The 213196-nt window shown below is 44.5% G+C and overlaps 1 protein-coding gene across 1 annotated transcript; it reads right to left on the bottom strand.

Moving 5' to 3' along the window:
- Positions 1 to 28167: 28167 nt before the first annotated feature.
- ahctf1 (AT hook containing transcription factor 1) lies at positions 28168 to 155833 on the bottom strand. Its single transcript, XM_056278844.1, has 40 exons — positions 155650 to 155833; positions 150577 to 150703; positions 150235 to 150385; positions 142248 to 142350; positions 133202 to 133382; positions 132754 to 132961; positions 127392 to 127508; positions 125421 to 125505; positions 124963 to 125113; positions 124466 to 124598; positions 123357 to 123538; positions 120612 to 120673; positions 120235 to 120363; positions 102162 to 102252; positions 101731 to 101820; positions 98266 to 98406; positions 95105 to 95209; positions 94470 to 94566; positions 93976 to 94099; positions 93616 to 93672; positions 90006 to 90152; positions 89392 to 89582; positions 87966 to 88110; positions 77167 to 77298; positions 76493 to 76640; positions 76038 to 76188; positions 75734 to 75841; positions 75308 to 75452; positions 74895 to 75113; positions 72345 to 72978; positions 53407 to 53601; positions 52153 to 52252; positions 41693 to 41814; positions 41212 to 41525; positions 38824 to 40761; positions 36007 to 36283; positions 33343 to 33516; positions 33168 to 33265; positions 32989 to 33077; positions 28168 to 29314 (listed from the first exon to the last, which is right to left on the bottom strand). Exons 2-40 carry the CDS (start codon positions 150695 to 150697, stop codon positions 29116 to 29118), a joined length of 7854 nt encoding a protein of 2617 aa, XP_056134819.1. The 5' UTR covers positions 150698 to 150703; positions 155650 to 155833; the 3' UTR covers positions 28168 to 29115.
- Between the last annotated feature and the right edge of the window lie 57363 nt (positions 155834 to 213196).

Here is a 213196-nt window from a genome sequence, read left to right as displayed (position 1 = left end):
GGTGCTGAAGTCGCATGTCTTATGACATTCTTATTAAGTAAGGACTGAAAATCCTGCCCTGTGAACTCTGTGCCATTATCTGACCTTATACGCTTGATCTTCCCATAGGGGGCAGTGTCGGCTATGAACGCTTCAATAGCTTTGGCAGTATCACTTTTTGTTTTCAGGAAACACACATAGACTACTCCTGAGTAATCATCAGTAAATGCCAGAATATATCTGAACCCATCTTTTGCCTCTTGCTCTATGGGGCCGCATAAATCAGTGTGAACTAAATCAAGTGCTGCTTTTGCCCTGACGTCTGGTTCTCTGTTTCTACTCCGAGCAAATGTCCCTTGTGTGCACACTTCACAGTTTAGTTTAGACTTATCACATTTTCCCTTAATTTTCATTCCCTCCACTACATTTTCCAACTTTGACACATCCTCATGGTTACAGTGACCTAGTATTTCGTGCCAGGTTTGTATATCATAGCATCCATGACACCCAGTCACCTTGTTCATCATCAACAGTGTTCAGATAGTAAAGTCTATTGTACACTTTGATGTCAAACCTGGTGCCATCCTTGTGGATGAGGTGGTTGTGTCCTTCCCGAAAGTTGACCGCAGCTCCGTTGCCCGTCGCTGCTTTAACAGAGAAAATGTCTTGTGGATATGATGGAATATACAGCGCCTTCTCCAGCGTTGTCTTCACCCGGCGACCCTCACTGTCCAGCAGGCAGACCTCCGCTTCCCCTCTCTTCAGCGCGACACCGCTTGTTTTCGTCCCGTCAGCCAACTCCATAACGTGTGTCTCTGGCTGGAAGCTGTCATCAAACCTCCTAAACTTTCCGATGTCGGTGATCATGTGTGACGTTGCGCCCGTATCCACCATCAGACCTCTCTGTTTTACTCCACTGACCTGACAGTCATCAATTTTGAAAGCGGAAGTGTGATCCTGTGCATCCACTGCTTGTTTCACGTTGTCTCGTCTTTTCCGTCTGCACGTGGCGTCTCTGTGAGTGGAGCTCTGGCAAACACTGCACCACCGTCTCTGTGCTGGACGCTCGCCTCCAGTAACGCTGCATGTCCGGGCTTTGTGTCCCTTTTGGCCGCAGTTGTAGCAGGTTATCTCCGGGCTCTTTTCTTTCTCTCTCTCCCTCACTCTCATTGTTGAGCTGCTTGTCTTCATCACGTCGTCACCATTCGAGTTGCCATTAAACTTCTCCGTCGTCTCATAACTTCTAAGCTTGGTTGTGAACTGCGCAAAAGTTATCCTCTTATCACCCTGCGTTATGTGGGTGGAAAACGGCTTAAATGATTCGGGCAAGCCTTTCAGAATCATAGCAATTAACAGTCCGTCGCTAAGAACCTCGTCTGCATTTCGCAGCGCTATTATAGCCGTTTCTGCACGAGTGATGTATTCTGTGACGGTCTCATTTGCCGCTTTCTGGAGAGATGTTAGCTCTGTGCAGAGGCTCATCACACGTGGCTTCCCTTTGCCAGCGTAGCGGTCCCCCAGTATCTCCAACGCTCTTCTTCCATCGTCGGCGGCTTCTCTCATAATCAGGGAGAGACTTTTGTCGTCCAAAAATTGTATCAATTCAGCATATGCATCTTCATTTTTCTTTGCATCTTCGGCGACCACGTCCTCATTTTCGTCATCATCTGGCTCTTGTAATATAGTCTCTTTAAGACCGAGCAAACGCAGATGGCCTAAAAACTTGGTTCCCCATACCTCGTAATTTTTCTCATCTCCATCGAAGCATAGTCTGTACCATCAGCTTCCACCTTCCCTTCTGGGCCCATAACCTGTTGACGTTGTCATCTCTGAGGGCAGGAATACCGGCTCAACTAGACTCATTTCACGGAGAAAAATCACGCGCGCACTTCGTCGGTGTTGCTGTAACCGGATTGGTTTCTGTATTTTGCGCATGCTCTTTTATAGACCACATGTGGGGTACTTGGGATTTAGTAGCCCCCCCATCTATTTTTTATTTTATATACTTACCTTCATTGACCACTCACTAATAGTAAAGAGGAGAATTGTCTGCTGTGTTGTTGTGATAGCCGGTTCTCGCCACAGGAGGGCACTGCAGGTTAATTGCTTCTAGCCTGTGTGACGTAGTGCTGGCTCTCGCCGTGCACTCTGGGACATAGAGTCGTCAGATGAGTGTGGCCGTTCGTATAGTGAGCCATGCTCTGAAAACGTGTCCTCTGTAATGTCTATTTGACAGGTAAGCAGACTAGTTAGACATATGGAATTAGGATGGTGATTAAATATGATGTGTAGGTGGGATATGGATGCCTATTAGAAATACCCACGAAGGGACTTTCATATTTATTTTGATAACGTCATATCACTGGCTAACGTTAGCTAGATTGCTAGCGAGTTGCTAACGTTAGCATAGCCATAGCTCCCGCGGTCTGAACCCATTGTTCTGTAGCTTGGCTTTGACATTGTCTGTAGGTGTGATTAGTCTGTCCCTTTACTATGTTTAGTGTCTCCACACTGTGTAAATATGAAGGTAGGCCTATGTGTGTTGCTATTTTGATCCCCCCATGTTCCGTAACGTTATATACTGTTTAGCTTTGCTCGCGGTAGGCTAGACTAATGTGAATTTATGGAAGAATATATTTGGTGCTCTTATTGTGTATAAATTGGAGATGAGTGTGGCCGTTCGTATAGTGAGCCATGCTCTGAAAACGTGTCCTCTGTAATGTCTATTTGACAGATGGAGTAAAACAACAAAAACACCAGCCCTTGTAAGTGTCATTCTTATCAAGTGTGCTACAAATATTGGTGCCGAAACCCGGGATCAGCGCCATTGCCACCATTGTCAGGAGAAGAAGTGGGGAGCGGAGTGAGAACACGTGACCAACAATGGAACTGGAGCTTGAGCAACTGCAAGACAGGCTGAGTGAGACCCTCCTGCAGTTAGGGCTGGACCAGTTAAAAGAGGTGTGTGTTATTGCTAAAGTCCCCACTGAAAACCAGACAAAGAGGCATGCGCTGATCAGACTTATTAGTGAAACTGTGGATGAAGCAATTGAGAAGGAGGATGAAGAGGTAGCACGTCAGTTTCTGTCCAGACTAGTGGACCTCTCTAGTGAAATGATGCAGAGAGGGGCGGAGTCACATACTGGTGCAGGTGCAGACAGTACTAACAAGGATGCTGCTGAATTGGCAAGCTTACATGAACAATATCAGGCCTTACAGTCCAGCTTTACTGCATCCACAAAAGCGCTTGAGGAAGAGATATCACGCCTCAGTGAGAAACTAAGTCTTAAAGAACCCAGTAGACCTAGTCAACCTTCAAACCCAATCCCGTCAGTAATCCAACCCCCTGAAGTGACCATACGCAGAGACTTTAAGATAAATGGCCAAATAGGAGAACGGGGGCAGATAGACAAGTTGTCTTATATAAATCTTACGCATCAGATTGATATGGGGGTGAGAAAAGGCCACAGCGAGTTGGAGATAATAGAGGCTGTAATCCGAGCCATCAGCCCTGGGCTGACTCTCCGTGACTTGTTAGAGATCAAAACCGAACTCACCCTCCCTCAGCTGAGGACCATTCTGAACGGCCATTTCAAAGAGGATAGCTCTGTGGACCTATATCACCGACTAATCAACATCACACAGGACAGTCAGGAGTCACCACAGAACTTCCTGTTCCGAGCCATAGCATGTAAAGAGAGACTCTTAGCAGCAGCGAGAGAGCCTGGCTCTGATGAACAATACAGCCCTGAACTGATACAGAAGAAGTTCCTAAGAGCTGTGGGAACTGGGCTAGTGAGTGACCAGGTAAAATATCAGCTCAAGAGCTATCTCGATGATCAAGCAACTACTGATGATGTTCTCATTGTTAAGATGATAGAGGCCGCAAGTTTCGAGTCAGAGAGACAGCGGAAATTCAAGAAGAGCTCCCACAGTAAGGAAACCAGAGTGCGGGAAGTGCGAGCTGAGGCACATCAGTATCGAGGAGCGGAAGCTGCAGTGGTCGGGGGTCAGGAGTCGTCGCCATCAACATCCGCGAGTGTGAATGCCCTTAAGACACAGGCAGGGAACCAAAAGGAGTCTGCGTTCTACGAGATAATCCAACAGCTGAAAGGAGAAATGGAACAGATGAGAAAAGCCATGAACCACTCCTCTGGCCAAAGACCTTCTCGTCAGCAGCAGCCTGTGAGGAAGCGCGGATGCAAAGCCTGTCAAGACAGTGAAAGGGGCGACCAGTGCAACCACTGTTTCAAATGCGGACAGAGTGGCCATCTTTCAAGAGGGTGTAGAGCTCAGAGGCCTGAAAAATCGGAGCAGGTAGACACGTCTAGCTGTACTGTCACCAGCAAGCTCATCGACGACAGTATTCAGCTACTAGAAGCCAGAGTGTCTGCCCGACAGCGAGACGAGGCAGGGCGGGAACAGCAAGCACCCACAGTGAGTCATATCTCCTCAAAACGCCAGTCACAGCTGCTGAACCTAATTGGAAAGAAATACATGATAAACTGTTACATTGATGGTGTAGCCACACAGGCATTGTGGGATACCGGGTCGCAGGTCTGCCTAATCAGTGAAGAATGGAGGAGAAAACATCTCCCACACACCAAGGTGAGAAGCACAGAAGAGATCCTTGGCCCTGGCACCCTGACTGGTAAAGCAGCAAACCAGACAACCATTCCTTTCTCTGGATGGGTGGAAGTGACTGTCCAGTTAGCACCGAATAGCACCACTCAGACTCCACCAATGGAACTCACTGTGCCAATACTAGTAACCACACACCAGGGCACCGCAGAAGAACCGATCATCGGTTACAATGTAATTGAACACCTGTTAGAGTCCGGAGCTGGACAGCCATCAAGTGTAATCACAAAGGCACTAAGCATTGCGTTCACGGTTGACTACAAGAAGGCTGAAGTCCTCGTGAAGCTGATAAACAGCCAAGATGATATGGAAGGTGAGGGAATGGTTAAAGTGGGCCGAGAAAGCATGACTATTCCGGCGGGCCAGACAAAGATTGTTAAGTGTGGTGTTAGAGCAGGGCCCCTCCAAGCAGACCAGAACGTCCTCTTTGAGCCTAATGTGAACCCAAAGTGGCCAGAGGGCCTGAAGGTGGATGAAAACATTGTATGTTTACAGAAGGGAACCTGGTCACGCATCGCTGTCCCAGTGACTAACGTCACAGCTCATGACATCACACTGCCGCCACGGACTCCCCTGGGGCAGACCCAAAGAACTAGAGCCATCTACCCTGCCGCCGTGAAGCCGTTGGATGTGGATGGGACTAGTACAGTGAACCCAGTCATCCCAGGGACCTCCACAACAGGTACAGAACGAAGACCTGTGATTAGAGACACAACAAAGCTGAAAGGGCCAGGTGATGTCAAGACGGAACACCAGGAGGAAGATCTATGGGACCCGCCTGTCCCTCTGAACCACCTGACACCTGAACAACAACTGCAGGTGAGAGAGCTACTGCGGGAGGAGAGTAGTGTGTTCGCACGCGATGACCATGATGTGGGGACTATTCCATCACTCCAGCTCAAGATCCGCCTGAGTGACACCACACCGGTGAAGCGGACATACACATCAGTCCCAAAGCCTCTTCATAAAGAAGTGAAGGAATACCTCGAGGATTTACTGAACAGAGGCTGGATAACTAAGTCAAAATCACCCTACTCAAGCCCAATCGTGTGTGTGCGGAAAAAGGATGGGAGCCTCCGCCTCTGCTGTGACTACCGTGAGTTGAACAAGAGGTCCATCCCAGACCGCCATCCAATACCACGCATCCAGGATATGCTCGACAGCCTGAAGGGGAGTGCCTGGTTTTCTGTCTTGGATCAGGGGAAGGCATATCACCAGGGGTTTCTTGAGGAGTCCAGCCGTCCACTGACTGCATTCATCACCCCGTGGGGATTATATGAATGGGTGAGAATTCCCTTCGGACTGTCCTCAGCACCAGCAGAGTTCCAGAGGTCCATGGAGGAATGTTTGATTGGGCTGAGGGACAACATTTGTCAGCCGTATTTAGATGACAACCTGGTCCACTCAACCACATTCGACGAACACCTCCAGCACCTGAGAAGAGTACTGCACCGCTACAGAAGCCATGGAATCAAGCTGACGGCAAGAAAATGTGAACTCTTCAAAAACCAAGTAAGGTTCCTGGGAAGGCTTGTGACCAAGGATGGATACACAATGGACCCCGCTGATGTGGCCCCGGTCCAGGCACTGAAGGAGAGAGAACCTACGACCATCGGAGAGCTCAGGAAGATGCTGGGATTCATCTCGTATTACCGGCCCTACATACCTAACTTCTCCCGAATCGCAAGGCCTCTCTATGACCTCCTCACCCCAGAGAAGACAGCAGCGGGGAAGCTCAAACAAAAGAGAAAGGACAAGGGGAGGAAGGGCTCCCGAGACCATCTGCCCTCCTCTCACCCAGTTAAGTGGACAGCTGAACACCAACAGGTCCTCTGTCAGTTGATTGAATTCCTCATCCAGCCACCAGTGTTGGGCTACCCAGACTTTGAACAGCCCTTTATCCTTCACTGCGACGCGTCACGAGAGGGCCTCGGGGCAGTATTGTATCAAAGACAGTCACAGGGTGGGCTGGCAGTCATCGCGTATGGGTCTAGGACACTGACAACTCCTGAGAAGAACTACCATCTCCACTCAGGGAAGTTGGAGTTCCTCGCGATGAAATGGGCCATATGTGAGAGATTTAGAGATTACCTCTACCACGCTCCATCATTCACTGTCTACACAGACAATAATCCCCTCACCTATGTGCTCACGACAGCCAAACTGAATGCGACCACCCACAGATGGGTAGCAGAGTTAGCCGATTTCCAGTTCTCTATCAAGTACCGGCCTGGACGAGCCAATGGGGACGCAGATGGCCTCTCACGCATGCCGATGGAGCAGTACATGCAGACCTGTTCACAAGAAGTACACCCCGAGGTCATGAACAGTGTGACCCAGGCGCTGTCAGTACAGCTGGAGAGAGCTGAGCCTTGGATGTGTCCGGTAACCATAGCCACAGCACTAGCCGAGTTTGAGAAGGAACATACATCACCTGTGGCAGAGATACCCAGTCAGACGGTGAGAGACGCCCAGAGGGAGGATGCTGTCATTGGAGAGGTGCTGAAGTACATAACCTCCAATCAGTGGCCTCGGGGAAAAACACAGTGTGCGAGCAGGGGTGTTGCGACACTCATGAGAGAGAAGCATCGGCTGTGCCTTGATGATGATGGCATCCTGCGCCGGAAAACAGCTACCCGAACTCAGCTAGTCCTGCCGAAAAAGTTCCATGAGCTGGTATATAAAGAACTGCACAGAGACCTGGGCCATCTAGGCGTGGAGAGGGTGTTGCACCTGTTGAGGGACCGTTTCTATTGGCCTCACATGCAGAAAGATGTGGAACATTACATCACACAGGTGTGTAGCTGCCTGAAGACCAAGCGCCCCAACAAACCAACCAGAGCCCCTCTCACCAACATCGTGACCACACACCCATTTGAGATGGTCTCCATTGACTTCTTACACTTAGAGAAGTGTAAGGGAGGGTACGAGTATATACTGGTGGTTATGGACCACTTTACCCGTTTTGTTCAAGCCTATGCATGCAGAAACAAAGCTGCCAAGACCGCCGCAGAGAAGGTATTCGGGGACTTTGTGCTGAGATTTGGTTTCCCGGCGACGCTGCACCATGACCAAGGGAAGGAGTTTGACAATAAGCTCTTCGCCAAGCTGCAGGAGTACAGTGGAGTCAGGGGTTCTCACACAACACCGTATCACCCGCAAGGAAATGGTCAGGTCGAGCGTTTCAACAGAACGGTTCTGGCGATGCTGAGAAACCTGCCAGCGGTTGCGAAAACGGATTGGAAAGCGTCACTCCCAAAGGTGATACATGCATACAACTGCACCCGAAATGAAGCGACCGGATTTGCACCTTACTATCTGTTGTTCGGCAGAAATCCAAGACTTCCCATTGACCTGATGTTTGGCCTTAGAGCAAAGGACCAGGCACTATCCCCTCAAGAATATGCAGAGAAGTGGAAGGCCCGCATGAATGACGCCTATCGCCTAGCATCAGAGACAGCACGGAAGGAGGGGGCCAGAAACAAAACACTATACGACAAAAAGGCCCACGGGACAGAGCTGTATGCCGGATGCAGAGTTCTCATCCGCAACCTGAACGAGAAAGGAGGACCGGGGAAATTAAGACCATTCTGGGAGGACCAGGTGCATGTAGTAACACAGAGGAAGCACGCCGACAGCCCTGTGTATGAGCTGAAGCCGGAGAATGGAAAAGGACGAACCAGAATCATGCATAGGAACCTTCTTCTGCCATGCGACTTCCTGCCGGTGGAACCAAGAGAAGAGGACTTACCTGTGAAACCTAGACGGGAGAGAAAGAAGACAGACAGACAAATGCAGTGGAACCAGGAACAGGACAGTGACTCAGATGATGAGGATAACTGGAGATGCATCGTGGGACGACCAACAGTCAGAGCCAGTGAGCGGATCCAGAGTCAGCTGAGCCCAGATGCCTTGGAGTTCTATCCGGAGGAAAGAGACGGTCAAGATGAAGAGGATTTTGCGGAGCAGCCTGCAACAATAGAGGACAATGGGACAGTGTCAGAGAATGGCGAGACATCTGGAGCTGAAGAAGAGGATGAGCCCGATGACGACAAGAGCCTGGAAGATGCCTTGCAGCCTCCACCAGAAGATGCCTTGCAGCCTCCTCCAGGGGAAGCTGTGCAGCCTGCCAGAGAAAAAGCATATCCTTTGAGAAATAGAAAACCTACACCAGTGTTTACTTATCACAGACTAGGGCAGCCTAGTGTGTCTGGTAGATAAGCAAATCAGACAACTCAGTATAAATAAATAAATGAAAAAAAAAACAAAAAAAAAAAAAAAAAAACTTTTGACATGTTACAATTGTTATAGCTATGTGATTTTAGTTGTCCTGTGATCACCAGACACAGAGTTACTGTAGCATTGGGGTTTTAGAACACACCTGTTACCACCAGGGATATTACTATTACAAAGTTATTTGCTTTTAGTCAGATACTATAGCTCCCCGGCCTCAAGACGGACGAAGCAGTGGATTCAAGTGCACATTATTTACTGCAAACATATACCATTAATAGGAGATGTGTGTTATATGTTATGACTGATTACAGTACAGTATCCAGATTGACTCCTGCTTAGTAATAACCTATCTTTTCAATGAAAAGTTATGCAATGTGGACTGGTAGATTTGTTATGTCGGGACGCCATTATCTTTTTGAGGGGAGAGTGTGGGGTACTTGGGATTTAGTAGCCCCCCCATCTATTTTTTATTTTATATACTTACCTTCATTGACCACTCACTAATAGTAAAGAGGAGAATTGTCTGCTGTGTTGTTGTGATAGCCGGTTCTCGCCACAGGAGGGCACTGCAGGTTAATTGCTTCTAGCCTGTGTGACGTAGTGCTGGCTCTCGCCGTGCACTCTGGGACATAGAGTCGTCAGATGAGTGTGGCCGTTCGTATAGTGAGCCATGCTCTGAAAACGTGTCCTCTGTAATGTCTATTTGACAGGTAAGCAGACTAGTTAGACATATGGAATTAGGATGGTGATTAAATATGATGTGTAGGTGGGATATGGATGCCTATTAGAAATACCCACGAAGGGACTTTCATATTTATTTTGATAACGTCATATCACTGGCTAACGTTAGCTAGATTGCTAGCGAGTTGCTAACGTTAGCATAGCCATAGCTCCCGCGGTCTGAACCCATTGTTCTGTAGCTTGGCTTTGACATTGTCTGTAGGTGTGATTAGTCTGTCCCTTTACTATGTTTAGTGTCTCCACACTGTGTAAATATGAAGGTAGGCCTATGTGTGTTGCTATTTTGATCCCCCCATGTTCCGTAACGTTATATACTGTTTAGCTTTGCTCGCGGTAGGCTAGACTAATGTGAATTTATGGAAGAATATATTTGGTGCTCTTATTGTGTATAAATTGGAGATGAGTGTGGCCGTTCGTATAGTGAGCCATGCTCTGAAAACGTGTCCTCTGTAATGTCTATTTGACAGATGGAGTAAAACAACAAAAACACCAGCCCTTGTAAGTGTCATTCTTATCAAGTGTGCTACACACATATCAACACAAAAGCGCCCTCTAGTGGTGACATAACTTTAAGAGCACATACACATAACCTTGGCTTAGCCAATATTGTAACACTGGTCAAATTCCCAAGCCCCCCTCAGCACTTCCGCAAGGGTAAAGAGTCGGTCCGTTGTTCCACGGCCAGGACAGAATCTGCATTGTTCCTCCTGGATCCGAGGTTTGACGACCAGTCAGAGCCCCATCTCAAGCACCCTAGAGTAGACTTTATCAGGGAGGCTGACCAATGTGATGCCCCGATAATTGGAGCACACCCTCCAGTCCCCCCTTTTAAATGTGGGAACCACCACCCCACTCTGCCACTCCACAGGTACTGTCCCCAACCTCCACACGACACTGAAGAGGCGTGTCAACCAAGACAGTCCAACAATGTCCAGAGCCTTCAGCATCTCAGGGCGAATCTCATGCACACCCGGCGCTTTATCACCGAGGAGCTTTTTAACTACATCAGAGACCTCTGCCAGGGATATGGGTGGGGCTTCCCCTGAGTCTTCAGACTCCACCTCTTCCACTGAGGACGTGTTAGTCAGGTTCAGGAGCTCCTCAAAGTGTTCTTTCCACTGCTCGACAACATCCCCAGTCGGGGTCAACAGTTCCCATCCCCGGCTGAACACAGCCTGAGTCAAGCCCTGCTTCCCCTTCCTGAGTCGCCGGATGGTTTGCCAGAACTTTCTTGAGGCCAACCGAAAGTCCTCCTCCATAGCCTCGCCGAACTGCTCCCACACCCGAGCTTTTGCTTCCGCGACCGCCAAAGCTGCAGCCTTTCTGGCCTCCCGGTACCTGTGTGCTGCTTCAGGAAACCACTGGGCCAACCAAGTCCGAAAGGCCTCCTTCTTCAGCCTGACAGTTTCCCTCACCGCCAGTGTCCACCGGCAGGTTCCTAGGTTGCTGCCTCAAAAGGCACCGATGACCTTATGACCACAGCTCCTGCCTGCCGCATCTACAATAGAGGCTTTGAACATGGCCCACTCAGATTCTATATCCCCAGCCTCCCTCGGGATACACGAGATCTTCCGGAGGTGGCAGTTGAAGACCTCACGGACAGGGGCCTCCGCCAGAAGTTCCCAGTTCACCCTCACTACACGTTTGGATTTGCCAGGTCTGTCCGGCAGCCTTCCCCGCCATCTGATCCAACTCACCACCAGGTGGTGATCAGTTGACAGCTCTGCTCCTCTCTTCACCTGAGTGTCCAAAACATACGGCCACAGATCTGCACAACCCTCTCATTCCCCGGGGAGAATTCCTACATGGCGGTGCTCAACTGGGGACTGGTGAGCATACCCACACCTACCCGGCGCCTGTCACCTTGGCCAACTCCAGAAAAGTAATGAGTCCAGCCCCTTTCCAGGTGTTTGGTACCAGAGCCCATGCTATGTGTGGAGGTGAGCCCAACTATATGTAGTTGGTACCGCTCCACCTCCCACACCAGCTCAGGCTCCTTCCCTGCCAGAGAGGTGACACTCCATGTCCCGAGGACCAATCTGCGATGCTGGAAGTCGGCATGCCCTGGTCTGCACCTTTGCCTGCCTCCCGGGCTGCATTGCACCCTACCCCAATGCTCATCCCCACGTGTGGTGGGTCCACGGGGTGGTGGCTCCATGTTGTTTTTTTCAGGCTGGGCCTGATGGCGAGCTCCCCTCCCAGGTCTGGCTCCAGGAGGGGGCCCTGGTTTCCCTTTTCCGGGCGAGGTGCTGTAACTCTGCTGGTGCAAATTCATTGGGTTCTTTGGGAATCGCTTTCAGTCTGGCCCCTCCCCTGGAACCAATTTGCCTTGGGAGACCCTACCAGGGGCTATTGCCCACGACAACACAGCTCTCAGGATCACTGGGACACACAAACCCCTCCACCACGTTAAGGTGACAATTCTTGGAGGAGTGTTTACAATCAGCTCTGCACAAAAGATAGAACGGAAGGGGAAAGAAAGACACCAAAACATACCCGTAACAGTCCGTCCCCCTTATATATATATATATATATATATATATATATATATATATATATATATATATATATATATATATATATACGTATGTATATAAAATCCAGTTTGTCAAGTAAATTCTCTGAGACAGTACAAGCCTGTATCATGCCATAAGCAATCATCATATAAGCAAGAGAATTTACTTGACTAACTGGATTATTTTGCTGCTCATTTGTTGAACACTTTCCCTGCCGTTGAGTGTTTGTTTTAACAAAGTTATATATATATATGGATGTGTGTATATGTGTGTGTGTGTGTATATATATATATATATATATATATATATATATATATATATATATATATACACTACCGTTCAAAAGTTTGGGATCACCCAAACAATTTTGTGTTTTCCATGAAAAGTCACACTTATTCACCACCATATGTTGTGAAATGAATAGAAAATAGAGTCAAGACATTGACAAGGTTAGAAATAATGATTTGTATTTGAAATAAGATTTTTTTTACATCAAACTTTGCTTTCGTCAAAGAATCCTCCATTTGCAGCAATTACAGCATTGCAGACCTTTGGCATTCTAGCTGTTAATTTGTTGAGGTAATCTGGAGAAATTGCACCCCACGCTTCCAGAAGCAGCTCCCACAAGTTGGATTGGTTGGATGGGCACTTCTTGCGTACCATACGGTCAAGCTGCTCCCACAACAGCTCAATGGGGTTCAGATCTGGTGACTGCGCTGGCCACTCCATTACCGATAGAATACCAGCTGCCTGCTTCTGCTCTAAATAGTTCTTGCACAATTTGGAGGTGTGTTTAGGGTCATTGTCCTGTTGTAGGATGAAATTGGCTCCAATCAAGCGCTGTCCACTGGGTATGGCATGGCGTTGCAAAATGGAGTGATAGCCTTCCTTATTCAGAATCCCTTTTACCCTGTACAAATCTCCCACCTTACCAGCACCAAAGCAACCCCAGACCATCACATTACCTCCACCATGCTTAACAGATGGCGTCAGGCATTCTTCCAGCATCTTTTCATTTGTTCTGCGTCTCACAAACGTTCTTCTTTGTGATCCAAACACCTCAAACTTGGATTCATCCGTCCACAACACTTTTTTCCAGTCTTCCTCTGTCCAATGTCTGTGTTCTTTTGCCCATCTTAATCTTTTTCTTTTATTGGTCAGTCTCAGATATGGCTTTTTCTTTGCCACTCTGCCCTGAAGCCCAGAATCCCGCAGCCGCCTCTTCACTGTAGATGTTGACACTGGTGTTTTGCGGGTACTATTTAATGAAGATGCCAGTTGGGGACCTGTGAGGCGTCTGTTTCTCAAACTAGAGACTCTAATGTACTTATCTTCTTGCTCAGTTGTGCAACGCGGCCTCCCACTTCTTTTTCTACTCTGGTTAGAGCCTGTTTGTGCTGTCCTCTGAAGGGAGTAGTACACACCGGTGTAGGAAATCTTCAATTTCTTAGCAATTTCTCGCATGGAATAGCCTTCATTTCTAAGAACAAGAATAGACTGTCGAGTTTCAGATGAAAGTTCTCTTTTTCTGGCCATTTTGAGCGTTTAATTGACCCCACAAATGTGATGCTCCAGAAACTCAATCTGCTCAAAGGAAGGTCAGTTTTGTAGCTTCTGTAACGAGCTAAACTGTTTTCAGATGTGTGAACATGATTGCACAAGGGTTTTCTAATCATCAATTAGCCTTCTGAGCCAATGAGCAAACACATTGTACCATTAGAACACTGGAGTGATAGTTGCTTGAAATGGGCCTCTATACACCTATGTAGATATTGCACCAAAAACCAGACATTTGCAGCTAGAATAGTCATTTACCACATTAGCAATGTATAGAGTGTATTTCTTTAAAGTTAAGACTAGTTTAAAGTTATCTTCATTGAAAAGTACAGTGCTTTTCCTTCAAAAATATGGACATTTCAATGTGATCCCAAACTTTTGAACGGTAGTATATATATATATATATATATATATATATATATATATAAAATCCAGTGAGTCATTTATTGACAGCGGATGATTGCTTATGGCATGAAACAGGCTTGTACTGTCTCAAAGAATTTACTTGACTCACTGGATTATTTTGCTCCTTATTTGTTGAGTTCTTTCCCTATCGTTGAGTTTTTCTTTTAACAAAGTTTTATATATACACAAAGATTTTTTTCCCTCTCTCACTCTTTTTTATTTTGTACCTTTTTATAGTAAAGCATTTTATAAATTTTCTTAAAATTCCTGCTCTTCCTTCATTAACTAGCTAGTAGTAGTAGGTAGCGAGAAAAAAATAGGTCGGAAACTGACAGGTTTCATTCCAGAATGCAACTTGCTCTGATATGCTGCTTAACGTTCCATTTTGACATTTGCAGCAGGTTGCCTCCAATCTTTTGGTATAGCTAACAGTCATGGAAAGCTCTGGAAACGTGAAAAGGTGTAACTATTAAGGAGACAGTTCTATTCATATTACTTTGTATTATCATCCTCTTCTTTAGTGGTAACAACACCATTGGTACAGATACACATGAGAGTGCGCTTACAAAAGATTTTATCGTCTGTAGTTTTATGCACTGCCAACGGCATCTGGAATGACTTTGAATAGCGTTTTAGTGTTCAGAGCAGAGGGTTGTCTCACCTTGTTATATTTTATTTACAGTTTGCCAGATGATATCGATCAGATTTTGTAGTCTATGCCCAAGCACACATACATGCACCCATGGCAACCCTGAAAGCGCAGAGACCTCCACATAACAAATCCCAGTTTCAGCCCTGCGGCTGGATACCTTCGGATTTGTACTGCGATGCTGCAGAACAAGGTCATGTACCAGTTGTGTGAGATCAAATGCCTTTATTGATGACGTCACTCATATCTTTCACTGTCTCTACTATCGTAGCTGGTTGAACTCAGCCAAGCCAACCAACCCCGTGACGTCATAGGTTATAGTACTGGAAGATGGTGGCACCCTTGCCACGAAAGATATAACGGGGCTTCTTTTTTCCTTTTATATTGTAGAGAATTCGGGGGGCAACCACAGAAACTGCCGCAGCCGGGACGCGAACCCACATCGCTAACCGCTCAACTAAAGGGTCTGACCCCATAGCCAACGGCCAACGTGTCTACTTATCCATGCACATTACAATATGTTTACATTTGTCATATTTGTTTGTTGATTAGAGTGGAAATACATTTAGACAATTATGTTAATTTGATTGACTGCTTCGTGTCCACTTTAAGTATCAAAATTGACTGATAATAACACAACAAAAATAGGGCGGAGCCATGTCATTTTGTTTTCCTGTAAGTGGGGGAACATCAGTGCCACAAATGCTTCAGCCTCCTAAAGAAACATTGGAGACGGCCCTTCTTGCTCTTGACCTTTTGCTTGGTTCCTTCCCTGGCCTCCTCCTCCTCCTCACCAGTGGAGGGTGTTCCTGCCCTGGCCTTCCTCATCTTCATCGGGGGAGGGTGTTTCCCCCTTGGCCAACTCCTCCTCCTCTTCAATAGGGGGTAGTCTTCTTACATTTTTTTCAGTGATTCTTTTTTTTGGCATATTTGCCTCTGATTTTGTGATTATGTGGCATGCGCCTAATAAATTTGGCTAGTGGGGTGCCCTCCTTCTCCTCTTCAACAAGGGAGGGTGTTCCTGCCCTGGCCTTCTCCTCCTCTTCATCAGGCAAGGATGATTTCACCTTAGATGAAGCCCTGTAAAGTACAAAACTCTTGTCATTCTACTGTTAATGCACTTTAATACATCCTACTGCTGTACAATGATTGTCTGACATTACTGTACATTTATTTGATCCATTTCACTGAGACACATGGCAAAGTTGTAGAGTTGTCTAGAATGTGCATCGTTTCCTCCATCTACCACTAGATACATAGTGATCAAACCCGTCTGTGTCATCTCTACTGACATTCATGGAGCTCTCCTTTTTCAGGAGTTTTTTGTCCCCCTCCTTTTTTCTCTCCTTATTTTCTCTTTTTTAAGTTTTTTCTCTTTCTCTCTCTCCTGCTCTACCTTGGCCAGATATTTTTTTTCCTCCTCTTTCTGCTTCTTTCTCACTCTCCTTTTTGGCCTGGAGTTTCCTCTTGTCCTCCCTCTGCTTGACCAGCAAATCTGTTGCTGGGAGCTGTGTCTCCTCCTCTCTCAGCGGAGCAGAGTATCTGCATACAGTCTGCCGCTGTCTGTTCCTCATCAACATCTCCATATCTTCCTGAGCCTGAAGGAGGCTGAGGAGACAGTCTTTCTCCTTGCGGCAATAGGCTTTTTCACAGGCTCTCGCCTCCTGTGATTTTTGGAGGCGCATGGTTAACTCCTCAACCTGGAGGTGAATGACCTTCATCCCTCGTTCACACTCCTCCATGACATGAATAACGGCCCGTAGCGCTTCATCTTTGGTCAGCAACTCAGCCATGAGGGCGTCATTCTGAAAGAGGAGTGTCTCTTTCGCCGCCTTCAACAATGTTGCTGGCCTCCTTTTCCTGGAGAGCTGTCTCCAGTTCACCACACGTGTTTCTGAGGAGGTCAACGAGGCTTGGGAGGTCTTGCACCTCACTATTCAGTTGAGAGGTCTCTGGGTGCGTGCGCAGCCAGGGGGCAAAACCGCTTTTGAGAGCTACCAATGCGGTTCAACAATGAAAATGTTGAACATTTTCCACCCATCCTTTTGGCGGTTTGTGCAGTTTATTGCACAACAACTGCGCGTCATCTCTGCTGTATCTGAGCTCTATCTTGGTTAAAATCTCTGCGCTGTGGCTGCTTTCTGCCCCCTAGTTGCGCACACATCTCCGTGATGACGTTGCACGGAAACCCTCCTATAGGCTCGGTGCATTAATGTCGCGCTGCAGAACTTCCGGGTGTGTTCGTTTGCATAAGAACTTCTGGTACAACCAGATGCGTACGTCCTACTGAATCATTAGTTAACTGCTAACTTATTTGTCCGAAATCTTAATTTCGTCCGAAAAAAAATCAATGAATCAAACAGGGCAAAAAGGGGCGTTCAAGTCTCAAGGCTTTGAATCAGACTCCACTGAGCACTGTTGTGTGCCACAGTGTGCGAATTCGGCGTGCTATAATTCTCTTTTAAGTTTCCATTCATTCCCTAGTAATTGTGAGGAAAGAGCTAAGTGACTAGCGAAGATTCAGAGGGATGCATTTACTGTCACCAAGAGTACAAAAGTGTACAAAAGAGTACAAAAGTCCAGACCCCCCCCCCTATATTTGAGCCCTGGGGGCAGCTGATAACCATGCACACACTGGAACAGAGGCCAGAGGAAGCACAGGGGAGGGTGTTGTGCGCATACCAGACCCAGGTGAGTTGTTTAGTCCATGTGTTGGGGTTCTGGGGGGCCAAACAGCACAGGGAAGTCTCCAACTCCTGGTTCAGCCTCTCCTTCTGGCCGTTGGTCTGGGGATGATGACCAGACTAGAGGCTGACCAATGATCTGATGAAGGTGCAGAAAGCCTTCCAACACTGTGTCACGAGCTGCAGGCCCTGGTCTGACACCACATCCTCGGGGAAGCCGTGTAAGTGAAACACACTATGTAACATAACATAACCTCGGCCGTTTCCTTGGCCGAGGGCAGCTTGGGTAGGGGAATAAAGTGAACCATCTTGGAGAACCTGTCGACTACTTTGAGTATGGTGGTGTTACCTTCTGAGGGGGGAAGTCCAGTGACAAAGTCCACAGAGATGTCGGACCAAGGCCAGTGGGGCACAGGAAGAGGGTGGAGTAGACCAGGAGCTGGGCGACGAGAAACCTTGTTGTGGGCACAGACGAGACAAACTGCCACATACTCAGACACCTCCTTGTCCGTTGCTGGCACCAAAACCGCTGAAGGATGACAAACATCATTCGGGAGACTCCAGGGTGGCAGGAGATCTGAGAGACGTGAGCCCAGTGGATGACCTGAGAACGGAGGGCAGTGGGAACAAACAACCGGTTCGGCGGGCAGCCGGCCGGAATGACACAGGTAGCGATTGCTTCACTAACGTTCTTTTCAATGTCCCATTTAAAAAAGCCCACAACACAGGAGGAGGGAAGGATAGGTGATGGATCCTTAAACTGATTTTCAGAGTGAAACAGGCATGATAAGGCATCAGGTTTGGTGTTTTTAGAGCCAGGTCTGTAGGACAGAGTTATGTGGAAACGATTGAAAAACAGAGCCCACCTTGCTTGATGAGAGTTTAGTCTCTTGGCTGATCTGGGGTATTCCAAATTTTTATGGTCGGTCCAGACCAGGAACAGTTATGAGACTCCTAACCAGTGTCTCCACTCTTCTAAAACCACTTTTACAGCCAGCAGCTCATGGTTGCCCACGTCGTAGTTCCTCTCTGCTGAGGACAACTTACGGGAGAGGAAAGCACAAGGATACAATTTACTGTCCTTTGGGGAAGCACTGCCCCCAACCCGACGTCATAAGCGTCTACGTCGACCACAAACTGACGGCTGGGGTCACGCTGTATGAGGACAGGAGCTGAAGATTAACAAGTCTTTAGTTTTTTAAAAGCCGCGTCGGCTTGAGGGGACCACTGGAAGGCAGACAGAGGAGAGGGGAAGCAACAGAGCTGAAGTTGCTAATGAACTTTCTGTAAAAGTTAGCAAACCCCAGAAAGCGTTGCACATCCTTGCGATTGGAAGGAGTAGGCCAATTAACTAGAGCACTAACCTATTCAGAGTCCATTTCAATCTTTCCTTCAGCCACCAATAACCCTACCCCAGTATTGGTTGTGGTTGCTATAGTTACCAAGCCTCCCTTCCAGTCTGCCTGTGTGGCAGTCTCTGTTGTTCTTCCTGTTTTAACTAAATGGCTGCTGCCGCACGTTACCATCTGCGTTGTGTGATTCATTGATGTCGTCTCTCATTACTGGCGTGGTGGCAGCGCTTACCAGACTTACGTCCCGAGGACTGATATTTACCGAATTAATCATGGTAGCCCTTCCAGGGGAATCACAGGGTAGTTACATCTACCACCAGATGCAGCTGGGCTAGCTCAGACACAGTTGTGCTAGCTAAGTGGGCAGCATGGCGATGTAAAGAGCACCGAAGCAGTGGTGTTTAACAAAGACCGAGACGGTGAACTCTTTTGAGAACTGGCATCAGAACCTGCTTTATATACTGTCGCTCGACGCCGGGTTTGCCCCCTTCTAGCTCAATGGCGTGGAGTGGGAGAAGAAATCTAAAATGTCCCCTGTCCGGGGATTCACAGATGACGGTGAAGATATTCCCGCGCCCCGACGTCGCAATAAAGAACAGAAGGTAGCCATGTTAGAGCTAATGTTGGGACAGATAGCTGTAATCTCTCATCACAGCATAGTCAGGAACTCCACATCTATTGACAGCATATGGCAAGCTATTCGTCTACATTACGGCTTTCAGTGCACCGGTGCTGTGTCTGAACTCTCCAAGTCAAAGCAATCCATCCCTGTCTGGACAAGGAGGTCATGTCCCCTTTGTAAATGTGCCGGCAGGCCGGATAATCACTTCCTCAGCAAATGCTCCTTTCTGCCCCCCCAAGATAAAATGTACATGGCAAAGTCACGCCAGGTTTTGGGAGAGCAGGTCGAGACTGATGATGAGGTAGAGGAGTGCGTTAGTGGGGAGCCAGCGCCATCTAGTGGTGTGAAACGTGTACTTCTCAAACAGTCCCCTTACCTCGATGCCTTCCATGGACACTGCCCTGTGCATCTCACCGTTGATAGTGGGGCAACAGGCAACATGATGAGGGCCTCATGCGCGACCAGGCTGGGCGTCACCGTCACAGGAAGTACGCAGTCCGCATTCCAAGCAGATGGCTCGTCCCTTGTGAAAGTATTGGGAGAGACACGGACACACTTCCAGAGAGATGGCCATGACCTCTATTTTGAGGGCCTCGTCGTTGAGAATCTCGAATCTGACATCCTGGCTGGAATTCCCTTTATAGAAAAGAACGACATCTCCATCAAACCAGCCAAACACCAAATCTGCTTGGGCAAGGATATGTACCGCTACGGCACCCTCCAAACACCGATGGACAGGCATGCCGTATGGCGTGCACATGTGCTCCGCGCTCCAGATAAATCTACTGTGTGGCCAGGGGAGTACATCGAGCTCGAGCTGCCTCCTGAGCTGTGCAATGTGGATAGTGAGCTGGTTGTTGAACCACACGTCGATGTCTCATGTGACCATTCTGACACACAGTAGTGGCCTGCCCCAACTTTGCTACGGGGTGTGTCCGGGAAGATCCGTGTCCCAAATCTCACTGGCGAGCCACGGCTGGTCCAGAAAAGCCACCACCCATGCCGTGTCCACGCCACATATGTCCCGTCACTCAGTGATGCTGCCGTGCCAGCTGATCCCCCAAACCGGCCCCGACGACCATGTCAGCCTTGTCCTCTGACCTTGTCGCTCTGGACCCAGATAACATCATGCCTGCTGACATCAGAGATGAGTTCCGCACCCTGCATAGAGTTTGATGTAGTGTTTGATCCCCACTTTGAAGGATATAATGGCGTTGTGGGTCCGTTCCAGGCCAAGGTGAACATGGGACCTGTCCTACCTCTGCCCTTTACCAACAGGTCAGCGTGGCTTGCCATACAGGCAGAGTGCTCTGACCTCAGACGGAGTTTCATCGACGACGAGCACAGAGACACTCTCAGGGACGCTTTAACCCGCTTATGTGTGGGTCTGTGCCCTCTCGACGGCCCCTTTGCTGTGATCAGGACTGACCCTGCCCCTGGTTTTGCTGCATTGGCAGGGGATGGGGCCCTCGCATGCACAGACTAGTTGTTGAGGTGGGCAACGCCAAGAATGTCAATAAGAACCAAGTGGCGGAGAAGGCTGTTCAAGAGATTCAGGGGGAGATTCTTCGTCTCGAGCCTAACTGTAGGGCTGTTACTCCCCTGTTACTCTCTGTCGCTACGGCCAACCTGAACAGTCGTGTCAGGTCGCGTGGATTGTCTGCCTGTGAAATGCAGCTTCAGCGTGACCAGTTCTCCAATAGGCAGTCGCCTGTGGTCGACCACGACCTCATCTTGAAACAACACTCGGAGCATGCCACCAACCATCCGTACAGCATGAAGTCAAAGGTGCCCTCTGGTCATGTGGCCGTGCCTCCCGCCATTCGACCTGGTGAACTGGTGTATCGGTATGGTGACCGGAATAAGTCAAAGGCCCGTGACGGGTACCTCGTCACGAGCATGGATGGTTCATAGTGCAATATCCAGAAGTTCACGGGGTCTCAACTCCATCGTACCTCCTACAGGGTCAGGCTGGGTGACTGCTACAAAGTGGAAGGTCCCTCTACGGCCTCTGAACCCCTCGCGGACGATTTCGCGTCTGATGAGGACTTGGACAACCCTGCCCCACACTGCCGACATACCGCCAGCCATTGCCGAGCCTCCACCTGCACCTTGCCTGCCTTGTGATAACGATATGAGGCTGGGGGATGAGACTGTGCCTCCCGTCGAGGTCGAGCCTGGGGGGGAGCTCCCCTGGCGAGTGTGTGCCTGCTCTTGCACCTGATGCTGCATCTCGATGCTCGGAGCGTCACCGGTGCTTGCCGCGGCATTTAGAGGACTTTGAACTTTAGGCCGGTGGGAAAGATACAGAGGATCTGTGAAACTCACATTTTTCGGCTTTTACATACAGATGGTGCTGAAGGAGGCACCGGAGGACCTTGCGAACATGCTAGACATGCAGCCCGGTATCACGCCAAAGCGTGTAATATACACGCTGGTCCAGCGTATCAGTGTCACGGTTTGCCTTGCTCAGACGTGAAAATACACGCGTATATGAAGGTGCAGTGCCAGCAGGGGGCGATGATTAACTCAATGCCAGCAACTCCCCACGGAGGAAAAGAAGCATACAGCATTTTCCAAAATCCCTCGCCTAACCCTAACACAACCCTAACCCTAACTCTAACCCAACCCTAAACCTAACCGTAACCATAACCCTAACCCAACCCTAACAAGAACCCTAACCCTAACCCAACCCTAACCCTAACCTGCCTTCGCCTCTTAACCATCGCCCCCTGCTGGCACTGCACCTTCATACACGCGTGTACTTTTCACGTCTGAGCGAGGCAAACTGTGACACTGACACGCTGGACCAGCGGGTGTATTACACACTTTGGCGTGATACCGGGTTGAGACATGAGTTAGTTCATCGGGGGGGGGGGGGGACAAATCAAGATATCATCCAAGTACACAAACACAAAAACATTCAACATGTCTCGAAGAACGTCGTTCACAAGGGACTGAAAGACTGCTGGGGCATTAGTGAGCCCGAAGGGCATAACCAGGTACTCACAGAGTCCGCTGGGAGTGTTGAAAGCCGTTTTCCCATTCGTCCCCTTCCCTTATCCTAACCAGATGGTAAGCATTTCTTAGATATAACTTGGATAACACTTTAGCACCATGTAACAGTTCGAAAGCAGAGGAAATCAAAGGGAGGGGGTACCTGTTGTGGACAGTGATTTCATTCAATCCCCGGTAGTCAATGCAGGGTCTGAGGGACTTGTCCTTCTTCTCAACGAAGAAAAATCCAGCTCCCGCTGGAGAGGAGGATGGACAGATGATGCCTGCTGCCAACGACTCCTCCACATATTTTTTTCATCACCTGCGTTTCCGGACCTGACAGCAAATAGAGTCGTCCCTTGGGGGCAAAGTCCCCGGCAGCAAGTCTATGGGGCAATCATAGGGTCGATGAGGGGGAAGAGAAGTAGCATTGGTCTTACTGAAGACCTCTAGGAGGTCGTGGCAACAATCCGGAACCAGAGAAAGGTCCTGGGTCTCAGTCTGTAGAGGTAGACTGAAGAACAGGGGCGGCACAGGAAGACAGTGGTAGAGAGGATGACACACTTTTGAAACAGTTGGTAGCACAAAAACTCCCCCAGGAGAGGATCTGACCAGTGGATCAGTCTATATGAGGATAGTGTTGTGACAGCCAGGGGAAGCCTAGGATGAGTGGGTGTTGAAAACGTGAAAAGTCTGTGAATCAGGAAAAGACAGTGTAATAGATTGGGTGCGGTGTGTCACCTTGCAGATAATTCTTCCATCAATGGCGCTGGCTTAGAGTGGTTGTTGAAGACGGAAAAGCTTGAGCGTTAACTGTTGTGCTAATTGATAGTTCATGAGGTTGGCATCTGAATCAATCAAGACAGTTTGTTCAGTGGAGTTTGAAGGGATGGACAGATTAACTTTAGACTGAATATGAGAGAGGGGTTGGAAACAGTCTGAGTTCTGCTTGAGAGAGCTCTCACCTTAACCGGGGCTCTTTCTCTCAGCTGGCAGGTGGCAATGAAATGCCCCGAGAGCCCACAGTACAGGCAGTGTCTCTCTGTCATGCGTCGTTGTCTTTCCTTGGGAGTAAGTCGACTGCGCCCGAGCTGCATGGGCTCCCCTGGAACAGAAGAGGGCGCCGTATGACGCTCCGGTGAATTACGCCTCCACGAAGAAGAGGATGGAGCGCTCGGGAGCCTCTGCTGGCGAGGCGGCGAACAGCGGAGCGAGACCGTCCTCTTTCTCTCTCTAGGAGTCTTATCAATCTTGATACACAGGGCGATGAGGGAATCTAGGTTAGCAGGTAAGTCAAGGGGAGCCAGATGGTCTTTGAGGGGCTCAGATAACCCATCCAGGAGGGCGTCAGAAAGAGCTGACTGATTCCAGTTGCTCTCGGTTGCCAGTGTGCGGAATTCTATGGCGTAGTCCGAAACCCGCTGACCGCCCTGACGAAGCCTCACCAGAGCCCTGGCCGCCTCTCGACCCGGCGCCGTCTGCTGGAAAATCTGAGTAAAGGCTTTGGAAAACGTAGACAGGGAATTGCAGATGGGGGACTTACAACTCCACGATCTTGGACCGTTCAGTGGGGAAGGCTGCTGACTGAAACTCGAAGTGAAGATCGCACTGGGAGACGAAGGCTCTGCAATTGCCGGAATCTCCGGAAAGACATTCAGGTCGGGACAGAGTGAGAGGGACTGAGGTTGAAATAGGCTGAGCGACGCTTGACTGTCGGATCCGGAAGCATGGAGGGAACCGGCTCTGGACCCGCTGGCTGAATCTTCAGCTTCTGCGTTTGCTCGACCAGGAAGTTGTGTACCGAATGCCATCACGGTAAAATCGTGTCGGTCGGTCAGTTCTCTTATGTGGTGGCGAAGATGACCGATCTGCTCATCTTGTGACTGGATCTTGAGGTTGAGTGCATGAAGCACGGAGCGTGCAGAGTCCGTGTCTGCTGGGTTCATGTTTGGCCAGTTCCTACTGTCAAGCACTGAACTAGAGCTGGACCCAGAATGCAAACACACTCGAGGACAGGGCAAAAATCAAGTCCTTTATTCAGCAGACGGTTCGGTACAGAGGTTAATCAGCTCAGCAACACTCAGGTTTGATCTAGAACACTGACGGGGAAAACACAAGGGGGAAAAATGCTGAAACGCTGTCACACAAGGATCAAGATGAACTGGCACAGAAGACAGGGAGCACACACTAATACACTAGGGAGGGAGACAATTAGACAAAGGTGCAACACATTAGGGCGGGGCAGGTAACCACACGCGGGAAACACAGGAGGGCAGGAAGTTTCAAAATAAAACAGGAAGCGCGAGACAAGAAAACATGAGGAGACAAAAACAATAACTTAACTAAGATGGACTGTGACAACAACTACTACTACTACTTTCGGCTGCTCCCGTTAGGGGTCACCACGGCAGATTATCCGTTTCCATCTCTTCCTGTCCTCTGACACACCAGCCACCTGCATGTCCTCTCACCACATCCATAAACCTCCTCTTTGGCCTTCCTCTTCCCGGGCAGCTTTTTTGTTTGTCAACCTTTGCTGCTACCATTATGACAGTAGATGGTACTATCTGCATCTGTTTCTACTGCCTTGTAGATTTGCCTCTTTAGGCAAAGGCTAGGAGAAGGTAACCCCAAATTCAAATCCCAGAAGGCGCTGGCAGCAGGGCGCTTGATGGTGTTTGCGGCAGACGAGCCCAGTAGGCTCATGAGCCCCATTAGACGAATGGCACCTGTAATATATTCTCTATATTATCTGGATGTATCTTATACTGCTAATATATCCATAACAGTGATTTGAGCACTTGTGGCATGTCTCGGTTTTATACCTACATACTTGAGCTGCATGGTTGTTACCTCCACATCGGTAACAGGGTTGGTGCGTTTCTGTTCTCTGTGGTCTAGAGTTATCACTGGTAGGTTGCTTGCTATTCCACTCGCTGGTGGACGACTTGCTTCTCCACGCACCCTTGCTTGTTCTCTTCTTGTCTATCTTATTCACAGTTGCAGCTCCGCTTGGTTTGCTGGCAAACTCCAGCGTATTCTTTGACGCCATTTCCATAAGTAAGGCCAGCTCACACGCTTTTGCAAAAGTCAGATTGTGTTCTGCGAGCAACTTTCTCTGAATAGCCTCCACCTTCAAACCACTAACAAATCGGTCTCTCAGTGCTTCATTTAAATGCTGACCGAATTCACAATGTGTGGACAGGTGCTTTAAAGCAACCACATAATCAGACACTGACTCATTTTCTAGTTGGTTTCTTTTCTGAAATCTAAAACGTTCAGCTATGATTAGTGGCTTGGGTTTATAATGGGATGCTAGTTTCCCGCTCAGTACTGCATACGTGAGGCTACTCGGTTTTTCTGGTATGCAGAAGTTCTTTAGTAGGCCATAGGCTTCTGCACCTATCACAGACAGGAAAACATTGGCCTTTTTACCGTCCTCCACTTCATTAACGATCATCCATTGCTCCAATCTTTCAAGGTACGACTCGAAGTCCTCTTTACCTTCCTTGTATTCGGCAATATTGCCGATGAAATGCGCCATGCTTGTGCTTGGCATGGCTAGCTAGTCTTCTCTTGCTAGCTGGCTGTAAGCTAGCTTGTAGCGTCACGTTTCTTCGTCCGCTTTTATTAACTACTGGGCTTACCTTCTCACATTAAAGGTATCCCATCCTCGTCGCCACTGTAATATATTCTCTATATTATCTGGATGTATCTTATACTGCTAATATATCCATAACAGTGATTTGAGCCGGAGACCAATTCCCAACGTCTGGTCCTCTTTATTGTAACTCTCCGACTGTCGCAGCAGTCAATATCCGGGGTATATGAGAGCCTAGCTTAACCACCACTGGCTAGCGCTGTTGGTCTACTACAGCACAAACATCACATGGTATGCAGAGGAACCACTGTTGGTCAATGGATGGCATCACAGCTGTCACTGTGGGGCAACATCTTTATCTACTGAGCCCGTTGCACTACAGTTTAACGCTTAGGAATGGGTTCTGAGGTCCAGAGAGACTTCGGTGGGGGCACGATACCGACTATCTTTACTGTGCAAGACATGATGTGAGGAGAGCTCGATGGGCAAAGCACTTGCGAGAAGAGCTTGTAACAGGCACACTCAAACAGCATTCGTCTCTGACAAATGTGGATGACATTGTCACTCTAATGCGGGCCTGATGGCTCACAGGCATGCTTGCCAAGCTTAAACTGCATCACAGTCATCATCGTTTTCGATGGACTGCCGAAGGAAGGATTCCCGGGCAGCTCCATATTCAGCATCCTTCTCCCAATATACCCAGCATCCATCTTCCAATATACCCAGCATCTCTCCTCCACACATGTCCAGACCATCTCAATGCTTTGTCTCCAAATTGTCCAACCTGAGCAGTCCCTCTAATATACTCATTCCTAATCCTGTCCTTCGTCACTCCCAATGACATCCAAAATAGACAACCTGCATCAGGAACTGCTGATTCAGTTCTACACTGCAATATTCCAGTCTGTCCTGTGCACAGCCATCACTGTTTGGTTTGGATTGACCACCAAACCGGACAGGGCCAGAGTACAATGGACAGTTAAGTTTGCAGAGAAAATAACTGCTGCCAACCTGTCCTCCATTCAGGATTTATAAAACTCCAGACTCAGGAAACGGGGGCAGGCAACATCACTGCAGACCCATCACACCCTGGTCCCAACCTGTTCCAATTACTCCCCTCTGGTAGGTGCTACAGAGCACTGTACCCTCAAAAAAAAAAAGTTTCTTTCCACAGACTGTCATTCAAATGAAAGCTCAAATAAATCCAACCATTGTGTATATACTGTACTGTACATTGTATGTATACTGGTACGCTCTGACATGTCCACCTACTTCAGGCATGTATGTAAGTAACCTGCTAACGTTTATTTCAGCATCTCATATATTCTCTGCACCATTGCACTTTTATCACCTCTTCAAAGACGGTTGAATCCGTTCATTTGGATACGTTTATTGACAGCTACGTTTCATCACTCATCTAAGTGACCTCTTCTAAACTGACTGCAGGTATCCCCACCCATATAAACAATAGTTGCGTAACGACCGAAACCAATGACCAGTTTAATGTGCAAATATGGGTGTGACCATTAACCAGAGTTTCAATGGCCATGTGTACTATTCACAGAGGAATGGGTAATAGTTGCAATCACAGCATTGTAAGATGGCGACAGATGTACTCTTCCCCCCCCCTCGGTTTCGGGATGGTCGTTCTCTTTTCACATAGATCGCCTCTTTTGACTCCCCATTCAAACCAGCGTTCCTCCCTATTAAGGATGTGCACATCCTAATTTTTGAAAGAGTGGCCACTGGCCTGTAGATAGGTGTAGAGTCCTGGCCTGATACATTAAGGATCGGATACCCAGGCACAAACAGAGTAATATAGTGCACACTGTTAAGTGCCGGTAGCATTGCATGACATGTACACTTGGGAAACTAAATAGATGTTGGCCAAAAGGATGGCACAACACAGGAGAGCCAACGCGTCAGGCCAGGACTCCAGTCTACACCCATCTACAGGCTTCTAAAATGAAGACTCACAAGGAATATCTAAGCTTCTCCCCTTCCTACATCAAACTCACACAAAGCGTGTTCATAGATGTTAAGATGCTAATGTCTCCTTTCTCATGTCTAGCCAATGACAAAAAAATTAACAACCAAAGCAACAGCTTTACACTCGCCACACAGAGTACTTGAATCTCAGCAAGAAATTAAAATTGAAGAAATAATTCCACACCACTCTAGGAATAATTCAAGCTTTACATATTTATCAAAGAGCAGTCATCAAAAATAAAACATTCTACATACATTCATCTGAAAATAGCCTATTAGTCAGCTGGCAGTTACCAAGAACTTAACAAGCCTATTTACAAGTCCCAATCGCTGTGCAAGTCAAATTCTCTCACAATATACAACAAACTCATGACATACAAAAACAGTCTAAATTTGTTGATAATATTGTACAAGGTTTGTGCATCTTTCACAAAATACTCACAGCGTCTCATCTTGAAATTTAAGACTACAATGGGGTTATCTGATTAGTAGATCGAACGCAATCAAACATTTCAGACATCAGAAGGAGAAAATAAGGGTTTTTTTGGGGGAAAAAATGATTTTTCAATTCTATTTAGAAAATAGCAAAAGTCTATTTACATATTCATCAGTAGAAACATCGCTGCTTAACCTTAAATAGGGGGGGGAGGGGGGACAAAAACAGCAGACCCCAAAAAAATCTTAAACAGGAAAATGGAATAAAATCAAAGAGGGGGTGAGTAAAACCTCTTGGTTTGAGAAGAGTGACACCTTTTCCAGGTTTAGTTTAAGGGATTTTCTAAAACCAAGGAGCTCCTCATGGGTTTCTTTCAAATTTATCATTTTGCATCCACAGACAAATTAAAAGTTACAGGAAAAGGTGAAAATAGTCTTGGATGTGAGACAGATGACATCAGTCAGTCTTCCACAGTCTCCATCACCATTTTGCTGTCCTGCCCAGAGTATTCTAACTCAAAATAGGAATCCGGTAAATGATGACAACTGTAATGCTAATGAGGTCTTTGCAGAAAAGGAGCCATGATCAGTAAATAAAATAAAAATAAAAACACCAACATGGAGGCACACACACTTGATTCTCACTGCAGCTCCTGACTAAGTTGGTTAAGGTTTTCAGGAGGTTTGATGTGTATGGGAGCATTTTCCAAATCAGAGTTTCTTCCTGCGGCTGACAGGCTTTGGGAAAGCGGTGTCCATTATTCGTTTGCGTCTCAGGTTCATGTGAGGGGCTGGGGCATCGCTTTCCTCAACCTTCTTCTTAGTTAGGGGCGCAGACTCGGCTGGACTGGGTGGAGGGGAGATAAGGTCCACCTTTGCTAGAGGAAGTGCCACCAGAGATGCTTTGGTCCTATAGACACAAAATTATAGACAGATTGATAAAACAAAGCAATTAATAGAACAAGGAACCAGCTGAAACATAGATGACAAGTTAAATATGTGATGAAACCAGCTCCACATGTAGACACGCAGATCTTTATTCTGAAGACGGTAATGGATATCGACAATGGTTTTTAACTGTGTGTGTTGCAGCACTTAAGTTTTAATTTTCATGTTATACTGAGGACCATTCACTGAGTTGAGGATGGTTTGATTTTTTGAAGATAAAATATTCTGAAGGCTCACATGGGATCAACAGCTGATTTTATCTAGTTAATCAAAGCCATATTTACAGCCAGTTTGCTTTGTTTTCCCTTTTTTTAAGACTTTATTTTCAGTTTTATATTCAAGACACACACAAACAAGATAAAACAAAATAAAACGAAACTTAACAGACAAAAACAAAAACAACAAAAAGGAGAAAAAAAGGGTTTATAATGTAACTTGGTTCACAGCATTTTTCAAGAAATTACACAGGTATTATAAGAGTACAGATAAAAGGTAAAGAGTACCAGGTTGTATCACTACAGACTGTAATTTAAAATTATCTTTCTTTGCTCAAGAATCTTTTGGGTGCTTTAGATTTATGGAAGCGCATTCTCTCCATCTGTATGATTATGATCATTTCATTGAAAAATTTCTGAAAGCAGGGGGGTGTAGGTGATTTCCAGTTTGTTAGGATCATTTTCTGGCAGCTACCATGCCAACCATAACCAGTCTCAGAAAAAAATATTGAGCCAGAAACAGACAAAATTGCTCATGTTAAGAAATAGTAACTCCTTTGTTAATCCTAATAATAGAGTTATGAAAATATTAATTACATTTGGGAAATTGCCCTCTTTTTTCCCCAATCAGATTAGTTTTATTGTCATGTATGGACCTTGTTTTTTTTATAAAGTACTTAGGCACATTCACCATACTCATAGTATATCCTTTTTCTACTCGACAAGGCTGACCCCATCTGATAATGCCAATACTTATTAATTTGAGCTGATAGTTGCATAGTCCCAGAACTAAAGATACCACCCTGACTGACTAGTTCCTACACAGCTGAAAAGTGACTATGTAAATGTTAATCAATAAGGACAATAAATATTAAACTGAGCATATGAACGAATTAAAAACAAAATAACCTATCTGTTGTATCTGAAGTAGGGGTGTAATGCAAAAATACTGTATCTGTTTCATGCTCAAAATATCTGTATCTGCATCTATATTCTGTGTGGTCTAAAGGTTAAAAAGAATTGACCACTTCAAGGTCAATTTTCTTTTACCTTTTCCATGGATTACATTTTAAATGTCAAATTTTGGATCATTTTTTTCATTCAAAAAATATAACAAAATCCTAGTTAAACTGCGTATGCATCAACTTCCAATAATAGACCCAAACAATATATAAATGTTTAGAATTTGAACCCCCCCCCCATAAGGGAATACTGAACTCTGATACAATTAATTTAGAAAAAAAAACAAGTACATTTCTAATGTTATTGGATTAGACTGGATTATACATCTGTTCACAAAACATCAGAAAAAATGTCATTTTATACAACAATAAAGCTAGACAGAAAAAAACAAGTTTCCCACAAAACACAACCAAAATAGGCAACGCGAGAGTGAAGTGACAGGCTTGGTTTTTAATTGGAAAACGAAAATTGTAGTCAATAAATTTATGCAAAAAATTATATTTTTTTCAGTGAATCTCTGAGTGACTATTATATTGAGTGAGCAAGCTATCAGAAATTCCGCTTCTGGTGTGGGAAGATGGCTGCGCGAATTCGTGTTTGCAGCGATCTCACCCGGTGTCACAAGATGATGGCGCGAATTCACATTTGCGGTGGCCTCACCCAGTACCGTCCATGCAATGTCTTTGTCCGCATCTGCGTCTAAGTTTGTCTTCATTTGATGGCTGGGAGAGCGGGCGCTGGATCGGCTGGGAAAGCAGGGCAGGCTAAGCTAACTGGTAGCCCATGCAGACCAGCAGTTCCAATAACACCGAGGGCAGTCTGGCGACGGCCTCACCTGCTGTTGACTGTGATGTTTTGATGTCGTCGTGAGGCGTGCAAGGAGGTGTGTCGAGGGTGTCTGGCTGGGAGAGTTGGCGTTGGATCGGCTGGGAGAGTTTGGTCTGCTTCGTCTGGTGGGCCCGGGGACGACGGCCCCTGCCTGGAGCTGTGCCCGAGGAGGAAACACCGAGGGCGGTCTGACAGGACGCGGAAGCGGGGCGGGCTAAGCTAACTGCTAGCTCATGCAGACTGGCAGTTCCGACATTCATCCTGGCTGGCATTCGTTCCCTTGGACAGTGATATTTTGTCCAGTTTTTTTTTTCCGGATTCCCTCCCCCTCCCCTCCCCAATTGTACTTGGTCAATTACCCCACTCTTCTGAGCCATCCCAGTCGCTGTTCCACCCCCTCTGCCGATCCAGGGAGAGCTACCACATGCCTCCTCCGTTAAATGTGGCGTCACCACCTGCTTCTTTTCACCTGAAAGTGAGGAGTTTTGCCAGGGGGACGTAGCACGTGGGAGAATCACGCTATTCCCCCCAGTTCCCCCTCCTCCATGAACAGGCGCCCTGACCGACCAGAGCAGGCACTAGTGCAGCAACCAGGACACATAACCACATCTGGCTTTCCACCCACAGACACGGACAATTGTGTCTGCAGGGATGCATGACCGGAGGTAACACGGGGATTTGAACCGCTCGCCCCGTGTTGGTAGGCAACGGAATAGACTGCGATGCCACCTGGACGCCCCTTTTTGTTCAGTTTTGATATATGTGTGTTCTTGTAGTTTTTGGAATGTGTTTTTGTCTTTGTGTTGTACTGCTGTGGGCTGGGGGAAATGGCATTTTGTTTCATTTCATGTATGCAAGTGCATGAAGTGAAATGACAAAGTGTTCCTGATCCGTGAAGTAAAGCAGTTTTATGTTATAAATGAAACATTCATAGGTTTTTTGTTTGTTATTTCCCCCCCTTTTTCTCCCCAATTGCACCTAGCCAATTACCCCACTCTTCCGAGCTGTCCCGGTTGCTGCTCCACCCCCTCTGCCAATCCGGGGAGGGCTGCAGACTACCGCATGCTTCCTATGATACATGAGGAGTCTTTAGCTGCTTCTTTTCACCTGACAGTGATGAGTTTTGCCAGGGGGACGTAGCGTGTGGGAGGATCACGCTATTCCCCCCAGTTTGCCCTCCCCCCGAACAGGTGCCCCGACCAGGACACATACCCACATCCGGCTTCCCACCCGCAGACACGGCCAATTGTGTCTATAGGTACGCCCGACCGAGCCGGAGGTTAACACGGGGTTTTGAACCCCGTGTTGGTAGGCAACGGAATAGACTGCCGCACTACCCAGATGCCCAGACATTCATAGGTTTGACATTGTTTTAGCCCAAAAGATGAGATTTATCACACGGGAAGCTGCTTTGAGAAGTATGCAGGCTTTAGATTATCATCATCTGTGCATTTCTGAATAATTTGTTCAGATTCTACATAACCTGAACAAAAAAATAAATAAAGATATCAATTATCATGATCATCAACAGGCAAATTTCCAATTACTATTTTTTGGGTCTTGTGTTATCAGCATTACTATCACAGGCATAACCTACTTTTGTTGATCATGCCACAAAGAAGTTTCTTACCTAGTTGTTCGCTTGCTTTTTCTCATTTTAGTAGTGGGTGGTGCCATCTCTGATTCCATATCATTTCCTAAAGGATGTTTATTTTTATGCTGGGGTAGAAAAAAATAGTTGAAATTAGAGGTGATTGAAAATAAAACTCGCACATCATCGAACCCAAACAGACACTAATCAACACTAACCTGAGCTGTGAGGGCAATGCTGGAAGCAACATTTCTTCTTGTGCGTGTGACAAGGGGCAAAAATTCTTCATGTTGGACAGAAGATTCTGCTCTGCGCCCTGACAAGAAGAGGTACACAGGATCAATATTCCATCCCTGATGAATGAATGAAAGAGTGAATTAAGATGATATTAACCTCTTGTTTGCCTTCTTGAATAGATTAATGAATCTTGGGTTAGGTCAGCCTGATCATCTTCAGGCTCAGGGACCAGGTTGTTTCCCATGTTAATGGGAAAAGCAGATGGAATCTTCTCCACAGATAACTTTGTATTCCTTTTATTGGCTCCCACTACTTCCTTGACAACTGCTCCTGTTTTAATTACAGAAAGATAGTTTAATTGATTTGCAATGAAATTTGTTAATTTTGGCTGAGAAGCCAAATTATTTTCTAAATTACTTTAATACTACTACTAGGGCTGTGTGATATGACCAAAATCTAATATCACGATAGAGGTCATTCATGTTACAATAACGATACACATCACAATATAGCACATTTTCTGTAAATTCAATGAATAAATATTTTACATAAAATGACCACATGGAAAGGCTTATTTCTTATTACATTTTCAATTATATACTTGACTTTCGGTTTGGCATCGTGTACCTTGGGTGGAGTGTTCGCACCAACTCACAAAATCCCTGTTTCTCGACCATGTAAATTGGGGCCATGCCTTTGAGATGTAAGTTGCAACGGCAGTTGTTATCGCCTTCCATCTTCGTGATTCTTTGACATATGGTGTGCCGCGGGCAAAAGCCTCTTGCAATGTCTGAGTCTGGGGTTTGTTTTGAGCACTCAACTGTGCTGTTGTGGCTCTCATCTGTAAACTCTCCGTACTCAGTGGCGATGCTAGGGTCTGTTGGGGCTCTAGGCAAAAATTCTCAGGAGGGGCCCCCAACCAGCGTTCATTGCCATTAAGTTATAAATAATCTGACACCAACAAAAGAATATACGAAATATAAACTGTGTGATGTGGACGCTGGGAGTAACTTGTGGATTGCGACACACCACCTGAAGCTCAATCTGGACAAGACAGAGCTGATGTTCCTCCCGGGGAAATGTTGCCCGCACTGAGACCTGGCCATCACCATTGACAACACTGTGGTGACGCCAACTCGGACTGTGAGGAATCTTGGTGTGATCCTGGACAAACTGTCGTTTGCTGCAAATGCTGCATTGGTTGCTCACTCCTGCAGATTTCTCCTCTATAACATCAGGAGGATTCACCCATTCCTCGCCGACGAGACGGCACAGGTGCTCATCCAAGCTCTGGTTATCTCCCGGCTGACTACAGCAACTCCCTCCTTGCTGGTGCCCCGGCATCGGCCATCAGACCTCTGGAGCTTGTTCAGAAAGCTGCAGCTCATCTGGTGTTCAACCGCCCTAAGTTCTCCCACACGTCTACCCTTCTCATGTCCCTACCCTGGCTCCCAGTAGCTGCTCGCATCCAGTCTAAGACTCTGGTGCTAGCCTACAGGGCAGTGAAAGGAACAGCTCGTTCCTATATCCAGGCCATGGTCAAGCCTTAGACCCCTGCCCAACCACTTTGCTCTGCTGCCTCGGGATGCCTGGTTGCCCCGTCGCTCAGAGGCCCCTGCTGCCGATCGACCCGGTCACGGCTCTTTTCTGTCCTGGCCCCACAGTGGTGGAATGAACTCCCCACTGATGTCAGGACAGCGGAGTCACTGCCCATCTTTTGGGCATAGGTTGAAAACTAACCTCTTCAAGAACTACTAACCTGTTACTTGCTCTTAGCACTTATTGTATTCACTCATTTAAAAAAAAAAATCTCTTTCTTGCGCTTTTACTTTAACACTGGTTTTGCTCTTAGATGCTTGTTTAGAGAGAAGATGCACTTATGACCTCTGATGACTAGTAGTTCTACTGATTTCCTACGTTAAATGCACTTATTGTAAGTCGCTTTGGATAAAAGCGTTGGCTAAATGACTGTAATGTAATGTAATGTAACTTTCGAAGAGTGCAGCCAGTGCGCAACACGAATGACATGGGGCCCTTACAAGGGAGGTTTCCTACTGTGATGTCATGTCATTGCAAATTGTCAATTGGTTGTTCAAGGCGGAGGGGGTTGCAGTCACTGCTTTGGAGTAAATTCTGTCAGCCCTTGGGGGCCCCCTACTGTCTGGGGCTCCAAGCAGTTGCCTGGCTTGCTTGTTCAGAAGCTTCGCCTCTGTTCGTACTGTTTGACATGATTCTTGCGTAGGTGGTAAAAGAGGCTAGTGGTGTTTGAGTCTGTTGTGGGGACCGGCGTGCGGCATATTTTGCAAAGTATGGTTTTCTGGTCCATGTCAGACTTTTCATACCCAAACCACGTCCATAAAATAGAAGTAGCACCTCTTTTAGGTACAAGCTCCTTGTTTTGTCCTGGCTGGTCGGAGTCTTTCTGTTTGGAATTACCCCGTTCCTCATTACATTCACTGTCCTCCATGTTTCTTTGTATTGCCCTCATGCAAATTTCCTGCCTGTGTCCATGCTGAGCCAAGAGCGGAAAGGGTTGTCCAAATGACGAAAAATATTGCTGTAAAGACTGTGATTTGCAAAACAACGAAATAAACAATAGCGTAATATGAAGCGACACGTTTTCTATCGTCACACGATATATATCGTATCGCACAGCCCTAACTAATACTACTACTATTAGACTGTATAATGACATTGAATAACAAAAAATAGAGTAGAAAAAAAGATATAAAGGGTGAAATAAAAATGTAATAACAGCAACTCAAACATCAGAAAAAGTGAGACAAAGGAAAAAGCTGGCTTATAAATCAAAATACACACCTTCCTGCTTCTCCTCTTCATCTTGGAGCCTCTTGATGAAGTCGTCAGCAACCGGTATTTCAGATTCCACCTCTAGTTGGGTGTCCAGAAAGGGGAGAGCTTCCTTAGGATTGTTCCAGAGTTTGCTTCTGGTTGACCGGGTGGTGTGGACGATGGAAGCAGAATCATTCTTAAAGACAGGCTCAGGGAGATTCAGGTGTTTTTCTGTCTTCTTGCTGGCTGACTCTCCTCTTTTCTTCGTTTTGCTTCGAAGGGCTGATAAAGACTCTAAATTCCCCTGGTGGTATGAAAAAGTAAACAATGACCTTTAGAAGCAAGCTTACTAAATTCAATAAATATTGTAGGATAGTTGTATATGACAGAAATGTTCTAATGTAGCAATCAAAAATGGTTGTTGACAAAGTAAGAAATGTTGAGTAAAAATATTTTTGAATAGGATGTTTGTCAGATATTAAGAAAAGTAACTTTACTCTACACAGGTTAAATTCTGTGTGGACACCTGTACTCCCACACATACCACTTGCTCCTATCCAAATCAGAAACCTTGGATTAATTGCGACATTCGGCTGAGACTAAAGAGAAAGAAATGTTGCTTTTAAAGCTGGGGATAAGGACCAGTACAAGGAAGCTAGGTACACGCTGAGGAAAGCCATCAATACAACCAAAATAACAATAGCGGGATAAAGTAAAACAGCATTAAAACGACTGCGACTCCAGGCACATGTGGCAGGGACTGCAAGCGATAATGGGCTGCAAACCAAAGCAGGGTGGTTTTACCAACACCGCCGCTTCACTCCCTGATGACCTGAACATATTCTATGCCCACTTTGAGTGTGATTCGGGACCACCAGACAATATACAGAACCTTGTTGGGCACTCACTCAACGAGGTAACACATCAAGTGACAGAGGCTGACGTGAGTAAGAGTTTTAAATCTGTTAAAGCATGCAAAGCTGCCAGCCCAGACAGTATTCCATCTTCTGTCCTTAAGACCTGCTCTAGTCAGCTATCAAATGTTTTTACAGACATTTTTAACTTGTCATTGATACTATGTGTAGTTCCTACATGCTTTAAGAAAACCCTTATTGTGCCTGTACCCCCCCCCCCCAAAAAAAATCACCTGTATCCTGGGTGAGAGGAGCGGAGAGGAGAAATCTTGGGAGAGAGATCCCTCCTCTGTTGCTCTCCCTGAGGTTCCTTCCTATTTTTTCTCCCCGTTAAAGGGTTCTTTTTTTTAAGGGAGTTGTCCCTTATCCGATGAGAGGGTCTAAGGATAGGATGTTGTGTTGCTGTTAAACCCACTGAGGCAAATTTGTAATTTGTGACATTGGGCTATACAAATAAAATTGACTTGACTTGACTATCCTGTCTTAAGGACTACAGACCTGTTCCTTTGACCTCAGTAATAATTAAATGCTTTGAAAAATTAGCTAAGACATGCATAAATCTTAACATTCCTGCCAACCTTGATCCGCTACAGTTTGCTTATTGTTCATATAGATCTGTGGAAGATGCTGTGTCATTGACTCTGCATAATGTATTAAAACAACAAGGGGAAAAAAACTATGTCAGAATGTTGTTTATTGACTATAGCGCTGCAATTAATACCATTCTAGCATCTAAATTGGTGTTAAAGCTTAGGGACCTTGGTATTTGTAATTCCATCTGTAAGTGGTTATATGACTTTCTGACAGGCAGGCCCCAGACAGTGAGAGCAGGTACCAGCTAGTCATCTACCATAGTTCTCAACACAGGAGCACCACAGGGTTGTTGCCTTAGTCCCTTACTCTTTAGTTTGTTCACACATGACTGTGTTGCCAAATATCATAACAGAATAGTGAAATTTGTAGATGACACCACAGTAATTGGACTGATAAATGACAACAATGAGAATGCCTATAGGAAGGTGAGGGACCTATCCATATGGTGTCAATATAACAACCTCTACTTAAATGTTGAGAAAACAAAGGAGATAATCGTTGATTTTAGGAAGTCCAAAAACAATTCAGACACCAGTTTACATCAATGGTGTCCCTGTTGAAATTGTGAAGAACTTCAGATTTTTAGGCATTCAGATCCCAGACTCCCTCTCCTGGTCTCGAAACACCAGCTGGGTCATTAAGAAAGCACAACAGAGACTATACTTTCTGAGATGTCTTAAAAGAAATTCAGAATGTCCACAAAAACCCTGGTCAATTTCTATCAGACTACCACAGAGAGCATCCTTACTGGAAGCATAGTGGTGATTTGGCAACCTGACCGAACAGAACCACAAACAACTGAGAAAGATTGTAAAAACAGCTTCAAATATCATAGGAACAGCACTGCCACAGCTTCAAGACATTTAAACCACCCATTGGAGAAGGAAGGCCTTAGTATCATGGAGGACACCAGCCACACAGCACATGGCCTGTTCTCATTCCTTCCCTCAGGACAATGCTTAAAGAGCATCAGAGCTCAGACCAGCTGCCTCAAAGTTTTTAGCCCCAGGCGATCAGAATAATGAACACTAGGTACCTTACATAACTTTCATTCATTTATTATTTGTAGGATTTCTGATTTCTAATTTATTGTTTTTATTTCTTATTTCCTTATATATAGTTTTAAGGGCTAAGAGAGCCAAGGCATATGCATTTGAGGCACATGGTACTTTTTACGTGTATATGATAAATTGAACTTGTTGTACTTATAACATTACGCCTAACACAGTCTTCCTTTGTCAAGATGGCAAACAGCAAGGCCTATTTGGGGTAGATCCAAGTAGAATTAACGAAAGTGAGAAGATGACATTTTTTCTCTACCTAATAGTGTCCTTACCGCTGGGTAAATGTTAAGGGTCATACAACTGGACCTCCGGGTCACCCTGGCAGGACTAGAATTTGACTGCTCTTTGACCTCCTCTTCCTCCAGCAGGACAGGCTGGGTTACAGAGGATCCAGTCTTTGATCTTCTGGAGCTGCTTTTGACAGATGGAATAACAACCTCATCTTGTTCTGTCTCCTCCTTCACACAATCTAGAACTGATTTTGCCTCCTCATTACTTCTCAGCATCCTGCGACTGGATCTCCTTGGGGTGGGATTCTGTGTACTGCAGTGCTTGGCTGTGGTAGGAACCTTGGAGGTGCTCTGTGCAGCATCTGTGTTATCAATTATCTTCTCTTCTTTCTTGTTCTCTTCCTGTATTGTCTGTAAGGCTGCTGATGCCTCTTCAGAGCTACTTCGGGTCTTACGACTGCTCCTTGTTGGAGTGGCCCTCTGAGAGACACGGTGTTTGGCTGGGGTAGAGGTCCCAGAGCTGACTGAGGCCATGTTGTTGTCACCCACAACCTCCTCCCCATGCTCCTTAACAGTGTCCTCCTCCTGATGCTCCTCTTTAGGAGGTTCGGGATGTGCTTTGCGAGTGCTTCTTCGAGGTGTGCTGACTGGGACCTTAAAGTCCTGGCTCTTTCTGCTGCCTCTAGTTTTACGGCCGAGAGAAGCAAGGACCTGAGAGTCTGTCTCAATCTCCTCTACATTGCCATCCTCCTCCAGAAAAGAGGAGTCTAACTTAACCATCTTTTCCCCCCTTGTTGTTCTCCATGTTGATGTGGAGTTAGCGCTCCACTCCTTCTGAGAGGTGGCAGTGGTGTCCAAAATAAAATGTTCTTCTGATGGGTGGTGAGAGTCTAAAATTTGCTGTACATTGGTTTCTTCTTCACCCATATCCTCTCTTTCTCTGTCCCTGGTTCTTACTTCTCTCTCCTCCTGAAGTACTGTATCCTCCTCTCTTTTCTCTTCCTCAGCCTCAGCTGGGGCACTGCAATTCGGCTGCAGATCTTCCACAGAGGCAGCCACGACCTCTGTACTATGCACAGCTTGGGCTGTTTCAGCCTCATCCGTCTCAATAGGTATGTTATCTTTAAAAGCAGACACATGATCATTCATAATTATGCTTGGGCTCATGGGCTCCTTCTGGTTCTCATCTGGTGTGTATTTATCATCCTCCACTCTCTCCTCTGTCGCAGTTTCTTTCATTATCCCAGTGTCTTTGCTTGACAGATCCTCCTCTTCAGTGAGAATGGACCCAGAGTCCGACATACTTTTAGGTTCTTCTTTATCATTGTTTGCCTCATTTTCAGCTAAAGTAACAGATTCAGCAGCTTTCTGTTCAGTGGTCTCTGGCATCTCTTGGTGTGTTTCAATGTCTTCAACTGAAATGGTATTTTGGGGTTTTGCATGCTCTGTGAAATTAAAGTCATCAGTGAAAACAGACTGCGACGTTTCTTTTTCTGCTTCAGCACATCCACCTAAAATATCAACATCTGTTGCTAGGTCCTGTGTAGGAGCATCTCCAGACAGTGGAATATCCTGGTTGTCTGTGCCCAGAAGGATCTCTGGTAGGGCCACATTTTCATTACTTATTCCCTCTTTTATGGGCTGGGTGGTGGACTGCAGGTCATTCTGCACAGGCAGAGTGCCTGCCTCTGCGTCCCCATCACTATCCACCATCTCAAGCATCAGTGAGAAGCTGCTCTGAGCTCTAGTGAATGATTCCTCTGGCTCTGTAGCATGCTCAGGCTCTGTAAAACCAAGCTGTGCACCATCCACTAGGTCATGCTCCGGTCCATCCACAAGCTCAAGGGGCACCAGAAGAGTAGTGGAAGGTTTGAGCTCTGTGAAGGAGGTCTCATCCTCCTCTTCCTCTGCTGCCTCCATCTCTCCATCTGCTCCAAGTCTTACCATCACTACTTCTCCCTCTATATCTCCTTCAACCATCTGCAGAAAGAAGGAAAAAACAAAAACAGCAACAGGTACCAACAGGTTACATTACCGCTTCTCCGACTTGACTTGTGTTGTTTAGTGACTTCAAACCCTCCCCTCTTGTCTTCCATATCAAAACACACAAATCCCCCTATTCTTCTCCTCAGAAAGATAAACGCAATCAATTCAAACTCGAAGTACTCGAAATATATCGCACAAATCTCATGCATTTTTCTCCTTAAAAGAGGCAGTCTGGAGTAGCTCAACCAATTTCCTCAGATCACAACTCTGGATTCTAACTAGCTGAGGCAAGTTTGTAATGTGTTTCCAATCATAAAATATTTAGATCTCATCAACAACCACAGTCACTCAGCGACTTTTGTATATCAAGAGGCATATGAGAAAAAAAAATCCAAAAGAAATTTATAGGGTTTTAGGTACGGGAGTATGAAAAAAAGTGGGTACCTTCAGCCCTGCTTCAGGTGGGACCAGTGACTGCTCAGCAGCCTCCTGCTCTGATAGACTGGGCAGATAGTTGGGTAGTCTCTGGTGCAATAACAGAAGGGAAGGGGGGCTGTGCTGCAGAGATGGGAGTCTTCCATTACCCTTTACCTCTTCAATGATTTCCACCTCACTGCCTGAGTCTGCCTCCTCTTCATGCTCCTCTTCTTCATCATCTTCAGGACTATCAGATTCATTTTCTTCATCCTCCCCCTCATCTTCCTCTTCATCAGAGCCCGGGCTGAAGAGTTCCTCACTGTCGTTCACACTCACCACAGCTAGCGAGAGAGTGAGATAAAAATAACTAATAAGAATAATCTAGGGGTTGTGGTACATCAAGGAATGCACACACTGCGTGTGTGTGTGTGTGTGTGTGTGTGTGTGTGTGTGTGTGTGTGTGTGTGTGTGTGTGTGTGTGTGTGTGTGTGTGTCTATAGTCCCTCACAGTGGGAGTCTGTGCCAGTGGGCTCAGAGGATGTCACAGAGGCAACAGACTTCTGGCTGGTCAATGATGGAGGGCCATCAGCAGCTCTTCTCTCTTCTTCTTGGGTCTCACATAACGGCTCACTGGGTAACAATAAAAATAAAAATGTGTTGTAAAGGAAAAGAAATCATAAAACATTCAGCGATAAAAGCTGCTCAGTTAAACACTAACAGGAAAAAAAATCAAAGAATGAAAATACATAGTTGCCAGTTTATTATCAAGTACACCTATCTAGAAGCATGCTGCGCATCCTTTGGCATTGAGAACAGCATGAATTCATCTGGGCATGGAATCTACAAGATGCTGGACGCCTTGCGTAGGAATCTTGTATCATGCAGAAATGACTGTTGCGCAGTTGATCAACAGGTCAACACTACAAACCTGTTCCAGCATTTAGCAAAGCATCAAAAGATCATATATGAAAATTGCATGGCTAAAACCCCGACCACCAGTGTGTCAAGGAGGCTGAATACCATCCAGCAGGGATAAATGACCGAAATGTTCGAGAGTATCGACTCCTGTATTTTCACAATGTGTGTCTGGTGTGTGTCTGTGTGGGAGTCTATAAACAGCCAAACTAAAGCACTTGGGGCCTTGATTCTTTTTGGAGGTTATTGGGGATGATGAGGGGCACCTATAAAAAATAGCAGAACATTAAAAATATGCATAATATGCGGAATATGCATACAATATGTGGAATCCCTTCAGAATCCTGAGCAGTTCAACAAGATGGTGGGCTCTGGCTACGTCACGCCTCGGCTCTTTCCGCCGTTCGCACAAACCTCGCGTTCTTAACGGGTTGCTGGATGGCGGGCGGAGACAGCGAGCAGCGTTGGAAATAGAAAGCGTCTGTGAAATAAGCCACAACGTCAGAGTCGCATTTGCATGGGTCGAGCATGGGCGTATATGGCGGCTGTCACGTGAAGTGAACTCAATAAAGTTTTCTGTTTTTGAATGTAAATCAGAGTGTGCGGGCGGTTCGGGTTTTGGCGGGTCTGACGAACAATAAAGTTGGCTGCTGTTGCGCGTGGAAGTGTCCGAGTGTCTTATCTGATGAATCACATTTAAAGGCCCAAACATACTCGGGCGGAACGTACGCGGAGTGGACTCCACGAGGAATGTCCACAGTCATTTGGGCTTCCATAGTCGAGCGCACTTCCGCGTTGTAGTTTCCTGTAAAACTGTCCGTGAAACACTACATTACCACAATGCTTGCGTGTTGTTTACACTCTTCTGTCATGGCGTCCGACACTGACGATGAGGAAAACATGCTCTTGCCTGCTGGCTCTACAAGAAAATAAACTGAAGAGACGGTGGTATGTATCCGCTCTGTGACGTGTCGTACAGGTGTGGGTACTTTCGCACCTTCTACTCATATATTTTCGGAATGTGTGTGTGTGTGGTGTTAGTGTATGTGTGTGTTAGTGTAGATAGCGGGACCGAAAACTAAAGCATTTATGATCCTAATTTCTTTTGGAGGTGGTAGGTATTGTTCCAGAGAGGACCAGAAAAATAGCAGAAAATTAAAATATAATTATAATTATGCAAAATATGCATTTTCTAAAAATGGCTAAAAACCACTTTTCTCGGCATTTCAAGTGATTCTGGGCATTTAGGAGGAGGGAGTTGGAGTGGGGGGGGGTTTAGGGGCAGGGGGAAGGCAGTTAGCTGGCAGGATGAAGAAGAGGGAGATTTACACGGGTGGATAGCTAATAAACGTCATGATCACTGCAACTTGGTTGCGGTTCACTTACTAGTATCTCCATATGAACGAGATTCAAAACTGCACCATGAAACTACTGGATAAACGGTACAGCATGCCATCCCGCATAAATTTTACCCATGTTGCCTTACCGGAGCTATATAAAATGTGCATGCAGAGTCGCAGTGGAGCTAAAAACAGCAGTTTTTTTGCCACTACCATGGACATGTGGTCAAGCTGTACAGCAAAACCCTATTAGAGTCCGACCATCCATTTCATTAATGAAGAATTCAACCTCAAAGCTCGCTGTCTTCAGACTGCTTACTCTACAGGTGACCACACTGGGGAGAACATTGCGGCTGGACTGAGAGAAGGGCTAGCCAGCTGGGATCTCGTTCAAGAATACCATGTTTTCCTAACGACAGACAACGCATTGAACACAGTGAAGGCAGTGCAGCTTAAGTAGTGGACCGGGCTCCAATGTTTTGGGCACCGATTACATCTTGAATCGGTAATTTTTTTTTCAGTATTTTTGAGTGAGTGAGTGAGTGAGTGAGTGAGTGAGTGAGTGAGTGAGTGAGTGAGTGTGTGTGTGTGATAGAGTGAGTGAGAGAGAGAATAAGAGAACGGGAAAGATTAAGAACAATGGTAGAACTAATGACTAACACACCTTGGATTCCCACCTTGCAGTGGTGGAGAAGTTTGCGTTTACTACTGAGCGCAAGACCTATGCAGTCTGGAGCTTGGCTCCTGGCAGGGTCACCCAAGGTGGACAGGTCAGGGGGAAGGTTCCAGACGAAGTGCAACTCAACAAAGACTTCAATGGCGGAACTTGGGGAAGATGTCTCCAGGTCACAACGGCCATGAAGGCGGATGAAGGCTGCAACAGAGGGTGGTCCCCAATCATCTTGGTTCTCCATGCCATTGGACTCAGGCCACCCCCTGCCAAGGACCAGAGGTGGAAAACCCGGCTTCAGAAAGTAGAAGTACTAACCATGTATTTGCTCCACCCATGGACTAAACCAGCTGATTTCACTAATTAGTTCTACTACCTGGCTGAAGTGTTGTGCTAATTAGAATCAGCTGGTTTAGTGCATGGGTGGAGCAAATACATGGTTAGTACTTCTACTTTCTGAAGCGGTGTTTTCCACCTCTGCCAAGGACCGTGTGGTGGCTGCAGGCTCATCAGCCTCTCCACATAAAATGCTGTCAAGCACAGGTTTCCTCCCGTAAGGGAATCAACTGATAAACATCCTGGGTCAAAGCCCTGTGGCGATCACGAAGAGGTGACAGGGGCAGGACAGTGAAGTCTGGCAGCCCCTACCCACAACCTGGCACACAGGCGGTGGGTGTATGATCAGTCACTGAGCCCTGTGACTTAGGCAGATGGGCTCCTTGGCTGCTGCACCCACGACTGAGCAGCCCTATTTACGATCCGCTCTTCTCACCCCAGTTGGGGAGGGGGCAAGAAAAGGTGCTCTAAACATAGTCTGCCTTATATCACCTGTCTAGAACACCGCATCCAGAGGGATCACTACCACACGGTCAGAAACAGAAACTCATACATTTCGGAGCCTGGAACACATGAACCCACATGGACAATCAATCCAGCGATTGACTTGAGTGGTGTTCTGCAATCATCGCCCGAAAGCTGAGAAGATTACAGATTGATATTGCCACACTCTCTGAAACTCGACTGGCTGTGGGCAGCTGAAAGAGGAGAGGGGTGGTTACACTTTCTTCTGGATAGGAAAAGCAGTTGATGAGCCAAGGAGCCACAGTGTTTGCTTTGCCATCAAAAACAGCCTCATTTGCCACCTTGCTGTGCTTCCTCTGGGCATCAATGAACGCCTGATGACAATACGACTGGCACTTGTAAACAACCAACGCATCACTGTCATCAGTGAATACACTCCAACACTTGACTCACAAGATGAAGTAAAGAAGACCTTCTATGCTGAAGGTCAATGGTCTCACCAAAGTCCCCAAGGAGGATAAGCTAATCTTGCTTGGAGATTTAAATGCCAGAGTGGGACGAAATTACAACTTGTGAGAGGCATTAATTGGCAAGGAAGGAGCAAACACACACACACACACACACACACACAAATTCCAATGGCATCCTGCTGTTAAACAACATGCTCAGAATACAGCCTAACCATCACAAACACACTCTTTTGCCAGAAGAACAATTTTAAAACAACCTGGAGGCACCCTAGTTCAAATGTTTGGCACCCCATTGACTACATTATTGTCTGTCAAAGAGACAGATGAGAGGTACTCAACACCAAAGTGATGATCAGTGCAGATGACTGCTGGATTGACCACCGCCTTATCCACTCCTTTCTGTCCATCCAACTTCACTAGAAAAGAAGGGTGCAAAAAAAGCACAGCCGCCCAAAGCTCAATCTCAAATGACTGACTGATACCTCCTCTCGTCAATAGTTCCAGGCCATGCTCAGTACATCAACGCCCAAGCAGTATCCAGATGATATTGAAAGCCACTGGGATACGTTCAGGACTGCAATCACTGGCACCTGTAAAACCACTCTTGGACATAAGATGAAGAACGACCAAGATTGGGTTGATGTGAATGACCTCAAAATCCAACAGTTAATCAACATCAAGAGGCAAGCCTTTACCATCTGGTAAATTGAGATCAACTGCCAAAATAAACAAGAGCAAATTCAGCGGCCCAAGCTGGGTCAGGGAATTGAAGAACTAGTGGTGGATGACGAAGGCCCTTGAGATCCAACACCTTGCAGACTCTGGGGATACCAGAGGCTTCTTCGACACTGCTAAAGCAATATACGGTCCCAGCCACTGCGGTCTAACCTCCCTTCACTCCAAAGATGGGCACACACAACTTACAGACGAGTCAATCAAAGAGAGGTGGAAAGAGCACTAATAAAAGGCCACTCTAAAATGTGCAGTTTTATCTTGAAAAGAGACATTTATTAGGCACTGAACTATGGATTTCACAGATATGCAGGGGAGTCAGAAAACCAGTCAGTATCTGGTGTGATCACCATTTGCCTCACGCAGTGCAACACATCTCCTTCACATAGAGTTGATCAGGTTGTTGATTGTGGCCTGTGGAATATTGGTCCACTCCTCTTCAATGGCTGTGCGAAGTTGCAGGATATTGGCAGGAACTGGAACACACGGTCATATACGCCGATCCAGAGCATCCCAAACATGCTCAATGGGTGACATGTCTGGCGAGTATGCAGGCCATGCAAGAACTGGGATGTTTCAGCTTCCAGGAATTGTGTAAAGATCCTTGCAACATGGGGTCGTGCATTATCATACTTCAACATGAGGTGATGGATGAATGGCACATCAATGGGCCTCAGGATCTCATCACGGTATCTCTGTGCATTCAAAATGCCATCAATAAAATGCACCTGTGTTCACTGTCCGTAGCATATGCCTGCCCATACGATAACCCCACCGCCACCATAAGCCACTCTATTCACAATGTTGACATCAGCAAACTGCTCACCCACATGATGCCATACACGCTGTCTGCCATCTGTCCGGTACAGTGAAAACCGGGATTCATCCATGAAGACAACACTTCTCCAAAGTCCCAGACACCATCAAAGGTGAGCATTTGCCCACTCAAGTCGGTTACGACGACGAACTGCAGTCAGGTCAAGACCCCGGTGAGGACGACGAACATGCAGATGAGCTTCCCTGAGACAGTTTCTGACAGTTTGTGCAGAAATTCTTTGGTAGTGCAAACCAACTGTTACATCAGATGTCCAGGTGGCTGGTCTCAGACGATCCTGCAGGTGAAGATGCCGGATATGGAGGTCCTGGGCTGGCATGGTTACACATGGTCTGCGGTTGTGAGGCCGGTTAGATGTACTGCCAAATTCTCAGAAACGACTTTGGAGACAGCTTATGGTAGAGAAATGAACATTCAATTCATGGGCAACAGCTCTGGAGACATTCCTGCAGTCAGCATGCCAATTGCACGCTTCCTCAAAACTTGTGGCATTGTGCTGTGTGATAAAACTGCACAATTTAGAGCGGCCTTTTATTGTGACCAGCCTAAGGCACACCTGTGCAATAATCATGCTGTCTAATCAGCATCTTGATATGCCACACCTGTCAGGTGGATGGATTATCTCGGCAAAGGAGAAGTGCTCACTAACACAGATTTAAACAAATTTGTGAACAAAATTTGAGAGAAGTGGGCCTTTTGTGTACATAGAAAGTCTTAGATTTTTGATTTCAACTCATGAAAAATTGGAGCAAAAACATAAGTGTTGCGTTTATATTTTTGTTCAGTGTATTTCCACATTTGAACAGTGCAATTGAAAAGTATAAATACAGTACAAGAATGGGCTGACAAATGTCATTTTGCAGTTAGCCTTTATTGATAGTCTACATTAAGAAAAAAAAATCCAAATCCCAAAATTGAAACCGAATACCTACCTAACGAACAAATATTCGAATACTTGGGTATTTGGGTCCGGCCTTGGAATCTTCTTAACATTAACAGATTCAGGGCTAAAAGTAAAACCACCACCACATCCATCATTGAGCTGCAGCATGCTGATGACAACGCCTTAGTATCCCTCATAGAAGAGAAACTACAGAGTATACTGGACACCTTTTACAAAGGCACAAACAGCTTGGCCTGGCCATTAACATAAAAAAGACCCATATCCTCTACCAACCCCCACCCAACAGAAATATGCCTACTCTGCCCCCATCCATCTCTGTAGACAACACCAGACTCGAAAACATGGAACAGTTACTGTATCTTGGCAGCCTTCTCTCCTCCAAAGCCAACATTGACATTGAAATACACCATCGTCTCAGTTGTGCCAGCTCGGCCTTCTCAAGACTGAGAAAAAGGGTTTTTTGAAAACTGCGACCTAAAGCCAGAACAAAAATTCTGGTGCAGAGTGCTAGTGCTGCCCACCCTACTGTATTTTGGTCAGAAACATGGACCACATATAGCAGACACCTGAAGGTACTCGAGGCATACCAACACAATGCCTCAGGAAGATCCTGAAGATAAGCTGGGAGAATAAGTGTGGCAACTACAGTGTCTTCGAGGAGGCCAACATGCCTGCTATAACTGCCACCTTCGCACAACATCAGCTGAGATGGACTGGCCATGTCCTCCACATGTCTCACTCTTGCCTCCCGAACAAGTCCTTTACTCTCAGCTTGTGACAGGACGCCGTGCCCCAGGAGGACCAAAGAAGCGATATAAAGATAACATCAAGGCCCACATAAAAAGGTTTGGCATTGACCTTAGCACCTGGGAACAAGCAGCAAAAAACAGGGGGGCTTGGAGACAGGCTGTCCATGAGGGTGCTGCGGGCTACAACCATGACCTCTGCTGTGCTGCTGAAAACAAGCGCAGACTCAGAAAGGAGCGAGTTACCAGAAAGGCCAAAACCACATCCTCAACCAATTTCTCTCACCCATGTCCACACTGCCCCAATATATGCAGCTCCAGGATCAGCCTCTATGTCCACCTGAAGACCCAAAAAGGATTAAGAAGGAGGACAGCTATACTCAACCCCGAGTGACCGCCGATGAGATGAGTGACACACAACTTAAAATTGTATGAAGTACATTTTTTTTCTTTTTATTTCTTTCAGAAAATGCAATGAAAGACAACAGTGCCAAGAGCAACAGGGCTGTGCAAGAAGCTGGTGGGGCACTTCTCCCAAAGTTGGAAGAAGAAGGCAGCAATGACTGGGGTACAGAGGGAGCTCAATCTTCCTGAGCACACCCTCATTACTGAGTGCCCAACAAGATGAGGATCCAAAGAAAAGATGATTGCAAGAGTGCTGGAACCGACCAAGGCTATATCCCAGGTATTGTCAGGCGATCGAAATGCATGCCCCCTCGTCCCGACTTGGCAGGATACTAACGTAATAACAGTCCATTCACAAAGCACTACATCGGGGGGGGGGGGGATCTTATCCAGAAAGGGCCAGTGTGGGTGAAGGTTTTTGTTCCAACCAAGCAATTACACACCTGTCTCTCCTAATCAGGTTCCTCAGCAAAGACTCTACTGGTTGATTAGTGGGATCAGGTGTGTAACTGCTTGGGTGGAACAAAAACCTTCACCCACACTGGCCCTTTCGAGATAAGATTGCCCACCCCTGCGCTACATCCTCTCCGGGAATTTACTGATGCTCTTTCTGGAGAAGAGTATATCAGCATCTCCTACCTCAAGCCAGTTCTCCATCTTCTGGCCACATCAGTCCTGGCTGAAGATGACGAGGACACTGACTAGCTTGATTAAAACCAAGATACTGACATACCTCAATGACAAATATAGCGACCCTGACACCCAGGAGCTTTTGGACGTTGCATAGTTTCTGGATCTGAGATTCAAAACACAGTATATCAACGCAGACCCACTTCCCTGCCATTAAGACCCAGCTGAAGACTGGCCTGGCCTACAGAAATGAGCAGTTTATACGTTGACTGTTGTGTTGGTTATATCATAAATGATTTAATGCTTGTGTTTAATGAATAACACAGAAGATAAGGAACTTAAAAAAAATTGCATACTAAATCGCAATTGCAATATTGGTCTTAAAAAAAAAAAATCGCAATTAGATTATTTTCCCAAATCGTTCAGCCCTACTTGTGACGGTGCATTATCACACTGGAAATAATAATAATAATAACAATAATAATAATAAGCGTGCAGGATATGTGGTCAATTCTAGGAAACCACTGACCATATCGTGGCAGGGTGCCCTGAGCTGGCCAAAACTGAATACCTGCAAAGACACAACAGGGCCGTCACATACCTGCACTGGAACATCTGCAAAGAATTCAACATCAACACAAAAGAAAAATAGTACAAGCATGAGCCCCAAACAGGAACAGAAAAAGACATCACAATCTTATGGGACATACCAATACAGACAGCTCGTGAGATAAAGCCCACCAGACCAGACATCACCATCAAGTACAAAAAAGAAAAAAGCTGCCTACTCATTGACATGTCCATCCCGACTGAAAGGAACACCTCAGTAAAAGTAACTGAAAAACTGTTGAAATATAAAGACCTTGAAATAGAGATTGAACAAATGTGGGGAATGAAAACCACAATACCAGTAGTGATAGGAGCCCTGGGACTTGTAAAAAAGGGATGAAGAAATACACCCAACGGATCCTGGGTAACATCAGAATACAAGAACTACAGAAGATCGCACTACTTGGAACATCTCATATCCTAAGAAAGGCACTATCCATCAAATAGACTTCTACCTCATTCTAACCCTAGGCCCAAGGAATGGGCCTGGTTATTATGTTGTATTATGGCAGGAAGTTAAAGGAAATTTGTATAATAATAATAATAATAATGGATTACATTTATCTAGCACTTTATCTAGACACCCACAGTGATTCAAAGTCAAGGGGGGAAACTCACCTCAACCACCACCGATGTATAGCACCCACGTGGGTGATGAACAGCAGCTATTTTGCACCACAATGCTAAACACACTTCTGCTTGAGGTGGAGAGGGAGGATCACTGAGCGAATTACACAGGGGGATGATTAGGTGGCCAGATGAAGACAGCCAGGTTGGGAATTTTGCCAGGACCATGTCCATGTGTGGGCAAAATGTCCATCCAATTGTGGATAAACTGTAGCCATCAAGGGATGAACTTGGTCAGCAATGATGTTCTGATACTGTGCTGTTCAGACGTTCTTTATTGGGTATCAGGGGCCCTAATTTGTGCCAGGAAAACATTCCCCACAACATCACAGGTCTGTACTAATGACATCAAAAGGGTTGCTTCATGGACTCAGGTTGCTTGCGCCAAATTCTGATCCTTCCATCAGCATAATGAAATAGAAAACTAGATTCGTCTGACTAGGCAACTTTTTTTCCACTCAACAGTTCTGTTTTGATTGTCCTGTACCCACTTGTGATGTACTTCTTCTTTACTGACAACATCGGACACCAGACATGAACTTCGGTTGTTGTAGCCCATTTGAGACAAAGTCCAATAAGTGATGCACCATGAGATGACATTCTGCACACCAATGTTGAATTCAAATATGATTTGCCAGGTTGTGGCCTGTCTGTTCACTTGCATGACTCTTGCCATTCTCCTTGAGCCCTCTGATCAACAAACTGTTTTCATCCTGAGGATTGCCGATCACTGGAGTTTTTCACTTTTTGCACCATTCTCGGTAAACCCTTGACGATTGTGCTTGAAAAGTCCAGGACAACAGCCGTTTGGGGAGATGTTAGAGCTGGCACGTCTAGCAGCAACTATGATGCCACATTCACCAAGGCCACCCGTTTTGTCCATTCCAACCCTCAATTGAACAATACCTGATACTAGAAACACTGGTTTGCCGGATTTATACCACGCACAACTGTCACATGATGTGTTGTGTGAAGGTGGGGGGTATATCTAATTAACTGGCAACTCAGTGCATGACAGCAACACAAATTAGCAGATGAATAACAGTATATCCTTTAGATAAGGGGGAGAGGTAGGAAGAGAGAAGGCAAGAGTTGAATCCAAAAATTCTGGCTAGACAATATCTTTTTGGCTTAATTAATGCAAGCACATAAAGGACGTTCCTATCCTTGCTGATGTTTTAGAATAGTTTGATCATTTCTTTTACCATTTTGTCCTTTTGAAATACTGCAATGATCAACCATCATTTTTACACTATTTTTATAGAAAATGAGATGAAAGTGTACCTGTTGAAAGTGGTGAAGCTGTGTGTGGCCTCATGGATTCCAGAGCGGGTGAGAGATAGATCATCTCCAAACAGATACTGCTCCACAAACTCTGTCAAATCTGGAATAGAACAAACCATTGTCTGTTTTGTTTATTAGTTTAACGGGGGCCATGTACAACACAACTGTTTAGCCAGAGTTAGCTATATTGCTAATTTACATCTGCGGTCCCTGGGCAGGAAGATATGAAAAACAATACAGTACAATATAAAACGATTAAAAGCAATACAATTAGCAAAATGTACACACAATACATCACATATCATACACAATATTAGGGCTGTCCCGAATGCCATTTCTTGGGCTCCAGAGCTTTGGTCGTAATCAACAGCGAATATTCAGAGCTTCAAGAATTTTCTTAAGATTGTTTGTAAAGAGTTTATAATTGTTTTACTGTAGTCACTCCTGCTTGGGGCCAGCTCGTAAAGTAAAATAAGTGTGCGAAACTCACTGAGTGCATAAAGAGCTTAGCAGCGGTTGGAGGTAGTTAATGCCAAATGTCTGAAATTCATTAATTAGGCTAGCTCTGACACTTCTGGAGAACTTTTTTATACGTTTCTTAAAATTTAAGATGGAACAATGATTATGCCCAGAACTTATCTGTTAAAAAATGAGCAAAACCATTAAAATTATCTTAGTCAAGAACAATTTCATAATCAGCAACATAAAGGTTTCATTCAAATTCATGATTGTTATCCAGTATCTGCCAAATCACCCTCAATGGCATTCGTCTTCTCTAATATCAATCAATCTTTTGACACACAGGCACACAAACCGCTTCTAATATTTTATAAGTGAGTGATTTTCAGAATAAATAAAAATGTAAGCGGGTAAAGTAAACTTTAAAACTATGGTTGCTCCCATGCAAAAAATTATTTTACAATGATTTACAACCTGAAGAACTAACTCTAGGTCGTTAACTTTGAATCAGCTCTACAATTGGTCATTTTCTCCATCCCGGGTGGTGCTGAGCAATGATATATTTTACTGTAAAACCGTAATGATCCACAAAAAGAATATTAACAATGGTCATCAAAACTTACTTCAAATTAAAGAATTCACACATTGTTTATCATGTTTTTTTGTTGTACATGTATTTTAGTTTTACTATACTCTCCATAGTATCAAGATTTATTTTTTTTCCTTTCCCTTTGCCCCCCCCCCCCCCAAGTTGTGTTATAGATATAACATTAGGGTAGAAATCTCTTTTTTCACCTCTTGTGTGATCCATGGTCTCTGCAGGTTCTTGGGTGGGTAAAACATCTGCTGGTTCTAGGCACTCCGTGGAATCTAGGGCTTCAGCTGCTTGTGATTGGTCTTCTCTTTGTCCCACAGACTTCTCTGATTGGTCCTGAAGTGGTTCTTCCTCAAGTTCTGGGGTCATGACCACAGAAGCGTCACGGATATGGCCTTGGAGCAGAACACAAGAATAAACATCCTCATTATCAAGGATAAATATCGTACATTCATAAGTGTATTCCAAATGGCGGCTACTGCAGCTCCCTGTTCAGTGCTGTTTTCTTGGTTATTTATATGTTAGTTCTAAGTTTATTTACAAGTGTAGTTTATGCGATCTTTTACAACTGCCAGGAACTTCTAAACCTCAGAACGGCTTACTCACTTCCCTCTACCATCATGGAAAATTTCCCCATTGATATTATCCGCTCAACGGCCTCATAGTGGAAATGCTGCCCTTGTTGGCAACGTAAACAGAAGAGGGGGAAGCGGGGCGGGCTGCATGCTAAGCTAAGTAGCATGCCATCAAAGCTTCCCTCCCCAGCATCTTCACGGCTAATGTCCGATCGTTAGCTAATAAAATGGACGAGATAAGATTCAGGCTATCCTCTCAGAAAAGGCTGGAGAACTGCCTTTCTGCTGATGTTTACAGAGACTTGGCTCAACAGCAACACAGCCGACTCGGCTGTCGAGCTAGTGGGTCGCACAACCTTCCGTGCCAATAGGACAGATGATCCACTGAGGCAGTGGCGTGCCGTAACTTTTCCACTAGGTGGGGCTGCCTTGAATCCAGCATGTCAGAATTATAATTTTTCTTGACACACAGCAGGCATAAGAGTCGAGTCTCCTAGGATACATCACTTAACAATTTTTTAAGAAACATACACAAGTCTAATTCCAAACGTCTAATATATTTCAGAAATAAAAACAAATAGCATATATTTAATAGAACTCGTTTATTTTTCTGTTTGCCTGTCATTATCTGACACTAGATTTAATTTATGTAATGTAGGCTTGATAACATGCATTAATTGAATTAGACAATTCAATTAAAATGATAGGCATTTGAAACCGTTATTATATTTAAGCCACAACTAATCAAATTTCAAATTTCACAAAGCAATCAAATTTCCACCCATGAACATCATTCGCAGCCATATAAATCTCATTAAATTAATAGCGCAAATGTGGGAAAGTTTCCAACAAATAGACGTACACATTGTGCACAGAAAGTGTTCCACATGTAATAATTAATGAGGAAAAATAAATTTCACCGGCCTCTTCTGTTTGTTCGAAGCATAGACTGTATAAAAGGTTCGAAGACAAGTGCATGTAGGCCAATAGATTCTTTTGGTTGTGTTTCTCCACTCCGAATCAAGGCTACTCCCCATAGGGGTTAGGCTACTCACTTATAGTTGAATTTGGCCATTCGTTCTTTCAATGATGCGAATCTGTCTATTACCTTGGAGTTAAAACTGGGAATGTCCTTCATGAGTCTCTTTCATGGACAACATGGCAAGTGCATTAAGACGCTCATTGGTCATTGTGTTTCTGAGAAATGTTTCGATTCTTTTTAGCGTCGAGAAACATCTCTCAGCCTCAGATGTTGTCATTGGGGTTGTGATGTGGATGTGAAGGAGTTTAACGGTCTCAGACAGGGTGAGTTGGAGGTTGTTTTCCGCCACTGCACACACGGAACTCCTCTCTCTAGTAGATAAGAGAGAGTTCTGTACGCAGTTTGGTCTTGTTGATCATCAGGTAAGCCTCAGCTGTGCTGTTGAGTGCTGCGTGAGGGAAGTGCTGTTTGTGAATGATGAATAAGTCGTTCTGCAACAGTGTAGCACTTTGAAGGTGTTTCGTGAATGCAAAGCGCTCTTTAGCATGAGCCAATATGATATTGCACACCTCAGTAGCCATTCCACGGTATGTTTCCAAGTCAAGCCGTCTGTGCTGGGAAGAGGCCATTTGGAGAGATGCTGCGCGCTCTCTGCACAGGGCTGGAACAGATTCACCACGCACCCTCTGAATATTGTCTACGAATGTGTTGATCGCTCTTTGCACGTACACTGCGTCAACATTTATTCTCTACAATTGACTGAACAACACATCAACATGAGCCATAACAGCGTGAAATAAATCCAAGAAGAAGTTAAACTCCCAGTCCTCCAAAAGTCATAGAAATCGATCTGCCTCCCGCTCGGTAGTCAGATCGTTGCCCCCATCCAGGATTGTTTGGAAACACTCGATTAGATCCTGTTTGTGTTCGTAAACTGTATTGACAGCCCGCGAGTGGAAATTCCACCGCGTTTGAGCTGCTTTTGGTAGCCTGCACCTTGCCACATCATCCAGCACAGCTGTCCTCTTTGGGGAGCGAGAGAAAAAGGCAGAGAACCCACACAAATTTGAAAAGAAAACATGCACTCTTGCGATCTGGCTAGCGGCGTGCTGCATAATAAGATTTAATTGGTGGGCATAACAGTGTATATAGTAGGCAAACTGGTATACATCTTAAATTCTTTTGCGCACACCACCTGTTACTCCCCACATCACGCTCGCATCATCGTAAGCCTGCGCTATCACTTTATCTCTCTGCTGCTCTCCCTTCTCTGGCAGGATCTGTTCTAATTGATTGAGAATTGATGCAGCAACAGTCTCGGCATTGGCAGTCTGTATGGGAGTAAAACTGTAAAAACGCTCCTGAACCTGATGTGATTTGTCAATATAACGTAGTACAAGCACTAACTGAGACTACGTTGATCAGTGGTTTCGTCGGCCTGAATGGCTAGAAAGTCTGCATTTGTAATCTCATCTACTATGTACTCACGCATGATCCCCAACATACAATCCAGCAGTTCATTCTGAATAATATTTGATGTACCCTTAAACATGGTTGCCGTTTCCAAATGTTGTTTCAACCCACTGTCCAATTCAGCAGCAAAATTCACGGGTCCGATAAAAATCCCAAGGTTGGCAGTGTTGACTGCTCTCATCGTCGCCACGTAATCCAAGTTCATATGTGGCACAAAATTTGAAACAGTCAGCAATCCTTGAAAGTATAGCTCTATTCCTGTCCACCTCTTCAGTGTGTTTAGCAACGCCGATCCTGTAGCTGTCACTAAGTTGGCTAGCAATGTTAGTTCTCCCAAACATGGCTAGTGTCATGGCATTATCCATATGAGCCTTACTGTCTTCATGGTTTTTTATTTTTTTCAGAAAGATGCTTAAGATCGCTCACTCCAGTTTTAGTCCAAGCCTTGTCCAATGTGGATGTTCGGAAAAAGTAAGCACGGAAAGCAAAAAACAGCATGCCGCTTGTCACATCCATTTCCGTGCATACCAGCTGCTAGCAAAATTCCTGATGTATTACTTGCCACGATCACCAGAGGGCTGTCGAATGTTGAGGTTCTCCGGCTGATCTGGACCCACATGCTTCACAATAAGCTTGTTGGACAAACTTCTCCGTTCAAATGGTTTTTCAAACAAAGAATCAACACTGTTAGGAGCAGGTTGTTCCTCTAGCACATCAGTCATTGTTACATTAGCCACTTTACTAACAGCTAGCCAACTCCCCGACTTCCTGCTCTACCACTAACAACTACTATGCATAGTTTTACACAGCACCATCTACCAAGTCGGGCGGGTATTTCTCCACCCAAAAATCAGCCTTTTTCGGCGCGTGGTGTCAACCAATCCAGTGTGCGACGGCGTGGCTGCATTTAAACTCGCGTGTCTCCCGTCAGGCGGAGAAAAATGCGGCCTTCGGCACACAGACAAAGGTTGCAAGCAATGTTTTTTCATCAGTTATCACACTTTTCTATTATAATACATGCTTTATGTCAGGCCTAGTCAACTGGTGGCCCGCGGGCCAAATCCGGCTTGAGGATTGTTTTTTTCTGGCCCTTTGAACAATTTTTATTAGAACATTAAAAATCATAATGCGAAGAAAAATCTGCTTTTGGGCAAGAATGCGCTCCCATTCAAATTCCTCCAATGGGAGACTGCTTTGTTCCGCCCTTAACTGCTCCCGATACGCCCTACGTGCGCGCCACCAGCTGCCAAGCTAGTGAGTGTGCCGTGCTAACCTGCTTGCTGCTGCTAACTAGCAAACAAAATAACCCCAAAATGTCAATGTCCACTTTGAAAAAGAGGTAAGTTGACAATGAAAATCACCAATTTAATAACGAATGGACTGAGAAATATATGTTTACTAATATCGGAACAAAGCTGATATGTTTGCTGTGTAACGAAACTATCGCTGTTTCAAAGGAATATAATTTGAGAAAACACTTCCAACACGCTACACTCGAGCTTCAACACAAATTTTCCAGAAGCGTCGGATGCATGCAGACAGAAGGTGCAAAGCCTAACCATTGAACTATGAGCAGAGATGAGCTATCATGGCCCGGTCATGTTCCGAGCAAGAGAGGACTACAATAGCCTCACTCCATGTAGCATGGATTCTCGCGAAAAATAAAAAACTGTTCACTGACTCAGATACTATGAAAGAGTGCATGCTAGCTGTTCTAGAGGATGTGGTGATGGATGAAAAGGTAAAGAAGATTATCATTTCATCTATTCGGAAAATACCAATGTCCGATACAACTACAATTACAAGAGTCGAAGCACTAGCAACGGATGTTTTCGAAACGCTTTTGGACAAGTTAAAAAAGATGGAGGTAATGTCACTCGCTGTCAATGAGTCTACCGATGGCAGTGATATAGCAGAGCTATGTCTTTATGTGAGATTCTTTGATGGCGAGTGCTTTCGTGAGGATGTGCTGGGTTTAATTCCGTTGGAGGGACAAACAACCGGTCAAATAATTTTGAGAAGATTGTTTCACTTTTCCATGAGTCAATATGCTATTCACAGATGGAGCCCCTTCCATGTCGCGGAGAGTGCAGGGACTCTCCACTCGCCTTGCTGCCCTCACGCCACAGATGAAACCATTGCACTGTCTGATACATCAGAGCGTTCTCTGCGCAAAACTTAGCGGTGACTTGAAAAGCACCACGGACAATATTATGTCGATGATCAATTTCATCAGAGCCACATCGAGCCTACAGCACCGCTTGTTTGGTAAACTTTTATCAGATATGGCAGCTGGGCACAGTGACTTACATTTACACAGTGACGTTAGATGGCTAAGTAAAGGTAACGCACTGAAAAGGGTTTGTGAACTCAGGCAAGAGATCGTTGCCTTTCTCTACAGCTTAGCCCAAATGCTAGACGAGGAGTAAATGGCAGATGTGTATTTTTTAAGTGACATTTTCCACCACTTTAATGGACTTAATCTGCAATTGCAAGGTAAGGACAAAACTGTTAGCGACATAGTGGACAATCTGAATGGATTTAAAAGGAAACTGGAGTTATTTTCTACCGACCTGACCCCCATGAAAATGCTATACTTTCCAACACTGCGTGATTTGACCGACAACTCATCATCAGCACAGATTACCCCAGTGATGACAGCATCTGTTGACGAACTGGTAGGGAATTTTGCTGCAAGATTTGATCATTTCAATATACCCGCAGAGGTGATACTATTTACCAAGGACGTCTTTGCTATTGATGCTGGGGGACAGATTGCAGCCAAAGCCAAACAGGTGCTCACGTCACTGGATGAAGGCTCCCTGTAGTTAGAACTGATAAGACATCCAAGCATCATCTGATTTAAAGCAAAAACTTAAATCTGTGGGATGTGAGCAGTTTTGGGTGCAACTTAACCTGGTCCAGTTCCCAAACACCAGAAGGTTGGTTCTTTTCCAACTGACTATGTTTGGTACAACGTATACATGCGAGTCAAGCTTCTCATATATGAATGCAATAAAAACAAACACACGTGCTTCCCTTACCCACCTCCACCAGTGTCTGCGGATTGCTCTCACTTCCTATGAGCCTAACTTTACACCTCTTGCAAAGTCAAATAAGTGCAATTTTAGTCGCTGACTAGACAACAAATAGTCGGAGCACTGGTTTCTAAATGTATCTGTGGCTGAAGCCATTTCTTCTGAATTGAAAGAGGAGAGGTGTTCTGTTGTAGCAGATGTGAAATGACACTGATTAGAAGACAAATAGAGCACTTGTACATGTCCATCTACCACAATCTGTTTTGAATGCATCTTTGTTTGGGGGCTTTGATCATGAGCATTTTTGAAAAGTGATTCATTTGATAAAACAAAAAAATGTCTTATGTAGTTACTTATGAGTGATACGAGGTGAGGTAGCAGAGGTGAGATGGCATGACTCACTGATAGAAGACAAACAGCACTTGTAAATGTTTACATCTGAGACAATTTCTTTTGAATTGAAATTACTTGTTATGAAATTTGAGTGATGTGTTGAGTAGTAGCACATTGGTGAGAAGGTGAGAGATGATCATAATATTTTGACAAGTAATTCAACGTTTTTTTTCCATCTGCCAATGTAATGTAATTTGTTTTGAATGTAGCTTTAATTGGGGCCTTTTGGTCATCAGTATTGGTGATGATGAGAAGTGATTCATTAGATAAAATAAACGTAGCCTAGATACATGGATAAATGTATGAAATGACTGCCCCAATTTGTATGTTACATAAACACATTGTTAATAAACACTTTTGATACATAGTATGAAGGGTATTTAGTGTTGTTTTTCATGTTCACATGTAAGTGCTAAGATCCAATAATTACTCTGAAAAAAGTTTGGCCCCCTTACCATTTACATTTGAATAAGTTGGCCCTCATAAGAAAGTAGTTGACTAGCCCTGCTTTATGTAAATATAACAATTGGATTTTATACACACACGGCACCACAATTTGAAACATAATTTATTTATTACAATACTTATTTTCCAATTGGAACTGTAGGCAGGGCGGCGCCCTAGCGCCCCTAGTGGACGACACACCACTGCATGGAGAAGGTTTGAGTATTCATGTCAATAGTGCTTGGTGCAACAATACAATGGTCGTTGAAAGGCATTGCTTTGCTGAGCTTGAGTTCCTTATGATTCAGGGCAGGTCTTTTTACCTGCCTAGGGAGCTAACAGCCATCACCAATGTTGCTGTGTACATCCCCCCACATGCTAATGCTAAGGTAGCACTTAAGCAGCTACAATGTGCCATCAGGAGACAACAGATCAAACACCCAGACAATGCCTTTTTCATAGGTGGTAATTTTAATCAAACTAACCTCAGGGCTGTATTACCCAAATTCCATCAACATGTCTCCTGCCCCACTAGGGGACAACACACCCTAGACCATCTTTATACTAACACTAAGAACTCACACAAGGCTACCCCCTGCCCCCACCTGGGGGCAGTCTGGCCACCTCTGCCTGTTCCTGGTCCCAGCCTACAAACCCCTCATAAAACGGATCAAGCCAGCAGTAGGGACAATCACTGTCTGGCCAGAAGGAGTAGTGTCTGAACTCCAGGACTGTTTTGACAACACAGACTGGAGTATTTTTGCTTATTCAGCCACCCATGGCTTCCATATAGACATTAATGAATAGACATCCGCCATGCTATCCTACATTCTGTCCACAGCTAAATCGTTTTATTACGCAAATTTAATTCAGGTGAAGGGAACACTGGAACCCTGTTTTCCATGGTAAACAATATTTTACTGCCACCAGACACTCTTGCACCTCACCTGTACTCAGTTGCTCAATGTAATGCCTTCATGACCTTTTTTAATGCCAAAATTGACAATATTCATCAGCAGTTGACCTCGTCAAACAATACTGCATACAGTTCATCTTATTCACCCTTCTATGTCCCCCCTCTCTTCGTCACTATCTAGTTTTAAACTCCCAACTGTTGCAGAAATATGTGGTCTCTTCCGCAAATCCAAATCATCTACCTGTCAGTTAGACCCCCTTCCTACTCATTTAGTAAAAACCTGTCTTCCCTCTCTATCCTCTTTAATAAGTGATATCATACATTCCTCCCTTACCTCTGGTCTTGTTCCCTCATCTCTCAAAACAGCTGCAATACCTCCACTACTCAAGAAACCTGGTGCAGACCCCAACAATTGAATAATTTTTGCCCAATCTCAAATCTACCATTTCTTTCTAAAACACCTGAAAGAACTGTCGCATCTCAGGTGCACGCTCACTTGACTAACAACAATATGTTTGAACAATTCCAGTCTGGTTTTCAGTCTATGCACAGTATGGAGACAGCCTTGATGAAAATCACTAATGATCTTTTGATGGTAGCTGACTCTCGGCTCTTAATCATACTTGTCCTCCTTGATCTGAGTGCAGCCTTTGATACCATCTCACGCAACATCCTCCTAGAAAGATTAGCTTCCATTGGAATAACTGGCACCCCCCTTGACTGGTTTAGATCATATCTCTCTGGCCGCACTCAGTTTGTCCAACTTAAAATCTAAGATCTCAGTCCGTCCTTTCCTGTTACTGCGGGTGTTCCCCAGGGCTCTGTATTGAGACCCCTCCTATTTATTATTTACCTACTACCTCTAGGCCACATTTTCAGGAAATTTGGCATTCAATTTCACAGATGACACCCAACTTTATCAATCCACCAAACCTACCTCCACTCTTGCGCCCACTTCCCTTTCTGACTGCTTACTAGAAATTAAATCCTGGTTTTCATACCACCTCCTCAAACTTAATAATGATAAAACTGAGGTCCTCCTAGTTGGCACTAAATTTACTTTAGCCAAAACTGATAGTTTTTCTCTTACTATTAACAATTCTATAGTTCCCCCATCGCCTCAGGTTAAGAGTCTGGGTGTCATCCTGGACAGCACATTATCTTTTGAAGCCCACATTAACAATGTTACTCGGTCTGCATACTTCCACCTACGCAATATTAATCGTCTTCGGCCATCACTTACACCTAAAAGCACAGCCATACTCACTCACACCCTGGTTACATCCCGTATTGACTATTGTAATTCTATCCTCTTTGGTCTTCCACTCAAGTGTCTTCATAAGCTTCAATTGGTCCAGAATTCCGCTGCCTGTATCATTACCAGAACTCCTTCCATAGATCATATCACTCCTGTTTGTCAGCAACTCCATTGGCTCCCTGTTAAATAGCGTATTGACTTCAAGATCCTGCTTCTCACCTTTAAGGCTCTTAATAACTTAGCTTCTTCATATCTTTCCGAACTCCTTCACATCCACATGCCCTCCCACACTCTCAGATCCTCTTCTGCTCTCCAACTCACTACACCATCGGTCCGCTTGACTACCATGGGGACTAGAGCCTTCAGTGGTTCTGCCCCCCACCTATGGAACTCTGTCCCACAAGAAATTCACAACACTGACTCTCTTTTAACCTTCAAATCCCATCTCAAAATGTACCTTTTCAAACTGGCATATTCAGTCTGATATACTCTTCATGGAGTTTTGTGCAGATGATGATTTTATACTTATCTGTTGTATTAACTTTTTATTGTCTACCCTGCCTTGTTTTGATTTAATGCTGTCTGATACAGTGCTGCTTGTTTTTTTTTTATTGTGTTCTGTAAGGTGTCATTGAGTGCTCTGAAAGGCGCCCACAAATAAAATGTAATATTAACTTTTGCACTGACAGTGACACAACAAAAAAATTAATTTGCACCTTTCCAAATCAGAAACCCTGGATAACCAGTGAGGTCTGGCAGCTGCTAAAAGCCTGGGAGGCAGCATTCTAGTCAGGAGCCAGATTCACCCTCAAAAAGGACATCCGACCAGCCAAACATAACTATTCGCTATGAATAGAGGATCACTTTCGCAATAACTCCGATCCCCAGCGAATATGGCAAGGCATTCAGTCTGTCACAGATTACAAAAGCTCCAATAGCGATCCCACTGTCCATGATACCTCCCTCCCAGACAAGCTAAATAATTTCTACGCCCGCTTCGACAAGGACAATACTGACCCATCCAGAAAACCAGGAGCTCACTCTATCAATGGCAGAGGTCAGAAAATCACTGTGCTGAGTGAACACAGGGAAGGCTGCCGAACCGGACGGCATACCGGGTTGGGTCCTTCGGGAATGCTCCGACCAGCTGGATGAGGTCTTCAAAAATATATGTAACTTCTCACTGCCCCAATCCATGTAATAGTAATCAAATGTAATAGTTACGTTTGCAGATGACACCACAGTCGTAGGCCGTATCACCAACAATGATGAGACGGTCTACAGGGACGAGATTCAGCTCCTCACATCATGGTGCACAACCAACAATCTTGTCCTCAATGTGCAGAAGATGAAGGAGCTGCTTGTGGACTTCAGGAGGTCTTGAAGCTGCAGCCACTCCCCAAAAACACATCAATGGGGTGGAAGTGGAGCGTTTCTCCAGCTTTAAATTCCTTGGAGTCCACATCAGCAAGGACCTCTCCTGGGGCCTCATGTATCTATCGTTGCTATGGGCAAATTTGTGTGTACACACTTATGGAATTTTTTAGCCCTCGAGACTGTCTGACAGTCAGCACAAAGCATGATGGTTATTTGTAATTCCTTCCCCCTAACATCTAGTCTACCTCTTGCAATGAGCAATCACCCAGGCCTGCATAAACATCAGTGTTAGCCAACTGGTGTCTAAATTCAGGGGTTACCCAGGTTCTACACTGGTCTCTCAGACAAACTTCAGGGCTAAAAAATCCCATGGGTGTATGCACAAATTTGTCCATAGTAACGACCGATACATCAGGCCCCTTGACATCAAACACCCAGGCCTTCGTGAAAAAGACCCAACAACACCTGCATTTCCTGAGGAGTGCCTGTCTATCCCCGAAAATTCTAACCAACTCCTACCACTGCACCATAGAGAGCATCCTGACCAGCTGTATCTCAGTGTGGTACGGCAACTGCACATCAGTAGACCAGAAAGCTCTGCAGTGGGTTGTCAAGGTGGCCCAGCATATCCCTGGTACCCAGCTCCCAGCCATAAAAGACATTTATCACAAACGCTGCCTTTGAAGGGGTCTCAGCATCAGCAGTGATCCCACCCACCTCAACCATAGACTGCCCCCCCGCGCACTCTGGGAGGCGCTACAGGAGCCTCAGAGCATGCACTACCAGGCTCTAAAACAGCTTCTTTCCACAAGCTGTTACCCACCTGAACCTGGCTACCCACTGAATGTCTGTAAATATGTTTATACTTGTGCTTTTTTTTTTTTACTTTATCTTTTAGTCGTCATCTGTATATATCTTATACTATGCTGTTTGTCTATGTCTGCCTTGCACTGTTTGGCAAAGCCACAGCCCTTATTTCATTTTACATGTGCCTGCACATTGTTTTTAATGACAATAAATTAAATTGAATTTAAAGTATTCAGACCCTTTCACTTTTTTCACATTTTACTATGTTGCAGCCTTATGCGAAAATCATTTAAATTAATTTTCCCCTCAATCTACATTCAATACCCCATAATGACAAAGTGAAAAAGGATTTTAAATCTTTTGTAAATTTATTAAAAAGGAAAAGCTGAACTACCACATGAAATAAGTATTCAAACCCTTGGCTATGACACTTAAAATTTCACTCAGGTGCCTCCCATTTCGCTTGATCATCTTCGAGATGTTTCTACACCTTGACTGAAGTCAGCCTGTGGTAAAATTCAATTGACTGGACATGATTTGAAAAGGCACACATCTGTCAAAATAAAGGTCTCACAGCTGACAATGCATACCGGAGCAAAAACGAAACAATGAGGTCGAACAAATTGCCTGCAGAGCTCCCAAACAGGATTGTGTCGAGGCACAGATCTGGGGGAAGGCTACAAAAAAATTCTGCTGCATTGATGGTTCCCAAGAACACAGCGGCCTGTATAATTCTTAAATGGAAGAAGTTTGGAACCAGGTCTCTTCCTAGAGCTGGCTGCCCAGCCAAACTGAGCAATCGAGGGAAAGGGCCTTGGTAAGAGAGGTGACCAAGAACCCGATGGTCACTCTGGCTGAGCTCCAGAGATCCTGTGTGGAGATGGGAGAAACTTCTAAGAAGGACAACCATCACTGCAACACTCCACCGATCTGGGCTTTATGGCAGAGTGGTCAGACGGAAGCCTCCCCTCAGTGAAAGACATGAAAATCTGCTTGGAATTTGCAAAAAAGCACTTAAAGGACTCTCAGACTGTGAAAAACAAGATTCTCTGATCTGACGAAACCAAGATTGAATTGTTTAGCCTCAATTCTAAGCATCATGTCTGGAAGAAACAAGGCACAACTCATCACTTGCACTTGCACAGTACTATCCTAACGGTGAAGCATGGTGGTACCAGCATCATGCCTTGGGGGTGTTTTTCAGCAACAGGGACTGGGAGACTTGTCAGGGTTGAGGGAAAACTGAACAGAGGAAAGTACAGATATCCTTAATGAAAACCTGGTCCAGAGTGTTCAGAACCTCAGACTGGGCCAAAGGTTCACGTTCCAACAGGACAATGACCCTAAGCGCACAGCCAAGACAGCGCAGGAGTGGCTTAGGGACAACTCTGTGCATGTCCTTGAGTAACCAAGCCAGAGCTGACTTGAACCCAATCGAACATCTCTGGAGAGACCTGAAAATAGCTATACACCAGCGGTCCCATCCAACCTGACACAGCTTGAGAGGATCTGCAGAGTAGGATGACAGAAAAATCCCCAATCGAGGTGTCCAAAGCTTGTTGTGTCATACCTTAAAAAGACTTGAGGCTGTAATCACTGCCAAATGTGCTTCAACTAAGTACTGAGTAAAGGGTCTGAATACTTATGTCAATGTGATATTTCAGTTTTTCCTTTTTAATACATTTGCTAATATTTCTAAAACCCAGTTTTTGCTTTGTCATATGGGGTATTGAGTGTAGATTGACGAGGGGAAAAATTAATTTAAATTATTTTAGCATAAAGCTGCTACATAACAAAATGTGAAAATGTAATAAAGGGGTTTGAATACTTTCTGAATGCACTGTGTGTAAGAAGTATATGGGAGGGAGCAAACAGATGCAGGAAAAAAAGTTCTAATACAAAGCAGTACAAGCCTGTTTTGTGCGTCGCGCACACATCAGCTGCTAATGTAATTCAACAAAGTACTGCCATATATTAAAACTTTTTTTCCCTGCAACTGTATTGATATTCCGCTCCTCATTAGTTGAGCACTTCTATAAATACTATTGATGGTTTCGGAAAAAACGCCGCTATATCTGCTGGGATAGGCTCCAACTTCCCCGCGACCCTGAAAGCAGGATAAGCCGTTTTATATATATGTTACGGGTAATGTGAAAAAACGGTTAATGTGCAAACTACCCAGTTAATGTGCAGATTACCCAACAGGGCGGTTAATGTGCACATTACCCGCCAGAACGGGTTATCTGCACATTAACCGGGTAGTCTGTAGACCCCCCGTTTGGATGGTTAATGTGGATGGAACGAATTCACATTAACCGGGTAGTCTGAACACTACTCGTTTGGATGGTTAATGTGGATGGAATGAACCTGCAACTCATCTTTTTATGATATTTTGATATTTAAATCAACAATAGGCCTTTAGCCTAATGACTCATGAAGTGAGGCCATCTGAGGAATCACAAGTTGTGGTAAATGAAAGCACATTACTGTCTTTACATCAACGTTTTCCCTCACTTGTATAACTAGGCTATTAGCATCAAAGAACACAAAAATTAGCCCTCCTCGCTCTCTATCTGATCCCTGATATAAATGAATAGCCTACAAATTTGACAAGGGTGAAAAGAAATATCAGTCTTGGCCATCTCCAATCAGGCTGTTATAGCCTACTCTCACTGGAGACATGCGTCATTCAACTAATCCGAAATGGCAATCACTCCGTGGACAGACTGGTAAATAAAACTTTATGGAAGAGGGGTACTGGGGGGGAAAAATACTAAGACTAGATGATATGAAAACAGAACGAAATTCGTTTTATAAGCCCAGTATGTAGGAGCAGAAGCAGCGAAAAAATATGTCAAAATGCAATTCCTGTCTGCCAATCAGGCAAGAAAAATGAATGAACAGGCGATACCTTTCAGATGCACTTTTACACAACCACCAAAAAAGACAAAAATGTGCCCGATCCCCTCCCTCACCTGGCTAATATCCTACTAGTAGCCTACATATTTCATCGATCATATCCTAATCTAACCGAGAATATGGGAGGGAGCAAACAGATTGTCGACAGACTAGCTGTGCTGTGCAAGTAGCCTAAAGCAACCACGTGCACGCGCATCTCCGCATGCGTGCGCACACACACACTGATAGAACCGCCATTGCGTTATTTTGACGCAAATCAGTAACTAATTTGTAAATAGCCATGCTGTAATAAAATATTGCGGCCCCTCACTCTTTGACTTTTCCTAAAATAGTGTTGTTTTTCACTCCCTGTTGTCAATTACGTTATGAATAAATCCATCTAAGAATTTTGGAGATTTATACCTATTTCCGTCATTAAGCGTCAAATTGATGCATTGCTTTTATTATTGGGCTTGCTTCGCGCTTGGCTTGTGTGTGCGTGCCTGTGCGTGTGTGCACGTGCGCACAGATGCGCGTGCACGTGGTTGCTTTACTTGCACAGCAGCGAGTCTAGTCTACATCGACAATCTGTTTGCTCCCTCCCATATTCTCGGTTAGAGGATATGATCGATGAAATATGTAGTCTACTAGGCTATATTAGCCAGGTGAGGGAGGGGATCGGGCACATTTTTGTCTTTTTTGATCGGTGGTGTAAAAGTGAATCTGAAAGGTATCGCCTGTTCATTCATTTTTCTTGCCTGATTGGCAGACAAGAATTGCATTTTGACATATTTTTTCGCTGCTTCTGCTCCTACATACTGGGCTTATAAAACAAATTTCGTTCTGTTTTCATATCATCTAGTCTTAGTATTTTTTCCCTGCCAGTACCCCTCTTCCATAAAGTTTTATTTACCAGTCTGTCCACGGAGTGATTGCCATTTCGGATTGGTTGAATGACGCATGTCTTCAGTGAGAGTAGGCTATAGCAGCCTGATGGGAGATGGCCAAGACTGATATTTCTTTTCACCCTTGTCAAATTTGTAGGCTATACATTCATATCAGGGATCAGATAGAGAGCGAGGAGGGCTCATTTTTGTGTTCTTTGATGCTAATAGCCTATTTATACAAGTGGGGGAAAACGTTGCTCTAAAGTCAGCATGAAATCGCCAACGTCTGTTCTTTCATTTACCACAACTTGTGATTCCTCAGATGGCCTCACTTCATGAGTCATTAGGCTAAAGGCCTATTGCTGATTTGAATATCAAAATATCGTAAAAAGTTGCAGGTTCATTCCATCCACATTAACCATCCAAACGGGTAGTGTTCAGACTACCCGGTTAATGTGAATTCGTTCCATCCACATTAACCATCCAAACGGGTGGTGTGCCAACTACCCAGTTAATGTGAATTCGTTCCATCCACATTAACCATCCAAAAGGGTGGTGCGCAGACTACCTGGTTAATGTGGATAATGAAGTTCGTTCTATCCACATTAACCGCCCAAGCGGGTAGTGTGCAGACTACCCGGTTAATGTGCAGATAACCCGTTCTGTTGGGTAATCTGCACATTAACTGGGTAGTTTGCACATAAACCGTTTTTTCACATTACCCGTAACACACACACACACACACACACACACACACACACACACACACACACACACACACACACACACACACACACATATATATATATATAAGACGCAGCCACTGAGGATGCACAAGCCAGCCAGTGCATTCTTAGTGCTGGTCCCAAGTCCAGATAAATGGGGAGGGTTGCGTCAGGGAGGGCATCCGGCACAAAATCTTTGCCAAATCAAATATGCGGCTCATAAATAAGATTTCCATGTCAGATTGGTCGAGGCCCAGGTTACCAACAACCGTCACTGGTACTGTTAACCAGCAGGGGGCCGGTGGAAACTATGCTACTGTTGGGAGATGGAGAAGGAGAGGGGGAAGGCACGTCCAGAGGCAGCGAGAGAAGAGGAAGGGTAGGAGTGTGGAGGTGAGAGTTGGAACTTTGAATGTTGGCACTATGATTGGTAAAGGGAGAGAGCTGGCTGATATGATGGAAAGAAGAAAGGTAGGTATACTGTGTGCAAGAGACCAGGTGGAAGGGGAGTAAGGCCAGGAGCATCGGAGGTGGATTCAAACTCTTCCACCATGGTGTGAATGGGAGGAGAAAATAGGGTAGGGTTAATTCTGAAGGAAGAGTATGTCAAGAGTGTGCTAGAGGTGAAGAGAGTGTCAGACAGAGTGATGAGTATGAAGCTGGGAATCAACGGTGTATTGATGAATATTATCAGCGCGTATGCCCCGCAAGTTGGGTGTGAGATGGAAGAGAAAGCAGAACTCTGGAGTGAGTTGGATGAAATGGTAGAGTGTACCCAAGGAGGACAGAGTGGTTATTGGAGCGGACTTCAATGGGCATGTTGGTGAAGGGAACAGAGGTGACGAGGAGGTGATGGGTAGGTATGGTGTCAAGGAGAGAAATGTGGAAGGGCAGATGGTGGTGGATTTAGTGAAAAGGGTGGAAATGGCAGTGGTGAATACATATTTCAAGAAGAGGGAGGAACACAGGGTGACGTACAAGAGTGGAGGAAAGTGCACACAGGTGGAATATATCTTATGTAGAAGGCGTGATCTGAAAGGGAGACTGCAAAGTAGTGACAGGGGAGAACGTAGCTAGGCAGCATCAGATGGTGGTCTGTTGGATGACTTTGGAGACCAAGAAGAGGAAGCGAGTGAAGGCAGTGCCAAAGATCAAATGATGGAAGTTGAAGAAGGAAGACTGTTGTGTGGAGTTCAGGGAGGAGTTAAGACAGGCACTGGGTGGTAGTGAAGAGTTGCTGGATGGCTGGGCAAACACTGCAGAAATAGTGAGGGAGACAGCTAGGAAGGTACTTGGTGTGTCATCAGGACAAAGGAAGGAAGACAAGGAGACTTGGTGGTGGAATGAGGAAGTACAACAAAGTATACAGAGGAAGAAGTTGGCAAAGAAGAAGTGGGATAGTTAGAGAGATGAAGAAAGTACACAGGAGTACAAGGAGATGCAGCATAAAGCGAAGAGAGAGGTGGCAAAGGCAAAGGAAAAGTGGGTTAGCAAGGAGGAAGTGAGGGCAGCTATGAAGAGGATGAAGAGTGGAAAGGCAGTTGGTCCCGATGACATGCCTGTGAAGGAATGGAGATGTTTAGGAGAGATGGCAGTGGAGTTTTAAACTAGATTGTTTAACACAATCTTGGAAAGTGAGAGGATGCCTGAGGAGTGGAGAAGAAGCATACTGGTACCAATTTTCAAGAACAAGGGCGATGTGCAGAACTGTAGCAACTACAGAGGTATAAAGTTGATTAGCCACAGCATGAGGATATGGGAAAGAATAATAGAAGCTAGGTTAAGAGAAGAAGTGACGATTAGCAAGCAGCAGTATGGTTTCATGCCACGAAAGAGCACCACAGATGCAATGTTTGCTTTGAGAATGTTGATTGAGACATATAGAGAAGGTTAGACGGAGTTACATTGTGTCTTTGTGGATTTAGAGAAAGCATATGACAGGGTGCCGAGAGAGGTGTGGTATTGTATGAGGAAGTCGGGAGTTGCAGAGAAGTATGTAGGAGTGATGCAGGATATGTATGAGGGAAGTGTGACAATGGTGAGGTGCGCAGTTGGAATGACAGATAGGTTCAAGGTGGAGGTGGGATTACATCAAGGATCAGCTGAGCCCTTTCTTATTTGCAATGGTGATGAACAGGTTGAAGGACAAGATCAGGCAGGAGTCTCTGTGGACTATGATGTTTGCGGATGACATTGTGATCTGTAGCGAAAGTAGGGTGCAGGTTGAGCGGAGCAGAGCCTGGAGAGGTGGAGGTATGAAGAATGAAAGTCAGTAGGAGTAAGACGGAATACCTATGCATGAATGAGAGGGAGGACAGCGGAATGGTAAGGTTGCAAGGAGTAGAGGTGACGAAGGCATATGAGATTCAATACTTGAGGTCAACTGTACAAAGTAATGGGGAGTGCAGAAGAGAGGAGAAGAAGAGAGTGCAGGCAGGGTGGAGAAGAATGTCAGGAGTGATTTGCAACAGAAGGGTACCAGCAAGAGTTAAAGGGAAGGTTTACAAGATGGTTGTGAGATCCCCTGTGTTATAGTGGTACTGACGAAAAGACAGGAGGCAGAAATGGAGGTGGCAGAGTTGAAGATGCTAAGATTTGCATTGGAAGTGACGAAGAAGGACGGGATTAGGAACGATTATATTAGAGGGACACCTCAGGTCGGACGGTTTGGAGACAAAGCAAGAGAGGCAAGATTGAGATGGCTTGGACGTGTGGAGGAAAGATGCTGGGTATATTGGGAGGAGGATGATGAATATGGAGCTGCCAGGGAAAAGGAAAAGAGAAAGGCCCAAGAGGAGGTTTATGTATGTGGTGAAGGAGGACATGCAGATGGCTGGTGTGACAGAGGAAGATGCAGAGGACAGGATGAAATGGAAACGGATGATCCGCTGTGGCAACCCCTAACAGCAGCCAAAGAAGAAGAAGAAGGTGTAATAAACAGAATGGCCCAAATCTTTCTCTACTTGGGCCATTCTATTTTGGCTGTGGGGCAAACATTCAAAATCACAGTGGATTGCACAAGTTTTTAGTCATGTTGGGTGTAGTCACAAATATGGACAACAACCATGCAAATAAATATGTAGCTTACATCACTGCTTTTTCCAATCACAGTTGCAATTGTAAAAAATTGGTAAAACATAGACTTTTTAAGCCATTTTATCTGAAAATGAAAGACTCAAAAACTTGCGCATTCTCCAGTAGATGTCTTGATGCAAGCTCAATCAATTTCATTTCCACTAAATGATAGTACTGATCTAGTGTGGTCCCGGCTAAGTATAAGTTTTAAAATTTTGCCCAGCAAAACCATTAGTTTGCTGAGTGGGATGCATAACAATCATTGACAAAAGCTTTTCTCAGTTAATCACCTTGACTGTGACCAGGTTCTTCTTCCACTGTCTCAATGTCTTCCTGTTGGCTTTCTGACAAAAACTTTTCTTCCACCTCCTTTTCAGACATTTGAACCTGCTGTCCAAGACAAATCTCCGTTTCCCCGTCAGATGTTTTGTCTTCCTTTATTTCCTGTCCTTCACTCTGTACATCCTCTGATGTCAGTAGAAGATGCTGCTCTTTGGCTAAAGACTTATCATTTCGTTCTTGCTGTTCGGCTGGAGCTCTGTTAACCACCACTTCTTCCTCATCGTCTTTATTGGATGGCTGTGCCTCCTTCTCTTGCGGTGTATCATAGAACTCCAGGGTGGTGTCTGTTGAATGGATGGTGGTCTGGCTGGTTTCTAAGCCAAAACTCAGTCGCACTGGCAATGCTTCCGGCAACAAGAAACCTGATGATTTTACCTCTGAAGAAAGCTCTCGGATAGAGCACGACTCACTCTCTGAAAATTTCATCTGTGGGGAAGGAATGCAACCTTCTGGAGACATGAACTTTACAACAGATTGCTCCTCCTCCTCTTCCTCAGAGGGTTGTGAGGTCCAGGTATGACAAGCCGTCTTAGAGAGTGAAGAGCCTCTCGTCAGCATGCTGATCCCACTGTCTGCTGCCATCTAAAGAGAGTGAGAGAGAGACTGATTTAAATGCTGATAACAGGAAACACCAAAGCTTTGGTAGTCTTCCCTTTTGTTTAATACTGATTTCGTTTAAACTACAATTATGTAACCAGTTAACTGACTAGTCTAAAAAAAATAAAGCAACCAAACTGATGTAATTTAGTGGGATTTAGGAGGTTGTGTTCTTCCCCATGCCTTTCTAGTGCCACTCACACTCAAAGGAAAAAAAAAAACTTGCAAAAACAAACAAAAGTTCCAGTTTGACATCACCAATACCAATGTAAAGAGATTAGCAAAAACGGTTTTTTTTAAATATGTGTTCAGTGACACAGACTATTTTATAGACCTAATAAACAAGGTCCTAAACGGAAATTTAAAGTTGAAATCAGCAACTTTTCTCTGTTAATAGTTATTCCATACATCTGAGTTGTGAAGTCAGGTTACATAATACTAATCAGCTTCAACACACTTCAGTCTCTGCATATCACTGTTGAAATTTTTAAGTCGGATTGCACAAAATGGTGCAGCAGCAAATGCAGACGTGTTGGAAACAACTCCAGTTGGAAACAAAGATGGAAATGTGATGCAGATGTGGCCAAGCTTCTGCTGGACAGACAATAAGTCACTGTAGAACAGTGTTGCAGTGTTGTAGCTTGATGAAGTTTGTTGAACTACCCGCGTTACCTTTGGAGCGAGGATCCCATTTTTACAAGGTTGGTTGCTTTTAACTGCTAAGCTGATGGCACAAAAGCAAAAATGGCTGCTACACCCTGTTTGTAGTCTGAGAAATCAGTTGCACAGGTTTACTGCTCACTGGCTCCTACATAAAACTATCAGAAAACTATTCTACTGTAATATTGATTGCCTGTCCCACAAAATCGTCATCAAATTTCAAATTAATATAATAATGAAGAAAAGTCACAGATTTCCACTTTAAAGCCAGCATAAGAGAGGCTAGGCACTGTTCAGAATGAACATACTATGAAATGTATTCAATCGCAGAAACTTCTTCAGTTTAAAAACAAATAATGAGACAGTTAATTGTTATTTATGTAACCTACCGTTTGTTTTGGGACAATTACAGATGAGACATTTTTCAGCGAGCAGCCCTTAAAATATTTTCGTAGCACATCTTAATACTTCCTGACAATGTGCCGTTTGAGATTTCACAAGGAGCTCTGGCTCACAACTGACTCACCATATTCTCTTTAAATCTACTGCTCAATTGTTTTCTTAAAATTTTCTTACATTTGTAAGAATCATAAGATATAATTTCTTAAAATTAGCATGCTTAAAAACATGTTTGCTATTTTTTCATTAGTGACAGGTGTACAAATCAGAACTTTTCACAGCAATTACTAATAATAATACTTTAATACAAAAATTATACTTGACACCATTTAGCACATTACCTAATGTTTAAATGACTAGTTGGTTAACCCTGCTCATCCCTACCTAAAACAAAAATGCTACTAAGAAACCCATACCCTGATTTTTGAATAAGCAGCATTATTTTGAATGCTCCTTTTGAAAGAAGCAAACAAAACATAAAGCAAACCAATCTATCAAAATAAAACCAATAAGAACTAGTCAACATGGGCATAACGTCACCTACTGGGTATAGTGTATATAATCAGATAACCAAAATAAACCGTTATATTCTGCATGATCAAATCTGAAGAAGGGAAACTACTTTGGTAAAACAAAAGGCAGGCATTTTAGTAAACTGACTGAGGGATAAAGTGTACATATACTGGGATATTACTTCAAAATACTTGGATTTATTTTAAGTTGTTGTAAAAACTCCAATGTGCAACCTCTAATGTGGATTTGGTGAGGAACATCTACTGCCCAAAAACACAATAAGCCAGAGGTCTGTTAGACCACCCTAAAATAGTGCTACTATGTCATACCCCATTGCTCCAGCGGATGCCACCCTTCTCCTCTCCAGGTGACTCGGCCTCTTCGATGAAAGTGATTCGGTTTTCTTTGTTGCGAAGTGGGGGGGTGATGGAGCGTCCTGGGGAAGCAGAAGGTGTGGCGACAGGCGTGGGCCGCAGGCTGCTACGCAAGATGGACTGAGGAGTGAAGGCTGAGAACACCGGGCCAGATGCAGCCAAGGCCCGGGCACGCTAGGAAGACAAACAAGCAAGAAAAAATGTTTATGAACACAAGTACATTTAAAAAAAGGCTAACGTGCTTGAGAGTAATGAGCAATACATTAAAAAAATAAGACAACATCGAGACTCAACATATAGAATTGCAGCTTTAAAAAACACAAGAAAGCAAAAGGTAACACACAAAATCCCCATATTTGTCTATTCACCTTGACAACTTGTGGCGTTTGGAGCAGAATGAGCTCCGGGGCCTTGCTGATACTCTTTGGAGGGGCCCAAGAGCTGGGGGGCCTTGGGGGGCTGAGGAGGGACCGAGGGGTCTGACAAGAAGGGTGAACAACCAAGTCCAGCAGCCTGGAAGAGGGGGGAGGAAAGGTGACAGATGGAAAATGTGATGAGGTTCTGAAAGAATGACAAAAACTGACTTGATTAATCCTTGTCTGTGTGTGTGACCAACATGAAAACAGGTCTGTATCAAATGAAAATTTCAACAGAAATATTAATGCCTGAAGATTTCTGAGCATGTTTACTGATTAAAATCATGATTTGGTATAAACCTGCATTGGTACTGTGTTTAGCAATGGTTCTGGATAAAAATACATAAACATTTGACTCAAAATAGCCTTTTTGTGTACCTAGACTTTCTTTTGGCAGACATGGTGATAGGGGTTCCTAGAAAAGGATCAGACAAAGCAAGGGAACAAGACTTGGGGCTTGGACTGCTGATATCTGCTGCCTTGAGGCTGGAAAATAAAGAAATAGAGAAGTGTGGGGAAAAAAAGAAACCAAGACAAGGAATAAAAACTAGATAGAAAATGAGTGTAGGACAAAACACGATCTAGTATAACTCAGGTCTGGTTAAGCAACATCACAATGACCAATTAATACAAACACAGAGAATTTACATTTCAAAAAGCCATTTTGGTGTTGTATGCTCACCTCTTGATGGGAGACGGCTGCGGTGTAGCTCCTTTGCCCAACCAAACCTCCTCTATCTTGGTCAAGACATTGTTGATGAAACCAGCCCTGGACATCACCCTCTCATTGTCACAGTGCTTGGTGATGGTCGACAATGGCTGGGGTCGAGAAACTGGAATACAGAAAGTAAAGACATCTGTAAAATAATCTTTTACAGGATGCTCTAATAACTTAGAATGATTTTAGTTTTGTCAGCATTTTTCAAAGTAGCCTTACAAAGGCTTGAATCAACAAAAGTAGGTAGTGACATTAAAAGAGAAAACAAAAATCGAAGTTAAAAATTAGAAATACTGTGAACAGAATATAAAACCTTAACTCATCTATGAATTCATTTCCATTTAATTTTACTTTGAAAGCATAGCCATTCTTTCTCTGGCTGGTTCAAAATAAGATTTAATTCTTTATTTGCTCCCTACCCTCTCTGTGGATAGTGGAGGGGTGCTGGTAAGGCTTGGCTCTCTCCATTGCCAGTTTCCTTTGGACTCTGGGCAGAACTTTGCCATACTGGTCTAATATAGAGTTCCTAGTATTGGTGCGCTCCCTCAGCTTAGGGTCCCTCTCATTCTGGAAAGGAAGGAAAAGACATTTAGAAAAATTATATGATGCATGTGACTTGATGAGAGCATTTTTATTGATTTTTCAGTTTGAAAGAATATTTCCGTTATTTAACAAGCACATCCCAATCAAAGTTCAGGAGAAGTGTACTATCAGCTAACCTTGGAATTCACTATCATCACTGGCATTACTAGGACACAAATATTTTCCCTTGATCAACTTCTCCTCACTTTTAGATGCACCTCAATTTGGATTTTGAAATTTGCTTCAAAGCTGAAATGAAGCAAATATCACAGAATACAGACTTATGAATTCGTATAGGAGGCACATAAACTTAAAAAAAAAAAGAAGTTCGCTCAGTGAGAAATATTTAATTGGTGAAAGTGAGAGACAAGTAGAAGAGTGTCGGTGAGAGTTTGTATCCATATGCGTGACAGTGAATATGAATTATACCGTTAAGAAAATGGGGGTGTCTGCATGATATACACACAATGTAGTGTGTGTGTAAGTGTGTGTGTATGCGTGTTTAGCATACCATCAAGTTCATTTTGAGGCTGTGATTGAGTTGTAAAGCTGGAATGTAGTTGGCCCGCTGCAAGTGGTGGACCATTAACAGTTCTCTGTTCTGGAGACCCCCTGTACCCTGCAGAAACTTCTCCAAACACTCCTACATAGATAAACACATGGATATTTAGTTTTTAGGCATCTAGTCAAAACCCTTATTCAGAGAAACCTACAGTGCTAAAAATAACAAGCAAAACAGGTGATTCTTTCAATATTCAGTTTTATCACAGGTCATGGTTTCCTCTGCATATTGAGTTTTACATTTAGTTTTCAGAGGATTTAAAAGAAAGTTCACACCAAAGACCTAATTATCTAGCTGTAACTATTCAAACATATATTTATTTAGCCGGCAGCTTCCTACAGACAGGATATCCATTAATTTTCTATCTACTTTGAACCCCTAAGATTACCCATAACATGTTGTGATTTGGTTGGGTTTCCTACATAACTCAAACACCACCCAAGTGAATTTATATTTAAAATTACTTTGTGTATCTTCATGCACTACTTGGTGTTTTCTGCTTAGAGGGTAATTCCGGTATTTTTAAACCTGGACCCTATTTTCCCATCATTTGGGGTCTAAATGACTAATAGGGACAAACACTTTTGGAACTGGCCCAGTACTGAGTGAGAACGCTACAGCCGGCAGCCGCAAAACGAGCTGCAATGTAATCCTCGGGGGACAATTGTGCTTGTCAAAGTATGTCCACTAAAAGTGCTTTGTTTTTTCACTGACAGGCCCAGATTGTGTAGTGACCAGTGATACAGAGAAATTGCAAAAAAAGTCAATGAGACGAGGATCCTTCAAAATAAGACTTTTATTGACGTAATACCTTAATTGCGTAATACCGTAATTATTATTACAAGTGTCTGACAACATTTGGAAAGGATCTCTACAGAAATAGAACTTTTCCTTGTTTCGCTTCTTGCGGTCTCTGTTGTAAAATCCCTTTTACTGCTGCTACTATTTGCACACGGTGGCATGGTTCAAGATGTTTACAAAAGAAGAAGTCATGCCAAATCTTATCAAGGCCAACCATTCATCTGAGGTAGCTGACCATTCATTAAGGAGAAACGTTTCATCACCTAAATGAGTGATGAAGCGTATCTCCCACTAAATTTGCATCCAGATGAACTAATTCAACTTTCTGGGATCACATCCTGATGCGTAATGACAGCAAATCAGTTCCATATGCATATGAAAACAGCATATGAATGCATATGCATATGAAACCGGCAATCACAGATCACATATGAAACCGGTGACTGATCCCTGGTTTCGGTCGATGTCTACTGCCAGTCAAAGAAGCTGGTTCACCTCCTCTGCCTGCTGCCCCCCTTTCTCTCTCCTCATCCTCGCTTCAATTTCTAGGAGCTCTTTATCCATATACTCTGGCTCAAATAAATATGGACGGCCATCGAATTTAAATGCCCCATCCACATTGTCGAAATCAGCTAAATATTCAGCCATGACTGTGTGGCAGTTCCTCTATGACTCAGGTTATGCTACTTCAAATGAATGGTCCGCTGATAGGATTCGGCGTGACTTTTTTTTTTTTTGTAAAAATCTTAAACCACGCCCTTGTGCACAAATAGTAGCTGCAGTAAAAGGGATGTTAAAACTAGGGCTGTCAGTGAATGTTCCTAATTAAAATATTCAACCAAATTGTAAAAAAAAAAAAAAAAAAAACAGACATTCGAGCGTGACAATATTCACTTGTGGGGAAAAAAAGCAGCACTACCACAGCTGTCTGCCTCGCGAATTCTTGCGAGAGCCTTGGCCACTGCACTGAAAACACTGCATGACGGACAGGAGTCACACAACATCATTTTGACTGGCTGAAAATGAAATTTAGGTCAGGCTGAAACGAGCGAATAATTCAACAACAACCATGTGGTAAAGATGGCAAAGAGTTCACAACCCAACTTGTCCATAGAGAGAGTGATTTTCACTCTGAACAATCTATAAAGCCCCGTTTGGAAATACTTCGGATTTTGGTCAGAAAATGGAAAAATTGTGGAACGTCGAGATGAGGTCATATGCAAGCTACAGATAGCTTTCCAATCCACCTCTAGTGACCTGAGGGCACAACTCCAAAGTACGCACCCAAATGAGCATGGCCTGATGCCCGGAACTCCACCCTAACAGCAACAGCTTGACCCATATTTTATACTACCCGCCACAAGCTCACTATCTGCAGCACAAGAGGCTTGCACGAAGAAACTTCATTCACATACAAGGACATGAGGCTAATCAGTATGGGCTGGGCTTTAGAGAGTTTTATCAAACCGTTTATTTAAACCAGTATATTACCTTATGTATATAAATGTAAGGGTACAGATGGTGGTTACTGTTTACTGGCCTGCATATCTCACTAGGGACAGGCTGGCCTATCGGTGGCGAGGGAGGCGGGGTTAGAGATGCGTGCAAGAGGAAGCAGAAAGGGTGGGTCTCCCAATTAGGCCGACAGCTTTAACAGTTTGCCTTGGTGTTCCTCCTGCTGACTTGCCATTACTATTATATAAAGCAGACCTGGTAGCTTTCACAACTCTTCTGGCCAGACGCCTCATTTTATTACAGTGGAAATCACCCACTCACTCCTCCATCTCACGCTATGTGGCTCAGGGACATTTAGTACCCCCCCCCCTTTTCTCCCCAATTACTACTACTACTACTACTACTTTCGGCTGCTTCCGTTAGGGGTCGCCACAGCGGATCATCTGTTACCATCTCTCTCTGTCCTCTACATCTTCCTGTCACACTAGCCACCTGCATGTCCTCTCTCACAACATCCATAAACCTACTCTTTTCCACTCCCCTGGCAGCTCCATATTCAGCATCCTTCTCCCAATATACCCAGCATCTCTCCTCCACACATGTCCAAGCCATCTCAATCTTGCCTCTCTTGCTTTGTCTCCTAACCGTCCAACCTGAGCTATCCCTCTAATATACTTGTTCCTAATCCTGCCCTTCATCACTCCCAATGCAAATCTTAGCATCTTCAACTCTGCCACCTCCAGCTCCGCCTCCTGTCTTTTCGTCAGTGCCACTGTCTCCAAACCATGTAACATAGCTGATCTCACAACCATTTTGTAAACCTTCCCTTTAACGCTTGCTGGTACCCTTCTGTCGCAAAGTACTCCTGACACTCTTCTCCACCCACTCCACCCTGCCTGCACTCTCTTCTTCACCTCTCTTCTGCACTCCCGGTTACTTTGTACAGTTGACCTCAAGTATTTAAACTCATACGCCTTGGTCACCTCTACTCCTTGCATCCTCACCATTCCACTGTCCTCCCTCTCATTCACGCATATGTATTCCGTCTTGCTCCTACTGATTTTCATTCCTCTTCTCTCCAGAACATACCTCCACCTCTCCAGGCTCTCCTCAACCTGCAACCTACTCTTGCTACAGATCACAATGTCATCTGCAAACATCATAGTCTACAGACTCCTACCTGTCCATCACCATTGCAACTAAGAAAGGACTCGGAGCCAATCTAATCCCACCTCCACCTTGAACCCATCTGTCTTTCCAACCCCATACCTCACCACTGTCACACTTCCCTCATACATATCCTGCACCACTCCTACATACTTCTCTTAATCACTTAATCACAGGACACTTACCCACATCTGGCTTCCCACCCGCAGACACGGCTAATTGTATCTGTAGCAATGCCCGACCAAGCTGGAGGTAACACAGGATTTGAACTTGCGATCCCCTTGTTGGTAGGCAACGGAACAGACTGCCAGGCTACCCGGACGCCCTCTTTATTTGTATTTATTTTATTAAGATGGAGGAAATAAGATGTGTTGCAAGGGGTTCAATAACCGGATTTCATAAAACATGGGGTCCTTTCTTTAAATTTTTTAAGGAACTACGGTCACTTGAAAGCCCATAAAGTATTTGGTAACCAATATTATTTGGTTGGACCTGGGGTAATCTATCTACATGTGTGGTGATATAGGTGTATCCTTTAACTATTTTTTTTTTAACCATTCTATTTTTTTCTGTATAAGCCTATAATTTTCTTTTATAATATTGTTTAGGTGGCTAGGCTATATGTTTGTTTTCTTTTTTTCCCCCTTCTTTGTTCTATGCTGAATTTTGGTTGTTTTTTTCCCCCTATGTAAACATAAACATTTATTTCATATATGGATTAAACAATATTTTGATTGTAACATTTCAATAAAAAAAGTTTTGAAAAAATAGCTAAACGAGTCAAACTTAATGATTAGCAAATTGAAATACACTTTGATTGATAATGAGCCTGACTAAAAAAAAAAGTGTGGGTCTGGCTCGGGTAAGGAGGCGTGTAGGACGAGGGAGGGACTAAAATAATAGGCTGCGGTATAAATACGGTTTGGGAAGATGGTTCAGCTACTAAACGATGCGTGGTTAGTAAGTGGAGGGATTTTGGACTAAGGGGCCCACAGAGTGTTGCTCCAGATGGGAGGCTAACGGTGTAGCGGCTAGCAGCGCCACAGTGGGGCTGTGTCTGAAGCATATAAGTGCAGCAGGCCGTGTGAGGACTGAAGCAGAAGGCGGCAGTGTAGGCCTTCGATAGTGAGGTCAAATTAAGTCCCTTGTCGAATGGAAGTCATCTCATCTCATCTTCAGCTGCTTTTCTGGGGTCGGGTCGCGGTGGCAGCAAGCTAAGTAGGGCACTCCAGACGTCCCTCTTCCCAGCCACGCCCTCCAGCTCCTCCTTGGGGATCCCAAGGCGTTCCGAGGCCAGATTGGACATGTAGTCCCTCCAGTGCGTTCTGGGTTTCCCCCGGGATCTCCTCCCAGTTGGCCGTGCCCGGTAAACCTCCAAAGGAAGGCGCCCAGGAGGCATCCTAATCAGATGCCCGAACCATCTCAACTGGCTCCTTTCGATGCGAAGGAACAGCGGCTCTACTCCAAGCTCCCTCCGGATGTCCGAGCTCCTCACCCTATCTCTTAAGGTTGAGCCAAGACACCCTACAGAGGAAACTAATTTCATCCGCTTGTATCCACCATCTCACCCTTTCGGTCACTACCCAAAGCTCATGACCATAGGTGAGGATTGGAACGAAGATTGACTGGTAAATTGAGAGCTTTGCCTCCCGGCTCAGCTCCTTCTTCGCCACAACGATCCGCATTACTGCAGATGCTGCACCAATCCGCCTGTCAATCTCCCGCTCCATCCTACCCTCACTCGTGAACAAGACCCCAAGATACCTGAACTCCTTCACTTGATGCAACAACTCATCCCCAACCCGGAGGGAGCAATCCACCATTTTCTGGTCGAGAACCATGGCCTCAGACTTGGAGGTGCTGACTCTCATCCCAGCAATTTCACACTCAGCTGTAAACCGCCCCAGTGTGTGCCGGAGGTCGCGTTCTGATGAAGCAAACAAAACCACATCATCTGCGAAGAGCACAGATGCAATTCTGAGGTTCCCAAAACAGACACACTCCTCACCTTGGATGCGCCTTGGGATCCTGTCCATGAATATCACACACAGAATCGCAGACAAAGGACAACCTTGGCGGAGTCCAACACCCACTGAAAACGTGTTTGACTTTGTGCCAAGAATGCGGACACAGCTCTCACTTTGGTTATACAAGGACTGGATGGCTTGTAGCAACTGCCCCGGTACCCCATACTCCCGCAGTACCCCCCACAGAGTGCCCCGGGGTACACACGGTCATAAGTCTTCTACAAGTCCACAAACACATGTACACTGGCTGGTCAAACTCCCATGCCCCCCTCAGCACTTCCGCAAGGGTAAAGAGTTGGTTCGTTGTTCCACAGCCAGGACGGAATCCGCATTGTTCCTCCTGGATCTGAGGTTTGACAATCTGTCGGAGCCTCCTTTCGAGCACCCTAGAGTAGACTTTCCCAGGGAGGCTGAGCAATGTGATGCCCTGATAATTGGAGCACACACTCCGGTCCCCCTTTTTGAATATAGAAGTCGTTGTAGCTATAACACTGTTAACCTGGTAATAAATAATCGCCTGCGGAGCATAACACAGCCAACAACCTCGTGACTGTCACGATTAAAGAAAAGGGAGAATAAAAGCGTTGTTAACGTCAGTTGCTAGTAGGTTAGCAAGAATCATAGCTAGCGCTAGTCGGAGCGGGAGACAGATGTACGCCATCTCATGAGCATGTGCTTTCAGCATAGAGGAGCCGGGAGTGTACCGTGTACCAGGAGCCAGCTAGAAGAGTCCCTGCCATCCAGACGTCATCTCAACGATTCATCCTGCCTTATCCTGCTGTACATAGTGAGTTACCTGCCCTATGTGGCCTGGCATTTGGATTTTTGTGTTTCTTTTGATCATCAGAAACTGAGCGTCTTGATGCATACTCAATAATCCAGCTAAGAAAATAAACATTGTCAATAAATGCTGTATGCAGGTGAACCGATTCAACTTTCTTTGATCAGAAAATGAGTTGTTTTCCTTTTTCTAATTGAACTGTGAATTCGAAGGAAGACCACCATCACAGCCAAGACTGATTTATACTTATGAGCGGAGTCCTGCTGAGAAGATCGTGAAGAACTGTGTGTGTAAAAACACAAACAAATTGAATTTAGTATTGGACACTTGAGGGGCTGTTTTCATATTCTTTTCAATTTTGTTCGATTTAGTGAAAGTAGGTAATTTTGTCAACTGTCAAACTATTTTTTGTTACAATAACGTGTTTCACCTGTGTTAGGTTTATGGTCTGTGTATAAATTTTGTGTAGTTGCTACTGCCATGGAGTAGGGGCACACCTAGGTATAGGGCGGGGAGGGATGGTGATAACCTAAGGTTTATGTCAGGAGCTCACCACCGTGCCGATAAGACAAACATCCCGAAGCCCACCTTGCCATACCTGTGTTGGCTCATATAGGATCAGGGAGCCAAGCCAGATAGGTAAAACACACTAACACCCCTTTCACACTAGCCAAAAAACTTGCTAACATCTGCCTTTGGTCAATGTAACAATGACCACCAAAGGCGGATGTTAGCAGGTTTATTGGTCAGTGTGAAAGGGGTATTACTGTCGGTAGGTACTGGGGCTAATTGTACTGAGGGCGCAGACCTAGATCTGGCGTTCTTCTAGACGTCCGGGGCAGGCCTATACTAATCACACTCCTACATAGTAGCGGGGCTACACCCCTACATAGCGGGGCTCCTTCCCTGCTACATAAAGATTAGGCAACCGAATAAAACATCAACTATGAATCATTAATTTCACTCCGATAGATAGCACGTTCTCATTTCTCACTCGAGAGAGAGAGAGAGACAGAGAGAAAGAGGCCTATGGTCTTTAAATGAAGTTTTACGGTAAGGACATTATTTAATTTTTTTATGTAGGTCTTTTAAAAGACATGTTTACATTGAAATAAATATACACTGCTCAAAAAAATAAAGGGAACACATAAGCAATGCAATGTAGCTCCAAGTCAATCACACTTTTGAGATATCAACCTGTCCAGTTAGGAAGCAACACTGATTTGTGAATCAATTTCACCTGTTGGTAAATTGTCCAATTTCCACCAGGTGGAAATTAGACAATTTGCAAGACAACCCCGATAAAAGGAATGGACTTGCAGGTGGTGGCCACAGACCATTTGCCTGTCCTCATCTTTTCTGGCCAATCTTTGGTTAGTTTTTCATTTTGCTAGTGCCCTCACCACTAGAGGTGGCATGAGGCGGTATCTGCAACCTACAGAAGTTGCTCAGGTAGTGCAGCTCATCCAGGATGGCACATCAATGCGTGCTGTGGCAAGAAGATTTGATGTGTCTCCATGCACAGTGTCCAGAGCATGGAGGAGGTACCAGGAGACAGGCCAGTACACCAGGAGACGTGGAGGGGGCCGCAGGAGGACAACAACCCCGCAGCAGGACCGCTATCTGGTCCTTTGTGCAAGGAGGAACAGGAGGAGCACTGCCGGAGCCCTACAAAACGACCTTCAACAGGCCACTAATATGCAGGTTTCTGCTCAAACAGTGAGAAACAGAATGCATGAGGATGGTATGAGGGCCCGACGTCCACAATTGGGGCCTGTGCTCACAGCCCAACACCATGCAGCCCGATTGACCTTTGCCAGAGAACATCTTGGTTGGCAGATTCGCCATTGGCGCCCTGTGCTCTTCACAGATGAGAGCAGGTCCACACTGAACACATGTGACAGACGTGAGAGAGTCTGGAGACGCTGTGGAGAACGTTCTGCTGCCTGCAACATCCTCCAGCATGACCGGTTTGGCGGTGGGTCAGTGATGGTCTGGGGAGGCATATCCTTGGAGGGCCGCACAGACCTCTACGTGCTAGCCAGAGGTACCATGACTGCCATTAGGTACCGGGATGAGATCCTCAGACCCATTGTCAGACCATATGCTGGTGCAGTGGGCCCTGGGTTCCTGCTCATGCATGACAATGCTCGTCCTCATGTGGCCAGAGTGTGTCAGCAGTTCCTGTATGTCGAGGGCATTGATGCTATGGACTGGCCTGCACGTTCCCCAGACCTGAATCCAATCGAGCACCTCTGGGACATCATGTCTCGTACCATCCGCCAACGCGATGTCGCACCACAAACTGTCCAGGAGTTGACCGATGCCCTGATCCAGGTCTGGGAGGAGATCCCTCAGGAGACCATCCGTCGTCTCATCAGGAGCATGCCCAGACGTTGTAGGGAGTGCATACAGGCACGTGGAGGCCACACACACACTACTGAGCCTCATTTTGAATCGCCTTGAAGAATTTCCACAGAAGTTGGATCAGCCTATGTTCTCATTTTCCACTTTGATTTTGAGTATGATTCTGAATCCAGACCTTAATGGGCTAACGATTTTGATTTCCATTGATCATTCTTAGGTTATTTTGCTCTAAACACATTCCTCTGTCTAATAAATAAAGATTTTCAGCTGAAATATTTCATTCATCGAGGTCTATATTGTGTTTTTAGGTGTTTCCTTTATTTTTTTGAGCAGTGTATATAGAAGTAGTTATGTCTCTCGTATTGGTTTGCCCTCTTATGGGCATAATGAGCAAAAATATATTCGAATGGGTTAGAACCTATGTGTTTTTTCTGGAAGGAATAATCAAATATAATTTTTGGCCAATTTTGACGGCCCTAGTTATAACAGAGATGGGAAGAAATGAAATGTAAAGAAAAGGGTTTATCTCTGTAGGGATCCTTTCCATAATGTTGTCAGACACTTGCAATAACAATATGAGCCTGTCAGTAGCAAAAACAACCACTTTTAGTGGATGTACTTTGATGGGCACCATTGCCACCCAGAATTACCATGCAGCCCGTTTCGCGACTGCTGGCTGAAGCGTTCTCACTCAATATTGGACCAGTTCCAAAAATGTTTGTCCCTATTTGTCATTTAGACCCCAAATGATGGAAAATAGGGCCCAGGTTTAAAATTGCTGGACTTATCCTTTAATATTGAACGGGGAGTCAAAGATGCTATCTATGTGAACAGGGAACGACCATTCCTGAACTGGGGGGGGGGGGGCTGAGAATACATCTGTTGCCATCTTACATTGCTGTGATTGCAACTATTCCCCAATCCTCTGAATAGTACACATGGCCATCGTAACTCTAGTTAATGGTCACGCCAATATGCATATGACTCCGATCGTTGTTTTTGGTCATTATGCCACTGTGTAGTTTGTAAGGGTGGGGATACCTGCAGTCAGTTGAGACTGAAGAAGTCACTTAGATGAATGATGAAACATTTCTCCCAATAAACATTGTGTCCAGATGAACTGATTCAACTTTCTGTGATACCCTTTAATATAGTGTTCATGAAACAATGTCATGCTCACAAGCACCAGAATTGTCTTACAAAATGACCATAATTCATAGAACTCAAGAGTGTAGTCAATAGTGTTTGCAAAAAAAGTTGTTTGGTGGTGGCAGAGCCATCAAGGCACATTACTGAATGAAGAATGAAACTTGGGCCACATAAAGTGATATCTTCAGACAACTATGAATACATTAATTTGGGTCAAAAACAGCAAGCCAATATTGTTGTGGTAACGCAATCACTGTTAATATTATTGGCTAATGTATGTCTTCAGTAAAAATGAGAAACCTAAGAGTTTGACGCTTTGGATAAAAGCGTCGGCTAAATGACTGTAATGATATAATTTGTCAGCATTTTTGACTCACGTTTTAGCAAAGAATCTAATCTTTAGTTGGGAACTAGCCTTAAAAGAGACCATATTTAAAAGGGATACAGCCTATACATATACCCTTCAAAACTGTCCAACAAATGGTAAAGAAATGACAGGCAAGGTCCATCACCCACAAATATACACTCAGTGGCCACTTAGGTTTGTACATTGGCTCATTAATTTGAATAGCCAGATATTAAAAATCATGTGGCAGTGACTCGATATATAAAAAGCAAGTAGACATAGGCAAGAGGTTCAACTGTTCACTATCTGAAGTTGTTAAGTCAAATATTAGATTGAGACAATGAAATGTTGCAGCTTTGGGATGAAGTGGAATTGGAGGTTTGCAGTATGATTGTGAGGCCAACAAATTTGCAGGCACTGCATGATACTACTTTGCTAGCCAGCATCGACCAAATTCCCTAAAGAATTTTCCCAGCACCTTGTTGAAGCCATGTCATGAAGAATTCAGGTTGTTCTAGAGTCAAAAGGGGGTACTACCTTGTACTAGATAGGTGTTCCCAATAACGTGGCCACTGAGTTTATATGAATACGCTGTTTATCAGCGTCCAAATTTTGTATAGCTTTCTATGCATTAATCTGTCTCATCACCATCTACCTGTTCACCAAGGCCCAGAGGAAGTTTTAACAAATCCTTGATGAGGCCCAGCTCCTGGCAGCTCTCGTAAAGAAAGCCCAGCAGCTCATCCATGTTGAGGCGGCTTGAATGCTGTCGCAGCAAGGACCATGCTTCTACAAGACACCTGAAGGAAAGGTGACCATGGTTTACTATGATGAGGTTGAGCCATAATTTGCAAGAGTAAGTTCTACACTCACATTTTACCATGTCTCTCTGGTGCACTTACATGTATACAAAAGAGCACCATTTTTGTCATGGTGTTAACAAAATTAAAGTGGTTAACCTTAATTTATTCAATAGTTTGTTTTTATAACGCAAATCCCAGTGTTCCATTTCAAAATGGATGCAATTCTGACTGCGCAGAAAGAGTTCATGTGCAGGTCAGAATTTCTGACAGTTGCAGACATTTGTGAAACACTGGCAAGATCTATCAGTAGCATGCATATTTTGAAGAAAGGAGACCGATCAATAATGTCATCTGACACGGTAATATTGAGCAACACATCAATCCATTTCAAACATTCAATTAAAAATTAATTACATAGAATATCATGTTTCATTTTGTAGTTTAGTGCCCATTTCTTTCTCCACCACATTCCACACACAACTCTGTTATTCACTTGCTTCCACTCTTTTTGTGGCTGACTTGACATATTTCCTGTGGGCACCAATAAATCTGAATACTTGACGGGTGAAAAACAGCAAAAAGAAGGGGGCAATTACAAAAACCAAGTGCATTGAATGGCAGTTGTTCCAAAGAGGCAGCGGGGAACAAATATGGCATTTTAAACATACAGTGCATCCGGAAAGTATTCACACCCTTTCACTTTTCCCACATTTTGTTATGTTACAGCCTTATTCCAAAATGGATTAAATTCCTTTTTTTCTCATCAATCTATAAGGCCATCCGCTAGCTACAGCTAGCCGGCTAGCTGTAGCTAGCATCGCGACTTTTTTTAGCTACAGGGCTAGCTGTCGCTACCAAAAATGCTAGCTAGAACCCTAGCCGGGATGCTAGCTAGAACCCTAGCCGGGATGCTAGCTAGAACCCTAGCCGGGTTGCTAGCTAGAACCCTAGCCGGGATGCTAGCTAGAACCCTAGCCGGGATGCTAGTTAAAATGGTAGCATAACCCTATTGAATAAATTAAGGTTAACCACTTTAATTTTGTTAACACCATGACAAAAATGGTGCTCTTTTGTATACATGTAAGTGCACCAGAGAGACATGGTAAAATGTGAGTGTAGAATAAGGCTGTAACATAACAAAATGTGGGGAAAGTGAAGGGGTGTGAATACTTTCCGGATACACTGTAAATAGCAATGATAGCCACTTTAACATCATGGTACAAAGTCTTACTCATAAATGCATGGAAATGCACTCATACACACAAAGTTCCTCCCTACCTGTTGTGCAGCAGTACAGAGAGGCATAGTTTGGCCTGGGAGGTGGAGGAGACAGGGGGCTTTGTGACATGGAAATATCGCAATGCCACAGTGTGCTGGCCCTGGCACATCAGTGCCTGGAGGATGCGCTCATGCTGCCACGCAAAGTGACACCGAGAGGTAGCTGGGTGCAGAAGCAGCTCCACTGAACTCTAATCAGGGAAAAGGGAAATCAAAACCCATGTATGTGTTAAGAAACTTGTCTCATATCATAGATAATGTATAAAGAATGGAACAGGAAATAATTTTCTGCAATGCAGAACAGTGATACTTGAAACAGATAAATACAAAATGGTAAATGTAAATAAACCCTTAAGGTGTAAATGTTTATGTATAAATCAAGCACAGCAGTTGCACTGACTTCCTCAGTGCATCCTCATTTTGACCTGAGGTAAAATGAAAGTAAAGTAATGGTGGGGCTGAAAGCTACTGTTTTAACATGCCCCCCCCCCATTTCTGGAACAAAAAATAGCACGGTTAGAGAACAGTAGGAATTTATGAACTACTATTCTATCAATGCTTACACTTCTTTTGATGTGGGTGTTAAGTGTATGAGTGTGTTTGAGAATGTGTACCTGGTGGTCATGGTGATCCAGTAGCCAAAGGCCCTGTACCAATTTAACCAGCCCGATAGGAATGGCAAAGGCCGTGGGGAAAGACTCCACTGATGCTCCTCCTTTATTGGGGAAGGAATACATGATGTCTAACAACAGGTAAATAACCTGTGGGCGTAGGTTAAGGCTCATATATACAAGTTTGATTTCATTATTGTCCCAGCAAGCTTTTGCTCTTTGCATCCCCATGAACAAAATCAGAACAAGGTTGGAAGAAAATCTGATATGAAAATGTTTGATCAAAGACTGGATAGCATGCATACTCATTATTTCTCTACATTTTGACCTTGTTGAAGTTTCTGTTGTGTATCTGCTGGGCAACTTTTAAATTTTTTCAGTACCAATACCAATACCAGTAATTGGAATTCAAAACCAGTACTATAACGATAGTGGTTGTGATGTTACATTTGGCATTAGGTCCCATGGTCAACACTGGTGTCATTTGCACTGTTACAGTTTTAAAGGAGAAAAAAGCTGATAATCCAAATTTGAATGCTAACTAGTAATCAGCATATTACCCAAAAATTTGCCCATTTTCAAACCCGGGAGTATAATCCCTCTTTCCGGGTCTTCCCTGGAAATCTAGGTTGTAAACTTTATCGGTTATTTGTAGCTTGGGCTGTAGTGTTCACAGATGGACTCACTGCAGAATTAGCAAATCAATTCTTACAGTCTGTACAATATTCAGACAAAACTGCATCACCAATAATCTTCAATATCTACAAAAACAATTAAACTGCTCTATCAGCAACGAAAGAATGGAATAAATGAATTTGTGTGGCAGAATCAACCATGCGGCTACTGCGAGCAATTTACGACATGAACTAAAAAAAACACGCTGAACATTGAGAAAAAAAACTTGCAGTATACATTTTAATGAATTACATTTCTAAATCAGCCATATTCTTTGTTGGGGAGCAGGCTAATTTCTTTAAACTGAATTTTAGATCTAGCTGTTCACTGCTTTCCAAGAGAAATTGCCTATGTGTAACTAGGGTTATTCACAGAAGTGTATTCTACACACATTTTGACAGTGATAGAATAGACTTACGACAGTTAATTAATCAGCTTATTCCATTTGCATACATATGTCAGATAGTGCACGGTGCATGCAACGTTATTCAGTTGGTATCCCTTAAGTAATGAGTTTCGGTACCTGGCTGTTGTCTGTATTACATATTCTCCAGTTACGTGAATTCAATGTCGCAATTTTTGGTTTCTGAAATACGACATGTTCACCTGTAGGAGTCCTTAATTCCAATGGCAGTACACAGTACACACCTTACCAGCTCCCCACCCAGGACACTGCAAACTCTGCATCGCTCAAGGGCTTGGGTATGACTACAAATGTCAGAGTTGGAATATATGAAATATGTCATCATTTGTGTAGTGCTGCAATGTGTATTCAATGTAAGCTGAGTTAAGTCTTTTTATATATATATACTAGAAGAACCCCGCTACAATGTAGCGGTTTGGTTATCCACCCGTCTAAATGTCCCTCTTCATCCTGCCAGCTAACTGCCTTCCCCCTGCCCCTAAACCCCCCCCATTCCAACTCCCTTCCCCCAAATGCTCAGAATCAGCTGAAATGCCGAGAAAAGTGGCCCCCACTCCAACTCCGTCCCCCCAAATGCTCAGAATCATCTGAAATGCCGAGAAAAGTGGTTTTTAGCCATTTTTAGAAAATGCATATTTTGCATAATTATATTTTAATGTTCTGGTATTTTTCTGGTCCTCTCTGGAACAATACCTACCACCAAAAAAAATTAGGATCATAAGTGCATTTTTGCAAAAATGCATATATTTTGCATAATGCCAAAACATGTCATAAGTCCCAGAAATTTTTTTATATAGGTGAAAAAATCAAAGATGCTCAGAATCATCTGAAATGCCGAGAAAAGTGGTTTTTAGTCATTTTTAGAAAAATGCACATTTATGCATAATTAAGCATAATTTTAATTTTCTGGGATTTTTCCCTTACTCTCTGAGACAATACCTACCATCTCCAAAAAGAATTAGGATCATAAATGCTTTAGTTTTCGGTCCCGCTATCTACACTAACTAACTAACTAACTAACTAACACACACACACACACACACTAACACCACACACACACACATTACGAAAATATATGAGTGACAAGTAGAAACCCGCTAGGTACCCCACTTCAAGTGGGGGTGGAAACCCCGAACTGGTGGGGCCCTTGGCATTCAACCCAAAGGTTATTAAACTTATCAAAAGTTAATGCACTCAATGACTATATTTGTAAAACAACTCTTTAAAGTACTATGTACTCACCACCGGGAACACAATATTCAAAAACTTTACAAAAGCTATTAAACGTGTGCTAACGAAATGTGCATTGAACACTGAGCCCAAAACACCCTACACTGTGCAGCGTAAACATCACATGACGTTCACAGCAACCAATAGCAGGCCACATAACATATCACCTGACATGCCCACAGCCAATCACAGCAGAGCATTTTAATCGCTTGCTACCTGTCACTAACTGTGCCCTAACTGCCTCTTTGAGGCCAATAGTTGTTCCAACCAAGCATATTTCACATACATGACATTGCATACACAATAACATTAAAGGGGGAGAGGGTCACATTTTCCAGGTTAAGGGGGGGGGGGGGTCCCCAGAAAAAATTTTTAGGTGAAAAAAAAAAAATGCTCAGAATCATCTGAAATGCAGAGAAAAGTGGTTTTTAGCCATTTTTAAAAAAAAATGCATATTTATGCACAATTATGCATAATTTTAATTTTCTGGGATTTTTCCCTTACTCTCTGAGACAAAACCTACCACCTCCGAAAAGAATTAGGATCATAAATGCTTTAGTTTTCGGTCCCGCTATCTACACTAACTAACACACACACACACACACACACACACACACACACACACACACACACACACACACTAACACCACACACACATTACGAAAATATATGAGTAGATATTTTCTAGTGTGCCCAGCATTCAACAACTTGAGCAATCAGAATGCACATGTGCTGGGGATCTCGCCAGTAGGCAGATGTTATTTGTAGTAATCGATATGCAATAATGGCAAATGCAGCTCACTTATTAGCAAGTTATACACAATTTACATTTACTAGATCACTGATTAATACATACAAACATAAACAGAAAATTGAGTGAAGTTCTTGTTTTTTTTTTTTAAATGCATAATTTGTTGTCCGTGATGGACTGGCGGCCTGTCCAGGGTGTCTCCCCGCCTGCCACCCAATGACTGCTGGGATAGGCTCCAGTATCCCACAACCCCGACTGGGATAAGCGGCTTGGATGAATGGATGGATGAAATACGGCATTAGGAACTGCACAATTATTTTTCTGTGACATGAGCACTGATTTAACTGAAAGTTTGCTTATATAGTTCATCCAGAATACTGTTGAATGATTGATTAGTGAAAGCTGTCTACCCTCAAAACACATTGTCTGTCTTCTGGGAGCTCCTCCTTGACCAGCAAGCACACATTAAGCAGTTATAATTTTCAAGATCACGTACACCGTTTTTCTTAAATGGGTGTCATTTTCAAGGATACAATGGCATGTTTGGCAGTTTCATCAACATTCTCTAGCAGATAAATGTCCAGTAAGGCCTGTGGATCAAAGACACGATATCATTAAAATATATTCCACACCACTTTCTGAAAACATAAGCATGAACATTATTTTAAAATGAGACTAACACTCTCATTCATCTATTTATTAATGATCTTTTGCAGACTATCAATAATTAGAAGATAAATCAAATGCTTACACAGAAAGGTGCTGCTAGGAATTTCGAACCCACTGATAAGATGTGTTGATGCCCCCCCCCCATGATTAATCTAATTTAGGAAACTATATCATGCCCCATTGCTTAGGGCCCCATTTCTCCCCTTAGCTACCTCTCAACTCACATGTAATGTAGATGGTGGGTATTCCCCTGTCCCACCTTCATCCCTTTTCCACAGGTGGACCAAACGCTCACCACATTGGCCCACTAAGCCATCAATCATAAGACAGTCTGTGCACCACTTCCCTCTAAAGAACAAAAAGTATTGTATATGTTCATTAAATGTTTGGACATTTATGTGTTTCACTAAAGCCAAGCAATTTTGGTCTTTGCAAATCATATATACATACAACTACATCTGTAATAGTACTATGTATATTTTAAAGAGAGCATGCACTGATTTGAAAACTGCAAATGGAAAAAAAATTTCCACTGGTTACGACATCCTCAACATTCTCTTAGGTCTTTTGTAACCATTGTTTGTACCGAATCTTTTTTGGGATAACCACCAAATATTTCCATGACAGAAATTATGTATTCTGTTACATCAGTATTTTGTAAAACAACAAATGTTTGAGTTTGTGGCATCGTGTACTCAAAGAAATGTCACTAACTAACTTTGCCAGCCTGGTGAGCTCTTCTCTACGGATGGTGTAGTAGTTGCTAATAACGGAGTGACTGTAGAAAGGCTTGGAGATCTGAAGCGCATCCTCATCTGGTAAAGAGAGAAATAAAATCCACAACAAGATACCAGTTATTAGGAGAATGGTCATCAATCATATTATAAAATGATTCATAGATCTTAACTTGTCTTTCGTACAATTACTTTTTCATCTATCTCCCATGTCTGAAACCCAGGTAAAAAACAAAAAAAGCACTCATGTCTTTTTCCTCATCTTAATGTGATATACAATTTGAATAAAATATGAGTAAAAACAAAAAAAGGCACATATGCTGGATTACAATGGCACCACCACAACAGAAATTAAGTTTCAGAATTGGTTCTTCTAAACTTGAGATTAAGCAATTTGAAAGTTAAGCCTTATATTCTTGGCTGAAAAACGAGAGCAAAAGATACCTAAGGCAGGGGCAATGAGAACTCAAAGAGTAGACTTACATTGCTAGACCCTTTCTCACTAAAACATAGTGGTACTTATGTCACGTGGGGACATGGCCAGCCAATTTGCATATACTTGAAAAATCGCTGTAAAGTGGTAAGGCATGAAAAACCAATTTTGATGGTGCAACTTTACCTGATCCTTCAGGTAGGAGGCCGGTACGACAAAACCAGAGAACCACCTGAGCATACTGAGAGACCAGACTGGAAACCAGGTTCTTGTTCATCAGACCCACCAGACCTACACAACACAAAACATGTCAACAATCAGTCAATAGCCATAAACTGGTAAACCAAACGGGAACTAGTTAATGGTTAGACATGAATAAAATGCAACATAATACAATAAGCACAGATGGCACATTTACAGGTACACATATTACTGGTAGCTACACTGAATAACAAGATAAATATGAAAATTTTAAAGATTTTAAATTAATGTTAATATTAAAAACAAAAACTCAACTCTATTCAAACCAATTTAAGACAATTCATGGGTTTCACATTACTGGGGAGAGTTATGCATATGTTAGAGATATCAAACAAACAACCAAAGTAAAACTGGGAATGGATCAGAAAACAATTTTAGTGTCCACAGTGGCCACCATATGCCTCAACTCATTCCATCTTTTCCTTAGGCTGTTGACCTGGTGACCGATGGAATGTTGTCCCACTGCTCTTTATGTAGTTTCTGGATAATGATGGGGACTGCAGCACGCTGTCATATATGCCAACACCACATCACTCAACATCATCCCAACAATCAGTAACAGCTAGTGAGTATGCAGCCCATGAAAGATTCTCAGCCTTGCCAAATCATGTAGAGATCTATGACATACATATGAAGATGTGCATTATCACACTGAAATGTGAGATGACAGCTGATAAATTAAATGACAACAGAATTAAGGATCTTATTAAAGTAGCTGTGAGCATTCAAACTGCCATCATTAAAATTAATTTGTGTTGGCAGTAGCCATTCCCTGTCCATACCAAAATATTCAATTCATAACAATGGCGCTGGCAACTGTCCAATTATACAACACTGTTTGCCCACCTGCCTGGTACAGTAAAAACTTTGATAAAACTAGCAATTCTTTGATAAGACAATAAAAGAGTAAATAAATGAACATTCAAATGTCTAAGAGTAGCACTGATGGCTATTCCTGCATTTAAAAATACCAGCTACAAGGTCAATCATTACCTGAGATCTCTGCCATTGTGTTTCAATACAAAAGTGCACATTTTGATGCAGATTTTTGTTGCCCAGGTACAAGGCACACTTCTATAATGATTAAACTTTCTAGTCAGCAGCGTAATACAAAACAACTGCCTGAGAGGCCGATTATCTTGCCAAAGGAGAAATGATCATTAACAGGCATATACATTGCATCTGGAAAGTATTCACACCCTTTCACTTTCTCCACATTTTGTTATGTTACAGCCTTATTCCAAAATGTATTAAATTCCTTTTTTTTCTCATCAATCTACACAATACCCCATAATGACAAAGTGAAAAGGGTCTTGTAGAAATTTTTGCAAATTTATTAAAAATAAAAAACTGAAATATTGCATGTACATAAATATTCACACAATTTGTTATGACACTCAAAATTGAGCTCAGGTTCATCCTGTTTCCACTGATCATCCTTGAGATGTTTCTACATCTTGACTGGAGTCCACCTGTAGTATTTTCAACTGATTGGACATTATTTGGAATGGCACACACCTGTCTATATAAGGTCCCACTGTTGACAGTGCATGTCAGAGCAGAAACCAAGCCATGAAGTCAAAGGAATTGTCTGTGGACCTCCGAGACAGGATTGTATCGAGGCACAGCTCTGGGGAAGGGTACAAAAAAATGTCTACAGCTTTGAACGTCCCGAAGAGCACAGTGGTCTCCATCATCCCTAAATGGAAGAAGTTTGGATCCACCAGGACTCTTCCTAGAGCTGGCTGCCCAGCCAAACTGAGCAATCGGGGGAGAAGGGCCTTGGTCAGGGAGGTGACCAAGAACCCGATGGTCACTCTGACAGAGCTCCAGCGTTCCTCTGTGGAGATGGGAGAACCTTCCAGAAGGACAACCATCTCTGCAGCACTCCACCAATCAGGCCTTTATGGTAGAGTGGCCAGACGGAAGCCTCTGCTCAGTAAAAGGCACATGACAGAGCGCTTGGATTTTGCCAGAAAGCAGCTAAAGGACCCTCAGACCATGAGAAACAAGATTCTCTGGTCTGATGGAACCAAGATTGAACTCTTTGGCCTGAATGCCAAACGTCACGTCTGGAGGAAAACAGGCACCTCTCATCACCTTGCTAATACCATCCCTGTAGTGAAGCATGGTGGTGGCAGCATCATGCTGTGGGGATGTTCTTCAGCAGCAGGAACTGGGAGACTAGTCAGGATCGAGGGAAAGATGAATGGAGCAAAGTACAGAGAGATCCTTGATGAAAACCTGCTCCAGAGCGCTCAGTACCTCAGACTGGGGCGAAGGTTTACCTTTAAACATGATAACGACCCTAAGCACACAGCCAAGACAACGAAGGAGTGGCTCGGGACAAGTCTGTGAATGTCCTTGAGTGGCCCAGCCAGAGCCCAGACTTGAACATATCTGGAAAGACCTGAAAATAGCTGTGCAGCGACGCTCCCCATCTAACCTTACAGAGCTCGAGAGGATCTGCAGAGAAGAATGGGAGAAATACCCCAAATATAGGTGTGCCAAGCTTGTAGCTTCATACCCAAGTAGACTGGAGGCTGTAATCGTTGCCAAGGGTGCCTCAACCAAGTACAGAGTGAAGGGTGTGAATACTTATGTACATGCAACATCTCAGTTTTTTTTATTTTTAATAAATTTGCAAAAATTTCTACAAAACCTTTTTTGCTTTGTCATTATGGGGTATTGTATGTAGATTGATGAGAGAAAAAAAAAAGGAATTTAATCCATTTTGGAATAAGGCTGTAACATAACAAAATGTGGGAAAAGTGAAGGGGTGTGAATACTTTCCGGATGCACTATAAATACCCGAAGATCTGAGTTTTGTGCACATGGGACAAATCTGGGACTTTAAATACAGTTAATAAAATAAAGGACAATACCTTTACATATTACATTTATTACTGTATAGATATGCTTATCAACACAGCAAAATACTGTGATTTTATCCAAAAAAAAACTTAGGACAGTTTCCCATTTCAAGTTATTACAAACGGATATGGAAATCTGGAGAGTGTGCTTGTGTGTGAGCTGCATCTCCTCTGCTGAGCAGAGAGGAATGTAGTGTACGTGTGTATATATACCTTTCTGTGTAAGCTCTTGGGCCTCACTCAGCAGGCAGTGAAAGATGGTGCTGAGATTACTAAGCAGTCTCTGGCTGTGCTGCAGCAGCTGAAGGGTCTGGGGGTCCGTGAAGTTAGATGAGCTGTCAAATAACGGCGCACCTTGAGAAGATACACACCAAAATACACAAAGATGCATGCCATGCATACAAAACCAGACAGGCCCGCATGCGCGCGCGCGCGCACACGCACGCACGCACGCACGCACGCACGCACGCACACGCACACACACACACACACACACACACACACACACAGAAAATCAAAAAAGAGTAAAGAAATCAGCAATTTTTGCAGGGAATCTATATTTTCTCAGACAAGCACAGTTAAAGAGATTATGACAATAGCACAAGTATATATAGTGACCAATGTGTTTCAGTTTTTATAAGGTTACCATAATCACCCATAAGTGTATAATCCTTCTTAAAGCTGTGATTTCTACCTAAGCCACTCCACATCTCTCTTGTCCCTTCCAAGACGTTTTGCCCACATACAGTGGCCAAACTAACAGCGCATACTTTTGATCCATTTTTTTTTAAAGCTGGATAGTGCTCAGAGAGGAGAGGAAGCAAGCACTACAGCCTAACTTGTCTTGTGAGGAGGTATCATAACCAAAAATGGTTTAATGTATTTAACTCCATGTGCTGGATCTATGTGACATAGGCTTAATGTATTTGCAGGGATTAAAGTCAAAAAAGAAAAAAAAATCCCCATCAACATTTTTTCAGGCTAAGTCATATTCTTTTTTTTTTGTTGAAATTCAAATACTGATATGAGAAGGTAGGCACATGATAAGTTAACATATCAAATGAGATATTTCACCGGTGAAGCTCCTATAGAAATAAAATGGCTATGGATATGAGATCCGTACAAGAGAAGATACACCACTAGTCATATCCCAAAGAAAAGGAAGCCACCTAGGCATACAAAGACAGGAATCATATTTGAGATGATCCCAATTGGTCCCTTTTTATGGTTTGTATCAGTCATCCTGATCAGCATGGATTCAGGTCAAGTCATAGTCATATTCAGTGCATGTTTTTAATTTATCTTATTATAACACCAAACAAAACGATGTTTTTGTTTTAAGTGAGCCTCTTATCACTTAACAGAAAAAGACAAAACAAAACTAAAAGCACCAGCTTCTGGAGAGCTTAGGCACTGTGGTGGCACAGGGGGTTGTTTGGTCAGGGCATTCAGGCATTGTGAAAATGTGCATTTTCATATCAATTTGGACCATTATCACTACAATATTTATAAAAACACAACACAGGTTGTTGTTTTTCACAATATACTCAGACATCAGCAAGAAGAAAAGTGAAACAAATATACTCATTGATGAAGTAAGCGCTATGTCCTAAAGTAATCCTCACATTTTTGTGAGTGATAGCACTGCGCCATACAAAATACCATTAGTAAAACAAAACTTATAGTGAACGGATTTGAACTGCAATTTTCTCATACTCCCATATCCATTTGACAATGTAACAGCATTTGCCTGCTTGCCAAAGTTTCTGTTCGGTTGGATGTCTGTAGAGAGCTCACTTTCCCAGTAGTCACTAGTCAGCTGATAGTTACTGTAGCGAGTACATTCCTCTCTCCTCTCGCATAATCATTTTCTCTGACAGCATTTTTCAGACAAATCTTTTTTTAAGCTCATCATCTGTGACAGATGTAATTCTTGGCTGTTTGAGAGATTTTCTCGCTGGTTCATTTCTGCAGTAAAGATGTCATGAGACGCTAAGAACTTTTCACTTGTTATGAGTTTATATCCACTCTGTGGCAGCAGAACACGTTACAGCAGCCTTCAGAAACTCCTGTCGGTTAAATTGTACTAATGAAACACTTTCAGTGCTGACTGACTCTGAAAGATTCATTATAAACGGACTAAAAACACTCACTAGCCTAGCAACATTAAGGCTACAACAACCCATAATGCAACACTCTGTAAAATAGTTACTCTGGTACTCTCTCCATTCAAAAACAATATCTATTGTTATGAATAAACATGTAATTGTTTAGTCCGTAATTGTTTTTATATAAGACAACACCCACTTTTTTAACTTTAAGTTTCAGAAAAAATATATTGTCTTATATCACGGCCAATAACGATATCCTTTCGCTCCACAGCAGTAGAGAACTTTCAGCAGTATTTTTCTGTTCAACATCGGCACTGCTGCGCTCTGAAACCCATTATTTCCGAAGGCTTGAGCCGTGTGTACAATGAAAACTTTTTGCAGCATCAAGTAAAGTCGCAGAACACTGTGACGAATACCCACGCAGCCAATGGAAATGAGGAAGCCAGGCACAGAAGGCAAAATGGAGGGAAAGATCATAGAAAATTTTAAAAAATGATATAATATGAATATAAAATAAAATATAAAAATAAAAAGATAATAAAGACAATGACAAACTTACCCTGCTAAAAGTTTTAAAAGTCCCGTTAAAGTTTTGAAAATTCTGCCAATTTTGCTCTGTCCCCCGTGACTTCCCAGAATACCTAGTTAGATGTGCAGTGAACACAGCGGTGAGCGCAGTGTAAATCGCGTTGTCTGAAAAGGCCATTTGTAAACCCTGAACTGTTCTCATATATGGTCTCTCTGGAATTCAATTGACAGAAATCTGTCGTAGTGACGGATAACTTTAATCCATGTTTTTGATGCCCCCATACTAAATAAGCAATTTGGAGGGATTAATTGTAATGTTTTTCCCTTTGGAAGTAAGAAAAAAAGTTTTTCTCCCTCAAAGTAGCCTAGTGATGTGTCTTGATTTTTTGTTTATCATGAGGGCAATCAGGTAAAAAATTCTTGGCCTATATAGGCATATTTTCAGCTCAAAAATTTATAAGAAAAAGAAAAAGAAAAAAGGGTTTACCACTTAAAGTTGGAGGATTGATTTAGGATCCTAGAATGATAGTTTTAAACTCTGGTCAAATAAGGTTATAAGAATTTTAATTGTTTAACCTATAGGACACTCTTAATAACCTGAAGGTTCTTTTTTTAATTTATTTCTGATTTTTCCCTTTTTTCTCCCAATTTAGTGGCCAATCGATCCCTATTTTAATTCAAACACCCACCCTCGTACTGCATGCGTTCGCCAACTGCATCTCTCCGGCCGGCAGTCTCGAAGGAGACCGCCTCCCCACTTTCGTGACAAGGCGACTCCAGGCCGAACCACTGTTTTTTTCCGACACACCAGAGACGCATTCACGTGACGAACACAAGCCGACTCCGCCCCCCTCCCGAAGACAGCGTTTGCCGATGATTGCTGCTTCATCGAGTCCGGCCATAGTCGGATCTGACAAGACCGGGACGCGAACCCCAGTCCCCAGTGGGCAACTGCATCGACACAAAGCCGATGCTTAGACCGCTACACCACCGCGGACCCCCTCCTGAAGGTTCTTTTGAAAAATAAACATAGACGTACAGATTCCATCTAATTCTTGCTTTGTATGGACTACTTTTTTCCAGGCCCACTCCAGGATGTAGCGCAGATTCAATGCTGAGCCAGGTTGCTCTAAAGAAAAGACAGAAAACAAGATTTAGAACTGTCTGTGGGGCGTGAGAGCTGCATGTATATGCGATTGAATTAGTGAAGCTTCCCATCCATTTTATCATTAAGTGTGATGTTTGTATGTACAGGCGTGACAAAAACAGTGTCAAAAACGGAGTGAAAGCCTTTACCAGAGGTATACTAGCATAATCATATTTTTGGTGCCCAAAATTTCTAGCGCGTCCGTCTCTGAGATTAATTGCACTATATGTAATGAATGTTTAGAATGTATATGATTGTTTAAAATATATGACTGTATATGACCATGTAATATGACTGTTTAGAAAGTGGTTATGTACCCTTACCCTCAGCGGTCCACTGCTTGATACAACCAGTGATGAGTCCAAGAGAGCTCGTCTCCACTGCTGTGGACAAAATGGCATCTAGCTGTTCCTCCTAAGCAGCAAGACAAAGTTACATCCATAACCAATGAGTTTTAAACATTTTGGAGAATTGAGCGAGGAGATGGGTCACATTTATACATTGACTGTAGACAAGAACAAATTGAATTTTTCCAAAGCAATAAAGCATTATATAAGTGCTAAGGACAATCTACGAGAGCTCTTCAGAGCTACCATTTTCAATAGAATATGCACCCTAAACACTCAGTGGCCACTTTAGTTTTGGTGCACCCTACAGTATCTGCAGGTATCAGCAGATTCAATTTCAAAAATTTTTAAGACTTTTTTAATGCCACCCTGAGTGAATTTTAAGACCAAATTTGCTGTGAAACAAACAAGATTTCATTCAACCATGACTGTATAAGGCTGTAACTGTTTTATGCCTATCACTGTGGGAAAGATTTGCCTGGCTAAAACACTGATTCTGAACCGTACAATGCAGAGGGTGTTAGAATAATAAGGTGTTCACATGTAGATTGTGGACGGAACACCGGATGTTCAATATTTCAATGTCGCAGTGAGGTAAAGTTCTGCCACCACCAGCGTTGAATACCCTACACCACCATTACTGAAGGAATCTTCCATCAGTTCAACTTTCTCAACTTTTGTTGTCATGCCATGGCCTCAGGACAAGCCGGATGGTTTTGTTTTTGTTTTTTTTGTCGTTTTTTTAAATAAATTTATTTCTAGTTTTTCCCCTTATCCCACCCGATTAACCCAATGGCATATGGCCAGAACTCTTGTCGAATAACTCCCCTGGCTCACGTTTCCACAGGAAGGCGATAGTCATAGCACCAGCTTCTTTCAAACTCGTGTCGGCTGCTCTCGCTATTTTACACGCTGAAGCTGTCAATAAACTGACAGCTGATGATTGCTTATGGCATGAAACAGGCTTGTCCTGTCTCAAAAAATTTACTTGAATCACTGGATTATTTTGCTCTTTATTTGTTGAGCAATTTTTCCACTTTTGAGTGTTTCTTTTAATATATATATATATATATATATATATATATATATATATATATATATATATACAGTGCATCCGGAAAGTATTCAAATCCCTTCACTTTCCCCACATTTTGTTTTGTTACAGCCTTATTCCAAAATGGATTAAATTCCTTTTTTTTCTCATCAATCTACACACAATACCCCATAACGACAAAGTGAAAAACGTCTTGTAGAAATTTGTGCAAATTTATTAAAAATAAAAAACTGAAATATTGCATGTACATAAATATTCACACAATTTGTTATGACACTCAAAATTGAGCTCAGGTTCATCCTGTTTCCACTGATCATCCTTGAGATGTTTCTACATCTTGACTGGAGTCCACCCGTAGTAAATTCAATTGATTGGACATGATTTGGAAAGGCACACACCTGTCTATATAAGGTCCCACTGTTGACGGAGCATGTCAGAGCAGAAACCAAGCCATGAAGTCAAAGGAATTGTCTGTGGACCTCCGAGACAGGATTGTATCGAGGCACAGATCTGGGGAAGGGTACAAAAAATGTCTACAGCTTTGAAGGTCCTGAAGAGCACAGTGGTCTCCATCATTCGTAAATGGAAGAAGTTTGGATCCACCAGGACTCTTCCTAGAGCTGGCCGTCCAGCCAAACTGAGCAATCGGGGGAGAAGGGCCTTGGTCAGGGAGGTGACCAAGAACCTGATGGTCGCTCTGACAGAGCTCCAGCGTTCCTCTGTGGAGATGGGAGAACCTTCCAGAAGGACAACCATGTCTGCAGCACTCCACCAATCGGGCCTTTATGGTAGAGTGGCCAGACGGAAGCCTCTGCTCAGTAAAAGGCACATGACAGCCCGCTTGGAGTTTGCCAGAAAGCACCTAAAGGACTCTCAGACCATGAGAAACAAGTTTCTCTGGTCTGATGAAACCAAGATTGAACTCTTTGGCCTGAATGCCAAACGTCACGTCTGGAGGAAACCAGGCACCTCTCATCACTTTGCTAATACCATCCCTACAGTGAAGCATGGTGGTGGCAGCATCATGCTGTGGGGATGTTCTTCAGCGGCAGGAACTGGGAGACTAGTCAGGATCGAGGGAAAGATGAATAGAGCAAAGTACAGAGAGATCCTTGATGAAAACCTGCTCCAGAGCGCTCAGTACCTCAGACTGGGGCGAAGGTTTACCGTTCAACACGTCAACGACCCTAAGCACACAGCCAAGACAACGAAGGAGTGGCTTCAGGACAAGTTTGTGAATGTCCTTGAGTGGCCCAGCCAGAGCCCAGGCTTGAACCCCATTGAACATCTCTGGAAAGACCTGAAAATAGCTGTGCAGTGACGCTCCCCATCTAACCTTACAGGGCTTGAGAGGATCTGCAGAGAAGAATGGGAGAAATACCCCAAATATAGGTGTGCCAAGCTTGTAGCTTCATACCCAAGAAGACTTGAGGCTGTAATCGCTGCCAAGGGTGCCTCAACCAAGTACTGAGTAAAGGGTGTGAATACTTATGTACATGCAATATTTCAATTTTTTATCTTTAATAAATTTGCAAAAATTTCTACAAAACCTTTTTCGCTTTGTCATTATGGGGTATTGTATGTAGATTGATGAGAGAAAAAAAAAGGAATTTAATCAATTTTGGAATAAGGTACAGAGAGATCCTTGATGAAAACCTGCTCCAGAGCGCTCAGTACCTCAGACTGGGGCGAAGGTTTACCGTTCAACACGTCGACGACCCTAAGCACACAGCCAAGACAACGAAGGAGTGGCTTCAGGACAAGTTTGTGAATGTCCTTGAGTGGCCCAGCCAGAGCCCAGGCTTGAACCCCATTGAACATCTCTGGAAAGACCTGAAAATAGCTGTGCAGTGACGCTCCCCATCTAACCTTACAGAGCCTGAGAGGATCTGCAGAGAAGAATGGGAGAAATACCCCAAATATAGGTGTGCCAAGCTTGTAGCTTCATACCCAAGAAGACTTGAGGCTGTAATCGCTGCCAAGGGTGCCTCAACCAAGTACTGAGTAAAGGGTGTGAATACTTATGTACATGCAATATTTCAGTTTTTTATTATGATAAATTTGCAAAAATTTCTACAAAACCTTTTTCACTTTGTCATTATGGAGTATTGTATGTAGATTGATGAGAGAGAAAAAAGGAATTTAATCCATTTTGGAATAAGGCTATAACATAACAAAATGTGGGGAAAGTTAAGGGGTGTGAATACGATCCGGAAAGTATTCACACCCCTTAGTAAATTCAACTGATTGGGCATGATTTGGAAAGGCACACACCTGTCTATATAAGGTCCCACTGTTGACAGTGCATGTCAGAGCAGAAACCAAGCCATGAAGTCAAAGGAATTGTCTGTGGACCTCCGAGACAGGATTGTATCGAGGCACAGATCTGGGGAAGGGTACAAAAACATTTCTACAGCTGATGTAGAAACATCTCAAGGATGATCAGTATAAACAGGATGAACCTGAGCTCAATTTTGAGTGTCACAGCAAAGGGTGTGAATACTTATGTACATGCAATATTCCAGTTTTTTATTTTTAATAAATTTGCAAAAATTTCTACAAAACCTTTTTCACGTTGTCATTATGGGGCATTGTGTGTAGATTGACGAGAAAAAAAAAAGGAATTTAATCCATTTTGGAATAAGGCTGTAACATCAAAATGTGGGGAAAGTGAAGGGGTGTGAATACTTTCCGGATGCACTGTGTGTATATATATATATATATATACACTACCGTTCAAAAGTTTGGGATCACCCAAACAATTTTGTATTTTCCATGAAAAGTCACACTTATTCACCACCATATGTTGTGAAATGAATAGAAAATAGAGTCAAGACATTGACAAGGTTAGAAATAATGATTTGTATTTGAAATGAGATTTTTTTTACATCAAACTTTGCTTTCGTCAAAGAATCCTCCATTTGCAGCAATTACAGCATTGCAGACCTTTGGCATTCTAGCTGTTAATTTGTTGAGGTAATCTGGAGAAATTGCACCCCACGCTTCCAGAAGCAGCTCCCACAAGTTGGATTGGTTGGATGGGCACTTCTTGCGTACCATACGGTCAAGCTGCTCCCACAACAGCTCAATGGGGTTCAGATCTGGTGACTGCGCTGGCCACTCCATTACCGATAGAATACCAGCTGCCTGCTTCTGCTCTAAATAGTTCTTGCACAATTTGGAGGTGTGTTTAGGGTCATTGTCCTGTTGTAGGATGAAATTGGCTCCAATCAAGCGCTGTCCACTGGGTATGGCATGGCATTGCAAAATGGAGTGATAGCCTTCCTTATTCAGAATCCCTTTTACCCTGTACAAATCTCCCACCTTAGACAGCACCAAAGCAACCCCAGACCATCACATTACCTCCACCATGCTTAACAGATGGCGTCAGGCATTCTTCCAGCATCTTTTCATTTGTTCTGCGTCTCACAAACGTTCTTCTTTGTGATCCAAACACCTCAAACTTGGATTCATCCGTCCACAACACTTTTTTCCAGTCTTCCTCTGTCCAATGTCTGTGTTCTTTTGCCCATCTTAATCTTTTTCTTTTATTGGTCAGTCTCAGATATGGCTTTTTCTTTGCCACTCTGCCCTGAAGCCCAGAATCCCGCAGCCGCCTCTTCACTGTAGATGTTGACACTGGTGTTTTGCGGGGACTATTTAATGAAGATGCCAGTTGGGGACCTGTGAGGCGTCTGTTTCTCAAACTAGAGACTCTAATGTACTTATCTTCTTGCTCAGTTGTGCAACGCGGCCTCCCACTTCTTTTTCTACTCTGGTTAGAGCCTGTTTGTGCTGTCCTCTGAAGGGAGTAGTACACACCGGTGTAGGAAATCTTCAATTTCTTAGCAATTTCTCACATGGAATAGCCTTCATTTCTAAGAACAAGAATAGACTGTCGAGTTTCAGATGAAAGTTCTCTTTTTCTGGCCATTTTGAGCGTTTAATTGACCCCACAAATGTGATGCTCCAGAAACTCAATCTGCTCCAAGGAAGGTCAGTTTTGTAGCTTCTGTAATGAGCTAAACTGTTTTCAGATGTGTGAACATGATTGCACAAGGGTTTTCTAATCATCAATTAGCCTTCTGAGCCAATGAGCAAACACATTGTACCATTAGAACACTGGAGTGATAGTTGCTTGAAATGGGCCTCTATACACCTATGTAGATATTGCACCAAAAACCAGACATTTGCAGCTAGAATAGTCATTTACCACATTAGCAATGTATAGAGTGTATTTCTTTAAAGTTAAGACTAGTTTAAAGTTATCTTCATTGAACAGTACAGTGCTTTTCCTTCAAAAATATGGACATTTCAATGTGATCCCAAACTTTTGAACGGTAGTGTATATATATATATATCGGAAACCATCAATGCCAATGGAAAAAAAAATCGTATCGGACCTAAAATTAGACAACCGCATTAATGTCACTGCCTGGAACCAAGCTTTTATCACCCTGAAGGACCACAAACCAAACTTTTTAAACAAGCCAACATGTAGACTGATCAACTCCACCAAACCTTAAATCGGAAAGTAAAAAAAAAAAAAATCACCGAAAACATGAACGATCAAATCTTGAAAAAAATCCCCGTAAACCAATGGAAAAACACGGACCAAGTATTAGAGTGGTTTAAGAACATAGATGACAAGAAGTGCAAATTTATATGTTTTGATATCTGCGAGTTCTACCCCTCCATAAGCAAAGAGTTACTATCCAAAGGCATTGATTTTGCCGCAAAACACACAGTGATATCCCAGTAAGACAGAGACATTATATACCAGTTGAAGGAATCACTTTCGTACCACAATGGAAACCCATGGCCAAAAAAAAAGGTAATAACAAATTTGACATAACCATGGGCTGCTTCGACGGGCCAGAAACGTATTAACTAATTGGAGTATATTTGTTATCTCAACTACAAGACCTAGACATCAATGTCAGACTCTATAGGGATGATGGGCTAGCAATTTGCAGCAAAACACCAAGAGAGGTCGTGCAAATATTGACTTTCTGGACATCTCAATGGACCTTAGGAACGGCACATACAAGCCGTACATTAAGCCCTACAACACGCTGCAGTATGTCCATAGAGAAAGCAACCACCCACCCTTCATCTTGAATAACATCCCAGAAAGCATTAATAGAAGACTGTCAAAATTATCATCTAATGAGTCCATCTTCAATGGACGCCCCCATACCAAGATGCATTACAGAAGAGCAGCTACAAATTTAAGCTCAAGTACAACCCACAATTAAACACTGACTGCCAGCAAATGAACAAACATAGAAGAAAAAAAATCACCTGGTACAACCCACCCTACAGTGACACCGTGGCCACAAACATCGGTAAGCAGTTTTTTGAACTTTTGGATAAGTGCTTTACCCCGGACCATCAACTGAGGAAGATATTCAATAGGAAAACCATCAAAATTAGTTACAGCTGCATGCCTGACATTCAACAAATAATATTGTCCCACAACACAAGAATCATGAACAAATCAATGACACCTTCATCACAATCGGACTCCCCCAACTGCAACTGCCATGTGAACGACTCATGCCTCCTCGAAAGAAAATGCCAGACGAAAGAAATTACTTACCAAGCTACGGTAACAAGAAATGACAACGGCAAGATAGACATACGTCGGTCTAACAGAGGGAACATTCAAAAAGAGGTTTAATGCGCACATTTTAATCAGGCTAACCTCAGGGCTGTATTGCCCAAATTCCATTAGCATGTCTCCTACCCCACTAGGGGACAACACACCCTGGACCATCTCTATACAAACCTTAAGGACTCATACAAAGCTACTCCTTGCCCCCACCTAGGGCATTCTGACCACCTCTGCCTGTCCTGGTCCCAGCCTACAAACCCCTAATAAAACGGGTCAAGTCAGCAGTGAAGACAATCACTGTCTGGCCAGAAGGAGCAGTCTCTGAACTCCATGACTGTTTTGACAACACAGACTGGAGTATTTTTGCACATTCAGCTACCCATGGTTCCCATATAGACATTAATGAACAGACATCTGCCATACTAGCCTACATTAACTTTTGCACAGAGTGTCTCAACAAAAAAATCAATCTGCGCCTTTCCAAACCAGAAACCCTGGATGACCAGTGAGGTCCGGCAGCTGCTGAAAGTCCGGGATGCAGCGTTCAAGTCAGGTAACTGTGAGGCCTACAGTGCAGCCAGATCCAACCTCAAAAAGGGCATCAGAACAGCCAAACATAAATATTCTCTACGAATAGAGGACCACTTTCACAACTTCGATCCCCGGCAAATGTGGCAAGGCATTCAGTCTATCACAGACTACAAAAGCTCCAATAGCGGTCCCGCTGTCCATGATGCCTCCCTGTCAGACAAGCTAAATCATTTCTATGCCCGCTTCGACAAGGACAATACTGACCCAGCCACAAAAATCCCCAGCCACCCAGAAAACCAGGTGCTCAGTCTATCGATCGCAGAGGTCAGAGAATCACTGTGCAGAGTGAACACACGGAAGGCTGCCGGACTGGACGGCATACCGGGTCAGGTCCTCCGGGAATGTGCTGACCAGCTGGCTGATGTCTTCACAACTATATTTAACCCCTCACTGTCCCAATCCATAGTCCCAGCATGCTTTAAGACCACCTCTATCATTCCTGTCTCCAAGAAACCAAGATCCACATGTCTGAATGACTACCGACCCATAGCACTCACCCCCATTGCCATGAAGTGCTTTGAGAGACGGGTTCTGGCTCACATCAAAAACATTATCCCCCCACATTTGACTCACATCAGTTCGCCTATCGTCCCAAAAGGTCTACTGAGGATGCCATTGCCACTGCCCTGCACTTTGCTCTGACCCACCTTGAACTTAACAACACATACATCCGGAGGCTGTTATAGATTATAGCTCTGCCTTCAACACTATCATCCCTGCCAAACTAACCACCAAACTCCTCTCCCTTGGCCTTAACACCTCCCTCTGTAACTGGACCCTGGACTTCCTGACCAACAGACCTCAGTCTGTTAGGTTAGGTGACCACACCTCCTCCACCCTGACCCTCAGCACAGGTGCCCCTCAAGGCTGTGTTCTGAGCCCCCTCCTTTTCTCCCTCTTTACCCACGACTGCCTGCCAACTCACCATTCAAATGTTATAGTTAAGTTTGCAGGTGACACCACAGTCATTGGCTGTATCACCAACAATGACAAGACGGCCTACAGGGACGAGATTCAGCACCTCCCATCATGGTGGACTACCAACAATCTTGTCCTCAATGTGAAGACGACGAAGGAGCTGATTGTGAACTTCAGGAGGTCTAGAAGCTGCAGCCACTCCCCCATACACATCAATGGGGTGGAAGTGGAGCGTGTTTCCAGCTTTAAATTCCTTGGAGTCCACATCAGTGAGGACCTCTTCTGGACATCAAAAACCCAGGCCCTTGTGAAAAAGGCCCAACAATGCCTGCATTTCCTGAGTAGCGCTCGTCTATCCCCCAAAATTCTTACCAACTTCTACCACTGCACCAGAGAGAGCATCCTGACCAACTGCATCTCAGTGTGGTACGGCAACTGCACCTCAGTAGACCAGAAAGCTCTGCAGCAGGTCGTCAAGGCGGCCCAGCATATCACGAGTACCCAGCTCCCAACCATAAAAGACATTTATCACAAACGCTGCCTTCGAAGGGGTCTTAGCATCAGCAGAGATCCCACCCACCCCAACCATGGACTGTTCTCCCCCCTGCGCTCTGGGAGGCGCTACAGGAGCCTCAGAACCCGCACTACCAGGCTCAAAAACAGCTTCTTTCCACAAGCTGTTGCCCACCTGAACCTGGGTACCCACTGAATGTCTGTAGATATTTTTAAATATTTTGTACTCTTGCTCTTGTTTAACTTATTTTTAGCTTTTGGTCTTCATGTGTGTATATCTTATACTGTGTTTGCTGTATTTGTCTGTGTCTGTCTTGCACTGTTTGGTGAAGCCACAGCCCTCATTTCATTTTTAACATGTGCCTACACATTGTTTTTAATGACAATAAATTGAATTGAATGTGTAGCTTTAGAAACAACCGTTTAGACAAATACCAACCCCCCTCCTCCACTGGACCATTATTGATCACATGTTTTTGAAATTTTGAATGTCGGACCTCTCCCTTCCCCATTGGACACTGTGCACATGATGTGCATGACGAGGCAGTAAATGGTATGTCCTTTCCTGAGTAGCTTTACTGACAGCTGATTGCTTATGACATGAAACATGCTTGTACTGTCTCATAAGGAATCTACTTGACTCATTGGATTTTGCGCGCGCACGCACGCACGCACGCACGCATGCACACACACACACACACACACAAATAATTTTGGACTAAAAGACTGATGAATTGATTATTTATTGACTCACTAGTTAACGCAAAAAGCCAAACAGCAAATTATGTAGCTGCAATTCAAAATATAAAGCATGTAGACATGATCAAGTAGTTCAGCTGTTTTGCACTAAACATTAGAATGGGGTAGATGTATGATTTAAGTGACTTTGACAATGGAATGATTGTTGGCCAGACATGTTGGTTCTGGTATCTCAGAAACTGTCTGGGATTTTCACGCACCATAGTCTCTGAAGTTTGGAGAGAATGGTGTAAACAGAAAAAAAAACCTTCAATGACTGAGAATCCTGTCAGCGAAAACACCTTGTTGAAGAGCGATAACAGAGGAAAATGGTTATACTTGTACAAGCTGACAGGGAAGCCACAAATGCAATAGTGGAATGCAGAAGGGCATCTCTGAATGTACAGCACATTGAAAGTTGAAGTGGATGGGCTACAGCTGCAGAAGACCATGCCTGGTTTTACTCTTGTCAGCTAAGAAGAGAGGAAGATGAGGTTACATTTGGCACAAGATCACCAAAACCGGATGACTGAAGATTGGAAAAATGTGCTTGGTATGACAAATCTTGATTTCTGTGGCAATACGCCACACAGATGTAGGATTAGAATTGGGTGTAAGTGGCAAGAATTTGTGAATCCACTGAACCGTCTGTCAATGTCACAGGTTGGCGATGGTAGTGTAAGGATGCAGGGAATGTTTCCTTTGACACATTAGTAGAGAGACACCGATCAATCGGCCACTGATCGAAATCGGCTGGTTTTCAGCTGATCGGCCGTAACCGGACCCGATCAGTCTTATATATCTGATTTTTTACCGATCACAAAAATTTACACACGTGTCGCACATAACCACACCATGGTTCACGACGCACACACAGCACCACAGGGACATCACAGCCACACACACAACATGCACATCGTGCACACTGTAACATCACAGACACAGACACAACATGCACGTCACGCACACAGCGTGATATCACATGATCACACACGCACACAACATGCACATTGCGCATGCAGCAGCCCAGAGAAATGTCACAGCCACATACACACACACAGACAACATGTCATCAGTGCGGACGTTCTTCAGCGTGTGTGAAGACGACTCAAAGCTCGCAATTTGTAATACCTGTAAGTCCAAAATAAGCCATGCAGGAACAACACTGAAAACATTTGGAACAACTAATTTAATCAGACACTTAAAAAACCATCACCCCGGTGAACATGGCCAATTTGAAGAAGCTAGCAAAGGCAAATCAGCTAAAAAAGCTAGCGAGAGTGCAGAGCCAGCTACAAGTCAGCAGCCTCTGCTATCTTTCATTGGTATCAGTAATGAAAAGACCAAAGCCATTACGAGGAAAATCGTGGAATTCATGGCACTGGATGACCAGCCATTTTCTGTAGTTGAGGACAGAGGTTTCAGAAATGTGATAAATTATCTGAGCCCAAAATACACAATACCAAGTAGGTGATACTTCTCGGACGTTGCGTTACCAGAGTTTAATGTTGTTTCACGCCACACACGCAGCCTGCTAGCTGATTGCAAAGGAGCAATCAGTTTTACAATGGACATTTGGACAATGTTGAGTCTGACTGTTGAGTGGGTAGATGAAGATTTCCAGCAACACCAAGTCCTTCTACACTGTGAAGAAATGCCCGGGTCCCACACTGCTGCCAATCTAACAGCCACATTTGACATGATGTTACAACAGCGGGACATAGACAAGACCAGGTTTCATGTGGTGTCGCGAGACAACGCTAGAAATATTACCAAAGCACTTGATGAGGGCAACTTGGCGAGTTTGCCCTGCATGGCACACTACAGTTGGTGGCAAATTAGGGTCTGCTGTCCCAATGAAGCATCATTGACGCCGTGGCAACTGGAAGGAAGATTGTCAGACATTTTAAACACTCTCCGCTCGCCTATTCATGACATCCAGGGACAGTTGGGCCAGCAAGACGTTCCTACCGGATGGAATAGTACATACTACATGCTGCAATTGCTGATGGAGCAGATACGTGCTCTGGGAGCATACACTGCAGAGCATGAGCTGCTAGCCACACTCAACACGCATCAGTGGGGGCTATTTGATAACGTGTTGAGCCTCCTCGCACCTTTTGAGGAACTCACAAAAGAAATCCGCTCCTCGATAGCAACAGCCGCAGACGTCATTCCAGCCATCACTGCGCTGAAACGTCTTTTGGAGACAAGGGCAGACACAGACCATGGAGTGGGAACTGCAAAAACCACATTGTTGGAGGCGGTTCAGAGAAGGTTCGGCAACATCAAAAAGGAGCCACTGTACACTTTGGCCACTGTTCTTGAGCCCAGGCAAGTTATTAGCCTACTGCTACTGTAGTAATATAACTATTATTATTATTACTATTAATCTATTACTATACTTATAAAACGAATTTTAATGAACATAGCTATAGGCTAATAGTTAGGCTATGTGTTTGCCTGGCTATATCTGAAACACAATCATTTGAACTATCCTTGTCTTTGTCCGTTCATGCAAAAGGTACAAAAATCACTACTTCTCAGCAGAAGTTAAGGATCAAGTGAAACGGCTGCTTCTGACTATGCTGGAGGGGGAGACCGGACACACATTTAAGGAACCTGTTGCAGGAGTATCCACTGCACCTGGACCTGTCACAGAAGCACCTGCAGCCAAAAAGCTATGTGGTCTCTTGCTTTCAGTATATGATGAAATACTGAAGGAGAATTCTGAGGTGGAGCAACTGCTGGTCAGCCCTTCATCTGTGCAGGTACAGAGTTACCTGTCTGAGTTGCCCATCAGCAGAAGTGAAAATGCATTTACCTTCTGGAGGATGAATAAAGATCGTTTCCCTGCACTTACTCCACTTGCCCGAGCCTACCTCTCTGCCCCGTGTACACGCGTTGACAGCGAGCTCTTGTTTAGCTTGGCTGGGCATGTGGTAGATGAGAGAAGAAACCGACTATCTGGTGACAAGGCAGACATGCTTCTGTTTGTAAAGAAAAACTTGCCATTAATGTTCAAGTGATTGCAGTAGGCCTATACATATGTTGACAACAACCTAAAGGTGCCTTGTTATATTCTTTTGTTTCTATTATCTGTTGCATCTGTTTTCATTTGGAAAAGTACAAATACTACACTTAATTTTTAGTTGGAGGTTTGTAAAAACTGTAACCCGTAACCTGGTTCATGTTTTTATTTTGAGATGTGTGAAAAAGAGAAAAAGGTCAAGGTTCTGTAATCTGGTGCATTTTATAGGTAATGGAATTGCAAGCTCTTTAAATACATAGATACTATTTCAGCCAGAGTCAAAACAAAAAGTCTTTATTATTTTTTATTTTTTACCACAAGATGACACTACGACTCCTTAAAACTCCACTTACATTGGGCTGGGCTCCATGGATAAACTTTTTATGTAAATAAATAATATTAGGTGTATTTTTATATAGATCTTTTGCACCCGTTTTCTTTTGGGAATGTAAAACATGTTAGGTAAAGTGAGATATACTGCAATTCATTTTCAGTTGGATTTTATTTGTTCAGTAACCTGGAGCACTTTTATTTTGAGATTTGTGTGAGTGAGAGTAAGAAAAGTCCTGTAACCTGGAGCAGTTTTAGAGAAAATGCAAGTAATTTAATAGTCTTTTATTACGAACATAACATATTTTCCATTAAAGAAGGGTTACAAAAACGTTTGTGCATGCTGTCAATTATAGTTCTTAGAAAGAAAGAAAATCGGTATTGGCGAAAATCGGAATTGGCAGGTCAAAAAAAAAAAAAAAAAAAAAAAAGGAAATCAGAATCGGCCAAGAAAATTTCAATCGGTGCATCTCTACACATTAGGGCCTCCGATACCAACTGAACATCACCTGAATTCCAAAATGTATGTGAACATTGTTGCTGATCATGTGCATCCCTTTGTAGCCACAGTCTAAGCATTTTTAATTGCTACTTCCAGGAGGGTAATGTGTTATGTCACAAAGCATACATCTCAAGCTAGTTCCATGAACATGACAGTGACTTAAGTATACTCCAGTGGCCTGCATAGTCCCCAGATTTCAACCCAGTTGGACACCTTCGGGACAAATCGATGGGGAGGTTTTAAGCATGAATGTGCCGACAAAGCCATAGGCACTGTGTGATGCAACCAAGCCGGAATTGACAAAATTCTCAAAGAATCAGATCTGGAAACTTGTGAGGGGTGGAAACAGATGATCAGTTCCAAAACCAAACGCCTGTAGAGAGGGGTTTGATTGGGGTATAGATGGGAAAAGACAACATGCAGTTCAGGTGTCAAAACACTTATAGGTTTAAGGAAAAGAAGAAAAAAAACTACAAAAGCACAAAAAAGAACAGTGGCACAACTCCTGCCAAGCAATCCAACCCATTGACCAGAGACTGAGTATTTTAACTTAAGTGCATCATGCTTAAGTGCACAATTGACCTATTTCCTCTATCTTTTGGCCTTTATAAGGACTTCTAGTACTTGTTTTCAATGCTTAGCCATGTGCTTTGTTCTTGCCACCTTGTCTTCCTCCACCAAATGAAGTTATCACTGCAGGATAATGCAGGTGAAAGCCTCTGAAAACTTTTCAGTTTAATCAGTGGTTTTAACTGCATTACCCCTAAACAATTATGTAACTTTGACAAAAAATTACGGTGACTGAATATATGCGAAGCATTTCCTATCACAAGCAAGTCTGACTAAATGTTCAATGTGATGGATTACCTATCACAAGCAAGTCTGACGTCTGTGCAAGTTGACTTTTATACCGTACTGAAATAATGGAGACCAATGTATGCCTGAAAGGTAAGAGAAACGTATTCAAAAATTGTCAAATGCTATGACATGCTTTGGAAAATGGTTGGGAGTAAAAGCCAAGTATACGTGATGTGTAATAAATGGGCTTAAACACAAAAACGTTGGTATCATCCATTAACAGCAATGGTAGAGGAAAGCAAAGCCCAAAACTACAAATCATTGTAATTTTCACAATACAATTTATTTTATGCATTACATTGACTTCTGAGAAATGTTGTGCCCAGACATCAACAGCGTTTGTCTGATATCAGACAGAGTTGTCAACTCGTTACACTCCATTTCCATCTTCAATCTGATGTTGCCTCCAGTCTAACCAATTTTTGTGGGGGAGCGCGATTCGATTCTCCCTGACAAATCATTAGAGACCAACCTATCTACCTGAATCGAAAGTCTTTTTAAGTTGACACTGATGCGTAGTCATGCCAACATACTGGTTTTGCCGGAATTTTAAGAGTGGATCAGAGCCAAGTAAAAACAAACTATGATGTCGAGCAATATTAAGAAGACATGTCCTCTAACGCTTCACAAGCTTGACAGCAGTGTCAGTCCCACATGTGGCGCTGAGTGGCTAATCATTAGTCCTCCTGCAGCATTCACTGGATAAATCACCCTTTCAACAGAGAAACCGCTGTTTATGAAACGGTCATGATGCCAGACCACAAGAATCAGTGAATTCAGTGGAGTGGGTGGATTCAAAGGTCTGGACCTAGGCAACAACAGTGTAGATTTCAAATATTTGTCCATTTTGGAAAAGCAATGCCAGAAAATTTATCACCAATTTTTTGGAGCAAGGACAACCTGCTAGAGCCCCCTTTCTCAAACTATGGGTTGGGGACTGGCACCGGGCCGCGAAGGAATCCCTGCTGGGCCGGCACAAAATAACTGTCTTTAAAAAAATATAGGCTATATATATTTTTTCTTTTAATTTAAATAAATAACTGTATTCAATTCAATGGATCTGTGAATGTTCTCATTCATCCAGGTCATGGTTATCCAAAAGAGTTGAATCAAGTGCAACTGGACTTGGTACATATCCGTGAAGACGTTTCGCCTCTCATCCAAGAGGCTTCCTCAGTTCGTGCCTTTCTGACTAGACCAAGCTAGTCTGACTGGCTGCTGATGAGACTCAGAATTTATCCTCTTGGAGTCGTTGTCAGAGCTATTGATATGCGTGGCTCTTTGTGTCCCGATGTTTACCAACGCCCATCGCTAACAGAGCCATAGATATTCGTGGCTCTTCATCTCTACCCAGGAGACTCAAGAAGCCTAGCCTCCAAGAACAACAGTCGTTCACTAACGGCTCCAACGACTCTCATGACCACTGAACAATGAAGTCGAAATCAACACCCCCAACGACCGTCGCTGCTAAACATATGCAAATCAATCGCTCCGATAATGACGGGCGTGGCCATGACATCGGTACACAAAAGAGCCACTCATATCTATGGCTCTGTTAGCGACGGGACAATTTTCAGACGAGTGACAAAATCGCTGCATTCAAGAAAAAGCTCTCCGTCTGGAAAACTCGAGTTGGCAAGGGAGTTTATGATGTGTTCCCATTATTTTCTTCTCTGGCTGATGAGAGTGAGGCGGATTTGAGCCCCATGCACAAATTTATGGGAGAACACCTGAGCCAGACTTTGCTCAAATTTGAGGAATACTTCCCATCACAATCTGGCACACGCACCGGAAATCAATGGATGCGTGATCCGTTCACCACTGCCGAGACCAGCACATATCTGCCACTCTCGAGGAGGACACACTTGTGGAGATGTCATGTGACGGAGGGCTGCGCGCTCGTTTCAATACTATGCTGCTTTCAGAATTCTGGCTGGCCTGCCGAGGAGAATACCCGCAACTCAGTGAGACGGCAGTGAAAATGTTGCTCCCCTTTCATTCCACCTATCTGTGCGAGTCCGGCTTCTCAACTCTTGCTGCGACAAAAACGACATACAGGAATAGACTGGCTTCTGAAAACACCATGCGTGTTTCCCTCTCCTCCTTTCCCCCTCGGTTTGACCTATTGGTTTCAAGAAGACAGGCGCACCCATCTCATTAGGTGAGCACATGAATCAGACATTGATTATATTATATTTTTTAAGACTAATTTGATTCATATTGTTCCTCTTATTCTGTCTCTCCCTATACCCTCTCTCTCTCACACACATGCATACAGCTTTTTATTAAATAGCCTATTGATTTGGTCACCTGACAACAAAATGATTTGAGGGAATGTCAGTCATGTGTGAAGGTGTTTGTCTAATTTATTTGATTTTTAAAGCTAATTAGTACCTGTCATTTACAGAGACAACCAACTCAGCCAACAGAGAGACAGACAACAGAGAGACAGACAACTCAGCCAACAGAGAGACAGACAACTCAGCCAACAGAGAGACAGACAACTCAGCCAACAGAGAGACCGACAACTCAGCCATCACAGAGACAGACAACAGAGACAGACAACTCAGCCAACAGAGAGACAAACAACTCAGCCAACAGAGAGACAGCCAACTCAGCCAACAGAGAGACAGACAACTCAGCCAATAGACAGACAGACATCAGCCAACAGACAGACAGACAGACAGACAGACAGACAGACAGACAACTCATCCAACAACAGACAACAGACAGACAGACAACAGAGACTTTCAAATAGACATGATGTGGCGCGGACAAGAGAGACAGACACAATTCTATAAATATAGCCTACATTTAAATGATTAAAATGTTTTATATAATAAAATACATTGAATAAAAAAATTAGTCTTTTTTTCCCCCCAAAAAATTACGTAAGCGGTCCCCAGAGGTTGAGGGCCATGGATTACTGGTCCCCGGGACTAAAAAGTTTGAGAAAGGCTGTGCTAGAGTGTTCTACAAACTGTATTCTTGCAAGTGGACTCCCAAGTTCCACTTGCCAGGAACAATGCAAGGTCATACTTAAGCATACTCGGTATTGAGAAACACCTACAGAGGTACTGGCAGGCAGCAACTGATCTTCAGGATTCAAAGTGGTTAATTTTGACAAAAAGGAAAAGAGTTTGCAGGTCTGACAAAATGTTTCCGGCACCCCATGAATTCATAATGTGAGGAATTCTGACTGTTTTGGAGGTAAAAATGGGCCCCACCTGGTACCAGATAAGTGTACCTAATGAAGTAGCCACTGGGCAAAAACTATATTTCTAAGTACTGTTAATTTTCATGTCTCATTAACCCAGAAATAAATATGTTAATTTGTGTCAATGGAAGTAGGGAGCACAGAGAATCGTGGTGTGGGGGTGGGCTGCGGTTGAGTGTTACCCTCTTAACACCAAGGACCCATGTTCAACCTAAGTTTCCCAACAAGGCCTTTGTGGTACCCTTTTACACCAAACCTAATAATTTACATTATCCCCATGTCAAGCAGTTTACGTAAGATGGAGGAGGCAGTGCATCAGGTTGCCATCTATTCTGTGGTCTATGTCATTAACAGGGGATGCACACTTTGTTTACAGCCAATTCAACATAGAGCAGACCAAGGTGGACAATTCCTACAGCATGATTGGATTGTAAGACTTAAGACTTCTCAAATGCCACAATTTTACCAACACCAAGCAAGCAGTCAATTAGCAAAGGAGAATACAAGAAATGTTAGACAAGGTCAGATGTCACCAGCAGTATTTATGGAGGAGAACATTTATATTGTCTTTAACCACAGTTGTTGTGAGTCTCAGTCAGCTCACTTTTACATGTACAGGTCCATGTAATGTAATGTACGTATGTATGCATGTATAAACATACACACAAACGTCTTTGTACCTGAGAGAGATTGGAAGGCTGGGTGTCTGCAAGGCGAGATGACAGCAGGCCAGACATAAAGCAGCGAGAGTAGCTGCTGGAAATTACATCACTGGAGCAGGGAGCAGCTTTCTTCAAGAAGCTCAGGGTCTGGTTTGAAAAAAAAAAGTTTGCTGAGCAGGGCTGGCTTCTACTGGATAGATCTAGGGTTCAAATAACCGACTGAATATCTGAATCAAATCTGAATGGGAAAAAATTACCTTACACGCAAACACAAGCCTGAGTACCCATTCAGTAAACCAATGCAAGCCAATAGCAATATTGAACTAATCTAGAAGCCTTACACTTAGTATACTCAGTAGACGGTTCTATATGACAAAAGCATATTGGACACGAACCTCTTTCTGATGCCCAGAGCAGGTCAAGTGCACAATTCCAGAGTTGAGCAAACAGGTAGCATCTGTAAGAAGGGAAAAAGCCATGAATATATGTGGTTATAACTCTAATAACCTTGCTGAAAGAGATTCAATGTCAATGGTAATCAGCATAAAGAATGTCTTTAAGGAACTCGTAGTAAGATGGTGCCATACTGTGGAAACATGGTGTTGCTCACACTGAGTGTTTGTTTTCTTTGTGTCTGAGCGTGGAAAGTGTGTGCTGTTCGATCAAATATGATTGTTTGGACTTATTACAGATACATAGGAGTATGCCGGACTTTAAACCGAAGCAGCTATACTCTTTGAGTGACTTTGCTGTTGGTGAGTGTCAAAGCCGCAGCGGGCTCACACATACAGCCATCGAAGCCCAGGAAACGAGGTTGAAGAGCTGGCCCTCTGGCGTGGCAAAGACAGCAGGGACACTGTACACTGCTACCTAGTATGATTCTCTCCAACGTACACTCTTTGGCCAATAAATTTGATGAGCTTGCCGTCTTAATCAGTTCAAGAAGAGACTATGCTGACTGCTCGGTCATGTACGACCTAGCTTGATGCCAAGATAAATGACTTGGCACTGCAGTAGGAAGGCTTCACCCTATACCGGGCGGATCATACAGAGGAGTCGCTGAAGCAATGTGGAGGAGGCGTCTGCATCTGTGTAAACCAAAGGTGGTGTACCGATATTAAGAATATGTCAGTCATGCTCTCCTGAACTTGAGACACCTACTATTAGATGCAGACCATATTATGTTCTCAGGGAATTTGCATCTTTCATCCTGACCGCTTGTATACATCCCTCCTCATCCCGGGGCTACGGCTGCCTCTCAGCAACTATCCGCCAATATTATGGAGATTGAATGCTTCCATCCAGACTCGATAGTGTTGGTATTGGGCAATTTCAACCATGTTAGCTTAAAGAGACTCCAAAGTAACGGGGAATGCAGAAGAGAGGTGAAGAAGAGAGTGCAGGCAGGGTGGAGCGGGTGGAGAAGAGTGTCAGGCGTGATTTGCGACAGCAGGGTACCAGGAAGAGTTAAAGGGAAGGTTTACAAGATGGTTGTGAGACCAGCTATGTTACATGGTTTGGAGAGAGTGGCACTGATTAAAAGAAAGGAGGCGGAACTGGAGGTGGCAGAGTTGAAGATGCTAAGATTTTCACTGGGTGTGACGAAGAAGGACAGGATTAGGAATGATTATATTAGAGGGACAGCTCAGGTTGGACGGTTTGGAGACAAAACAAAAGAGGCAAGATTGAGATGGCTTGGCCGTGTGGAGGAGAGATGCTGGGTATATTAGGAGAAGGATGCTGAATATGGAGCTGCCAGGGAAGAGGAAAAGAGGAAGGCCAAAGAGGAGGTTTATGGATGTGTTGAGGAAGAACATGCAGGTGGCTGGTGTGACAGAGGAAGATGCAGACGACAGGAAGAAATGGAAACGGATGATCCGCTGTGGTGATCCCTAATGGGAGCAGCTGAAAGTAGTACTAGTAGCAGCTTAAGGACAGCATTGCCGAAGTATACAGAGCAGATTTTTATAACTACCAAGGGTGAGAAAATACTTGATCGGCGTTTCTGATCAGACTTCTCTTGGACACTGTAGCTAAATATACTAATAAGCAGCTGTCTATTAGCTGCTCACCACTGACACCTCATGAGTTTCTAGACTTTTTCTGCAATAAGGTTCATCTTCAGCTACTCCTGCAGATCCTGTCTTACCAAATTAATATCTACACAATGAGTCACTGATAGTCCTTGTTATTACAGCTTTTGAGACTATCTCTCTTGATACTTTGAAAATTCTCGTGTCAGTTTCTACACCAACTATTTATCTAGTTGACCCTTTACCAGCAAAAAATCTTAATGACTGCTGGCCTTTCCTGGGACCTACAATGCAGGACATTATTAAATTATCACTTACTACTGGCAGTGTTTCCCAGCAGTCTTACAACAGCTGTGGTCAAACCTCTACTAAGAAACCACAGCTCAATCCAGGTTCTCTTAATAACTATCGACCAGTCTCTAATCTTCCATTCTTTTCTAAAGTACTAGAGAGTTGTGTATCAACAACTTTCAACCAATATAGAAGAAAATTATCTAAATAAACCTTTCCAATCTGCTTTCAGAGCCTGCCAATCTACTGAAGCTTTCCCGTCCATGGCTGACGCAGAGACTCTAATACATACATTTGTTTCATCCAGACTTGATTACTGTAATGTTCTGTTTTCAGGTCTGCTACATGCTAGTACTAAGTCTCCAGATTGTTAAAATGCTGCAGCTCTAGAACCCTAATTAAAACTAAAAAATGTACCATGTTACACCAATTCTTGCTTGCTTCATTGGTTTTTTATCCATGTTAGATCAGACTTATAAAATCCTAAATGGGCTTGCCCCATCATACCCGTCTGATCTCCTTAAACTGTACATTCCATCTCAAGCTCTCCACTCCCAAAATACAGGGCTTCAATGTGTACCCAAAGTTAAAAAGAACTCAGCTGGTGGCAGGGCCGTTTTCTATCAGACCCTATTCTTGTGGAATAACCTGCCTGCTGCCGTCAGACAATCAGTGTTTTCATTAGACTATGAATTTTGTGTACCGTTACACCCCTAATTAACACCTCTTGAGAAACAAAGTTGGCCTATTTATGTTTGCATACACACACACACACACGCACACACAAACAAACAAACAAACAAACAAACAACCCACCAAAGTTGTATGAAGTAGGGTTGAAGAACTGTTCTGGTGGGGGACAGGTGCAAGGCAGACCTCTACTAAGGCTGCGCTCATGTACCACTATATCCAGCAGGGGGTGTGGGGAGACCATCTGCACCACTGGGTCAAGAGACCACACTGCCAAGTAGGGACAGCTCTGCAGAGACTCCCCCGATCTAATGCAGGGGGGGGAAACATTAATCATCAAAACAGATTCCGGTATAAAGCCTGGCACTTGATTACATTGTCAATTTAAAGTGCTAAATTCTTAGCATCAGCCAATCCAGAGTATTATTCAGATGCACTACTTCTACAGAAGAACAAGAAAGAAAGCCATGTTATTTTTGTCATTGTACAGTTGTTTGGTTACAGTGAAAGTTGTCTTCTGCATTTAAACCATCCTATTGTATGGGAGCAGTGGGCAGCTGTGGTGCAGCGCCCGGGGACCAACTACAATTCTTTATCCTATTGCCTAGGTCAGGGGTACAGGCAGGAGTATTAACCCTAACATGCATGTCTTTTTTGATGGTGGGAGGAAACTGGAGCACCCGGAGGAAACCCATGCAGACACGGGGAGAACATGCAAACTCCCCACAGAAAGGACCTGGGATGGCCTGGGGTTTGAACCCAGGCTCTTCTTGCTGTGAGGCAACAGTGCTAACCACTGGGCCACCGTGCCGCAACAAATGCTTATAATTAGCCCAGTCTGAAGTCTTCTAAACAACTCCACAAAAATAATACATTATGTTTCATCTGAGAGATATAACATCCATTCTGAAAACATGAGGAATAAGCAGAATATCCTATGCATTTGTTTTGATGCTTGTCATGCTGCATATTAAGTCAATTTTTTTTAAAAAATTTTCAGTCCAAAAGCTGGAACAATCTTTTAAGAGTTGGAAAAGCATCTTCATTGTTCTCATCTTTTTTGAAAATGAAGGAGATGAATAAAGTTTCACTAAAAAGACACTTAAAATGGTTGTGGTGAAATATGAAAATGTATGGATAATATGGAGAACGATCAGTTTCTTTAGATATTTTTTCTTTAATTCGAGCTAGGTGTCAAAAACCCAAAAGTTGTTGAGAATGATGTCTAACTGTACCTTAGTGAGTCTGGCATCTGTGCGTGGTACCAACGGTTGATGTCAAAGACACCAATATAAGTGGAAGGGTTTCCCTGACCATAGGCCTTTACCTGCCAGGCGAAGATGGACACACTGGTGTCTGGAGATGCCACTGAGGACGGATGGAGGGAGAGAATCAAAAGGAAAGGCAGTAGGAGTTGAGTGTTGAGACAAAAGAGGAAATGAAAGGTGAGGAAGAGAGAGTGATAAAAATCAAGGGGGAAGTGGAGCATCAGAATTTTTTATCCATATTTTGATGTTGTGGAAGATTACAAAATGTTGGAAAATCGTTTTTTGCAACACCTGTGTTGCAGATTACAAAATAATTTCGCAACACCACCTGTCACAGAGTGAAATATTCAAATATCAACACTGATCTCACCAGTTTGTAAACACTGATTCTACACACGTTAACTTCCTATATAATGTTATGTCCTAAGGCCATAAACAAGGGGAGCCAAGGGAAGTGGGCTAACCTTCATTCATGCTGTCATCCCTGTCTGGGTGGGGTCTGAACTTCTCAATGGTCTGACAGCTAAACAGGCGGGTGTTCGTGACCTGGGCCCTGAGAGGGAATGCTGTCCCACCCACCTCCTGACTGTAGCGCTCCTCACAATATTCCAGACCCTGGAGATAGAAAAAGACAAAAGAAAGATGTAAAATGGGGAGAAGGGAAAAAGGTACGAAAGAATAAAATTAGGAAGAGGGACATTCAAATGTTGATAAAAAATATCCATGGGGAAGCTCAAACTTGCGGGGATTAAAAACCAGCAGACAAGGCATACTTAATGTTTAAAAGCACAACCTAACAGATATGTGGAAAGACAAATGTTAATACAAATGTAAAAAAAAAAAAACATGACAGGCAGGGGCACAAACTCATTTAGGGCGTTGGAGGGGGGGGGGATTGTGCTGTGAAAATGTTGCAGCTGACCTCATAAAGGATCTTTCCGGAGGTCAGACATTTCCTTTCACTGAAGGCCAGTTGTAATAGGTGGAGGCTTACCACATCTCCTTCTCTGAAAAGAAGAAGACGACGTAGGGGAGAAAATAGAGCTTATATAAAATGCATATATTTATATCATGTTTAGTCTCAAAACCCTCTCAGAGAAAACCAGTTTGAATCCTGACTTAAAGGGCAACTTGAGTTATTAACCCAAGAATAAATTAACCCGTATCTATTCACCCAATCATATAAATATTATATACAGTGCATCCGGAAGGTATTTACACCCCTTTCACTTTTCCCACATTTTGTCATGTTACAGCTTTATTCCAAAATGGATTAAATTCCTTTTTTCCCCCCTCATCAATCTACACACAATACCCCATAATGACAAAGTGAAAAAGGTTTTGTAGAAATTTGTGCAAATTTATTAAAAATAAAAAACTGAAATATTGCATGTACATAAGTATTCACACCCTTTGCTATGACACTCAAAATTGAGCTCAGGTTCATCCTGTTTCCACTGATCATCCTTGAGATGTTTCTACATCTTGATTGGAGTCCACCTGTAGTAAATTCAATTGATTGGAAAGGCACACACCTGTCTATATAAGGTCCCAGTGTTGACAGTGCATGTCAGAGCAGAAACCAAGCCATGAAGTCAAAGGAATTGTCTGTGGACCTCCGAGACAGGATTGTATTGAGGCACAGATCTGGGGAAGGGTACAAAAAAAATTCTACAGCTTTGAAGGTCCCGAACAGCACAGTGGTCTCCATCATTCGTAAATGGAAGAAGTTTGGATCCACCAGGACTCTTCCTAGAGCTGGCCGCCCAGCCAAACTAAGCAATCGCGGGAGAAGGGCCTTGGTCAGGGAGGTGACCAAGAACCCGATGGTCACTCTGACAGAGCTCCAGCATTCCTCTGTGGAGATGGGAGAACCTTCCAGAAAGACAACCATCTCTGCAGCACTCCACCAATCAGGCCTTTATGGTAGAGTGGCCAGACGGAAGCCTCTACTCAGTAAGCACCTAAAGGACTCTCAGACCATGAGAAACAAGTTTCTCTGGTCTGATGAAACCAAGATTGAACTCTTTGGCCTGAATGCCAAACGTCACGTCTGGAGGAAACCAGGCACCTTTCATCACCTTGCTAATACCATCCCTATAGTGAAGCATGGTGGTGGCAGCATCATGCTGTGGGGATGTTCTTCAGCGGCAGGAACTGGGAGACTAGTCAGGATCGAGGGAAAGATGAATGGAGCAAAGTACAGAGAGATCCTTGATGAAAACCTGCTCCAGAGCGCTCAGGACCTCAGACTGGGGCGAAGGTTTACCTTTCAACACGACAACGACCCTAAGCACACAGCCAAGACAACGAAGGAGTGGCTTCAGGACACGTCTGTGAATGTCCTTGAGTGGCCCAGCCAGAGCCCAGACTTGAACCCCATTGAACATCTCTGGAAAGACCTGAAAATAGCTGTGCAGCGACGCTCCCCATCTAACCTTACAGAGCTCGAGAGATCTGCAGAGAAGAATGGGAGAAATACCCCAAATATAGGTGTGCCAAGCTTGTAGCTTCATACCCAAGAAGACTTGGGGCTGTAATCGCTGCCAAGGGTGCCTCAACCAAGTCCTGAGTAAAGGGTGTGAATACTTATATACATGCAATATTTCAGTTTTTATTTTTAATAAATTTGCAAAATCTACAAAACCTTTTGTGCTTTGTCATTATGGGGTATTGTATGTAGATTGATGAAAAAAAAAGAATTTAATCAATTTTGGAATAAGGCTATAACATAACAAAATGTGGGGAAAGTGAAGGGGTGTGAATACTTTCCGGATGCACTGTATATTATAACAGATTAACCCAAGAATAGATCTAAGAGATTACTGTTCATTCTTTTTTATATCACATTTTTGTCGTAAAAGGTAAAAAAAGAAAAAGTATTGTGTCTCACAGGTCCTGAGCAGACTGGACAGCCCAGAGGTAGCAACAGTTCCTGGGGTCATTCTCTGGCTCCTGGAAGGTAAAGGCATACACAGGCACCCTTCCGCCTTCCAACTGGGAGTGATACCTGCACATATATGTGCAAAAAAAAGAAGCATCTGAAAGCATCTGAAAACTTAAATTCCTAATATCAAAGCCGACTTATTTTTTCCCACAGCAGCAGCGCGGTGGACTATGCATCGCAAATTGTGGTCACTCACTCGTGGACAACCTGAGAGGGGTGCTTATTATGCACACTCGTAAGTCTTTAAAATTTCTTGGAATATTAATCTAACTAAAATGGAAGGAGTCTGTCGATTTTCTCGACAACTGTTTATCCAATCTACTTCACACTAGGGCTGTCAATCTTCCTACATAATCATATTCGAATTTCTATGCATTATTATTTTTAATATTCAAATATATTCGAATTTTTTAAAGCTCTAATTTAGCCTATTAAAGATTTATGTCAATGTCTACAGAATCAGAACGTGGTTATTAAGTACATTCTGTTCACTAGAGGGCATTCCAACCACTCAAAACGTCTAGAAAGACGAATGAACTCTCAGAAAGTCCAGGTCAATTCTAGGTTTGAATAGAAGCTATTTATCAACTTTCTCAAGGCTAAGAAACACTCCTACCCCCCCCCCCCAGATATTTAGGAAACCTCAAGAGGTGTCCTATGTGGTTAGGAGTTGCCAGCAGGAGAATGAGACTGAGGAGACAAATTTTCCATCACCTATTAAAATACCTTATGTTTTGGTTAATTCAACCCAGCCACTGAGGATGCACAAGCCAGTGCATCCTTAGCGCCGGTCCCAAGCCCGGACAAATGGGGAGGGTTGCGTCAGGAAGGGCATCCGGCATAAAATCTTTGCCAAATCAAATATGCGGATCATAAATAAGACTTACATACCGGATCGGTTGAGGCCCGGGTTACCAACGACCGCCACTGGTACTGTTAACCAGCAGGGTGTCGGTGGAAACTATGCTACTGTTGGACGAAGGAGAAGGAGAGGGGGAAAGCATGTCCAGAGGCAGCTAGAGAGGAGAAAGGGTAGACATGTGGAGGTGAGAGTTGGAACTTTGAATGTTGGCACTATGACTGGTAAAGGGAGAGAGCTGGCTGACATGATGGAAAGAAGAAAGGTAGGCATACTGTGTGTGCAAGAGACCAGGTGGAAGGGGAGTAAGGCCAGGAGTATCGGAGGTGGGTTCAAACTCTTTTACCATGGTGTGAATGGGAGGAGAAATGGGGTAGGGGTAATTCTGAAGGAAGAGTATGTCAAGAGCGTGCTGGAGGTGAAGAGAGTGTCAGACAGAGTGATGAGTATGAAGCTGGAAATTGAAGGTTTATTGCTGAATGTTATCAGCGCATATGCCCCGCAAGTTGGGGGTGAGATGGATGAAAAAGAAGAATTCTGGAGTGAGTTGGATGACATGGTGGAGAGGGTACCCAAGGAGGAGAGAGTGGTGATTGGAGCGGACTTCAGTGGACATGTTGGTGAAGGGAACAGAGGTGATGAGGAGGTGATGGGAAGGTATGGAGTCAAGAAGAGAAATGTGGAAGGACAGATGGTGGTCGATTTTGCGAAAAGGATGGAAATGGCTGTGGTGAATACATATTTCAAGAAGAGGGAGGAACACAGGGTGACATACAAGAGTGGAGGAAAGTGCACACAGGTGGACTATATCTTATGTAGAAGGCGCCATCTAAAAGGGATTGGAGACTGCAAGGTGGTGACAGGGGAGAACATAGTTAGGCAGCATAGGATGGTGGTCTGTAGGATGACTTTGGAGACCAAGAAGAGGAAGCGAGTGAAGACACAGCCGAAGATCAAATGGTGGAAGTTGAAGAAGGAAGACTGTTGTGTGGAGTTTAGGCAGGAGTTAAGACAGGCACTGGGTGGTAGTGAAGAGTTGCCAGATGGCTGGACAACCACTGCAGAAATAGTGAGGGAGACAGCTAGGAAGGTACTTGGTGTGTCATCAGGACAGAGGAAGGAAGACAAGGAGACTTGGTGGTGGAATGAGGAAGTACAGCAAATTATACAGAGGAAAAGGTTGGCAAAGAAGAAGTGGGATAGTAAGAGAGATGAAGAAAGTAAACAGGAGTACAAGGAGATGCAGCGTAAAGCAAAGAGAGTGGTGGCAAAGGCAAAGGAAAAGGCGTATGGTGAGTTGAATGACAGGTTAGACACTAAGGAAGGAGAAAAGGACTTGTACCGATTGGCTAGACAGAGACCAAGCTGCAAAGGATGTGCAGTGGGTTAGGGCGATCAAGGATAGAGATGGAATGTGCTGACAAGCGAGGAGAGTGTGCTAAGAAGGTGGAAGGAATACTTTGAGGGGCTGATGAATGAAGAAAATGAGAGAGAGAGAAGGTTGGATGATGTAGGGATAGTGAATCAGGAAGTTCCAGTGGATTAACAAGGAGGAAGTGAGGGCAGCTATGAAGAGGATGAAGAGTGGAAAGGCAGTTGGTCCTGATGACATACCTGTGGAGGCATGGAGATGTTTAGGAGAGATGGCAGTGGAGTTTTTAACTAGATTGTTTAACACAATCCTGGAAAGTGAGAGGATGCCTGAGGAGTGGAGAACAAGCATACTGGTACCGATTTTCAAGAACAAGGGCGATGTGCAGAACTGTAACAACTACAGAGGTATAAAGTTGATCAGCCACAGCATGAAGATTTGGGAAAGAGTAATAGAAAATAGGTTAAGAGGAGAGGTGATGATCAGCGAGCAGCAGTATGGTTTCATGCCACGAAAGAACACCACAGATGTGATGTTTGCTTTGAGAATGTTGATTGAGAAGTATAGAGAAGTCCAGAAAGAGTTGCATTGTGTCTTTGTAGATTTAGAGAAAGCTTATGACAGAGTGCCGAGAGAGGAGGTGTGGTATTGTATGAGGAAGTCAGGAGTTGCAGAGAAGTATGTAGGAGTGGTGCAGGATACGTATGAGGGAAGTGTGACAATGGTGAGGTGTGCGGTTGGAATGACAGATGGGTTCAAGTCGGAGGTCGGATTACATCAAGGATCGGCTCTGAGCCCTTTCTTGTTTGCAATGGTGATGGAAAGGTTGACGGACAAGATCAGGCAGGAGTCTCCATGGACGATGATGTTCGTGGATGACATTGTGATCTGTAGCGAGAGTAGGGTGCAGGTTGAGGAGAGCCTGGAGAGGTGGAGGTATGCACTGGAGAGAAGAGGAATGAAAGTCAGTAGGAGCAAGACGGAATACCTGTGCGTGAATGAGAGAGAGGACAGTGGAATGGTCAGGATGCAAGGAGTGGAGGTGACAAAGGCATTTGAGTTTAAATACTTGGGGTCAACCGTCCAAAGTAACGGGGAGTGCAGTAGAGAGGTGAAAAAGAGAGTGCAGGCAGGGTGGAGTGGGTGGAGAAGTGTGTCAGGAGTGATTTGCGACAGAAGGGTACCAGCAAGAGTTAAAGGGAAAGTTTACAAGATGGTTGTGAGACCAGCTATGTTATATGGTTTGGAGACATTGGCACTGACGAAAAGACAGGAGGCGGAGCTGGAGGTGGCAGAGTTGAAGATGCTAAGATTTTCACTGGGAGTAACGAAGAAGGACAGGATTAGGAACGATTATATTAGAGGGACCGCTCAGGTTGGACGGTTTGGAGACAAAGCAAGAGAGGCAAGATTGAGATGGCTTGGACATATGTGGAGGAGAGATGCTGAGTATATTGGGAGAAGGATGCTGAATATGGAGCTGCCAGGGAAGAGGAGAAGAGGAAGGCCAAAGAGGAGGTTTATGGATGTGGTGAGGGAAGACATGCAGGTGGCTGGTGTGACAGAGGAAGACGCAGAAGACAGGAAGAAATGGAAACGGATGATCCGCTGTGGCGACCCCTAACGGGAGCAGCCGAAAGTAGTAGTAGATGTTTTGGTTAATTCGTGCGCAATACAATTCGTTCCCATGTTTTGGTTAATTTGTGCGTGCACATTTTGGTTAATTTGTGCACACGACATACAATTCCTATTTAGGAGATAGCTACGGTTTGGTTAATTTGAAACTTTAGTTAATGGTCACACACACCCAAGAGTTTTCTTTTAGGGAGTTGTTCCTTATCCGATGCGAGGGTCTAAAGACAGCATGTTGTGTTACTGTAAAGCCCCTTGAGACAAATTTGTAATTTCTGATATTGGGCTATACAAGTAAAATTGATTTGACTTGACTTGTTGAATGAGTTGTGTGCGTCTTTACGCACCGGTGGGTATAGGCTACTTGAATGACGTAGCCCATCGTAGTTTTTGATGTTGTCTTTAGTGGTATTGTACAGTTTCACAACTCTGTTGGAGATGGTCACACGGCTAGGAACCATGTACCTTGGCTCAAGCTCGTGGACGAAATCTTTAAATCCAGACCCCTGCGAGATGTTGATTGGTCTCATATCTTTGCAGATAAACCGTGTCAGTTTCGCTGTAATCACTGTTTGGCAGGTAGCTGGTAAACCTCTCGATGAGGAGGGAGGCAAAAAGGAGGTCATTCTTGCCTGCTTTAGCTGTGGTTTCTCAGACTGTGTTAGCTCTGCTGCTAGCGTACCAGGGTGTAGCGTTAACAGGTGTGCCCTCAATTTGCTGGCTGTAGTGTGGTATTTCATTTGGATTTTGCATATTCTGCAGATTACTATATCGCTATTTGTGATTTTTCCATTTGTTGACCGAAATCCAAATATTTTCCACACCTCGCTTCTCAAATGGTCAGGAGTGGTGGATCTCTATTGTGTCCTCTCTTTCTGCCATTTCTGTGATAGTGACGTTAATGGTATTGCGTGCGTTTAATGATATTGTGATTCAGACTCAAACTTTATTCTTCATGACACGTCAAAAGCATTTCACATGGGTAGGCAGGCGAGAACAGCAAGATTCACTAATGTTAGCCAACACATTTATATATATGTAAAAAAAAATTTACACATTCAAATGGCAATTCTAGCATTCAAATAGTATTAATATTTTTAATATTCGAAATATATTCGAATATAGAAATTCGTTCCAACAGCCCTACTTCACACTTGGTGGGCATGTCATGCGTCTGGATGATTTCATGCTTGTTTACTTATTTTCTACAACTGAAATTAAATTTCTGTCATTACAGAGAGAGTTAAGTACCGAAAAAAGGTACCATTGGGTACCCTAACTGAATTCTTGGTAATGGTACTAGTAACGGTTCAATTGTGAATGGTACCCAACCCTAGACATGGCATTTATTAGTAAAATCAATGGCATATGGTTGGAAACAGCTGCTGTGCATCACTGCCACTCAAAGAAAATACTGAAGTAAAAAAAGAAATACAAAGACTCACTCCTTCTTCAGCGTCTTCAAGTTCCATAGCTGCAGGTATCCATCTGAGAAGCCCACTGCCAGCTGATTGGTCCGAGGGATGTACTGCAAGGCTGTGACACCTGTTCCACTGGGGCCATTGAGCTGGAGACACAGATGCCTGCCCTGCCTGCTACTAACGTCTCTAAGTCTGGGGATCTCTGCAGGAGACTTTGTCACCACCTCCAGGTCTATTATAAGAAGTGCAGGTAAAGATAGACAAGGAATAAAGTCAAGTTGCATTTTTCCCACCTGTTCCTTGCCTCCTTTACCCTGGTCATCCCCTTCAAGAAATTAGAAAAAGAAAAAAAAAGAGGGGAAGTGTAGGGCAAACAGGCAACCAAATCAGGACGCGCGCGCGCGCGCGCGCACACACACACACACACACACACACACACACACACACACACACACACACACACACACTTCACCTGAAGCTTCTAGTTCACTCTGATTGCAGGAAAGATCATCAAGGTATAGGTCAACCAGCAGAACATGGCCGAGATCTGTTACTACTGCTGCAATACCAAAGAACCAGCGTAAGCTCTGGTGGAGGTGCTGGGTGGAGGTGCTGGCTCCACCGTAACTCACCAAGGGCTCAATGGCTGTAATCTGTGTGACACACAAGGAATAGGGAAAATAAATTAAAAATATGGACCAACAGATAAATAATGTCCAGTTTCTGATAGGGCTGGGCGATAAAACGATCTTGATATGCCATCGTGATAAAATTTATGTCAATAACAATGATAAACTTTCAACATTTTTACTCAATATGGATCTAACAGCCCGTCACACATCAGAAATAAACGTGACAACAGCCAGTCAGTCTGCAGTTTTGGGGTTGCAGGTCAAAATACACGCCCATTTCCTACCACTAAGCCTTGTTTGAGCTACCCGTGAAAAAAGCGGACGTGAGAGTGGTAAAGAGGAAAAAAATGAGTGGAACAGAGGGGCACAAAAGCGACGGTGAAGGTGAAGTCCATCAAAGCGGATGAAATTGTTGAAAAAAAAAGGTAACAAAACGCCAATAATATGGAAGTGGGCTGGATAACTCAAAAGCGACGAAGTGCAGGTTAAGACAGTCTGCAAAATATGCCGTCGGTTGGTACCAATCAAGATGGGAAACAACAAATCGACGGTCATTACGACCGTTTTGGATTTTCAAAGTTTATTTTGAAACTTTGTGAGAAAAAATAAAAGAAAGATACAGACCCGCCGCTCCCTGAATTCTCCTAAAATTGCATACATTTGCACTTAAAATGAGTTTTAGATCAATTGCACACAAATAAAAGTTACGATAAGATCTATCTAAAACAACCACGACCGGTCAACATGACCATCTCGTAATTTGCGCGATCGTGTGCGTCATGTCACTATTTATGACATGTTTTGGTTGCATCATTTCCTTCACGAAGTTCATTGCTCTGTCCTAGAAAAAAAACTAGTGTTCTCCAGAGTAATAGTCTAAACTAGATTTTTGATTATTGCCAACATGTCTGGTTACAGACGTTGTTTCAGACGCACCATGACTACCACTGAGGCGTAACAGTATTTACAGGCGTTGGACAGTGGCCATTTTAAATTGTCTGAAAAATAGTATTAAAAGTTGTTAAAACTTTTAATTTTTGTGTCAGTTACTTTCTTAACAGACATACTAACATATGTAATGCATTAATATCTCAACTGGGTATTTATCTTGACAGAATATAGAGTTTAAAAATCATGGCGGTCAAAATGACTACCCATGGTCTTTCTAGCAGTTTTTAAGTTTTGGTCGTTGTTTGGGACTGTTTCAGTATTTATTTTCAGTTCTTTTTTTTACATTCCACGTTTTATAGGCCTTGTTACGTTTGTTAGATTAGCAATATGAGTTTTCCGTTTTGTTTTTCAGGTAATATTCACTTTTTCAATTTTCAGCTTTTCCAAGTTTGACCAAGTCTCTCTGAAGTTTAAATTGTTTAAAAATAGTATTATAGCTGTTAAAACATTAATTTTGGCATCACTCGTTTCCTAACAGACATACTAACATATGCAATGCACTAATATCTCAATTGACCTTTCGCAAAGTACTGCCCCAGAATGGTGCTTGTCCAATCCTATCTTAGCAACGGTTTCTATATGAGGGAGGTCCGTCAAGCTATCAAACAGACAGCAAAATGCTGAAACGGTGTGCCTATGGGATCTGCAAATCAGATACTAGATAACTGAAAAGTGTGGAGGGGGTGTAATTTTCTTTCCCTTCCCGAAACCCAGAACGAAAGAGGCGCAATGTCGGCAATGGATTTTGCAGTATAGCAGAAGCAGACTCCATGGCCAGCTTAATCCATCCAAAATCAACAAAAATACCTGTCTGCTACAAGCTAAGCTTGCTACTAGCTATTATTGATAGCTAATATAGCTAACGTATTGTTCCTGTTACCTTTACCCACACAATGATTATTACCATTATCGACATAGTATCAACGTATTACTAACAAAATAACATTATTAATGTACCTGATGAACGTGACCAGCTTAGTCTGTGGCCAGAGATACCTAATTTAGTGATAGCTAATGATAGCTAGCCCACTAACATAACTTTTTTATGCCAGTCACAGGTTAGCCAGGTTCCACCTTTCATTTACGAGCATAAAGACCCACGGGGAGGGTCGGCTGGGATGGTCTCTGGCCAGTCTGACCTCCTCATATCCGGCCTATTTTAAACGTTCCTCCCCCTCTGTGAGCTCCAGGTGGGGGACTGGCCGTTCGGAAAGTCATCCCACCCACAGAGGCATCTCGTTTGCCTTATTTTGTTGAAAATACTGGTTCTGGTCCGAAGGTAAAAAAAAAAAAAATCATGGGGCGGTTCCCCCGGTCCCGGGGCATGTCCCTGGCCACCCTGCGACCCCCAGGAGCCCATACAGAACCCCTGAAAAAGCCTGGATAAAATAATGCCATGGGGAACCTTGGCCAAAATCAACACTATAATATGGTGATGTTGACAATGGATTAATAAAAATATACCAATAATAGCTGAAATATTTAACTTACCCTACAGTGCAAGAGCACAATTGGTCTACAATGTGTTTCAGAATTAGTTGATGGGGTTTCTCATTCTTTGATTGCGACCGGTAAGCTTTACCCTCAATTATAGTCGCACGCCAGCAGCCCAGAGTCCATGCAAGTCAGTTTTACTTTTAATATTCTGAATGTATTCCTCCTGCACTGTAACCACTTCTGCCTTTCACGGGATGATATTAAGGATGAATTATTCCAAATACATCAGTTATTTTCCCTGGGAATGCGCTGATTTCTTCCTTCATGTTTTGGGGTTTCCTGGCTACTTCCTGGATGTTTCTGGAAAGCTTGATGGGCATAGCAACAGTAACTAAGGGGGGGGGACTTTGTGAAAGGTCAATTGGGTATTTATCTTGACAGAATATAAAGTTTAAAAACTGGCGGTTATTTTGACCGCCCATGGTCATTTTAGGTAGGAGTGAAATCCCGGTCGTTCCAGTGTTAAAAGGTTTCATCCCAGCAACCACACTGTGAGTATGGAAATGCGAGCCCATGTTAGTCCAGCCACAAGTTTTGTCAAATGTCCTAGTGGTTCTTCTGCTGTTGGTAATGCTAGCGGGGCTAAGCTAACAGTGTTAAACAGCGCTAGCGGGGCTGTACCAAAACAACAATCAATGGTTTTGTCTTTTGCGGCCATTGCCCCATATGAAAAGCAATCAAAAAGGAGCATGGATATAACAATACAGTTTCTTACTTTATTGCTAAAGACATGATGCTCCTGAGCACAGTGGGGAAAGATGGGTTCAGGAAATTGATTAAAAGTGCTGGACTCCAGGTACAAACTCCAAGGCAGAAAATACCCAAACTGCTGTCTCATCTTTACGAAGAGTGCTGTGCAAAGCTGGAAATTCAGCTAAAAGATGTGAGTTACTTTGCCACTACCACTGATCAGTGGTCCTGCCATACATCTGAGCCATTCATTACATTGACGATGAGTGGGCTCTTCAAACCCAACGCTTGCAGACGGCATATTTTCCGGAGGACCATACTGCCGAAATAATCTGCCAGGGACTGGAGGATGCACTCGCATCTTGGGGCCTTAGCGAAGACCGACAGGTGTGTATCACAACAGACAATGGGACTAACATTGTCAAGGCTGTTTCACTTAAAGACTGGACTCGCCTGCAGTGTTTCGGTCATCGGCTGCATCTAGCCATTGCCAAGTTAATGAACACATTCAATATATATTCCATCCATCCATTAACTGAACCGCTTATCCTGCTCTCAGGGTCGTGGGGATCCTGGAGCCTATTCCAGCAATCATTGGGTGGCAAGCGGACAGGAACCAAACCATGTTTGCACAGTTAAATGTTTACATTATGTTATTCTATTATTGTAATGTAATGTTATTCTATTTTTATGTTAATAAACTATATTCTAACATTTAACTAATGAACCGTCTGGTTTCCTCAGGCTTCAGTCATTATCAGGATACTCTTCAAACTGGCAGCATTATCAAATTATATATCATGATCATAATTTTATGCCATATCGCTCAGCCCTAGTTTCTGATACAATCCCCATGACTACCCATTTTGGTGCCAGAGTTGCAGTGCTACACTACTGCTCTTATGAGTACTTAAAGAGAGACTGACATGTCCTTTCTGAACACATTTTTTAACATTGGGAGTTTGAATCATAACCGAAAATAGGTGTGGTTTTATGAATTCAAAGCTATTGGCTACTGTCTTCCTGGGTGGGTGGGGCGAGGTACCGCTCGCCACTTGTTATTTACAAAAAATGTCAAATAGCGTGAGCAAGAGGGAGATTCTCTGCGAGGATTACAGTTTCGAGGAGGAGAATTCGGTGATACAAATAACTGTTAGATAGACAGATGATAGATATTTAGATAGATAGATGGACATAGATAGCTAGATAGCGATACGTCGTAGCAAGATCGTTCAGCAAAATAGCGCAAACTCAAGCTAAGTAGCTAGCAGGAGAGGGTGAAAGAACGGCTTCGCCGTGGTTTTATAGCATCTCGCTACGGACACACCCGATATGCAAATTGACTGGTGTCTACGTATCCACCGTCACAATTTGTCATTGGACACCATCTACAATCAATCACAGATATCTCTCGAGTGGCCACAGATGCGCTATTTTGGCCACTGAATTTCTCCATTGTCACATTCCAACTCAGAACACAGTCTATCAATAGGAATTTTCAGATTTTTATGTCAAGATCACTTTAACTATGTGAATATTGACTAGTGCAAGCAAGTACATTGTAGTTTGGAAAGCTTTATTCCTTGTAGGCTTTAGTTGAACTACCCTTGCAGTAGGTTTAGAGGGGTGGTTCCAGAATGGTGAAATGCACTGTTGAGCCTTTGTCAGGTGGTGTGGTCTAACTTGAGAAATGCCACTCAAGGAAGGTGCCCATTTGATAATTTCAATGACATTCTCTCATTGTATATTCAGGTTTAATAAAAGATGCTGCCTGTAAAATGGGGCAGTAATGCCATGAGATAATTTGTAGTTAGTAAACTGGGTCTGGATAAGACTGGGCAATATTAACAAAATCCAACATCTTACTATTTTTGACTAAATACCTCGATAGACAGTATGACGGTATTTTGGGGATTTGGGAAATTATTGTTAGTAATGTGGATATGATGACCAAGCAGGTAGAGGAATTCATCGTTCACTTCAGTCAGTTAATCAGCCCAAGTTCAAAAAATTGTATTGCTTTACTGTAATGCAAACTTTAAGACCAGGAAATGACAACATTTAAAAGTGCAATCCATAAAATTTTGCATAATCACATCCATTTGAAATGCAATGACGATATGGCAATTTTGTTGGAAAACTCTTCAATATTACAGGTGAACAGTGTTAAATGCACTCTTTCGATGCACAAAATATTGGAGATTAAGAAAATGAAGGCCAAACACCTTTTGGCATAAGATTTACATAGAATTTGTGAATATATTTGGGACAAAAATGGTTTTTAATTGGGATGAACTCCTCTGGTCTATTACATTCAACACACCCAAAAATTAATACAAGTTACTTATTTGGAATATTGAGTGTAGCTGCTAGAAAAGCAATTACAAAGAAATGGCTTAAGCCAGACAGCCCATCTATAGAGGACTGGTATGATATAATTTATGACATTTTTGTGTTGGAAAGAATCACCTTCTCCATGAGGCTTCAGGAAACTAAATTTGAGGAAATTTGGGAGAAGTGGAAACTGTATATTTCCCCAAAACGTCCTTCTTTTGTTTAAATTTGTTTATGAAAGTATAGTTTTTGTACTTTTTCTTTACCTTTTTTCTTTTATCTCAAATGGAAAAAAACACCCCATGTTCTATTTTTGTGTTCTACAGACCCCAATTCCAATGAAGTTGGGACGTTGTGTAAAACGTAAATAAAAACAGAATACAATGATTTGCAAATCCTTTTCGACCTATATTCAACTGAATACACTACAAAGACAAGATATTTAATGTTCAAACTGATAAACTTTGTTTTTTTGCAAATATTCACTCATTTTGAATTGGATGCCTGCAATGCGTTCCAGGAGCATGTTTACCACCGTGTTACATCACCTTTCCTTTTAACAACACTCGATAAGCGTTTGGGAACTGAGGACACTAATTGTTGAAGCTTTGTAGGTGGAATTCTTTCCCATTCTTGCTTGATGTACGACTTCAGTTACTCAACAGTCTGGGGTCTCCGTTGTCGTATTTTGTGCTTCATAATGCGCCACACATTTTCAATGGGAGACAGGTCTGGACTGCAGGCAGGCCAGTCCAGTACCCGCACTCTTTTACTACGAAGCCACACTGTTGTAACACATGCAGAATGTGGCTTGGCATTGTCTTGCTGAAATAAGCAGGGATGTCCCTGAAAAAGACGTCGCTTGGATGGCAGCATATGTTGCTCCAAAACCTGTAAGTACCTTTCAGCATTAATGGTGCCTTCACAGATGTGCAAGTTACCTATGCCATGGGCACTAACACACCCCCATACCATCACAGATGCTGGCTTTTGAACTTTGCGCTAATAACAATCTGGATGGTCCTTTTCCTCTTCAGCCCGGAGGACACCACGTCCATGATTTCCAAAAAAAGTTTGAAATGTGGACTCGCCAGACCACAGCACACTTTTCCACTTTGCGTCAGTCCATCTCAGATAAGCTCGGGCCCAGAGAAGCCGGCGGCGTTTCTGGGTGTTGTTGATATATGTCTTTCGCTTTGCATGGTAGAGTTTTAACTTGCACTTGTAGATGTAGTGACGAACTGTGTTAACTGACGATGGTTTTCCCAAGTGTTCCTCAGCCCACGTGGTAATACCCTTTACAGAATGATGTCGGTTTTTAATGTAGCGCCACCTGAGGGATCGAAGGTCATGGGCATTCAGTGTTGGTTTTCAGCCTTGCCGCTTATGTGCAGAGATTTCTCCAGATTCTCTGAATCTTTTGACGATATTATGGACTGTAGATGATAAAATCCCTAAATTCCTTGCAATTGTACGTTGAGAAACGTTGTTCTTAAACTGTTGGACTATTTGCTCTCGCAGTTGTTCACAAAGTGGTGAACCTTGCCCCATCCTTGCGTGTGAACGACTGAGCCTTCCGGGGATGCTCCTTTTATACCCAATCATGACACTCACCTGTTTCCAATTAACCTGTTCACCTGTGGATTGTTCCAAACAGGTGTTTTTTGAGCATTCCTCAACTTTCCCAGTCTTTTGTTGCCCCGTCCCAGCTTTTTTGGAACGTATTGTAGGCATCAAATTCAAAATGAGTGAATATTTGCAAAAAACAATAAAGTTTATCAGTTTGAACATTAAATATCTTGTCTTTGTAGTGTATTCAATTGAATATAGGTCGAAAAGGATTTGCAAATCATTGTATTCTGTTTTTATTCACGTTTTACACAATGCCCCAACTTCATTGGAATTGGGGTTTGTATAATAAAAAAAAAAAGAAAATAAAAAAGGGGAAAAAAAGAAAAGAAAATGAAGGCCAAATGCAATTTATCAAGGCTTTTAAAAAAATAAGATCTTGGCAATTGTCCTACTTAATGCATAGGTAAAGCATGTTTTATCTCATTGTGTCTCTGACATGGCTGTGTTTATTGCAGCTTGGAAAAGGATACAGCGAGAGAGCAGAGTTGTGCAACTCAACTGAAACACACAGCATCCATCCATCCATTATCCAAGCCACTTACCCTAGCATGGATTGAAAACTGATCAGAAGCACAGACATTAGTAAACATGTTTGAACTCAAAACTAGACCAAAATCATTATTTTTTTTTATTTTTGATGTTTTAGAAAGCTATTTATTTACAAATTTATCTTAATTTAAGTTTACATTCAGTTTATTCAGATTTTTGCATCTTCTGGGGGCTGCATGACTTTATTTTTAAATAATGGTTCAAATACTCGTAGTATTCAATTGATATGTTCATTTAGAGAAAAGCTATGTGTTGGAGTTTTTGTTATTGCAAATTTTAACACTAAAATGTTCATATAAATGAAAATAAATATCAGCTCCGTTATCGGCCATTTAACTCCTTGATTACGAATAATCAGTAATGGCCCTGAAGAAAAAAAAAAAAACACATTGGTTGACCACTGGTACATGTCATAACTGTTATCATCTTCTAAGCCTAAAAGCAGTCTGAGGTCCTCAGGTCGGACTTTTCTTGCTGTCCCCTTGTCCAGATTCAAGATGAGAGGTCAGCAGACCTTTTCTGCAGGAGCCTAACACCTTCAGAAAGTCCTTCCCTTGGAGCTCAGGCTAGCAAATTCCATTTCATTTCTTGAAAAACTCTTTCAATTTAAAATGTTTGAATATTGGCCAACAAAATAAATATATAAATAATTTCCATGTTTTTATTCTTCGTCCACTGTTATGACCACTAGCTTTTTTGCTCCTTATTTCAATTTCAATATTTGCTCTCCATCATGCTAACATGATTTATTATTGTCATTAAAAGCACTTTGCAATACTTGTTACAGTGCTCTATAAATATCATCTATTATTATTTATCTTACTATAATCATCGGTTTTTTGCCTATCATAGCAGTTAGTGGGCCTGCCTGCTAATCATGAATACCCGCCCACTAATTCTCCGTCATTAACAGACAAAGACATGCTTCCTTAACTCCCCATGCGGCCTTTACTCCAATTTTAAACATCTATTTGTTCAATTGTGTTATCAATATAACTGTAGCAGTCCAAATTTACTACTTATTACCAATATAATTGTTTTTTGCAGCTAATCAGTTAGTCCCAACAATGCATTCATAAAACTATTTTGATTAGACCTAGCATAAACTATTTCTAATCTTTTGATTTGAATTCCTCTGAAATTCTATTGCTCTTGCACATGATCCATAGTTGATGCCACAACCCATCCCAGTTAGAGAACAAGATGGAAAACACTGGAAGTTGGTAAACTTACCCTGCCTGGTATTACCACAGCTTTGATCACACGAGAGAGGCCCAAGTCATAGAGACACAGCATGCTGCCCTCTGCTTCCTCCAAGCCCACCAGCAAACCAGATCTATTAAATGAAATCATATTCATTGTACTTATTATGATGGCTTTATTGTTTATAATTTCCAGTTAACAATAAAGCCATCATTAACAATTACACTTTAAGCAGCTTTCAAAAAACTTAGAAACTAATCAGTGGAAGTGAAATACCCACATCATTAATGATATTGCGCTATACACAGTAAATTGGCTTGACATCAATCCGTCCACTTTCTCTTAATCTTTTTGTGGATTTCATGTATATCATCAACAAACTACTGCAAACAGAGCACTTAGGCCCCCACAAATGGCACGATTTGGCTGTCTCACACTAGGGTTGGATGATATATCAAAAATTTTCTTACTGGTTGACGATATAGCCCCCCACCTGCGTGCACCTGTCGGCTACTTTTAGCGAATGCAATCATTGCAAAAAAGAATACAAAACCCCCTATTTGGAATTATTTTGGTTTTAAACCAGATGCAACCGGAAGGCCGAAGGACCTAAATGAAGTAATTTGCCGTCCTTGCAAACGAGTAATGCCAGCAAAAGATTCTAACACTACCAATTTGCATGAGCATTAATGTGAAAATCTAATTCTACTTTAACATTACAGCCTATAGGCTACTCTTCTTTAATGAAAAAAAAAATCACCTTGAGATCTTTGCTAAGCAATAAGCTGTGAAGACAGGCTGAACAGCTGTCAGACACAATTTGGGGGGGGTCTGATAGCGTCAGATCAATCAATCAATCAATCAATCAATCAAGTTGCATTTTATATAGCGCTTTTCTAGCTGCAACAGCAACTAAAAGCATTTTACATTTCTGGTCAAATCTGAATTTCAGACACCTGTTATAAAAGAACACCAGCCGTTCTCTGTACAATCGCTACCTATTTCGTATGCTTAAGGCCACCGAAATGTGATTTACAATGATTAACTTATTTACACGTGTATTACAAAAAGATTTGACATGGGCCGTTTGAGACTATTGACATTGAGCAGACACGTGACAGACCTTAGTCGGTATGCAGATAATGGATTGTCAGATGAAAGACACTTCCACTTGCAGCCTCCACATGAACAAACAGGTTGGGATAATCCATTCATTATCCAAACCATTTATCCTGCTCTCAAGGTCGCGGGGATGCTGGAGCCTATCTCAGGCCTATCTCAGCAGTCATTGGGCGAAAGGCAGGGAGACACCCTGGACAGGCCACCAAGCCATCACAGGACCAGGTTGGGATAATTTTTTTTTTTAATTTGGGATACTTTATTGATCCCCGTAAGAAAATTACGCTCTGCATTTAACCCATCCTAGCTGTGTAGCTATGAGCAGTGGACAGCCGCCGTGCAGCACCTGGCGACCAATTGCAGTTCATCTTGCCATGTCTTGGTCAAGGGCACAGACAGGAGTATTAACCCTAACATTCAAGGTCTCATGGGAACAAAATGCAGATATATGTATATGCATATGTAAGGACCTTTAAAATCTAAAAATCTTTGGTACTTCATTTACCAGCATGCTTTGTGTCTTAAACATTTCCTGTGTGGGTGTGGTTTCCAAACATGTGGACCAATGGGATGTATTTGTATTTGAATTTTTGTTATCGGCCAATGATATGATGTGGAGCGTTCTGCCTGCAAAATCGCGGGGTCGCAACGGTCGATCTCCTCGCGAAAAGGAGGGAGCTTGGAGATTCAGCAGGACTCCAAGGAGAGAGGTCCCATTTTTTTTATCTCTCTCTCTGCGGCCCTGTTTGAGTGCCCGTTTCGCGGAGACTTTGTACACAGCCGTGTACTGGCCCGCATTTGAGGACCTGAGGGTTGCGATTGGCCCACGGTCGTGTGCTTGCTGGTGGGGTTTGTTTCGGGTCGAATTGCTTCGTTCCCCACCGGAGGACCATTGTCTTCGCCGGGGTTTTTCGGAACGTTGCGACCTGTGGCCATCTTGCGGACGGAGGCCCTGCCGGGGAGCCGACGGCAAGCACAGCGCCGACCATCGGAGGCCCTGCCGGAGAGCCGACGGCAAGCACAGCGCCGACCATCGGAGGCCGTCCCGGGGAGCCGACGGCAAGCACAGCGCCGACCATTGAAGGCCCTGCCGGGGAGCCGACAGCAAGCACAGCGCCGACCATCCTCTGAACTACACACAGCCTCCCGGTCGTGGAAGCGTTTGGTCGTGAGTAACGTGGACAGAGCACTTATACACACACACCCACGCACTTTTGTCTCGTCGCCTGGGCATCGTAGGGTGTCTGCCTTGCCCTGCGCTTAGAGAACTGGTTTAATGTGCACCAACGGGCCCCAACAGAAAGAGCTGGGTATTTTGTATTCTTTTGATACTTTCTTTCTGTGTATTGTGAATGGTTGTCACACCCTGTGAAATTTTAATTAATGTTTAGTTGATCAACAGTACCACACTCGTGTGGTACTCTGTTTTTTTTCTCTCTCTCTCACACTCTCTCTCTCATTATTATCCAATAAATCCTATTATTATTAATTATATTTCGGGTGTATTGGCAGCTCATTTACTTTTGGAGTGCTGGTAATAAGCGTGTACGGTACTTCAGTACACAGCAGGGTTACACGATCTGCCTTAACCACAGGTTTGTTTAAATTCTGGGAAGATACACCATTCACTAGCCTTAGGTAAGTGTAGTATTTTCTCAGTGGAGGCACCGCGCTACTACACTGATAAATATCCTGGTTAATTATTTCTATTATCATTTATCACTATTATTGTCATTAGTGGCAATAGCCTACTAGTGCACAGGAGGCTCGGCCAGCTCAACATTCCACCGCTGAGAACTCAGGATCCTGTTGCGCCACTGGATTTGCTTCTAACACTTTAGTAACTGGTAGCATTAGGATGTTGTCTTGTTCAAATGTGCTTGGCGTTGCCCGCCAGTGAAGAGGGGGTTACATTTTGGAGGCACAGCTGGGATACTCCTGTTTTACTAACTTTAGTAGGTAGTTTACTGTTTATTGTTGTTTGTTGTTGTGATTTAATACAGTTAGCATGGAGCTCAGTCAGGCTGTTGAGTGGAGCCGTGAGGAGAATTTGGATGTGTCTCATGCTATTTTGCTTAGCAAAGTGCCACTGAATGTCAGAAATGATATTGTGAGCTGTGTACTTGATACAGTCAAAGTTTTGGGTCGCACTCGGATACGTGGTTACTGTAGTGACAAGGTAGGCACATGTTCATTCTAGTGGAAACTTCTGCTGCTTTGGAACCCGTTTCTTTACCCCCTGAGATGGGAATTGTAGGTGAAGCGGGTCCCTGGTATGTTCATGCTCTGAGTAGTTTGCCGTATGCTAACCCTGTCCCTGAAGGGGATGCTTCTGAGACCAAGCTGTTGGCATTGTTACAGCAGGAGGGTAAGTCAATGGGTGATGTTAAGGCTGTTGTCATGGGCACCCAGCATCCTACACCTGATGTCAGCACGGATTTAGTCAATGCCATAAGCAAGCTGGTGGACCGCTGCAATCAGGCCCCATCTGATGCACCTAGTTATAGGAAGCTGAGGTTGTTTTCAGGTTTGCGACCTGTTCCCCCTGGTGAGGAGGAATATGATTCCTGGATGGAACAGGCTACTCAGATGATCACTGAATGGCAGTGTGCAGATGCTGCAAAGAGGCAACGCATTGTTGAAAGCTTGCGTGGGCCTGCTGGGGACATCGTGAGGTTCTTGAAGGTCAGTAATCCCTCTTCCACGGCTACAGAGTATTTAACTGCTCTTGACACTGTGTATGGGTCCACTGAGAGTGGGGCAGATCTTGTGGCATCGTTTCGCCATACATTCCAGGAAGATGGAGAGAGACTGTCTGCTTACCTCTATCGCTTGGATAAACTCCTCCACCGTGTTCTTGTGAGAGGAGGGATTGGTCCTGCTGACTTGAATCATGCACGCATGGAGCAGCTCTTTAAGGGTGCCCTTACCACTGACTTGGTGGCTTTACGTGTGCGAATGATGCATACTTTGCAAGATCCACCTACTTTCTCTCAGCTGAAGCGGGAAATCCGAGAAGAGGAGCATTGGGTAAGTGTGAGAGAAAACACTAAGCTTTCTGTTACTGCCGCTGCGGTTCCTCGTGCACGTGTGACTGCTGCTGTTGCTGTTCCCCAGGTGGCTGTGAATCCGGTGGCATGTGAGGTGGATAGTTTAAGGAATGAAGTCAAGGGCTGACAGCTTTAGTGAGTAGGGTTTTGAGTGCTGCTACCCTGACTCCTGAAATGCCAGCCCTGCAGACTGCATTGGTTTCCCCGAGGGTTGATTCCTCGACCTTTCCCACGTCTGCTGCTTCATCTGCTTTGCCTGGCATCTTTTGCTATAAGTGTGGGGAGGATGGTCACACCAAGCGAGAGTGTACGCGTTCTGAGAACCTCAGACTGTGAATCGGAAGCTGATCAAAAGGGTCACTGCCACAGGGAAACGTCAGCAGAGCTAAGTGATGGAACGGCGTCGAGCTCCATCACACAAAATCCGTTCCACCCAATGCTTACCTCAAATTAAAGTAAGCCAGTCACCCCTGCCGGCTGGCTTAGTGGGGTCCTCTACTGAGATGCCTGTGCTGATAGAGGGGATTTATGCCAAAGCTCTTCTTGATAGTGGTTCCCAGGTCACTATCTTGTATCGCAGCTTTTATGAGGCGTATTTGAAACATTTGCCACTGCAGCCAGTGGAAAATCTTGAAATATGGGGTTTGAGCTCTCACAAATACCCATATGATGGCTACTTGTCTCTCAGGCTTGAGTTTACTGGGGCTGTTACTGGAGTGCCTCAGGTGGTTGACACCCTAGCTCTTTTGTGTCCTGACCCTCAGACCAAACAGGGGATAGCTATTTTGGTTGGCACAAACACTCAGGTAGTGAGAAAGTTGTTTGCTTCTTGTAGGGGACAGGAGGTAAGATTGGGTTCTGTGGCTGACACAACACCTGCTCCCAGCCCTAGAGCTGTCAGGCGTAGAAGAGCTAAGGATAAGCGTAGGGTCGTTGGACCTGAAGTTTCGACTGCTGTGACTCAGAAACGGTTCATTTTCTCAAATAGCGATTCCGAGTCTGAGTGTGGCTGTTATGCTGAGGATGCAGTGCAAAACGCTCCTCTGTGTGTAAATATCCAGGATGTGCAGCCTGTGATGGAGTTAGACTCCGCAGCGCCTTGTGTCTCCATTGAGGGTAGAGGTTTTAGTCCAGTGCATTCACCTAGCGAGAGGGTTAGTGTTCCCGAAGAGATGGAACCTACTGTCGGCTCACACGGTATAGTGGAGGTTGAAGAACCTGTTAACCAGCACTGTAGTTCTGATGCTCCCCTTCCAAATGCCTCTGATGTAGTTTCTTCAGAGTCCTTACCTGCAGTACGAAGGTCTCAACGGACGAGGAAACCTCCTGATAGGTTAGTGTATGGAGAGTTAGGAGTCCAGGTTACGAACCATGTAGTCGCATCACACATAGCGCCAGTGTAGCTTCATGCCTGGTGGTGTAGCCCACATTCCTGTTGCAACACATGCGCACCCACACCTGTGCTTATGCCATGCACTCCTGCCATTGCACCCATAGCTAGTTTCTGACTGCTAGACTATGTTTGTTGTTTTGGCAATTTCTTTATGTTCTTTTCCTTTCTTCCTTCTTCACTTTAGTAAGTATGTGACCTGGTATGGGCAGGACATGTTATTTATTTGGTGGGGTTGGTGGGTGAGTTTTTTTTGTTTGTTTATTGGGTTCTTTCTTCTCTTAATGCCTGTGTGACTCAGCATGGGGGCATGCTGTTTATTTGGTGGGGGGAGAGTGTAAGGACCTTTAAAATCTAAAAATCTTTGGTACTTCATTTACCAGCATGCTTTGTGTCTTAAACATTTCCTGTGTGGGTGTGGTTTCCAAACATGTGGACCAATGGGATGTATTTGTATTTGTATTTTTGTTATCGGCCAATGATATGATGTGGAGTGTTCTGCCCGCGAAATCGCGGGGTCGCAACGGTCGATCTCCTCGCGAAAAGGAGGGAGCTTGGAGATTCAGCAGGACTCCAAGGAGAGAGGTCCCATTTTTTTTCTCTCTCTCTCTGCGGCCCCGTTTGAGTGCCCGTTTCGCGGAGACTTTGTACACAGCCGTGTACTGGCCCGCATTTGAGGACCCGAGGGTTGCGATTGGCCCACGGTCGTGTGCTTGCTGGTGGGGTTTGTTTCGGGTCGAATTGCTTCGTTCCCCACCGGAGGACCATTGTCTTCGCCGGGGTTTTTCGGAACGTTGCGACCTGTGGTCATCTTGCGGACGGAGGCCCTGCCGGGGAGCCGATGGCAAGCACAGCGCCGACCATCGGAGGCCCTGCCGGAGAGCCGACGGCAAGCACAGCGCCGACCATCGGAGGCCCTCCCGGGGAGCCGACGGCAAGCACAGCGCCGACCATTGAAGGCCCTGCCGGGGAGCCGACAGCAAGCACAGCGCCGACCATCCTCTGAACTACACACAGCCTCCCGGTCGTGGAAGCGTTGGGTCGTGAGTAACGTGGACAGAGCACTTATACACACACACCCACGCACTTTTGTCTCTTCGCCTGGGCATCGTAGGGTGTCTGCCTTGCCCTGCGCTTAGAGAACTGGTTTAATGTGCACCAACGGGCCCCAACAGAAAGAGCTGGGTATTTTGTATTCTTTTGTTACTTTCTTTCTGTGTATTGTGAATGGTTGTCACACCCTGTGAAATTTTAATTAATGTTTAGTTGATCAACAGTACCACACTCGTGTGGTACTCTGTTTTTTTTCTCTCTCTCTCCCTCTCTCTCTCACACTCTCTCTCTCTCTCTCATTATTATCCAATAAATCCTATTATTATTAATTATATTTCGGGTGTATTGGCAGCTCATTTACTTTTGGAGTGCTGGTAATAAGCGTGTACGGTACTTCAGTACACAGCAGGGTTACACGATCTGCCTTAACCACAGGTTTGTTTAAATTCTGGGAAGATACACCATTCACTAGCCTTAGGTAAGTGTAGTATTTTCTCAGTGGAGGCACCGCGCTACTACACTGATAAATATCCTGGTTAATTATTTCTATTATCATTTATCACTATTATTGTCATTAGTGGCACTAGCCTACTAGTGCACAGGAGGTTCGGCCAGCTCAACATTCCACCGCTGAGAACTCAGGATCCTGTTGCGCCATTGGATTTGCTTGTAACACTTTAGTAACTGGTAGCATTAGGATGTTGTCTTGTTCAAATGTGCTTGGCGTTGCCCGCCAGTGAAGAAGGGGTTACACATATACGTATTAGTGAAGGGAAATTCGTTCTCAAGAAACTCAAAGAGAAAATAATTCTACAGTGAGGTTAAGGTACAGTAATATCGCCACATATTTTTCATGAAACTGTCTGCAAACATGTATTTCAGACTAGCAAATAACTTCCATTGATCCCGCAACAGCAACACACACACACACACACACACACACACACACACACACACACACACACACACACACACACACACAAGAAAGCTAGAGAGGATCAAGTAGTGTGTTCCTTTTGTTTACAATAGGCAGCTATATACCCAGTTAATCACAATTACTAGTCATAATTTTCTACCATGCTCCCATTAGTCACTCACCAGGATGGTGTTATAGCCAAAGCTTTTATCATTGTTTCCCCTGTCACACTACACCATCATGGCCCAAATAATCTTGACATCGCTATAACTTCATCAGATCCTATGACTCTGTGGTTCGGCACTCCATTGGCTGTCCTTAACCACGTCACACTGAACGAACCAAGACAGCCAACTGTCGTTCACAACGGAACAATTTGGCGACATCAGGGAAATTTTTTCTGAGATGGCCTTACAGCAAGCAAAACTGCACAGTATGTGTATGGACCTTTAAGGCCCGTAGATTGTTAACTTTTCAAAAGGTACAGACCTCTTAAGCCAGCTAAAATCCCTGGCTGCGAGGATGCTGGGTGGGTGCTCCCCTCCTCCACTGAAGCAATAAGCAGACAGCCGCTCTCCTGTTACTGCATGGACCACCTCCAGCTGGGGGCCACAGGCCAACCAGGCCAGGCCACTTCGACCTACACACACACATTAGCATATTAGGATGCAAGATGAGCATCAGTAGGTTAAGCTATGAATTTCTAATTTTCGTACCTTTCTCATAAGCAAACATGGTATCAGTAGTTTGTAGGCTGAGTTTAACATTTGGTCTGCCTAATTAATGAAATCATTATTTTGGCCTGCCCTGGATCAGTAAATGTATGCTTACCAATGGTGAACTTCCCATGTAGCACAGATTCCAGAGTGATCTCATCTTCCCCCAGGGCATCTATGGTCACCCCTGGGAAAGGTAGAAAGCTGCTAGTGACCTGGGCAGTCAAGTCATGCATCTTTCACTGCAAATAATAACAAAGGAACGCATGTTATAAACAGCAAGTGATCACCAAGAGGAAGAGAAAAACAGAATAAAACAAAAAGTAAAGGTTGGTTACTAATTTTATTGCGGTTGCTGGTATTTAGCATGACATTTACGCACACACATTTATGAGCAAAATATCAAACAATGGGCAGTGAAATGCGTTACTGCACTTAATACACATAATAGAAAGAAACTAACAGCAGATGCCTCAACAAGCCAACTTAAATTTGATTTTTTCTTTTTTTTTTGAAGCACAAAAAATATAGGTGAAAACAGTCATACGAAAAGTCTCTAATTAGACAATTAGCCTACTCTAAAGATCAACTTGCTAGTCTTAGCCTGCAAAAAAAGCTACACTCAGAAGCAGTGCACAAACCCAATTCATGAATCAAAACCACGTCCACGTAACTTAAATGAAAGCAAAGCAAATGTATTAATCTATTCTGTACTTTGCTCTGCCACATGACATGTCAACTTCTGCATTTCTGTACACTTCTGTTGTCAGACATTCTGTAAAAAAAAAAACCAAACAAACAAAAAAACCTCCTTCGTTGTCTTGGCTGTGTACTTAGGGTCGTTGTCGTGTTGAAAGGTAAACCTTCGCCCCAGTCTGAGGTCCTGAGCGCTCTGGAGCAGGTTTTCATCAAGGATCTCTCTGTACTTCGCTCCATTCATCTTTCCCTCGATCCTGACTAGTCTCCCAGTTCCTGCCGCTGAAGAACATCCCCACAGCATGATGCTGCCACCACCATGCTTCACTATAGGGATGGTATTAGCAAGGTGATGAAAGGTGCCTGGTTTCCTCCAGACGTGACGTTTGGCATTCAGGCCAAAGAGTTCCATCTTGGTTTCATCAGACCAGAGAAACTTGTTTCTCATGGTCTGAGAGTCCTTTAGGTGCTTTCTGGCAAAATCCAAGCGGGCTGTCATGTGCCTTTTACTGAGCAGAGGCTTCCGTCTGGCCACTCTACCATAAAGGCCTGATTGGTGGAGTGCTGCAGAGATGGTTGTCTTTCTGGAAGGTTCTCCCATCTCCACAGAGGAATGCTGGAGCTCTGTCAGAGTGACCATCGGGTTCTTGGTCACCTCCCTGACCAAGGCCCTTCTCCCCCGATTGCTCAGTTTGGCTGGGCGGCTAGCTCTAGGAAGAGTCCTGGTGGATCCAAACTTCTTCCATTTACAACTGATGGAGACCACTGTGCTCTTCGAGACCTTCAAAGCTGTAGAATTTTTTTTGTACCCTTCCCCAGATCTGTGCCTCGATACAATCCTGTCTCGGAGGTCCACAGACAATTCCTTTGACTTCATGGCTTAGTTTCTGCTCTGACATGCACTGTCAACAGTGGGACCTTATATAGACAGGTGTGTGCCTTTCCAAATCATGTCCAATCAATTGAATTTACTACAGGTGGACTCCAATCAAGATATAGAAACATCTCAAGGATTATCAGTGGAAACAGGATGAACCTGAGCTCAATTTTGAGTGTCATAACAAAGGGTGTGAATACTTAAGTACATGCTGTTTTTTATTTTTAATAAATTTGCAAAAATTTCTACAAAACCTTTTTCACTTTGTCATTATGGGGTATTGTGTGTAGATTGATGAGAAAAAAAAGGAATTTAATCCATTTTGGAATAAGGCTGTAACATAACAAAATGTGGGGGAAAATGAAGGGGTGTGAATACTTTCCGGATGCACTGTATAGTATGGAGGCTCAAGACGATGTATTAATGCTGCATTTTTGTTCATGTTAGTTTTTCGAAAGCAAGCAGCATATCTTAAATAGAAACCTTATCTATCTTTAACAAGGGTGGCACACGAAAAACAGCTGCAGCTCTTCCCGAGAATCTCTGCATCTCTGGAGTGGCAGTGAAAACGAGATTTTTTTTCTGGCCGTCAAGTGACGTATCGTGATGTCAGTTGGCTGTTGGAAAAACTAAGCGTAGCAGGGTTTCTAATACTCTAACCTACTCTAGGTTAATCAAGTGACTCCCTGTCATTTGAAATTATTGTTTGTACTGCTAGTCACATTTAGAATCAACAATGCATCTTACAGTTTTCCTTTACCAGAGAGATGTTTGTTTTGTGATCAGTACCTACCATCCCCAATTCCAAGCTGTTCTGCAATCACCTGCCACAGTCTGTCTTTAAATTCCACATTTCTATATTCTTTGCTTTCTTTGTCATAAAGTGCTTTGTGCTGGGAGATGAAGTAAATAAGTTTCTCAGATGATGATGTTTGTATGTACGGTGGCTGTAAGTGGTAGATAACTCTCATCCGCTTTTAACGGATGCGAAAAAACGCAGAAAATCAAACCTGTTCCAAAAACTTTGACGGAAAAAACTTTCTGAGTCGGTGTGTAAAAATGATTGACACAACGTGACGTCGTATTTATGAAAAATACGGACTTGGTGTGCAAAGGCCTTAACATACTAACAAATCCTCTGCTCTATCTTAAAAGATCTCTCACAGCTTTTACTGCTGTACTGACTGACTATACAACAGAGGGCTTTCAGTTCTGTTGTAGCCCCAACTGTCAGCAGTTTGCGCAGCATGTCAAGCCTAACATAACAGCTGCAGTACGTCAGATGGATTTAATGTTGTGGAAGCCAAAACTGAGACTACACAAATGACACAAAGAAAAAAGTTCTGCTCATGGCAATCTTTTTCTCTTTAGTAATTTTAGGAAACTCACCAATGAGCCCAATATTACACTTAAAGGTTAGGTGTGATCATAACCTCCTCCCAGCAACAAACTAATCACTGTAATGCACTGCACATCTCTGTGTGTCCAGTTTAAAGGTTCAGGAAAGAGTTGGCAGTTAATATTGCCTCTTCAGATTTTAACTCAAACAGCCTGGGTATTGTTGTAATTCATACATGAAGATCGCACCTTGATCTATGAGACTTGTTTGTGCTACAACTCGAACCTGTAATTGCACTAGTTCTACAAGCTAACAGCATCTCAGTCAGCATGGTGTATGATGGAAAGGCTTGTTCACAGTAGGGCTGTGGGACATGAACAAAACCTCATATCCTGATATAGGTAATTTCATATCCCAATAACGATACATATCACCATATAACACATTTTCTCTAAATTGAATGAATAGTTACTGATCCATACCACTAAACTGTTCCTAGGTGTGAATGTGTGTGTTGGCCTGTGATGGTCTGGCGGCCTGTCCAGGGTGTCGCCCCGCCTGCCCCCCAATGACTGCTGGGATAGGCTCCAGCATCCCCGCGACCCTGAGTAAGGATAAGTGGTTTGGATAATGAATGAATGAACGGTCCATGCCCCCCCGCCGGCACACGCTGCGTGTATGTATGTGCGTGTATGTATGTGTGTGTGTGTGTGTGTGTGTGGAGGGGCAGCCTCGGCCTCGCTGAACCTCCGAGATGAGAGCAGAGCAGAGTAGCAAGACCTTAAATGACAGCAAAACGTAGTGGAAACTATCAAACGAAGCTGAATTGAAACGAGTACGTAAACAACAAAAATAAACCGTCGCTAATGCGTTTTGCTGTCATTTATGGTCACGTTAGTTTCTCGTCTCCTCTCCTTCACCGCGGGCGGGGCTCAGCCTCTCCACACAGGAGCTCAGCAGAGCAGAGAGAGAGCGGTGCAGTTGACAACTACAGTAGTTACGATCCACGCAAAAGATGGACAGACTCCAAATGATGAAAATATTGTCGTAAACAGTGTTTTCTGCGAAATAACGATAGAGCACAATATGAAACAACAGCCCTAGTTCAAAGCCTACTCAATAGGGTTTTGACTTTCCTGGTGAGGTTTGGAGACTCAACACTGCCCTCTGCAACAAACCGGGGAAAAAACATCAGATTCAAGCGAGCTCCCGCGCAATCCTTGCCACTAGGTAACCACATGTCATGTGGATCTGGACATGCTGACAGTGACGTCTTCCCACTCAATAAACGAGTGGATTACTCTGATTACGGTGGACTACGTTGAATTAGCTAACGCTACTCTATCAGAAACAGGCATTCGAACTCGCAAGTGAGTTAGCCAACGTCGTAAAATCCTAGTCCTCCTTCCAGACTGTCTCGCTGTCACATGGATGCTGCTTCCATTCATTGGTGTATGATAAATCACGATATAATCTTTTCACACGGCCTGGTGATATTCGGGTCAGAAATGCTCTAAATGTAAAAAGCGAGGGCGATAGTGTGCACCATTAGAGAACTGGCTGACCAGCTGGCTGCTATTAGCTCCCCATTAGCCGTCTGTAGCACACATTGGCTAGCACCCATTGACAGCATACGTTAGCGTAAACAAAAGTTTGCGCATCGTAATCCGTTAATTGGCGATATTAACACCAGTGATAAACTACTACATCTGTTTACTAGCATTAATTCGACGACACACAGAGTACGAACTGTATTAACTGAATAGATAAGGGGCAGTTAGACTGGAAAATTGTTTACTTGAAATTGGCATGCAAGGTCACGCAGGATTATGATGGTACAGGCTATGTCCTGGAGCAATTTTAAAGTTACTTGCGCAAAATATCGGAGCTATACAGACGCTTAGTTTGGTGTTGCTGGGTCAAGCAAGAATCTTACAGACATGTAAAATTGCTTGTTATTTGAGGAATTAGCTAACTGGTAGCAGACTGAGGTACGGTTGTTTCCGAATAAACGTCGTTACGTTCGCTGCGAGGGTGGCTAGTAGCTAGCATTAGCCAACTTTAAGGGTTGCTAGGAGTTTGGTGCGACTCCATTGACTAGCATCTACAGGTAGTTTCTATCATTAAAATACATATATAATTGCGTGTCTTCACGACCACTCAAACCTGAAACGGTAAATTTGTTTGGACACTTCCAAGTTAGCACCGTTACATTAGCTTATTACCCACTAGGGCTAGCTGACGTACTGCAATGTGCAGCTAGCAAATTACGTTACCTGTCTAGAGATGTTGACAGCTGTATTAAAGCCAATATGTTCTCCTTTGTGATTCTTTAATATCCTTCTCTCCTCTGTCATAATCTAATCCGCCTCGATGCACAAGTCAAATGCAAAGGCGTCCCGGGACTTTGCGTTGATTAACAAACTCAGAAAGTATTTTCGGGCCGGGGCTCTTCCAGTGCGAGAACCATTTCCGCGGTGGGGATGAATCGGTGCGGACCCAAGGCACGTAGTTTCCAAAGTCCCGCTAACGTCAGGGCGTCTTTCTGAAACAACGCGAGGCCCTGCGTCTCATCCAGCAACTTGATCATATTCCTCGTCACATCCAATGATACAGCCATGCCTGAGGGGAAAAAAACAACAACGATTTTATGTTCAATTAGTTACGAGAGCATTTGCGATGTGCGTCAGTTGATTTCGTGTCCAAATACCACATAAATGTGGTACAGTGGCATAGTTGGTGAAATGATGGAATCTGCAATTTTCAACTCTATTAGGTGCAGTTAAGACTACGTTATATTGTTCTTAGTTTTTTTGCTAGACACATATTTGCGTAGATTGGACCGAAGTTAATACATGAGTTAACAGCGTCGTAAATATACAATGACGGTAGAATTATCCAAACAAGTTTGACAAATTTTGGGCTACGTATTAAAGTACACGTACAAAAAGTTACTAAAGTACATTTTGTATATTGGGCGATTAAATACGCCCATCCTCTATGAGATGGTAAACGCAGCTGGCAAAACAGACGAGAAAACCCACAAACAGCGCGACGGAACGGCAGAACGGTTAAAAAAAACTAGATGGGTTGTCATGGCGATTTATTTTTATTTATTTATTGCATGTAACCCCTTTTTATGCACTATTTATAGTGTATTTAGTATTGCGTCTCTATGAGCTAAATTCCTAAGTGTGGAAGATGGTGTAGTCTACTAGGGTTATGTTACATGAATTTATACTGACTAAATGAAGCTGTACCTTCACCTGGAATAACAAAATACCCCCTTATTGTGTGTAATTATCTCCCAGGAAAACTAAGTATGAATGAATGATGATTTATTTCGAACATGTAAATAAGCACGATATAACATAGATAATCCATTGCCAATAATCTTAAGTGATCAACAAATCCGCATCAAACTCAGCGAACAACTCTCCATATACATCAGATTATTTGTTACATGTTCGAAAATGACAAAGTATATGTAATATTTGCTAGTAATATTTGATTTGCTAATGTCCCTTACGGCTTTCCGTAGCGCCACAACAAAGTCACGTGATGTACGTAACAACGTCAGTCGGAATCCGGTCGATGAATAAACACCCAGCACGAGAGAAGTCGTCCTTGCTTCATTAATGTTATAAGTTAACATAGCCAGAGGGCACAGATCATTACATGGTGTCAGAGTAGCGGAGTTTAAATACCCAATATGGATTCGTACGGCGTTCCAGCTCCACGGATGGACTGGGAATCGGCGAACTTACCTGAAGCATGGAGACGATTTCGACAAACAACGGAGCTAATGTTCAAGGGCCCCCTGCGCGGGAAGAACGAAGAGGAGAAATGCAGCTACCTCCTGCTCTGGATAGGGGAAAAAGGGCGAGATGTGCACAACACTTGGACACTCAGCGGAGAACAAGCCAAGAAGCTAGAAACGTACTACGATAAGTACACTGAGTACATCACCCCCAAAGCAAACCCGATTTATGCCAGATATAAATTTCATGAAAAGATGCAGGGAGAGAGTGAATCCTTCGAACAATTTATAACTGAGCTAAATCTCCTAGTCAAAGACTGTGGCTACCCAAATGCCGACGAGATGGTCAGGGACCGCATCGTGTTTGCCACCAACTCACCCAGAGTGAGAGAAAAGCTACTTAGCCAGGGAGCTGAGCTAACGCTAGAAAAGGCCATAGATGTAGCCCGCTCACACGAGCTAGCAAAGCAACAGCTAAAGTCTATGGGCCAGGGCAGCACACATGAAACGGTGCACGCAATAGGCAGAAAGACTTACAAACCGAACGCACCCAAAGCAGCTAACGCTAACTTCAGACAAAGGGAGGGTAACGTTAGCACCGCCGCTAGGGCGTGTAGCTATTGTGGAGGGCTACACGGCACTAAAGCCACTTGCCCAGCTAAGGGTAAACAATGCATTAAATGCAAGAAGCTCAATCATTTTGCTAAAGTATGCAAGTCTAGCTCCCAGGGACAGACAAAGTACTACCGCGGCACAGTACATGCCGTCGGAGAGAACCCAGAAGAGTACACCACTGACAGAGAGCAGGAAGAACTGTACTTCGACAACATTACAGTGGAGAGCACCGCTGTGGGAGAACAGACAGAGCTGTACATAGACTGCATCTCAATAGAGAACAACGGAAAAAGCAACGAGCAGGCTTACGTAGAGGTTGGAATTGGCACACCTCCACAGAAGGTAAAGTTTAAACTAGACACTGGGGCACAGGCCAATACTATTCCCACCAACCTGTTCCAGGCGCTGTTCAAAAATGTGACACTGAAACCAGCAATACACAGACTCACTGAATATGGAGGAGGCGCGCTGAGCGTGAAAGGCACATGCAAACTCAAATGTAAGTACAGAGACAATGCAATTATGCTGGACTTTTACGTCATTGACACAAACGCCCCACCAGTCATGGCAATGAAAACATGCCGTGACCTAAACTTGGTAAAAATAGTGATGGCTGTGAGCGAGGAAAACAATGTCACATCACAGAGCATAATGGATGAGTATGCAGATGTTTTCCAAGGAATAGGAGAGTTCCCAGGCGAGTGCACCTTCCGCGTCACACCAGATGCAACGCCGGTCGTCTGCCCGCCACGCAGAATCCCCATCGCCCTACGCAGCAAACTGAGGGACGAGCTTGACAGCATGGAGAAAGGCGGCATAATCTGTAAGGTAACAGAACCCACAGAATGGGTGAACGCACTCGTCATTGTTGAGAAGCCAAAGACAGGCAAACTTAGAGTGTGTTTAGACCCCAGAGCTCTTAACAAAGTGATACAACGACCTCACTACCCCCTCCCCACGCTGGAGGACGCCACCACAAAGCTCGCTGGAGCTGAGTACTTTAGCGTGTTAGACGCGCGGTCAGGCTATTGGGCCATCAAACTGAGCACTGAATCCTCAATGTTGACGACATTTAACACAGTGTTTGGCAGGTATCGTTTCCTCAGACTGCCATTCGGAATCGTGTCCGCTCAAGACGAGTTCCAGAGACGCGTGGATGAAACATATGAAGGATTGGACGGTGTGACGGCCATAGTGGACGACATACTAGTGTTCGGCAAGACTAAAGAGGAACATGACCAGCGTCTCAGAGCGATGCTGAAGCGCACAAGGGAGCGAGGGGTGCGGCTCAACCCCGACAAGTGTCACATATGCGTGTCCGAGGTAAGCTACTTCGGCCACACGCTCTCACACGAAGGCATCAAACCAGACCCACACAAGGTGAAGGCGGTCAAGGACATGCAACCCCCACAGAACAAAGCAGAGCTGGAGACAGTCCTCGGCATGATCAACTACCTCGCCAGATTCGCTCCACACCTCTCACAGATAAACTCACCCCTCAGACAGCTTCTGAAACAGGACAGTGAGTTTGTATGGGATGCAGTCCACGACAAGGCGCTCCAAGAGATGAAGAATCTCATTACACAGCACCCAGGTCCAGTACTCTCATATTTCGACCCGCAGAAAGAGCTGCGACTCCAAGTGGATGCATCCAAAAGTGGCCTTGGGGCTGTCATGCTCCAAGATGGCAAACCAATTGCCTATGCGTCCAAGTCACTCAACAGCACTGAAGAAAACTACGCACAGATAGAGAAGGAGCTCTACGCTGTTGTCTTCGGCTGCAAGAGGTTCCACGAGTACATGTACGGACGAAAAGTGATTGTGGAGTCAGACCACAAGCCTCTGGAGGCAATATTAAAAAAGCCACTGGCAGCAGCACCACCCCGGCTGCAACGGATGATCCTGGCGCTCCAAAAATACGACATCCAAATCATCCACCTTCCCGGTAAGGACATACCGGTGGCCGACACACTGTCACGCAAGTCAATAGAACACCACGACAGTGACCTACAGGAAGGGATGGAGGCCCAAGTGCACACAGTCCTCAGCAACATCCCTGTGAGCGACACAAGACTCACAGAAATCAAGCAGGAAACAGCGCAAGATCCACAGCTCACCGCACTCAGACGAGCCACACTCACTGGCTGGCCAGACACAAAGAAAAAGTGCCCGCCCAGCATCCAGGAATACTGGAACCACAGAGCAGAAATCTCAGAAATGGACGGTATCCTGTTCAAAGGTGAGAGAATCATTGTCCCCCAAAAGCTTCGCAAGGACATGATACAGCGCATCCATGCCGGCCACCTTGGCGTGGAAAAAAGCAAATGCCGAGCAAGAGACTTACTGTTCTGGCCTGGCATGGGGAAACAGATCGAGGATGCGGTAGCAGACTGCAGCATATGCCAAGAACGGCGCAGCGCAAATGCAAAGGAACCAATGAGGTCACACGCCATACCTGAGCGGCCGTGGCAAGTCATAGGCACAGACCTATTCACATGGAACTCACAGGACTTCATAGTCACTGTGGACTACTACTCCAGATTCTTCGAGCTAGAGAGACTTTACAGCTGCACCTCATCTGCCGTCATCATGAAGCTGAAAGCAGCAATGGCTCGACACGGAATTCCCGAGACTATCATCAGCGACAACGGTCCGTGCTACAGCTCTGGTGAGTTCCGCAACTTCTCACAGACATGGGGTTTCTCACACACCACCACAAGCCCCCACTACCCACAGAGCAACGGCCTCTCCGAGAAGACTGTCCAGACGGCCAAACGCATCCTGGACAAAGCCAAAGCTGAGAACAAAGACCCCTACATGAGCTTACTGGAGTATCGCAACACACCGGTGGACAACCTGAAATCACCGGCACAGCTACTGATGAGTCGGAGGCTGCGGTCCATTCTCCCATCAACAGCAAAACACCTGCAGCCACAGATCGCCAGTCAGGAGGATGTTCACAAAAGGAGAGAGGTATGTCAACAGCGCCAGCAGGCATACTACAACCGAACAGCCAAACCTCTGCCCCACCTGCCCGCAGGCACACCAATCCGCTTCCGGCAGGAGGATGGATCCTGGAGACCTGCAACTGTGGAAAGACCAGCGAACACAGACAGGAGCTACCACATCCAAACCAAAGAAGGTCAGATCTACCAACGCAACCGTCAACACCTGCGACAAAGCAGAGTGAACACTCACACTACGCACACACACACTTCACAGCAGACTGTTACCAGCGCTAACAACAACACACAAGCCCATCAGCAAGAGCATGCTGAACCTCCAGACACGAACAATCAGCGACAACCAGACACACAGCCTGGTTACACCACGAGGTCAGGTCGCACGGTCAAACCAAGACAAATCCTTGACTTATGAATGTAAAAAAAAAAAAAAGATGAAATGTTATTACGGTGTCACATTTAGACAGGGAAGGAAATGTTTTACACTACTTTGTTGCAGTCCAGTTATATAAGAGTTCCATTTTCATATTCTTTCTTATTAAGATTGTATTCGTTTATAAACGTGCTCAACGTGGTCTGTATCTCTGCAGAGAAAGCAGCACTTTTCAGAAAAAGGGAGATGTAATATTTGCTAGTAATATTTGATTTGCTAATGTCCCTTACGGCTTTCCGTAGCGCCACAACAAAGTCACGTGATGTACGTAACAACGTCAGTCGGAATCCGGTCGATGAATAAACACCCAGCACGAGAGAAGTCGTCCTTGCTTCATTAATGTTATAAGTTAACATAGCCAGAGGGCACAGATCATTACAGTATACACTTATTTTTTTCCTACCCCTTATCACCTACTCTTAAGTTAATTCAGGTACTGTACATTAGCAAAAAATAACACAAACTGTAATAAATCCTTGAATGTCCAGTCAAACGGAGCAGGTTAAGTGTCTACTTTATTAAGCTATTAGGTCAGCTCACATGCAACACGATTTTCACGTTTGTCGCTCTTGCCACCGAAAAGATGCAACACGACTTTCACGCATCCAGTCTACTGTCGTAAAAAACCCTTTCATGTACAGCCGCATCTCCGTCACTGTCGTGCACATTACCATATTAACTGTAATACTACGACATTCCCCTTTTTGTTTTTCTTTCACCTTTTAAAGTAAACAGATATAACATATGTTTAACATTATGTAAACAGTGCTATTCTTCTGTGGTATCAATAAAACTCTTACCACACTGAGAGCAACAATAAGGCTTCAACATTCAGTTTAACATTTCACAACCTATTACACGCTGGAACTCTTTTGACATTTCCAAATAACTCCTTAGTTATATAGTTTACCATCTGGAACTCTTTTTCCCCCCTTTGTTCACCCTTTATCTGGAACTCTTTTTTTCTCCACTCTTTTCTTCCCCCCTATTTTCATAAATGTATATCCCCCCCAAAGGCCATGAGATGTGAGAACACAGTCACTCACAAGTCCAGTCTAACAACTGGTTTAATGACCCGTCCGGACCTGGTCTGTGACAGTTTCTCTGTACCAGCATGCATGCTGACACTGGGGGTGTGTGGACCAGTCCCACGTCCAACTGTGTCGTAGGGCTCTTGACTGGCATCCTTGCAAACAGGTGAGACAGGCGCTATGCTCCCAGCTGGCTCTGGAGCAGGCATCGCCTGGAGATGGCAACGGTTACGCCGGAACATTCCACCCTGCTGTGTATCGATGAAGTAAGAGCGTGGTGTGACACTCTCACTGGTCACTACTGCAGGAGTTGTCCAGGATTTCTGGTGGTCCAGCTTGGTGAGAACATGAAATATCTAAAGATATTTCCTCCCCTATATCTTCCTCCCATAATCTCAGTTTTAATTCAAATGACTCATCAGATATGGACACAAACAAATCATACAGAGTTGAAATTAAACTTTTATCATAACAATGTCTTGTGACTGCTACCTCTAATGTAGAAATGCCAGGTTTATCTAATGAATGATTTTGAGATGAGGATATAAAGCTCCTAAATTGAAGATATTTGAAAAAATGATTCTTTGGAATGTCATATTTGGTTGATATTTCTGCAAATGACATAAATACTTCCTTTTCACTGTACATGTCTTGCACTTTCCTTAACCACTTTTCAGCCCACATTCGAAATCCTGTATCACTTTTCCCTGGTTTAAAATTGGCATTACCCCAAACAAGATTGAATTGTGACCAGGAAGAGTTTATATTCAAATATTTACAAGTGTCAAACCAAACATCAATCATATTCAAGATAATAGGGTTCTCTATATTTTTCCTCAGGTATTTACGATCTGCTGAATACAAATATAAGTGCAATGGTAATCTTGGTGTAACAGATAAGGATTCCAAATCCAACCAAGCAGGGAGGGTTCCGGATGAAAAATAAAACATAATGGACCGCAATTGAGCTGCCCAGTAATACCATTGGATGTTTGGGCATTTAAGGCCTCCTCGGTCACATGGTAGATACAGTAAAGATAGACGTAATCTGGGACGCTTATTTTGCCAAATAATGTTGGTAAACAATTTATTGATTCTAGTAAACAAAGATGAGGGAGGGGGCAGGGGGATATTCTGGAACAAATAAAGAAATTTAGGGAGTATGTGCCAATCATTGAAATAGGTAAAGATGTCCAACGTTCTATTGATGAGATACTAGCTTCCAGAATTGGGTCATAATTTATCTGAGCAATCTTATTCACCTCAGGGAAAAATTTTATTCCCAAATATGTGAAGTTATCCATTGAATTGAAAGTAGAAGCATAAACATGGCTATTTTTCCTCTCCGATTCATTAAGTAGCATTATAGATGATTTTGAATGATTAACTTTATATCCAGATATTTTTCCAAATGTTTCAATAAGACCTAGGAGTGCGCGGATAGAGCTATGTAGATTTTTTAGGAGCAAAATTACATCATTGGCAAAGAGCGCTATTTTATGTTCTAAATGACCTTCTCGAATTCCATAAATGTCACTGTGCATCCTCACCGCTATAGCAAATGGCTCTATCGCAAGGATAAAAAGCAATGGTGATAAAGGACTCCCTTGCGGGCAACTTCTAGAGATGTTAAAAGGTTTAGAAATCATACTATTAGTCAGGACTTCCGCAGTTAGCCCAGTACAGAGCAATCTAACCCATTTACAAAATGTACCTCCAAAGCCAAAGTGGGAGAGCACCTCAAACAAATAAGGCCATTCAACACGGTCAAAGGCCTTCTCGGCATCAAGTGACAGTAAGGCAGTGTCTGTCGCCTCTCTCTGGCTGTGTAAAATGTTGAGCACTTGTCTGACATTATGAAAGCCCTGTCTACCTTGGATAAATCCGTTTTGGTCTTGCCCCACCACCTGAGGAAGCAAGCCCTCCAATCTTCTTGCAAGAACTTTACAGAGTATTTTTGTATCTGAATTTAAAAGGCTAATTAGACGCATATTTTCACATTTTGTATTTGGTTTGCCTGGCTTTGGAAGTAGTGTGATTAGGGCACCCCACATGGATGTGGGGAGAAGACCGTTCTCAAAGGACTCCTGAAACATTTCCAAAAGCGGTGAAAGTAATTTGGATTGAATTTTTTTATAAATATCTATGGGGATGCCAACTGGACCTGCTGTTTTTCCAGCCTGCATACAGCCAATGGCTTCTGCAATTTCCAATTTTGTTATACTTCTGTCTAATATTTTACTTTTCTCTTCAGAAATTTTGGGTATATTTTGTTTAGGAATTCTGTCTGCAAGTCCAGGCTAGAAGAGCACTCAGAGCTATACAATTTCCCATAGAAGACTCTGAAGGCTTCATTAATCTCTGTAGGGTCTACTATAGTTCTAGCATTTGGAGCTTCTATACAGTTAATAGACCTTTCTGTTTGTTGTTGTTTAATGCGCCATGCTAGGAGTTTTCTGGGTTTTTCCCCCTGGTCATAGTAGGACTGTTTGAGTCTCAGTAAATCGTTAGCTGCTTTATTAGCTGATAATCGTTATACTGAGATCTAAGTAGGAGTAATTGTGTATGTTTATCTGTAGAGATATGTCTGTTATGGTAGATATTGTAATATTCTCTAGAATATAATAGCCCGTTTGGCTATAAGGTTGATGTGATACAAGCAATCCTATTGGCTGTTAAGTTAGCTGCAAGCTGATTGGTCCATCTGACGCATGAGGGCGCAGGGGAACCACATAATCGTCAGTCTATGTTTAGCACTCAGATGAGTCACTACTGCGGAGCTAGCTACTGTATGATTGTAACCGTCACCGTTGAAATAAAGACACTGAACTATAAGTCGTCGTCGGATCCCTCCATATAGACAGAAAGTCAGACATGGTGTCAGAGTAAAAGCGTGAAAAGGAGAAGAAAGAAGAAACAGAAAAGTCAGAATGGATGTCGCTGGAGTTCCTGCACCCTGCATGGACTGGGAAGCTAGCAGTCTGCCCGAAGCATGGCGCAAATTTAAACTGCACGTCGAGTTGATGTTTTCTGGACCTTTAAAGAGGAAATCGGAGGAAGAAAAATGCAGCTACCTACTGATTTGGGTAGGAGAAAATGGACGGGACATTTACAATACATGGACGCTCTCAGAAGCGGAAGGAAAGTTGTTGGAAACATACTACGGTCGTTTTGAACGGTATGTAAAACCCAAAGCAAATGTGATCTTCACGCGCTAGAAGTTCCATGGAAGGGCACAGGCAGCTAGCGAGCCTTTCGAACAGTTTGTGACTGATTTGAGACTGCTTGTGAAGGACTGTAATTATAGAGAGAGTGAAGAGGAGATCAGAGACCGTATCGTTTTCGGAGTTCATTCACCGAGAGTGAGAGAGAAACTACTGAACATCGGTTCCGAGCTAACATTGGAAAAAGCAATAGACGTTGCTAGGTCTCATGAACTATCACAAGCACAGCTCAAAACCATTCTTAGCTCCAGCACGGGCACGCGCGAACAGGCTGTGCATGCAATCGGTCGGAATGCAACAAAGAAGAAGCGCTGGAAAAGGCGCGAGGATGACACAAAAGGGCGCACAGCATCAGACAATGCCTCATGGAGAGAGGGAGACAGGAACCGCAGTAAAGGATGCAAATACTGTGGGAACAAGACTCACAGTGGAAACGAAACCTGCCCAGCAAAAGGCAAGCAATGCAAAAGCTGCAGCAAATGGAACCATTTCGCCAAAGTGTGTCTCTCCGGACCAGGAAAAGGCATACACACTGTGGAGGAAAATGAGTCTGACAGATGCTCAGACAATGAAGAACTGTTCATCGACGCATTGACACAAGGTAAAGACAGTAAAAATGTGGATCAAGTTTTCACTTATATGCAAGTAGGTCCAAACAAAAACACAGTCAGTTTTAAAGTAGACACTGGGTCCTCAGCTAATGTCATTCCCACACAAGCTTTCAGAAGACTGGGAATACAGAGTGCATTGCAGCCCTCCACTCGCCCACTATATGGCTATGGTGGTGAGCGGCTCGTCGTTCAAGGTAAATGTGACCTGAAATGCCAGTACAAAGGCACCCAGTCAATGTTGAAGTTCTACGTTGTTGACACACAGGCACCACCTGTGCTAGGATTAAAAGCATGCCTAGACTTTGGACTGATCAAGCTCATACTGTCTGTATCCAACACACCCGAGGTGTCACTCATTGAGGAGTATTCAGATGTTTTCAAAGGAATAGGACTGTTTCCTGGTGAATGCATAATCCACGTTGACCCAAATGTAACACCTGTGGTCCACCCACCGAGGTGCGTTCCAGTAGCCTTACGCGACCATCTCAAAGAGGAGCTACAGAAAATGGAGAAGCAACAGATTGTTGTGAAAGTCACCGAACCGACTGAATGGGTCAACTCAATGGTGGCAGGAGAAAAGCCACGCACAGGAAAGCTCAGAGTGTGCCTCTACCCGAAGGACCTGAACAAGGCTGTGAAACGACCTCATTATCCTCTACCTACCCTCGACGATATCACCTCCAAACTGGCAGGGGCCTGCTATTTCAGTGTCATGGATGCTCGCTCAGAGTACTGGGCGATACAACTCGCAGAAGAGTCGTCCAAGTTGACAACATTCAACACGGTGTTCGGAAGATACCGTTTCCTTCGTCTACCCTTTGGGTTGATCTCCGCCCAGGACGAGTTTCAATGGAAGGTTGATGAGACCTACGAAGGTCTACAAGAAGTCACAGCCATAGTGGATGATGTCCTCGTATATGGAAAGAGCAAGGAGGAGCACGACAGCAACCTCCGAGCCATGTTGCAGCGCTCCAGAGAGCGAGGAGTGAAACTCAACCCGGAGAAGAGCACGATCTGCGCCACCGAGGTCAGCTATTTCGGGCATCGCATCACAAAGGATGGAGTCAAGCCTGACCCAGCCAAGATTGCAGCTGTGAGAGACATGGAGCCATCCAAGGACAAGGGTGAGTTGGAGACAATCCTCGGTATGGTTAACTATCTGTCCAAGTTTGCCCCGATGCTCTCAGACATCAACGCACCCATGCGTCACCTGCTGAAGGAGTCAAGTGAATTCAGATGGGATGTGCAGCATGACGAAGCTTTCAGGAAGATGAAAGAAGTGATCACACGCGAACCAGGACCAGTCTTAGCCTACTATGACCCTGGTAAAGAGCCCAGACTACAAGTCGACGCATTGAAGTACGGACTAGTTGCAGTCCTGCTACAGGAAGAAAAGCCCATCGGATATGCATCCAAATCGCTAAATGACAGTGAAGTCAATTGTGCACAAATAGAGAAAGAGCTATATGCTATTCTGTTCGGATGCAAGCGTTTTCACCAAATACATCTATGGTCGTCATGTCATCGTGGAGAGTGACCACAAAACGCTTGAGTCCATTATGAGAAAACCACTCGCAGCAGCGCCTCCGAGACTACAGCGGATGATCCTCCAGCTACAGCGGTATGACTTCACCATCGTACACAGACCAGGCAAGGAGATCCCCGTGGCAGACACGCTGTCCCGCAAGTCACTCACAGACGAAGATGACAACCTCAGAGAAGGCATGGACATGCAGGTACATACAGTGTAAACTGGCCCGCCGGTCAGTGACACGAAACTGACAGAAATCAGAGCTGCGACTGCCGCAGACACACAGCTCACAATGCTGAGAGAGACAATCAGAGAAGGATGGCCTGAGGAGAGGAGAAGATGCCCTCAGAGAGTTGCAGAATACTGGAACCACCGAGATGAACTGTCAGAGATGAATAACATTTTGTTTAAAGGCGAGAAAATCATCATACCTACCTCGCTCCGCGCAGAGATGTTATCCCGGATACACACAGGACACAGGGGCATGGAGAAATGCAAGCAGAGAGCCCGTGACATAGTGTTCTGGCCTGGGATGAACAAGCAGATCAAGGAGATGGTTGGACAGTGCCCCACCTGTCTCACCTACAGACCGTCAAACACTAAAGAGCCCATGATCAGCCACAAGATCCTGGACAGGCCGTGGCAAGTAGTCGCTACTGACTTGTTCACCTGGAATCATGACAATTACATCGTTACAGTGGACTATTACAGCAGATACTTCAAACTCGACAAGCTACACAGCACAACATCCTCAGCTGTGATACGCAAGCTGAAGGCAACCTTCGCCAGACACGGCGTACCTGAGACTGTTATTTCGGATAATGGACCTCAGTACTCAAGTATGGAGTTTGAGACCTTCGCGAAGACTTGGGAGTTCACCCACACGACCAGTGGCGCCCCCAGAAATTTTTCATAGGGGTGGCCAAATGGGGCCACTGAAAATCTTGGGATGGCACACCAAAACCAAAAGCCATGACTGAATTTCGGAAATTATATGATGCTGTTGTAGTATACAGTATAGGCTAGTTGAAAACTGTCAATATGAGAGTTAAGAAAAATATACATTATTGATTTAAATGAACAGCACCTAATGTAAAATATCAGATAGAAGCATATTCTGTATAATCAGAAGCATATTCTGCATATGCGACTCGTGGCTGGGGGGGCCAGCGGGGGGGCCAGGGATGGTATCAGACCGTGGCCACCCCTTGGGGGCACCACTGCACACGACTACCAGTCCGCATTATCCCCAAAGCAACGGCCTTGCCGAAAAGGCAGTACAGGTCGCCAAGTTGCTGGAAAAGGCCAAGGCTGACCAGAGAGACCCCTACCTGAGTCTGCTTGAGTATCGGAACACACCTGTCAACAGTTTCAGATCACCAGCCCAGCTGCTCATGAGTCATCGTTTACGCTCAATTCTACCCAACACACACCAGCAGCTTCAGCCCAAGGTCGTCGGTCACAGAGACACGCACGCCAGGAGAGTCCAACGTCAGCTGCAGCAGAAAAGGTACTATGACAGGTCAGCGAAGCCGATGTCACAGCTACACGAAGGACAACACATCAGACTCCAGGAGCACGGCTGTTGGAAACCAGCAGTTGTCATCCAGCCAGCGGATACCAACAGATCCTACCAAGTTCGCACAGCTGAAGGACAGGAGTACAGACGAAACAGACGTCACCTCCTGGACACAAAAGAAACACACACTGACACTCACACCAACACAGGCACTGACGAGAACTACGGTCAACTCACAATTCACAACACACCACACGTCTCACATGCAGCAGCTGAGACAGCCTCAGAGACTGTCCCCTACCAGACAAGGTATGGACGAGCAGTGAAGCCCAGAGAGGTTCTGGACATGTAATGTACAAGGGTGTAGGCAGATCGCTGCTCTTATCTAAAAAAAAAATTATTGTAAAATGTTCTTGTGATTTGTATTACCTCTTAAGTGTTTGATTACTTACCGTAGTTTAAAATGCATACAGTAATGTTGAATGAATGATATTACCTGTTTTATTAAGAGTATTGACTCTATCAGTGATTACTATAAAATGTGTTTTCTTTCCTCCTGATTGTTCATATGTTTGATATAGGACATGTGCTACTAATGTTGGGAGTCTAATGTTTGATTTCAATTTCTTAAGAAGGGGGATGTAATATTCTCTAGAATATAATAGCCCGTTTGGCTATAAGGTTGATGTGATACAAGCACTCCTATTGGCTGTTAAGTTAGCTGCAAGCTGATTGGTCCATCTGACGCATGAGTGCGCAGGGGAACCACATAATCGTCAGTCTATGTTTAGCACTCAGACGAGTCACTACTGCGGAGCTAGCTACTGTATGATTGTAACCGTCACCGTCGAAATAAAGACACTGAACTATAAAGTCATCGTCGGATCCCTCCATATAGACAGAAAGTCAGAGAGATATCCGCTTCAATTTTTTTAATTTTCTCATCTAACGTCTTCATTTCAAGTTGTGCATTCTTTTTCTTTGAACTAGTAAAAGAAATTATTTGACCCCTAATAAAGGCCTTGAATGCTTCCCGTCTTGTGCTAGCAGATGTCTGGGATGTGTTACATTCAAAATATAAGTCAATTTGTTTACCTAAAAAAATCTATGAATGTGGGGTTCATAAGCCATCCTGGTTGAAAACGCCATCTTGGGGGATTACTCACTAGTTTAGTATCTTTATAAATCAAGGATACAGCTAAATGATCAGACAGAACTAGACTGCTATAATGACATTCGTCAATTTTGGAAACAAGTAGTGCTGAAACTAAAAAGTAGTCTATATGTGAGTGAGTTTTATAAGTTCTGGAATAACAGGAATATTCTACTGCATTTGGTTTACCATGTCTCCAAATATCCAACAAATTCAACTCTTTCATAAAATGGTGTATTGTCTTTCTCGACCTGATGTGAGTATCATCTAAACCAGTTGATCTGTCTCTTAATGGATCCAATGTGCAATTAAAGTCACCAGCTATTATGTATTGCCCAGGGAGATTTGAAGCAGTCAGAAACAAATTATCGTAGAATTTGGGATCATCCTCATTGGGGCCATACACATTTATCAAATTTATATTTTCAGATAATAAAGTACCCTGGACCATGATATATAGACTTGCCGGGTCCTTAACTATATTTTGGATCTGTAGTGGGACAGATTTATGGATTAGTATCATAACCCCTCTAGCATGGGTGGTATAGGAAAAAGACAACACCTGACCCTGCCACTTCTTCTTTGGAAATATCCCCACTCAGCAGATGAGTTTCTTGTAAAAAAACGACTTTTGATTTCAAGAATTTTATCCTGCTCATCACTTGTTTCGCCTTTGTAAGTTTGTTCAGACCCCTACAGTTCCATGAGGTAAATTTTATTTACAACTATCAGACATTAGTTACAATATGCAGTACAATATATCTTTAAGGACCGTTTTGATAAAATACATTGACAAGCCACACCCACAAAACAGGAGGAACCCCCCCCCCAAAAAAACAAACAAAAACAAAAAAGACACCCCCCCCTCTCGAATCCCATGTGAGCTTGGCCTCCATGTCCTCTGGACACCCCCCTCCCCTCCCACTCTATAACTACCGCTTACGGAAATGGGTTTTTCTCTAGCTTTTAGTTATTCTTTTTTTTCAGCTCTTAACTAACTTTCCTTTTCTTTTTACCGAAAACTAACCACTTAAACTTAAGTAGCCTTTATAATCATGAACTACGCAACATTTCTAACCTGTAGCCTACATATTGTGTTAAACAGCCTAAGCACATAACAAATACTCACATATCTGAAACACACGCAGGCTGAAGGCTGAATGTCGTGTATGAAACACTAATAATGTTCTAAGCTGAGAAAAACGGAACAAATCTCTCTGACCAAGGCACTCCGTGTAATTAAAATGTCTTTATTGGAACTTGGACATATCCAAAAAGGACCTAAAAATGCCCACGCGTAGCGGCTCGGGCCTTCTTCAGGGCATAGTGAAGGCCCAAGCCGCTACGCGTGGGCATTTTTAGGTCCTTTTTGGATATGTCCAAGTTCCAATAAAGACATTTTAATTACACGGAGTGCCTTGTTCAGAGAGATTTGTTCTCTTTTTCTCATCTGAAACTACTAACCTTGGACCAAAGAGCATCCAACAAAAAATATATTACTTAACTACAGAGAGGACTGAGCATGCCACTAACTCCAAACACAATGTTCTAAGCTGTTTAAGCAGATAACTGGAAAGTGCACATGGCAGACTTATGACAGTAACGTAGTATATTTATTATTATACTGTAACAACCTAGCTATCCAGAGTAGAGCGGAGTACCAAGAGAACGCCCTGGTGGCGATTCTGCCTTATATACTATTCAGGAACAACCAATAGCTGACCTCCACCTTATTCAGTACCAATCACATTGATCTGTGTATATTCAAAACTAATAAAACCACACTGGTTAATATTCTGTGTTGGGAACACCACAGCTCCTCCCCTGTAAATTCAAACTTCATTTTTTTTCTAGGATTCTAACATATCCTTTTTGCTCTTAAGCTCATAACCGTGTACAGTATTTCTTCAACAGTAACCATACATTACATTACATATTTTCTTTTTCTTTTTTTTTTCAATAACCAATCTGCATGTCAGTCACAAGTTCAGTCTATCAGGAGGACGTCTGTCTCTCACAGGACAAGTGTTCCTTTCCACAACTGGCGGTGGTGGTTCTACAGGTCGTTCTTCCACAACCTGTGGTTCAGGATGTTCTGACACATCAGTGTCTGCATTGAAATCATCAATCTCCCAAGAAGCTCTATCACAAGAGTCCATTTGAGTCTGATTTGGATTTCCCTTGACACCCAACATCTGGTTCACATGTCTTTTCACACAATTTCTATTTACTTCAACACTGTATGTGACAGGACCAAACACTTCACTTATAACTCCATTCAACCATTTCTCCCCTCCCCTTTAATTTTTTACCAACACGTGTTGACCAACCTTAAAAGACCTAACACGGGGAAGATTTGGTTCAGACTCAGTCTGCATTCGCTGAGAGAACTCTGGTTTGATAAGACACAACCTGGTTTGCACCTGTCTTCTCAGAAATAGCTCAGCTGGGGTCTTTCCTGTCTTAGTATGGGGTGTGTTTCTGTACCCAATCAGAAAATTTGCTCCACAGTGCTCAAGCGTCATACCACCAATGGCTCTATTCTTTGCAAGGGATTTCTTAAGATTTTGGACCAATCTTTCAGCTAAACCATTACTTGCAGGATGGTATGCAGGTGACTTGATGTGTTTAACTCCATTTTTAGTCAAAAATGACTCAAACTCTTACGATACGAACTGAGGTCCGTTATCAGTTACAACCTCTTTAGGCAACCCATAAGCTGCAAATAAATTTCTCATTGCTTCAGTTGGCTTAGATGAAGTAGTAGTGGTCATGGGAACTATCTCTGGCCATCTAGCATAGGCATCCATCACTATTAAAAACATCTGCTTGTGTTCCTCAGCAAAATCAAGATGTACTCTTTCCCATGGACTTGAAGACCATTTCCATGTGTGTATCGGTGTGGTAACAGGCATACTACGCTGCTGCTGACAAATAGTACACTGATTCACTTCACGTTCAATACTGTCATCTAATGTAGGCCACCAGAATAAACTTCTGGTGAGGGACTTCATTTTAACTATTCCCCAGTGGTGCTCATGTAATTCAGACAATAGCCTGTCTCTTAGTTTATCAGGCACTACCACACGGTAACCCCATAATAAACAATCATCCTCAATGCTAAGCTCTAATTTTCTCTGAAAATAAGGCTTCAGTGACTCATCCTGTACATGTTTAGGCCATCCAGTTAACACCAACTGTTTAACCACTCTTAACACAGGATCTCTGTCTGTTTCTTTGGCTATTTCTCTAGCAGTAAGAGGTAAGTCTTCCAGGTAAGACACTCTGTAAATTGGGTTTGACACCATATCTACATCAGGCTTCACAGGTAATCTTGATAAAGCATCAGCATTGCTATGCTGCTCTGACTTCTTGTACTGGATTTCGTATGTATACGCTGCCAAAATTAGAGCCCACCTTTGTAATCTAGCAGCGGCCAGTGTATGCACACCTGTTTTAGGCCCCAGAATTTTCAACAGTGGCTTGTGGTCTGACAATAACAAGAATTTCCTTCCATAAAGATACTCATGGAATTTCATAACTCCAAAAACAAGACCCAGTGCCTCTTTTTCCAGTTGAGAGTAATTCTGTTCTGTTTTAGTTAACATTCTGGATGCAAATGCAATAGGTCTTTCACTTCCATCTTTCATTTTGTGGCTGATTACAGCACCAACTCCATAAGGAGAAGCATCACATGCTAGTATGATATGTAACTCTGCATCAAAATGTACTAACAATTTATCCGACTGAAGAGACGTCTTTGCACTATCAAATGCACTTTGACATTTCTCTGACCATTCCCAGGTTGCATCTTTATGCAGCAATGCTGTTATTGGCTGAATCAGAGTAGATAGATTAGGGATAAATTTCCCATAGTAGTTTAACAGAGCTAAGAATGACCTGAGTTCAGTTATATTTTTCGGAACTGGAGCCCTCTGAATAGCATCTGTCTTTTCCTTCATTGGATGTATGCCGATGGCATCAATGACATGCCCTAAGTATGAAACGCTGTTCTGCATGAATGCACACTTCTCTCTTTTAACCCTGAGATTGTAAGTTTCAAGTCTGCTAAGCACCTCTTCCAAGTTAGTCAGGTGCCTTTCTGTATCTTTTCCAGTAATTAAGATATCATCTAAATAACAGATGACCCCTTCCATGCCCTGAAGAACCTGATCCATAATCTTTTGAAAATTAGCAGGGGCGCTAGCAACACCATAGGGTAACCTATTGTAGTGATACAACCCTCTGTTTGTGTTGATAGTTAGGTAATGTCTTGAATTGTCCTCTAACAGAACTTGCTGATAAGCCTGCAACAAGTCTAATTTGGTAAACTGCTGACCTCCTGCTAGTTTAGCAAATAAATCTTGGGTTTTGGGTAGTGGATACTGTTCCACATTCAACCATGGATTGATGGTGACCTTGTAATCTCCACATATTCTCACACTATCATCCTTTTTAGGCACACAAACTATTGGAGCTGCCCACTCACTGTAATTAATGGGTGAGATGACACCTTCAGCTTCCAATTTTGCCAGTTCTCTCTCTACGGCTTCTCTTAATGCATAAGGCACATTTCTAGGCTTACAGAACTTGGGCACAGCATCTGGAACTACATGTAGTCTGGCTTCAATACCTTTTAACTTGCCTAGCTCAGGTTTGAACACTGATGCATGTCTGGCACACACATCATCCACTGCATCAGGAGCCACTCTGTTGACTCTTGACCAGTCTAGCTTTAATTGACTTATCCAGTCTCTGCCCATTAATGCAGGACCTCTTCCTTTCACGACTAGTAGTTCTAGCTTTTCTGAGCGTTCCTTGCATTTCACCTTTGCTGTGAATTTTCCTATCAATGGCAATGATTCCTCACTGTAGGTTTTCAGCACACAATTTGCAGGACTAAGTTTCACATCTTTAAACCTGCGTTTAAGTAGAGTTTCAGATATCACCGACACGGCTGCGCCAGTGTCTACCTCCATTTTCACCCTTGTACCATTTACACTGACATACACATAGTAGGGTTTCACAATGTCACCTTTACCCGTGTCCATTGCAAAAAGTTCGGCCCTTCCACTGTCCAATGTCTGACCAGTGTCAATGTTCTGTACAGCATCCACCATGCACCTTGTCGGCACACAGCAGTCGTCTCTGGCACTGCAGAGCTGAGGCTGGATAGGATCTCCATCTGCCCGAAGACTGTGAGCGTTGCTCTGGTCCATGTGCTGGGGAGCGTTGCAAACAAGTCTTCCCTGCTGCTTGATAGCGCTGGAATTTGTACATGTCTCGTGCTTGAGAGCGCGGCAACATTCCAAATGCATGGTCCCTTTCGATGCCTTGCCATAGCTTCCTTCTTTAGGTGAACGGCATGCTTTTGCGATGTGTCCCTTTTTCTTGCACTGGTGACACTCTGCGTCCTTGAACCTGCATTCATCCGGTCTGTGGCCTTTTCCATTGCAGCGATAGCAGGGCTTTCCGTTAGCTGTAGACTTTACTGTAGCCTTCTTTTCCACCACATTAGCTTTATATCCTTTCTGTGCAAACTTTTGCGCACTGTTGCCTTTTGTTACCTCAAAAGAAAGCGCCATTTCAACTGCGAGCTGTAACGTTAAGTCTTTTGCGTGAGCAGCATTGAGTAACCGGTCTCTTAGCTCACTGCTCTTAACTCCACAGACAAACCTATCATGCAGTGCTTCATCTAAAAATGTTCCAAATTTACATGTGGCTGCTAACTTTCTCAAACTTGCAATGTACTCACTTATTGTTTCATTTTTCTTTTTGTTTCTTCCATGAAACTTGCATCTCTCGGCTATAAAGTTGGTTTTCGGGATGTAGTGCTTTTCTAGCATTCCCATCAGTACTTCATATGTTTTACCCGATGGCTTATCTGGCGCGCACAAATCTATCAGCAAGCTATGCGCCCTTTTTCCTACCACCGTAAGAAATACCGCTTTGGTTTTCTCATCTCGAGTGTCCAATCCATTTGCTGCAAAGTACTGCTTTAACCACTGGCGATAACTATCAAAACTTTCCTCACTTTCCTCGAAGTGGAAATCTTCTGGCTTACCGAATGTCATCTTCTGTTCGACGGTCCTTTCACTCACCGAACGTCTCTCTGGTTGTTCGTCGTTGACTTCTGCCTCGCTGGAGCTGCTTGACATGCGAACTCTGTGACTTCCAACTTAAACATCCCATCCTCGTCGCCAAACTGTCGTGTATGAAACACTAATAATGTTCTAAGCTATTTAAGCAGGTAACTGGAAAGTGCACACGGCAGACTTATGACAGTAACGTAGTATATTTATTATTATACTGTAACAACCTAGCCACTGAGGATGCACAAGCCAGTGCATCCTTAGTGCTGGTCCCAAGCCCGGACAAATGGGGAGGGTTGCGTCAGGAAGGGCATCCGGCGTAAAATCTTTGCCAAATCAAATATGCGGATCATAAATAAGACTTACATACCGGATCGGTCGAGGCCCGGGTTACCAACGACCGCCACCGGTACTGTTAACCAGCAGGGTGTCGGTGGAAACTATGCTACTGTTGGGCGAAGGAGAAGGAGAGGGGGAAAGCATGTCCAGAGGCAGCTATGGAGGAGGAAGGATAGGCATGTGGAGGTGAGAGTTGGAACTTTGAATGTTGGCACTATGACTGGTAAAGGGAGAGAGCTGGCTGACATGATGGAAAGAAGAAAGGTAGGCATACTGTGTGTGCAAGAGACCAGGTGGAAGGGGAGTAAGGCCAGGAGTATCGGAGGTGGGTTCAAACTCTTCTACCATGGCGTGAATGGGAGGAGTAATGGGGTAGGGGTAATTCTGAAGGAAGAGTATGTCAAGAGCGTGCTGGAGGTGAAGAGAGTGTCAGACAGAGTGATGAGTATGAAGCTGGAAATTGAAGGTTTATTGCTGAATGTTATCAGCGCATATGCCCCGCAAGTTGGGGGTGAGATGGATGAAAAAGAAGAATTTTGGAGTGAGTTGGACGACATGGTGGAGAGGGTACCCAAGGAGGAGAGAGTGGTGATTGGAGCGGACTTCAATGGACATGTTGGTGAAGGGAACAGAGGTGATGAGGAGGTGATGGGAAGGTATGGAGTCAGGAAGAGAAATGTGGAAGGACAGATGGTGGTCGATTTTGCGAAAAGGATGGAAATGGCTGTGGTGAATACATATTTCAAGAAGAGGGAGGAACACAGGGTGACGTACAAGAGTGGAGGAAAGTGCACACAGGTGGACTATATCTTATGTAGAAGGCGCCATCTAAAAGGGATTGGAGACTGCAAGGTGGTGACAGGGGAGAACGTAGCTAGGCAGCATCGGATGGTGGTCTGTAGGATGACTTTGGAGATCAAGAAGAGGAAGCAAGTGAAGACACAGCCGAAGATCAAATGGTGGAAGTTGAAGAAGGAAGACTGTTGTGTGGAGTTCAGGCAGGAGTTAAGACAGGCACTGGGTGGTAGTGAAGAGTTGCCAGATGGCTGGAAAACCACTGCAGAAATAGTGAGGGAGACAGCTAGTAAGGTACTTGGTGTGTCATCAGGACAGAGGAAGGAAGACAAGGAGACTTGGTGGTGGAATGAGGAAGTACAGCAAAGTATAAAGAGGAAAAGGTTGGCAAAGAAGAAGTGGGATAGTCAGAGAGATGAAGAAAGTAGACAGGAGTACAAGGAGATGCAGCGTAAAGCAAAGAGAGAGGTGGCAAAGGCAAAGGAAAAGGCGTATGGTGAGTTGTATGACAGGTTAGACACTAAGGAAGGAGAAAAGGACTTGTACCGATTGGCTAGACAGAGGGACCAAGCTGCAAAGGATGTGCGGCAAGTTAGGGCGATCAAGGATAGAGATGGAAATGTGCTGACAAGCGAGGAGAGTGTGCTAAGAAGGTGGAAGGAATACTTTGAGGGGCTGATGAATGAAGAAAATGAGAGAGAGAGAGAAGGTTGGATGATGTAGGGATAGTGAATCAGGAAGTTCAGCGGATTAGCAAGGAGGAAGTGACGGCAGCTATGAAGAGGATGAAGAGTGGAAAGACAGTTGGTCCTGATGACATACCTGTGGAGGCATGGAGATGTTTAGGAGAGATGGCAGTGGAGTTTTTAACTAGATTGTTTAACACAATCCTGGAAAGTGAGAGGATGCCTGAGGAGTGGAGAACAAGCATACTGGTACCGATTTTCAAGAACAAGGGCGATGTGCAGAACTGTAACAACTACAGAGGTATAAAGTTGATCAGCCACAGCAGGAAGATTTGGGAAAGAGTAATAGAAGCTAGGTTAAGAGGAGAGGTGACGATCAGTGAGCAGCAGTATGGTTTCATGCCACGAAAGAGCACCACAGATGCGATGTTTGCTTTGAGAATGTTGATTGAGAAGTATAGAGAAGTCCAGAAAGAGTTGCATTGTGTCTTTGTAGACTTAGAGAAAGCTTATGACAGGGTGCCGAGAGAGGAGATGTGGTATTGTATGAGGAAGTCAGGAGTTGCAGAGAAGTATGTAGGAGTGGTGCAGGATACGTATGAGGGAAGTGTGACAATGGTGAGGTGTGCGGTTGGAATGACAGATGGGTTCAAGGTGGAGGTGGGATTACATCAAGGATCGGCTCTTAGCCCTTTCTTGTTTGCAATGGTGATGGACAGGTTGACGGGCAAGATCAGGCAGGAGTCTCCATGGACGATGATGTTCGCGGATGACATTGTGATCTGTAGCGAGAGTAGGGTGCAGGTTGAGGAGAGCCTGGAGAGGTGGAGGTATGCACTGGAGAGAAGAGGAATGAAAGTCAGTAGGAGCAAGACGGGATACCTATGCGTGAATGAGAGAGAGGACAGTGGAATGGTCAGGATGCAAGGAGTGGAGGTGACAAAGGCATTTGAGTTTAAATACTTGGGGTCAACTGTCCAAAGTAACGGGGAGTGCAGTAGAGAGGTGAAAAAGAGAGTGCAGGCAGGTTGGAGTGGGTGGAGAAGTGTGTCAGGAGTGATTTGCGACAGAACGGTATCAGCAAGAGTTAAAGGGAAAGTTTACAAGATGGTTGTGAGACCAGCTATGTTATATGGTTTGGAGACAGTGGCACTGACGAAAAGACAGGAGGCGGAGCTGGAGGTGGCAGAGTTGAAGATGCTAAGATTTTCACTGGGAGTAACGAAGAAGGACAGGATTAGGAACGAGTATATTAGAGGGACCGCTCAGGTTGGACGGTTTGGAGACAAAGCAAGAGAGGCAAGATTGAGATGGCTTGGACATGTGTGGAGGGGAGATGCTGAGTATATTGGGAGAAGGATGCTGAATATGGAGCTGCCAGGGAAGAGGAGAAGAGGAAGGCCAAAGAGGAGGTTTATGGATGTGGTGAGGGAAGACATGCAGGTGGCTGGTGTGACAGAGGAAGACGCAGGAGACGGGAAGAAATGGAAACGGATGATCCGCTGTGGCGACCCCTAACGGGAGCAGCCGAAAGTAGCAGTAGTATACTGTAACAACCTAGCTATCCAGAGTAGAGCGGAGTACCAAGAGAACGCCCTGGTGGCGATTCTGCCTTATATACTATTCAGGAGCAACCAATAGCTGACCTCCACCTTATTCAGTACCAATCACACTGATCTGTGTATATTCAAAACTAATAAAACCACACTGGTTAATATTCTGTGTTGGGAACACCACACTGAAGATAATATCGATAACATCAAAAATAGCCTGCAGCCGTTGACCACATAAAATCTGTGATGGGTTGTAGCCTACGTCCCAAGTAGCCTAAGCAAATGTCATTTCAACTCTGTCCAGTGCCTGAATGCGCCCATATAAACTAGCCTAATGACATTTCAACTGTCCAGTGCTTGGATGCATAAACGTCAGTAGGCTATCCAGTTTAGGCCCACTGTCCACAGCAGTAAAGTTGAACATTTATGTTGGCCATGGTAATGAAAAAGGAAATGAAACTCAGCCCTGTTTCAAAGAAAGATAAAAAAAAAAGAATAATCATGTCTCCTTTTGTGGAAACTATAGGCTATAAAATAGAGTAGCCTAGGCCTAGTTTAACTAACGTTAGTAGGGCTATTGTCGTTACACTTTCCTGATGGAACATTCCCACGTCAGGTCCGCTTCGGTCATTCAAAGAGACTGGATAAACGTGTCCACTTCTGCCGGAGTTTGGAAGTAGTGAGACCTCTCATCGTGTGTCACCAGGAGCTGGGCTGGAAAGATGATTATGTGCTTGTAAATCCCCTTGTCTCGCAGCTTCTTTCACACTTCATCGTAGTTGCGTTGCATCTTGTGCACACCGGCGGAAAGGTCCGGATGAAAACGAATTTGCTCGTTATTATAAAGGACCTTTCCTTTGGTTCTGGCGGCTTTCAAAACTCTCTCCTTGTCCTTAAAGTTCAAGAACTTCATAATAAATGTCCTTGGACGTGTCGTGCGCGAGTCGTTGTTTGGTGGACCACCGATTGTATGAGCCCGCTCGATTGCCAAGGCCTCTGGTGGTTCCAAGCCCAGAACCTCCGGTAGCCACTTTTCCAAAAATGCAGCTGCGTCCTGGCCCTCTACGTTCTCTGGTAACCCCACCATTCTCACGTTGTTGGCCGACTTCTGCATTCCAAGTCGTCCACTTTCTTGGCAAGATTTTTAACGGTGCTTTCCAATGTGCTAACTTTGGATAGTAGTCCATTCACGTTGTCTTCCGCATCAGAAATCCGTTGTTCTCCGTGTGCTATACGCCATGTGCATTCTTGTACCTGCGTACTTACATCCGTAATTGTTGCTTGCACTACATCAATTCTTTTATAAAGTCCACTTTTCAAGGACAGTATGGCCTTCATGATATCTTGATTGCTATGCTTGTCTGGGTCAAATATTTCACCATCTCCATCATCGAGGTCGTCCTCCATGTCAGCCATGCTCGTTTTTCACCCTCCAAATGTTCGTCCTCGTATCGTGGTTTCTTTTGGCCCTTTTTGCCACTTTTTCGTGACATTTTCGATTCCCGGTACTGTTATAAACGTGTTGCTTGATTTTAAATAAGATTCTGATTAGTGTTGTAGGACTGATTGCACGCTAGCAGCAGAACTTAAAAGTTGCAACCTCCTAGTGCCTTGCCATAACCGGAAGTCCCCAATTGAATTACCCTTATTGATGATGTTGAAATGGCCTGGACATTTTTCCATGATAGTTTTCTGGATATTTTAAACAAACACGCCCCCATTCGTAAATTTAGAATTAAGGAGCGGGATAATCCCTGGTTCACCACTGAGCTCTAAAGCCTGCTTCATGGCCGCTCTGATGGCCGAGCGGAATAAACCGCCGTTCTTGCAATCGGCTCGTCATGTGGCTGGGAGGTTCATATCCCAGACTCGCTGTAACCGGTCACAGCCAGAGTGTCCACGGGGTAACGCATTCATTAGGCGACCCTTACCTGAGGGATAATGGGTGTAGGTCGGTGTAGTGTTCGGGGACTCGTCGTTCTCCAGCGACCCCTCGGACCCACCCGGGCGCCTGCAGCCAAGCAAACGAAAGCATTCTCCCTATGCCTCCTTCGCGGCCTGAAGGTGATGCAATCCATGCCAGGCTTCAGCGTGTAAAATAGCAAGAGCAGCCGACACGAGTTTGAAGGAAGCTGGTGTAACGACTATCTCCTTCCTGTGGAAACGTGAGTCAGGGGAGTTATTCGACAAGAGTTCTGGCCATATGCCATTGGGTTAATCGGGTGGGATAAGGGGAAAAACTAGAAATAAATGTATTAAAAAAAAGCCTGCGTCATGAACAAAATGTGGCCTGGGCAAAAGCAAGAAAGGCAGGTACTGAGGCTGACTGGCGTGTTTTTAGACAGCTGAGAAACAAATTAAATTCTCTCTTTAGAAAAGCCAAAGCTGATTTTTATCTATCTGTCACTACTGAAAACTTGAATGATCCGAGGAAGTTTTGGAAAGAGGTTAAATCCTTATCTGCTGCTTGTGATAATTCAACTGACCTTCCTTCATGTATAATCAAAAATGATGTGGCTGTCTCTGATAAGTTTGAAATGTTGAATTGTTTTAATTAGCATTTTATTTCATCCGGTTTCTTGTTTAATATTCACACCCTTTTCACTAAGAAATCTGTCATTGATGACAATACTGTGGTTGTTGACCACACTTTGACTTTTGCTCCTTTTACTGTGGCTGAGGTCCACAAAGCCTTAAAACAACCGAACCCTAGAAAACTGGCTGGTCCGGATCATTTGGATCCTTTTTTTTTAATTAGCAGCAGATATTATCGCTGAATGTTTGATTCATCTTTTTAATCTCATCTTGGTTACAGATGTAATCCCTAAGGTTTGGAAGGCTGCCTATGTTTTACCCCTTTTAAAAGGAGGGGATCCAACCATGCTAAATAATTACAGACCAATTTCAAAACTTTCTGTAGTAGCCCAAGTATTGGAATCCCTAGTTAGTGAACAGGTGAAAGAGGATTTATACATGCAATCAGTACTATCCAATCATCAGTCAGGGTTCAGGAAGAAGCATAGCACTGTTACCGCTGCCATGAACGTTGTAAATGACATCAGCAGCGCGTTGGATAAAAAGCAACAAAAGCCTTTGATACCGTGGATCACAATATTCTGATACAGCAACTTGTTAATACTGGCTTCTCTCTACAGGATGTAGGTTGGTTTATCAATTACCTTACGGATAGGACCCTGGCTACCCAGTTTGAGGGGCTCACTTCTGAAGTCCAGTCTGTAAGGGGGTCCTTCAGGGTTCTGTCCCGGGTCCACTTTTATTTACTGTGTACATAAACTTCTTGGGAGAAAATTCAAAACTCATCTTTCCATTTTTATGCAGATGATACGGTTATTTATTGTAATGTGGCTACTCTCAGCAAAGCTTTTGAGTATCTGCAAAATGCTTTTAACAGAGTGCAAGCTCAGCTTTATCAACTGAAGGTTGTATTGAATGCTGAAAAAAACAAGCTTATGGTGTTTTCAAACACTAGGAAGTTTGAGTTAAATCAGAGCATTGTTACTACTCAAGGTAAACAAATTGAGGCAGTCTCCACCTACAAATACTTAGGATTTTTAATTGATGACCACCTCTCTTTTGAGCCCCATATAAAGAGTCTGGTGAAAAAGTTGAAACTGAAGTTAGGTTTTCATTTTAGGAACAAGTCTTGTTTTTCTCTCAATGTCAGGTGAAGACTAGTTGAAGCAACATTCTTACCTGTTCTTGACTATGGTGACTTACTGTACATGAACGCGCATCAGCCCATTGTCTCCATATGTTAGACACTGTGTATCATGGAGCATTATGGTTTGTTACAAACTGTAGAGCTCTCACTCATCACTGTGTCCTTTACTCCAAAGTCAATTGGCCTGCTCTATCAACACGGCGACTTAGTCACTGGTATGTTTTTATCTATAAGGCCATTCTGGGTACCCTCCCCTGTTATTTATCTATCTTTCTGTCCATAAAACATGGCACTTATGGGTTACGGTCTCAGGACACCTTGCAAATGACTGTCCCTAAAGTTCAGCCTGAGCTGGGCAAGAAGGCCTTTATGTTTTCTGCACCATCTGCCTGGAATAGCCTGCAGAATAGGCTTAAACTCCAGGACTTGGTTATTCTATCCGAATTCAAAGGTATGGTTAAGTCTATGGAAACTGAGTCTATTGGATACTGTAAATGTGTCAGTTGATAACAGGTTTGTATCTTTTCCCTTCAGTTTTATGTGATTTTGCACTTTGAGCTATTCTGTTGTCTTCATGTGAGTGTGTGCTGAAACTGGTGTACTGCTGCCATTCTTGGCCAGGTCTCTCTTGTAAAAGAGATTTTAATCTCAATGGGACTAACCTGGTTAAATAAAGGTAAATGAAAATGAAATATAAAGATTGCCTTTATCATCAAACAAATCTGTAACAAGGATTATACCCCTTTCAATCCAGCTCCCTTTACATATACATTTCTTGATAACAGTGATATTACCATTGTTCCAAATTATATTCTTATGTGGTGAAAAGTTGTGAACATAACATAATTTCCAAGGCAATAAAGCCTGCTGATAGAACTTTTAGAGTTTTATCGGCAATTTAGAGACAGTGTAATTACATCCCATTAGAAACTTTAAGCTACCTAAATTTTTAAATATATTGTGTGGTATAAAATTCCATAATGATTCTGGGAGCTCCACTTTTTAAGCCATTTGATCTTGAAGGTTCAATTTAAATGGACAAAATCTAAGATTTCCAATCCTCCCTCAGCTCTCTCCAATCTGAGTATTTCTTTTTTAAGGTAATGGTGTCTGTTTTTCCATACAAATTTGATAAAAAAAATTATTAACTTCTTTACAGAGCACATCATTAACATAGAGTGACAAGGTAGGATAAACCAATCTTGATACTCCTTCAGCCTTTGTCAATAACACTCTTCCAAAAATGGAAAGATGCCTCTGAAGCCACATATTAAGAACTGACTTGGTTTTCTTAATTTTAGGAAGAAAATTTAGCTGCTGTCTGAGAGCCATATCCTTTGAAATGTGAATACCAGGGTATTTTACACATTTTTCTAACAGGGACATTAAACAAAAGTTTCTCTTCAGTCTCATGTAAAAAGTAAAAAATCGCTTTTGATTATATTTAGCTTAAGACCTGAAGCTTCTGAAAATTCACCAGTTACATGTAATGCATTCTGTATTTGTCATTTTACCATGTCATCAGCTAGCTGTGTAATTTTTATCTCGTCAAAAATAGTTAAGCCTTGTATATCTGGATTATGTGAAATATTTAAAGACAAAAGTTCAGCAACAATCAAAAATAAAAAAACAAGAAACAGGACATCCTTGTGGAACACCTCTTGAAATGGGAAACCTTTCTGAAACGTTGGGATACAGAATGACAGAGCTGTTTATGTCCTTCTAGAACATGGCAATATTACTGATAAAGTTACTCCCAAAACCAAAAATATGCAAGGCTTGTATAATGAAAGAATGTTCAATTAAATCAAATGTCTTATAAAAATCAAGGAATACAAATAATGCATTTGAATTTATGTAGTTCGAATAGTCAATTAAGTCTAATACTAATCTGATGTTAGAGCTAATATGATGCTTGGCCATAAGACCATTTTGGTTTTCCCTTATTCTCTCTTCTAGATTATTTTTTTAAACATTTAGCATGAACCTGTGATGACATTTTATAGTCTGTGTTTAAAAATGAAATGGGCCTCCAATTTTCAATTACTAAATTATCTTTATCTGCTTTAGGAATTAGGGTTATCAGACCTTGTTTCATGGTTGTTGTCATCTCCTTTCTAGCGATGCATTCTTTGAACATGAGTAATAAATTGACCTTAATTAAATCCCAAAAAACAAAGATAAAATTCTACTGAGAGACCATCATTTCCGGGTGATTTCCTTAATTTCACTGAGTGTACAGGTTCAGTGATTTCTGAACTTAAAAGCTCAACTTCACAGCTCTCTTTGAATTTTTCAGAAATCAGGGGGGTAAATTCTTTAACATGTTCCATAAATGTGTCACATTTTGATTGATTAAATTCAGATGTATATAATTTGTTATAGAAGGAGGTAATATAATCTGCAATATTATTAGGGTCAGAGCTAATGATACCATTTACATCGAGATGCAATATTATTTCCTTTGCTATTTCTTTTTTATAAACCAAAAAAGTAACTGGAATTTCCCCCCCCTCTTCTAACCACTTAGCCCTTGACCTGATGAAGGCACCCTTGGTGAGTCTCATATACATTCTATCAAGTTCTTCACTGAGACTTTTAAGTGTTTTTAATTCTTCTTCAGATAAATTGTGCCTAGAAGTTAAATGTAGCTGGTTCATTATGAGATCTTCTTTGCTAGTGTTTAATTATTTTATTTCTTTGCTACGATTTATTGCAACTTCTCTAACTTTAAATTGAAAGAATTCCCATGTTTGAATTGGACTCATTTCTTTTTCATTAAAAATATCTTTTGCAAGTAGTTTCACACTTTCCTTAAAATTTTTATCATCCAATAAATTGTTATCTAACTTCCAATATCCTTTGATGTTTGAGTTTTCTTTAGAGCCGTTTAATCTAAGACTTCTTATTTCATGATCAGACAGCAGAGCATAGGAATGAGAAACCTCTGAAATGAACTGTAATCCTTGTGATGATAATAACCATAAGTCAATTCTTGACTGAGAGCACCTGCTAGAGTTGGTACATGTATAATCTTTGACACTGGGGTTCATAAACCTCCAAGCATCTGAAAGCAAGCGCTGATCACTTATAAATGACGTAGGCTTAAAACCCAATGACAACGAATATTTGGGAGGCCATCGATCCATTTCATCATCTGAAGTGTCACTGAAGTCCCCTCCAATGATAAAAATAGGATCTTTGTACTTTCCCTTAAGGTCTGTCAGTTTTAAAGAGAGCTTAGAGAACATATCCTTTGCTTGAACTGTCCTATTTGGTCCATAAACATTGCAAGTAATAAACAAAAGATTGTCCACTTTTAAGACCAAAATAATCCACCGTCCTTCCCCCGAAATAACAGACTCCAGTACATCACCATTAAATCTATTTAGTAGCACCGCGACTCCAGCAGAATGATTTGAGCCATGAGAAAAATACACTGTATCCCCCCACTGGGATCTCCAACAATTTTCGTCACTACATGAATGAGTTTTTTTTTAAGAAAACTATATCTGCATTACCACGCCTACTAAGGAGGAAATCGGCCTTCCTTTTTGTGCTATGACATAATCTCCTTACAATGATAGAGCATACATTTAATGCAGCAAACTTAAAATTCGTCATACTTTAAGAAAATAAACTAACAAAAGATTAGCTGATGTCTGGGAAAAAAACAAAAAACCGTTTGCTATGGCAGAAAGATATACTTACCAACAGTAAACCTCAACTACAACTTTAAGTACCAACCCACTCAATTGTGCATTTTAAACCATTTAGTATTACTAAAAGTCAATCCAACTGTGGCTTGTTTGCTGGAACACTGAGTGTTAAACTCAGTATTAATGTAAAGGGTCACCATTTTTCCTTCAATATAAGCTTGTGCACCACAAAAACCGGCACGTTTTCCTTGCTTTCTGGCTGCTTCCACAAATGGCCAGCGTTTGTTTCTTTCCATTTTGTCGGCCTGTGTCAAATCTTCCTTGAGGAGTAGTTTCCGCTCTTTCAGGATCCCAGTGTCACGGGAAATCTTCCTGTTTGTCTTTGAAGGATCGCATTGTGAAATGCACAAGGCCGGGCCGAGTTGCATTTTCACGTTGCACTCCAACTCTATGCATCGTGTCGGTAAGAAAGCCCATCTTTTCCTTATCTTCGGGAGCGAGCAATGCGAGAAGCTTGATGATTTCTCCTCTGATGTTTTCAGCAGGTGTCTCTCTCATTCCATGAGGGCATGCGTAAATTCCATCACCTGCTGTAGCGTTCAGCCTCTTCACTTTTCTTTTGCAGTTGCGAGACTTGCCCCGAAATCTCTTTCATGTGTTCTTTGTTTTCTTTTACTTGAATTTCCATCCGTTTCAGCTGCTCGCACACTGTGGTAATGGCGTCAGTGTTCTTGTCTATGTTTTGCTGAAGAGTAGTGAAGCGTTTTGTCAAATCAATCACCGCTTTTAGGATATCTGCATTTGAAATGCCCTCCGATTCGTCACCATCTTTGGAGCGCTGTTTCTTCGGTTCCGGGCTCTTAGTTGGTGTAAAAGGTGACGGCGAGCACAAACCATCAAATCCCTCGACTTCTTGTTCAAGCAGTGATGTACAGGTTTTGTTTCTAGAATCTCTTTTCGGCATGTTGATCTTGACGTTAAGCTAGCACTAGGCTAATGAAAAGCTAGGAAGTTAGCGTGTTACTTTTTCATGTTTATTTCACAAGAAATCCGTGTTAGGTGCTATTCCATTTACTCAGTGTTCATCTTTTTCAAAACGTAGGCACAGCAGTCATAATGCTTGGTTTAGCTGTCTTTTTGTTGCGGTACAAATTATAGCTTCGGAGCTCACCACCCACTAACCACACGGGTCGCCATCTTGACTTGACCTCGTTTTTACCATAAGTGTTGTTGTGTAGTACAAAGGAAGTGACATACAGAGAAACAGGAAGTAGAGACTGGAAGCCATCCATGCTGCAAGCTGTTCATTAAACCGTAAGCTGAAAGTCATCCATGTTCTCCTGTGTGCTTTATATGCCATCCATCCCTACAATGTGCATAAACTGTATGGGTGATGTTGATGGGTAGACAATAAATAGTTGATGTTAAACATGTTTAAGCACTAGTTAGTTGGAAAGACAGGTTTGTAAGTTGTATGTTAGCAGAAAAAATTTTTTTTTTGTAATGCCAGTGTTGACAACTTTTTGTAAATTGTAAGTTTGTTTCCAAGGAAAAGGGGGATGTCATGTATTGTGTACTGGTCTCAGAGGATCTGAGCAATAACCCAACTATCCAGTCAGCTAAACTCTTCGGCAATCAATCATTTCAGGAGGCGGAGTGAAGTTTATGATGTTTACTTGCCAAAAGGTGAAACTGAAATATACAAACACAATATAACACTGCAGTTACAAAATTGAAGGTACTACAAAGTAAGAACACAAAATGAACACATAAGACATATCAAAGGTACAAATAAGAGTGCCTCAGTGCACGAAATACGAGCTGTAAACTAGCCAATATACAGATAGGTATAACGTAGCATACGACTAGCAAAAGGGAACATGCTAACACATAGCAAGCTAGTACAAACCAACACGGCATAACATACTACAGATAAAACGAAAAAAATGAATGGGATAGACTTTGTAATGCTGTAGTAAATAAAGGCCACATAAACTGAAATACTTACAAACATCACGTGTATCAAGACGTAAGAATCAAGGATGGCGGATAACCTTTTGCAGCACACACAATGCACTGCATGTTGAATTCTGTAAAAACATTCTTAAAGTCCATTGGCACACCACAAACAATGCATGCAGGGCAGAACTAGGCCAATATCCTCTTCTGATTAAAATTCAAAAAAGAGCAATCAAATTCTGGAAACATCTAATATTCAGCGACCACACTCTTTCCATTATAAAGCCTTGCAATACCAAGAGTTGAGCAAAGATAAGAACTCTCCTACCAACCTGGTCTTCAACCATCGTGTTCCCCTAACACATACTAACACTTTAGAGGCACAAGACCAGCTCCAAACTACACAACATATTCGGCTTCAACAAATTCCCTCAAACCTAAAGGACAATTATTATGAATATTGGCAATCTAAAACAAAATCCCAAAGCAAGATGCAATGCTACTTGGCCCTAGACAGAGAGTACACATTAACAGATTACCTCATTCAAATAAAAGAAACAAATTTGAGAAACATACTGACGAAATACAGACTCAGTGAGCATCTCCTAGCAATAGAAACAGGCAGACATAAAAAGACCCGGATGCCAAAAGACGAGCATTTGTCAACAGTGTGAAGACAACGTTGTCGAGACAGAGCTACACTTTTTAGCTGAATGCAAGACATTCCGGGAAATCCGCGATTACTACTGTAACCTATTTTTCTGGACTTGCCTGTTAGTGATTTTAAGTTCCTGTTATAAGCTGTTTCCACGGTATATGCCTTGAGCTCTTATTTTGAAGGCTGAATACAGAGCGGAAGTGCTTTACGCAGTGTCGTTGCTGTGGGGTTCTGTTGGGGAAGAATCCGAAGAAAGTGGAGCCTCCGTATTTGTTATTTCATAGTTTCATACAGCATAGGCGACATCAACAAACCCTCGGTTACATTGGTGGCAGCGGTGGGATTCTTGTGCCAACGTCCCGCAAAAGGAAGACGTTTAAATTACCGAAAAAAAAAGGTTCGGAGAGTCAGTTAGCTTATCAGTTAGCCTCAGTTAGCAACGGCGGAGCTTCGTCGTGTCGGAAACCCGGCGCAGTGTGTGCACGAAGACTTCACTCATCTTGCTGCTGTCTTCTGAGATAATTGAGGAGCAACATGTGGAAATACGGATTCTCCACTTTCACACGAGGACCACTTTATTTGGATTCTTTCCCAACAGAACCCCACAGCAACAACACTATGTACAGCACTTCCGCCGTCCCGTCAGCCTTCAAAATAAGAGCTCAATGCATATACTGTGGCAACAGCTTATAACGGGAACTTAAAATCACTAATAGGCAAGTCCAGAAAAATAGGTTACGCTAATTTCAGAAATTTGAGGAGGGACACCCCAAATTCATGGCCCTGCCAAACCCCAGAAAGCTGCCCTACATACTAGGTGAACACAGAGACAGCTGTACTGTGGCTGCACAGTATGTTGTAGCCTGCCACCTTCTGAGGGACAGTGTGTGGTACCCCGTACTCCTCCCGAACAGGGAGGACCGGGACAACACTTGGACACACACACACACACACACGCACGCACACACAGACACCCCCCCCCCCACACACACACTCACAGGGCCACACAGACGATGGCAAAAAGATTTTTATTTGCATCTGTTGATATTGTAGTGGGAAATGCCTGAGGATGTACTTGGACTGTTGCACTGGGCTCGTGCAGCTAGAGGACCAATCACAGGTTAGCTCGCGCTGTCACAGACGCAACTATATTAGACACCGCGGGAGAGACAAAGCGCCAGAACTGTTTAGTAACCATATCGTAGACTGTCACCTTAGCGTGGGATAGGGCAGGGAAACCTAGCGTATCCTGGGCTAGACAGTAGATACGGTGGCTAGCAGTGGTAGTGTTAGCAGCAGACTGCCTCGGTACCTGTAGCTAGCTGACTACCCCCGAGAGCTTCCCCAGAGAGACTGAGAGAGACATTCACCCGGTCACACCGGAGCCAGAGTACACAGAGAGAGAGAGACACGCACCCCGGAGAGCAGCCATCCATCTCCCGCCCCGCCTAGAGCTCAGCCGCCCTGTTCCATCACCAGCCCTGGTCCCAAGGTGAGCTTGCTAACCCATTAGCACACGGCTAACTAGCTAACTAGCAGGCTAGCCCTAGCATTGGCGCAGCTATCTAGCTAACGGTGGTGGAGCCCGGTTTGTCGCACCTAAAAGTCCCCGCCTCCATCCATAGTTATCTGGGCTATAGAAAAACCGTGACAAGTGGTGTCAGAAGTGGGATAAAAGGTTGGGATTCGCCATAATCTCAACACCGGAGGATCCTGCCCCGGTCACATGGCGGCATAATTCAGCCTGCACACTGTGAGCTAACCCAGCTAGCAAGAAGCCATTTTGTACTTCTTCGTGAAGTAGAACCCCAACGAAAAAAGTGAATAAGAAACTTCTTTATGAAGTGGAACCCAAACGAAAAAGTGAATAAAAAGACTCATTAGTTTCTCAACGCCATTCACACTGTGAGGATATTGTTTTTCACCGAGTTTCACCCTGAAAGTGCACAAAAGGACGTCCAGTGGCGCTAGCTAATTAGCATTGACATTCTGCAGCATTTCAAAGCAGCATTTAGCAGCTTTTTGGCGGCATCGCTATAGCTAGCTAGCAACTGAGTGAGTCAGCCATTTTGTGAAGCACTGTAATTTCTTCAGTAGTCACGTAAATCAGTGGAAAAATAAAAATGTCACAGGACAAAGAAAATGTAAAAGAACAGTCTGAGTTGAGTCTGGATGGTGCTGGTGTGGGGACAGAAGACCCCGGAGAGCACGCCTGGATGAAGCTCCTCCTGGCGCAGATGGAAACCATGAACCAGACCCAGGTTCAGATGCAACGCCAGATGGAAAACATGGAACGCCAGACCCAGGTTAAGATGCAAGGCCAGATAGAGATGCAGATGGAGGCCCTCACAGCGCGTATCGATGGACTAGCGGAAGCGGTGGCTAAGCGATCTCGTCCCCCCACACCTCCCATTCAGCGCACCGATTGGGCCCGTCATCGTTCAGATATCCAAGGTGAGCCTCCCGGTTTGTCGCCCATCGCTCAAGTAGTGAAGCAAGGGGTTTCTCCTTGTAGCCCTCAAAGCGATAGCGGTGTAGGGTCGGCAGGGGCTGTGCTCGGAGAACGAACTAGCAGAACGGTGCAAGACATGAACCTACTCTCGCAGTTCACCCCGGCCCGGGAGAACCCAGGGGCCCGACAGTGAGACGGCGCTGATCACCTGTTGCCAGCAGCTATGGCCGCAGTGGCTAACTTGAGCGACCGGCGCAACGAGGAGACGCCAGCCAGGCCGAGCAGCAAAGCGGCCCCAGCAGCCCTGCGCTATACAGGAAATGGACCCAGTGAGCCCGCACCACTTACCAGCACTCCGATCGGTCATGGTGGAAAAAATGGAGCGACTGCAGTACCACCCCCCGACGGGATGCAGGGTGGCCAAATGTCCCTGGACAGCAACGGCGGCCGAAACCTGCTGGATGACAGCGTTGGAGGGCAGGCAGGTTCCTCTAGAGGTCAACAGAGCCAGACAGGAGACCTTCAAAGTCGGAGCGGCAACCGAAGCTCACAAGGTCCCGACCGAGGACACGAAAATGACATCAAGCTCCTCGCCACTTTTGATGGTAAGGGCGACTGGGATAGTTTCGTTGGACCATTCGAACGGATGGCGAGAAAGAGGGGCTGGACCGACGAGACCTGTTTGGACGCCTTGTATCTCCGACTGAGGGACAACGCCATGTCTTTTGTCATCGCGCAGCCGGCTCCGATAAAAGATGACTACCACGCGCTCATCACCCAGTTACGCCGCCGCTACGGTAAAGAGCTGCCTGAGGGAACTGCGCGCCGTAAACTCAGCGAGGTTAAGCAGGCCAGAGAGATGACCCTCTATGAGTTTGGCGAGGAAGTGAGGAGACTTGTCACACTGGCATACCCGCAGGTTGGTGTTACACTGCAGGAGGCCTACGCTGCAGAAGCCTTTCTGCGCGGGCTGAAGAACCAAAACATCGCGTATGAAGTCCTGGGGGCAGAACCCAAAACACTAGCTGAAGCAATCAGGAAGGTTGAGGCACGCGAGTATGACTTTAAAGCGACGCTGGGGCGAGAGGTTGAAGGAAAAGGGAGAATCCGGCGAGTAGCATGGGAAGACGAGCGGCGTCGCGATAGCTCTCCAAGTCCTCCGCTGGTAGGAGACAGCATGAGCACCCCCGAGCTCAAGACCCTGGCCAGTGGCATCGACAACATTAACAAGGTGCTCTTAAACATCGAGCGGTACTTGGCCAAAGAACAAGTAGGAGTGGAACGGGGAAGGACGCTTGAGCGGGCTACCTACGCGCACACGGGGCAATGTGCGCAGCGGTCCCCGAGCCCAAGTTCCCGCAGCAAAGGGACCTGTTACCAGTGTGGAGAGGAGGGCCATTTCAAGCGAGAGTGTAACTCACGGTCACCAAGCCCGAGGGCTCCGAGGAAGGTCAGCGAGCAGCCATCAGTCAATCTCGGCCGAGCCTCGGGGAATGGACCCAGTCTCGTCATTCCCATCACCGTGAACAGCCTGCAGCTGAAATGCATCGTTGACACAGGGGCCGAAGCCACGGTGATGTCCCGAGACACATTCCAACGATTAAATCTGGCCGACCAGCCGAGCGTCGGAATCGCCATTCTGCGTAACGCTGAAGAGGGTAAAGACATGGCTGAAACCCCGAAGTATAGGGTGACCATCCGCTTGGGCCCCAAGACCATCGAATGGGATGTGTTCGTCGCGCCCATCCGCGACCCCTTCCTCCTGGGCCTAGATCTCATGTTGGCCGCTCATGTCACTGTATCCGGGGGAGGCCAGGTCTACGTCGAAGGGGAGCCAGTGGCCACAGTTATCGTGGGTACGTCCGTGGGGGAGTACGCCGTCTCTCGCGTACTGCTGCAGGACTCTTTGACACTATCAGCGGAGAGCGAGCAGGACGTCTGGGGTGTGGTGGAAAGCCCCAAGGCAGGTATCTCCGCCGTCCTGGAGCCTGCTGGCCTCACCGAGGGAGTTTCATCTGGCAGTGTGTTGGTCAACGTTGCCCCACACGTCCCTGTGCGACTGTGTAACCTGATGCCGAAAGAAGTTAGGCTGAAGAAAGGAGCCTGCCTCGGCGTGCTAGTGGAGGTGGAAGAGGAGCTTCAGGCCCCACAAGAGGACGACATGAGCCGAAAAAATGAACCAGCCACAGTCCGACGGATGGAGTCGTCACCAACTATGGGTCTGCCCGACCATCTGTCGTCCCTGTATGAGTCCGCCAGTGAAGGGTTGGATGAGGATCAGCGGAGGGCCCTGCAACAACTCCTGATTGAACACCAGGGCGTGTTCGCGGCCAGTGACGCGGACCTGGGGTGCTTCGATGCGGTCCAGCACCGAATCAACACTAGCGAAGGCCAACCTGTCCGACAACCGGCTCGGCACACGCCCCTGGGCTTTCAACAAGAAGAGGAGCGGCACCTGAAGAGCATGCTAGAGGCCGGAGTGATTACACCATCCACTTCGGAATGGGCCTCTCCAGTGGTGTTAGTTAGAAAGAAGGACGGAGGTGTGCGGTGGTGCATAGATTATAGAAGACTCAACGACCTGACTCTCAAAGATGCATATCCACTGCCGCGGATCGAAGAGTGTCTGGACACCCTCGAGGGGGCCACTGTATTCTCGACTTTAGATATGCAAAGTGGATATTGGCAGATTGGAGTGCACCCGGATGATTGTGGAAAGACAGCCTTTATAACACGCTATGGGCTGTTCGAGTACACCCGAATGCCCTTCGGGCTGTGCAATGCGCCCGGCACATTTCAACGTGCGATGGAGGTGGTGTTGAGAGGGTTACAGTGGAGACACCTGCTTGTATACCTCGACGACATCATTGTGCTGGGGCGTGGAGTCGAAGAGGGTCTGCAGAGCCTGGGGAAGGTCTTGGAGCGCATCCGGGCGTACGGTCTCAAACTCAAGCCATCTAAATGCCACCTGCTGCAGAGGGAGGTCCTGTTCTTGGGGCATGTCGTGAGCAGAGACGGAGTCAGCCCGAACCCGGAGCTTGTGAAGTCTGTGAACGACTGGAGGACCCCAAGAAACCTCACTGAGCTCCAGGCTTTTCTCGGCTTGTGTAACTACTACAGACGGTTTGTGCGAGGATTTGCCCATCTGTGCAGCCCCCTCTACGAACTTCAGAAAAAGGGGGAGGAGTTTAAGTGGGGCGACACACAAGAAGTAGCCTTCGAGGAGTTAAAGGCAAGACTCACCACGGCACCTCTTCTGGCATACCCCACTCGAGATGGACTGTTTCTGCTCGACACTGACGCGTCCAACACATGCGTCGGAGCTGTCCTGTCACAGATGCAAGCAGGAGAAGAAAAGGTCATAGCCTACGCCAGTGCACATCTGCAAAGCACACAGCAGCGATAATGTGTCACACGCCGAGAGCTTCTGGCTGTAGTCCGCTTCACACGGCAGTTTCGCCACTACCTGTTGGGCCGGTCGTTCATCATCCGGACGGACCATAACAGTTTGATTTGGCTGTTTCGGTTCAAGAGCCCAGAAGGCCAGCTGGCGAGGTGGATCGAGGAGCTGAGCCAGTACGACTTCAAAATCGAACACCGGCCAGGAGTCAAGCACAGCAACGCGGACGCGCTGTCCAGGTCACCCAAACCCGCCTGTGACTGCTATCATGCTGGGGAGAGTCTGGACTCGCTGCCTTGTGGAGGTTGCTCCTACTGTCACCGTGAACACCACCATTGGGCAAGGTTCAGCGACGATGTGGATGATGTGGTCCCGCTAGCGATCCGTCGAACTGACTCGGAAGAGAACACCTCCGGAGCGGCAGAAGAGGGCGTTCCACCATCGGCTCCAGGAGGAGAGGCAGGAGGCCTAACGATGTCACAACCTGTCAATGAACATCAGAATGGTGCTGAAGAGAGTGAACCACCTGCTATCAACTGGTTAGCCCAGTATTCGACCAACGAGCTAGCGGAGCGCCAGAGGGGAGACGCCGTGCTAGCGAAGTTGCACCAGTGGAAGGATGAGCGGAAGCTACCGTCACAGGAGGAGATGGCGCTGGAAGGACCTGCTGCACGGAAGTACTGGTTGGTGTGGACGCAAGTAGAAAGGCGACATGGAGTCCTGTACTACCGCTGGGACGAAGGAGCTGACACGCCATCCATCCTCCGTCTCATTGTTCCCACAGTGCTCCAAGAAGAGGTCCTACGTTTGTGTCACTGCGCCCTGCTGTCCGGTCACTTGGGCCGTGAGAAGACCTACCATCGAGTTCGCAGAGAGTTCTACTGGGTTGGTCTGACTGACAGTGTGAACCAGTTCGTCCGACGCTGTCCTGAATGTCAGGCATGTAAATCCTCTGGAAGAACAGGCAGAGCTGCCTTGCAGATGTACCAGGCCGGCGCTCCTATGGACAGGGTTCACATCGATGTGGTTGGACCGCTCCCAGTATCCAAGATGGGGAACCGATACATCCTTGTGATGGTGGACCAGTTCACGCGCTGGGTGGAGGTGGCCCCGATCCCCGAGCAAACTGCAGAGATCACCGCTCAGAAGCTGCTACAGGAGTTCCTCTCCAGGTTTGGAGTACCCCTGGAGATCCACACAGACCAGGGACGCAACTTCGAGAGTGCCCTGTTTCGTGAGCTCTGTGAACTTCTCCAGGTGGCCAAGACCAGAACGACCCCCTACCATCCTGCGTCGAATGGTCAAGTCGAGAGGTTCAACCGAACTCTCCTGCAAATGATCCGCTGTTACGTGGGGAAACACCAGAGCGAGTGGGACCAACACCTCCACCTCCTCGCCGGGGCTTACCGCAGCTCACCCCATGCCTGTACGGGTTACACACCAAACCGGATGATGCTTGGGCGAGAAGTCAACCAGCCGCAAGGACTCACCCTGAGGGTGCAGGAAGCCAACGTTCATCGCACTTCCCCAGCCGAGTACGTTGCTGACCTGGAGGCGAACATGCGGGACACCCACGAAGTGGCGCGCCAGCATCTCCGTGCTGCCCAGCTCAGGAACAAGAAGGACCACGACCTACGTGCTCGACAATGCACATTTCACCCTGGAGATCTAGTGTATGTCCGGGACGACACCAGGAAGAAGGGTCAATCTCCAAAGTTGAAGCCACGGTGGAGAGGTCCCGGCCTCATCACAGAGAAGATGGGAGACGTCTTGTACAGAGTCCAGGAAGGTCGTAAGGAGAGAGTCCTCCACCACGATCGACTGCTACCCTACCTCTCAGACGACGTGCCGGTCTGGATTCAGCGGAGGCGCCATGCTCTGTTGTCTGCTCCAGCACCAGCCATAGGGCCGCAGGAAACACCTGAAGGAGGTCCTCCCGCTGCTGACATGGAGGAGCCGGGGGCGCAGAGAACAGAGGAGTACGAAGGAGTGACAGAGCAGGAGGAGATCGATGAAGACCTTGATCTCCGGCTGGAGGACCTGTTCCACGCAAACGACGATGGAGGACCCAGCACACCAGGCTCCCCGGCTCGGTTCCAGCCGCTCCAACACACTGCTGCCAGCTACTCTTCAGGCGAGTCGACAATCACCCAACGTCGTGGGACAGCAGCCTGTGCTCCGGGCGGGCAGTCCAACGCCCCTGACCCAGAAGGAGACGAAGCCGACGCCGCTGAGTCCCATCTCCCGTACACCACCAGACGGGGCCGGCCAGTCCGGAGGCTCGCCTGGCTCCTAGACTAACTTTGACGGACGTGACTAGTTGACTTGGGGGTTACTAGGCTAGTCACAAGAGTCCAGTATGGATAGCGACCACCCACATTTGTTTGACGCCCTTTGTTCCGGGCCTAGTTCATTTCGCGGGTGTTCTGTCCCGTTTATCGTGTTAGATTAATCAGACTGATCTTTGTAGTCTGTTGTTCATTTATGTTGAAGGGACTCAACAGTGCTGGAAGGGGGCAGTGTAGTGGGAAATGCCTGAGGATGTACTTGGAATGTTGCACTGGGCTCGTGCAGCTAGAGGACCAATCACAGGTTAGCTCGCGCTGTCACAGACGCAACTATATGAGACACCGCGGGAGAGACAAAGCGCCGGAACTGTTTAGTAACCATATCGTAGACTGTCACCTTAGCGTGGGATAGAGCAGGGAAACCTAGCGTATCCTGGGCTAGACAGTAGATACGGTGGCTAGCAGTGGTAGTGTTAGCAGCAGACTGCCTCGGTACCTGTAGCTAGCTGACTACCCCCGAGAGCTTCCCCAGAGAGACTGAGAGAGACATTCACCCGGTCACACCGGAGCCAGAGTACACAGAGAGAGAGAGACACGCACCCCGGAGAGCAGCCATCCATCTCCCGCCCCGCCTAGAGCTCAGCCGCCCTGTTCCATCACCAGCCCTGGTCCCAAGGTGAGCTTGCTAACCCATTAGCACACGGCTAACTAGCTAACTAGCAGGCTAGCCCTATCATTGGCGCAGCTATCTAGCTAACGGTGGTGGAGCCCGGTTTGTCGCACCTAAAAGTCCCCGCCTCCATCCATAGTTATCCGGGCTATAGAAAAACCGCGACAATATTCTGTATTGTATACTGTTCTTGTCCTTTATGTGAACACACTCACACGCGCGCACACACACACATGAAGAGACTGACAAATTCAGATACATCCACTCACACAGGATCGTGTTGCCATGACGTAGCTGTGTAAGTTGTTTTATTGCATGTGTTGATTATGTTCTGTATTCGTGCATTCGTTTTGTCCTTTATGTGAAAATGCTTTGCAATACAAATGTATATTTGCCATGGTAATAACAGCAAATTTGAATTGAATTGAATTGAGAGAGAGAGCTTGAATTCAACTAAATAACTTACGGAAAGATCACGCCATCTAAACCAATCTGAAAATGAAGATACTGCAAACAGTCGTATGGTCAGTCATGATATACGGAAGTGAAGGATGGACTTTGCCTAAAATAGATGAAAAGACAATCATTGCTGCCGAAATGTGGTTTTACCGCCGTTTGCTGAGAATAGTGTTGCGGGACAGCTCCCTGACAGACAGACAGTCTGACTAAAGTAACGCGAGACCCTGTTAGCCAATGAGAAGAGACTTAGGAATGCGTGCGTGCTGCCTATTGTTATCCATTGCACAGCACAGCGTGAGTTAGTTGTTATAGTGGTTTACAGACTGTCACACAGTGTTAGCTTAGCATAACGTGTTAGCGATCAGACGTAACATTCCTGACTCCTACACCTCGACTGAGCTGACGCTAGACAGTGACTAACCAGCGACGACCATAATAGAACCAGTAAGAGTGATTACCAGCCCCCAGAGAGAGATCAGAGTGTGCAGCCAGTGACAGTGCGAGTGTCTGCAGAGTGAGACCATCCCAGCCAGGCTAGCCAGCGTCCGTCATCGTCTGCAGACTGCAGGAGCAGTGCAAGGTGGGTTGCTAAACCCGTAGCCTAGCCCGGCTAATTAACGCCAGAGACTGTGTTGTCGCACCATAATTCCCAGCCTCCAACTACTTAATATAAGAACATCTAAACCCAGTCCCGCGACAAGTGGTGTCAGAAGTGGGATAATTGGATTGCATTCTGTCTCCATACAGAATAGCGGTGCTATTGCTATTTACGTTAGCGTCCTTGCTAACTAGCAACCGGCTAATTACGTGCAGTAGCACTTTATCAAGGCCATCGTTGCATGTGATCTAGATGATGTTGGAACCTACTGAGGAGATCGAGCACGTGGAGCACGGTGCTGTAGGGGGGGGAGAGGATAGCGCTGTGGAAAGCGAAATGGAAAAGCAGATGTGTCGTCTAGCCCAAATGTTTGAGCGGTCCCTCCTTAACCAAGAAAAGCAGGAACAATCAATGGAGGAGGTGAAGTGCATGCTTAAAGGGGTACTTGTCGGGCGAGTTGTGCCACATCCCCAACCTCCCGCTGTGCAGCAATTGAGCACGGGACTCCACCCGCTCCCTAGTTCCCCGCAGCCATTCAATGGCTATCAGGAGGGCTTTGATAGTGGCCATGGAGCCAGTCATAGCATTACAACATTGGAGGTGCAGGACATGGAGTTAACTACTCCACTGGTCCCCCGTCCAGACGGACCGGATGTGAGACCCCGTGAATATGCTTTGCCCCCGGGAATGGAGAATGTCGGCCCAGTAGCGGATGGCCGCAACAGAAGTCACCATCCCAAACCCCTTGTCACCAGTACTCCAGCGGAGCGTAAAGGGGGAGCGCCAAACCCGACATCGACGGCCACCGGCGCGACGCAGTCCGACCTAAATGCTGACATCAAGGAGTTGAAAGCCGAGGTAGCGGCGCTGCTGCAGGAAATGCGGCGTTCCTGGAAACCGTCCCCCCCGCAGCTGACATCCGACACAGCCGAACAGAAGAAGGAGGAACGGGGCAGAACTCTAGAGCGGCCGGCGAGCAGCACTAATGGGCAGCGGCGTTACCAATCACCGAGTCCGGGCGCCACCCCTAGAGGCTCCTGTTACCAGTGTGGAGGCCAGGGCCACTTCCAACGAGACTGCACCTCCCGCTCACCGAGCCCTCACGTCAAGGAAAAGGCCGATAGCCAGCCAGCACCCCGCATAAACCGAGCAGCAGGAGATGGTCCTAGTCTGGTAGTGCCCATCACGGTCAACAAACTGGAACTCAAGTGCGTTGTGGACACCGGCGCGGAGGCGACCGTCATGTCTGAAGACACCTTCCGTCAGCTGGAGCTAGCTGGTCAGCCAAGTGTGGGGACTGCCGTCCTGAGGAACGCGGAGGAGGGGAAAGAAATGACCGAGACTCCGAAGTATAGAGTCACCATCCGCTTGGGCCGTAAGACCAAGGACTGGGACGTCTACGTCGCACCCATCCGCGACCCCTTTCTCCTGGGTCTGGACTTTATGCTAGCCGCCAGAGTCACAGTTTCGGTCGGAGGACAAGTACACGTTGATGGAGAACCGATCGGCACTGTCGTCATAGGCAGGTCGCTAGGAGAGTACACGGTTTCCAGAGTACTGCTGGAGTGCCCCTCGACTTTACCAGCGGAGAGCGAACGCGACGTCTGGGGTCTAGTGGAAGGCCCAAAGCCAGGAATTTCTGCCGTCCTGGAGCCCACTGGCCTTGCAGAAGGAGTCTCTTCAGGCAGTGTAGTAGTCGACGTTGCCAAGAGAGTCCCTGTGCGACTATGCAACTTGTCGCCCCGCGAAGTGACCCTAAGGAGAGGTGTTTGCTTGGGCGTGTTGGTTGAGGCAGAGGAAACCCCGTCCCTAGAGCCGAACCCCACGAACCCGGCGGAGAAGGAACAAGTGTCAGTGCGACGGCTGGAGTCCGCAACAGCCTTGGATCTACCAGACCATCTGTCATCCCTGTATGCAGCCGCCAGTAAGGAGCTCGAAGAGGGGCAGCAGAGAGCCCTACTGCAGCTTCTGGTCAAGCACAAGGAGGTCTTTGCAGCAGCAAACGACGACCTGGGCTGTTTTGATGCTGTCCAGCACCGCATCGACACTGGAGAGGGACGCCCAGTACACCAGGCAACCCGCCGCACACCGCTGGGGTTCCAGCAAGAGGAGGAACAGCACCTCCAGGAAATGCTGAAGGCTGGAGTGATAACGCCATCGACGTCTGAGTGGGCTTCACCTGTGGTCCGGGTGAGGAAGAAAGATGGAGGCGTTCGATGGTGTATCGACTACCGAAGACTCAATGAACTGACGCTGAAGGACGCGTACCCGCTTCCAAGGATTGAAGAGTGTCTGGACACCCTGGAAGGCGCAACCGTGTTCTCCACGTTAGACATGCAGAGTGGATACTGGCAAATTGGAGTCCATCCTGCTGACCGATGCAAGACGGCCTTCATTACTCGCTATGGCCTGTACGAGTACGCCCGAATGCCTTTCGGACTCTGCAACGCGCCAGGCACCTTCCAGAGGGCCATGGAGGTTGTCCTGCGCGGGTTGCAGTGGAAGAGCCTCCTCGTGTACCTAGATGACGTCATCGTCATTGGCCGCAGTGTTGAAGATGGGTTGAAGAACCTGGCCATCGTCCTCGAGCGGGTCCAAGCCAGCGGGCTCAAGCTCAAGCCCCATGAAAGCCCCACGAAAGCCCCACGAAAGCCCCATGAAAGCCCCACGAGCGCCCAGGTGTCTCCCTCCTTGTCTCCGCCCTTGGCTGCCAGCAGTTCTCCAGGGGAGCCGACCACTACTCGACGCCGAGAGGCCGCAGCCCGTGTTCCAGGCGGGCAGTCTTCCGCCCCTGACCCAGAGGGAGCCGAAGCAGACGTTGCTGAGCCCCTGCCCCTCCCCACCACTAGACGGGGCAGACCAGTCCGGCCGCCTGCCTGGCTCCGGGACTCTGTTCGAGACTGATCTTGACGGACGTGACTAGTTGACTTAGGGGGTTACTAGGCTAGTCACAGGAGTCCTACTTTAATAGTGACCACCCAACCAGTTTATTTTGACGCCCTTAGTTCCGGGCCTAGTTGTGTGCCGGGTGTTTTGTCCCGGGTGTAATTCCGACTCTAGTTCCCAGAGTTATTTTATCTTTATGTTGAAGGGACTCAACAATCTAAAGGGGGGGTAGTGTTGCGGGACAGCTCCCTGACAGACAGACAGTCTGACTAAAGTAACGCGAGACCCTGTTAGCCAATGAGAAGAGACTTAGGAATGCGTGCGTGCTGCCTATTGTTATCCATTGCACAGCACAGCGTGAGTTAGTTGTTATAGTGGTTTACAGACTGTCACACAGTGTTAGCTTAGCATAACGTGTTAGCGATCAGACGTAACATTCCTGACTCCTACACCTCGACTGAGCTGACGCTAGACAGTGACTAACCAGCGACGACCATAATAGAACCAGTAAGAGTGATTACCAGCCCCCAGAGAGAGATCAGAGTGTGCAGCCAGTGACAGTGCGAGTGTCTGCAGAGTGAGACCATCCCAGCCAGGCTAGCCAGCGTCCGTCATCGTCTGCAGACTGCAGGAGCAGTGCAAGGTGGGTTGCTAAACCCGTAGCCTAGCCCGGCTAATTAACGCCAGAGACTGTGTTGTCGCACCATAATTCCCAGCCTCCAACTACTTAATATAAGAACATCTAAACCCAGTCCCGCGACAATAGGTTGGATAGAAAAACGAACAAATGAAAGTGTGCTACATCAGCTTGGAACAAATATGATCCTTCTGTCCACCATTCAGAGACGCAAACTAAAATATTTCAGCCATGCTATGTGTCATAAGACCTGCAGTATTATGAAAAATAGATAGATGGATAGGTACATACATACATACATACATACATACATACATACATACATACATACATACATACATACATACATACATACATGTGCGGGTTACACATACATACATAGACAGACAGACAGATAGATATTCTTAGCACAAAAAGTAAGGAACTTTGTATTTGGTAGATTATTTCTTTGTTCTAACAATGCTTCTTGACAATAAATCTTATACCGTTGGAAAGCCTGTTTATTTCCCTTTTAAATGGTGCCACATTTGTAAGGAACATGCATTTGTGGGATGAGCAGCAGAGCTGAGTATGTGGGTTGCGCCCATGAAAAAATTGCCAAATCTTCTCTGCCAATGCCAAACAGCTTATTTTGCTGTTGCTATTGACTCTTGTTTTGAGCTTCTGGTACCCCAGGTGCGGACAATCAGGTGCCTGATATAAGATTTATTGCCAAGAAGCATTGTTACAACAAAGAAATAATCTACCAAACACAAATTTCCTTACTTTTTGAGCTAAATTTAGATCGATAGATAGACGGACAGACACAGATAGACAAATAGACTGATAGATAGACAGACAGACTGATCGATAGATAGATAGATAGATAGATAGATAGATAGATAGATAGATAGATAGATAGATAGATAGATAGATAGTCAGAAAAAAATACTTTAAAGAAAGACAGACAGACAGACAGACAGACAGACAGAAATATAGTCATAATCATATGACCATGATTAGCTAGTCTTACCTTTCGAAATTACTCCAGGTTGAGCATTCCTGCATGTTCAGAAGTCGTCTCTACATCCGCGAGTCGTCTACGGCGCAAACGGAAGTGAAGATACCTGCTTCGCGGAATGGCGGAAGTTTAATTGACGTCATTGTGAAAAGCGCCTATTTATGCTTGGGGATTTTAACCACTGTATTTTAAACAAGACTCTGAGGACATACGAACAGTATGTGACTTGTGCCACCACACAAAAGAACACTACGATAGACCTGTAGTATGTCTAGTAGTAGTACACTGAAAAGTAGTATTCAGTGTGCGGCGCTTACAAGTACTTGTCCATGTCTTCCTTTGGTCCGTCGTACGAGAACAGTGTGCCCATGTACAAACCCTCCTTCAGGAGCCTTGAGTGTGGGGAGAAAAAAGTAGACTTGGTCAGAGGACAGTGTCTCCTCTCTTCAGGCATGTTTTTGCTGCACTGACTGGCAATGTTTTTATGATGCTTGTGACGATATTGATGAACTTTCTTGTTAGATTCACAGACGGAAGTCACCGACTTCTCTTTACTAAACTTGAAGTACGTAATAAAATAACAGGAGCGAAGCGGACTTTCATTGTGCTGTGGTCCGACTTTATTCCAGAGGGAGAGTGCAGAATAAGACAACCCGGAAACAGTGATGCCGTGGAGGATGAAAGAAAGGAGACAAGACCACTTCTCCTTTTGACCACAGTCATTAGGTCGTTTATTTCCTCCAACTAAAACTAAGTCAGTAGTTCTTTCTGCTAAACCTCAGCCTCGTGTCTACCCACAATACCCTTTGCTAACCCCCGCCCACTGTCTTAAAGGGACCGTCTCTGGCCCGCATGGTGAATACTCCCCTGCAAGTGGGTCACTACAATGCCCCATATATATATAAACACTGGCGCTCTCTAACGGCACCCCAGGGAAGTGTCCAGAGCAGACAAACAAAATATATCACATTTTCTCCCCACTTATTTAGCTTGAAGTTCCCCGAAAAACCTGGATGCCTATTTATATCTCCTGAATAACACCCGAATATTCCTGCAGAACAACATGGAATACTTTAAAACAGACAACATAACTCAAAACATCCTACTATCACTTGCATTAAAAAACAAAAACAAAAAACAGGACTTGCACATGTTACCCAACCTGGGTGAGCAGTGGAAAACTGCCCAACTCACTAACTAACCTATTGTGGCGAGTGCCCCTTTAACCCAAAGTCCATTACAGATTGAGGCCGTCTGGGAGTTTTCTTTCCCGTGTAGGGTACCTCCTAACAGTCTCTGAGGGAACAGTCCATGGCCCTGAGTTTACTGGCTCCGTTTGTGGGACTGAGTGACTTTTCGGGGGGGAATCCTGCCTACCCACTGGGGGAAAAGGCACTGGATCTTTCGTGGGGGCAGTAGCTGTTTGGTCCAATGAGGTGGGTTGTGGTGGCTCTCAAGACGTGAGCATTTCCGGGTCGCAGGCCCTCATCTGATCTGTGTGGTGTTTCCAGTGTAGCCCTGACCCCACATCTACCATGTAGGACACTGGCCCCGCCTGAGACACCACCACACCTGGCATCCACTTCTCCTCCCCCGTCTATAATCATGCACCAGAACAGAGTCCCCAGGCGTGAAGTCTTTGTCCTTGGCGAATGGGGCCCTGCGACCCTCCCGGCCTGTCTGTGCCTGACCCACCACGGCTGCCACACTTGGCTTGAGGAGGTCAAAGCGGGAGCGGAGCCGACGGCGAAGGAAGAGCATGGCCGGAGACTCATTCGTTGTGGCATGGGGAGCAGGAACGAATCCAGTTGATGTCACATCGTGGTCTACCCCCTGGAAGCTTTCAATGACCACTTAAGTGTCTGCACAAAACGTTCCGCCAACCCGTTTGTGGCTGAGTGAAAGGGTGCAGAGTGGACATGTTTCATCCCATTCGCTTTGAGAAAATCCGCAAAATCACTTGAGGTGAACTGCGGACCATTGTCGCTGACCCAAACCTGAGGCAGGCCATGACAGCTGAACAACCCCCTTAAATCCCGAACAGTCTTTGAGCTTGTGGTGGAATCCATCAGTTCCACTTCCGGCCACTTCGAGTGAGCATCAACCACCACTAGCAACATATGTCCCTCCACCGGCCCAGCAAATCCACATGTACCCTCTGCCACGGCATGCCCAGCCATGGCCACGAGTGCAGCGGGGAGAGGGCGGGAGACTTCTGGTTGTGCAGGCACGACTAACACACTTTGGTCCGCTGTTCAAACTGAGCATCAATCCCTGGCCACCAGAAGTAGCTGCGAGCAACGGCTCTCATTTTAACCACTCCCGGGTGCCCGCATGCAGCTCTTTCAGCAGTTGTGGTCTCAACTTTGGGGGTACAATAACCCGGTTGCCCCACAGAAGGCACCCTAGAACCACGGTGAGCTCCTTTCTCCTTGAGCGATATGGCATCAGTGCATCATCCCATTCCTTGACTACTGGAAACTACCCTGACAAGACCATGTCCATCACGTGAGAGAGCACCAGGTCATACCTTGTTTCTTTGCGAATATCTGTGCTGCACACAGGCAGGGAATCCAGGCGGTGTAACAGCACAGTATCCACAGAACCTGGTTTGTTCTTGTGATCCATCTGCAATGGCAGGCGTGAGAGGCCATCTGCATTTCCATGTTCAGCTGCACTCCTGTATTGGATAGTGCAGTTGTGAGCTGCCAATACAAGGGCCCATCGCTGCAGCCTCACAGCTGCCATAGACGGGATGGCTTTACTGGGGCCCAATATTGTCATCAGTGGCCGGTGGTCTGCGAGAAGGGTGAAATGGCACCCATACAGATATGCAAAAAGTTTGCGTACGCCGAATATGATCCACAAGGACTCCTGTTCAATTTGAGCATAATTTTACTCAGCTTTGCTCAAGGTTCTGGAGGCGAATGCTATGGGCCTCTCTTGACCACCAGGCATCACATGAGAAATCACCGTACCCACACCGTATAGCAAGGTATCACATGCCAGTACGATCGGCAGTTGGGGGTCATAATGAGTTAACACTCTCTCAGAGAGGAGCTGTTTTTTCGTTGAGCAGAATGCTTTTTCATACTCGGGGGACCACTCCCACTGTGCCCCTGCATGCAGTAGTTTGTGCAGGGGGCTGAGTGTTGTTGCCATGTTTGGGACGAATCTGCCATAATAATTTATCAGTTGGCTTACATTCGTTGGGGCAGGGGCCTCGGCAATAGCCCTGAGTTTTTCTGGGGTTTTGAGGAGGCCTGTGGTGTTGATGGTGTATCCCAGATATTCCAGTGAGTTCCTGAAAAACTCACATTTTTTCTTCTAAACCCAGAGGCCAAAGTTCTCCAAGCAACTCAGCACTGTCTCCAAGTTTTTTAGATGATCAGCGTCGTCCCGTCCAGTCACTAAAATGTCATCCAGAAAACAGTGCATATTGAGAAGCCCCTGAAGAACTTGGTTCATTACTCTTTGGAAGATCGATGGCGCTGACGTTATTCCAAATGGCAGCCGGTTGTGGTGGAACATTCCCTTATGTGTGGTGATGGTAAGGTAACTGCGAGAGCCCTCCAGAACCGGCACCTGCGGGTAAGCATGGGAGAGATCCAGTTTGCTGAAACGCTGCCCCCCACTAGGGAAGAAAACAGATCTTCTATCCGGGGAATAGGATAATGTTCAGCACAAAGGACGGGGTTGAGAGTTACCTTAAAATTCCCGCAGATGCGTACATCCCCCTTTTCCTTCACGATCGGCACAATGGGGTGGCCCACTCACTGCATTGCACTGGGGAAATAACACCTAGTTGTTGCAGGCGCTCCACTTCTGCTTCCACTTTGGGCCTGAGGGCATATGGGACCACACGAGCCTGACAGAACTTCGGTTGATGTTCTGGCTTCAGTGTCAGTGCTACTTCACAGCCTTTCAGAGTTCCCAGTTCATATTTGAATACATCTGCATGTCGGTGTAGCACGGCTTCCAACGTGTCTCCCCGCATGTGATGTATGGATCTGACAGTTTCTATTGCTCTCCAGTTTAGTCTCAATCTTTTCAGCCACTCCCGCCTGAAAAGGGGTGGCGCATCACCTTTCACCACATATAGGGGGAGTCGTGCTCTTTGTTTGTTTATCTGCACCCTAACTTTCATGACCCCAACTTTGGGGATCACTTGACCTGAGTAGGCTTTCAGCATGTGTAATGACTGCTACTCACGCCAGATGCTATTCTCTAGTGCGTAATTTATTCTTCGTTACTGCATAACATACAACACAGTGTACCGCAATATCAGTAACGCCACAGCGCCATCTATAGACTAGGCTGTATCAGTATATCTCCCCCTTTTTTTAGAGAACAAATAAGCCTAGTTGAATACACTGTTAAACTATACACAATGTAAGTGCTATTAACATTCTTCATAACTCAATAAACTATAATATGCTCCAGATATGACCAAGTGACAATAACTTGAAATTATCCCCATACACTTACTGTATAATGAGGTTTACAGCAAATTATCAGCAGTCTGTCTGATACAGTATACAAAAATGTCACTGCCTTTGTTTAGAGACCATAATAACAAAAAACAGTTTTTAAACATCAGTATAAACATTTCCTGTGTGCAACCCTTTACTGTGCTGTGTTCCCATAAGCAAATATCCGGGGAATAGGCTTATTGTTATACGCTCTTATGTTTTCTTTGGTCTCACTTTGGGCTTTAGTCTCAGTTTCTTGTAGTATTTCATGGGTAGGATACTGACACATGCCCCTGTGTCTATCTTCATTGGGACTGTTACATTATCCACTTCTAAGTTGACTATCCATTCATCTTCAGTGCCATCCTCATCCACTAGTGCTACTGTCTCTACATACCGCACATCATCATCATAATCATCATCACTCTCGCTTGGCTCTTTTGCCTGTCCCACTACATGCACTTTTTTCTTTGTGAAACATGGCCTTGCAAAATGATTTTTACCTTTATAGCGCCGGCACAGGACGTGGTCAGATTGAATAATTCCTTTTGCTTTCTGGATCTCAGGTTTCTCCCAGAGGGAGCACAAGTCTCTCTGCTGGACTCCGATTTTCTCTCCATGCTAGCTGGCTTGCATAGATGGGACGCTGGTGAAATGCCTGACAAGATAGGCACAGTACGTTGCAACTCGGCCACTTGCCTTCAACCCGGCTGTGAATACCTTCTGTGGGGAAAGCTGCCAAAACTCACACATGTGTCTCCTGGTAGTGCGGTGATGACAGAGCCTACGTCAGCACGGTCTGCACCCAAAGGACTGATGGTCGCCAGAGTTGTCACACCCCTGTGGGCAGATGGATGGGTTCCCTTGAAAGTGATGAATGTCTCTGAAAAGCCTTTGTTTTTGAGACGTAACGCTAAGCTTGCTGACCTGGTACCCTGTGTCGCTTTGGAAGATTTAGACCTAGTCAGTGGTCATCAGAGCGCTTCCACCGTGCCTACTACTCCTGTCTGTCCTGATGCAAGATGTGCTGGGGAGAATCTAGAGTCCATTGGCCTGAGTGAGCTGGATATCAACCTGTGTGATGCGTCATCGGACTGTAAAGACAAGTTGTCCAAACTTATTGTTCACTACCAGGATGTCTTCTCACGCAACCACCTTGACTGCGGCAAAGCAGAGGAGTTTGTCCACAGAATCCACTTGATTGACCAAAAGCCATTCAGACTTCCTTTCAGACGTGTGCCACCGAGCCAGTATCAAAAACTACGTCAGGTCTTAAGTGAAATGGAAGAAAAAGAGATCATTCGAAAGTCAACAAGCGAGTATGCCTCACCATTAGTCCTTATCTGGAAGAAGAATGGTGATTTGCGTGTATGTACTGACTTCAGCTGGCTGAACAAGAGGACTTTGAAGGACGCTCACCCTCTGCCACATCAGGCCGATTGCTTGGCAGCACTTGGTGGCAATTCACTGTTCAGCACAATGGACTTGACTTCAGGATTTTATAACATGCCCTTACATGAGGATGACAGGAAGTATTCAGCGTTCACTACACCTATGGGGCTTTACAAATACAACAGGCTGCCACAGGGGCTCTGTAACAGTCCAGGGAGTTTCATGAGAATGATGACTTCCATTTTTGGTGATCAAAATTATCTAAGTCTGTTATGCTATTTAGATGATATTTTGATTTTGCTCCTGATGAAAGTTCTGCCCTTGCACGTCTTTAAATGGTGTTCAAAAGACTCCGTGCCCACAACTTGAAATTGGCACCTAAGAAATGCTACTTTTTGAGGAAGTCTGTCAAATTCCTTGGCCATATTGTTGACGAGCACGGAGTTTCGACTGACCCAGGCATAGTTGAGAGCATAAGCAGTATGACTGTGACTGACTTGATGGACGCGGATGGAGTGACACCATCTGAGAAACGTGTGCGATCTTTCCTTGGCATGCTAAATTTTTATCAGCACTTCATCCCAGGATACTCAGCCCTTGCGAAGCCCCTGTTCTCACTGCTGGCTGGTCAGAAACAGAAGAAAGGCCGAAAACCTAGGTGTGCTGTAGTGAGCCGCAAACTAAAATCAACCGACTGGACTACTGACCATGATAGGGCATTTGCTGAACTCAAACAGGCCCTCATAGATTCCGTTGTTTTGGCCCACCCAGACTTTAGTCAACCGTTTTTGCTGTCTACGGACGCCTCGTTGGATGGCCTTGGGGCCGTTTTATCTCAAGTGCGTGAAGGTGACTCAGTGGCTAGACCAATTGCATTTGCTAGCAAGTCCTTAACTCGGTCACAGAAGAACTATCCAGCCCATCGATTAGAGTTTCTTGCACTGAAGTGGTCAGTTTGTGACAAGTTTAGCCACTGGTTGAAAGGCCACGACTTTACTGTGTGGACTGACAATAATCCATTGACTCATATTATGACTAAACCTAAACTTGACTGTTGTGAGCAGCGATGGGTGTCAAAATTAGCCAGTTACAATTTTGACATCAAATATGTGCCAGGCCCAAGAAATATTGTTGCTGACGCTCTCAGCCGTGTCCCTTTTTGCAAAAGTGTCGGTCGCAGACTGGTCAGTGAACCACTTCATGACCTCACCAGAGAAGCTGCTGTTTTGTCTGACACAGCTATTCAACAGACCTTCAGAGAGTCAACCAACCAGTCTGTAATGGCAGAGAAGCAAACACGTCTTGTAACCACAAATACCCAGTCCCTTCCTATGTCAGCTCAGTCTTTATCCACACAGGAAGTCTCTGCTGTTATCCAGTCACACACTGAATGGGCCTCTGGAGCAAAGATGCGTGCGACAGCCCTTGTGCGTCACCTACCCCAGCTCATTCCTGACGGTTTGCCCAGCCTGCCTGCCTTTACTGCTGGAGATCTCCGTGATGCACAATCTAGAGATAGTACGTTGTCTCACATTCGTTTTTTTGTTGAGAGGTCTCGGAGACCATCCAGACGGGAAAGAGCACAGGAGTCGAGTCAAGTCCTGAGGCTGCTGAAACACTGGGAAAAGTTTGTTCTGAGTGATGACGTCTTGTACAGAGTGTCACGTGATCAAATTTCGAAGACAAGACGCCATCAGTTTGTTGTTCCTGATTGTCTGAAGACTAAAGTCTTGAAAGGAGTGCATGACAGTGCAGGTCATCAAGGTCAGTCAAGAACCCTGAGCATTGCCAGACAGAGATTTTTTTGGCTGCACATGGACAGAGATGTGAGAGAATACGTTCGTCATTGTCAGCGTTGTATAGTGAGCAAAATGGCCGAGCCTGTAGGAAGAGCTCCTCTTGAAAGTATTGTCTCTTCCAGACCACTGCAACTTGTATGCATTGATTTCTGGTCAGCTGAAGATTCGCACAACAAATCTGTGGATGTTTTAGTAATGACCGACCATTTTACCAGACTGGCTCAGGCCTTTGCCTGCAGGGATCAATCAGCCAAACAAGTAGCGAAAGTCCTCTGGGAGAAGTATTTCTGCGTCTATGGATTCCCTGAGAGGATCCACAGTGACCAGGGTCCAAGCTTTGAAAGCGAGTTGATCGCTGAACTTCTACAGTTATCTGGTGTGCGAAAGTCCCATACTACTCCATACCACCCGATGGGAAATGGCAGCGTCGAACGTTTTAATCGAACGCTGGGCAATATGATCAGAGCTCTTCCCTCAGAATCAAAGCAAGACTGGCCCAGATGTTTACAAACTCTCACATTCATGCACAATTGCACTGCCCATGAGACAACAGGATATGCACCATTTTACCTGATGTTTGGAAGGGTGCCCCGTCTTCCTGTAGATATCCTGTTTGGAAACATCTTGACTGACCCTGATGTGACCGACTTTGGCAGGTATGTCACGAAGCTGTCTGAGGACCTTAAGGAAGCCATGCTAATTGCTCAAGAGCATGTGACAAAGGAACAGAACAGACAGGCAAGACTGTATAACAGGAAAGCGAAAGGACCGACAATTGAAATTGGAGACCGAGTGCTTGTGGCTAATAAGAAAGAGAGAGGAAAGAGAAAAGTTGCTGACCGATGGGAGTCTATTGTTTACACTGTGACTGAGCTGAATCCCCAAACGCACACATATAAGATACAGGACACTGTCACAGGGCGTGAGCGGACTATCCATCGTAATCTACTTATGCTGGTGAATTTTCTTCCTATTCAAGATGTGCCACAGTCTTCTCAGTCTGGTCTCTCAATGTCCTCCGTCCAGTCCTCTGTCTCTGTCCATTCCATGGCCTCAGGTCAAGCTACGTCAGAGCACACTCAGACTCAAGTGTCCGTTCAGCAGGATGAGACTCAATGTGGAGTTGATGATGTGCACAGTCTTGTGAGTGTCCCTGAACCTGAAAATTACTCAGATATCCTGCCTGCGTCTGAGGAGAGAACCAGAGAATGGGTCAGTCACCTGAACAACACCCCAAGTCAACAGTCTCCTGAAGGAGGTGCTAGGGAGCCTTCTACTGACTTTACTAACGACGTGTTGACTGACAAGGTCCCAGACTCACACTCTGAACTCTCTCACGCCTCACTCACTAATGACACTGTTGATAGGGATGACACCTCGACTGTTAGTGGCCATCACACAGTTTTGTCTACAGTTACTTCTGACTCTGTAAGTGACACTGCACATACTGTTGCACCCACTGAACTGCCTGAGTCTGCACCACACCGCACTACACGTCTGGGTCGTG

This window comes from Lampris incognitus, chromosome 4 (assembly GCF_029633865.1).
Source record: "Lampris incognitus isolate fLamInc1 chromosome 4, fLamInc1.hap2, whole genome shotgun sequence".
Taxonomy (NCBI): Eukaryota; Metazoa; Chordata; class Actinopteri; order Lampriformes; family Lampridae; genus Lampris; species Lampris incognitus.
The sequence above is the reverse complement of the archived record's forward strand: the minus strand, read 5'-3'. Positions and strand labels throughout refer to the sequence as shown.

Excerpts from the sequence above, each read along its gene's own strand:
- ahctf1 (XM_056278844.1), bottom strand. The coding sequence starts at position 150,697 with ATGCATGACTTGACTGCCCAGGTCACTAGCAGCTTTCTACCTTTCCCA. Across the intron at positions 72,979-74,894 it reads GCATCCGCTGGAGCAATGGG|ATGGCAGCAGACAGTGGGAT; the intron begins GTATGACATAGT and ends CACTCTCTTTAG. Across the intron at positions 33,517-36,006 it reads TGAAGAGGAGAAGCAGGAAG|GAGCAGTTGTCAAGGAAGTA; the intron begins GTGTGTATTTTG and ends TAATTAAAACAG.